This window comes from Acomys minous, assembly GCF_964271855.1.
Source record: "Acomys minous genome assembly, chromosome: 16".
In the NCBI taxonomy this organism is placed as follows: Eukaryota; Metazoa; Chordata; class Mammalia; order Rodentia; family Muridae; genus Acomys; species Acomys minous.
The window spans coordinates 41,462,366-41,734,005 of NC_140498.1; the positions used below are offsets into that span (position 1 = coordinate 41,462,366).

The 271,640-nt window shown below is 51.6% G+C and overlaps 21 protein-coding genes and 2 long non-coding RNA genes across 53 annotated transcripts in view; 12 read left to right on the top strand and 11 right to left on the bottom strand.

The window, feature by feature from the left end:
- Nucleotides 1–8,634: 8,634 nt before the first annotated feature.
- LOC311587014 (pancreatic adenocarcinoma up-regulated factor-like) lies at nucleotides 8,635–10,581 on the bottom strand. Its single transcript, XM_084763407.1, has 4 exons — nucleotides 10,394–10,581; nucleotides 10,229–10,309; nucleotides 9,947–10,049; nucleotides 8,635–9,022 (listed from the first exon to the last, which is right to left on the bottom strand). Exons 2-4 carry the CDS (start codon nucleotides 10,281–10,283, stop codon nucleotides 8,704–8,706), a joined length of 477 nt encoding a protein of 158 aa, XP_084619533.1. The 5' UTR covers nucleotides 10,284–10,309; nucleotides 10,394–10,581; the 3' UTR covers nucleotides 8,635–8,703.
- Nucleotides 10,582–19,914: 9,333 nt separating this feature from the next.
- On the bottom strand, nucleotides 19,915–26,271 carry LOC311587007 (testisin). 3 transcript variants are annotated; one of them, XM_084763396.1, is made up of 6 exons: nucleotides 25,781–26,271; nucleotides 25,655–25,681; nucleotides 25,223–25,388; nucleotides 24,374–24,657; nucleotides 20,543–20,697; nucleotides 19,915–20,272 (listed from the first exon to the last, which is right to left on the bottom strand). In XM_084763396.1, the coding sequence occupies exons 1-6, from the start codon at nucleotides 25,989–25,991 to the stop codon at nucleotides 20,006–20,008; spliced, it is 1,110 nt and encodes a 369-aa protein (XP_084619522.1). In that variant the 5' UTR covers nucleotides 25,992–26,271; the 3' UTR covers nucleotides 19,915–20,005. The 3 variants fall into 3 exon arrangements, with proteins under 3 accessions (XP_084619522.1, XP_084619524.1, XP_084619523.1); XM_084763398.1 differs by having other exon boundaries at nucleotides 25,919–26,270; XM_084763397.1 differs by having other exon boundaries at nucleotides 19,915–20,245; nucleotides 25,781–26,265.
- A 9,771-nt stretch (nucleotides 26,272–36,042) lies between these two features.
- Nucleotides 36,043–42,920, bottom strand: LOC311587009 (serine protease 27-like; the record flags this gene model as incomplete). The annotated part of the gene is made up of 5 exons (XM_084763400.1): nucleotides 36,043–36,685; nucleotides 38,401–38,564; nucleotides 40,028–40,308; nucleotides 42,199–42,361; nucleotides 42,791–42,920. The coding sequence occupies 5 exons, from the start codon at nucleotides 42,918–42,920 to the stop codon at nucleotides 36,434–36,436; spliced, it is 990 nt and encodes a 329-aa protein (XP_084619526.1). The 3' UTR covers nucleotides 36,043–36,433.
- Nucleotides 42,921–46,071: 3,151 nt separating this feature from the next.
- LOC311587008 (serine protease 41-like) lies at nucleotides 46,072–51,750 on the top strand. The gene is made up of 7 exons (XM_084763399.1): nucleotides 46,072–46,239; nucleotides 46,335–46,361; nucleotides 46,450–46,485; nucleotides 46,681–46,849; nucleotides 48,045–48,328; nucleotides 50,802–50,959; nucleotides 51,334–51,750. Exons 1-7 carry the CDS (start codon nucleotides 46,167–46,169, stop codon nucleotides 51,571–51,573), a joined length of 987 nt encoding a protein of 328 aa, XP_084619525.1. The 5' UTR covers nucleotides 46,072–46,166; the 3' UTR covers nucleotides 51,574–51,750.
- A 4,722-nt stretch (nucleotides 51,751–56,472) lies between these two features.
- On the top strand, nucleotides 56,473–59,469 carry PRSS33 (serine protease 33). Of its 2 annotated transcripts, XM_084762247.1 has the most exons (7): nucleotides 56,473–56,513; nucleotides 56,787–56,889; nucleotides 57,230–57,253; nucleotides 57,357–57,519; nucleotides 57,657–57,928; nucleotides 58,171–58,340; nucleotides 58,511–59,469. In XM_084762247.1, the coding sequence occupies exons 2-7, from the start codon at nucleotides 56,844–56,846 to the stop codon at nucleotides 58,667–58,669; spliced, it is 834 nt and encodes a 277-aa protein (XP_084618373.1). In that variant the 5' UTR covers nucleotides 56,473–56,513; nucleotides 56,787–56,843; the 3' UTR covers nucleotides 58,670–59,469. The 2 variants fall into 2 exon arrangements, with proteins under 2 accessions (XP_084618373.1, XP_084618374.1); XM_084762248.1 differs by lacking the exons at nucleotides 56,473–56,513; nucleotides 57,230–57,253 and having other exon boundaries at nucleotides 57,287–57,519.
- A 2,507-nt stretch (nucleotides 59,470–61,976) lies between these two features.
- On the top strand, nucleotides 61,977–68,268 carry ELOB (elongin B). The gene is made up of 4 exons (XM_084763408.1): nucleotides 61,977–62,074; nucleotides 62,179–62,313; nucleotides 63,916–64,021; nucleotides 68,092–68,268. The coding sequence occupies exons 1-4, from the start codon at nucleotides 62,072–62,074 to the stop codon at nucleotides 68,202–68,204; spliced, it is 357 nt and encodes a 118-aa protein (XP_084619534.1). The 5' UTR covers nucleotides 61,977–62,071; the 3' UTR covers nucleotides 68,205–68,268.
- Nucleotides 68,269–68,550: 282 nt separating this feature from the next.
- On the bottom strand, nucleotides 68,551–90,121 carry SRRM2 (serine/arginine repetitive matrix 2). Of its 9 annotated transcripts, none has more exons than XM_084763389.1 (15): nucleotides 89,973–90,121; nucleotides 86,388–86,659; nucleotides 85,447–85,554; nucleotides 85,098–85,262; nucleotides 82,981–83,058; nucleotides 82,580–82,639; nucleotides 82,314–82,346; nucleotides 82,023–82,073; nucleotides 81,400–81,492; nucleotides 80,545–80,737; nucleotides 71,631–78,208; nucleotides 70,624–70,911; nucleotides 69,425–69,538; nucleotides 69,184–69,291; nucleotides 68,551–69,059 (listed from the first exon to the last, which is right to left on the bottom strand). In XM_084763389.1, the coding sequence occupies exons 2-15, from the start codon at nucleotides 86,627–86,629 to the stop codon at nucleotides 69,050–69,052; spliced, it is 8,121 nt and encodes a 2,706-aa protein (XP_084619515.1). In that variant the 5' UTR covers nucleotides 86,630–86,659; nucleotides 89,973–90,121; the 3' UTR covers nucleotides 68,551–69,049. The 9 variants fall into 9 exon arrangements, with proteins under 9 accessions (XP_084619515.1, XP_084619514.1, XP_084619513.1 ...); XM_084763388.1 differs by having other exon boundaries at nucleotides 69,184–69,288; nucleotides 82,580–82,642; XM_084763387.1 differs by having other exon boundaries at nucleotides 82,580–82,642.
- A 12,491-nt stretch (nucleotides 90,122–102,612) lies between these two features.
- Nucleotides 102,613–104,004, bottom strand: LOC311586695. The gene is made up of 3 exons (XR_014775624.1): nucleotides 103,945–104,004; nucleotides 103,170–103,768; nucleotides 102,613–102,986 (listed from the first exon to the last, which is right to left on the bottom strand). It is a non-coding gene; the product is annotated as an uncharacterized lncRNA (long non-coding RNA).
- A 2,509-nt stretch (nucleotides 104,005–106,513) lies between these two features.
- FLYWCH2 (FLYWCH family member 2) lies at nucleotides 106,514–116,190 on the top strand. 5 transcript variants are annotated; one of them, XM_084764008.1, is made up of 4 exons: nucleotides 106,521–106,594; nucleotides 106,955–107,133; nucleotides 112,825–113,252; nucleotides 115,992–116,190. In XM_084764008.1, exons 3-4 carry the CDS (start codon nucleotides 112,931–112,933, stop codon nucleotides 116,090–116,092), a joined length of 423 nt encoding a protein of 140 aa, XP_084620134.1. In that variant the 5' UTR covers nucleotides 106,521–106,594; nucleotides 106,955–107,133; nucleotides 112,825–112,930; the 3' UTR covers nucleotides 116,093–116,190. The 5 variants fall into 5 exon arrangements, with proteins under 5 accessions (XP_084620136.1, XP_084620134.1, XP_084620135.1 ...); XM_084764010.1 differs by lacking the exon at nucleotides 106,955–107,133 and having other exon boundaries at nucleotides 106,514–106,594; XM_084764009.1 differs by lacking the exon at nucleotides 106,521–106,594 and having other exon boundaries at nucleotides 106,700–107,133.
- A 2,650-nt stretch (nucleotides 116,191–118,840) lies between these two features.
- On the top strand, nucleotides 118,841–138,811 carry FLYWCH1 (FLYWCH-type zinc finger 1). The gene is made up of 8 exons (XM_084763990.1): nucleotides 118,841–119,059; nucleotides 127,962–128,316; nucleotides 128,685–129,110; nucleotides 130,123–130,581; nucleotides 130,727–130,990; nucleotides 133,383–133,646; nucleotides 134,504–134,776; nucleotides 137,692–138,811. The coding sequence occupies exons 2-8, from the start codon at nucleotides 128,067–128,069 to the stop codon at nucleotides 137,712–137,714; spliced, it is 1,959 nt and encodes a 652-aa protein (XP_084620116.1). The 5' UTR covers nucleotides 118,841–119,059; nucleotides 127,962–128,066; the 3' UTR covers nucleotides 137,715–138,811.
- A 1,209-nt stretch (nucleotides 138,812–140,020) lies between these two features.
- Nucleotides 140,021–142,050, bottom strand: LOC311587341. The gene is made up of 3 exons (XR_014775826.1): nucleotides 141,764–142,050; nucleotides 141,580–141,690; nucleotides 140,021–141,491 (listed from the first exon to the last, which is right to left on the bottom strand). It is a non-coding gene; the product is annotated as an uncharacterized lncRNA (long non-coding RNA).
- A 3,663-nt stretch (nucleotides 142,051–145,713) lies between these two features.
- KREMEN2 (kringle containing transmembrane protein 2) lies at nucleotides 145,714–150,306 on the top strand. 2 transcript variants are annotated; one of them, XM_084762249.1, is made up of 9 exons: nucleotides 145,714–146,105; nucleotides 146,351–146,525; nucleotides 147,243–147,334; nucleotides 147,406–147,530; nucleotides 147,709–147,862; nucleotides 148,184–148,516; nucleotides 148,611–148,736; nucleotides 148,819–148,897; nucleotides 149,131–150,306. In XM_084762249.1, the coding sequence occupies exons 1-9, from the start codon at nucleotides 146,012–146,014 to the stop codon at nucleotides 149,339–149,341; spliced, it is 1,389 nt and encodes a 462-aa protein (XP_084618375.1). In that variant the 5' UTR covers nucleotides 145,714–146,011; the 3' UTR covers nucleotides 149,342–150,306. The 2 variants fall into 2 exon arrangements, with proteins under 2 accessions (XP_084618375.1, XP_084618376.1); XM_084762250.1 differs by lacking the exon at nucleotides 148,819–148,897.
- A 210-nt stretch (nucleotides 150,307–150,516) lies between these two features.
- On the top strand, nucleotides 150,517–154,138 carry PAQR4 (progestin and adipoQ receptor family member 4). The gene is made up of 3 exons (XM_084764401.1): nucleotides 150,517–151,066; nucleotides 152,532–152,753; nucleotides 152,861–154,138. The coding sequence occupies exons 1-3, from the start codon at nucleotides 150,901–150,903 to the stop codon at nucleotides 153,292–153,294; spliced, it is 822 nt and encodes a 273-aa protein (XP_084620527.1). The 5' UTR covers nucleotides 150,517–150,900; the 3' UTR covers nucleotides 153,295–154,138.
- On the bottom strand, nucleotides 154,124–165,008 carry PKMYT1 (protein kinase, membrane associated tyrosine/threonine 1). Of its 2 annotated transcripts, XM_084764399.1 has the most exons (8): nucleotides 164,771–165,008; nucleotides 158,006–158,493; nucleotides 156,558–157,051; nucleotides 155,817–155,923; nucleotides 155,525–155,697; nucleotides 155,179–155,336; nucleotides 154,447–154,524; nucleotides 154,124–154,358 (listed from the first exon to the last, which is right to left on the bottom strand). In XM_084764399.1, the coding sequence occupies exons 2-8, from the start codon at nucleotides 158,354–158,356 to the stop codon at nucleotides 154,247–154,249; spliced, it is 1,473 nt and encodes a 490-aa protein (XP_084620525.1). In that variant the 5' UTR covers nucleotides 158,357–158,493; nucleotides 164,771–165,008; the 3' UTR covers nucleotides 154,124–154,246. The 2 variants fall into 2 exon arrangements, with proteins under 2 accessions (XP_084620525.1, XP_084620526.1); XM_084764400.1 differs by lacking the exons at nucleotides 155,179–155,336; nucleotides 164,771–165,008 and having other exon boundaries at nucleotides 158,006–158,490.
- A 6,400-nt stretch (nucleotides 165,009–171,408) lies between these two features.
- Nucleotides 171,409–188,466, top strand: GREP1 (glycine rich extracellular protein 1; the record flags this gene model as incomplete). Its single annotated transcript, XM_084763651.1, has 43 exons — nucleotides 171,409–171,475; nucleotides 172,035–172,067; nucleotides 172,879–172,908; nucleotides 173,418–173,450; nucleotides 173,752–173,781; nucleotides 173,882–173,914; nucleotides 174,330–174,362; nucleotides 174,448–174,501; nucleotides 175,289–175,318; nucleotides 175,410–175,442; nucleotides 175,532–175,591; nucleotides 177,103–177,135; nucleotides 177,240–177,275; nucleotides 178,197–178,226; nucleotides 178,341–178,373; nucleotides 178,472–178,531; nucleotides 178,615–178,647; nucleotides 179,557–179,586; nucleotides 179,675–179,716; nucleotides 180,073–180,102; nucleotides 180,194–180,226; nucleotides 180,314–180,373; nucleotides 180,611–180,640; nucleotides 180,748–180,780; nucleotides 181,021–181,047; nucleotides 181,594–181,629; nucleotides 182,096–182,125; nucleotides 182,204–182,236; nucleotides 182,314–182,349; nucleotides 182,832–182,885; nucleotides 183,197–183,229; nucleotides 183,325–183,360; nucleotides 183,893–184,024; nucleotides 184,186–184,233; nucleotides 184,530–184,571; nucleotides 184,688–184,720; nucleotides 186,405–186,464; nucleotides 186,546–186,575; nucleotides 186,666–186,725; nucleotides 186,878–186,979; nucleotides 187,862–187,906; nucleotides 188,003–188,056; nucleotides 188,203–188,466. The coding sequence occupies 43 exons, from the start codon at nucleotides 171,409–171,411 to the stop codon at nucleotides 188,226–188,228; spliced, it is 1,836 nt and encodes a 611-aa protein (XP_084619777.1). The 3' UTR covers nucleotides 188,229–188,466.
- Nucleotides 188,467–202,522: 14,056 nt separating this feature from the next.
- CLDN9 (claudin 9) lies at nucleotides 202,523–204,041 on the top strand. The gene has a single exon (XM_084764004.1). It carries the CDS (start codon nucleotides 202,950–202,952, stop codon nucleotides 203,601–203,603), a length of 654 nt encoding a protein of 217 aa, XP_084620130.1. The 5' UTR covers nucleotides 202,523–202,949; the 3' UTR covers nucleotides 203,604–204,041.
- Nucleotides 204,042–204,240: 199 nt separating this feature from the next.
- On the bottom strand, nucleotides 204,241–207,292 carry CLDN6 (claudin 6). The gene is made up of 3 exons (XM_084761727.1): nucleotides 207,112–207,292; nucleotides 206,703–206,775; nucleotides 204,241–205,626 (listed from the first exon to the last, which is right to left on the bottom strand). The coding sequence occupies exon 3, from the start codon at nucleotides 205,608–205,610 to the stop codon at nucleotides 204,945–204,947; it is 666 nt and encodes a 221-aa protein (XP_084617853.1). The 5' UTR covers nucleotides 205,611–205,626; nucleotides 206,703–206,775; nucleotides 207,112–207,292; the 3' UTR covers nucleotides 204,241–204,944.
- Nucleotides 207,293–210,191: 2,899 nt separating this feature from the next.
- TNFRSF12A (TNF receptor superfamily member 12A) lies at nucleotides 210,192–212,200 on the top strand. Its single transcript, XM_084764012.1, has 4 exons — nucleotides 210,192–210,350; nucleotides 211,058–211,162; nucleotides 211,365–211,496; nucleotides 211,589–212,200. Exons 1-4 carry the CDS (start codon nucleotides 210,257–210,259, stop codon nucleotides 211,642–211,644), a joined length of 387 nt encoding a protein of 128 aa, XP_084620138.1. The 5' UTR covers nucleotides 210,192–210,256; the 3' UTR covers nucleotides 211,645–212,200.
- Nucleotides 212,201–212,478: 278 nt separating this feature from the next.
- Nucleotides 212,479–213,775, bottom strand: HCFC1R1 (host cell factor C1 regulator 1). Of its 3 annotated transcripts, none has more exons than XM_084764014.1 (3): nucleotides 213,374–213,541; nucleotides 213,017–213,145; nucleotides 212,483–212,805 (listed from the first exon to the last, which is right to left on the bottom strand). In XM_084764014.1, the coding sequence occupies exons 2-3, from the start codon at nucleotides 213,106–213,108 to the stop codon at nucleotides 212,670–212,672; spliced, it is 228 nt and encodes a 75-aa protein (XP_084620140.1). In that variant the 5' UTR covers nucleotides 213,109–213,145; nucleotides 213,374–213,541; the 3' UTR covers nucleotides 212,483–212,669. The 3 variants fall into 3 exon arrangements, with proteins under 3 accessions (XP_084620141.1, XP_084620140.1, XP_084620139.1); XM_084764013.1 differs by lacking the exon at nucleotides 213,374–213,541 and adding an exon at nucleotides 213,626–213,775 and having other exon boundaries at nucleotides 212,484–212,805; XM_084764015.1 differs by lacking the exons at nucleotides 213,017–213,145; nucleotides 213,374–213,541 and adding an exon at nucleotides 213,626–213,759 and having other exon boundaries at nucleotides 212,479–212,805.
- Nucleotides 213,776–214,018: 243 nt separating this feature from the next.
- THOC6 (THO complex subunit 6) lies at nucleotides 214,019–219,885 on the top strand. Its single transcript, XM_084764000.1, has 13 exons — nucleotides 214,019–214,158; nucleotides 217,406–217,521; nucleotides 217,629–217,693; nucleotides 217,786–217,889; nucleotides 217,983–218,020; nucleotides 218,157–218,205; nucleotides 218,301–218,372; nucleotides 218,457–218,559; nucleotides 218,933–218,982; nucleotides 219,056–219,118; nucleotides 219,201–219,311; nucleotides 219,397–219,531; nucleotides 219,611–219,885. The coding sequence occupies exons 1-13, from the start codon at nucleotides 214,120–214,122 to the stop codon at nucleotides 219,689–219,691; spliced, it is 1,026 nt and encodes a 341-aa protein (XP_084620126.1). The 5' UTR covers nucleotides 214,019–214,119; the 3' UTR covers nucleotides 219,692–219,885.
- A 25-nt stretch (nucleotides 219,886–219,910) lies between these two features.
- Nucleotides 219,911–228,765, bottom strand: BICDL2 (BICD family like cargo adaptor 2). Of its 5 annotated transcripts, none has more exons than XM_084763997.1 (11): nucleotides 228,364–228,712; nucleotides 227,751–227,858; nucleotides 227,126–227,420; nucleotides 223,022–223,237; nucleotides 222,751–222,867; nucleotides 222,516–222,662; nucleotides 221,614–221,802; nucleotides 221,347–221,496; nucleotides 220,855–220,985; nucleotides 220,499–220,619; nucleotides 219,911–220,399 (listed from the first exon to the last, which is right to left on the bottom strand). In XM_084763997.1, exons 3-11 carry the CDS (start codon nucleotides 227,405–227,407, stop codon nucleotides 220,238–220,240), a joined length of 1,515 nt encoding a protein of 504 aa, XP_084620123.1. In that variant the 5' UTR covers nucleotides 227,408–227,420; nucleotides 227,751–227,858; nucleotides 228,364–228,712; the 3' UTR covers nucleotides 219,911–220,237. The 5 variants fall into 5 exon arrangements, with proteins under 5 accessions (XP_084620123.1, XP_084620124.1, XP_084620121.1 ...); XM_084763998.1 differs by having other exon boundaries at nucleotides 228,659–228,691; XM_084763995.1 differs by lacking the exon at nucleotides 227,751–227,858 and having other exon boundaries at nucleotides 228,659–228,765.
- A 14,202-nt stretch (nucleotides 228,766–242,967) lies between these two features.
- On the top strand, nucleotides 242,968–257,357 carry MMP25 (matrix metallopeptidase 25). Of its 6 annotated transcripts, XM_084762906.1 has the most exons (11): nucleotides 242,968–243,242; nucleotides 243,394–243,643; nucleotides 244,069–244,201; nucleotides 246,544–246,679; nucleotides 246,783–247,072; nucleotides 253,389–253,565; nucleotides 253,671–253,755; nucleotides 254,919–255,001; nucleotides 255,467–255,619; nucleotides 255,713–255,970; nucleotides 256,207–257,357. In XM_084762906.1, the coding sequence occupies exons 2-11, from the start codon at nucleotides 243,539–243,541 to the stop codon at nucleotides 256,476–256,478; spliced, it is 1,692 nt and encodes a 563-aa protein (XP_084619032.1). In that variant the 5' UTR covers nucleotides 242,968–243,242; nucleotides 243,394–243,538; the 3' UTR covers nucleotides 256,479–257,357. The 6 variants fall into 6 exon arrangements, with proteins under 6 accessions (XP_084619032.1, XP_084619031.1, XP_084619033.1 ...); XM_084762905.1 differs by having other exon boundaries at nucleotides 242,968–243,643; XM_084762907.1 differs by having other exon boundaries at nucleotides 242,968–243,628.
- Nucleotides 257,358–262,583: 5,226 nt separating this feature from the next.
- Nucleotides 262,584–271,640, bottom strand: part of ZSCAN10 (zinc finger and SCAN domain containing 10) — a 12,068-nt gene continuing 3,011 nt past the window's right edge. For all 3 annotated transcript variants that reach the window (XM_084763987.1, XM_084763985.1, XM_084763986.1), the window contains exons 2-6: nucleotides 267,419–267,874; nucleotides 266,009–266,273; nucleotides 265,766–265,830; nucleotides 265,544–265,601; nucleotides 262,584–264,309 (exon numbers count right to left, since the gene is read on the bottom strand). In XM_084763987.1, the coding sequence (XP_084620113.1) occupies nucleotides 262,757–264,309; nucleotides 265,544–265,601; nucleotides 265,766–265,830; nucleotides 266,009–266,273; nucleotides 267,419–267,814 (2,337 nt within the window). In that variant the 5' untranslated portion in view covers nucleotides 267,815–267,874 and the 3' untranslated portion in view covers nucleotides 262,584–262,756. The remainder of the gene's footprint in view (nucleotides 264,310–265,543; nucleotides 265,602–265,765; nucleotides 265,831–266,008; nucleotides 266,274–267,418; nucleotides 267,875–271,640) is intronic.

Genomic DNA, 271,640 nt, shown 5'->3' on the forward strand with positions numbered 1-271,640 from the left:
AACTAGGAAGTGTTTAAGGCATGTCCTCTTTTACTGTAAATGGAGTTTCTAAGGAAATTCCTAGGAAATTTCAGGTTATTTAGTTGATAAACTCTCCAAGTCCAGACCTCATCTTCTTTTGTGCTATTGGGGACAATTTACACATAAAGTTTATTTGAGAGGCTTGCTACTTTGAAGTCTGAATTGAGTTATAGGCCAAATGTTATTTGGATTATATGACAAGGAAGCTCAGGTCTTTTGGTGGGCGGAAGGGTTATTGTTGTTTTTCTTTATATATATTATTTATTTATTTTATTTATTTATTATGTATACAGTGCTCTGCCTGTATATACATCTGCAGGCCAGAAGAGGGCATCAGATCACATTATAGATGGTTGTGAGCCACCACGTGGTTGCTGGGAATTGAACGCATGACCTCTGGAAGAGCAGTCAGTGCTCTTAACCGCTGAGCCATCTCTCCAGCCCCTTGTTGTTGTTTTTCAAGACAGGGCTTCTCTGTGTAATGGCCCTGGCCGTCCTGGAACTGTCTTTGTAGACCAGGCTGGCCTCAAACTCACAGTGATCTGCCTGCCTTGCCTCTGGAGTGCTGGGATTAAAGGTGTGCACCACCACACCCAGGAGAAGCTCAGGTCTTGTTTGGCAATCTGTCTATGCTCCTTAACCTGGTTTGGTCTTTGTCTTTCATTCTGTTTAATAGTCATCTCTAAATTTGAGGTATAAAAGCCAAGTGAATTTCTCTTGGGCTATTATGCCACACAATTGATACAATTACCCGTTGCCTAAGGTTTGAACACCAGTAAGGTGCTGGCTTTGTTAGAAATAAAGACTGAAATTCCTAAATGGTTATGACACCAAACTCCTGTAATCCTAGCAGTGGGAAGTGGTGGGAGGAAGTGCTGTTGTTTAAGGTCATCTTCTACAATCAAGTTAAAGGCCAGTCCGTGCTATGTGGGGTCCTGTTTCAAAGCAGCCTAAACAGGCCAGGCATGGTGAACAACAACTTCTATTCCAGCACTCTAAGAGGCAGAGACAGATGGATGCCTGTAAGTCTAAGGCCAGCCAGAAGTACATAATTGAGATCCTGTCCCAAAATAACAACAACAAAAGAAGAAGAAGAAGAATGTTTGTTTGTTTGTTTGTTTACTGTTTTTGCTTTTTTGAAAAGATGTTGATGTGACTGTAACAGGACACCAGACCTTAGAACAACTGACTCTGGGCCCTAAGGTCACCAGAACTGCTCAAGTGAGCTGAGAGATGCCTGTAAGTGTGAAAAACCAGGTACAAGATGCCTAGGGTATACATAAGTTTATTTAAGGCTTAGTGCCTTCTCTTTTGCTCAGGGCAACCAGCTTGTCTCTAAAACGGGGTGCATTTCCCTGGGAGACAGGTAGCTGCTTAGCCGATCCATCAGGTGCCACAGAGCCTAGAGAAGGACATTAGTAACTATACAATCTTGTTTTGATTTCAATTAAATAATGATTGTATGGTCTGTGGTAATGGTATATTATACTTCCTTTTTGAAAGAGGTCAAAATAATACAGACCTGGATGAAAAGGAGACTATTGACTTAAGTCAGTCTATACATACATGAATTCAAACTACAGGACTAACCTCGATTGTATAATGCTTGTGCATCCTGCACACCTCAGATATTTATAGTTTTGGAATTGCATAATGCTTGTGAGAAATTATATGATTTCAGAATTAAAGTACCAGACACTGATGCTGGATCAGACCCGACAGGACTCATCCTCCAGCATGCTGAGATGCTGACATCCTGCCTTCCTCGTATTCCATACACAACTGCTTCGGTTGCTGTTGTCTTCAGAACATCTCCCAAGACATCTTTGGAGAAAGCTCCTGATTCCAATTGGTCCAGCATATCAGATCGTCCCACACAGGACTTTTATTAAGCTTGAATTTTCAAAAATTAGAGACTGGACCACAAATGCTATCTCTAGCTTGTTTAACCATTTTCCTAGTTTTATTTGGTCCCCTGTATAGATATTATTTGTCCCAAATCAGCCTGAGGAAGCTTTAAAAAGAGAATGCTATCCCATTTCCCTTAGGGGGGAGGGGGTTGAGTAAGGTTTTGGGCTATGGAGGTTTATCTTCATTGAGAATTGACTGTGTTATTATTTATTGGCTTTGTTCAGAGAAAGAATGAGGCTGAATTCAGGGAATTGTCTCTGAAAATTTAAAAATATATAGGAATGATAGAACAAAAGGTAGATTATTGAATTTATTCTTCAACTTGAGGCCTTAATTGTTAATCACAAGGCTAGTTTTAATTCATTGGTGTAGAATATTAGATATTGAGGTAAAATAGGTTTATTTTTAATTCATTGTACTGCTCAATTTTATCACAAGACTATACATCTTAGGTTTAATAGACAGATAAAGTAAAATATTTAGATTAAGTCTTCAAAAACCTCAGAGACCTACGGAATATGGCATTTAAAGAAATTTTATTTGCTTGAGGATTCTTTGAAAAGGAGACAGGTTGACTCCTGACAACAACCCAGCCTTCCTCAAAGAAGGTAATGAGCATCAAGGAACCTACATATGGAGATGGCTTCAGATGTGGCAAACCTGCCCCTGAGCAAAAAAAAAAAAAAAAAAAAAAAAAATGTCCTTATTGTCTGCCACTGACATGATTCTGCCTGAAATGGGCAAACTTAGAGGCAGGTGGAGGTGACGGCCTAACTCTGCCAAGACAGAGTAAGCAAGCCCTCAATAGTCCCTGCTTCACTAACATGTCTGTCAGATAAAGTGGGCCAGAAGGTTGAAGATGATGCTCCAACGTGTTAAAGAGTTCCGAGTGACTGTTCAGGTAGCAAAGTGTCTCTGTCATTTTTTTTTTTTTCCATTTTGGAAGCTGCTAACCTGCACTTCCTATTTACTCAGCTAATTGATTTTATTCCTTCTCAAGTCTCTGATGGGGTTGAAGACAGCAAAACATTATAACATAAATATAACGATTGTTTTGTGGTTCTTGTGTATATATGTTGTATATTGGAGTAATGGTGTAAATGTATAGGTAAAAGAATTTTTTTTATTAAACTAAAAGGAGGAATTGTGGAGGAATGCTAAGTGAATGTATCAACCATCAATAAAGAGCTGTTTAGCCAATCAGCTGGGCAGAAGGACAGGAAGTGGAAGGCAGGACTTCCTGGAGGGAGGAGAAAAGTTTGAAGGTTAGAGAGGGAGGAGAATTTTTTTTGGGGGGTGGGGGGAATGGTTGGAGGAGGACAGTGGGAACTGGACGCGGACCGGCCCAGGGGTCATAGTGGCAAGTGTTTGGAATATATGTATGTTATACGGTTTAGAGTAGTTTGTTTAGTTTACGAGTAGATTAGAATCAGTTCAGACTCTGCCCGGCGAAGCGCTGGCAGCTTTAAAGTACGTTTCAGTCTCCCTGTGTCAGTTATTTGCTTTGTAGGCTGAACGGATACAAAATACTGTAACAGATGCCCCTGCCTGTCTTCACAGGATGTGAAATGTGTAGTTCACTTCCTGTCTCTGGACCTTTGCTCTGCTCAAGAGAAGTGGATGAGTCCATCCTGACAGGCAGATCTCCACTATTGTCCGCACCAGGGTCTGCTTCATCGCTATTGCTCTCCTAAGGGGCCCTATGGGTCTTATTGCCAAATGAGTGAGGGGGGAAAAAAAACCAGTATTCTAGGAACGCACTTGATGCTTGTAGAGGAAAGCCAGGTGGAAGTGATGGCACATGACATCAATCCCTGCACTTGGAGGGCAGAGGCAGTGGGATCTCTGTGAGTTCAAGGCCAGCCTGATCTACAGAGAGAGTTCCAGGAAGCCAAGGCGACATAGAGAAACTGAAAGGCCTGGTTGAATAAGTCTAGCAACAGGCTTCAGTTTCTGTCCCGAGCAGGCCTAGCCCTCCACTCTTCAGCAGTGGCTTCAGCAGTCACTGGCAATGCTGCAAAGAGCAGGCGGCCAACCAGAGACGGCCATGACCTGGCCAGAGAAAGATAATTTTAAAAACGGTTTTTACTGTTAGCATAATTTGTTAAGGAAGATATAGTGCTGGTCTGGAAATCTTCTGTGTCATGATGAACTCATGACCTGGCCAGAGTAGCCCCTGTGTTAACTCAGTTTGCACAGGCTTTCTAGTTTAAATGATTACTTAACCGCCTTTTGGAATTTAAATGCTTGTAAAAAAAAAAAAAAAAAAAGAGCCTGCACAGGGGATAAAAGCTCTTTATTGTTTACATACTATTTGAGTCTGGGGTCTTTTCTTCAGCATGTTCTGGACCCTAACAAAACCCTGTCTCAAAAAAATGAAAATGAAAAAAAAATGAATTAATTAATAAAAAAAAAATTTAAAGCAAGGCTTTTAAAAAGAAAATTGGGGATATAGTTCAATAGAGTGCTTTCCTAGATCCAGCCTTGAAAACTCTGTGTAGATCACAGTTTTCCTCTTCATCACAGACTGGCAGAGACAGCTCAACTTGTAGACATCAAACGTAAAGGCATGTACATAGTGGGAAAAGAGGGGAAAAAACTCTCTAAAGCTGGTTTCTTTTTTTAAATATTTATTTATTTACTATGTATACAGTGCTCTGCCTGCATGCACACTTGCAGGCCAGAGACGGGCATCAGATCACATTATAGAAGGTTGTGACCCACCATGTGGTTTTTGGGAATTGAACTCAGGACCTCTGGAGGAGCAGTCAGTGCTCTTAACCGCTGAGCCATCTCTCCAGCCCCAAAAGCTGATTTCTGACGTCCACATTCTTACACACACACACACACACACACACACACACACACACACACACACACACACACACACACACACACACACTTTAAAAAATTGTTTTTCCAAGACAAGGTTTCACTGTGTAGCCCTAGTTGTCCTGTACTCGCTTTGTAGAGCAGGCTGGCCTCGAACTCACAGAGATTCACCTGCCTCTGCCTCCGGAGTGCTGAGATTACAGGCGTGCGCCACCACTGCCCGGCTTCACACTAAATTTAAAAGGCGTGATCGGCCAGATCTATAATACCAGCACTTAAAAGGTGGCGAGAGCACGACCACCTGCTGGCTCAAGGCGAGCTTTAGGGACACAAAATTGCCTTTAAAAAAAAAAATCCATCTTCTGGAAGCGGCGGGAGGGACGAGCCCTAAAAACGGCAGAGGAGGGAAGGAGCCACAGATCGCAGGTCAGGTTGACAGGTCTGAGAAGGGAATCTCTGGTGAAGTGTGCTCTGGGACCCGGGACAGGGCGCGGCTTTGGGAAGGGCGCTCTGCCGGGGACGAAGCGCGCTCCCGCGGAAGGGGGAGGGAAGGAGGTGCGCCTCGCCCCAGCATCCAGTTCGGCCGACACTGTAGCGCCCCCTACTGAGCACCTGGAGGCAGCGCGCGGGAGTTCCTGCTGCTGAATGGTGGGGACACCTAGCCTGAGTGCCCAGCCCCGCCCGCGAACCCACCTTTGGGACCTCCGGGAGCCCGCCCTTCAGCCTTGCGCGGGGGCCCGGGCCAGCAGCTGACGACGGCCAACGACGTGTACCGGCTTCTTAGAAGGTGAAGACGTAACTAGGCAGCTGCTCTGAATCCCTTCGTTGAATAAAGTTTCTGCACTTCTGCCTGCGTGGTCCATGTCACCAAGAACCTCCTTTCAGCTGCCCTCACACTGGGCCCAGGAGGCTCACTAAGCAGGGGATTGGACAGGAAGGACACTTTCAAGGCAGAAGGGACCCAAGGCTGGATGGACTCAAAATATCGCTTGGCCTGCAAGGTGTGCTTAGTGTAGAAACAGCCAAAGGTTGCCCTTGGTGGCAGGGACAGTTTTACAAAGATGGGCACAGCCTTTTCTGCCCCTTCTCCAACCACCTCCTACTATCTTCTTGGCCTAGTCTCCATCCTCCCTCGCAAAAGCCGAGGCTGCCTAGAAAGTCTATTTATTATTTTATTTTAATTGATTAATGTGTTTATTCTCTCATGCGGGACTGGAGCTTGAAGCCAGAGCTTCATGAGTGGCTAGGATTACAGGGGGCGAGGGGGGGAGGGTTGGGAACGGACCTGGAGAGATGACTCAGCAGTAAAGAGTACTTGAGGTCCCGAGTTCAATTCCCAGCGACTACATGGCAGCTTACGATCATCTGTAATGGGATCTGAATCCCTCTTCTGGTATGCATGAAAGCAGAGCACTCATACATAAAGTAAATGAATAAATAGACCATTCCCCTCGCCCCCCAAAGACTGGGTAAACTCAATTTACAAAAGAAGGAGGAGGAGGAAACCTTTAAGTCAGTATGCTCCCGTTTCTGACCCGGATGTCTCTCCAAAAGGAAAAGTGAGGCGCCTGCTTAGCACAGAAAATGAATTTCTTTTTTAGCCAGGAGATAAATAATAGAAGTCCAGTAAGATGGACCACCAAGGTCCTAAGGAGAGCCACTCTGCACAGCTACTGACATCTGCTTTCCAAAAGGTTTAATTCTTTCTGGCCTGACTCTCACTGTGTAGATGAGGCTGGTGTCAGACTCACAGAGACCTGCCGGCCCTTTCCTGGAGTGCTGGGATTAAAGGAGTTCACATCACATGCAGCAATAATTTAATTTTTTAATATAAAAGTTGTGTTTAAAGGTGGAGATATAGTTCAGTGGCAACTGCAGCGCGGTTGAGGTCCTGGGTTCAATGCCCAATACTACAAAAATAAATGAAATAACTAAATAAAAAGAGAAAAGTGCTAGTTCGCATCTCATGCAAAGATGAGGATTGTTTAATAACTTTTTCTTTTTTTGTGGCTTTTGAACTGAGGCTGCTCTTATACTCAGTATGCAGCAAAGGATGGCCTTGAATTCCCTGATCTTTCTGCCTCCACCTCTAAGAGGGATCACAGGCACAAAGCCTGGTTTTATGTGGTGCTAGGGACGGGACCAAGAGTTTGGGTTCAGGACTCAGACCTCCCAGCTGGCCCTCAATGCTGCTATTACTGCTGTGTAACCTTGTACCTCAATTTCCTCATGGGGGAGTGGAGTATCTATCTATGTCATCCAAGTTGGTCTTGAACTCACAGAGATCTGCCTCCAAAGTGCTGAGACTAACGGTGTGCGCCACCACGCCCACCCAAGTCTTCGCTTTGCAAGTGAGACTGTGAACGTGCAAACCACAGGCTGCGGCCAGAGGCCTGTGCTTTGCTCTATTGGATCCCGGGCCTGGAGCACCCTCCACCCTGGATCTACTTGGCTGCTTCTCTCTCCCTCTTCTCTAAAAGCCAAGTTCTGCTCCCATTGCCTCCAGGAAGAATCTCAGACGTCCTCTCCATCTGCCTCACCTCTTGGCAGGTGCCTTCTTGCATCCACCTGGACACATGCGCAGTGATGGGGGGGGGGGAGGCCGCAGCTTTGACCTCTATGAGCAACTGGCCCCTCAGCTGGATTCCTGGCCCCTTTGTGTGTGTGTGTGTGTATGTGTGTGTGTGTGTGTGTGTGTGTGTGTGTGTGTGTGTTTGTCTGTCTGTGTCTGTCTGCCTGTCTGTCTGCTTGTGTGGTATATATGTTTGTATGTGTGCCTGTGTCTGTGTGGTATATATGCTTGTGTGTGTGTGTGTGTGTGTGTGTGCGCACGCGCAAATGTGAGAGAATGCACATGCTTACATGTATGTATATTCATGTGGAGGCCAGGGATTTGCCTTGAATGTCTTCCTCTATTACTCATTTTGTAAGGCAATATCGCGTTCCTAAGCTAGAGCTTGCAGATTTGGCTAGACTAGCTGGCCAGTAAGCACTGAGAGTGGGTCAGCCTGTCTCCACCCCACGCCACGCCACCCTCACTTCTCCCAGTGCTGTGGTTAGAGATGTGCACTTTTGTGTAGGTACTGGGGACCCAAACTTAGCTTCTCGTTCTTGCACAGAGAGTACTTTATCCACTGAGCTAGCCTTCCAAATTCCTCCAACCCCTTTTTTGATCCCTTAGAGCTGGTGAGAATAAGCTGTTGGCAATTGTTTACTGGCCTCCTTGAGGCTCCTTGCACAGCCAGTGAAGCCTGACCCAGTGCAGAGCCAGCAGGTGACAGCTGCCCAGTGCAGAGCCAGCAGGTGACAGCTGCCCAGTGCAGAGGCAGCAAGTGACAGCTGCCCAGTGCAGAGCCAGCAGGTGACAGCTGCCCAGTGCAGAGCCAGCAGGTGACAGCTGCCCAGTACAGAGGCAGCAGTGACAGCTGCCCAGTGCAGAGCCAGCAGGTGACAGCTGCCCAGTACAGAGCCAGCAGGTGACAGCTGCCCAGTGCAGAGGCAGCAGGTGACAGCTGCCCAGTGCAGAGCCAGCAGGTGACAGCTGCCCAGTGCAGAGCTAGCAGGTGACAGCTGCCCAGTGCAGAGCCAGCAGGTGACAGCTGCCCAGTGCAGAGCCAGCAGGTGACAGCTGCCCAGTGCAGAGCCAGCAGGTGACAGCTGCCCAGTGCAGAGCCAGCAGGTGACAGCTGGGTGTGCACCTGGTACCAAGCACCCTCTGTGCAATGGTGGTCTCTGAGCTGACACCTCGGGGTTTATAGCTTAGGGTGTTTGCAGGCCCCAAATCCTTGGCAGATCTACTTTTACCCGTCCTTCATTTCGGCTCACAGAGCCCTCTCAGACACAAGGACTGCACACAGTTCATGCAGATGTTGTATTTATTAATGGGTTCAGTTTAGAAGTACCCAACACAGGCCACTTAAGCTTGAGCGGCCATGCGCCTTACTCTGTACATGTGCCGTTTACAGTCCCAAACACAGGAAGTATGGCCTTTAAGCCACCTGGCCCAAAATAGGCACAAAAACCCTTAAACACATGGTCTTCTTTTTTAGGGTATTCAAGGAACTCATGCGAACCTACATACGACCCAAACATTAACTGGCGTTGCCTATTAGTTGTAAGGACCACTTGAAAAATATATCCATCGTAGGTGCCGGAGACCGCAAGGATGTGTTCGTCAGGTTTCAGGATGGATATCACAGGGTTCTTTCCAGGAACGCCATATATTTTACCCCATATGTAATCATATTGCAACTGAATGCTAGGAAAGAGGAAAGGCAATGAATACTCCTCCAGACGCTGCCTGGTCCGCCTTCCTGAATCCTCGGTGCCCCTCCCCACTCTCCTTTGGCTTCTTGCGATGCGCTGGTCTCAGACCATGGCAAAGCCGCTCTCACATACTGTGACCATACTGTCATGACTCAGCCTGTTGGAGACTAGGTAAGACATCACAAAGCAGGCCAGAACTTGGAAGCATGCTCAATTGGACCTTCAAAAGGAGAAGCTACTGACACAGGGAAACTGACCCTGGCCTAGCTGGGACTTTAGCCTAGATCACTTATAAGACAGCAAATAACAGAAGACCAGGCACCATCCATAGCCCTAGGGGGCTTCACCAGCCCCACCCATGGAGTTCATTTGCAGCAGCATCCTTGGTGGTGTTCCAGAGCTTTCTCGAGCCTATTCACACACCGTCTTCAACCTTTCTGGCTTTCCCCTCTCCATTTCTTATGTATCTGGTGTCCTCTAAAGTACAACCTAGAGATTCACTCCAGGCCTCAGGCAGGATTGTCTTCTACTTCCAACATGGCTCACCACTACTATCCACTCCAACCCTTGCCTCCAAGACTCTAATCTGACAGCTTAGATTTTCTATCAAGTGTGGGGACTGCGGGCCTTTTGTGATCAACTTGAGTAGGGGGAAGCATCGCCAACGTTCCGTGGTCAACCCAAGAGGTAGCAGTAGGATTTTACAAATGGAGTCAGTAAGAATATGCCTGTGGGCACAGAAGAAGTGCTGGGGATAACAACAAGCCAAAGGTTTGGCAGGTGGCTCTGTGACTCTGAAAATCAAATGGCCTTAACAAGCCATTGGAAGCCAGGTCCCACCAGGTTCTGTGGGGTCCTGAAAGCACATGAAGAATTGGGGTACAGTGGGAGGCGCCAGGGCCCTGATCCTACTCACCTCCTAATCGCTCTACCCTGAAAAGTCATCTCCACACCCGTTAAGACTTCTCCTTCAGGGATGTAAGTGCAGAAATGGTTGTTGGGTTTTGTACCATGGTAATCTGTGTGGACGAAAACCCAGGAGGGAGAAAATGCTTTCAGCCATGTGGACCTGTCTTCCCACCCTTGAAGCCAGGAAGGACAGTCAGGTGGCAAAGGCTGCCAAGAGTCCCCATGTCTCCTGGGTTGAAAGAGATGAGGTGGCCACCAGGGAAAGAGGCAGACTCCAGGCTTGACTTACCTGATTCCGAAAAGGTGGGGGTCCCCAGGATGGCGAAGATCAGCAGTGACAGCATGGCTTCTAGCGGAAGCAGCGGAAGCTCTGAGGGAAGGAGCAAAGAGTGTCTAACTCCTAGTTCCTGGCCTAGGAGGACTTCACCGTGCCCACCCGTGGGAGCCCACGCACCTTACCCGGCTGGGAGAATTCACCCTGGGTGTCGCAGGACTGGACCTCCTTCTCGTGCCTTTATATGCTCCTGGAGTCTCTTGGGCCCTTGTCCAGAAGGAAGCAGGCACGGGCCACCAGAGGGACAGGAAGGAACTGTTGGGGGGCTCTTCCTCGGGGAGTTCTCAAAGCCGTCTGGGAGGCTCCCGGACACACTGTGTTTGCCGACTTGGCACTGCAGCCTACATCAACAGGGCTGGTGACAGTGGCAGGGCGTTTATTTCCATTGTCACCTCTAGGTTGTCTTTCATGAGCACCTGATCAGAACTTGACCTTAGAAGTGTGTGTGTGTGTGTGTGTGTGTGTGTGTGTGTGTGTGTGTGTGTGTGTGTGTGTTGTCAGGGTTGCTGAGAGCTCTTCCCCGGCTCTCAGCCTGGCAGATTTCAACCAGCTATGGGTGACAGAAGTACTGATGTCAGAAACTCTGCAGAGCAGGCCCAAGGCCTCAGTAAGCCTAGGCAGCCCCCTGGGCTGGCACACTCCCCAGAGCCCGTACAAGCTCCTTGCCAACATCAGAGCCAGAGGCAACAGACTTTCCCCTTCTACCCTGCTTAAGGAGCAAACAAGAGGCATTAGACAACAGTTGTTTGGCCTGTCATTCAGGTATCTGCGGTGGCCTCTCTCCTGTGCTGGATTTAGAACAGGTGGTAAGGGCCTCAGAGGTCTTGGCATAGAGCGACATAGCAGGTGCCATGATAAAAGGCACAGAGTAAAACCTCTCCCTAACCCACCTGGCAGCACCTGGGATCAGGCTAAGGTAGGCACTCGCGCGCGCGAGTGTGTGTGTGTGTGCATGCACGTGTGTGCGTGCGTGTGCGTGTGCGCGCGTGCGTGCGTGCATGTGTGTGTGTGTGGGTAGGTGTGGGTGTGGGTGTGCGTGGGGGCTGTTACTGAAAACTGAGGACCACCAACACATGCGGCAAGTGCTCTACCAAACACTCTGTAGAGCCTTTGAGGTCCATAGTGCCAGCTGCCGGAAGTTAGACAGCTCTACTGAGCTCTCTGAGGGCCTGCTCCTCTCTGTGACTGTGGAGGGGGCACATGAATGTGTGCGCATGTGTTGGTGGACATCAGGTAGCTTCTTTTTCTATCTCTCCTCCTCCCCTTTCCTTGATAGGGTCTCCCTGTATGACCCTGGCTGGCCAGGAACTCACTACACAGACTAGATTTACCTTGAATTCACAAAGATCAGACTCAGCCTCCCAAGTGATGAGATTAAAGACCGGTTTTCCACACCTGGAATTTTCCTCTTTTTTTAAATAAATATTTAAATTTTAAAAATTATGTAAATGGGTGTTTTTGCCTGCATGTATGTCTGTGCACCACTTTTTTTTTTTTTTTGAGGTTTTTAGGTTTGGATTTGGATTTGGTTTTGGTTTTTCAAGACAGGGTTTCTCTGTGTGGCCTTCGCTGTCCTGTAATTGCTTTGTAGACCAGGCTGGCCTGGAACTCACAGCGATCGGCCTGCCTCTGCCTCCCAAGCGCTCGGATTGAAAGTGTGCACCACCACTGCCCAGCAGTTGGCCCCTTCTTAAAGGAGGGACCCGTGAAAGGAACACACAGACCCCTGTTTGTTTTCTACTGTCGTTCCCAGACTTCGCCTCTGAGACTCAAGAGCATCCCGTTGGAATGGTCTGAGGAAGATGCAAGGGAGCAGGGTAATGATGGAGGAGATGCAGGACCTGGGGCAGAGAGCAACCTTAGTAAGGGATGCCCTCAAGGTCTCCAGAAGTAGCGTAAGATCGTGATTGTTGATAGGGTGTGAAAGCCAGATTTGATACGAAGCCCGGCTTCCTACTCACTGGGAAGGGTGGGCTTTGCTTTCTGCTGTGCTTCAAGCCTTTCATCTGCTATATGTGGAAAATCACAGAATCTACCCCTCAGTGTCGCTGTGAGGAGCCACGGAGACTGTCTACCTAAGTCCCAGATGCCTATGCTGTGCAAGTCAGGGTCATTCTCTGGAAGGGAAGGACAAAGGCCTAGAAATAGCAGATCCGTGTCTCTGGGGTGACCGAGGGCCAATACCATGGGCAGCTCTGGAGCACTGAAGAATCCTGAGGAGCACAAATCCTCCCTGGGCTGCCTGCCCTGCCTTGGTGAACGGATTGAGAACAAATCAATGCGCCATGATGCCCTCCTGTGTTTACCAACGGTTGCAAAGAACAGCCTTGTTTGTGCATGGACTGGCTCTTGCCTGGGACTAGACCACTGGCCTCATGGAGATGGCGTTGAGGCAGGGTTTGTAGACCCAGGAAGGACCTTTGTTATCTGAGCCAGGAGCTGTTGATACCTACACAGGGGGTGGGAACACTGCAGGCCCAAAGGCCAAACTGGCCTGTCAATGTGTTTCTGAGATAAGGATGCTTCTCATGTGTTACAATCATCAGAAAAGTTAAAAAGCAGAAAAATGTTTCGCGACTCATGAAAATTTTAAGGATTAGAGTGATGTTTCAGTGGTTAAGACTGTGGACTTAGCCGGGCGGTGGTGGCGCACGCCTTCAATCCCAGCAGAGGCAGGCGGATCGCTGTGAGTTTGAGGCCAGCCTAGTCTACAAAGCGAGTCAAGGACAGCCGAGGCTACACAGAGAAAGCCTATCTCAAAAAGCCAAAAAAAGGAAAAAGAAAAAGAGTGTGGACTTTCAGAGGACCCTAATTTAGATCCCAGCACCCACATAGGTGGCTCACGCCACTTACAACCCTAGCTCCAGCAGATGAAATGCCTTCCTCTGGCCTCCACAGGCCCTTATACTCACACGCACATACCTCCCGCATGGACACACAAACACATAATTAAAAATAAATCTTTCCTTTTCTGAAGACCGGCTCTTACTATGAAGCCATGGCTAGTCTAGAACTCACTAAGTAGACCAGGCTGGCCTCCTATTCCTAGAGATCTGGCTGCCTCTGAGTCCCCTGGGCTGGGATTTTTTTTTTTAAGCTGACTAGCATACCTACCAAAAGAAAAAAAGAAAAGGAATTTCTGTAATCTTTATGCCTTCCTTGTCCCCAAGGTCAAGAGTCAGTGTACTTGTCTGCTGTCTGCAGCTGCTTAGAGCTCACCAAGCACACAGCCGTGTTGTCTGGTCCTTCACACAGTCTGCTGACTCTGCACACACCCACTCTTTGCCCTAGAGCAATTACAGCCTTGTCCCTGGTTGTCTGGACAAAGTAGAGTGTAAGGGGCTCTCTTCAATAGCAACCTTTAATGGGGGGGGGGCTAGGAAGAGCCTCTCTTACCCCCATACCTGCCGTTGGTTCTGAGTACTGCACAGCCTCGCTAGGAAGGCTCATAGAGGTTCAAGCTCTGTCACTGATGGATGCTACAGAAGTGAGCACCTACCATCCTCATCCTCCCAGCCCTCCTTACCCTCAGCTCTACAGACACAGTGGAGGCTTGGTTGGGGACAGAGCAGCAGATTCCCTCCTGACGCCCTAGGAGGATGCTTGGGAGGTGGAGGCGGAAGGACCTAAGCTCTTGGCAGACACACTCTTGGAGCCAAAGGCCTGGAAGGGAACACAAAGGGGGCTTGTGTTCTGTCCAAACCCAGCCCAAGGGCACTTATGTGAATTTGCTGTCACTTCAAGTGCCAAAAGGAGGGTCTGGCTGACCAAGAGTCAGGGAAGTACCCCTTGAGTGGACGGTAGGGTGGAAGGAACAGACAGTGGCTAGCCTGACCAGAGGGAATTGTGGGATTTGCCCAGTTACGTAAGTAAGAAACATTTCCATAGCGTTGGCATGTAGCAATGGCTGCCACACATTCACACACCTAATCATGAAAATACACCCTCACCGTCTACACCCACACTGAGCAAGTACAGTCCTCACATACACAGGTGAGGGGTCCAGTCTCCAAAGGGTCTTTCTATGTAACCCCTCAGAGCTGGCCCTGAGCCTACAGTAAGAAGTGCTCGACACAGGCCTTTTGTCCCTCAGGATCAGGACTTCCCCCAAAGGGAGATTTACTGGGTATTTATCAACCACCCTGGGCACAACCCGGGCTGCACTGTGCCAGAGGCTGGAACAATGGAGCCTTCTCCTTCAACAGAGGCAGGCCTTGGGCTACTGAGCCCATGTGTGGCAGGAGGTAGTCCTAACACGTGGCTCTGCTGTCCCCCGTCTCCTGATGTAGAGCTAGCAAAGACCCCTCTGAACACTTGGGGTGACTGGGTCTCCCCATCTGCAGCCCACTCAGGGCCACAGCCACAGCCCCGTGCCAGTCAACTACAGGAAGCTTCTGTCCTCACTTGGAGGCTAGATCCTGGGTCCCTGGCTCTGGTCTTGGGACATTCTGGCCAGGGTGTGATTTCTGGGGCCGAGGAGGAAGTTGGCTCCTCCACATATCCCCAGCTGATCCCTGGGACCACAGGAACCAGAGGAGACTGATGGGAGGGGAAGACAAAGGATCAGAAGCCAAATGGCCTATCTGTACAAGAACGGGACAGAGGCTCTCCTTGTACGTAGACTTGGGTGGGTGCTGCCAGGAAAAGACATTAAGAAGCAGCCAGCACTGGGAAGACAAGTTATTTCTTTTTTTTTTTTTTTGACAAGTTATTTCTATACAACTGAAACACCCAGCAACCTTTGCCAAAATCCTCCAGAGTGCTTCTCTCTGTGCCGAGCCTTCTTGCTACACTCTGACCCAGAAAACTCAACACCAACAGAAAGCCAACAAGGTACCAGTCACATGCGTTGCCTCATCCTTACCATAATTGCAATTCCATCTGCAGGTCAGTGAGATGGCTCAGTGGGTACCAGCGCTTGCCACCAAGCTTGCCAACCTGAGTTTTATCCCTGGGGCCCATAGGATGAAAGGAAATCATTGATTCCTGCAGGTTTTCCTCTGGCCACTTCAAGATATGAAATAGATGAGTCCATTTGAACCAGAGCTGGGTTATAAGAGATGGGATGAGCCTGCCTCTGCCCTTGAGTGTGAGAGAATGTGCCCCTTTCTCTGGGTACTTGGTGTTGGATGCTCAGTTGAAGACAGGAGGAGTTAGGAGGATGCTGCCTCAGCAGCTTGGCAGGAGGTGATGGTCGGCTGTGAACGTGATTTTGCATTCTGACATTTTTGTTCTAATCAGTTTTCACCCCGACCCAGTCATACAACCCACTGGGTCTCCAATCCTCAGGACAAGTTCCTAGTCTCACCTCCTTTCTCCCGGCACCCGGAGGGGCCCAGGACCACGCACAGGCAACTGGGAGACAAAGGGACACATTCAAACGTCTAGCTCAAAGCTCATTAAACTGTGGGGTTGCATAACGGAATGTAAGTGTGCGGGGTGGTAACAGTAAAAGATTTCTGAAAGTGTTATGACTAAAAAAAAAAACTTATAAAGTTCATAACGAATCTGAGGTGTTTCTCGTGGGACTTGGCCATGTCGCATCCTGAGACTTCGCTGCAGCCTTGGTTCTAAAAACACAATGTACAGTGTGCCCTGTCTATGCTGCCGAGCCACAGAAGAGGCCAGCAAAAGCTGCCTGGAGTGCTTGGGCTCTGATTCAAGACACTTGTATGCCATTAACTGCAATGGATTTTACTATGCTTTCCAAGCGTTCTGCTCTAATAGAAACATAATAGCTTAATTACAGGAAACAAAGACTTAATTTTTTTCCCATGTCGCTCTTCAGCGTGTTAAGGACCCAGTTGTTGCCCCTTTGGACTATGGACAAGTGAGCATCTCACTAGCACACAGATTTGCATCCCTTAAAAAATGGCGAAAGGTCCAGGTGGTGGTGGCACACTCCTTTAATCCCAGCACTTGGGAAGCAGAGGCAGGTGGATCTCTGTGAGTTCAAGGCCAGCCTAGTGTACAAAGAGAGTCCAGGACAGCCAGGGCCACAGGGGAAGAAAAAATGGTGAAAGGGCTGGGGCAGATGGCTCAGTGGTTAAGAGGACTCTTCCAGAGGTCCTGAGTTCAATTCTCAGCCAACCACATGGTGGCTCATAGCCATCTGTAATGTGATCTGATACCTTCTTCTGGCATGCACGCATACATGCAAACAGAGCCCTCATATACAATAAAACACATAATACATAAATAAATAAATTTTAAATGGTGAGAGGGGTTTAGAGAAACAGCTCCGTGGTTAAGAGTTCTTGCTGCCCTTCCAGAGGATCAGAGTTCTGTCTCCTGCACCCACATCAGTGGCTCACAATCGCCTGTGACTCCAGCTGCAGAGGATTTGATACCCCCTTCCTGAGTCTCCCCAGGAACCCTCACAGACACACACACATATATACTCATGACTAAATATTTTTTAATTATTTTATTTTACTCATATTACATCTCAATGGTTATCTCATCCCTGTATCCTCCCATTCCTCCCTCCCTCCCATTTCCCCCCTACTCCCCTCCCCTATGACTGTGACTGAGGGGGACTTCCTCCCCCTGTGTATGCTCATAGGGTATCAAGTCTCTTCTTGGTAGCCTGCTATCCTTCCTCTGAGTGCCACCAGGTCTCCCCATCCAGGGGACATGGTCAAATATGGGGCACCAGAGTTCGTGTGAAAGTCAGACCCCACTCTCCACTCAACTTTGGAGAATGTCTTGTCCATTGGCTAGATCTGGGTAGGGGTTCAAAGTTTACTGCACGTATTGTCCTTGGCTGGTGCCATAGTTGAGCAGGACCCCTGGGCCCAGATCTACCCCAGCCTAAGTGTCCCTCAGTAGAAGAATGGATAAAGAAACTGTGGTACATTTACACTATGGAATACTACTCAGCTATTAAAAACAAGGAATTTCAAAATTTTTTGTAGACAAATGGATTGAACTACAAATGATCATAATGAGTGAGTTAACCCAGAAGCAGAAAGACTCAAATGGTATATACTCACTTAAGTCTGGACACTAGCCCAAGGGGCATGACCCATGAAAGTCTTCACTTACCAGGAAAGTGAGACAGAAGGGAGGACATTCTATTGGGACTCTAGGTGCGAGAAGCATGAGAGAATGGGGAAATAGAAGGATCCAGAGGGTCCTAGAAACCTACAAGACTAAATATTTTTAAATGGTAAAACTTGTATATACCAAAGATTTGTTTTAAAATAAGATTCTTTGAGATTTATTATCAATAAATTTATATACCTATTTTATAAACTTATATGCTGGGGTCCCATAAAAAGTTCTCCAGTGGGGGACTGGAGAGAAAGCCCAGTAATTAAGAGCACTGTTATTCTGACAAAGTTCAGTTCCCAGCACCCACATCAGAGGGTAGTACCTTAAAACTGCCTGTGACTTCAGGTCTTCTTCTGGCCTGTGCATGCAGTTGTCCTCCTATGTACCCAGCCCCACACAGAGACATATGCATATGCATAATTAAAAATTAAGGAATAAGCCAGGCAAGGTGGTGCATGCTTTTAATCCCAGCACTCTGGAGGCAGAGGGAGGTGAACCGCTGTGAGTTCGAGGCCAGCCTCCTCTACAAAGTAAGTCCAGGACAGCCAAGTCTATGCAGAGAAATCCCTTCTTGGAAAAAAAAAAAAAGAAAAGAAAAGAAAAGAAGAAAAATTAAAGAATAAATAGATCTCTTCTAAAACTTAAACAAAACCGTCCAATGAAAACGAATCAAAAGTGCAGAAAGTTATGAAGTCCTGCTCTAGTTAGCGTATGTAATTAGCCCACTCCCAGCTCCTCCCCAACGCTCACGTCTGCTGAGGCTCCCTGAGACACCTGCCCGCGTCCGGACCACCATTCTCTCCGTCATGGGGCTCACACTCTCAATCCCATCCCTAGCCTCCAGCTCTCCTTCCCATCGACTTCTCTAATTAGGAAAACCGCTTCTCGCGCCGGGACAGCGGTGGCGCACGCCTTTAATCCCAGCATTTAGGAGGCAGAGGCAGGCCGATCACTGTGAGTTCGAGGCCAGCCTGGTCTACAAAATCAAGTCCAGGATAGTCAAGGCTACACAGAGAAAGCCTGTCTCGAAAAACCAAAAAACGGGAAGGAAAGAAAGAAAGAAAGAAAAAGAAAAACTCCTTCCCAGTATTTCAGCAGCATGCGTCCTTGGTCCCTGCTGTGAACTGCCTTTTGTCTTTGCTACTTTCCACTTAAACAGCCCCTGTGCCCACAGTCGTCACCAGATAAGATTTCAGGTTCAGTGGTGCCTTTGGGATTCTGGAGAGCCGGCAAGCTCCTCAGAGATAATGCTCCCTTGAAAGCTCTTAGCCCAGAGACTAAGTGGAAGATAGCCAACAGAACAAAGATGCATGAGGAGTTAGAAACAAACACCACAGGAGCCCGGCTGTCCTGCACCAGGTCAACGCTGGCAAGGCCTCCCTCTGACTGCCTCTGAGCCAAAAAGCCAGGCCCATGGCTGCCCCCTGGTGGGCAGTGATGGACATGCAGACGCCTACTCCGGTTGCACAGCAGGGACTTTGACTTTTCCTGTGACCTGGGGGGGTGGGGGGGGCTGTAAATGGTTGATGGAGCAGAGTGAGGTCTGCCTAGCCAGAGCACCTCCTAGAATGTCCTGCAGACTTCAATTCATGTCCACCTTGCTCCCTTCCTTTCATCTCCTGGGGTTCCACGACACTGCAATACAGGAAAGGTAGAATTCTTCAGCTTTACCCCTATGAGGCTTGACCACATCCTTTACCCCAGGGTCTCAGTCCCGGTGCTGGGAGGTAAGGAGCCTGAGGGTACGTCCTGTAGTTGGCGCAGTGCCAGGCATGCCATGCACGGGTCCCATACCAATGAGTGATGAGGTTTGTGGGTGCTGTGATTCTTGGACCAGGAGGGGGAGGGAACCCGAGAACCTCAGAACATGTCTCAAAAAGAAAACAAAGACTCCTTGGGAGGCAGAGGTAAGTGGATCACTGTGAGTTCGAGGCCAGCCTGGTGTACAAAGTGAGTCCAGAACAGCCAAGGCTACACAGAGAAACCCTGTCTCACAAAAACAAAGCAAAACAAAACAAAACAAAACAAACAAGAAAACAGACTCAGGCTGGGCAGTGGTGGTGCACGTCTTTTAATCCCAGCACTCCGGAGGCAGAGGCAGGCGGATCGCTGCAAGTTCAGGAGCAGCCTGGTCTACAAAATGAGTCTAGGACAGCCAAGGCTACACAGAGAAACCCTGTGCCGGGGGTGGGGGGTTGGAAGAAGAAAGAAAACAAAGACTCAGGAAGAAGGAGAGCTCCCACTGGGTGGGTGTACTGAGGGAACCCATCCTGCGCTGTTGGGAGAATGGACCACAGCCATGCTTAGACTCACTGTCCTGGGTGCTAATCTTGGCAGACCATGATCCTCCAGCCTCGGTCTCCCATGTCCTGGAGTAACGGGTGCGTGCCACCACACTCCACACTCAGAAACAACTCGTGGTTTCTGTAATTGCACACTAAATGGAGAGGACCCTACTGTTTGCAACCAAAACCTGGGTGATGCCAAGTGGGCCGAGCAAGGTTGCGGTCGGGGTTAGACACAGAGCTTGGGCTGAGAGAAAAAAGTGGTGTCTGAACAGGAAGCCATCCAAGTTCAAGGAAAAATATGAAAACATCCTCATGTTTTATTAGCAAACGAGACACAAAAGAAGTGCACCCTGACCCCCACAGGTGACCTCCTCGTTCCCAGGCGGCCTCAGGCAGGCCTCAGCAGAGAGAGAGCCCACGGCAGAATAAGAACCAGCGGCAGCGGGGCCGGGCCAGGCCTCAGCATCCCGTTGTGGATCATGGTCGACTGGATCCAGTTGTAGTGGTGGCTAATGTTGGTATAGACTCCAGGCCGATTGGGCCGACCACAGCCTATGCCCCAGCTCACAACTCCAACCTGGTACCACACCGAATCCTTGTCGCAGACCAAGGGTCCTCCTGAGTCGCCCTGAGGAACAGCACAAGTAAGCCTGGCCTGGAGGGTGACAAGCGGGACTAAGAGAGAGGGGCCAGGGGATAAAAGGGGGTTGCAGTGGAGCTGGAACACTGGCTGAGCATCCTCCTCCTTGCCCTGACAGCAGTGGGGCCTCAGCTTCTTCATCCAGCACAGTGGGGCCACAGTCTATTTCCTGGGCTTGGCCTGAGATGGACCAAGGTTACCATGGGAAACCTCAGTTGGGTGGAAGTTGGGGCTAGGAATGGTACTGGGGCCCAGAGGAGCATGGCGAGGTGAGGCGACACTTACAAAGCAGGCGTCCTTGCCACCTGAAGGATTCCCAGCGCAAACCATGTCTCCCCAGATGTTCACTCGGAAGTCTGACTGTTGGTACATGTGGTTGCACATGCTGTTGTTGATGATGGCTACTTGTACTTCCTGAAGATTGTAGGGTGCTGGCAGACCTGTGCAGGGGGGGATGGAAGACAGAGAGACAGACCCCTGGATCCTCTGCTCCCAGAAGGAATGGCATAGAATGGAGGGACAGGGTGGTCCTGGGCACCTACTGTGCTTGGGACATCACTATCAATGGCTCCCAGCTGCAGCCCCACACTAATGTCACGGGCGGCCACTCGAGGGAGGGGCCGGAGCGGATGCAGCAGGCCAAGTCCTGCAGAGGCATCCAGGGACCAGGGCTAGCAGGGCTATGATGCTCTTTCATCCTTGGCTTTACTTAGGCCCTGAAACCGCTCTAGACTACAGCAGTATCAGGATATGTTAATTTAAAAAAACAGTTCTGGAGAAGAGCCCATTACTGAAATGCACTAGGGAAGTGTCAGGTGAGAACTCACATCTGTGACCCCTGAGTTCCAGGCACTGTCAAGTCTGCAGACAGTGACAAGAGCTACAGAGGGCGTTTCCTGTTTGCTCTAGGATGCCAGGGCTACCATTATGCTGTTTGTCAGAAGGGGAGACTGAGGCATGGTCCAGTCAGGTGTCTTGTGGTCCCCAGCCAGCACACAGCAAAGGAAAAAATTCCTCCCATTCCAGAGTGAACAGAGAGGTATATTCACACCTGAGGTACGGGCAACTTGCCTCGTGTGCACTTGAGTGAAGGGCCGGGGCTCAAGAAGAACAAGCCAGTGCCACCAAGCCCAGCTGTTCTGCATAGGGAAAGAGGCCTGCAAAGTGGGCCTGGACTGGGTTCCTGGGCTCACAAGCACCCCTGTAGGAGAAGGAAATGGTCTCCTACCTAACAGGCAGAGTGAGCACTGAGTTCTCTATTCCTGCAGCCGATCCCAGCTGTATTGGCCTTGGGGAAATCCCTTTTGCTGGCTGAGCCATGGAACCTGGCCTTACCTCCTTTCACTAGTTCTGGGCTCCTGGACATTTTCCACAACGCTCTCAATTTCCTCGACTATAAAGTGTGTGTGGAAAATACACAGTGGCACAGGCAAAATGGCCCAGTGGGTAACGGTCCTTGCCATCAAGTCTGGTTTTGATCCCCAAAACCCGCATGGTAAAAGGAGAGGACAGTTCTCACATGTGGGCCATTGCATGAACTTACACCCCCATCACATACAAAACAACTAGGGCTGGAGGGAAGGCTCAGCAGTAAAGAGCACTTACAGCTCTTTCAGGGAACCTGGGTTCAGTTCCCAACACCCACAGGCAGCTCCAGTTCCAGGGGAGCCAATGGCTTCTTCTGGGCTCAGCAGGTATTTCATGCATGTGGCATACATACATACATACAACATACATACATACATACATACATACATACATACATACATACACTCAAGCACACAAATACACATTTTATATATATATATATAGTGTGTGTGTGTGTGTGTGTCTGTGTCTGTGTGTGTGTGTGTGTGTGTGTCTGTATTAGGTTTTTCAAGAGAGGATTTCTCTGCTTCTCCCTGGCTGTCCTGGAACTCACTCTGTTGACCTGGCTGGCCTCAAACTCACAGAGCTCCACCTGCCTCTGCCTCCTGAGTGCTGAGATTGAAGGGGTGTACCACCATGCCTGCTCCCCCCTTTTCAAATAAATGTTTCAAAAACCAAAATTAATATAGGTAACCCCTCTAAATGAGACAGGAGAGATGGCTCGGTAGTTTAGAGCAGTTTCTCAATCGAGAGGACAGAAGTTGGGGGTCCCAGCGTTGCTGAGAGGTTCACAAACACCTATAGCTTCTGCTCCTAGAGATCCCAAACCCTCTTCCATCCTCTGTGGGCACCCGCACACACAGACACACTCGCACACATACAAATTAAATAAAAGAGTTTAAATGCACTTTTAAAAATTATATCCTTGGGCTTGAGAACTGGTTCCAAAGGACCCAGGCTCAATTTCTAGCACCCACGTCATGGCAGCTCACATCTGTCTATAAGCCCACGTAGCAGCTCACATCTGTCTGTAAGCCCAGCTCCAGGCCACACACATGCAGAGACAATACACATGCAGGCTGATCATCCATATACATTTTAAAAAAAAACAATAAAATCATTTCTCCCCCCGAAACAGAGTTTCTCTGTGTAGCCTTGGCTGTCCTGGAGTCGCTTTGTAGACCAGGCTGGCCTCGAACTCACAACAATCCACCTGCCTCTGCTTCCAGAATGCTGGGATTAAAGGCGTGCACCACCACACCCAGCTATAAAAGAAATTTTTTTTTTTTTAAATACACTGCTGCCTTGATTCACCAGGGTCTCCAAGCCTGCAACAGCGCCAAGCACATGGCATGCAGGGAAGGAGACGAATCTGTAGGGGGCGCTGCAGAGATGGCCGGGAGCTTTGAGCTGGGTCACTTCAGGCTTAGGTGCTGTAAGCCCCAGGGCAAGTAGGGGGAAACTGTTATCAGTGCTTCTGTGGAGCTGCGGCCGGGCCCTAAGATCACGGACCACCAAGGAAATCTTGGTGCATGAAGAAAACGGCTTGGGAATTGTGAGAGTGCCCAGTCAGAATTGGGGTGGATGGAGCAGATATGGAGGAGCACACTTAACTGACACTCCCTGGTGACTGTTGGCTGCAGAAGTGGGAAGGTTATAAATGCAATGTTGTAAAAACTCTCCGATAGGCCCCGTGAGATTCCCCACCTCTACAGGCCACCTATGGCACCTCTGACTTCCAACCCGCACCCTGTCTGGAAGAAAAAGACTGTCTCCTGTCCTCCTTTCGAGCAGAAGTAAGAAAAATAGACGAAGGCGGGTATGGTGGCATACACCTTTAAGCCCAGCACTCGGGAGGCAGAGACAAGCCTGCCTCTGTGAGTTCGAGGCCAGCCTGGTCTACCAAGTAAGTCCAGGCCAGCCAAGGCTCTGATACACAGAGAAGCCCTGTCTCAAAAAAATCAAATTAAGCTAGACGTGGTGGGGCACGCCTTTAATCCCACAATCGGGAGGCAGAGGCAGGTGGATCACTGTGAGTTCAAGGCCAGCCTGGTCTACAAAGGGAGCCCAGGACAGCCAAGGCTACACAGAGAAACCCTGTCTCAAAAAACCAAAACAAACAAACAAACAAAAAATCAAATTAGAAAGAAAGAAAGGAGCCAGGCGGCGGTGGTGGTGGTGGTGGTGGTGGTGTGCACCTTTAATCCCAGTACTTGGGAGGCAGAGGCAGGCAGATCTATGTGAGTTCCAGGCCAGCCTGGTCTACAGAGCAAGTTCCAGGACAGTTAGAGCTATTACACAGAGAAACCCTGTCTCAAACCTGAGAGAGAGAGAGAGAGAGAGAGAGAGAGAGACAGACAGACAGACAGACAGAGAGAGACAGAGAGAGACAGAGAGAGAGAGACAGAGAGAGACAGAGAGAGAGAGACAGAGAGAGACAGACAGAGAGAGAGACAGACAGACAGACAGAGAGAGAGAGACAGAGAGAGACAGAGAGAGAGAGACAGAGAGAGACAGAGAGAGAGAGAGAGACAGAGAGAGAGAGACAGAGAGAGAGAGAGAGACAGAGAGAGACAGAGAGAGAGAGAGACAGAGAGAGAGAGACAGAGAGAGACAGAGAGACAGAGAGAGACAGAGAGAGAGAGAGAGGGGGGGGGGAAGTGTTGAGTAAGTGAGAGGGGGGCTTCGGAGTTCAGGGCGGAAGTGCTAGTGTGCCCCTCCCCCCAGCCCGGCGGTGCCCAGGCTCACTCTCATCCTCTCCAATGTCCCCCCAGCCGGTCACCCAGCAGTCAGATCGGTTCTCAAACTTGAACGTGGAGTTGAGGAGGCAGACCGGTTGGATGTAGTTGTTGTAGCTGACGGGAGTGGACAGCTTCAGCAAGGCTATGTCGTGGGGATAGGACTCGGTGTACTTGGGGCTCAGGAAGATGTCTTCTATTTGGTAACGGTTGGAGTAGGCCTGCAGGTTCCACAGAGACGGCCTGGAAGTCAGTTCACCAAACTGGACGGTCCAATCAAAGGGGTCGTTGTTCCTGCCAGAGAAGGAGAGGTCACCGGAGCTCAGCTAGGCCTCTCTCTGAGGGGACACTGTAGGGTTGTTACCACTTCCTCATCTTTAGCAGTTACCTAGTCCTTCCTTCTTACAGGCAAAAAAAAAAAAAAAAAAAAAAAAAAAACCACCAAAAAAATCAGAACTCAGACAGGCTGGAAGCCATCTTTGGTCCTGGACACTGTTGAGCGGAGGAGCAAAAAAGTGGTCATCCCAGCGATTTTGTCCTAAAGACAGAAGGTGAGCCTTGGGAAAACCCTCATGCAGCCCCCCCAAAGAGGCTTGAGCAAATGTGGAAACCAGTGTGGGACTATTTGGGAAGGGAAGGAGAAAGAGCAGTCAATACTCTCAAAGGGAATGAGAATGTCCTGAAAGAACATTCTAGAAGAACTGGAAGAGAGCTCCCTCCAGCGACATTAATGTAAAAACCCGCCACAGTTTCTCCTGAGGCTACACTAAAATGCTTACCCAGGTGCGAAATTCAGGACCAAAGTTACTGACCTTCCCACCCCACCCCCGCAACTGCCCCGGCCTGACTTCAGACTCACTTTTGGAAGCAGTGGGCAGCTGTGAGCACCCAGCGGCGGTTGAGCAAGGTCGCGCCACATAAGTGGATACCCCATACTCGCAGGCTCCCTTGCCACGGCCAGCGGCCAAGCTCGGCATCATCACCACCCACTACACGGGAAGGGATGGTCCTGTGACCACAGGGCCCTGTGAGGAGGGTCAGTCTGAGCAGAGAGTTCCCATCCCCATGCCCATCCCTTTCCCCACACTGACACTTCGTTGTAGCCTTAGGGCACGGGGAGGGACAGACTTCCCACGTGAACTGTGTGCACCCCCCCAAACCCCCACCCACCCACCCTTAGGGTGGCGGGGCTGGTGGCTTGAGTTCTTGATCCTGGGGCAAAGGAGAGGAGCAGTTGAAGTGCACCCCGCAGCAGGGCCACCCCGCAGGAAGGACGTTCTGAGTACCTTACCTGACAATAGGTCCACTTCCTGCAATTCTGGGGGAAAGTGAGAGACTTGAGTAACACACCCCCTTGAGTTCCCTATCTACGCGCCGCCGCCCCCAGTCCCACAACAGTACCCCCAGAGCAGCTCACCGGGTCTCTCGGGTTCCACCTCCAAATGGGTTGACAGTGAGGCTGCCACCACCACCGCCACCACACCCAGCAGTGGTACCAACGTCTTGCCCCGCGCGCCCATGGCCACCTCCCTAGCCTCCTGGCACCCCCTCTTACTTCCTGCTGCATCAGGCCCGCGCCCACTGGAGAAAAGGCAGATCCCTAGGCCCAAGGGATGTTTGGGGGCCATGGTGCCCTAACACTGTCTTCCAGGACATCCATTAAAGCTGTTGACATGGCGCAGCTCCCAGTGAACCAGAGCAGTCCTTGTGTCTGCCATCTGAGCTCAGGGGTGCCGGTTAGCTCCCCTGTCGCCCTCTGTCCTCCGCTCACGACTTCTTCCAGGACCAAACTTAGTCAATGTTCCCCAGGAAGGTCTATGAGCCCTTCTGAGGCCTACCCCTTTGGGGATCAAGCAAGAACGTGTTCCTTCCCAAGACTTTCTTGGCGATAGAGAAGTGCCGGGCTTTCTCCCTTTGCGGGCAATCGGCTGAGCCCCGCCGGCTTAGGCTGCCCCCTGGCGGCAAGCTCATCTTTAATAGCCTTCCTCCTTGCTGAATCTTTTTTTAAGTGTATTTAAGTGTTTTTGTTTCTTGGGTTTCTGTAATTTTTTTTCTTTTCTTCTTCTTCTTTTTCTTCTCTATTTTCTTTGTTTTTGTCGTTGTTTTTAGTTTGTTTGTTTGTTTGTTTTTCTTTTTGATACAGTGATTCATTTTGTATCCACTCTGGACTCAAGTTTATGAAACCCCAGTATTGGGTTTACGGACATGTGCCTCTTACACTTTCTGTACACACACACACACACACACACACACACACACACACACACACACACACACACACACACAAAGATAAAAACTACCAAAAGATTTTAAAAACACCCAGAGAGATATTATTTAGTCTTGTTTTTCAAGACAGGGTTTCTCTGTATAGCTCTAGGTGTCCAGAAACTCACTCTGTAGACCAGGCTAGCCTCCAACTCTTCCTGCCTCTGTGTCTTGAGTGCTGAGACTAAAGGCCTGTGCCACCATGTCCAGTTTATTTTCTCTTTTAAAAAAATGTTTGTAAGTAAGTGAGTGTGTGTGTGTGTGTGTGTGTGTGTGTGTGTGTGTGTGTGTGTGCGCGCACGCGCACCATTCACGTGTCAGTATTAGAGAGGCAAGAACAGGGATTAAAGGCATTATAGTACCATGCCTGGCTAGCATGGTATTTCAGTACATATCAGATTAGGATAAATGGCAATTCCATACCATTAAACATTCACCTCCAGCTCCCCCACCTCTACCTTCAGCTCCCCCACCTCTACCTTCAGCTCCCCCCACCTCTACCTTCAGCTCCCCCACCTCTACCTCCAGCTCCCCCCACCTCTACCTCCAGCTCCCCCCACCTCTACCTCCAGCTCCCCCACCTCTACCTTCAGCTCCCCCCACCTCTACCTTCAGCTCCCCCATCTCTACCTCCAGCTCCCCCACCTCTACCTCCAGCTCCCCCACCTCTACCTCCAGCTCCCCCACCTCTACCTTCAGCTCCCCCCACCTCTACCTTCAGCTCCCCCCACCTCTACCTTCAGCTCCCCCACCTCTACCTTCAGCTCCCCCCACCTCTACCTTCAGCTCCCCCACCTCTACCTCCAGCTCCCCCCACCTCTACCTCCAGCTCCCCCCACCTCTACCTCCAGCTCCCCCATCTCTACCTCCAGCTCCCCCCACCTCTACCTCCAGCTCCCCCACCTCTACCTCCAGCTCCCCCACCTCTACCTCCAGCTCCCCCACCTCTACCTCCAGCTCCCCCACCTCTACCTCCAGCTCCCCCACCTCTACCTCCAGCTCCCCCACCTCTACCTCCAGCTCCCCCATCTCTACCTCCAGCTCCCCCACCTCTACCTCCAGCTCCCCCATCTCTACCTCCAGCTCCCCCCACCTCTACCTCCAGCTCCCCCACCTCTACCTCCAGCTCCCCCACCTCTACCTCCAGCTCCCCCACCTCTACCTTCAGCTCCCCCACCTCTACCTCCAGCTCCCCCATCTCTACCTCCAGCTCCCCCCACCTCTACCTCCAGCTCCCCCACCTCTACCTCCAGCTCCCCCACCTCTACCTCCAGCTCCCCCACCTCTACCTTCAGCTCCCCCACCTCTACCTCCAGCTCCCCCACCTCTACCTCCAGCTCCCCCCACCTCTACCTCCAGCTCCCCCACCTCTACCTCCAGCTCCCCCCACCTCTACCTCCAGCTCCCCCCACCTCTACCTCCAGCTCCCCCACCTCTACCTCCAGCTCCCCCCACCTCTACCTCCAGCTCCCCCACCTCTACCTCCAGCTCCCCCCACCTCTACCTCCAGCTCCCCCACCTCTACCTCCAGCTCTCCCACCTCTACCTCCAGCTCCCCCCACCTCTACCTCCAGCTCCCCCACCTCTACCTCCAGCTCCCCCATCTCTACCTCCAGCTCCCCCATCTCTACCTCCAGCTCCCCCCACCTCTACCTCCAGCTCCCCCACCTCTACCTCCAGCTCTCCCACCTCTACCTTCAGCTCCCCCCACCTCTACCTTCAGCTCCCCCATCTCTACCTCCAGCTCCCCCACCTCTACCTCCAGCTCCCCCATCTCTACCTCCAGCTCCCCCCACCTCTACCTCCAGCTCCCCCCACCTCTACCTCCAGCTCCCCCCACCTCTACCTCCAGCTCCCCCATCTCTACCTCCAGCTCCCCCCACCTCTACCTCCAGCTCCCCCCACCTCTACCTCCAGCTCCCCCATCTCTACCTCCAGCTCCCCCCACCTCTACCTCCAGCTCCCCCATCTCTACCTCCAGCTCCCCCATCTCTACCTCCAGCTCCCCCCACCTCTACCTCCAGCTCCCCCATCTCTACCTCCAGCTCCCCCATCTCTACCTCCAGCTCCCCCCACCTCTACCTCCAGCTCCCCCACCTCTACCTCCAGCTCCCCCATCTCTACCTCCAGCTCCCCCCACCTCTACCTTCAGCTCCCCCCACCTCTACCTTCAGCTCCCCCATCTCTACCTCCAGCTCCCCCCACCTCTACCTTCAGCTCCCCCCACCTCTACCTCCAGCTCCCCCATCTCTACCTCCAGCTCCCCCCACCTCTACCTCCAGCTCCCCCACCTCTACCTCCAGCTCCCCCATCTCTACCTCCAGCTCCCCCATCTCTACCTCCAGCTCCCCCCACCTCTACCTTCAGCTCCCCCCACCTCTACCTCCAGCTCCCCCATCTCTACCTCCAGCTCCCCCCACCTCTACCTCCAGCTCCCCCACCTCTACCTCCAGCTCCCCCATCTCTACCTCCAGCTCCCCCCACCTCTACCTTCAGCTCCCCCCACCTCTACCTTCAGCTCCCCCCACCTCTACCTCCAGCTCTCCCACCTCTACCTCCAGCTCCCCCACCTCTACCTCCAGCTCCCCCCACCTCTACCTCCAGCTCCCCCATCTCTACCTCCAGCTCCCCCCACCTCTACCTCCAGCTCCCCCACCTCTACCTCCAGCTCCCCCACCTCTACCTCCAGCTCCCCCACCTCTACCTCCAGCTCCCCCATCTCTACCTCCAGCTCCCCCCACCTCTACCTTCAGCTCCCCCCACCTCTACCTTCAGCTCCCCCCACCTCTACCTCCAGCTCTCCCACCTCTACCTCCAGCTCCCCCACCTCTACCTCCAGCTCCCCCCACCTCTACCTCCAGCTCCCCCATCTCTACCTCCAGCTCCCCCCACCTCTACCTTCAGCTCCCCCCACCTCTACCTTCAGCTCCCCCCACCTCTACCTCCAGCTCTCCCACCTCTACCTCCAGCTCCCCCCACCTCTACCTCCAGCTCCCCCACCTCTACCTCCAGCTCCCCCATCTCTACCTCCAGCTCCCCCATCTCTACCTCCAGCTCTCCCACCTCTACCTCCAGCTCCCCCCACCTCTACCTCCAGCTCCCCCCACCTCTACCTCCAGCTCTCCCACCTCTACCTTCAGCTCTCCCACCTCTACCTTCAGCTCCCCCCACCTCTACCTCCAGCTCCCCCCACCTCTACCTCCAGCTCTCCCACCTCTACCTTCAGCTCCCCCCACCTCTACCTTCAGCTCCCCCCACCTCTACCTTCAGCTCCCCCCACCTCTACCTCCAGCTCTCCCACCTCTACCTCCAGCTCCCCCCACCTCTACCTCCAGCTCCCCCACCTCTACCTTCAGCTCCCCCATCTCTACCTCCAGCTCCCCCCACCTCTACCTCCAGCTCCCCCACCTCTACCTCCAGCTCCCCCATCTCTACCTCCAGCTCCCCCCACCTCTACCTTCAGCTCCCCCACCTCTACCTCCAGCTCCCCCCACCTCTACCTTCAGCTCCCCCCACCTCTACCTTCAGCTCCCCCCACCTCTACCTCCAGCTCCCCCCACCTCTACCTCCAGCTCCCCCACCTCTACCTTCAGCTCCCCCCACCTCTACCTCCAGCTCCCCCACCTCTACCTCCAGCTCCCCCCACCTCTACCTCCAGCTCCCCCACCTCTACCTCCAGCTCCCCCCACCTCTACCCTCAGCTCCCCCCACCTCTACCTTCAGCTCCCCCCACCTCTACCTTCAGCTCCCCCCACCTCTACCTCCAGCTCCCCCACCTCTACCTCCAGCTCCCCCACCTCTACCTTCAGCTCCCCCACCTCTACCTCCAGCTCCCCCACCTCTACCTTCAGCTCCCCCACCTCTACCTTCAGCTCCCCCCACCTCTACCTTCAGCTCCCCCCACCTCTACCTCCAGCTCCCCCATCTCTACCTCCAGCTCCCCCACCTCTACCTTCAGCTCCCCCACCTCTACCTCCAGCTCCCCCACCTCTACCTCCAGCTCCCCCACCTCTACCTTCAGCTCCCCCACCTCTACCTTCAGCTCCCCCCACCTCTACCTCCAGCTCCCCCACCTCTACCTTCAGCTCCCCCCACCTCTACCTCCAGCTCCCCCACCTCTACCTCCAGCTCCCCCACCTCTACCTCCAGCTCCCCCACCTCTACCTTCAGCTCCCCCACCTCTACCTTCAGCTCCCCCCACCTCTACCTTCAGCTTCCCCCACCTCTACCTTCAGCTCCCCCCACCTCTACCTCCAGCTCCCCCATCTCTACCTTCAGCTCCCCCCACCTCTACCTCCAGCTCCCCCACCTCTACCTTCAGCTCCCCCCACCTCTACCTTCAGCTCCCCCCACCTCTACCTCCAGCTCCCCCATCTCTACCTTCAGCTCCCCCATCTCTACCTCCAGCTCCCCCCACCTCTACCTCCAGCTCCCCCACCTCTACCTTCAGCTCCCCCACCTCTACCTCCAGCTCCCCCCACCTCTACCTCCAGCTCCCCCACCTCTACCTCCAGCTCCCCCACCTCTACCTTCAGCTCCCCCACCTCTACCTTCAGCTCCCCCACCTCTACCTCCAGCTCCCCCACCTCTACCTCCAGCTCCCCCACCTCTACCTTCAGCTCCCCCCACCTCTACCTCCAGCTCCCCCACCTCTACCTTCAGCTCCCCCACCTCTACCTTCAGCTCCCCCCACCTCTACCTTCAGCTCCCCCCACCTCTACCTCCAGCTCCCCCATCTCTACCTCCAGCTCCCCCACCTCTACCTTCAGCTCCCCCACCTCTACCTTCAGCTCCCCCCACCTCTACCTTCAGCTCCCCCACCTCTACCTCCAGCTCCCCCACCTCTACCTTCAGCTCCCCCCACCTCTACCTCCAGCTCCCCCACCTCTACCTTCAGCTCCCCCACCTCTACCTTCAGCTCCCCCCACCTCTACCTTCAGCTCCCCCCACCTCTACCTCCAGCTCCCCCATCTCTACCTCCAGCTCCCCCACCTCTACCTTCAGCTCCCCCACCTCTACCTTCAGCTCCCCCCACCTCTACCTCCAGCTCCCCCACCTCTACCTCCAGCTCCCCCCACCTCTACCCTCAGCTCCCCCCACCTCTACCTTCAGCTCCCCCCACCTCTACCTCCAGCTCCCCCACCTCTACCTCCAGCTCCCCCATCTCTACCTCCAGCTCCCCCCACCTCTACCTTCAGCTCCCCCCACCTCTACCTTCAGCTCCCCCATCTCTACCTCCAGCTCCCCCACCTCTACCTCCAGCTCCCCCATCTCTACCTCCAGCTCCCCCCACCTCTACCTCCAGCTCCCCCCACCTCTACCTCCAGCTCCCCCCACCTCTACCTCCAGCTCCCCCATCTCTACCTCCAGCTCCCCCCACCTCTACCTCCAGCTCCCCCCACCTCTACCTCCAGCTCCCCCATCTCTACCTCCAGCTCCCCCCACCTCTACCTCCAGCTCCCCCATCTCTACCTCCAGCTCCCCCATCTCTACCTCCAGCTCCCCCCACCTCTACCTCCAGCTCCCCCATCTCTACCTCCAGCTCCCCCATCTCTACCTCCAGCTCCCCCCACCTCTACCTCCAGCTCCCCCATCTCTACCTCCAGCTCCCCCATCTCTACCTCCAGCTCCCCCCACCTCTACCTCCAGCTCCCCCATCTCTACCTCCAGCTCCCCCCACCTCTACCTCCAGCTCCCCCATCTCTACCTCCAGCTCCCCCATCTCTACCTCCAGCTCCCCCCACCTCTACCTCCAGCTCCCCCATCTCTACCTCCAGCTCCCCCATCTCTACCTCCAGCTCCCCCCACCTCTACCTCCAGCTCCCCCATCTCTACCTCCAGCTCCCCCATCTCTACCTCCAGCTCCCCCCACCTCTACCTCCAGCTCCCCCCACCTCTACCTCCAGCTCCCCCACCTCTACCTCCAGCTCCCCCATCTCTACCTCCAGCTCCCCCCACCTCTACCTTCAGCTCCCCCCACCTCTACCTTCAGCTCCCCCATCTCTACCTCCAGCTCCCCCCACCTCTACCTTCAGCTCCCCCCACCTCTACCTCCAGCTCCCCCATCTCTACCTCCAGCTCCCCCCACCTCTACCTCCAGCTCCCCCACCTCTACCTCCAGCTCCCCCATCTCTACCTCCAGCTCCCCCCACCTCTACCTCCAGCTCCCCCACCTCTACCTCCAGCTCCCCCCACCTCTACCTTCAGCTCCCCCCACCTCTACCTCCAGCTCCCCCACCTCTACCTCCAGCTCCCCCCACCTCTACCTCCAGCTCCCCCACCTCTACCTCCAGCTCCCCCACCTCTACCTTCAGCTCCCCCCACCTCTACCTCCAGCTCCCCCACCTCTACCTTCAGCTCCCCCCACCTCTACCTCCAGCTCCCCCACCTCTACCTCCAGCTCCCCCACCTCTACCTTCAGCTCCCCCACCTCTACCTTCAGCTCCCCCCACCTCTACCTTCAGCTCCCCCCACCTCTACCTCCAGCTCCCTCACCTCTACCTTCAGCTCCCCCCACCTCTACCTTCAGCTCCCCCCACCTCTACCTTCAGCTCCCCCCACCTCTACCTCCAGCTCCCCCCACCTCTACCTCCAGCTCCCCCATCTCTACCTCCAGCTCCCCCCACCTCTACCTCCAGCTCCCCCATCTCTACCTCCAGCTCCCCCCACCTCTACCTCCAGCTCCCCCCACCTCTACCTTCAGCTCCCCCCACCTCTACCTCCAGCTCCCCCACCTCTACCTCCAGCTCCCACACCTCTACCTTCAGCTCCCCCACCTCTACCTCCAGCTCCCCCACCTCTACCTCCAGCTCCCCCCACCTCTACCTCCAGCTCCCCCCACCTCTACCTCCAGCTCCCCCCCCCTTACCTCCAGCTCCCCCCACCTCTACCTCCAGCTCCCCCACCTCTACCTCCAGCTCCCCCCACCTCTACCTCCAGCTCCCCACCTCTACCTTCAGCTCCCCCCACCTCTACCTCCAGCTCCCCACCTCTACCTCCAGCTCCCCCACCTCTACCTCCAGCTCCCCCCACCTCTACCTCCAGCTCCCCACCTCTACCTTCAGCTCCCCCACCTCTGACCCCCATCCTGAGCTATGGCATATGTATATCCTCAACACATCATGATGATAAATAAGCAATAATAACTAAATTAATAATTAATAACTTTGTTGTCTGGGGGTCAATATAAGTATAAAAGGGATATAGACACTACTAAGCGGTCCATCCCATGGTTCCAGGGACCCGTGACCACTGGAGGAGGTCCGTATTGGTTTCTGGTTACAATCAAAATACCCAACATAACCTTTGTGTCAACTCACAGTTTGAGAGGTGTCAGGACATCATGACAGGCAAAGCACAACACTTCACATAATGGAGGGCAGGAAGCAGGAAAAAAGGCAGGGGACAATGTCGAGGCTAGATACAGCCCACAAGGGGCAATGACCCAGTAGCCTCCTGCTAGACCTTACCTATTGTCTCAGTGACTTCTCTGTTACTGTCGTTAGACACCCTGGCCCAGGCACTTTACAGGAAAAAGGGCTTATTTGGGGCTTTCGGTTTCCGAGGATTAGAGTCCATGGCCATTGTGGCAGGAGGATGGCAGCAGGCAGACAGACATGGTGCCTCAGTAGCAGCTAGGAAATCACATCAGAGCACAAAGGCAGAGAGAGCCAACCGGGAATTGTGGAGTCCTTTTGAAACCTCAAAGCCAGGGACACACCTCTCCGAGAAAGCCACACCTCCTAATCCTTCCCAGACTTTTCTACCAAATGGGGACCAGGTGTTCCAATACACGAGCCTATGGGGGCCACTGTTCGGATGGCCACACCTCTTCCTACCTTCTCCTGATAATGCCGTCCTGTTACAGATCCAGCAGGGATTGGTTCCTTCCTTAGACCAGAACCCAGAAAGTATTTGCTGTCTATAATCTAGATGCTTCTCAAGGCTGTCCAGATAAATGTTAACATGAACCGTCACTGCGAGGATGTGGTGGCACACCCTTTTAATTACCAGAGGTGGAACTCTGTGAGTTCAACACCACCTTGGTCTACATAGGGAGTTCCAGGACATCCAGAGCTACATAATAGAGAAAACTTGTCTCAAAAGATAAAAAGACTAATGATCACGGGCTGTGCCTGCGTGACGTCCCTCTGGTGTGTCTTGGAGCCCCACTTCCTTCAGGACATAGTGGAGTTGGGCAAGTGCTGCAATTCCCCAGCACTACCTCCTCCCGGGCAAGCCACTTCTGCTGTCACGGGTGTCCACTTCTTGGGAGTTCCCAGCCTCAAGCCTGGTGGCAAGGTAGGAGCGATCAGGCAGGGGCCCCACCACGAGGTGCTTCAGGGAGCATTCCCAAATGGTGTCCTTGAGAGGTGCTGGTGTGGCAACACCAGCCAAGGATCTCTCTAACTTTACATGCTACGGTTAGCCCCTCTGCCAAAAACGGCCCAGTGGGAATGGGAGCTGGCCAAGACACTCGAGGGCAGAATGGGTCCCAAGGGATCTGGTTAAAGGGACAAGGTCCATGGGATGGTAAAAGACTAAGGTTTGGGCTGGAGAGATGGCTCAGAGGTTAAGAGCACTGGCTGCTCTTCCAGAGGTCCTGAGTTCAATTCCTAGCAACCACATGGTGGCTCACAACCATCTATGATGAGATCTGGTGCCCTCTTCTGGTGGGCAGGCACACATGCAGGCAGAGCACTGTAACATAATAAATAAATATTTTAATTAAAAAAAAAAAAGACTAAGGTTTTCCCAAGAGCCCTTTTGTTCTTGGGAACCCTAGCATTTGCATCCCAGCCCTCTGTGTACTCCCTGCTGCCATCACCAAGCCCAGCTCACTACAGAGGCACAGTGGCCAGCTACCCACTTGGGACACTGGGACACAATCCTGGGTGCAGCCCAAGGGGTTGCTCAGGCCACAGGTCCCTACTTGACCTCTCACCTGCCTCAGCTCAGGCAGGCACAGACCCAACCTATCACCAGCCCTGCCCAGAGCCCAGGGACTGGGCCTCACACCTGCCAGTAAGGCTGAGGCTCACTTCAGTCGTGTCGATGATTTACCGTGAGCCTGGAAGTGACCCCACGCCTTACTTGTGATGTTGCCCCAGTCCTACCAATGGCCCCAGAATGTTCAGGAAATCCTCCGATATCGCTAGAAACAGGGAAACTGAGCCGAGGACATTTTCCTGCTTCTGATCGATGGAGCTGAGAGCGCTGTATACACAGGAGTGTCAAAAACCTGGTGCCATTATATGGGTGACATCTGCATACATGAGAGGCATATAGGGGGCGTCCTCTGGGTGCCTGTGGAGGCTGAAGCTCATAGTAGCCATAGGAGGAACCACACAGTGGGAAAATGTGTCCCGCTGGATCCAGCCTTTATTGCTTCAGATACAGACACACTAGAGGGAGACCAACCCAGTCACAGAAGCCACCAAAGGACACTCTAGAAGCTGGGCTCCACACTGGAATGAGAGGCATGGAAGACTCTTGTCCCTCTGCCCCCTGGAAACCAGCAGGCCCCCAGGGAGTGACCGGCGGCAGCTTCAGGGCCCGTGGGGACTAGAAAGAGACCAGGGCTTAGCTAACAGTCCCAAGGGTCTTAATGATGTGGGAGTCAGGAAGCTTCCATGGGGTGAGGGGAGGGTCCTAGGGGGACAGAGTACGGATGGGGTACTTGTCTGCTGGTAGCTATGCAAGGAAGGCACAGGAAAGGGGGTCCCTGAGAGAAGCCACCCTAGCCTTGGGAGCAGATTGAGCGTAACAGGTCCGAATACAGGTAGGGAGATGGTGAGGGTGCAGGTTAGGGCCCCAGGAAGAGGAAAGCCAGAAACGGTAGCAGGCCAGGAAGCAGGGTCCCCGAAAGGCTGGGAGAGAAACTTTTTCCTTCTGTGGCTAAATTCCTCATGGTGTTCTCAATCCATGAGGTGTAGAAGCTGACGTTGGTGTAAACACCTGGCCTCTTGGGCAGAGCACAGTCGGATCCCCAGCTCACCACCCCTGCCTGGATCCAGATGCCATTAACTTCACAGACCAGGGGACCTCCAGAATCACCCTGAGGAGAAAGAAAGGATCCAGAGGTGTTGGGTTTGCCTGAGCCCGCTGCCTTCATTCCACAAATAGGAAGCTGAAGTTCTCCAGCCCAGGCCCACAGAACTCTCCTCATCGTAGCAGACAGGATCGATGAACTGGAAGCTTCTAGAAGGTTGCAGGGGGGTGGGCGATCTGAGAACTGAAGGAGAAGGGGATTCCTAGCAGATGGGACACACAACCAACCGTCTAAATGAAATCCGAACTTCCGCCACAGCCATGTGTTCAGCGCCAAGGGCAGACGGCCGTTTCAGAGCTGCTGATAGCGCTTCTTGCTCTAGCTTGTTTGGTTTTATCTAAAACATCTCTTTGAAGTAAGAATCAAGAGGTATTTGGTAGGAAGGGTGTGTAGAAGATCAAACGAGGAAAGATAAAATCAACGAAGCTTGAAGGTGGCCTGATCCTCCTGAAAACGCAGTCAAAGGCTCTGTTTGGGGGCTGGGGGTGTAATCTGGCCCCAGAAGAAAACTCTCAGGGTAGAGGCAAGGTCACAGCGGTTTCTTTCTCCCTCCCCTTCCCTGCCAACTCTGCTGAGGGTGGAGCCCAAGGCCTTTCCAGCCTTAAGTACAAACTCCACCCCTGACTCGCACCCCCAGCACTGTGATCATACTTATTTTATTTTATTTGTCAGAGGTGAGGCATGTGGGGGGAGGGGTGTACCCGCCTCTGTGTGCACAAAGATGCCGGAAGTCAACATTGGATGTCTTCCTTTATCACTCTCCGTCTTTTTTTTTTTTTTTAATACAGAATCTCTGACTAAACTTGGGAACCTGTATTTTGATTAGACTGTCTGGTCCACAAGCCCCTGGAACCTGCCTGTCTTTGATACTCCCAGCCCCACCCCACCCCACCCCACCCCCTACCTTAGTGATGGGGTTATAGACTTGTGCCATTGTACAAGTCTTTGTTTTGTTTTGTTTTGTTTTGAGACAGGGTTTCTCTGTGTAGCCCTGGCTGTCCTGCACTCACTTTGTAGACTAGGCTGGCCTCGAACTCACAGTGATCCACCTGCCTCTGCTTCCTGAGTGCTGGGATTAAAGGCGTGCACCACCACGCCCAGTCTCTCTCTCTCTCTCTTTTTTTAATTATCTTTAACAACTCTCATGCTCATGAGATTTATTGGGAGGCTCAGGATGTAGAGGGAGGGATCCAGATCTGGCTGCCCCTGCTCCCAAGAGAGGACATTCCTTTTTTTTTTTTTTTTTTTTTTTTTTTTTTGAGACAGGGTTTCTCTGTGTGGCCCTGGCTGTCCTGGACTTGCTTTGTAGACCAGAGACCTGCCTGCCTCTGCCTCCTGGGAGCTGGGATTAAAAGGATGCTCCACCACCTGACCGAACCTAGATTTTTATCTTTTTTTAAAATACATGAGTGCTTAGGACTCAAATTCCTCCTGCTCATGATTCAGGGAATGAACCATCTTCCCAGCCTCTCATTATGTTTATATTTATATGGTATTTGGAAGGGAGACAATGTCTGGGATTCTTTTTATTTTTTTAAGTGTGTATGTGTGCGTGTGCGTGTGCGTGTGCGTGTGCGTGTGTGTGTGTGTGTGTGTGTGTGTGTGTGTGCTGTTTTTAAGACACCCAGCCCTCCTGGAAGGTTCTCGATGTGATCAGGAGTGGAACACCCTGCACCCTGGGGTTGCTGTGAGGTGGTGCTGTCTGGGTATGGCTCACTCACGTTACATGCATCCTTCTTGCCTTCCTCGAAGCCAGCACACAGCATGTCTTCAAAGATGACGGGCCCCACGCTGGAAATGGAGTTCTCCTCATAGTAGGCATTGCAGGTCTGGGCATCAATAAGTGGTACCTGCAACTCCTTCAGGGTGAAGGGTGGTGGGAGTTCTGGCATTGGGAGAGAGCAGAGTTAGGGGAAGGGGACCATCCGTGTCCTCCCAGATCCACGTGGTTGACTTAACCCTGTGGCCAGCGTCATGTCTCCTACTTCTTTAAGCAGGGCTTTGTTTCCCCACATCAAACCCTGAAAGCCTTTCAAAGGTGGTATCCAGGTGTGAGGACATAGATTTGGGGGATGTATGATATTCCTCCCCCAGCTGGGCACACACAGATGTCTGATGGCTCTGTGGGTCTCAGCCTCTCTCAGTCAAGACAGTAGAATGGGACGGACACGGGGTGGGTGGGCACAGGACAAAAGCCAGGAGCCTACACCTGGCCTGCTGGACCCTGGCCAGTGGTCAAGTCGCATCCGTCGCATGACCCTACTATTTCCAGCATTCCAAACAGCAAGTCAAAGGTGATTTAAGGGCCGAGTGGGTTAAATAATGTGGCCCCAGATCCATGTCTACCCAAAACCTCAGGATGTAACCTTATCAATGAACAGGAAACCTGCGGATGTGATTGGCTAAGATGGGTAGATCAGAATGAAGGGCTCTTAACAGACACAGTAGGAGACCTGGGGAGACACATGGCAGCGGAGGTCTGTGTGAACCCCAAGGCCAAGGCTGGAATGATGCACCTTAAGAAGCAAGGATCCCCCAGCCCTCCCTGGAGCCCCGAAAGGTTTGAAGCCCTTCTGGTCTCCTGAACGGAGAGTGAGCACCTATCTGATTTAACCATCAGCCTCAGGACACTAAGGCGAGATAAGATCACAAGTACAAAGACAGTGGTGAGGGCCATGCTGATGACGGTGGAAAACGGAAATGCCTCAGAAAGCGTCGTCATGCCGTGTACCTCTGTCCTGAACCCCACCAGGTCAGCACTCCGGAGAGCTCACCGACCAGAGGAAGAACCCGGGCCCCATTAGATAGTGAAGGCTGCCCAGTCAAAAGCGATCCCTTGGCAAACTGGGCATGGGGGTGCACACCTTTAATCCCAACACTCTGGAGGCAGAGGCAGGCAGATTGATGTGATTTCAAGGCCAGCCTGGTCTCTACAAAGTGAGTCCAGGGCAGCCAAGGCTACACAGAGAGACCCTGTCTCAGAAAACCAAAACCAAAATAAAACAAACAAAGTGAGTCTGGGACAACCAAGGCTACACAGAGAAACCCTGTCTGGGGGAGGAGGGCAGGGAATCCCTTGGCAAACACTGTCCACAAGGGCCTTGGTAGTGAAGATGGCCAGAAGTTTGTAATACAGGCTGGGTTGGCAATTCCTTAGCCCATTGCTGCATGTAACACTATCTTTCTGGTTATTGGATACTAGGAGGACAAGCGAGTGTGGCAATGTTTTAACGCACCCTCTGTGGTGGACATTCTTTGCATAGACTTTATATAAGTCCTGTCTGAGCGTTGGGGCTGGCCCTAGGGAAGACCAGCCCTTCCACTCTCCCACTGCCCTAACATCCTTACTTTGATTTGTGCCAATATGCCCCCAGCCAGTGACCCAGCACAAGGTGTCAGGCTCCAGGGATTCTCCAGGTTTCGGGAGGCAGACCGGAAGGATGTAGTTGTTGAAGGAGACGGACGAAGCCAACTGTACAAGGGCAATGTCTCCACTAGTATGCTCGTCTGCTGAATAGCTCGGGTGCTTGATACACTGGGCCACAGCTCTCAGCTCCTTTGGCTCGTTGATCCCAGGGTAGGAAGAGATGGTACCCAACAGTACTGTGTAGGCAGACAGGGGCTGGTCCCTGGAAAGGATGGGAAGGTCAGAGGGTGAAAATGAAAGACAACCTCTATAAAGAGGTCTAAGATTGCTCCTGGGCTTTTCTGGGAGCTAAGCACGCAGAGGCACCCCTTTAAATGGCCACCATTAATGATTATTGTAACCTATAAGGCTACCGTCATTTCCTCCGTTTTCCAGGACAACTAGGAAAGTCAAGTCACTCATGCAAAGGCTACCTGGCTGGTGAGCACGGTAGTCAAGACCCTGGATCTGGGGAGATGGGTCAGTGTGTGAGAACACTCGCAGTACAAGCAATGAAGACCAACCAACCCGGTATACACAACAGAGGACACTCAAAAAGCAAAGGGAAAAGTAAAGACTGATGCCTAAAGTTGTCCTCAGACCCTCACACACTCACTGTGGCATGTCTGTGCCCACACTCATACACAGTCATGAACACATACTTTATATACGCACACATACTTACACAAAGACCTTGGGTGTTCAAGGGCTGTTTTGGGAACTCTGTGTGTGTGTGTGTGTGTCTGTGTATGTCTGTGTGTGTGTGTGTGTGTGTCTATATCTGTGTGTGTGTGTGTCTGTGTCTATGTGTGTGCCTATGTCTGTGTCTGTGTGTCTGTGTGTGTATCTGTGTGTGTGTCAGTGTCTGTGTGTGTATGTTTGTGTGTCTGTGTCTGTGTGTGTGCATGTGTGTCTGTGTGTGTATGTGTGTGGCTGTGGCTGTGTTTGTGTCTGTGTGTGTGTCTGTGTCTATGTGTCTATGTGTGTGTGTGTCTATGTGTGTGTGTGTCTGTGTCTGTGTCTGCGTCTATGTGTCTATGTGTGTGTGTATGTGGCTGTGGCTGTGTTTGTGGCTATGGCTGTGTGTGTGTCTGTGGCTGTGCGTGTGTGTCTGTGTCTGTGTATGTGTGTGTGTCTGTGTCTATGTGTCTATGTGTGTGTCTGTGTCTATGTGTGTGTGGCTGTGGCTGTGTTTGTGGCTGTGACTGTGTGTGTGGCTGTGGCTGTGCGTGTGTGTCTGTGTCTGTGTATGTGTCTGTGTCTATGTATCTATGTGTGTGGCTGTGGCTGTGTGTGGCTGTGTCTGTGTGTGTGTGTGTGTGTGTCTGTGTGTGTATGTCTGTGTGTCTGTATCTGTGTGTATGTGTGTGGCTGTGGCTGTGTTTTTATCTGTGTGTGTGGCTGTGTCTATGTGTCTATGTGTGTGGCTGTGGCTGTGGCTGTGTGTGTGGCTATGTATGGCTGTGTGTGTGTGTGTGTGTGTGTGTGTGTGTGTGTGTGTGTGTCTGTGTATAGCTGTGTCTGTGTGTATGGCTGTGTCTGTGTGTGTGTGTGTGTGTGTGTGTGTCTGTGTATGGCTGTGTCTGTGTGTGTGTGTGTGCGTGTGTGTGTGTGTGGCTGTGTCTGCCATGCTCCTGTGCCTGTACAGAAAATATAGTATAATGTCAGATGTCCTGCTCTATTTCGCTTGTCCTTGAGACAGGGTTTCTCACAGAAGCTAGAGCTATGCTAGAGGTCAGCAGCCTCCAGCCATCTTCCTATTTCCACACACACCCCCAGTACTGGCCACACCTAGCTTTTTACACGAACTTAGGCAGAGGGTTTGAACCCAGGTCCCCACGCTTGTATAACAAGCCCTCTGACCTTCTGAACCATCCCCACCACCCAAGACTTGATTCTTGGGAATAAGAAGACTGGGTGATTGACCCACCAGAGACAGGTAAACAACCTGCATGGGTTAACTGGGAGATATAAAAAGACATAGCCTTGTGGCATCTCCTGCCATAGCAGGCAGAGGCTGTGGTTCAAATGGAGAAATAAGGGCTTCTGGAAAGAATGTAGGGGTGACAGTACAGCTGTCCCCAGGCCACATGACCCTTGGGGAGACACTCACTGGCTGAAGCAGTGGGCAGCGGTCAGCACCCAGTCCTCGGCAATCAGGGAGCCCCCACACACGTGCTCCTGATGTTCCCTCACGCTGACCTGCCAAGGCCACTGGCCCAGCTGAGCATCCTGCCCTGACACGATGCGGCCCGATGGCCTGGGACGTCCACATACTGCAAGGAATCGGGAGAACTGGTTGACACGTGGCTACTCCGCCCTCCCCTAAACCCTCAAACCGGGCTCATTTGTCACAAGCCCCTGAGAATCTGACCAGTGTGGGCCAGAGGATGTTCCCCCAGTGCCTGACTCCTAACAGCACCTGCCTGAAATAAGGCCAGAAGGTACCGGGATCAGACAGTTCTCTGGCTCTGCCTCCTGTAATCTCAGCCCTTGAAGACTGAGGCAGGAGGATCAGGAGTTCAAAATCAGCTTTGACTGTGCAATAAAGTGGAGGCCAGTCTGGGGCTACAGTGAGACCCAGGCTCAAAGCTAAAAGAAACAGAATAAAACTAAAGCAAAACAAAACCAAAACCAGCAACAGCAACAAAACCTACATTCTGTGTCTCTTCTGAAGCACCTGTTCCCTATCCCCAACCCCTTACCTAAATCCAGGTTAATTCCACTCCTGTCTGTCCTAGGAGATGGACTGTAGAAGTCGGCTGTGCTGTTCTCGCTCCCCAAAAGGGCTCCAGGAAAGAGGATAAATAGGATGGCGGGCAAGGCCAGCTCCATGATGCACCTGCTGGGGTCCAGACACTCCAGGAAGGAGGAAGGTGACTGCAGGCAGCTCTGGCGTGGCTGCTGCTGGACTTGCCCTGGGGTGGGGCTCAGCCTCCACACCTGCCCTGCAGCCTTGGGAGAGGCCCAGCACCGCCACAGTTCCTGGACACAGAGGCCCTGGCTTCCCTATATGTTGCATGCTCTGGAGTCCTTTGGTCCTCCTCTTTCAAATCCAAGAGCCACAGTACCTACAACCCACATCTTTTATCGATGCAGGGCCATTGATTGTATAGTGTGCCTGGCACTGTACCAACGACATGTGGCACCCTCACTGTCCACCAGAGGGCAGTGTGGGCCTGGCTCTTTGGCTCCATGGGGGCTTCTAAGAGCTTGTGCAGTCAGAAGAGCTTGACAGCGTTGGCCTGGTGCAGGAGGTATGCAGGCATCCTTTCAGACGCCTGTGGTATTTGTCTTCTCCAGAAGCTCCTATTCTGTTCTCTACCCTCCACTCCGTCTCTAGGCAACTGCTTCCAAGAAGGCGTTGTCTGAAGGGCTCACCGGCCAACCGAACACCCCAAGGACCCCACTGAAATAGAAATCGTGTGCAGCGATTAGTACGTCACCAGCTGTAGTGTGACTCTAGTCAGTGTAAAATAGCCCTTGTGCTTCAGAACACTAGCCTTGGATCCTGTCTTGTCAGATTTTAAAATCGCAACATACATTTTTTTTTTATCCCGTGTGCAATGTGTTCACCAATATATTTATAATTTAAAAGAAAAACTAAAATAAAGGTAGAGTGCCTGCTTAGCATGCGTGAAGCTCGGTACTGGGGCACCCCTAGAGCAGGTGTAGACAGTACAGGACATCCCTACAGTTCCAGTGCAGGAGGGAGAGAAAAGTGAATCAAAAGTTCAGAGTCAGTGGGGGGGGGGGGGAGTTGGGGGTGGAGAGTTGGGGGCGGTGCACGCCTTTAATCCCAGCACTCGGGAGACAGAGCCTGGAGGATCTCTGAGTTCCAGGCCAGCCTGGTCTACAGAGCGAGTCCAGGACAGCCAGGGCTGTTACACAGAGAAACCTTGTCTTGAAAAACAAACAAACAAACGTTTAGAGTCATCCTAGGCCACAACAGTGAGTTTGAGGCTGTGGCGGTTTGAAGACGGGTCCCCATAGGCTCTTATATCTGAATGCTTGGTCTCCAGTTGGTGCAACTATTTGAGGAGAATAAAGGGTTGTGGCCATGTTAGAGGGGGTATGTCACTGGGGGGGGGTGTTGGGTTTGGTTGTTTTCTTTTTAAGATTTTATTTATTTATTTACATATTTGTTTATTTATTATGTATCCAGTGTTCTACCTGCATATAATGTCTGCAGGCCAGAAGGGGGCACCAGATCTCATTATGGATGGTTGTGAGCCACCATCTGGTTTCTGGGAATTGAACTCAGAACCTCTGGAAGAGCAGCCAGTGAGTGCTCTTAACCTCTGACCCATCTCTCCAGCCCCGGGTATTGAGGTTTCAGTAGTCTACTCTAGGCCAGTGTTCTCTTGGCCTGCTGTCTGTGGATCAGGATGTAAAGCTGTCACCTACTGCCCACCACTATGCCTGCCCACTGTCACCAGGATGACCATATACTGATCCTCTGAAACTGGAAGGCAGCCCCCCCCCAAACGCTTTTGTGCTGGCTAGCCAGAATGACAGCACACACCTGTAATCTTAGTGTTGGGGAGGCAGCGACAGATCACTCACTGGAGCTTGCTGGCCAGCTGCTGTCAGCAAAAGCCAAGGCTCCACAGAGAGGTTCTGTCTCAACACAAACAAACCAGGGTAGAGAGATGGAGAGCCGGCTCAGTAGTTAAGCGGCTTGGCGTGGTGCCAATTGCAGACAACCAAGCTCGGGTTCCTCATCTGTAACTTTAGTTCCAGGGGATCCAGAAGGTTCTGGCTTCTGTGGGTGCTGCCTGTATGTGGTAAACATAGGCATGCAGGCAAAACACTCAAGCATATAAAATAAAAATAAATAAATCTTTTTTTTTTCTTTTCCTGAGACAGGGTTTCTCTGTGTGGCCTTGGCTGTCCTGGAACTCGCTCTGTAGACCAGGCTGGCCTCGAACTCACAGCGATCCACCTGCTTCTGCCTCCCGAGTGCTGGGATTAAAGGCGTGCGCCACCACCACCCGGCTAATAAATCTGGAATGAAAGAAGGAAATAAACAAGGTAAGACAGCTCCTGATAAATGACACCTGAAGTTGATTTCTAGCCTCTACATGCACCTGTGCACACACACACACACACACACACACACACACACACACACACACACCTGGTAGGGAGCCCTTCCCTTGGGTTATACAAGCAGTTAGAAATTGCCGCAAGGAGGAAGTACATAGCTGGCAGAGCTGCCTGTGAGTTGAGTCATGCACATCGAGTGTGTCCCGCTGGTGACGCAGCTGCATCTGAGTGACCTGTGTTCTGAGTGACCCCAGTGAACTCACTATGTCACTGAGCTACACTGAGGCTGAATCTTTTCTCTGGCCTGTCATTGGCATCCTGTCCGGATGCAGAGAGAGAGCTGTTATTTTCTTTCCCAGGAAAAGTCACACAATACTCCCCAAGAAAGGGAAAGGAAGGGGAAGGGAGGGCAGGGGGAGGGGGCAGGAGGGGAGGGGAGGGAAGAATTGGGAGTAGGAAAAAGCAGTTGTGTTGGGGAATTCATCCAATACCAGAGGCAATGCCTACACTCTTCATCTTGGTCCTTAGCCCACACACCGCTGTTTCCAGGTACCTGGTTACCCGCTGAGTGTGGTACTGGTAAATATCACTGGCTCTGTGGAAGACTTTACCAGGACATCGAGGAACCGTCAGATCCCTGCTTTCCAAACGTGTCCATATGTTCCTTATTTCAGCAAATGTTACTCAGTTCATCCAGCAAAAGGCCGGCCATCAGGACTGACAACATGTAACACATTGCTAGGTTCCAAGCCAGTGTACCCTCAGGCCTGTCCATGAGCTTTCCTAGGGGTGCTGGCTCAGGGCTGGTGCCTTGGTCCTAGAGAAAGCTGTCAGTACACAAGAGGAGGGTGCATCTAGCACCTGGGCTCTGACAATAAAAGGATGATTGTTGATACACCACATAAAAGAGCGTGCGCTATGAGACCCCGTCAGAAGTCAAGGCTCCCACTCTGCCGCTTCTCCCCTAGGGGGCGCCACCGAGCCTGTAGCGCCAGCTGGCGAAGCTGGAAGGCAGGCTGTAGAGAGGCCGCCATGGCCATGGGTGTACACATCCCGATGCTGCTCCTGGCGTGGCTGCTGGTGTTGGTGGTGCTGGGGGAGCCTGGTGAGCTAAAGAGATTCATTCACCGGCCTGGGGGTGATGGGGGAGTGCGGGGACCTCAGAGGTCCGCTAACGCTCACTTTCTCACCTCCACCCAGGGTCGCATGAAGAAAGCCGGACGTCAGGTGAGGAACCGTGGTCCCCGTGAGCACTAACACATACAGAGGCCGGGCATAAAGAGGTTGCCTCAACTTTTCTGCTCCTCCTCCACAGGTCTTAAGAACACCACGAGCATCAGACTCCTCTCAAGTGACTGACGGGCTCTGTGGAGGGCGGGGTGGACCACGTGGGAAGGGTTCTTGCCTTCAACAAGGCCTCAGGATACCGGAGGAAGCGGGTGGATGGTTACATGGTTCTCCCCAGCCCCTCCCACACACTTGTACCCTAAGGATGCTTCGGGCCTGCCTCCGCTGCTCAGCCAGGTGTCTTCTTTGTCTGTCCCAGTGCCATGTGGCCACCGGAATGAAATTCGGTCACTCATAGTAGGCGGGACAGAATCCGTGCGAGGGCGCTGGCCGTGGCAGGCCAGCCTGCGCCTGAGGAAGTCCCACCACTGCGGAGGAAGCCTTCTCAGCCACCGATGGGTGCTCACGGCTGCACACTGCTTTGGAAAGTGAGTCTGGGATGGCAGAAGTCTGGTAGAGCCACGTGATCTTAAACTGAACCTCCTGACACCCTGCTGAGCGGCAGCTGGCCCCACTCCAATAAGCTTCCCCGTTGCCGCCCATCCCACCCCACCCCGGGTAGGGAACACTGTTCTGATTCTCCCAGGGTGTTTTATTGGAACAAGCCCCATGAGGTTTGGGGTATATTCATTTGTGCCCGGCTTCCCCCCAACCAACCGGATGGAATCAGGAAGGCAGGGGAAGAAGAGGTGGCAGATGTGAGGACCACACCAAGGTTGGTTGGTTTTGAGGTGGTAGAGCCCAAGTTGGCCTTGGACTTTATACCTAGCTGAGGATGACCTTGAACTTCTGAACCTCTTGCCTCTACCTCCTGGCAGGCTGGGATTACAGGCATGCACCGCCATGACTGGTCTATACAATGCTGGAGACCAAACCCAGGGATTCACTCACGCTAAGCAAGCACTCCGTCAACTGAGTTACACACACACACACACACACACACACACACACACACACACACACCGCCCAATGACAAGATGTTTATTCTGTTCTTTCAGGGCCCACAGTAGCCTCTCCGGCGTCTGAGTCCTCTTTGGGTTGCACAGGCATTTCCTTAGTGTCCTTAGGAAGTGGGCCAGGGGTCTTCCTGTTTCTCTCCTCAGAGTGCCAGGAGCAGGGAATCTGGTTATGGCCTGTCTAGGCTTCATTCCTACTGGGGAGTCCTTCGACCCAAGAGAAAGATTCAGTTGCTGGGCAGTGGTGGCGCACGCCTTTAATCCCAGCACTTGGGAGGCAGAGGCAGGTGGATCTCTGTGAATTCGAGGCCAGACTGGTCTACACAGCGAGTCCAAGACAGCCAAGGCTACACAGAGAAACCCTGACTCAAAAAACTTAAAATAATAATAATAATAATAATAATAATAATAATAACAACAACAACAACAATAATAATAATAACAACAACAACAACAATAATAATAATAACAACAACAACAACAACAACAACAACAATAATAATAATAATAATAATAATAATAATAATAATAAAAGAAAGATTCAGTAATGACTGAGGCTCAGCAAATGAGAAGTGTTGGCCCCATGGTGTCACCTCACGGGGATCCGGCCGCCTCACACAGCCTGCATCCTCCCGAGGGTCCTGACAATTCTCTTCATCCTTGCCAGGTTCCTTGATCCAGCAAAGTGGACAGTCCAGCTTGGGCAGCTTACTTCCAAGCCATCTCTCTGGGACAGGAAGGCCTACTCTGGCCGGTACAGGGTAAAAGACATCATCATAAACTCCGAAAACACAAAGAAGTTCCACGACCTCGCCCTGCTGAGGCTGGCCTCCTCGGTCACCTACAACAAGTACATCCAGCCCGTCTGTGTGCGGTCCTCTACCTCCACAGTCCAGCAGCAGCAGCCCAGCTGCTGGGTGACGGGCTGGGGCGTCCTTCAGGAGGACTTAAGTGAGATTAGGGCCAGAGGGGTGGGCGTGAGGGTGGGCTATCTTCGTTGCCTGGTTTAGCCACAGCTAGCTCCCCAAAGCCCTTCTCTGGCCTCCTGCCTGCCTCATTGCTTCTCTCCTTGTTCCCACCTGCAAGGAACTCCCCAATCTTCTGGACAAGGTGTGCATCCAGTGGCCAGGCACACAAGAGAGGGACACTTAGCCGGGCTTGCATTCCCCAGCTAACCGGGACGGGTGCTCAAGGTCTTTCTGACCAGTGTAGTCACAAAGCTGTGAAACTGTCACCATTGTCGCTCAAGTCCTTAACTAGGTGACACTTTAGCTCCCCAGATCAGGCATGTTCAGAGGGCTGAGGCCATGGGCTGTCAGCACTGTCGAATTACAACATTTTCACCGTTACAAAAAGAAAGCCTGTCAACCTGGTCTACCAAGCTAGCTTCAGGCCAGCCAAGGCTACACGAAGAAGCCCCTGTCTGGAAAAACAAGCCAAACCCTCAGTAGACATGGTGGCATAATCCCAGCACTTGGGAAGCGAAGGCCGCAAAGGCAGGGGTTCAAGACTGTTCTAGAACTTCATATCCTGGACTCCATCGCAAGTTTGAGATCAGCCTGGACTACATGTGGGCTTGCCAAAAAAAAAAAAAAAAAAATGAGCTCACCCCACTCCCCACTCTGTCGTTTCTTTCAGCCTCCTCATTCCTCTTGACTCTGTCCCCATTGCTGCCCAGACCTGCTTTGCTTTCTGTCTCCTCCCTAGCTCTGGTTATTCTACACAAATACAACCAGAGAAAATGGCCTTTTCTCTGTTGGGATTCTTTCGCAAGTGGTGTCTTCCATGTTGCCCCCCTGTGGCAGTTTCGGGTACTGCTTCTCTCTCTTTTTAAATTCTAAATTACACACCATTGAGGAACCACCTAAAGAATATACTTTTAATCCCAGCACTCGGGAGGCAGAGACAAGCAGATCTCTGTGAGTTCGAGGCCAGCCTGGTCTACTGAGAGAGGCTAGGACAGTCAAGGCTCCACAGAGAAACCCTATCTCGGAAAAAAAAAAACATTCATGGAGATTCTGCCCATAAATGGAATACAGTTTGTGGTCCTATGGCTTTTTAAAAATACTATCCCATCTTTAAGGTTCATCCTTTTTTCTTTCAAGCTAGACTGCCTTTATTTCTTTCTTTTAAAAAAATTATATTCATTTACTCTGTGTGCAGAGGCCTGCCTCTGCCTCCTGAGTGCTAGGATTAAAGTATGCCTAACCAGCCAGGTGTGTGTGTGTGTGTGTGTGTGTGTGTGTGTGTGTGTGTGTGTGTGTGTGTGTTGTATTGTGTATTGTGTGTACTGTTTGTGTGTTTGTATATGTAGGTTGTGGGTGGTATGAGTGTATATTTAGTGTTTGTGTGTGTGTGTATGTATATGTTATATGTGCTACATATGAGTGTGTTGTAAAGGAATGTTAATTCAGAAAGAGATCACATCCAAAGATCTTCTAGGTCTGTGTGATCTGGCTGGAATACAGACACGCCTTTAATCCAGGAGACAGAGGTAAACAGATTTGAGTTCAAGGCCAGCCTGGTATAGAGCAAGTATCAGGTAAAGAAAAGCTTAGGTCCAGGCATGGTGTTTCGTGCCTTTAATCCCAAACGGAGGTAAAGTTAGTTTGTAGAAGGAAGCACCCATGTTTGAAAGTGATGTCTAATTGAGTGGCAGAAAAGGTGACGAATCAGAGAAGATTTGACAGAACAGGATACACCCAACTCTCATGAGAAGAGAGAGGAAAGGGAAGCTACTTAAGAGGCAATTTTACATAGAGAGGAGGCGGTTTTACCAGGACCGTAACAGAGAGATGGGTATGTGTATGTACCTGTGTTTGTGTGTGTGTGTGTGCCTGAGTATGGATATGTGTGTGCCCGAGAGAGAGAGTGCACCATATGCATGCATGACCTCCGCCCACAGAGGTCAGAAGAGGCAGCAGATCCCCTGGTAATAGTCACAGGCAACTGTGGGTCTCCGTGTGGATCCTGGGAACTAAACCTTGGTCCTCTGCAAAAACACTAAGAGCTCTTAAAACAGCTTTCCAGCCCAGCCCAAGAACAGTTTAAAGACAATGTTTTGCTTTGTAGCCTAGGCTGGCCTCAAACTCACAATCCTGTCACCTCGGTGCTGAGGTCCTGGGCATGCACCACCAAGTCTTGTGAATTTGGGAATTCCCGTCTTGGGTCCTGTGTTGCCAAACTGTCTCAGCATCCCTAGCCTGTCTCCACCTGTGCTGCTGGCACACTCAGGGGCCAGCCCTTCCAGGGCAGAGATAGAGGAAAGGGGGGGGGGGGGGCTCAGGGGAGCTTCAGCATTTATCTACCCATTGTCCTACTGTCCTTCTGTCCTTCTGTCCTTCTGTCATACTGGATTGTCCATGGTGTGGGGTGACAGTAGAGGTGACCATAATGCTGTGCCCTGTCTCTGTCCTACCCCCAGAACCTCTGCCACCACCCTACCACCTCCGAGAAGTGCAGGTCACCGTCCTGAACAACAGCAGGTGCTATGAACTGTTCAGGAGGGTTTTTTTCCACCTCTTCATCAGCAGTGATGTGGTCTGCGCCGGCGCTGAGGATGGAAGCGCGGACACCTGCAGGGTGAGTATGCCCGCCCCTCTGAGGAAGCCTGCTCTCCCTCACCGCAGGCCTGAGAGCTCCCTTCACGACTGCCACCAGCCTGTCCTCAGGGTTCACCCATGGGAAGTCACATGCAGCCGTTAGTTACCCAGCCCGTAAACACACCTCTCATCTTCCATTTGTGATATTTTCCCGTCATCCCTGAGGGTCCCGCCTCCCCCAGAGGTAGGAACCATGGCCCTACTTTTCTGATGATGAAGCGAGGCCAAGGCTGTGCGGTTGCCTTGGAGGAGAAGTAGGATTCTGCTTCTCCCCAACAGTGTTCCCTGCCCTCCCCACCCCCCTTCTCCTGCCCCACCTACCGCACCCTCAGGCTCACCCATGCTGCCCCTCAGGGTGACTCAGGAGGTCCTCTGGTCTGCAACATGGATGGACTCTGGTATCAGATTGGGGTCGTGAGCTGGGGAGTAGGCTGTGGGCGGCCCAGCCTGCCTGGCGTCTACACCAATGTGACTCGGCACTACAACTGGATCGAGAGCACCATGACCCTCGGTGGCGCCGTCAGGCGTGAGCTGGCCCCGCCCCTGCTGTTTCTCACTCTGCACTGGGCTCACTGGCTTTTGAGGCCCACCTGAACCTATGAAGCTGCAGCTTTGGGCCCAGAGCATCACTGCACCTCCCCGGGCTCAGGACATTCAGTATAGGGTAGCAGCTGTTGTCCATCTCCTTTGCCAATAAACTCTTACGCATATCTGAGTCGGCACTTTTCAGGACATTATGGGGACCTTGTGCCTTCCTGGACACTTCCCAGTGTTCACCATGAGTGGTCCAGGCCAGGACCCATGATAGCTTGTCTAGGCTTTGGCTGCAGACAGCGGATCTGTCAGTGACTGTAGAGTGGAGAGTGGAGCCCCAGCCCACCCCCTGACCCCCACAGCACCCTGAAAAGCTCCCCCGGCCACCCACCCCAGAGCTCTGCTCATGTGAAGCTGAGATTCCTGACTATAAGCAGTGTAGAATCTCAGAAGAAACCAGTGTCCACTTAGAGCTGTTGTGGCTGTGATAAAACACCAGGGCTGGAGAGACGGCTCAACAATGAAGAGCACTGGCAGCTCTTCCAGAGGTCCTGAGTTCAGTTCCCAGCAACCACATGGTGGCTCACAGCCATCTATAATGAGATTTGACGCCCTCTTCTGGCCTGCAGGTGTACATACAGGCAGAACATTCATATACATAAATAAATAATTTTTTAAAAAAAACACCAGGGCCAAGCCAAGCAGGGGTCAAAACCACCCTTCTCCCACCACCACCACCACCAAAAAAAACCCACTACAACCAAAACCAACTTGGGGAGGAAAGGATTTATTTCAGCTTACAACTCTCAGGTCACACTCCATCACCGAGGGAAGTCAGGGTAGGAGGCAGAAAGTGAAGCAGAGACCATGGAGGAAGCTTGTTTCTTGTGGCTTGCTCAGCCTGCTTTCTTATAAAATCCAGATCATAAATAATAAAAATAAAAAAATTTTAAAAACCTGATCACCCACCCAGGGATGGCACTGCCAACAGTGAGCTGTACCCTCCACATCAATCATTAATCCACACAATACCCCCAGACATATGTACAAGCAAGTTGTTGTTGTTGTTGTTGTTGTTGTTGTTGTTGTTGTAAGACAAGGTGCCCTGTCTGTCCTGGAACTCACTTCGTAGACCACATTGGCCCCCATCTCAGAGATCTGCCTGCCTCTACCTCCTAAGTGCTGGGATTAAAGTATGCCTAATCAACCAAGCTTGGTGGCACACACCATTAATCCCAGCACTCAGGAGGCAGAGGCAGGTGGATCTATATAAGTTCAAGGCCACCCTGGTCTACAGAGTGGGTTCCAGGACAGCCAAGACTACACAGAGGAACCCCACCTAAAAAAAAAAAAAAAAGGTTAAAGTACAGGGCTGGAGAGATGGCTCAGAGGTTAAGGGCACTGACTGCTCCTCCAGAGGTCCTGAGTTCAATTCCCAGCAACTACATGGTGGCTCACAACCATCTATAATGTAGCCTGATGCCCTCTTCTGGCTTTCAGGTGTATGTGTAGGCAGAGCACTGTATGCATAGTAATAAATATATCTTTTTAAAAAAAAGAATAAAGTATACCTAGTCAAATCTTAATTTTCCTTCTTACTACACATGTTCAGGTTTGTGTCACCTTGACAAAAGCCACCAGCCTGCTGAGCAGAAAGCAGAATGGGAGTTTGTTTGTTTGTTTTCTTTGTTTGTTTTTGGAGGTGGGTGTGGCTGGTTGGTTTGGGGTTTTTTGTTGTTTTTGGTTTTTCGAGACAGGGTTTCTCTGGGTAGCCCTGGCTGTCCTCAACTCACTTTGTAGACCAGGCTGGCCTCGAACTCACAGCGATCTGCCTGCCTCTGCCTCCCGAGTGCTGGGATTAAAGGTGTGCGCCCCCAAGCCTGACAGCCTTCCTTTCAAAAACTAAAAATAAATAAAGGGTGAAAGAGATGACTCAGCAGTTAAGAACACCGAAGGCATTTCCAGAGTACTTGGATTCAATTCCCAGCCCCCACATGCCGGCTCACAGCTGTCTGTAACTACAGGCCTTCAGCATTTCTTCTGTTTTATCAGTCTTGTTTTAAATATCTTTATATAAAAGGATTATTGGCCAAAAGTGATGGCTCAAGACCTTTAACCTTGGCACTCCAGAGGCAGAAGCAGGTAGATCTTATGAGTTCAACGCCAGCCTGATCTCCATAGTGAGTTGGGCCAGGCAGGATTACCCAATGAGACCTGGTCGAAAGGCAAAAACAAAAAACACCGTTGTGTCTAAATAGACATCCTTTGCACAGACTTTGTCAGTTGGCACCATTCTTCTGTTGTTTTGTTCTTGTTTCCAGTGACAGGATTTCTCTGTGTGACCATGGCTGGAACTCACTCTGTAGACTAGCCTGGCCGCAAACTCAAGAGATCCCCCTGCCTCTGCCTCCCTAGTGCGGGGACTAAAAGGCGTGTGCCGCCACCACCCAGCTAATCGGTGGCATTCTTGACCTCTGGCAGACCAGAGATGTGAACCAGGCTTCAGGGACAGGACCACCATGTCCTTACCTTGTCCCTTTAATTTTCTCTGTTTCTCTGCCCTGCCGCAGACCCTCTCTCCTGTTAGTGCAACACGAACGATACTATAGACTGATGATGCCTCCAGACTGCTCTAAGACTGCCGAGCCTGGGGCCGGGGAGTGACGGGCAGAACTCCTAACCACAGCCCACACCTGAGTGTTCGCCGTCACACCAGCACCACGTGCTCCTGGTCTCACCGTGGCCCACGTGCCTCACCGTGGGATCAGGCCTTAGCTGCATGTGGCTTGTTGAGGACATGCGGTGCTGTTTCTCAGCGCAGTGGTAACCGGAAGACTGAGTTGGACAGGGAGACGGGCTCAGCACACCGTCTGCGCCTCCACTTGGGTAGGGTTTGAGGGTATGCGCTTCCTTCTCTGAGGTTCAGACGTCCAACATTCAAACAGCTGGAGGCTTTTCCCTCAACTGAACCAAATTCTCAGAGAGAGAGAACTCATCTCCTTGCTCGGTGTATCTCACGTCTCGGTGTCCTCCAGTTTTGCCCCGTCACTCCAGGCTGCAGCTTTCAGGCCCTGTGCCAGATGGCACGCCCACCTAACTTGCAAAGTTTGGTCCATGACCCCATAGGTGACCGTATGCTCTCAGGTCGCTCCCAACCCTACTAGTCCTTATTAACCTTTTTAAGAGCCCCGGACACCGCTTCACCGTCTAGGGGCAGCCAGACCTGGAGCCACAGAAGATCCCAGAGGCTGGAGGAGGATGGGCACACTCGTCTTCCGCTCCTCCTGCACTTTTATAGGATTTGCCACATGCCTGGCCCTGCTCCAGGCTCTGCACGGTTCACCCAGCTAATCTTCATAACAGCCAAGTGGCCGGCTTTATAGATGAGAAAAGTGGGGTGTGCAGGAAGTTGAGTAACTCCACTGAGGGCTCAGCATTGGAGGGAGGATACGCCAAAGCCAAACTCCAGAGAGGTGAGCCAGTGGATCGGTACCACCATCACCACCCCGCCCTCCCTCCCTCCCTCCTCCCTCCCTTCTCTTCTCTTCTCTTCTCTTTTCTTCTCTCTCTCTCTCTCTCTCTCTCTCTCTCTCTCTCTCTCTCTCGTGCTGGGGGTCAAATCTAGGGCCTCAAATAAGAGAGCGCTCTACCGCTGAGTTATCCACCCCCAGCAAATACGAGGGTTTTGTTTTTTGGAGACAAGGTCTCATGTATCCCAGGCTGACGTCAGACCTGCTATGTGGCCAAGGATTATCTTGATCTTGTGATCCTCCTGACTCCGTCGCTGAAAGTGCTGGACTATGGGTGTGTGCCACCACACTCAGTTCATGTCACCCCGGGTTAAAATGCTAAAATGCGTGGTCTTGTGCATGTATGGAGGGAAGCGCTCTGTCATCTTAGTCACATTTTATTTGTTTGCTTTCTCGAGACAGGGTTTTCTGTGTAGCCTTGGCTGCCCTGGGCTCACTTTGTAGACCAGGCTGGCCTTGAAATCACAGCAATCCACCTGCCTCTGCCTACCGAGTGCTGGCTTTCCTGGCTCTCCTGGCTCTCAAATGTGGGTTTTAAATTTGGTCTTTGAGCAGAAGCCAAGGCTGAAGGCTGGCTTCCCCCACACACTCAAGCACTGAGCTACAACAGTGTCCTTTTCTCTATATCTCCGCCTTGCCTTCAGCCTGTGGTCTTGCTCACCCTTTTCCTCTTACTCCCAGTTCTTTAGTGCCAGCTCTGTATTAAGCCCGGTTCTACTCAATGGAAACTGTCTTAGAATGAATGTACTCCCTCCTTTATTGGCTTTTCATGACTATAACAAAATACCAGAAACAGGTTAACTTTATAAATAAGAGAGGTTTCTTATCTCATAGTTTTACAGATCCAAAGGCAAGGCATAGGCATCAGGTCAGTACTGTGTTCTTTGCTCTATCCTGGCTACCCCCAAACCAAAGAGCACACTGTTCCCCAGTGTAGTGCAGAGTGCTGCTGTGGCCAAAGGGTTGTAGCAGCTTGAAACTGGCTGTTCTCTACTCCAAGCTCATACAGGCTGGGATTTAGAAGGGACTGGCCAGGTTGGGCTCTGTGTGCAGTCGGCTGCAGGCCTGAGGTCTAGGGTGTGGGTCCGGGGTCTGAGCCTCCTTGTGGGGCCAGTTAGCCTGGTTGAGCTGGAATTACTGATCAGAACAATAAAGCTCGGAAGCTCCAGCGAGCAGATTTCACAAGGCAGCAGGATCGGGTTTAGAGATGAGCTGCCAGGCATCTTCTGGAGCTTCCTGGCCTAACCGCAGCTCCCCCGAGGCCCGCCCCATGCCCCTTCTCAGCACCTGGTATCCTTTTCCTGCACCTCTTAAGTTCTGCTCAAAGCATCTTTGTTTGAGGCTGTTCAGGTGAGGCCACGGCTCCGCCTTGGCCTTGTTAATTACTGGGGCCTCCACCCCCCTCTGTCTTTTAAGCCCCCAGGCTCTCCCCTGGCCCCAGTCATCAGAGAGAAGACCCAGGCTTCAAGGGTGAGAGCTGGGCCCAAGGGCTGCTAAGAATCACTGTTGGGGACCAGAGGGTGAGGCTCCAGGGTTTCCTACTGAGGCCTAAGGTGCCCAGATCTCAGAAGTTAGGCATGTTTGGTCAGGTTGGTTACATGGAGTCTAAGGCAGAGGTAGAGGGGTAGAGTCTGGGCTGCAGGAATAGCTCCAGGACCACGCAGAAAGTAATGGCAGACAAAACAGCCATGGAGGTACAGGGCTGGTTGGGACGGGCTCCTCTCTGCCCCTTGCCGCCTCCAGACCAGAGACCAAGACCTGAGAAGTGCTACCTGCACCCAGGCCAGACCTGAAGGGAGAATGAAAGATGCTGCTCGCCTCCAGCTCCTGCTCCTCTTAGTGCTGGGTGAGTGAGCGTCAGGGCCAGGGTGCTTCCATGGAGCTGCCTACCTCGCCTCTCCCAGAGCACCACGGGGCATCTGATCTTTACTCCAAGGCACGGAGTCTCTCTGGCACCGACCTTGAAAGACTCTCCAAATCTGAGTATGCTGTAGGTAGGTAGTGCCTAAATTCCACTCCCTCCTCCCAGCGCTCTGGGGGAGGGTGATGGAGGCTGCCAATGGCATGCAAGCTTGGCATGAGGTCAGTGTAACAAATATGTCCTACCTCCTACCTAATCTCTGACCCAGGCTCTGTTACCTGGCACCAAATCCCTAATCTAGCGCCTTGCCTGTTTCCTCCTGCAGGAGCCGGGATGCAGGAGTGTGCAGGTAAGGAAGCCTGAAAACCCGCTTCCTCCTCAGGTTGGCCCTGTCCCCCCTTCCTAGACCCCAAGTCGCAGCCAACCCTCACTGCCAACTTTTCCCATCATAGCCTGTGGGCAGCCCCGCATGTCCAGTCGGATCGTTGGGGGCCGGGATGCTCGGGATGGAGAGTGGCCATGGCAAGCAAGCATCCAGCACCGTAGAGCCCACATCTGTGGAGGGTCGCTCATTGCACCCCAGTGGGTGTTGACAGCAGCTCACTGCTTCCCTAGGTCAGTGCTCACTCCAGCTCCAGGAAAAACAAGGCCTGAGGGAAAGCGCAGGTGCTGCCTGGGGGGTGTGGGCGGTGCCGGCTTCTGGAGGCCCCACGGTCCAGGTATTGCCAGCGGCCCGTATGTTTACTCTACAGACGGGTAGTGCCATCAGAGTACAGTGTGCTCCTGGGAGCATTGAGTCTGGGCATGACATCATCCCACGAGCTCTTGGTTCCCGTGCGGCGGGTGCTGCTGCCGCCTGACTACTCTGAGGATGAGGCCCGCGGTGATCTGGCACTGCTGCAGCTGCGTCACCCAGTGTCCCTGAGTGCCCGCATCCAGCCTGTCTGCCTGCCTGCACCAGGCTCCCATCCACCACCAGGGTCTCCATGCTGGGTCACTGGCTGGGGTAGCCTCAGCCCAGGCGGTAAAACATATAGTCAGACTGTGGGTACATCGGGGCACCCCTTTTTCCTCCATCTGACTGCGAGTCCTGGCCTATCACAGTCCCAGTATGGGACCCAGCACCATGGAAGCCCAAACCTCCCATCTACTCAGATTCAAGGAGTCCTGGTTTACAAGTCAGACCCTCCCACTCGCCTTTTCCCACTGAGCCCCACTTCAAACTGTCCACTCACCTGATTCTCAGATCTCTTCCTCTTCCCTCAGTACCACTCCCAGAGGGGCGACCCTTGCAAGGAGTGAGGGTGCCACTGATGGACTCTCGAGCCTGTGACCGCCTCTACCACCTGGGTGCCAATGTGCCCCAGGATGAGCGCATAGTACTACCAGGGAACGTCTGTGCTGGCTACCGCAGGGGCCACAAGGATGCCTGCCAGGTGTGTCTCGCTAACCCACAGCCTCTGGAATTGGTTCCCTAGCTGCCTAACCGCCCTAGAACCCAGGACCCGGGAGGTTGCAGACCTCTAACCTAAAGCCGCTACCCCGGGGAACTGGAACTAGGAAAGTGGCCTCGAAAGAAGGCCTAAGCTCACCTTTTTTCCTGCAGGGAGACTCTGGAGGGCCCCTGACCTGTATGGAGTCCGGCCGCTGGGTCCTGGTGGGGGTAGTGAGCTGGGGCAAGGGCTGTGCCCTGCCCAACCGTCCAGGTGTCTATACCAACGTGGCCAAGTATAGTCCTTGGATCCAGGCCCGCCTGAACCTCTGATGTTGGTGGGGTTTGAGAAGACGAATCCAGAGCTTCCTGGCCCATCTTGAACTCTTCTGCTTTCTTACATGAAGCTGAAAAGCTAAGAGTCCACCACACACACACACACCACACCCCCCACACCCCTGACACCCCCGCCTCCTCTCCTCCTTTGAGGCTCATATTCTGTCACTGAGGGATTTTTCTGTGAGTCCCACGCATTTACACTTCTGCCCCCTCCTTTTGGCTAGAATTTACTTCCTTCACCTTTAAAGATGGGCAGGCCTGCTGGTGGCTCATCTGGCCGGCGTGCCCTTTGTTTGCTGGAGGAAGTCAGACAGATTGAAAGCCTAAGAAGGACTAAACAGCCGCGACATCTCCTTTGCTGGTTTTGAATGTCTAGGGGCCAGGCATCGTGAGGACCGCAAGGCACCCACAGCCAGCCGTGAACACCAGGTCTGCCGTGACGTCACCCCCATCTTCTAATCTCTTGCCTTCATGCTGGTTAAGCACCCAACAGAGGACCCAACTGCGCCACCCAAGCTTTTGATCCACAGAGTTTCAATAAATTTATGTTGTTTTAAGCTGCTACCTCGGTGGCGATTTGTTACATGGTCATAAAATCTAGTATATATAGATTTTGCCCAATTGTGATGGAGGCATGCCAGAGGGAAAATAGGCTCGCCTTCTGTGTGTGACATCCCAGGTTCAGGAAGCCTAAGACTACTAACCTCAGTCGATGGAGGTCAGCTCCTACAGTGTCAGGCTGCCAGAGAATTTCTTTTTTTGTTTGTTTGTTTGGGGGTTTTTTTGTTTTCGTTTTTGTTTTTTCAAACAGGGTTTCTCTGTGTTGCCTTGACTGTCCTGGACTCGCTTTGTAGACCAGGCTGGCCTCAAACTCACAGCAATCCACCTGCCTCTGCCTCCCAAGTGCTGGGATTAAAGGTGTGCACCATCATGCCCGGCTGAGAGTCAGAGAATTTCAAAGCCATCTCTTAGGAGTTAACAACGAGGAGACGGGAAATGTGGTGGAAGATGAGCAAAGGCCTGGGTGCGTCTGCTCCCTCCCCACCTTCCTCCTTTCCCCTGGCTTATCTGATGTGCTGTGGATCCACGGAGCTGCACTAGATGACCCCTGGCCCCATGAAAGAGGCTGTGTGGAAGAAGAGCTCAAGGTGGCTTTTCCTGCCCGGGGAGGCTGAGCACAGTCATCTATATAGAGAGCTGGCGTACCTTTGGTGGGGTGGTAAGGGATGAGGGTGCTTGGGATGCTGCATAATTATTGCAGGGCCACCTACAAATAGCCATGTGCACATCAGTGACCGGACCCTGGAGCTCCTGCTGAGAAAACACTGACTGCGCTCAGGATGTACCATGAGTACGTCAGTCCCCACCTCTCTCCACTGCCTCCATCATCCTTGCCCAGGTCAGGCCAGCAATCCTCCAGGAAGCCTACGCGCGTAGTGCATGAGGAAACGCTGAAAGAGAGTGAACAGCCCCAGGGCCTTGGGATGGCCTTGATACAAACCGTAGATCCCAGTCCGGAGAGCCTGGGATTTCTTAGTTATGACCAGGCAGCCAAGGAGAGACTCTAGAAGCAGAGAGCAGGGGTCAGTCAGCTCCTGGCTCCACTACACCCTGTGATACGCAGCTGAGTAAGGGGAGGGAGGAGGCTCTCTGCACCGCTTCATCAAAGACTTGGTTTTCCTATTTGCCAAGTGAGAAAAAATGGTGCCCAAAGTCACAGCTGAGACCCAGTCACAACTGGCAGGGTGGTAGACCAGTGCTTTTCAGGTGTCTTCCGACTTTCTCAGCCTTGCCTGGCCTCTCAGGCCATCCCTGGACTGTCGGTGCATGCTGCTAGCAAGGCACAGATCTCAGGTCTGTGCAGTCTGTGGCACCTTGTCTGACTGACAGCAAGACCAGATGCAGGGTGTGACGCTCCTGCTGAAGCTATCAGAAGCTCTGAGCTGCAGCCTACCCACACCTACCGGCCTCACCACAGGCCTCATCTGCTACTTGACAGGATGGGAGCGTTAGGGGCCAGTGAAGGAAGGGATTTCAGAGGGTTCCTGGCAAGCCAGAGGCTACTAGCTCAAATAACAAATTTTTTTTAAGCTTTTTGGTTTTTCTGTTTTGTTTTGGTGACACCATGCCCAGCTTATTTTTTTGATTTTTCGAGACAGGGTTTCTCTGTGCATGCAGCCTTGGCTGTCCCGGATTCAATTCGTAGACCAGGCTCGAACTCACAGAAACCCACCTGCCTCTGCCTCCTGAGTGCTGGGACTAAAGGCGTTCCCCACTACCGACAGGCTCAAATAACAATGACTAGCCATACCTTAGGAGATGGAAAATGAGGGCTAACACTTGGAGAGGCTCTACAGTACTACTTCAGAAGGCTGAGTTCGGTTGCTAGAGTGCTTTCCTGGCATACATAAAGGCTTAGATTAGATTTTCAGTATCCCATAAAACTGGGCATTACAATGCTACACTTCTATAATCCCAGAACTTCGGAGGTGGATCAGGCTGACCTCGAACTCACAGCATCCGCCTGCCTCTGCCTGCCGAGTGCTGGGCACCACGCCCGGCTACTATTAACACTTTTTAATTGATATACTGGGACTAGGTAGGCAAGCCTACCTAGCTGGTGTTGACAAGACCCAGGCATTGACCCTAATAACTACAGCCCCAGTCTCTAAAAACAATAGCTTCTCTAGCTCCTAAGAGGCCACATAAGCATGCCTGAATTGGACTTAACAAACCAACAGACCCAACCCTGAAGCGAGATGAGGGCAACACCCAGTGGCGATAAAATCCAAAATTATACAACTCCTCAAAATGGCTTTTAAGTTACCCGCTCGCAACCCTATGTGAGCTTGCCCTTTAAATAAGGGTGGGCTGGAGAGATGTCTCAGTGATTATGAGGACTGGCTGCTCTCGCAGGAGCTCTAGCTAGGTTCCATTTAACATCCACATGGGGGCTCACAACCGCCTGTAGTCGCAGTTCCAGAGTACCTGACGCCCTCTTCTGGCCACCCCAAGCACTGCATGCAACTGGTGCATAGTCGTACATCCAGATAAAACACTCATTATAAAAAAAAAAATGGCAGATATGCTTGAATCGCTCTTTCTGATTCTCTCTCTCTCTCTCTCTCTACGTTCCAATTCAAACGTCGCTTGTGCCACAGACCCGTGAGGGCCTCAGCTTTTGCCCATCTACAGCAAAGACACCGAGATGGCGGCCAAGCACATCTAGCCGCTTCCGGATCGCTTAAGATGGCGGCGACGGTGTGGGCGGGGCTGAGAAGACAAGGGGGGCGGGGCCGGGCGGGGCCGCGCGGAGCACGCCGGGCCGCGCTTTGACTGCCGGGAAGGGGCGGAGCGCGGCCGCGCCGGCGCGTCGAGCCAGAAGCAGCCGCCGGGATGGTGAGCGGGCGCGGGGGGGAGGGGCGCGGGGCCGGGGGCGGCGGGGGCTCCGGGGCCGGCCCGGGGGCCGCGGGCTAGCATTGACGCGGGCTCGCCATCCTCAGGACGTGTTTCTCATGATCCGGCGCCACAAGACCACCATCTTCACGGACGCCAAGGAGTCGAGCACCGTGTTCGAGCTGAAGCGCATCGTCGAGGGCATCCTCAAGCGGCCGCCGGACGAGCAGCGGCTGTACAAGGTGCGACGAGCGGGCGTGGCGGTTGCTCGCGTGGGGGGCCAAGCAGGACTCTTTTAAGTAAGGGGTCTCAGATCGTGCGGAGGGGCGAGCGGCGTCGGGTCCCGAGCCGGCCGCCCCGCCCCGCCCTGCCAGGCGGCCTTGCTCAACGGTTGGGGAAACCGAGGCCTCGGTAATTTTATGCAGCCGAAGGTCGTGCCAGAGCCAGAGTTTGTTTCTGGCTAAGCCACCACCATGTGCCTAGCCTTCGGCCTGCCGGGAGCCCACCGGAATCCCACTGCCAGAGGGTGGGGTGGAACCCGATGAATGCGAGTGCTGTCTACAAGATAGGTCAAGATTCATCCAACCACAGTGTTTATCCTTGCAAGTCTGCTGATGTTCTAAAACCACCTAGCATTCACGCACACTTTTTACTTGAGAAGCCAGTTCCAGTTTTCAATAAGCCAGGCTGTGGAGTTGGATTCTCGTGCCTCAAATTCGACTCAGGTTTCCCAGAAGCATAAGGTCAGCCACCTAAGCACATTGCGCTAATTCCAGCCGTAAACAGGAGCTTCTTTTGCGCTAGTTAGAGGCTGGCTCCAAAGAGCTTTTCTCTGATACCCACTGAGCTTTTCCTGTACTGCATTCTATGCCTCTATGGGTTATTAAAACTCCTGACTTTCCTGTGAGTTGGGAATTCCAGTAATTTCCATTTTAAGGTTAAGGTTGGTTTAAAAAGAAAACACAGTCAGGCGTGGTGGCAGCAGTCGGGAGGTAGAGGCAGGTGGATCGCTGTGAGTTCGAGGCCAGCCAGGTCTACAAAGCAAGTCCAGGACAGCCAAGGCTACACAGAGAAACCAAAAGAAAAGAAAACACAAAACTTAAAAGAAGTGAGGGCTGCAGCTCTATTAAGTGGTAGCATAGTCTGTCTGCATGGAGCCCTAGGTTAGATCATCCGGCTGGGAAAACTCGGCAGAAATCACAGTTGGGAGGTAGAGGCAGGAGGATCAGAAATTCAAGAACAAAATAATGTGTAGAAAAATTCAGCTACCTCTTTGAGTTAGATTTACCTAGAGAACTTAGAAAAGGCAAAAAAGAGCCCTTTTGAGCTGTTTGTGTGTGACATCTTCTCTACACACACACACACACACACACACACACACACACACACACACACAAACACACACAGTCCAGATGTTTGTGGAGGCATCAGATCCATCCTATGGAAAGGGACCTGGGAGCCAATCTATATGAGCACTAGAAAATACACTTGGGATTCTCAGCCAGAGCTTTTAACTGCTGGGAGTCATCGCTCCAGCCTGTTTTGTTTTGTTTTGTTATTTGGTTTTTCAAGACAAGGTTTCTCTGTGTAGCCTTGGCTGTCTTGGACTCACTTGGTAGACCTCCAACTTACAGAGATCCACCTGCCTCTGCCTCCTGAGTGCTGGGATTAAAGGAGTGCACCACCACCACCACCTGGCATCAGATTTGGAAATTCTTGGCTATAGTTCTGGAATGTGTGTTTGTACTTCGGGACATCTCTCCCCAGTAGAGTTACTGAGCAGCAGGGCTCTCTTTGGGACCTGCCCTTTAGGACCTTTCCCCAAACCCTGCTTCTCTCTTCAGGACGACCAGCTCCTTGATGACGGGAAAACTCTGGGCGAGTGTGGCTTTACTAGCCAGACAGCACGGCCACAGGCCCCTGCCACAGTGGGCCTGGCCTTCCGAGCAGGTAAGATGGCTAACCTGGATGGCAGCTGCCGTCTAGTAACACCCAAAGAGTTCCTCCAAGCTTTCCCAGTCCACAAAGAGCATGAGGTATTTGTTTCCTTATTAAAAAGCAAAGCATAGGGCCTGGAGACATAGTCCAGTAATTTAAGGCACTCACTGGCTGCTCTCCCAGAGGACTTGGTTTCCATTCCTAGCACCCCCATGACAGCTCAGAACTTTAATTCCAGGTTCAGGGCCCTTGAAGCCCTGGTTTCCATGCACATGAAAAATAATTGTTAAAAATTGAGACACAGATGGTAGATATTAAAGATGACTTGCAGGTTCCTGATATCAGCCACGTTTATAGGATTTATTGAGTACTTCACCCTGTCCCACCTCATCTTTTTTGTTTGTTTGGGTTTATTTCTTTTGAGATAGGCTTTCTCTGTATAGCCCTGTAACTCACTCTGTAGACCACGCTGGCCTTGAACTCAGATTTCCAGCTGCCTCTGCCTAGGATCAAAGGCATGCTTGGGCTGTTTGGTTTTCCTTGTTCTTGTTGTTTTTAGAGACAGAGTTTCTCTGTGTAGCCTTGGCTGGATTCACTTTGTAGACCAGGCTGGCCGTGAACTCAGTGATCCGCCTGCCTCTGCCTCCAAGTGCTGGGATTAGAGGCATGTGACACCATGCCCACCTGGCTTTTGTTTTTGTTTGTTTGGGTTTTGTTTCTGTTTTTCGAGGCAGGGTTTCTCTGTGTAGTCTTGGTTGTCCTGGACTCCTTTATAGACGAGGCTGGCCTTAAATTCACAGCGATCCATCTGCCTCTGCCTTGAGGGCTGGGATTAAAGGCGTGCATCACCATGCCTGTTTCTGGCTGTTTGTTTTTTGGACAGGTTTCATCTATGTAGTCCTGGCTGTCCTGGAATTTATTTGTTCTGCCTCTCAAGTGTTGGGATTAAAAAAATTTAACCACTGCACCCAGCTCCACCTAATCTTTTCACAGTTGTCCTGGCAGGGCATTGCCTTCACGTTGAAGACGGGAAAGCCAAGACATGGGCTGCTATGGATGAGAGGCAGGCTATAAGGAACTTACTTGCTAGAGCAAGATACCATGCCAGAGGTGTACAGAGGGAGTTCCAGGACAGCCAAAGATACACAGAAACCCTGTCTCAAAACAAATCCAAAAAAGAGATGCCTTTGGGAACTTCCCGGCCCCCCCTGCCCCTGCCCCCCCACCCCCACCCCACCCCCGGGACAGGGTTTCTGTGTATCCTTGGCTGTCCTGGACTCGCTTTGTAGACCAGGCTGGCCTTGAACTCACAGTGATCCACCTGCCTCTGCCTCCCGAGTGCTGGGATTAAAGGCGTGTGCCACCATGCCCGGCTTGCCTTTGGGAACTTAAACAGGAGCCATAGGCTTTTTTTTCCCCAGCTATGGACTCAGGGACTGTATATATGATGGGCAAGAAAATGTGGAGGAATGTTCAGCAATTAAGAATACTGGCTTGAGCTAGAGAGATGGCTTAGCGGTTAAGAGCACTTTCTGCTCTTCCAAAGGTCCTGAGTTCAATTCCCAGCAACCACATGGTGGCTCACAGCCACCTATCATGAAATCTGGTTCCTTCTTCCTGTATGCAGATGTACGTGCAGGCAGAACACTATGTGTAATAAATAAATCTTTTAAAAAACACACACACAAACCACTGGCTCTTGCAGAAGACCTGGGTTCAGTTCCTGTTACCCAAATAGCAGCTTAAAAACCATTCATTAAAAACAAACAAAAAAACCGTTTATAACTCTAGTTCCAGAAAATCCAATGCCTTTGACCTTCATAGGCACAAGCCACATAACACAGATGGTACACATAGACACATAAAACATTTTAAGATGACAATGATAGAAAAGTGCCCCGGTTGTTGGGTTTTTTTTGGGGGCGGGGGGGTTAATGCATATAGTGCTCTGCCTGCATGTATACCTCCAGACCAGAAGAGGGCATCAGGTCACATAGATGGTTGTGAGCCTCTGTGTGGTTGCTGGGAATTGAACTCAGGACCTTAGGAAGACTATCCAGTGCCCTTAACCTCTGCAGAGGCATCTCTCCTGCCCAGAAAAGCATCTTTTCTGTCTTGAAAGAAAACATAAGCAAAGCCAGTTTTGGTGACACATGCCTTTAATCCCAGCACTCAGGAGGTAGAGGCAGGTGGATTAGCTTTGAGTCTAAGGCCAGCCTGGTCTACAAAGTTAAGTCCAGGACAGCCAAGGCTAACACAGTGACCCTGTCCCGAAAAACATAAGGGTAGTTTTTATAAAGTAAATCTCAATTCAGCAAGGTATATCTTTAAGTGTAGCCAGTTGTCTCTCTTGCCCCTATCCGGCCCAGAATTCCCATCTCCACAGGGCATTCCAAGGAGGGCCTGCTGCAAATGCCGATACGAGAATCTGCCCCAAGGTAACATTGAGGGCTGGTGAAGATAAGAGGGGCAGACAGATTACCCTCTGCTTGAGCTGGAAGCTGAAAACAAAATTTATCTCAAGGAAAGGTTGTGTTGTCTTCAAAAGTCAGCCCTTTTCTCCTGAGCAGAATCTAGAACACTGGAAGCTAACATTACTTTTAGTTGTACCAAAGCTAAAGGCAGAGACTTGTGTTTTCATGATTCCTGGAATGGCATTGGATATGGAGGTGACATATCCCTCTGGCAGACGAAATGTGTTGTGACAGGATTTGCAGGTGCACTTTTGGAAGCATCTGACAGCACTAGGTTTCTGGACCTAATTAGAAGCCTTCCCTTCCCTCCCTCTCCCACTCAACATCCAGCCTAGTAACTGGAATGAGGGAAATAATAAGCAAGAAATCTATTACTGTAGATTTGTACCTTTTGGTTTTTCGAGACAGGGTTTCTTTGTGTAGTCCTGGAACTCACTCTGTATACCAGGCTGTCCTCAAACTCAGAGATCTGCCTGCCTCTGTCTCCAAAGTACAAGATTAAAGATGTACACCACTACTTGGTCAGTTCAGCTTCAGCACCACTGGCATTTGTGACCAGAATGGCTAATTGTGCATGCTGCTCTTACAAAGCACCTGAGTCCAAGCACTTACATGGCAGCTTGCCAGCATCCTGGACTTCCTGGAAGCCGTCTCAACTCTTCCCCTCCTCGTTCCCTACTTATATGAATAAATAGTATTGAGAGCCATGTCAGGAATTTCTGGGTGGGTGCAAACACCTGAGAAAGATTGGTGGTGGTAATAGCGCGGGTTGTTTGCTTTGTACTGAGTCAATGGTGGGTGCTAAAAACAAAATGGATTTTGAGTTGGTAAAGCATCACTTGCCTGACAGACCTGAAGCGCTGAAGGTGTGATTCCTGGCATGCATTTTAAAAATCTAGATATATGCCTGTAATCCCAGCACGTGGGTAGGTAGGGACACGTTATTCTGGGGTACATGAGCCTGCCTTGGAAAAAAAAAAGGCAGTATCTTACTTTCCCAAAGCAGGGCTAGGCTGTGAGTTGAATTTGGCTGTGAGTACCTAGCAGCAACTAGCTTTAGAACCCAAAAATGCAAAGGATGCCTTGAAGCAGAGAATGGTTTGGTACTGAACAACAATCACAGACTAACTGAAACAAAAGATGACAACCTTCCCCGAAGTGGTTTTGCTTGCATTTATGTATTCATAATGCCTACCTGATGCTTTTAGACTGTTTCAAAGAGAATTAAACTAATCTTGGTGTTTGGTGTCAAGGGAATTCAGATCTTGGTGGAGTGTGACAGAAAAGCCAGGTGGCCACACTGGTTGATGCTGAACCCTAGAGTATCTAATGGAATGGGTGGTAAAGTTAGGCCTCTGGGGGCTGAAGATAAAATGTCATTGCCAAGTCAGTCAACAGAGTTTCTCTGTGTATCCTTGGCTGTCCTAGCTTTGTAGACCAGCTGGCCTCGAACTCACAGAAATCAGCCTGCCTCTGCCTCCCCAGTGTTGGGATTAAAGGCGTGTACCAGCATGCCTGGCCCATGGCCTTAAGGGTGCTTACAGAAAAAACACCCTTCCAAGTAAAGGAAACATTGGGAATCTTCTACTGTTCTGTTCCCTTCCACAGATGATGCCTTTGAAGCCCTGCGCATTGAGCCCTTCTCCAGCCCTCCAGAGCTTCCAGATGTGATGAAGCCACAGGATTCTGGAGGCAGTGCCAACGAACAAGCTGTGCAGTGAGGGCCCCAGGCCCACCCCCTAGAGGCCCATTCCCCCCAATAAAAAAAAAAAAGATTTGGCTGTCTATCTGGCTCATTTTTCTCTTGCTCACTTTTCAGAAAGCTTACTTTTCAGAAAGTTTGGCCATCCTGTTCTCTGGCCAAACTGAACACTAGGACTGAAAACCCAGCCTAGGCCGGTCTGTTGGCCAAGAGACTCCAGAGTTTCTCTGTACAGCTTTGGCTGCCCTACAACTCAACTCTGTAGAAGCTCTGCTTCCATCCACCCATGTGCTGAGATAAAAGGTGTGTGCCACCATCGCCTGGCTTTTCCAACTGGCCGTATGAGTAAAAAGTCTACAGACCAATTATTGCATTTCTCATTTTTTATTTGACAGAAAAGTTGCTTTTACTGTACAGATTTAAAAAACCAAAATGCCTTAAGAAACAATTGGGGGGAGGGTGTCACTTTGTCAAGGGGGTGCAGCAGGGCTAACCAACTTCAACTCCTTCCTCTTCCAAGAACATATGACTTACCAAGTCCCAAACCAGTCACCCCCAAAACCTCGGGGACTAGCTCCCTGGATTATTACAATTCCAGGGCTTAGATGTCCTGAACTGTGCCCTCCCTCCCCTAAACTCACATTCCCTCCCACTCCAACCCCCCAAACACATGAACCAGGGAAAAACTCACAGAGATCAACATTTCACAGGAACCAAAAAAAAAAAAAAAGGGAGGGGAATTAGCCCTCCCTTCAAGATGCTGCCAAGGTTCAAGGGAAGGCAGACAAAGACTCCTCCCATGATTCTTCTGACAAAATGAGGAATACTCATGTCTCCAGAGTATGAGGTGTGGTGGAATCCAGATTATGGGGACCTGAAACAGAGAAGACTGATTAGTGCTGGTGTCACCCAGGTTTCGCTTTTTGTGCCACTCTACAAATATCCCTAATCCAACTACTACTAGCTCTCAGAAGGGTCAGACTTCCACACAGACACACCTGGAGGAGCGGTGGCGATTAGGCCGGGGACTAGGTGTCTCCTTCCTACGCTTGTGGCCAGGAGAATGGCTGTCCCCACGCTGGCCTCTCCAGGAAGCTCGCTCACTGCTACAAGAGAATAGAGATTAGGCACCAGAGTAGTTATATATATATATATATATATATATCCCTTAGTTTTGCTTACAAATTAATGGTAGCTAATTGAGCTAGGTTACTAGCACCTGCTTTGTATGGGCCCTACCTCTGTTGATCCCTTGGTGAGGGCTGGGGCGAGGGCTGCCGACGCTCAACAGGTGAGTAGCTGAGGGATCGGGAATCCCGAAGGGAGTCTATTGGCTTTCGAGGGCTGCGTGACCTAGGGAGCAGCAGAGTAGGCCTCTATAGCACCACATCCTCCCAAACCCACCAGCCAAGCATTCAGGACCACCCACCCAGGTCCTGACCACCAAACCTCACACCACACAGGGCCAGCCTCAGACCCACCTTTGTCCGCACTCACCCATCCGCCCGCACACCATCCACCGAGTGCCCCAGTGGACAGGGTGCAGCGGGGGATGCAAAGATAAAAGAGTCCCTGCCCTTGGAGGAATTTTGTTTGGTAGTAAAGGAGGTCAACAATGAAGGCGCACACGCCCCCTACATAGGAAACAGCCCAGCAGGGATGGATTTGCATGGGCCTGGGGATCCAGAGCAAGGATGGGGACCTGGGCAGGACAGGGAAATGGCAGGGCAGTCTTCACGGAGGTGCTGGTTTGAGTGCAGTCTTGCAGAACGAGTTCACCAGGCAGACAAGGAAATCCCAGGCAGAAGGAACAGCATTCCAAAGGCATGGGGCTCTCCTTAGACTGCAAGGCGCTGGGTATGGCCGGAGCACAGGGCATGTGTGGGGGCGGGCAGGAGGAGCACAGGGCGGGCAAGGGCAGCTGGTGAAGAGCCTCACACGCCATTCCCGCAGAGGTGGCACTTTATCCTGCAGGCCACAGGGCGTCCCGGAAGGAATTGTGGAGTGAAGGGAAGTAACCAGATGTGCGTTTTAGAAAGATCCCTCTGGCTACGTGTGGAAGAGAATGGCGTGGAGGCAGGGAGACAGGGAGGAGGCTGTGGACAGAGTCGGGAGAAGATGACGGTGGCCAGACCAGAGCCCTGCAGCAGCAATGGGGAGACTTAGAGCTAGGATCTCTGGGACCAGGCTGCTTGTCAGGGGAGGGGAAAGGGAGGAAGAACCCTAAAACTTCCCAGTTCAGGCCTGGGCCCTCAGCTGGATAGTGCAGCCCTTCACCAGAACACAACACTGTGGGAGGATGGGAGGAGTACCGGACTCCTCCCGTACAACCAGACACAGACGTCCACACGAGGCACCCTAGCAGGAACCTCACCCAGGGTCCCTTTTCTGGAAAACTCCCCCAAGCCCCCTTCCACAATAGGCAAGAAAGCACTCACCTCCTCTCGCCAGGGGGTGGCTTCTTGGGGCTTGCAGGTTTGGGCAAGGCCTGAGGGCCAGGCTTAGCAGGGGAGGGGGAGGAGGAAGAGGAGGAAGAAGAAGAGGAAGAAGAGGAAGAAGAGGAGGAGGAGGAGGAGGAAGAAGAGGAAGAGGAGGAGGAGGAAGAGGAAGAGGAGGAGGAGCTGGAACTGGAGCTGCTAGAGCGTCTCTTCCGTTTGGCTGGGGTTGGCTCCTGAGGGCGTCCCTCTCGAACAGCCTCCTTTGGGGCTGGGGTGGGGCTGGGAACCCTGTGAGAGAAAAAGGTGTCACAAGGAGACAAGATGCCCCAGCCCCAACCCTACCTTCCTTGGCCTGGAGGAACGGCAGTGGGGGAGGGGTGCCTGAGAAAGGCCCTGGGAGCACAAGAAGGCAGGCCAGTGAGCACTTCTCTTGAGCAGTGGAACGGAACTGACCAAAGTTCTGCTAACACAAGCAACAGGCTGGGGCCCGAAGCACAAGGGATCAAGGTTAAATCTCAAGAATGTCCCTGATGAAGGAATAAGGCCCCTGGACTCAGATGTGGAAGCTGAGGCTGAGTAGTCTCCCTCCTTGGAGAGCCGCAGCTTGGGGAGGCCCCTGTGCGTGCAGGTTGGCTGGGGAGGGGCCGTCCTGCCTGGAGGCAGGGAGAGGGATGGGATGACCTCTGAAGATCCTTCCAGCCCAGGGAGTTCCTCTTGAGGTCTAACTGCCATTCCCTCCTGCTGTAAAATTAAGTCCATTTCCTCTAGTTCTGTCCTCTGTAGAGATGGAAAACTTATCATTATCCTCTGGAGAATTAACCTTTGGAGACTTTTATCTGTCCCATTCCTCCCCACAAAGCCCCCACCCAGCATTATTTCTACTCCCAGCTTGAAGGCCAAGGTACCCCAGACTTTCTCAAATCCAAGTATTTTTGACAAGATTTCTCCCTCCCCGATACTCCCACCCATTGTAAATCCCTTCTCCCTAGATTCCTTAATGCTCTTACCTTTTCAGTGCCACCTCAGGTTGAGCAGGAAGGCTGGAACCCTCAGAGTCACTAGAACTGGAGCCAGAGGAAGAGGATGATGACGACGACGATGACGATGATGATGATGAGCTAGATGATGATGAAGAGGAGGAAGAGCTCCGACGTTCCTTAGCTGGTTGCAGAACAGCCAGTGCAGAAGGCTGCTGGGCCCCAGTAGAGGCAGGTGGTTCCCCACTTTCAGCATGGGACACCCCAGGGGCAGGGCCAGAAAACATGCCATTGTGGTCACTAGCAGAGGATGTGGACTTTGCTACGGTACCAGATGAAAGGGACTGAGACCCTGCTACAGGAGTGGTCTGGGCAACTGAACGAGATGGGTCTGACAAAGCAGATGGCACAGGGGACCGAGGCCGATCCTGTGCTGGAGGGAGAAGAGATTGTGAAGAAGCCTGGACCATTCTTGAAGCAGGGGAAGGAGCCCGCTCAGAGGTCATTCTAGATTGGCTTGGGGCAGATGGTGGTGTTCTGGACCTGGCTCGGTCAAGCAATAAAGGTGAGGTTCTGCCACTGACACGATCATAAGCAGAAAGGGGCACCCTGGGACTAGTAAGATTTGCACCAGACAACGCTGGAGCCATCCTGGCACTAGAGAGATTTGCGGGAGCCAAGGCTGCAGGGGTTCTAGAACCAGCAATATTCACAGGAGCTGTGCCATGTGCAGATCGAGGACCCACCAGGTTTGCTGGGGTAGGCGCCTGGGGCGTTCTGGAACTAGAGGGATAATTTGCAGCAGTTGGGGGTGTCCCAGAGCCAGTGAGGCTCAAAGCTGCCAACGCAGCTGGTGTTCTAGCTCCTGCTAGGTTCACAGCTGTGGCTGTAGGGGTTCGAGGATCAGCAAGGTTCACAGCTGAAGGAGCCACTGCTGTTCTAGGGCTGGCTAAGTTCATGGCTGCAGCTGCAGCTGGTGTTCGTGAGTCAGCAAGGTTTACTGATGTTGGAATAGCAGATGTCCTCGCACTAGCAAGGTTCATGGCTGCTGCAGATGCTGCTGGAATCCTGCTGGCAAGGTTGGCAGCTGGGGCTGTTCTGAGACTCATGAGAGGTACAGGAGCTGGAACCTGTGACATTCTTGCAGCAAGGCCAGCAGCAGACATGGAGGGAGGTGGCCGAGCAGTGCCAAGACTGATGGCTGTCAGGGCAAGTGCAATTCTAGACTGAGCATGGTTTTCTGGAACAGATGTTCTCGGATGATCAGGTATCCGGGGACCTGGACCATCCATCATTGAGCCACCAGTTTGCTGTAGTACAGACATGGGTGTTCTAGCACTTCCAAGAGGTTCAAGCATTCCAGGCGATCTACATCGGTCAAGAGGCGTTGGTGACATGCTAGGACGACTGAAACAGCTCATTCTTGAACTACTGAGTGCTACAGGAGGTGTCCGAGATCCAGAATGATTCCTTGTTGCTGGAGGAGTAGCAGAACGTGACCGATCAGAGCTGCTTCCAGATGCAGACCGCCTACGGATGGCTGGAGGAGATCTTGTTAAGGACCGTTTGCCCCGAGCTGCTCTAGGAGTACGAGACCTAGAACGGCGACGGATAGCAAGTGGTGAGCGACTTCGAGAGCGCTTGCGTGGCAACAGTGGTGTCCGAGACCTAGAGCGTCTCCGAATAGCTGGCGGAGTTCGGGACCTGGAACGGCGGCGTGCCACTGGAGAGGTTCGAGAACGGGACCGCCTCCGAGTGACTGGGGATGTGCGAGATCTCGATCTTCTCCGAGTGACTGGGGATGTCCTGGATCTTGATCTTCTTCGAGTAATAGGTGAAGTTCTGCTTCTAGATCTCCTCCTGGTTACTGGTGGAGTCCTAGATCTGGACCTTCTCCGAGTCACTGGAGGAGTCCTAGAACGAGAGCGACGACGTGTGGTTGGTGTTCTGGACCTTGAGCGACGACGAGTTACTGGTGGTGTTCTGGACCTGGATCGCCTTCGACTCACTGGGGATGCTCTTGATCGAGACCTACGCCTATTCACTGACCTTGACCGTCTCCTACTCACAGGTGAGGTCCGAGACCTGGACCGACGTCGGCTGATCAGGGGTGTTCTGGACCTGGATCGCCGATGAGTAGCTGGTGAGGCTCGAGATCTAGAGCGCTTCCATGGAGCTGGCGATGTTCGAGATCTAGAGCGCTTCCGACTGGTCAAGGGTGTCCGAGAGCGGCCTCTTCTGCGTCGAGAAGAGGTTCGAGAACTCTCCTGCCTGGTAGGTGATCTTGAATGGTAACCAGAGCCACCCCGCCGTCTACGAGTAACCCGGGACCTAGACCGGCTCCTCTGTCTTCTCCGTGATGTTGACTGAGATGAACCAGACCTATCTCGGCGACGGGTTGTTCTGGTTTTTTCTCTACGTGAGCGGGATCGGGATCTTTGGAGTCCACGAGGTTTTGGTGAAGGAGACCGGCCTCTCCTTGAAGTTGTCTTGGTACGGGGAGATGAAGCTGAGCGCCGCCGCCGTGAAGACCTTGATTTTTCAGTTGGCTCTGGTGAAGACACTGAAGGACTTCTTCGGCGTCTTGGTGGAGTTCTGGAGCGGGTTTCCGGTGATGAGGAGGCAGACCGGCTTCTACGAGAGACTCTAGCCTTTCTGGTTAATTCAGGAGATGACCGAGAACTCCGTCGTCTAGGCGGTGTGCGAGACTTTGTCTTTGGCTCTATTGAGGACCTGGAGCCTCTTCGAGCAGTTCTGGATTTGGGTGGGTGTTCTGGAGAGGACTCAGAACTACTGCTTCCTTCAGGTGAAGGGCCTCTGTCTTTGCTTGAAGAACCTGACCTACTACGTCTAGGCAGGGCCCGAGGGGCAGGTATTTTGTGTTCAGGGGAAGAATCAGTACCACTCTGAGCCCTCTGTAGCACTCTTGGCTTATCCTTCATTTCAGGAGATGAACCAGACCTACTGAGCTGGGGAGAGTGTCGCGATTTGCTGTCAACTTCTGGAGATGATCCAGAGTGACTCCTCTGTCTAAGAGGAGTTCGAGTCTTGGGTTTAGACTCTGGAGATGAGTCTGATTCACTTCTTTCCTGTGGGGATGCACTGGGTTTCCCGTCAAGCTCTTGGGAAGACCCAGATCGACTTCTTTGTCCAGGAGAGGTCCTAGTCACAGTTTTCTCTTCTATCGATGATTCTGACCCACTTCTCTCTCTCTGAGGGGTGACACTCTTGTGTTCTGGGGATGATGGAGAATGACTTCGTGCCCTGGGAGTATGAGGCAATGCTTTTGATTCAGGGGAAGAGTCACATTCACTTCGTCCCCTGGATGGGGTTTGAGGTGTATCTTTGACCCCAGGAGAGGATCCAGATAGGCTATGTCTAGAAGGAGTCCCAGACCCATCTCTAAGTCCTGGAGAAGAACCAGATCGGCTTCTCCTAGATGGAGATCTGGGTAAACCATCTTTCAGCTCAGGAGAAGATGCAGAACTACTTCTTTCTCTTGAAGGTGTTCTTTGTACAGTCTCAAGCACAGGAGAAGATACACTCTGAGATGAAAACATTCCTACCTTTTCCACTACTTCTGGGGATAACTCTGAACTGCTACGCCTGGAGGACCTTGTTGACTGTTCTTTCACGTCCACAGATGGATCTGTCTCTGTTTGATTAAGGAATGGTCCATTTAATTCTTCTTTAACTTCAGGTGAAAATACAGTACTTACTTCTGAAACAGGGCCTGAGTTTCTAAACTCCAAAACTGACTCAAAGCTATTCTCCCTAGGGGGAGAATGAGATAGTTCTTTAAGTTCTGGAGAAATTTGTGGCCCACTCCAACTGGGAGCCACCACAGGGACATCCACTGCTTTTGAAGGAGGTTGTGACTGGCTTTGGTCAAGAGCAGACAATACAGCAGCAGGCCTATCTTCTATTTCAGGAAATGTCTCAAAGTTACCTGAAGGCATTTCTTTATGTTCTGGAGATAACCTAGGTAAAACTTGGCTTAAAGGTTGCTCCGATTTTTCTACTTCCATTAATTCATCTTGGCTTGAATTAAGTAACGAACTATTTTGGCCTCTTGTGTCTGGAGGTGACCCAGCTCCACTTCTTTCTTTTAACAGTACTCTAGGTATGTCTCTCAGTACTGTAGAGGACTCAGGCCTATCCTGTATAGGACTGTATTTGTCTCTTGGTATAGAAGGTGAGGTGGCAACATCCTCTTGAATTAAACCTAGTTTCTCTTTTAACTCAGAAGACTCTAACCTGCTCTGTACTAGAGATTTAGCGTCTACAAAAGAATATAGGTTAGAGTCAGTTTTAGTCTTACTCTGCTCAGGAGACATTCTTGATTTCAGCTTTGGATCTGTTGATAACTCACTTTTATCTTGCTTTACTGGTGATCTGGGTGCCAGCTCAGTGACTGGAGATGAAGGTCTGGAAAGGCCACCCTTAGGAGATGTTTGAGATTTGCTCTGCAGCAATGGAGATTCCAAGTGAATCTGCCTCACTTCTGGACTTGAAGTATCTGGCCAAGTTTGAGATTGTCCTTTCTGTTGCACAAATGTGGCAGCAAAATAGCTCTCTCCTGGTAACGTACTAGGTGTTATACCTGGACAGAGGAGAAAGGATCCAGAACTTTCTGTTGGTGAATCCCTAGGCTTCTGGGGACATGGTGACTTTGATCCAGGAAGATTTTGCTCTGGTGGAGTCTGGAGCATGCCTTTTGGGTATGGCGATGTAGACCCTGAGTGACTCTGTCTCACAGGTGTCCCCAGTTCCGCTTTAGTATCTGGTGAGGAGGATCTAGAACGGCTATGTCTTGACAACAATCTAGAGTCCACCTTGGAGCAGGGAGATGCTGATCTGCTTTGCCTCTGAGGTGTTCTAGATGCCACTCTACCAGGACTTGGAGAAGAGGAGCCAGAATGGCTTCTTTGCCTTGGTGATATTACAGTCTTCACTTTGGGTTGTGGAGATGACGATCTAGATGGGCTCTGTCTTGGAGGTGTGCTAGATTTTACTCGAGGAGAAGACCCAGAGCAGCTTTGTCTTGATGGGGTCCTCGATTTCACCTCACCATCAGGTGATGATTCAGAACGGCTCTGTCTCTGTGGTGTTGCTGACTGTTCATCAGCCTGCATGTTTGTTACAGACCCTGGTCTTGGTGGTGTTCCAGATTTTACTTTAGGCTGAGGAGATAAACTTGTATAACTCTGTCTTGGTGGTGTTTTCGACTTCTGTTTAGGTGGTGAAGAACCAGAACGACTTCGCCTTGGTGGAGTCTGTGATTTTTGTTTAGGACACGGAGAGGAACCTGAAAGGCTTCGTCTCAGAGATTTTGCTTTAGATCTTGGTGAAGAAAGAGACCTGCTCCGTCTTGAGGAAACATGAGATTTTTTCATTTCTGGGCTTGAGTTAGATCTGCTCCTCCTCTGAGATGTTCTGGATTTGTTCTTCCTCTCTGATGAGGAGCCAGATCGCCCTCTTCTTTGTGGTGTTCTAGAGTGAGATCTTCCACGTCTAACAAGACTTCTACTGCGGGATCGTCTTCGTGCTGGTGTTCTAGATCGAGATCTCCCCCTCCTGGCTGGTGTTCTAGACCGAGACCGGCCACTTCTTCTAGCTGGTGTTCTAGAGCGTGACCTCCCTCTCCTAGCTGGTGTTCTAGACCTTGATCTGCCACTTCTCCTGGCTGGTGTTCTAGACCTTGATCTGCCACTTCTCCTGGCTGGAGATCTACTTCGAGACCGCCTCCGCACTGGTGATCGTGTCCTAGACCTTCGCCTAGCAGGAGTTCTTGATCGAGACCTGCCTCTCCGAGCTGGTGTTTTAGACCGAGACCTACGCCTAGCAGGTGTTCTAGATCGTGATCTGCGCCTAGCAGGTGTTCTAGACCGAGACCTACCCCTTCTAGCTGGTGTCCTAGAACGGGATCTGCCCCTAGTGGCTGGAGATCTAGAGTGTGACCTGCCTCTCCTTGCTGACCTAGACCTGCCTCTTCTCTGATTATTTCTACTCCTGGACCAGCCTGGCCTCTGAGGAGACCTAGACCGGCCACGCCTCTGGGGACTTCTGGATTTTCCCCACCTCTGTGCAGATCGTGACCTTCGCCACTGAGGAGACCGAGATCTAGAATGACCTCTTTTTGTAGGGGTTCTAGATCGAGATCGTCCCCTCTTAGTGGCAGGACTACGAGACCTCCCTGCTCTATGAGATGGGGTATGAGAATGAGATTTATCCCGCTTTGCTCTGCCATGTGAGCGATTCTTAGATGTAGGTGAAGAAGAAATTTCTCGACGGGCCCCAGCAGCTGGTGTGGGTTTAAGACTTTCAGGAGAGGAGCTGGCATGCCGAGAAACTTTGGTAGGCTGAGGGGATGGTGGGCAGCTCTCTGAGGAAGACGATTGGGGAGGTTTCTCAGGAGACTTAGGTGGTGAACAGCCCCTGGAAGGGGAGGCCTCAGATGAGGGGTTAACTGGCTCCTGACTGGACGGGATTGCTGGAAGGGGTCGCGGGGAGTCGACATGTTGCTCAACAAGGAGCGGAGCGGGGGCAGGTAGTTCTGGCCCTGTGCTGCTCCTTTCCGGAGAGGGACTAGGTCGAACTGCAGATTTCTAAGAGTGAAAAAGAAAGTAGGAATAGTGATAAACACCAAAACTTCATTATCACCCATAAGAACCCAACAGTTTCTAATAAAATGTTCCTCTATATATCGCTTATACCAACTGACCCTTTCCTTATGCTTAGTCACACTCAGTAATACAACATCATGTAATGCTTAATGGGGAGCCAGCAAGGTAGCTTAGTGGGCTATAAACCATTGGACTCATGTGGTGGAAAGAAAAAAACCCTATTCCTCAAATGTTGCTCTCTGACCTGCACATGTGCACACATACAAAATAAATGCTTTTTTTGTTGTTTTTTCAGAAAAGGTTTCCCTCTGTAGCCATGGCTATGCTGGACTCACTTTGTAGACCAGGCTGGCCTGGAACTCAGAAATCTGCCTGTTTCTGACTCCCCCAGTCCTGGGATTAAAGGCATGTGCCAATAAATGCATTTCTTAAATTGAGAAAATAAACCAGTAGGGGAAATTTCTGACAATATGGACAGTATCTGACCTCAAGTAATAATTCAGAAAAAAACACAAAATAAAGATTACCATTACCAACAAAATACCATCAGAATCCTGGGAATAAATTTTTTTCTTTTTAAGGGAATCTAGTAGTATGTGTGGGATACATAAGAACACTAATATCCCCCCAAAAAGGTATAAATAAATGGAAAACAGTTTGTGCGACAATAACTTTACCCTTGAATATGGACTAAGCTAAGTTAAAATATCATGAAATTGCTTAAGATTTTCAGAGTGTGATTTGTGTTAAAAAACCAACCAACAGCCGGGTGTGGTGGCACATGCCTTTAATCCCAGCACTCGGGAGGCAGAGGCAGGCGGATGACTGAGTTTGAGGCCAGCCTGGTCTACAAAGAGAGTCCAGGACAGTCAAGGCTACACAGAGAAACCCTGTCTCGGAAAAAAAAACAAAAAAACAAAAACAAAAAAATATTTAAAAGCCAACCAACAGTGACCTAGCATGGCAGCACATGCCTTTAATCCTAGCACTAGGGAGGCAGAGGCAGGCAGAACTCATTGAGTTCAAAGCCAGGCTGCACTGTGTAGTGAGATGCAGAACAGCCAGGGTCTATGTTAAAAATAATTAATTAGTTAGTTAGTTAGTTATTGGCCAACAACTAGAGATGGCACTTGCCACATAAGCCTGGTCACCAGAATTCAATCCCCAGAACCCATACATAGGTAGAAATAGAGAACTGACTCACAAGTTGTCCTCTGATATCCAAACACACATAACACCCCTGCCTTCCCTCCATCACATACAAAAATTAATTCACCATGGTCTTGCAGAAATAGGGCAAAAGAGGAGGCTAAGTCATAAACATCTTAAATATAACTTAAAAAAAAAAAAAGCGGAGGCTAGAGAGATGGCTCAGTGGTTGAGAGCACTGACTGCTCTTCCAGAGGTCCTGAGTTCATTTCCCAGCAACCACATGGTGGCTCACAACCATCTATAATGTGATATAATGTGCACTGTATATATAATAAATAATTTTTTAAAAAAGCATACACAGCAGGCAAATTTTCTAAGATGAACTTAAGCTTAAGTTAGCTCGAAATGAGAGGCAAAATATGGGCGTTATTAAGTTAAACCAATTACTGGAATCAATAGAAACAATCAGCCATTGAGCAAGAAGATATGAAACTGGAATTACTAAAAAGACCATTCCCTTAATGTTTTCAGATTGGCGACACCAAATCAAAGGGCTGAAAATTTAGTAGTCATGAAAAAAGCACACAATAAAAAAGAAAACAGAGATACTTGAAATAGTAAACATAATTTTAAAAAAAGAACCTTTTGCTCCACCTTATGGAAATAAACCAAGTTACTAACATAAAAGCTACTAATATTCACTGAGGTTTCATTGTGAAGACTCACAATTTAGTGGGTCACAACTCTTAAATATTCGCAGGTGTATAAAATGACTTGGTAACTGAAAAAGGAATGTAGAGAAATAGAAACACAAATATTTCTCAACAGTTGCTTATAGAATGCCATCGTGCAGCACTTGCCAACTTTTCTGAGTTGTAACTCATTGAATTCTTCCTTTCTCATTCTGTATCTTCTCTGAATACTGTCCAAAAATCTTCATACTTGTTCTTACACTATTGGTCATTCTGTTTCTCAGATTCCACCCTCCAACCCCCCAACACACACACTTATTTAATGCTTCCTACAGGTGCTGGCCACCCTCCATTAATGAACCTGACTATAACTCAAAAAGTAAATGTTCTATTAATAAGTTATCTTACCATATTTGTCCCTTAAGGCAGATCCCTATGTAAAACCCAATGAACACCTACCAACTCAGAACATACCTCCTTCTTGTCTTTGTCTTCATAAGGACTGCTAGACTGCTTTGTAGAGGGGTCTGGGCTACTAGGCTGTTGTATGTTGGTGGCACCTGGTTCACTAGAAGGTGCATCTCCCTCCCCTTGATGGCCTGAAGCAAGGGGAGGACTTTGCCCAGTCAAGGCTGTTGTATGAATTTTAGCAGCAGCACTTCGAGACCTGTGAGTTAATGGGGGGCAGGGGAGAGTAGGGAAATCAGCTCAAGGGAGAACAGAAAACCCCCTCCACCCCCAGCTGGCAATCTACTTTCCTGTATGTAAAACCCTTTTCAAAAACAAAACAGAACAAAACGTATTGGTCACACGACTGAAATTACTTTCAAAAATGCAAATACAAGTCCCCTTTTTTTTGTTCCATCTCTTCCCAACATAATCCCAAATCATATATGCCCTTCTATCCCTTTATTCAACCACCCTCCAACCTACCCAAACCTTCCACCCCAGGCCCTTCCCTACCCACTTTATTCACAACTCACCTCTGAGCCCACCTCCTTCAGGAAGCCTTCCCCGATTAAGGAAGCCAGGGTAAGGACTCCTTCCTCCCCAAGACACCACCAAACCACCCCCGCCCTATTCTGGCAGTCCATATACATCATAACAAACGAAAAATAAAATAAAAACAACAACAACAAAAAAAAAAAGACAAGGGGAAATGTATATGTCTGTCCATCCTGTTGCTTTAGCCTGTCAGCTCCTAGAGGGCAGGGACCGTGTCTTCGGAATGGTCTGTGCAGCGCCTAGCACACCGTGGGCGCTCAATAAATATTAAATTGATTAACCCATCACTCCCTCTCCCTCCATTCCTCCTGGACTACCCCTTACCGACTACGAGATGTATCAGAGGAAGAAGCAGAATCAGCAGAAGATGATCGATGAGCTCGGCGGCTCTTAGGAGCTGGTGTTGTACTTCGAGACCTAAAGGAAATCCACAAGGCTCAGGAGACTGCCCTAACTATTATGAATTCTCCAAACTCATTTAAAAAACAAACAAAATTGGCTAGGCATGGTGGAGCCTGCCTTCAATCCCAGGATTTGGAAGGCAGAGGCAAGCCAATCTCCATGAGTTGAGGCCAGCCTTATCCAGAGTGAGTTCTAGGATAGTCAGGGATAAAAAGACCCTGTTCTCAAAAAGATCTTAAAAGTTAAGAAACAAAAAACAATTACACTTAGTTTGAGTGTATAAATATGCAGAAGGAAGTTAGAAGACAAATTATAGGAGTTGATTCTCTCCTGCTATATCAGTCCCAGAGATAAAACTCTGGTGTTTAGGTTTAGTGGAAGGGCCTTCACCTGCTGAGCCTCAGCAGGCACTCAGTTCTAGTTTCTGGGTTTCCCCTTTACACAATCCTCCTCAATCCTTAACTACCAGTCAGTCAAATGGCACAACTAATTTCAATCCCCTCCCCACAAAGGGGACTTTTTCTATTTCCTCCAGATACACTTACCGCTTCCTCTTCTTATCCTTTGATTTACGTTTGCTCTTTGGAGTAGGAGACCTAGAAAAGAAGGAAATGTTGTCTAAAAAGAATTTTGAAAATAGTAATAAAATATGAAACTAAGGTGAAATGGAAATAACTGGCCAAGTATTGGTAACAGGCAGGTAAAGGATTGAGCCCTACTAAAAAACAAAAGGTGACACCTACAGACCAAATATAGTGAACAGCCTTCAAACATAATTCACAACTCCCACATGCCATTATATGCTATCCCCCAACAACCAGTAAGTTCTTTCTTACCTGTGCTTCCGTTTCTTGGACTCAGATTCTGACCTATTAGTAAAAATAAATAAGTAAATAAATAAAGAGAAAATTATTAAGCCACCCCTACTTTTCAGCAAGACTCCCAAGAATGTCCACCTTAGCCAGAGGTGGTGGTTCATGCCTTTAATCTCAGCAAAGGTAGACAGATTTCTGCAAGTTAGAGGGGCCAGCCTGGTCTGTGTAGATACTCTCTCTTTTTAATAAACAAAAAATAACAACAAAAACAACTTTCTACCTCATACCTGTGCTTCTTTTTCTTTGAGCTCTTCTTTCTCTCCCGGCGAGGAGAACTGCTCTCTGACCTGCTAAAATGGATTAAGAAGGACGTCATTTTACTTGGCTCTCTCTGGCCCCCTTACCTATACAATTATCAAAAATGCTCCAACACCATCAATGAACATACTTTACTTACTTCTATATTCAATCAACAAACATAAAACTCAAATTCAAAATGCTGCTGGGTTAGCTTTTTCCAGCTAGGGCTAGAGTCAATCATTTCCCACTAAGCACACACATTTCTTCTCAGCTGAGACCCTTCAACTGTCTTTGCAATCTGAGTCTCTGCTATCTGAAAGCAAATTCATTTAGAAGTTCAACAGGCAAGCCCCTCTGAAGAGTAGAGTTTCCTTGCCAAAGAACTTACCGTCCTCTATCTTTCTTCTTTTTCTTCTTCTTTTGCTTTGGAGTTGGTGAACGAGAACTGCTGGTCTCTCGAACAAGGCTGGGAAAAGGCAGAGATACTAAGTGCCAAGACAAACTCCCTTACATTTCACCCTATGGGCTGGATGGAGATGTTCTGAGTTCAATTCCCAGCACCGACATAGTGACTCACATCTATCTATGAGACCTGATCCCCTCTTCTGGCATGCCGGCTCTATATGCAGATATAGCACTAATATACATATAAACAAAAGAATTCCACCCTAATGAATATATTTGCAACAGTTCACTGAAAACTGCTTCACCATAGGACAACTACTACATATCATTTTGTGTGAAAACTTTAAGTTTGCCAGACAGTGGTGGTAAACACCTTTGATCCCAACACATGGGAGGCAGACAGACAGATCTCTGAGTTCGTGGCCAGGGTGGTCTACAAAACGAGTTCCAGGACAGCTAGGACTACACAGAGAAACCCTGTCTCAGGCAGATGTAAATTTAAAAGAGGTTGTATTTCTAATAAGTCCTAGACTGCATGTGTGTTTGTGTGCACGCGCGTGCGTGCGTTTTAGGCAGGTCTCATTATATAGCCTTGACTATCCTGGAACTACCTATTACAGAGCAAGGTGGACTCAACTCGGAGATCCTCCTGCCTCTGCCTCCCAAGTGTTGAGATCAAAGGCCATGTGTCACCTGGTTTTATCAAATAATTTTTTGGCCGGGCAGTAGTGATGCACATCTTTTTTTTTTTTTTTTTTTTTTTTTTGGTTTTTCAAGACAGGGTCTCTCTGTGTAGCCTTGGCTATACTGGACTCGCTTTGTAGACCAGGCTGGCCTCGAACTCACAGGGATCCGCCTGCCTCTGCCTCCCAAGTGCTGGGATTAAAGGCATGCACCACCATGCCCGGCTCAGTGGTGCACACCTTTAATCCCAGCACTTGGGAGGCAGAGGAAGGAGGATCTCCGTGAGTTTGAGGCCAGCCTAGTCTACAGAACGAGTTCCAGGACAGCCAGAGCTGTTACACCGAGAAACTCTGTCTCAAAAAAATGAGTAAGTAAATAATGACAATAATAATTGTTTGTTTTAAAACAGGATCCCCACCCCATCCCACCGGATTTCTCTGTGTAGCCTTGGCTTTCCTGGACTCGCTTTGTAGACCAGGCTGCCCTCAAACTCACATCCATCCTCCTGCCTCTGCCTCCCTAGAGCTGGGACTAAAGGTGTGCACCACCACATCCTGCCCAGACAGATTCTTAATATGTAGCTCAGGCTGTCCTCGAACTTTATATAAACTGGCTAGAGGTGGCACGTGCTTCTAATCCCAGCACTGGGGAGGTAAAGGCAGGTGGATCTCTGTGAGTTTAAGGCCAGCCTGGTGGACAGAATTGAGTTCCAGGTTAGCCAGAGCTACACAAAGAAACCTTGTCTTGGGGAAAAAAAAGACAAAATAAAAATAGGGGCTAACAATAGGAATCAACAGTTAAGAGCACCATCTACTCTCCAGAGAACCTGGGGGTCCATTCCCAGCACTAAGACATCTCTCAATCATCTGTAACTCTAACAGAGGGTCCAATGCCCTCTTCTGGTTTCCAGGGGCACCAGACACATGGCACAAAAATATACATATAAGCAAGACACTCATACACGTAAAAATAAATTAAAATTTGACCCAAATACAATAAAAATCTAAAAAGTTTGAAAGCAAGTTAGGTATAATGGTGAGTGCTGTTAATCCCAGTACTTGGGAGGCAGAAGCAGGTGGATCTCTTTTGAGTTCGAGGCCAGCCTGTTGTACATAGTGAGTTCCAGGACAGCCTAGTGAAACCATATCTCAATAAAATAAATTTAAAGGTTTGGAAATAGCCAGGTATAGTGGCACATAATTTTAAGCCCAGAACTCAGGAGGCAGAGGCAGGCGGATCTCTGTGAGTTTGAGGCCAGCCTGATCTACAAAGTGAGTCCAGGACAGCCAGGGCTATTACAGAGAAACCTTATCTAGAAAACCAAAACAAGTAAGAGTTTGGAAACAATCTACTAGTAATAACAATATAACAGTATTTTTAACCAGGAAGCTTATGGAGGCTTCTCTTCTTGAGTACCTGTATGGCTTGGGAGGCTCAGGAGCTGTTTGTTTAGCTTCTCGAGCACGTCTCTGAGGATCAAAAGAACTTCCATCCACATAGGAATCACTGATGCCAAAGGCAGCACGGAGTCGCTCATTCTTCTTTTCGTTTAGTTCTGCTAGCTGATGGGTCTCAGTAACCCTGAAGGGGGAAAAAGGCCACAATCGGATGGATACAGAGAGCAAAGCCCTAATTCAGAACACAAGTTATAAGGAAGGAGTCAAAAAGCTAAGAAGGATGAAGGCAAAACCAAGTCCCAGGTAAAGAGAAAAGATAACAGTAGCTGTAATGGCGTAGACCCCAAAGAACTGATCCTAACACTCACGCTGGTCTCTGTCCTGGGGTTTCCTCCTTGCCCCCAGCGTTCACATCCTTCTCCAGCAACATGAGTCGAAAGGTCGCCACTTTTTCCTGAATTTGCTGTTCTTCGTACCTGAAGGATAAAGCCCTTCAAGGTTAGAGCTTGGCAACGGCTTTCCCAAGTCCCAATTTTTAATTGCTTCCTTTTCCAAGAGGGTCCTCTTTTCCTTCTCCATGCACACAATACTTTTCACTCACTATCACTCAAGTAATTCCCTAAGTTGCTCTGATCTTTTCCCATGACCCTCCTTTTCCTTTTCTACACTATACTCTAGAACAGTGGATTTTAAACATGCTACAATTTGGGGGCCAAGAGAGGACAGTATGCTTGCTGGCAGAGTGCCCAGTGCTCCTTACTAACTTCAACAAGAATAAATCTTTTATTTCCTGGGACTTCAAAGAAAACAATGTATAAAGGACACCATTGCTCAAGTGTGAAAACCACTGCTCTAAACGGTTTACTACCTGAATGTGCTCCTTTTCCAAAATTTCACCTGTCTGCCAACTCATGATATCCTCTAGTCAAATACTCTTTCAATTCCGATCTTCTCTCTTTCCACAGCCGAAATCCTTAAGTCCACCTACCTTTCTCTTCCTACCAATAACAACAGCTGTCAGGTACCTGGCTCTTCTGCCTCATACTACTTTCTTATACAGCACATTCTTGTTCCTTGATGGGCCCATTATCCTTCATAAATTCAGCTAAATAATTCAGATCCCCTTAGGCTGCTATTAATTCTCCAGACAGTTTCCTTGACTTCTCAATTTTTCAAGCTCATTTTCTCTCCCTTAAAACTCCTTTTTAGGACTCTTTCAACCAGCTCCAATTTCTTTCCACACATCCCACACCTAACACCCAACTAAGCACTCACTCAGTGCTTAGCTTCTCCCCACCCATTCCCTCACCCCTGCTCTTCCATCATTTCCTCCAGCTCGAGGCATCGCAGCTCCACGCGCCGCTTGCGCTCGTGGTCCAGGATGTCAGGATTAGGCCGCTTCACCAGGGCAGCCTCCAGGCGCCGCAGTTCCTCCTCTCCCTTGTAGTCAGGCCGCTCACCACGGCGACCCCGCACCAGGGACAGGTTGCGCTGGACGTAGCCGTTGGTGCCGCTGCCCCGAGGCGTCGGCAGCCCGATCCCGTTGTACATGGCCCTGTGCCCAGGGGGGCACCACCGCTCCTGAGGGGTAGCGGGGAGACACCAGTCAGGCTCCTGACCCCAACCTAACTACTTACCACATCTCCCACATCCCTGGCTCTCTTAGCCCTTAGTTCAACACTTAAGTCTCACACTGAAACAAAATGCCTCATTCCACTACTCTGCAAACCCCTCCAATTCATCCTCCCCACTGAATCACCACCTACTTTTAACTCTTTTCTCACAATATACTTTCACCAAATCCTAGCCAGTTTTCTTTGTACTTATATTTCCCTTTCTTTACTCGAGGCAAGCAAGAATCCAGTTTCTCTCCAATCTCTCCACACTATTCCTTTACACTTCTTTGGCCACAACACACACAAATGGTATCCTTCACCAATCACTCAGAATGTAACTACTGGTAACCAAGTCCTCCAAATACAACAAACACCACAGATGAGAAACACCTTAAAGCCTACAACCCATTTTCAAAGACTCCTCCAAGAAATATTGAGGCTAACTTTAACAAACATGAAATGGATTAAACAGTCCTAGGTATCTATACAGATAAACTGGCCAATTACCATAAACCTAGTGTCTATGCAGCCTCACAACCAAACTACAGGCAAGCAAGAACCATGGACAAGTAAGCTTATACTTCATATGGGGAAGGGGAGCCATCTCTTTGATTCCAGATATTCATAGTTCCTATCAACTACACTGATTTTATTATTTTAGCTAACTTCCTAGTAAGGCTTATCACATGGCTTGCAGCTCCTCCGAGTCTGGCTATCTCTTGTTAAATATTGCCTATTTCCAACTCAGATAATCTAAACACATCACTTTCCCTCTTCCAACTGTTCCCATACTTTCTCTACAAGTATCTAGAAACCTTCAAACTCCATACCTACTTTAATGTAAAATTGTTACTGTCCTATCTTTGTACTGGCACTCCATTTTTTTTCTTCTAGTCCTGCTTTACCCTCCAATTTAACCCTATGTTTTCCTGTCATATTATACCTTTTCCTGTTATTTCAACCTCAGCATTACTAAGAACTCCCAAGCTCTAGTTTTTTTGGACTATTGCTCATTCTCTATTCCCTTCTCATGATATACGCTTTACTTTTTCCCCCAAAAAAATCTTTTTCTCCCAGATAAATTCTCAGAACATATGAAAGAAAGCTAACACACACACACACACACACACACACACACACACACACACACACAAAAGCAGGTTAGTAAAAGCAGATGGAAGAGATGGAGCTGGATAAAAGGTTACATTCATGAAATTCCAGTAGTATCATCATACCAATGCCTGAATGTGGGGGAAAAAAAGAAAAATACAGGCAAATATTGAATGTAAAGCAAACACCCAGATGTACTTTTGCCATGTTTTTCAAGCCTAGCCTAAATCCTACTCAATCACAACAGCTAACACAAGAGAATATAAAAAGATTGAGTTTAACAGGGTCAAGACTAACAAATAAGGCTAAATCTAAGAAATATAAGTGTAAATTCAGGAAGAAAGGGGAAAACCTTTGCCAAAAAAAAGTTTCTGTACCACCTTCCAACAATCACTCTTAATAGTCTTTTTTTAAATCCTTCATTCCTTATTCTAAATCTAGGGCCTCCATTTCTCTCTCACCTGTGTCCTTTCCAAAGGCTGTAGCAATCCCTCAACCTAACCACGCACTCCTACTTCCACCGTTTCACACTGAAACCCTCCCACACCCTACCTGGAGAACGGGAGCTAAGCAACAGGTATTAAAATCACCGATTTTGGTGAACTTTATGGGCGTTGCAACCCAGCATGCCAAGCAGGGCTCAGAGCACTGAAAGGGAAACCACAACTACCAAAACTAGGACGCTCTTAAAACAGGAGCTCCAAGTATGTGAGCTTCCCAAAGAACACAAACAGCAAATTGGCAAGGGGGAAAATTACCAGAATGCCAAACTAGAAAAAAGTAGAAATTTCGAACCAAGATATTCAAGAAAATAAACGGCAACCGGGAGCACAGCAACGATCCAAGATGGAGGTTAATAGGCAGAGAACTCAGCGCTGAGACACTAACTGCGTAGGCACCATGGAACACACAAACTACAGGATTAATCCAGGAAGAGACCTAACCTAAGCCCACTCCAAAAGGGTAAAAACCAATAATTTCCTTCTGAATCTTTAGTTCAGAAGCATCTTTAAAGAAATGTAAAATTTAAAAAAAAAAAAAGAAATGTAAAATAAAAACAGGTTAAGAAATTTTTTCATGCCAAGTAATAGCTGACACAAGCCAGGCAGTTAAATCCAGAATTTCCTTCCCACCGAAAAGCTCCAAAGGCATACCTAGCTTTTAACATTTTGACATGTTTAAAAAGCAGGCTAGAAGCCGGACATGGTGGCGCAGGACGCCTTTAACCCCGCAGAGGCGGGCAGGATCTCTTGGATTCGAGGCTAGCCTGATATACATAGTGATTTCCAGGGCAGCCAAAGCCATGTAGACAGACATCCTATCTCATAAAGCCAAAAAGCAGAAAAAATAAAATAAATAAAAAAGCAGAGTAGAAAGGAGCACATGGCCTTCCTTATACATGCAGACTGCATGAACACCTTCGGGTTCTTGGGTTTTGTGTTTTTAACGTGTAAGATTTGGGGATTCCACCCCCCCCCGACCCCCACCACGTCCTGTAATACTCATAACCCGAGGACTGATACGAGTTCGGACTGTTTAAATTCGGGCCTTCTAAAGTTCAAGACCTCCGGCACTCACTGAGCCTTCGAGCCTATTTTCGGCCTTGAGGAGGATGGGGGAGGGAGCCACCCGGCGCCCCGCAGTCTGTGAGGCTCTGGCCGTTTCTCCGGCCCCGAGCAAGGTCCGAGGGACCCACGCCGGTGTCAATCCGGTAGAAACAAACAGCAGGTCCGCCGCACAGACCGGGGAGAAGCGCCCGGCTGCCGGCTCCGCGCCCGGCCCCCGCCACTTAAAAAGGCAAAAAAAAAAAAAAGGGGGGGGGCGACCGCAAAAAAATGAGGAGGGGCTCAGACCCAGGTCTAGCAAAGGCGAGAAACCAGGAGCCTCGCGCACTGCTAGCCCGTCGGGGGCGCGCGGACAACGAGAGCAGGCGGCGGCGCGCGCCGTTGTCATGTGGGGGAGGGGCGGAGGAGTCGAAGGCCGCGCGCCGACGGAAACCGCGGGGAGGGGTGGGGGGGAGGGGAAGGAAGGCAAGAGACGGCGTCCGCGCTAGCCGCGACGACGAGCACGCGTGCGCGGGGCGGCCGGGGCCGTTCTCCCCGCGCTTCGGCCTCCGGCCGAGCCCGCCGCCCCTCCCCCACCCGGGCAGCGCGCTCCCTTTCTCTCACCCGCCGCGGCCGCCGCCGCCGCCGCCTCCGGCCGCCGCCTCCGGCCGCCGCCTCCGAAAAGAAGAGGTCCTGCCGCAGCTGCTGCTTGAGTTTTCGAATCCCCTTGGGGCCTGGAGCCGCCGCCTCCGCCGGTCCGCCCGCCTCAGCTGCCGCCGCCGCCTCCTCGCTCGCTCGCTCGCTTCCTCAGGGGCCGCAGCGGGCTTCGACTGCGCCACTCTCACCCCGCCTGGGCAGCGTTGCACGTCAGCACGCCCAAGTGCGTCAGCACGCAATCACGTGAGCCGCTGGGCCCTCTGGGAGCCGTAGTGCGTTGTGCGCAGGCGTTGAAGCCGCACGGGGAAGTACAGTTCTTTTTAGGCTCAAGGGACGTTCGACTGCGAAGTCGAAAAACCCCGAGTCCCGTCGGGCACTGCGGGGAAAGGCGTGGCGCCACTCGGAAGCTGCAACGTCTGCTGGAAATCTTCTTCTGGAGCGGGGGGAGGGGTATGGGGGGGGCCGCAACCCACGACGCTGGAGGGAGCACGCCTTTCTCGCAGAGAATTCTGGGAGTTGTAGTTCAGTTTCAGAAACACGAACAGCACATCCACCGGACAGGGTCGCCATTTTGTCTGCCTGTGTAGGGCGGCAATGGCTCAGCAGCTTTACTTCTTCCCTGTGACCGCGGGTTTCCTGAGGCCCCATAGCACCGCTCTCAGGAGGAGGTGCTTCAGAGTTGAGCCGCCTGATACCCCTGGAAGCACTGGAACCCGGCTTCTGAAGCAAAAGCCAAACCAGTCTCCGTTGGTGTCCAGTTTTCACCTCCAATAGACCTAGCTGAAATGGGGCCATCAGGCCACTAAGAAAATACTTTCTCTTACCTTTGGGGAAAGACACTAGATAAGTGATTTCTTTTTGCCTATGGAATCTTTACACGAAGGAATGTGTCAGGAATAACCATTGTACTTTTCTATACCATTTCCTGTGCCGTGTAGTGTGGTGCTTTGAATTGGTCCCTTGGTAGCACGGGCTCTACCACTGAGCTACACTCCCAGCCCATTTCCTTCTCTCTCTCTCTCTCTTTTTTTTTTTCAGTTTATTGTGTTAAAAATTATATGTATGCATGTTTGTCTGTTGAGAGTGCGCATGAGTACAGTTCCTGTAGGGGTCAGAGGCATTGGATCCCAGAGATGTAGTCACAGGCCTTGTGGTTGTGCTGGAACCGAATTTAGTTCCTCCCCATGAACAATGCTAAGGTCTTACTGAGCTGTCTCTCTAGCGTATTCCCATTAGTAGTCCCCGCCGCCAGACAGGGTCTCTCTGTGTAGCCTTGGCTGTCCTGGACTCACCTGTAGACCAGGCTGGCCTCAAACTCACAGTGATCCGCCTGCCTCTGCCTCCCGACCATTAGTTTTTAAAAGCCCTTTTTCCCAGGTGGTCTCCCAGGAAGCAGAGCTGAAGGAAGCTGGCCTTGTAGCCTTCAAGCTAAATCAAGTGGCCTCACCATACATAGTACCAAGCTGTCTGCAGTCTTGCGCATAAGAGTTAATCTGATATAGTATTTCTTTTTAATTTACCAATAAAAGGATTTGCTCAGGTACTAGAATCCCAAGATTGTGAGAGCCACCATTTTGTGTAGGAATCTGAGCTCACATTCCTGTTCTATAGAGTGGTGCCAATCCTGTTCCATGGAAGTCTCCAACACTTCTAGACTTCCATAAGCTGGGCACACCTTTGGAGTTAAGGTATTTGAGGATGAAAGGAAAAGGTGGTGGTTTCTTTAAAGATCATATCCAATCTAGTGAGAACTTTCCTGTAAGCTAAATTCCCACCTACATTACTCTTCTTTTGTGCCCAATTTTGTATCTGCATTAGTGCATATAAAGGTTTATGACAACCCCATGAGTAAATGTTCTGTCTCCATGACAACAGTGAATTCCTTTACCTGTCAACAGTGCAACTTTCAAAATCAAAGACTGAAAGCTGAGCATGCTGGCACATGTGTGAAAAGTAATGCCCTGACTCAAGCATTTGAGATAGGGAGCCCCTGGGAGTTCGAGGCCAGTCTGGGCTCTACAACATGACATTAACAACAGAAGGTAGGGATACTAAGATTGGATTGGCTGGAAAAGGAACTTAACCTAACCTGTATGGTGGGAGACCAAAACTAACTTCTGCAAATTGTTCTCTGACTTCTGACTGTGTGGCGTGACTCCAACCCCAGGCCCCCAAACCCAGACACAAAATAAATGAATACAAGATGAAGGTAACATAGAAACAATGCTATGATCTACAGACCTTATTGAGACTTTATTTGTTCTGATGACATTTTTTTAATACCAAAAAACAGTTTTGAACCACTTGGCTGTTTAACTATTTCTTCTGAGTTGAAATATCCTCTCCTGGTGGGAGATGCTTATGACTCAAGGCATAACAGAAGCACAAAGTCCTAAGGCCTCTCAGAGGGACATAGGGAGAAAACAGTTGCTGGGCAAGAGGAACATCTCTGATGGAGTTGCCTTGGCTGCCCTAGACTCACTTTGCAAACCAGGCTGGCCTCGAACTCACAGAGATCCACTTGCCTCTGCCTCCCTGAGTGCTGCGATTACAGGCATGTGCCACCACACCTGGCTCTCTAGCATTTATGTCTCTGGAACCTATATGGTGGAAGAAAAGAACTGACTCTACAAGTTTTTCTCTGACCTCCACACATACCCTGTGGCAAATATATATGTATGAATAGAATAAAATTATTACTTTGAATGGTGTTTGTTTGGTTTGTTTGTTTGTTTGTTTGTTTTGGTTTGGTTTTCCGAGACAGGGTCTCATTATAGCTTTTGTTGGCCTGGAACTCCCTGTATAGAATAGACCAGGCTGGCTTTGAACTCATACAGATTTGCCTGTCATTGCCTTTCTAGTGCAGGGATTAAAGACATCAGCCATCACACTCAGCCTCTAAGGAAACAACGGAAAGCATGAGAAGGCGAGAAGGCGTTTAAATATCTGTGTGCAGCTTGCTATGGTGCTACACACCTCTGCTCCCATGGAGCAGATTTCAAATACAGTATTTTGAGAGTATGTCATCAGCCTTAAGAAAGGAAAAAACAGCTGGTGTGGTGGTACATGCCTTTAATCCCAGCACTAGGTAGGCAGAGGCAGGCCTGTGAATTCAAGGCCAGCCTGGTCTACAAAGTGAGTCTAGAATAGCCAGACAGAAATCCTGTCTCGAAAAACCAAAAAAATAAATATAAATACAAATTTTTGTTTTGTTTTTGATGCTAGTTCTCCCTGTATAGACCAGGCTGACCTGGAACTCATAAATCCACCTGCCTCTGCCTCCTGAGTGCTGGGACTAAATGCATAAACCACCATTCCCACTCTACATACAAGTTTTTATCAGGTTATATTTCTCTTTTATCAACTTAGTTTTTGGGGGAAGGATGTTTTTGTTTGTTTGGTTTTGGTTTTGGTTTGGTTCGGTTTTTTGAGACTGAGTTTCTCTGTGTAGCCTTGGCTGTCCTAGACTCACTTTGCAAACAAGGTTGGCCTTGATCTCACAGTGATCCGCTTGCCTCTGCCTCCCGAGTGCTGGGAATAAAGGTGTGCCTCACCACGCCTGGCTATTTTTTTTATAGTAGCCATTCCAGCAGGTGTAAATAACATAACTCAGCCCCCCACCCCTGCCACACCCCATCCTATATGAGCAACAGTTAGCTACCTACCCACTAGCTACTAAGATAGTTGACACAGAGAGATATATTCTAAGCCAATCATTGCCAATCTGATGACTCTAGGCAGCTTCTGCTCCATCAGTCTGTCGTCATGGCCGTGTGCCCATTGTCCATCAGTCTGTCCTCATGGCCATGTGCCCATTGTCCATCAGTCTGTCCTCATGACCATGTGCCCATTGTCCATCAGTCTGTCCTCATGGCCGTGTGCCCATTGTCCATCACTCTGTCTTCGTGGCCATGTGCCCATTGTCCAGTTAAATGCTATGGTGACTCCCTTTCTGTCTCATCTTCTCCTACTCCCTCTCTTCCCATCTTCATGGTCTCTTGACCTCCCCAGCCCAGAAACCTAAACCCCGCCTACCTCTCATCTGCCAAGTCCCAGGCTTCAGCATTTTTCTTAACCAATCAACTTTAAGTTAGGTAGAGCAAGGTTTACACAGCAAAGACAGGTGTACCAGAGAATGTGCTCCCTTGAGCAGCACCCAGCTCTTAGGTTCCAGTGATTAGCATTAGAATACATAGAACCAAACCTACCACCTTATCCCCTCCTCAGATTAAGCATCAAGCTCAGGACCATGTGTACACTGGGCACTAGAGAGCTCTTCTCCTGAGCCACCTCCTGGCCTGTGATCAACTATCAGGTTTTGTTTTGTTTTGATTTTGGTTGGTTGGTTGGTTTTTGGTTTTTTTGAGACGGGATTTCTCTGTGTGGACCTGACTGTCCTGGAACTCGAACTGTAGACCAGGCTGGCCTCAGAACTCCCAGAGATCCACCTGCATCTGCCTCCCAGAGTGCTGGGATTAAAGGCACACGCTGCCGCCACCCGGCTTTGTTTTGATTTTAAGATGCATTTATTTTATGAGTGTTTTGCCTACATGTCTGTCTGTTTACCACATATGTGCCTGGTGCCCTTGGTGGCCATAAGAAGGCATTGAATCCTAACATCTGAGAACCAAATGCGGGTGATGGGGGGAACCTGGGTCCCTCTGGGAAAGCAAGTATTCTCAACTGCTGAACCGTCTCTTCAGTCCCTACCATAATAGTTTTGGTTAGCAGTCCCCGACAGCTAATGAAATTGGACATGCTATGGGTGGTAGTTGAAGATTTTCTTTTTTGTTTGTTTGGGTTTAGTTTTGTTTCAGAGAGAGGGTTTATTTGTGGACTTGCTCTGTAGACCAGGCTGGCCTTGAACTCACAGAGAGCTGCTTGCCTCTGCCTCCACTGCACCCATTGAAGATTTTACACCTGTCAAAGGTTTTCTTATCCTCTTTGAAGAAAACCTAGTCAAGTCCTTTGTCCTTCCTTGTGGGGAAGAGTATGCCGGAGATTGAGGCCAGGGCTTTGTGCATGCAAGGTGCTCGGTGACTGAGCTACATCCCAGGACCTCTTAGTCATTTTTCTTTTTTCTTTCTACAAAGAAAGAGGAGGGATTGGTGGGATGGTCTGCTTTGTTTCCAAGCCTGACCACCTGAGCTTGATCCTTAGGACCCATATGGTGGATGGAGAGCGACAACTCAAAAAGACTGCCCTCTGGCATCCACACAGGCACTGTAGCACATGCACTCCCACACCCACACCATACAATAGTAACAATAAATAAAACTTATTTTAAATATGATGCATAAGCTTCTCCTCAAACATTTTCCTTCCTGTCAGTCCCACTTGGATGGGTCATAACATCACAGAGGTCAAAAGATTGGCAGCTGCCGCTCAGCCTGCTTCTCTGTGGCTCTCACCTGCCACCACCCACACCCATACTGGCCCCAAGCGATGGCTGGCTTCATCTCCAGCCTTCCTACAGCCTCCAAAATAGTTTTTCAATTTTCATTTGAAAAATTTGTGTCGGGAGCTAGAGAGATGGCTCAGTGGTTAAGAGCACCTCTTCCAGAGGTACTGAGTTCAATTCCCAGCAACCACATGGTGGCTCACAACCATCTATAATGTGATCTGATGCCCTCTTCTGCAGATAAATCACTCATATGCAATAAATAAGATAAATAAATCTTTAAAAAAAAAAAAGAAAGAAAAATTTGTGTCATGCAATACAGCAATTTGAACAGTCTTGCTCAAAATGTCATGTCCACCCAGACATGCAGTCTGGTCTGAGATAATAGGCTTTGCAGATATAATTAAGAAAAAAAATATATATATACGTATATAAACATATATAATTAAGGGTCTTGAGAAGACATCATGAATTTAGGTCAGACCTTAAATCCAGTGACTAATGTCTTTACAAAAAGTAGGAGAACCTGGGGAGACAGTAAAGTGCTTGCTGGGCATACATGAGGACCCAAGTTCAATCCTCAAAACCCATGTCAAAAGCCAGACATGCTGGGGCCCACTTGCAATGTCAGCAGCTGAGAAAGTCGAGACAGTGGATCCCGGGGGCTTAATAACCAGCCAGTCTAGCCTGATCAGCAAGCTTCAGATCCCAGTGAGAGACCTGTCTCAAAAGGCAAGGCGAGCAGGCAGCATGGCTCAGTGGGGTAGGCATGTGCTAACAAACCTGGCAGCCCAAGTTCATTCTCAGGGACCCACATAGGAAGGGAAGAGCTGACTCCTACAAACTGTCCTCTGACCTCCACATGCTTATACACAAAGAAATAAGTGTAAAACATTAAAAAAAAAAAAGAGCAAAAACACAAAGTGGATGGCACCTAAGGAATGGTACCCAAGGTTGACCTCCAGCATGCCTCTCCATGTGCTCGCACATGTATGTGCACAAATGTACAAACGCCTCAATAATGCCTAAGAACAAAAACATTTGAGAGAGGAAGACATGGCAGCACACACCTGTCTACTGCCCGCCTGGTGGGCCCTGCGCTCCCCTCTTTTTCTTTGTTTATAGGCCCAAGTCACACTATAGCGTTTTGGGAGGACAATGGTCTGAGACAGGGAGCGTCGCATGAACTTTCTGGAGGAAACAAAAACAAGGTTTACTTGCCCCAAATAGGCACCAATCACAGGCCAAGGAAACAATTCTACCAAAGTCCAGTAACTCTGTGAACCAGTTGACTGAGCTTAGCTACAGAGTATGGATGTGGGGTTACTTATGGGAGCATGGGTGACCCCAAAACAGCTTCACTACAAAAATACCTCACCCCAAAATACATGAAGCTCTCATCTCAAATAACCTACCTTCTGAGACAAAGAGACCCACATGCAGCTTGGGACAGAATTGTAAACAGGTGACAGATGCCAGGCAGTGGTTCCAGGGCAGCTAGGACTACATGGAGAAACCCTGCCTCAGGAAACAAAACAAGAGCCGGGCATGGTGGCGCACGCCTTTAATCCCAGCGCTCGGGAGGCAGAGGCAGGCGGATCGCTGTGAGTTCGAAGCCAGCCTGGTCTACAAAGGGAGTCCAGGACAGCCAAGGCTACACAGAGAAACACTGTCTCAAAAAACCAAAAAAAAAAAAAAAAACCAAAAAAAAAAAAAAAAAGAATGAAAGAAAAAGAAAGAAACAAAACAAACAAACAAACAAATAGGTGGTGGTGGTGCACACCTTTAATCCCAGCACTTGGGAGGAAGAGTCTGGTCTACAGAGTTCCAGGTCAGCCAGGACCACAAAGAGAAACCCTGTCTCAAAAATCCAAAGCAAGCAAGCAAGCAAGCAAGCAAAACCAGCTGACAGGAAAGTACAGAGGGAAAGACTCAGACTTTAGCTTGAGGGTCTCTGGGGAAGTGTTACAGTTGCTCTGATCAAGATGGCAATACTGCCAGGCATAGCAATGTATGCCTTTAACCCTAGCACTTGACGGGCAGAGGTCTCTATGAATTCAAGGCCAGCCTGGTCTGCATGGTGAGTCCCAAGCCAGTGAACGCTGTACAGTGAGACCCCATCTCAAAACACCAAACTGCGGCTGGAAGAAGGGTTTAGCTGTTAAGAACATGTACTGCTGGACCAGAGTTGGATCCCGGGTAACAACTTCCTGTAACAATAGCTCCTGGGGGATCCAACTCCTCTGACCTCGGTGGGCATCTGCACTCGTGTGCACATAGAAGCTGATAAAAGTAAACGTTTTTAAGATTTACTTATCTGCCGGGCGGTGGTGGCGCGCGCCTTTAATCCCAGCACTCAGGAGGCAGAGGCAGGTGGATCTCTGTAAATTCAAGGCCAGCCTGGTCTACAGAGCAAGTCCAGGACAGCCAAGGCTAACACCAAGGCTAACACAGAGAAACCCTGTCTTGGGGGAAAAAAAGTATTTACTATGTACAGTTTCCACCTGTATGTACACCTGCAGGCCAGAAGAGGGCGTCAGACCCCATTATACATGGTTGTGAGCCACCATGTGGTTGTTGGGAAATGAACTCAGGACCTCTGGAAGAACATACAGTGTTCTTAACCACTCAGCCATCTCTCCAGCCCGTAAATCTCTAAAAGATGACAATGAAGCCAGGCACAGTGTTGCATGGCCAGCACTCGGGAGGCAGACAGAGGCAGGAGGATCACTGTGAGCTCAAGGCCAGCCTGGTCTACAAAGTGAGCTCCAGGACAGCCAGAGCTGTTACACAGCGAAACCCTATTTCGAACCCCCCCCCCCAAAAAAAAAATCCCCAATGTGGCTACCTTGGAGGAGGGGGCTCTCAGCAGTGCAAATGAAGGAGACAGTGGAGACTCCATCCACTCTGACACTTTCTTGAGCCTTGGGGATGACCGCTGTTATCCCTTTCTGCCCACAGGGAAGTAACAAGCCCACTCCAGGTACCTAGTGTGCGAGCCTGCTCTTTCTCAGTAGACTCAACTGGTGACAACATTGCAGCAGAATGTGCAAATGCGAGATTTCCTGCTCCAGGTAGCTGGATGACACAATGACATTTGTAACCCGTACCAGAGACACTTTCCCATACCCAGCCTCCCAGGGCCTACCTCCAGGAAGTATCCTCTTGCCTTCCCAGCATACCCAAGCTTCCTCTCCCCGCAAATCTTCCTGACCTAATGGATTCTCACTGAGAACAGTGCGGCGTGCCGCTGCGGCTCCTCCAGCGCCTAGCGGAAGCCCAGCCCCCCCCCCCCCCACGCAGCCGCCTCCCGGGCGCCCAAAGGAGGACGCAGGGACCCAGGGCGCCCGCCTGAGCAGCGTGGCCCGAGGCTCCCAAACTGTGAACAAAGACACAGCTACTCCAGCTGCCTATGCGCCGCCATGCGAGCGGGAACACCAAGCTGCGGGTTCCGGAGCCCCTCGCAGTCGCTTGTTTTGTTTTTTTTTTGAGACTGTGTCCAGGTGCTTGACAAGAGGGCAGCCTGGCCTCCCAAGTGTTAGGATTAAAGGCGTGAGCCACCATGCTAGAATAACACTGTGACGGGCCATATTGGAAAAAAAAAAAAAAGAAATAGAAATAAAAATGGAGTAGAGGAGAAGGATAAAATGCTGTAGCCTTGATTTTTTTCCCCACACAAACATATTGCTAATGTTACTTCCTTTTTTATTTTTGCTTTTTGAATTTTGTTTTTAGACAGGGTCCCATGAAGCAAAGGGTAAGTTTTATGTTTAATAAGATATAAGATACCAGAGAATACGAAGACTCCAGGCAACAGAAATGGTATTTGATAATATTAGATGAGGAGTTTATTAAATGAGCGGGGGGGGGGGGGACACGTAAGGGGAGGTACCCCAGAGAGAGACAGAGACTGAGAAAAAAAAGAAGGGAGAGAGGAAGTAAGAGAGAGCCACGAGGTGGGCCAGTGTCAGGGCCACGCCCCCATGGCAGGTAGGCAATGACATCACAGGTAGGCAGACTAGGGCAGATTCCTAACAGTAAGTGTTAAATTAAAAACAACAAAAAACCCACTGTGCTGTTATTTATTTATTTTAGCACAGAATTTCATGTCGCCTAAACTGGCCTCCAACTTGCTTTCTCGCGGAAGCTGGCGGTGACATCTTCCCTCAACCGGCTAAATCCTGGGATTACAGGACAAAAGGCAAACTGAGGTGCCTATTAACATAACAAAGGGGACGCTTGCTGTCAGGCTCTCCTAGCTCAGCACAAACCAGGTTCAGAGTCCCGGCTCCGCTCAGCACTTCCCACTCCTATCCCGTACCCTAACTTCTAGAGCCCCTAAGCTTCCTTCCTTCCCTTCCCCACCTCCTCATCCCTGTGTAGCTCAGCCGTTTGGGCCACGAGCTTCCTAGGTGCCCTTGGTCCCCCTCCTCCAAGCCTCTGGGTCCTCCTCCTTCCCCTAGTTTCCTCTCCTGTCCACCCCACCCCACCCCGGCAAGGGCAGGTTCAGTCTGGACCCTTCCAGATGCCTCTGGCTCTTCTTTCCCTCACATCTACAGTAAAAACCTCCCCAGCCATACCTAGGAGTGCTCAGGTCCTTGTTTTCTTTTTTAAAAACACTTTATTATTTATGCGACATTCTGCCCAGATGTGAGCAAGCCAGCAGATGGTTATGAGCCACCATGTAGTTGCTGGGAATTGAACTCAGCACCTGTGGAAAACCAGCCAGTGCTCTTAACCTCACCACACTTAGCCTTTTGTTATTTTATTTTTAAAAATATATTTATTTATTTATACAGTATTCTGCCTGCATGTACTGCATTCCAGAAGAGGGCACCAGATCTCATTGTGGATGGTTGTGAGCCACCATGTGGTTGCTGGGAATTGAACTCATGCCTCTGGAAGAGCAGTCTGTGCTCTTAACTGCTGAGCCATCTCTCCAGCCCCTATTTTTTTTTATTTTTTGAGACAAGATTTCTCTGTGTAGCCCTGGCTGTCCTGGAAGTCACTCTATAGACCAGGCTGGGCTGGCACTCAGAGATCCACCTGCCTCTGCCTTGTCCTTTGCTTCATGAGACCCTGTCTAAAAACAAAATCCAAAACCTAAAAATAAAAAGTAATATTAACCATATATTTGGGTGGAAAAATCAAGGCGATGGTATTTTACATCCCCCCCCCAAACACCCACCGGAGGCAGGTGGGTCTCTTGAGCCTGAGGCCAGCCTAGACTGTGTAGAGTTGTAGGCTAGTTTAGGCAACAGAGTGAGACAGGGTGCCTCCCCAAAAAGGGTCTACAAGATGGCTTAGTAAATAATTGATAAACCCAACAACCTGAGTTTGATCCTCTGGACCCATGTAGTGGGAAAAAAGTGACTCCAGCTCTCAAAAAGCTGTCTTCTGGGGCTGGAGAGATGGCTCAGAGGTTAAGCACATGGACTGCACTTCTGGAGGTCCTGAGTTCAATTCCCAGCAACCACATGGTGGCTCACACCCGTCTGTAATGGGGTCTGATGCCCTCTTCTGGCCTGCAGGTGTACATGCAGGCAGAACACTATATACAAAACAATCAATTAATCAATCAATCAATAAATAAATAAATCTTTAAAAAAAAAAGCTGTCTTCTGTTCTGTACACACAGGCCTTGGTATTCAGGAACACACACACACTATATTTTTTTTTCTTTTTTTGGTTTTTTGAGATAGGGTTTCTCTGTGTAGCCTTGGCTGTCCTGGACTCGCTTTGTAGACCAGGCTGGCCTCGAACTCACAGCGATCCACCTGCCTCTGCCTCCCAAGTGCTGGGATTAAAGGCGTGCGCCACCACGCCTGGCTTCACACTATATTTTAAAAAGAAAACATGCTATGGTTGGCAACCCTAATTTATTTGTATGTGTGTGTGTTTTTTTAATGCTAACTTACAAAGAGAATAAGTAAATAATTGCAAAAAAAAATAATAAAGTCAGTGAGTTAAACTCTTAATTTTCATCTGAATTGAATGGCACAAGACTGTACTCCCAGTTACTCAGGAAGTTGAGGCAAAAGAAAACAAGTTCCTAGCCAAACAGGAGATATTTAGTGATATGCTGTGTCAAAATAAAAACTTTTTTTTTTTTTAAGCTAGAGAGCTGGGCATGGTGGCACATGCCTTTAATCCCAGCACTCAGGAGGCAGAGGCAGGTAGAACGCTGTGAGTTCGAGGCCAGCCTGGTCTACAAAGCTAGTCTAGGACAGCCAAGGCTAACACAGAGAAACCCTGTCTCAAAACCTCCCCCCTTCCAAAAAAAAAAAAAAAAAAAAGATAAAAGAATGATTGCATGATAGAGTTCTTGCCTACCACACATAGATCCTGTGTTTAATTCCTACACACACACACACACACACACACACACACACACACACACACACGTGTTTGTGGTGGTTTGAATGAGAAAGGCCCCCCCCATAGGCTCATATATTTAAATGCTGAGTTATGGAGGAGGAACTCTTTGAAAGGATTAGAAGGATTGGGAGTTATGGGCTTGATAGAGGAAGTGTGTTACTGGGGGTGGGCTTTTTTCAAAAGCTCATATAAGGCATAGTCTGTGTCTGTCTGTCTGTCTGTCTGTCTGTCTCCTGTGCCAGGCAGGCTTCTTTGTCATTGGAGGCCCAGGGAGGGACGGTACCATGCTACTCATTCCAAGCAGGCTCAGTTGACCCATGCTTTGACCTGAACTCCATAGCAGCTCCCCACCTCCGCTGAGCACAGCTTCAAGGCTGTTGGAATTTTCTATGGCCTTTGTTCCTGGGCAAGGTTAGGCTCCTCTTTTCCTGGGCACCAACAGCATGTGCTGCTCTGCCCAGAGAGCTCAACGCTCCTCTGACTGTCAGTGTTGAGGAAGCATCAGGCTTAGCTCCCCACAGGGAGATTTTCCTTATTCTGTCTCCAGTCAGAACTGAAGGCCCCAAATCCTTTCCTGCAGGCCAGGCCGTGGTGGTGCACGCCTTTAATCCCAGCACTCGGGAGGCAGAGGCAGGTGGATCACTGTGAGTTCGAGGCCAGCCTGATCTACAAAAGTGAGTCCAGGACAGCCAAGGCTACACAGAGAAACCCTGTCTCGAAAAAGCAAACAAAACAAAACAAATCTTTTACTGCGTGTTTATCAATAAAGACTCAGGGATGGAAAACAATAGCAACTTAGGAGGTGGAGGCAGGAAAATCACAAGTTCAAGACCAGTATAGGTAGCTTAGGGAGACCCTATTAAAACAACAAAGAAAAAACTAAAAGACAACAAAACCATTGAGGGTGTAGCTCAGTAATAGAATGCTTGCCTGACATGCATACCTCACCCTCTTGCCCTTGGAGACCCAGCTTACCCAGATGAATGTGTTGTTCTAGGCATCTGGGAGCCCAAGGCAGGTGTAGCCACAGAGGACAACAGCCGAGAGCAATATGGTCCTGCATAGTGTGCCTTGCCATGGACACAGGAGTGAATGTGGTTGAACCCTGGTCTCCGAGATGGCAGAATCCCTGTAGTACTCTCCATCTGTGGTCTTCCGGCTTACAAGTTATCTGTCTTCTCTAGCGTCCTTGTCATCCAGTCCTATAGAGGGGGGCTTTCTGTAGCCTGTGGTTTTCACCCACGCCCTTATTCCTAGAAATAATGAGTCTGAGACTTAAGTATATTTACAAACGCCTAGGCCAATGTAGCTAGGCATCTTCCCTGACTTGCTCATAACTAATATCCCATTTATTCTATCCTAAGTTCTGTCACATGGCTGGTTACCTCTATTCAGGTTTCATGCGTCTGTCCTCCTCAGTGTCCAGGAGTGAGTTCCTCATGGTTCACTGTATCCCAGCATTCACTCCTCCCTCCTATTTCCTGCCTCAGCTGTAGGCCAATCTGCTGTTTGCTGACAGGTAAGGAATCCACGCAGTTCACAAGAGATTATACCACACAGTCCAAAGCAGATCTTTGGGCCTCCTAGAATCCTCACCCTGCAAGGGACAGGATAAGGTCCCTCCCTCATCCGCTTAACAGCCGGCCTTCACGGCAATGACCTACTGTGTCTCCGGTGTGCACCTTGACACTGATGTCCAGGCCCAACTCTCTTCTTCTTCTTCTTCTTCTTCTTCTTCTTCTTCTTCTTCTTCTTCTTCTTTGGTTTTTCAAGATAAGGTTTCTCTGTATAGCCTTCGCTGCCCTGGACTCACTTGTAGACCAGGCTGGCCTCGAACTCACAAAGATCCACCTGCCTCTGCCTCCCAAGTGCCGGGATTAAAGGCGTGCGCCATCATGCCCAGCCAACTCTTACTTCTTTTAGGGAGCCTTCCAGGTTTTGCAGCTTTGAACTTTGAGCTCTGAGCTCCAAGGCCATGACTTTTCTGAAAACAAACAAACAAACAAACAAACACAAAACAAAAAACAAAAAGTGGCTCCAGGGGTTATCTTGAGCACCAGGCAGTGCTTTGGCGCTCCTTGTGTCCAGGACCATTTACAGAATCAACCCAAGGGCCTCTGAAATCCTCTGTGGTGAAGGTGATATCTTCAGGTTCCTTACCTTTGCCCTGGCCGGTCGTGGCACTAAGCCTGTGCGCCCTGGGCCTTTGTCTTCTGTTTGTGTCTAATGCCATGCTAGGCCTGAAGGAGGCTCCTTGGGGAGTTAGTATGTTACCCAGAAGCCACGAGCACTTGGTTGAACATTTACTTCAGAATCAGGGAAAAACAAAAGCTACACTTCAGAGGCAAGCCTGTGTCACGTGTCTTCAGAGAAAGCCCTTTGCTTTACTAAACCATTTCTGGGAAAGGGTAATAGGCAGGGCAAGAAGCCATTGGGATTTTCTTCTCAGCTGCTAATAACAGTAGTCAGTGTGCTGAGCAGAGCTTGCCTCTGGTCAAAGTGAGAGCAGGATGCCCAAAAGGGGCCAGCCAGAAGGAGTCATCCCCAGGGTGGGTCCCACTGGTGCTGCCTTACCAAGAGAGAGCAGGCAGGGAGATTAGACCTCCTAGGTGGACTCCCATGGGATAGCTCGTTGTCAGGAGGACGAGGGGGTTGGGACAGGCAGTTGGGAGAAGGTTCTCCATCAATGGGAGGCCCAGAGACAGAGGGTAAAAGCCACATTTGCTGTAACCAGACCTTTCGGCTACCCTCTCAAGAGCCCCCAGGATTCCAAACCTAAACTGTCTTCAGCGGGCAGAATCACACCCCTGCCAGGGCATGAGGCAAATCATAGTCAGCTGCTGTGGGCAGTCTGAAGCAGCCCGGTATCCCACACCTGACATTTAAAAACAAAGAAACGAAAATACATATCCACAAAACATAATTGGTTTTTTTGGGGGCTGGGGGTTGTTTTGGGTTTTGTTTTTGTTTTTGTTTTTGTTTTTGTTTTTTCAAGACAGGGTTTCTTTGTGTAGCCTTGGCTGCCCTGGACTCACTTTATAGACCAGGCTGGCCTCAAACTTACAAACCTGCCTCTGCCTGCTGAGTGCTGGGATTAAGTCAGCCTACTCAGTCTTTCCTTAAAGACCCCTATTAAGGCCAAAGCATGTACATTTTTAGGGGATCTAGCTTGAACCAAGGACAGACAGATATCAGATCACTGTATGTGTGTGGCAGGGACAAGAAAAACCTTGAAGAGTCCAATTTGACTCAAGGTCTCAGTCTGTGCTCAGAGTCCAGCTGGACTCAAGGACAACCAGCTGTGTTTAAAATTTCCACTACCCCTCCCCAACTAAAAAAGTTCCTAAACGCCCCCTGTGACTCCTTCAACCAATCTTTCCCATAGGTCAGCTTGCCCCTCCACCCATTATCCAACCACCAAACGCCAAGACTTGTAACTCCCTGCTTGCAGCTTTTCTGCCCAAATGCCAACCAACCACATACTGTAAAACTCATTTCTTTGTCTAAAACCTATAAAAGGCCCATGCCTCTTGCTTCTCGGGGTCTGCAGCTTGAAAGAGCTGGACAGACCCCATTGTGATGGCTCAATAAATTTCTGCTCCTATGCATTTGCATCGGCAATGGACTCCGTCTCTTAGTGGGGACTCGGGGAATAGACTAGAGATCTCTCTAGAGGTCTCAGTCTTACATTGGAGGCCCCAGCGAGATCACCAAGTCCCCTCCAAGACCCGGACTCCAGTAGAGGAATTAGGTAAGGTGGCCAAGGTTTTTTTGGGACAGGGTTTCTTGTGTAACAGCCCTGGCTGCCGTAGACCAGCTTTGGAGAATAGACCAGGCTGACCTTGAACTCAAAGAGATCCACCTGCCTTTGCCTCTGGAGTGCTGGGATTAAAGGTGTGAGCCACCATGTCGGCTGTGTTAATTAAGTAAAAAACAAAAAAACAACCGTTTATTAGGTCTATGTTTTGAAAATAGCTTCCACAGTATTTATTTCATATTTGTTTGTTTGTTTGTGTGTTTTGAGACAAAGTTTCTCTGTGTAGCCTTGGCTGTCCTGGACTCCCTTTGTAGACCAGGCTGGCCTCGAACTCACAGAGATCCACCTGCCTCTGCCTCTCTAGGGCTGGGATTACAGGCGTGCACCACCACGCCTGGCTGTGTTTATTTTTCTGTGTTGGGTGTTTTGCTTGGATGCATGTCTGTGCACCATCTGCCTGGTGCTCATGGATGCCCGAAGAGGGCATCAGATCCCCCAACACTGGAGTTACAGGTCATGTGAGCTGCAATATGGGTGCTGGAAGGGCAGCCACTGGTCTTAACCACTGAACCATCTCTCCAGCCCCTAATTATTTTTGTATGTGGTCATGGGCTTGTATGTGCATATCAGAAGACAACCTTATGGAGCCATTTCTCTCCCTCCTCCTTTATGGGTCCCTAGGCATTAAACTTGGGTAGGCCAGGCTTGGCAGCAAGTGCATTATAGAGTGAGCCTTCTGGTTGATCCCCCCCCCCCCAATCTAAAGAAGCCACCTATTGTGCCTGTGTTTTGTTCTTTTGAGACAAAGGCTGACATCAGTGATTTATATATGAAGATATTTATAACAATGAATTTAGAAAAACCAAGACTCTGATTGATTGCAAATGATGTAACTCATGAAGGCTCTTAAATTACTAGTGAATGCCCAGGAAATGACGTTGACTCAGGAGAAAGGACGGGACCAAGGAGGTAAAGGAACCAGAAAGGAGGATGGGACTCCAGCATCTGCGGAGTCAGGGTCATATGGGAGCCAAGGTGGTGAGCCTTCTGCAGGTGAGTGAGGGATAGACTACCCCAGGATGCCAGGATTCGCGAGCAGGCAAAGTACAAAAAGAAAGCAGCGCCCTAAGGCATCGGGTTTCCACCCCCACAGGGCAAGGCTGCTGGGACAAAGTGCTAAGGAATAAATAGCCAAGGCGGAGACTACAATGGGCGAGGGCTGAACTAATGATAAAGGCTGGACCAATGGGCGAGGGTTGGATCAATTGGTGAGGGCTGGGCTAACGACAAAGGATGCTGCAGAGTTAGGGATGTTTGCGTAATCCAGTTAGCTTTAATGAAGAGAAAAGCATTTCCTGTCCCTTAATGGCACAGATAAAAACCTTTAAATAAATGTCCGGACTTCTTCCTAAGGGAGTCAGAGTCAAATACTGCGTGAAATGAGTGGAAAGACGTCAGTAAACCATACCCGGGCTCCCAAATCCAGGTTGCTTCATCCTAAATGCTCCATCCCTACTGGCTCCGCCCCCTTCGCGGATAATGGACCCGCCCCTCCTGCTGATTGATGGCGCGTTCAACTAGCCTCTGCGAAGGTAATATACGGATAGGCGGAATTCGTCAAAGGAATGGGTCTCCTCGCGGCCCTATTGCGCATGCTCGCCCCGTGACCCTAGCCTGAGGTGACGGCGGGAGCCGAGGCGGGGGCCCCAAAGCACTGAGGCTGAGGGACCCGCCACGGCTCCGTCGTCCGCGAGGCAGGGAGGGCCTGCTGCCGTCGGTGAGGACGGGCCCCCTGCGGGCGGGAGGGTCCCGGCTAGTGAAGCGACCCCTGGCCTGGCAGTCTCCCGGTGCTGGGGAAGGGTCCCCGGCTGTGCCCCCCTCAGATTCAGACTGCCTTCTTGTCTGCCATCCGCCAGGCGCGTTCTTTCTCCATGCTTCCCTTTCACAAACCCACCCTACCCCTGAACACCCTGGACACCCCTAACTTGGGGACCGCCCCCCCCCACGCCTACTGGGGACACCTACCCTAGTCAGTGTCCACTCTGTTCGGTACACACCCATCTTTAACTTCTGCAGTCTTGTTACATATGTCCTGGGAGTCCTTGTCCCTGGGGCAGAGTTTGAGGGCTGGGAGCTGGGGCGATGCTCCAGAGACTAGGGTGGCGGACATGGTTAGAGGGGAGCAGGGAGCCAGGGCGTTTTTAACCTCAAGACCAGACCCTTTGGGCAAGGATGGTGGAAGAGACCATTCTGAGTCGTGCTGACTAGAAAATGGAGGTGCGGGTACTGGGGAAGCTTTGCTATGTTGTGCATATGTCATGCACACCCCAGTGTCATCTAGTTCATGACAGTGACTGTGGGAACGGCTGTCGGGTGACCTGAGTTCAAAGACCTTGTCCTTCACCTGATGCTAGCAATTCCCAGTACACAGCTCAAAACAGCCCAGAGAGGGTAAGAGATCCGTCCTAACAGTTAGGACGTTGCTGTGTCACACTCATCTTTATGAAGGTAATTCTATTGCTCTACCCCGAGATAACAAGTGAAGTCCCAAGCCTCCAGAGCCTGGCCACGCTGACAACAGTCACCGCCAAGTCAGTGACTTAAAATAACACAACTTTATTCTCGTATCTTTTAGGGGCCATAAGAAGTCTGATGTGGGTGTTATTCCTGTTAGCGGGGCAGTATTCCTTCCTGAGGCATTAGGAAAGAAACAGCTTGCCTCTTGCTGCTTCTAAAACAATGTGCTTTGTTTGGCTGGCGTGTCCTTTCTCAGTCTTCAAAGCCCCGTGCCAACCAACGAACCCTGCGTCGTTCCTACTCTTTGCTTCCCGCCTTCACTTCTTTCTTTCTTTCTTCTTTTTTCTCGAGACAGGGTTTCTCTGTGTAGCCCTGGCTGTCCTGGACTCACTTTGTAGACCAGGCTGGCCTCGAACTCACAGTGATGCGCCTGCCTCTGCCTCACCAAGTGCTGGGATTACAGGTGTGAGCCACCAAGCTGGGCTTTCCCCCCCTTTTTTTTTAAAAAACAAAAACAAAAACATTGTTTTTAATTTATGTACCTGTGTACCACATGTGTGCAGTGCCTGTGAAGGCCAGAAGGGGGCATCAGATCCTCTGAGCTGTGCAGGTGTTGTGAGCCACCCGATTTGGGTGCTGGGAACCGCACTCCTGTCCTCTAGAAGAGCAGGAAGCTCGTGACCGCTGAGCCATCTACCCTGCCCTCTTTCTTTTGTTTGACTTTTGTCAGTTGGTTTTGTTTTGTTTTGGGAACGGGAGTGTGGGCACGCTCTGTGGCGGTCAGAGCAGATCGTGGGATGGAAGTCAGGTCTTGAGGTTTGGTGGACAGCACCGTCATCTGCTGAGCCACCTTGATAACCCTTGCTTTGGAGACAGGCTTTCGATGAGTAGATTTTACTTGAGCTCCCAATCCTCCTGCTGAGTCAGCCTTCCAACGGCTGGGATTATAGGTGTGTGCAGGTGTGTGCCACCTCGCCAGCTTCTAGATACTAGGCCCTGGACATCTCAGGAGTCTCCCTTTTGCCTCTCACAGGCCTGATAATGTGTGAACAACTCCCGCTCACCCTGTGCTCCTGGGTCTTGAGCCATTATTATTATTATTATTTTTTCTCTTCTAAGTATCCTTGGTCATGACCAAGATCGTGAGAGCTGCCTCATATTGTAGGGCTGGGGACTGAATGTGGGCAAGCTCCCGACTGGGCTACACCAACCCTTGCGTCACTTTTTTGGGGGAGGGGTAACTTGGAACACTTCACGGATACGCGTGTCATCCTGGAGCAGGAGCCACGCTAATCTTCTCTGTATCGTTCCAGTTTTAGTATATGTGCTGCCGAAGCGAGCATGGGAGGGGTAATGTGTGTGTGTGTGTGTGTGCGCGCGCGCGCGCATGTGTGTGGGTGTACAGTGCCTCTGCGCACATACGTGTTTGTGGTATGCGCACATACGTGTTTGTGTGTGGTATGCACATGAGGGTGGACGCCTCTGTGTACATGAGGGGCCAGAGGAGGGTATTGGATGTGCAACCTTCCACACCCTCCCCTCCATCTTACTCCCTTGAGACAAAGTGTCTCACTTGAACCGGAAGCTCACCATTTGGGCTAGGCAGATCAGTCAACTAGCAAGCTCGAGCGATCTGAATGGCTCTACTGGCCATTGCTGGGTTTCAGACAAGTTTGGCCAGGCCTGGCTTTTACATGTGCAGCTCCGGCCCACGGAATCATCTCCTCACATGCCCCCTTTTGTTTCTAGGAAGTCAGATTGCATGACAGTCTTCCTGCCTCGCTCTCCTGTGTGCTGGGATTACAGGTGTGAGCCACCACACTTGGCTCTATTTATTTATTTATTTATTTATTTATTTATTTATTTCCTTATTTGTTGACAGGGTCTCATGTAGCCCAGGCTGGTCTTGAACTCCTGATCCTTCTGCCTCTGCCTCATATGTGAGAAATCTAGTCTGAGACCATTTTTATCTGAGCAGTAGACTCATTTTGAAAAAATAAATTATCAAAACAATTTTACCTCGTTGAGTAAACGTACCTTATCTTTTAAAATGTTAAATATGTGGCTACTGCAATTTTTTTCAAAAAAGTGAGTTCATGGACAGTACAATGTGAGAAAATGGGTCTGGACTGACGCCTCGGCAGTTAAGAGACTTGCTGCTCTTCCGGAAGCCCAAAGTTGCATTCTCAGCACCCGTGTTGGGGACCCCACAACTACATGTAACTTCGGCTCCAAGGGATCTGACACCCTCATCTAAACTCAGGGGGCGTCTGTACGGGTGGCATTCACTCACACAGACACACAGACATATAGATAAAAATAATAGAAATAAATCTTTAAAAAAATTAAAAAACAATCGGGGATGATAGTGAAAGGGGAAGCCGTTCATTCCCAACCCCTCCCCCAAGTTCATCCTGGGTGGCAGGCACCTCAATTCCATGTGGCACAACATAGATAGTGATGACTTTCGTCACCTGGCACAGGTGACATATGCCAGTCAGCTCTGCTGCAGTACTGTCCTTACCATTCCATTCCGTTTCCTGGGGACTTAAGGTCCACCTTAGCAGACTTTTTTTTAAGATTTATTATTTATTTATTATGTATACAGTATTCTGGCCTGCAAGCCAGAAGAGGGCACCAGCTCTCATCATAGGTGGTCGTGAGCCACCATGTGGGTGCTGGGAATTGAACTCAGGACCTTTGGAAGAGCAAGCAGTGCTCTTAACCTCTGAGCCATCTCTCCAGCCCAGGAACATACACTTTAGAATTCAGTTGGCTTGAGTTCTTTTAGCCCAGCCTGGCCTTGAGCTCTGTAGGTGGCCAAGGATGTGACCTTGAACCCCTAATTCTCCTGCCTCTACTTCCCAAGTGATGAAATTATGGGCTCGTGTGCTCCTGAAAAAGGCTTCTGTGGTGCTGGGACTCTACCCCATGGGTTTGTGCATGCTATACAGACACTCTCCTAACTGTATCCCCAGAGATATTTCCAGCCCTGGAATCCATGAGGAAGACTTGGGCCCTCTCTATTATATATTCCGTTGTTTATGTCACTGTGGGCTATGGGCATTTCTATTATTCTTAGGTTTATAACCCTGACCTTAAGGTAGGATCCCACTCTGGAGCAGTTTTCTCTTTCATTCATTCATTCATTCACTCATTTATTTTTGAGACAGGGTTTCTCTGTGTAGCCTTGTCTTCCTAGACTCACTTTGTAGACCAGGCTGGCCTTGAACTCACAGAGATCTGCCTGCCTCTGCCTCCTGAGTGCTGGGATTAAAAGCGTGGGCCACCATGCCCAGCAGTTAGAGCAGTTTTCTTCATAGCTGGCTTTTCTTATTGGAATTGGCCTTTGGCTGGTGAGCCCGGGTTCCAGTCATGAGTCTCACCAGCTCTGTGGTACTGGGCCACTCCACTAAGTGCCCAGGGTCACCTCCCTGGGGGCGGATGGGATGATGGTAATACTTGGGAGGGAGGTCATTGGGTTCCAGTGAAGAAGGTCAAGATTGGCCTTAGATCTCACTCCTGACTCATCCAGTGAGCAGGGTGCCTGACCTCTTCCTCATTCCATTTCATGCAAGAGGCTTCTGGGTCCCTGTGTTGTGTGTGCGCTTGTGTGGTGTAGTGTGTGTATACATGCGACCTGCAGTGTGCGTATGTGTTTCAGGTGTGATCTCCTGTGCATGTGCACGTCTCAGTTTCCTACTGGGGAATCTTCCTCTCTCTCCACGTGGTGGTTCCTGAGGCAGGGACTCTCCCTGGACCTGGAGCTCACTGTTTTGGCTAGATGGTCATGCACACTATCCCCTGGGCTCGACCTGACTCTGTTCCCCATCCTCCGAGTGCTAGGGTGTCACAGAGGCTAGCACACTGGGCTTTCTACGTGAATGCTGGGTATCCAAACTCCTTATGTTTACACAGCAAGACTTTGCTCACTGAGCCATATCCCCAGCTCTCAGGGTCACTTCTTTCTTTGTCACCTTGTGCTGTGTCTGTAAGTATGAAACAAGATCTCCTCTCCCTGCACTCCCATGTTGAGGATTGACCACTCAAATGCTAGGCAAGTGCTGTACCCCTGAGCTGCAGTCTTTTTTTTTTTTACAGGTCTTATATAGTCCGGGCTGGCCTCAAACTCAGATATCTGCCTGCCTCTGTTTCCTAAACCCTGGGCTTGAAGGCATGTACCACCGTGCCTCGTCCTAAATTTTAACATGCTTGGTTTTATTCTAGTGGTTTGTATTAATCTTATTTGCTCACTGCTTAACTTACTTTGAAGTTCTGGGGATCTGACTCAGGGCCTTGTCGCAGTCTAAACCCATGTGTATTTTCTTTTCTGACACTTGCCTTGCAAAGGGGACGCTTTCTTTTGAGTAATGGACTAATGGGGAAATTACCTTTTGAATGAATACGTCTTTTTTTTTTTTAATTTTAATTTTATTTTATTTTATTTTTTTGGTTTTTCGAGACAGGGTTTCTCTATGTAGCCTTGGCTGTCCTGGACTCACTTTGTAGACCAGGCTGGCCTCGAACTCACAGTGATCTGCCTGCCTCTGCCTCCCGAGTGCTGGGATTAAAGGCGTGCGCCACCACGCCCGGCACGTCTTTTTTTTTTTAAAGGATATTAAATATATTGCCACTGGGGTGGGGGTGGGGGGATGAGTTTGTGGATACCCAAGATAGTAAATTAAAGAGTGAACCCCAAGCTGCGTCGCAGATTCCTTTGGTGGCACCCCATTCTCCTCCACTGACTGCTTTGCCTCCTGCCTTAGGACAGAGCCCTGAACTCCCAGGTTCCTGGCCAGGGAGAAGGAGGAAAAGGAGAGACCTATCTGCCAGGGCTGAGGGTGGCCCGAGGGCCAGGCTATTGGTCCTGGAATGCCCCAGCCCAAGCCCAGTGAGCAGGAGGGTGAGAGCATGAAGGCCGACCAGGAGCCAGCTCCCCAGCCTGGCACAGATGTGGTCCCAGCAGCCCCCAAGAAGCCCAGAAAATTCTCCAAACTGGTCCTGCTGACAGCCTCCAAAGACAGCGCCAAAGTGGCTGGGGCCAAGCGCAAAGGAGTGCATTGCATCATGTCCCTGGGAGTGCCAGGCCCTGCCACCTTGGCCAAGGCCCTCCTCAAGACTCATCCTGAGGCTCAACGGGCCATTGAAGCAGCCCCCCAGGAGCCTGAGCAGAAGCGCAGCAAGCCAGACCCGGGTGAGGCTCCTGTAGGTGGCGCTGCCCCCTCAAAGATACCTGGTCCCTTTCAGAAAGCTACAGGCTACCTTCTCCAGCTCTAAGAGCAGCTAGCTCCCTTTACCTTCCTGGTCCCTGACGCTCTCCTTGCTCTGAGCACAGGTGGGAGATGGGGGCACAGGGGCCATAGGTGCTGGCTGGGCACTCCTTGAAGAGCCTGGGACCCTGACTTAGCCCTTCCTAGTTTTTCCAAGTCCCCTCTGCATGGTGTGCTTGTCTCGTTTCATCCCAGGGGTGTGGGAGGTTGAGGTGGGCCTGCTGCCATGCACTGCGTCCCAGAGGCTACTGACTACTCTCAAGGTCTTGACTTCATAGGGGTGTTTCCAAAGGCCTGGGCTTCTTGGTGCACCATCCACACGGTCCACAAGCATTTCATAGCCAGTGCCTGCATTTCCTCACTCAGCCAGTTGACCCATGTTTGTAAACTTGCAGCTGTGTGCTTCCTGGACACTGGGACAATAGGAGCTGTAAGGACACCCTTCTCTGTCGCTTCTGCCCCAGCCTCACACATACTGAAGTCTCCACAAAGGACAGGACAGGCTTAAGGGAAAGTTCAGCCCCCTCTCCTCTCGTTTTACAGTGACGGGATGGTGGGAGACAGTGGGCTAGCCTCACTCCCTTGCTCAACACTCTACCACCTTGGCTGGGCTCCTTCCTCCAATGTGAGTGGATGGGCGGTGGCCGGTGGCTGGTGACAACAAACTGTCCCTTGCTCTACGCCCAGCTTAGGCTGGCCCTATGTCAAGTTCCTGGGACCCGTGGTGACCTCAGGCCTCCTCGGGGAGCAGTGAGGTGGCAGTTAGCAGGGGGGACAGGCTGGAGAGAAAAGCAAAGAAGGCTGGCAGGTGTCCTCTGAGCACTCAAGAAAATAGAGGAAAACAGCGACTGGCCAAGCTTGGGGTACTCAGTGTCAGGACACTGTGGGTGGGGCTGAGGTGGGGAAAGAGAGCAGGGCTGATGGCCACAGGATGTGCTGAACAAAGGGCAGGGACCTGAGACTTGATTGAAGCTCTGATCCACATGCCACAGAGATCCCAAGGTCGCTAGAGCTGGGAGGGGAGTCCTAGGCCAACAGCACCCGGAGGCCCAGGGAGGGTGACAAGACACTTTCCTGAATGAAACTAGAGGCTCCCTAACCTGGGTGTCGTGTGTGTGTGTGTGTGTGTGTGTGTGTGTGTGTGTGTGTGTGTGTGTTTGCTGTCTGTGTGAGTATCTCTGTCATTGTTTCTCTTGTCCCCTTGTGTGACTTTTACCGATGAGGGTTAAGTGTGTAGCAATCCGAAGCAGTTCCCCCTCCCCGTTAGACTTAACGCAGGAGACACTGCAACACAAGTGCACCTTTAGGGATGCCCGATGGCAGCGGCAGGAAGACGATAAATGAGCTGAGCTCTTCCCAACAGAAGGAGCAGCTGTCAGGCCCTGAGATGGTGGGGGTGAGAAAAAGCTATAGTGTCGGCCCCCCATTTTCTGCCTTTGCACAGGTGGCCCCTTGGGACCTGCCATTGTACTCAATCAGAAAGAGGAAAGAGAAGCTCCTTTCTGTGTTACTGTCAGTTAGAGCCGGGTGTGTGTGTGGGGGGGGGGGGGTCCTGCCTCACTGGTAGAAATGTAATGGGATGGCCTAAGGTCATAAAGTTTCACAGCCTCACTGCCCACCCACACCACCCCAGCGCCTAAAATATCTCATGAAAACCAAGATGGAGTGTCCATGGCTACAAGCTGAGAGTTCTGTGGGGACCATGAGGATCCCCAGGCTCCCGTCCACAGCTGGAGCAGTTCTGAGGAGTTATGCTAGCATTCTCTGTGAGTGCTTCCACTAGTCAGTCTAGCTCTGGGCAGCTCCCTATCCACCCACCTGGTTCTAGAAGGGTAGAGGATGTGGGGTCTCCACGACCCAGGGGAGGCTGATCTTGGGGCCACTCCCCTGAGGCAACCACCACAGGAGGAATTAGGTGGCCTGTGGCTGGGAACCTATTTGTCCCACAAAAGTTGGGCACAGAGACATCACGTGGTCCCTTCCAACCACGGGAGGCCTAGTATCGTTTCTTGCGTAGCTTCAGGCCCCGAAGCACCGTGGCTTCTGTGAGAATTAGAACAAAACTCACTTATCCAGATGAAATCCACAGGACCAACGGCACCCCTCAGGGCTATGTTGGGCGGGTGCTCTTGGTCAGTGGACAGCCCCCTGTCCCTGTTCCCACACGCAGACCTCCTTGTCTTGGTCCCACACTTGGCCAGGTGGTGGCGATTCAGCCACTTTCCTACTCAGCTGCTTCCTAGAAAGGACTTAGGAAATGTTTGTGACCCTGAACTTGTGGCTTTTTTGGAACAGCATCCCCAGTGTGGCAATCCTCTTAAGTCAGTTAATGAAGCCGTTCCGGCCCTTTACTGACTCCTAAGAAGCTAGGGTGAAAATGGCTCTCAGCTTACAGTAGGGCAGAGGGAGCTCAGGGGCAGCCTTTCCCAGCCTTCCTCTGTTTTTTTTTTGGGGGGGGGGTTGGTTTTTTGGTTTTTTGAGACAGGGTTTCTCTGTGGATCCCTGGCTGTCCTGGACTCACTTTGTAGACCAGGCTGGCCTCGAACTCACAGTGATCCATCCGCCTGCCTCTGCCTCCTGAGTGCTAGGATCAAAGGCGTGCGCCACCACGCCTGGCCTCCTCCTCTGTTCTTAACCACCTGACCTATCTGCCTTTCTTCCAGATGCAGATGGCTCAGAAGACGAAGACTCATCAGGGGTGTCTTCTTCAAGTTCTGAAGAGGACACCACTGGGCTCCCCAAGGCACCTAGCACTTCCCCATAATCTTGGCAGCTGCTGCAGCGAGAGCTGCTGGCTCTATAGGTTACTTTTGTAAGCAAGAAATAAAAGAAGAGAGAGAAAATAAAAGAAGCTGTATGCTATTTCCTACCATGGGTAGGTTTTCTTTTTCTTTTCTTTTTTTACTTTTTACTTTTTAAAAATTTTCTGAGACAAGGTTTCTCTGTGTAGCCCTGCCTGTCCTGGACTCCCAGACTGGTCTCAAACTCACAGAGATCCATCTGCCTCTGCCTCCTGAGTGCTGGGATTACAGATGTGCACTTCCGAGTATGAAAAACTATCTTTTTCAATTTAGGATGTAGAAGCCTTACGTTCCAAATACGTTTTCAAAACTGACTGCCTCTGAAACACTTCTCTCCTGCCATTTTGCTGTATTGCTTTTACAGGGCTTTTAAAAATATTTTAGCACCCGGGAGGCAGATCGCTGTAAGTTCGAGGCCAGCCTGGTCTACAAAGCGAGTCTAGGACAGCCAAGGCTACACAGAGAAACCCTGTCTAAAAACAAAATCAACCAACCAACACAATTTTATTAGTTTTGCCTGCACGTATGTCTGTGCAGTATGTGCATGCAGAGCCTTTGGAGGTGAAAAGGTGTTGTGTCCCCTGATACCACAGTCACAGACCCTTGTGAGCTGCCGTGTGGGTGCTGGGAATTGAATCTGGGTCCTCTGGAAGAGCAGTTAGTTTCTCTTTTGCTGTGTGCTTTTAGTTATCTAGTTTAGTCAGGTCATAAGAGGACCCGGACAGGGTGTGGTAATCATCCCTTTAATCCCAGCGTTTAGGAGACAGGACCTGAGTTTAGGGAGGCGGCTCAGTTGGTAAATGATGCTGTGGTGTGGCCCTATAACCCCAGGACTGGGGAGACAGGGACAGAAGGATCCCTGAAACGTGTTGGCCATCCCATCGAGCGAGTCAGCAAGCTCCAGGTTCAGTGAGAGGCCCGGCTTCAAAAGCTAAGAGGGAGCGCAATTGAGGAAGGCACACAATGTTGACTTCCGGCTCCCCCCTCCCCCATGCGCGGCGGGGGCGGGGGGAGGGCAGGAGGAGGCGGGGGGGGGGGGAGGGGCGGAGGGCTGTCTGAGAACAGAGCTGGGAAGAACAGCTAGAGGGAAGCAAGGGAGAAGAGGGGTCAGTCGGAAGGGAGCGGGGCTCCCCTAACCTTTGTGTGCAAACTTCTGTTTTCCTCCAACCTATGTATACTCACCTGGGTTGGCGTGGTCAGCTCTGTTCAGTACTCCTATTTCTCCACAGCAGAGACTCTGCCTCACGGTTGCTCCTGGAGACCAGATAGATGGGGGCAGGCACAGTCCTCGCTGCTCTGCTAACTCCAAGGTACCTGGTTTGTGAGCACCTCTGAGTGCAGTCCTGGATTACCAATCTCAGTCAGTCCTGCACTGCAGACTGCCTGAAGCAAAGGCTCCTTAAGGACCAGGCATAAAATGCTCCTTGCACTGTATGGTGTATTAGCTTTATTGCCCCCCACTTCCTGCCCCATCCCCAGACCACATAAACGAACAATACCAGGGAAGGGATCTCTGTCTACTTGGGCTCCTGAGGTTCCCAGTGTGGATACCATAAGGAGAGGAGCCTGCAGGGTCATCGGATGTACACAGCATGAGGAGAGCTGAGGGCAGAGATCTGAGACTACCAAATAGCAAAAGGCTTATAGGTCCTGCCCATGTGTGAATCACATCTGTGAATCATGTGTGTGGATCACATGTGTGGATCAGAGTAGGTCTGAGGGAGGGCGGTGCTACATGAAGCTGTGTCACACCAACTCTGAAGTGAAGGGACAGTAAGGCAAATGTGGGAGCCTGCTAGCCCTAGGCCCCTTCAGCTTGTTAAAAGCAAGAAAGATGGCCGCCTTTTATCCCAGCACTCGGAAGGCAGAGGCAGGCAGATCGCTGTGAGTTCGAGGCCAGCCTGGTCTACAAAGCGAGTCCAGGACAGCCAAGATAACACGAAAACCCTGTCTCGAAAAACCAAAGAAGAGGAGCCGGGTGTGGTGGCGCACGCCTTTAATCCCAGCACTCGGGAGGCAGAGGTAGGCGGATTGCTGTGAGTTCGAGGACAGCCTGGTCTACAAAGTGAGTCCAGGACGGCCAAGGCTACACAGAGAGACCCTGTCTCAAAAAAAAAGAAAAAGAAGAAAAACCAAAGAAGAAAAAAAGAAAGAAAGAAAGAAAGAAAGAAAAAGAAAAAAAGAAAAAAAACCCAGAAAAACCAAAAACAAAAGCAAAAAACCCAAAATATGTCAGAAGTATGTTTAAAAACCAAAACCAAAACCAAAAAACGCTTGGCGGTGGTGGAGGTAGAGGCAGGCCGATCTCTGAGTCCGAGGTCAGTGTGGTCTACAGAGAGCATTCCAGGACGGCCAGGGCTACACAGAGAATCCCTGTCTCAGGGTGGGGGTGGGTGGTAATAAACAAACAAAAGAAATTTCAGGAAGGTCACCAGCCTAAAGATACATTTAAGCCAACATTACAGCTTTCTAATAATCCAGTAGAATCCTATACAAGGTCCCGTTGTCTGAGGATGCCCCGCCTGCATCCCTGCAACAAATTCACCTGCCGCCCCGCCCTGCCCTCTGATGCAGTAGCTGGACCTCGGGCTGTCCCGCCTCCTTCGCCTTAGTAGACCCGCCCCTGTATGCTGATTGGCTAGGGTCTCGGTTGGCACTGCGCAGAGAAGACCCGGAGAATAAATACGGGAACGGCTCTGCACCTCTGCCGCGCATGCTCCCTAGTAGTTAGGCTTTCCAAGCCGGCTCCTCGCGGCGGCGCGCCCGCGGGCACGGGCTCGCTCGCCTAGGGGCAGTTGGCGGCGGGAGCCGGCGCCGGGGTCGTGGTTCCTAGAGCAGCCCCGGGTGCTAGGCCGACGCCTCCGTTGGCGGAGACCCACACGAAGGACCGCGTGGCTCGGCCGCCGCAGAGGCAGGGCCCGTTGCCGTCGGTGAGGACGGGCCCCTACGGGCGGGAGGGTCCGGCCAGCGGAGCGATGCCGGGTCCGGCTGTCCCGGGGTCCGGCCCGGTGCTGGGGAGGGGCCCCAGCCCGCCTCCTTGTCGGTCATCCGCGGTGCACCTCCTTTCTCCCAGATCTCTCCACCAACCCACCCGACCCCTCTACCGCTCTCAACACCCCTAAATCCGGCACCACACATTTGCCCATCCTTCTCGGACCGTGTCCACCCTGCCTAGTGCGTGTCCACCTGGCTCTGTCGTCCGTCGCGGCCCATCCTTGGCGGCCGCAGGTCCCAGTGACCTTGCACTTTTTGCCGGTTGCTACCCCTCCTAGTTCAGACTGTAGATTGCCCGTTATGGCTTTCAAACTTTTTGACTTCATTCTAGACTGAGAAATATGTTTTATGAGTACATTCTGTGCCAGAAGATAGATTCGTGAATCACAAGTTTAAAGGGAGCCGCTTACCCGGCTCACATGACGCAGATCTATTCGGGTTCCGTTCTGATTCATTTCGTTCCATTCCGTTCCGTTCCATTCCATTCCAAATGACTGGCTTCCTAACCCATTGATTTAAGACCTAGTTTATGTACCAGCTCACAACCTTACACAATCAGATAAGCATTCCGAAGAAAGATCTTTTTGTTGTGGTGGTGGTTTTGTTTTGTTTGTTTGTTTGTTTGAATTCTTCCCCCCTGCTTTTCAGGGTCTATACCATTGCTCGGGCTTGATATAGCTTTTGTGGTATGATTCAGGTATGCTTAACTCAATGTTCTTCCAAATGCCGCTAGTCTGACTTGTGGGGAAAAAAACAGTGTATGAAGTTGTGGCTGAGGGAGCCCCTTAAGGGAGGGCTGGTGATCTGGTGGCCTATGCAGATGGAGGTGGCTTTTGCTGGAGTGGCGGGTGGTGAGGGAACTTAATTAGAGGAAGAGTAACTTGTCAGAATGTCAGGGAGAATTGCGGTGGCCAGAGCTGAAGACAATCAGCATTCCCGGATTTTTGTTAGGCTGAAGAGGAGGCAGTGAGGAAGGAAGGCCTTGATGATGGAAAAGCAGATAGAAGATGGGTGTGATCACACACACACACACACACACACACACACACACACACACACACACAGTGAGATATGAACGTACATCAGGCTAGGTAAAGGAGTACATCACCCAAACCTATGTTTTCTGTGGATTTTCATTCTCTCTCTCTCTCTCTCTCTCTCTCTCTCTCTCTCTCTCTCTCTCTCTCTCTCGTGTGTGTGTGTGTGTGTGTGTGTGTGTGTGTGTGTGTGTAGGCATGGAGAGGCCTGTTCTATCACTCTCCTGCCTTATTCCTTTTTTTTGTTTTGTTTTGTTTTGTTTTTCTGTGTAGCCCTGACCGTCCTGGACTCCCTTTGTAGACCAGGCTGGCCTCACACTCAGAAATCTGCCTGTCTCTGCCTCCTGGGTGCTGGCATTAAAGGCGTGAGCCACCACTTCCCCGGCTTGCCTTAGTCCTTTGAGACACGGTCTCACTGGTCCTGGAAGGCACATCTCTGCCTCCTACAGCACTGGCGTTGCAGTGCTGATACAGTCAGACCTAGCATTGACCATGAATTCTGGTCTTCGTGTTTATGCAGCAAGTGCTGTGATCTGCTGAGCCAACTCCACCCCACCCCACCCCACCCCACCCCCAGCTTTTCATGTCTATGACAAAATACTTAAGTGTTGGTGTGTGCCCCTCAAGGGGGCACAGAATGAGAACACGATCATTTTGTTTGGTTTTGGAGATTCTTATCCAAGGTCAGGCAGATGCATTTCTTAGTGATGGGTGGGCTGTGTGGTGACAGCCAGGAGCATGTAATGGAGCAAGCTGTTCACCTCATAGTCAGTAGGCAAGAGTGGGAAGGTCTGGGGTTCCCATAGGTTTCTTGAGGGCATACCCCAATGACCTAAGGACCTTTGCTAAACCTTTTATTGCCTCCCAGTGGTGCTGCTGTGGGGACATTCATGATCCAAATTATAGCAAGGGCTATGGGGAGTAGGCTCCCATTGGCTGGTAGCTCTACAATGTCAATATTTAAGAAAGAAAATAAGACAGAGTCTCTCTATGTAAGCCTGGCTTTCCTAGACCTCAATATGTTGACCAGGCTGGCCTTGAACTCACAGAGCTCCTCCTGCCCCTGCCTTCTGAGTGCTGGAATTAAAGGCCTGTGCCACCACGTCCAGCTGTAGTGTCTGCATTGCTAAATTGTTTTGGAACAGTGCTCTCAGTTTCTTATCCCCTTCACCAGAAGACACCCAGCAGTATTGGTTCAACAGTAAGTTGGAAAAGGAGAGGATAGTGGCTTTTATTTAGTATGTAGAGGCTGGAGGTGCCGATAAACACCCTGCCCTGATCAGGCCTAGAATGCCACCAATGCTGGGGCTGTGAAACTCCACTTTAGAGTGATAATTTGCAGTCTTTCTGGGGATTGTTAACCATCTTCATTCTGAGTATGTGTGATGCTTGCACATCCGAGTATGTATGTAGTCCCAGGAAACTGAACAGTGCTGTGTAGTGTGTGTGTGTGTGTGTGTGTGTGTGTGTGTGTGTGTGTGAAGTCACAGGGTTATTAACCAAGTAAAGTGATCCTTTTATTCATGACTTAAAAAGAGGCTGTTAGGAGAGGAGTCATTGAAATCATGTAGAGCATTTCTTGCCTTTTAAAATTTATTATTTGTTTATTTAAATTTTGTTTTTTTGAGACAGGCTTTCTCTGTGTAGCCTTGGCTGTCCTGGACTCGCTTTGTAGACCAGGCTGGCCTTGAACTCACAGTGATCCCCCTGCCTCTGTCTCCCGAGTGCTGGGATTACAGGCGTGCACCACCATGCTCGTCTCTAAAATAATTTTTAATTAAAGCCAGGCATGGTGGTGCACACCTTTAATCCCAGTACTCGGGAGGCAGAGGCAGGTGGATCTCTGTGAGTTTGAGGCCAGCCTGGTCTACAAAGCAAGAGCAGGACAGCCAAGGCTACACAGAGAAACCCTGCCTTGAAAAACAAAAACAAAACAAAATTATTATCATTATTTTTGTTTTGTTTTGTTTTTGAGGCAAGCTCCGGGGCTCAAGTAACCTCAGACTCTGAGCAGAGGTTATAGGTGTGAACTATCATGCCTAGCTCAGGAGAATTTTGTTGTTTGAGTTGTTTGTTTGCACTCAAGGACATGTTGTTGTTGTTGTTGTTGTTGTTGTTGTTGTTGTTGGCTTGGTTGTGGCAGGGTCTCACTATGCTGTCCTGACAGGCCTGGACTCACTGCATAAACCAGGCTATCCTCTAACTAACTGAGATCCTCCTGCCTCTGCTTCCAGATTGCTGGGATGAAAGGGTTATGCTGCTATGCGGCCCCAGGACTTTGTTTTTGTTTTTGACAACACAGCCATCTCTCCTCTCTGTTCCTTTGCTGAGGGCCCTGCTGACCCTAGTAAAGAACTCCTGGTCTTGTGAAATGATTTGTGTTTATGGATGAATTTCACTTATAGTACCTCAGTGCTGCTTGGGGGGAGGGGGTCAGAGGAAGAGGCCAGGAATAGCTCTCCATCTTATTTTTTGAGACAGAATCTCACACTGAACCTGAAGCTCACAGTTTCAGTGCGGCTGGGTAGCAGCAAGTTCCTGAGCTCTGCCTGGCTCTGCACCCATCTCTGGAGCTACAGGTAGGCATGGGATTGTATTTTACACCCAGCTCTGGAGCTACGGGTAGGCATGGGATTGTATTTTACATAGGTGCTGGGGAGTTGAACTTGGTCCTCACTCTTCTGCAGCAAGTGCCCTTCCCTGCTGAGCCATCGCCCCTCACCCTCACAGTCACCAGCAGGTCAGGGTAGCCAGGAAAGAGGCAGGGTTTGGCCCAGGGCCCCACCCAGCAAGGGGCCTGGCAATATGGTTTATGTCCCACCGAGAGGTAACTGTTGGTCTGCTGTTAGCTGCCAAAATCTGGCTTTCATGATTTTAGTCAGTCCTTAGGGATTGGACCCAGTTATGTCTGAAAGGCATTGGATAATTAACACTACAGCAGGGCCGCATGTCAGAGCAAGCAAGGGGGTTGCCGTAGCCACCCGGCTCTGTGACCTCTGTAAGGGAGGAGAGGATGGAAGAGTAAACCTCAAACCTGAGCCTCTTGACTGACCTGCTCACATCTGTCTAACCTGAAAACACTGTTCTCTCCATAGGCTCGTATCGAGTGAGAAACAGATTACAAAATGAAAGCGTTAAAGCCCAGGTCAGTGGGCAAAGTAAAAAATACAAGGTGGCCATGGTGACACGCACCTGCAGTCTTAGTACTTGGAGGTAGAGAAAGGAGGATCAGGCATTCAAGACCAGCCACAGCTACACACTGAATTTGATGCCAGCCTGGGCAGGGGTAGGTTGATCTCCTTGAGTTCCAGGCCAGCCTGTTCTACATAGTGAAACCTGTTCTCAAAATAAACAAGTAGGTGCTGGAGAGATGGCTCAGAGGGTAAGAGCACCGGCTCCTCTTCCAAAGGTCCTGAGTTCAATTCCCACCAACCACATGGTGGCTCACAACCGTCTATAATGAGATCTGCTGCCCTCTTCTGGCCTGCAGGCATATATTCGGGCAGAATACTGTATACATACATCTTTAAAAAAAAAAAAAACGCAAGTAGAAAACAAATTCCTCAAACAAACAAATCCTGATGGGGCTGGATAGATGTCCTAGCAGGGACCGCCTTGCTGTCCAGCCGAGGACCTGGTTAAATAGCCAGAACCCACCTGGCTGTAGAGAACGGACTGCAGCATATCTTTGACCCATGTGCTGTGCCATCACATGTAAGCGAATGCAGGCATACATGCACATAGACAATAAATGAAATGCAATTTAGGCTTGTTTTGTTTTTTTCTTTTGATTTTTCAAGAGAAGCCTGTCCTGGACTCGCTTCATAGACCAGGCTGGCTTTGAACTTACAGAGAATCACCTGCCGCTGCCTCCCAAGTTTGTTTTGTTTTTTAAAAGCAGAAATAGAATTGGGGACAGGGCTCAGATGGTGTTCTTGTTGCAAAGCGTGAGGCCTGGGGTTTGGATCCCAGTGTCCACATAAGACCAGGTACGGTGTGGACCCAGCATCTGTGATCCCAGCACTGTCGGGAGATGAGCGGCAGGAGAAGTCCAGGACTCTCCTAAAGTAGCTAGCCTGGCATTTCCTTCACTACAGCGAGTCAGAGACCCTGCCTCAAATGAGGTGACACCAAAGGTTGTCATTTGACCTCTGCGTGCACACTATGGTGCACCTGCCCATATTTTGCTTTTTGTTTTTTTTCGAGACAGGGTGTCTCTGTGTAGCCTTGGCTGTCCTAGACTCACTTTGTAGACCAGGCTGGCCTCAAACTCACAGAGATCCGCCTGCCTCCGCCTCCTGAGTGCTGGGATTAAAGGCGTGCGCCCTTTAAACTCCCCTAATGTTTTTTTGCTTTCACATGTGTGTGATTGGCACCCCAGGGTTTTAGGATTTGCTAGGCTTGGTCACTCTGGTGTGACTCACCTCACCTGGCTGCCTGCACACCTGAATGGAGGGACTTGGGCTCCTCACACAGGCTGGTACCCCAGGTCCTGTCATGGATGAGAGTGGGCACAGTCCCTCACCTCTAGATCTAGACAGTTGCAGAGACCAGCCTTCCACGGACCTTCTATTTTAGGGGAGCTTCTGGATATCTTTTGGGGTGATTAGCCCTGGGTGCCTGATGAACTGAAGCGTTTGTTGGAAGGTTCGTCTTGCCTGCTCCCAGACTCAGGCTGCAGCCCCTGGGGAAGGCGGGGTTTTCCTGTCATGTCAGCCTTGACTAAGGAGAAGGCCACCAGTCTGGAGGAGGCCAGGGGACCCAGAGGATCTGCCTCTCAGTAAGGCATGCTGGCACAGAGTCTGAAAGGCCTCTGTGTGGGTGGAGGTTGGAGCACGGCCCTGAGTGGGTGGCCTGGCCTGAGTGTAGAGGGCAAAGACACAAGCTGAATGCAAATGAGGCTAGGATCCTCAGGCTCCAAGGTTGAAGTCAGTTCAGTCCTGGACCTGAGCACCAGGGGAACTGAAGGGTGTTGTGTCTGGTGGGCAAGACATCCACCTTTCCTGTCCTGGCGGTACCCAAGGGGGCTTTTTTTATTTTTATTTTTAAGATTGATTTATTTATTATTTATACAGTGCTCTGCCTGCATGTACACCTTCAGGCCACAAGAGAGCATCAGATCCCATTATAGATGGTGGTAAGCCATCTATAATGCTGGGAAGTGAACTCAGGACCTGTGGAGGAGCAGCCAGTGCCCTTAACCTCTGAGCCATCTGTCCAGCCGCCAAGGGGTCTTAACATTAGATCCCAGGTGTTGCTAGGTCCCCAGCAACTCACGGGAGGAGCAGGCATTGGCATCTCTGGGCCTGGACTGGGCTTTCCGCCTAGGACCTTCCCCTCCTGATGTGGCCACTGCTGCACTGGGTGTCCCCTACAGGTGACACCAGCTGGAAAAGGCTATTAACAACTCTGTGCTAGGCCACCTTGTCCTGTTGGACACCAGAGATGACCCCACCTAGGGCCCCTAGACCAGGGAGCCATGAGACAGAAATATGGGACCAGGAGGAACTGGACCCAGAGAACTGGTGTTGGGTGATAGTTCCCCAGTAAAGAGGCTAAAACTGGGTCTGGAGAGATGCTGAGTGATGAGGTGCACACGCTGCTCATGCAGAGGACCCGAGGTCTGCCAGACTCTCCTGAGCCCTGCAGGTATGGAGTACAGACACGCACAGATAGACTTAAAAACAGTAAGAGCCAGGCATGGTGGTGCACGCCTTTAATTCCAGCACTAGGGAGGCAGAGGCAGATGGATCGCTGTGAGTTCGAGGCCAGCCTGGTCTACAAAGTGAGCTCCAGAATAGTCAGAGAAGTCCTGCCAATCAATCAATAAAAGTGGCTGGAGAAGGCTCAGTGGTTAAGAATATTGTAATGCTCTTAAGAGAACAGGGGTTTGACTCCCAGCACCCATGTCAGGCGGGTCACAAGCACCTGCAGCTAGAGTTCCAGGGGATCTGATGGCACAATACACATAATTAAACCTAAATCTGCTGGCCATAGTGGCGCACCTCTTTAATCCTAACACTAGGGAGGCAGAGGCAGGTCAGTCTCTGAGTTCAAGGCCAGCCTGGTCTGCATAGTTTCATGACAGCCAGAAATACATAGTGAGAACTGTCTCAAAAACAAAACAAAACAAAACAAAAAAACCCCCACTAAATACGGGTTGGAGAGATGGCTCAGTGGCTACGAGCACTTGTTGCTGTTGCAGAGGCCTGTGTTCAGCCAGGACACGTGGTGGTTCACAGCCCTCTGTAACTCCAGGTCCAGGGGAGCCAAAGGCACCTGACAGCACTGCAGACATGTATGGAGACAAAACACACACAGTAAAATGAGCAAATCTAAGAAAATATTTTAAAAACTAAAATTTAATACATATTATTTTAATAAAATAAATATTTATTTTTAAAAAATCATGGGGGCTGGAGAGATGGCTCAGTGGTTAAGAGCACCATCTGCTTTTCCAGAGGTCCTGAGTTCAATTCCCAGCAACCACATGGTGGCTCATAACCATCTGTACCCTGTAATGCTCTCCTCTGGCATGTATACAGATACAACGCTCATATACATAATATATAAATATAATACACATTATATATATATATATATATATATATATATATATATACACATAAAAAATCTTTTTAAAAATATCACAATGTAGCCTTAATATCCTAAAACTCAGAGAGTTGCATCCCTCTGCCTCCTGAGTACTGGAATTACATTCATTCATGTACCATTAAACGTAGAAAATAACTATATATATATATTTTTTTTGGTTTGTTTGTTTGTTTGTTTGTTGTTTGTTTGTTTTTCCAGACAGGGTTTTTGTGTAGCCTTGACTGTCCTGGACTCACTTTGTAGACCAGGCTGGCCTCCAGCTCACAGCAATCCGCCTGCCTCTGCCTCATGAGTGTGGGATTGAAGGTGTGCACCACCAGCGCCCAGCTTAAAACAATTTTAAAAGAAGCTAAAAATGTCTAGAGTGCTTCAGTCTTGCTTAATGGCTCTTCCTGAGAGGTGGGAGACACTTTGCTAACTGCATATTACTCACTTTCTGACAGGATGGTCAGCCCACCCTGGGGGTGGCAGGCACCCTATATCTGACCATCTTTGTCCAGACTGGAGGCCTGGACCCCTGCTCCTGCCCCACCAAGGCAGCACCAAGAACAGTTGCAGTGTCACTGCAAAGGGCCTCAGAGGACTGGGCTTAGCTGACGCCTCCAGAGTAGGTCAGAGGATGGGCTGTGTGAGCCCAGAGTCCATTTCCCAAGCGAGGCTCCAGCTTCTACCATGCGGAGTACCAGTACTCACTGGCCTGGCTGTAGGCACCCAGCGCTGAGGTAATGTGTACAAGGCCAGAGTCAGCCCAGGTAGGCGCCCAGCATCTGAGCAGGCACAGTGGGATTTTGGCTTTTTCATTCTCAGGCATGTCAGGTTCCGGTGCCTCTGTCCTTACCTAACCTATTAGATGGTCACCATGTGACATTGGTGCTGGACACTGATGAGGCTTCTGAGGTAGAAACTCGCTAACTAGCACATTAGACACCAGCAGCCCTGGAGGCACTTACTGTGCAGCAAGTTTCCTGATGTACAGGGGAGCCTTGAGTGGGCCTGCCGAGGAAGATACTACTGGTAGTGCATCTGCCCAGGGTTCCTGCTTATATCAGGTCCCTTCTCTCTGCAGCATCTTGACCCCAGAGTACCATGGGAAGTCCCATCTTCCCCCAAGCTCCATCCCAGGTCCATTTGCTAGAGCCCCAGGCCTAAGGGCATCCTCCACTAACTGCTTTGGCTCTTCTCATAGGGCAGAGCCTCTGAGCTCCCAGGTTCTGGCCTGGGACAAAGAAGAAGAGAGGCCTCTCTGTCAGAAGGCTGAAGGTGGCCTGAGGGCCAGGCTGTGAGTCCCAGGATGCCCCTGCCTGAGCCCAGTGAGCAGGAGGGTGAGAGTGTGAAAGCTGGCCAAGAACCATCTCTTGGAGCCAGGAAGCCTCAGGAATCCTCCAATCTGGTCCCGGCCAGGGATAAAGGGAGACCCAAGCCGAAAGGCGTCATGTCCCTGGAGATGTCAGGCCCTGCCACCCTATCCAGCAACACCCAGAGCTTGCCAGCCAAGAAGCAGGGACGGATAATTCACCGGAAACGTAGTCGAGTAGATGCAGGTGAGACCCCTAGCCTGGCTGGTCCTGGCTCTGACAAGTCTGTTGTCCTGCACACTCCCATTTCCATCAGGAGGACCTTGGATACCTCATTCTTCCTTTCAGTTAAGCCTCTTAAGTCTCTAAACACCAGGCACAGGCCCTTTCCCGCAAGCTCACAGAACTGCAGCCATATACAGAATTCTCTAAACTCCTTAAATCCCTTCCCTTACCACAAAAGCATCTTGTAGAACCTGGGCTTGCCTGGCAACAGGGGGCCTGCGAAAACACCCTGCTCACAGGACCCTGCCCTAGTCCAAGCCCCACTCCCTAAGGCCCCTGACCTTGAGCCTTACCCTAGGGAAGCTAACCCAGCCTTTTCATGCCCCCAGTTGCCCCCCAGCCCCTGGAGTTCCTGAAGACGCCATTTGGGGGTCGCCTTCTGGTACACAAGTCATTCCTGTACAAGCAGGAGAAGGCTGTGGGGGACAAGGTCTACTGGAAATGCCGTCAGCACTCAGAGCTAGGCTGCCGGGGACGGGCCATCACCCGTGGCCTTCGAGTCACAGTGATGCGCGACCACTGTCACCCACCTGATGAGGAAGGCCTGGAGGTCCGGCGCCAGAAGGAGAAGCTGCCCAGCTCAGACCTGCCTGAGGGCTCTGAAGGCCAAGAAGATGGGGTAAGCCTGTGGCTGTACCCCGTGGAGCCAGAGCCCACCCCTCAGCAAACCGCTGAACCCCCAGAGGAGGAGCAGGGGTACCGATCCCTGGCACTGCAGAGCCTGCCTCCCAAGAAACGCCCCACTCCAGGAGTGGGTAAGTACACATCCTCCTTCACTTGGGCAGGAAAGAACCCTCAGATCTTTCATGCCCAAATAAAAATGGGGGGCTTGGTGTAGGTTCTCAGAATGTACTCAGAGTCAGAAGTACAAATGCATCCCAGCCATCACTGAGGCCATAGGTCACACAGCACTGGGCTCTGGGATCCCAGGGCCTGTGAAATGTTTCCAATGCAGCAGGCCTGGTCTGGGGCCCTGAAATCTGCAAACCCACGGGCAGGCTTTCCTGATTCTGGCATCGTTTGGCCAGGGTTCCCAGGAGTAAGGTTTGGCTTTGAGTCCCAGGTTCAAATTCCAGCCCCATGGATGAAGGCCTGTAGCCTCAGAAGAGTCACATGAATTCTGGGGTCTTAGGAGCTTGTGCCTGATGCAGGTTGCGGCCACTCCACTGTTGTGGAGCTTTGGGGGGGGCCATGTTCTGCATTTTTAGCTGGGTGAGAGGTGCATTCTTAGAGTCGGGAGGCGAGGCTTTGCGGGGGGCCAAATGTCTCCCAACCCACAAGACTCTGAGCATCTGAGGCTGCGTGGTGGCAGGGGACCTTCTTGTCAGTGTGGTTCTGTTAAGACTATTTGAGTATGCGCCTTTATTACCCAAAGAAGGGCTAAGAACGCTGCTCGGTGAGAGAGCAGTTGCCTCACATGTTGGAGGCTTAGGCTTAAATCTATACCTTGTAAAAACAAAAACTAGACGAGAGCTTTTAAACAAACCCTAGAAAAATACAGCCAAGGGTAGCCCAGAACATAACCCAATGAATCAGAGCCCAGCTCGGCCCCTCCTGCTGTGCCATGGACTGTGAGCTGATGGGCACTGACTTGCAGAAGGGACCCTTGTTCCTCTTGGGTGGTGCAGTGTGAAAGGACCGGGCTTCACACGTGCCCAGCTCAGGGAAGGGAGCAGGTGGACGCTGGGAGAAAGGTACATGGCGCTTCCTCCTGGGCCCCCTGGCCTCGGGCCCTTGCTGGTGACTTTTCCTGGGTTCTTGTTCCAGTACGATACCGGCCCCTTGAGTTTCTGAAGACATGTTATGGCGGCACCTTCCTGGTACACCAGTCCTTCCTCTACAAGCGGGAGAAGACTGTGGGAAGCAAGGTGTACTGGACCTGTCGGGACCACGCTGTCCATGGCTGCCGCAGCCGGGCCATCACTCAGGGCCAGCGAGTGACGGTGATGCGCAGCCACTGCCACTCCCCCGACATGGAAGGCCTGCAGGCCCGGCGACAGCAGGAGAAGACCATAAAGAAGATACAGGCACGGCGGATTGGTGCTGGGGACTTGGAGGACTGCGATGACATCGAGGACACGCTGCTCCAAGGGGTGGACAGCCTGTTCTACCGCAGGGGCCAGGGCACACTGACGCTCAGTAGGGCCAGGTCCAGAAAGCGAGCAAAGGAGCATCAAGAATCCTTGCAGGAGCCCCCCGAGGAGGAGGACCAGGATGTGGACCCCAGTGAGTCTTAATGTTTGGGGACTTCCTGGGCAGAGGTGGTGGCCTCAGTTTGGGAGGGGTGTGGCCAGCCTTCTCAACCTACCTTTGCCTTCTTACTCTACACCCTCTGCTCCCAGCCCCTAACTGCCTTTCCTGTGCCCTGCAGGAGGCCCAGAGTTCCTGAGGACCCCTCTAGGAGGAAGCTTCCTGGTGTATGAGTCCTTCCTCTATAGGAGGGAGAAAGCGGCTGGTGAGAAGGTGTACTGGACTTGCCGGGATCAGGCTCGCATGGGCTGCCGCAGCCGAGCCATCACTCAGGGCAGGCAGGTGACCGTGATGAGAGGCCACTGTCATCCACCTGACCTGTTAGGATTGGAGACTCTGAGGCAGCGGGAGAAGCGCCCCGGCCCCACCCAGTGGGATGGCCCAGGTACCTGGGGGACACCCTACCCCCTTTTCTATTGGCTATACGTGTCCTGCCTATTCTGGATGTCACAGTGTCTCTTCTTTACTCCTCCCGCCCCTTCTGCCTGGGCTCAGTCCATTTGGGCTTTGTTCTACCAGGTTCCTCCTCACCTGCCTACTTAGTCTTCAGGCCCCAAACCTGATAAACCCAATCTCCTCTCCTCTGCTATGGTAGGAGTTACCAGTAGGGGCTACAGAGCGAGTCAGGTCAGGTCCTCGTTCCTACAGTGTGGACAGAGCTGCAGGTCAGAGTCTGGGAGCTGAAAGGGCCAAACCTCTCTGCAGCTTTGTCTATTGAATACTTGCATTCTGGGTCCTGGCTCTGCTGGTTCAGCTGCCTGGCAGAGCCTGGTGTCTGCCTAAGGAAAGTGACTGCAGCCAGCCTTCTCACCAGGCCAGCGCTCAGTTCCTCAGTCCACACTTACCAGTCTCCCAGGCCGGTAGTTTTTGGAGTCCTAGTTACTTTGGTCCTGAACTTATTCCAAATATAGGAGGCGTTTTATCATCCTTATTTCCTTTTTGTTCCATTTCTCTGACATCTCTATGAACAGGGGGATGGTACCAGGACAATGTAATGCCCAGCCTTGCCTTTCCTCCTAGTCCCATGCAGCCTACTCTATGCATTTGCTTACCGGGCTCTTTTTTTCCTCCTCCTCTTCCTCCTCCTCCTCCTTTTTTTTTTTTTTGTTTGTTTGTTTGGTTGGTTGGTTGGTTGGTTTGGTTTGGTTTGGTTTTTTTGAGACACGATTTTTCTGTGTAGTAGCTTTCGATGTCCTAGACTTACTTTGTAGACCAGGCTGGCCTTGAACTCACAGTGATCCACCTGCCTCTGCCTTCAAGTGCTGGGATTAAAGGCGTGTGCCACCACACCTAGCACTGAAAATAAATTTTTTTAATGTTCAGATGTATAGCTGTTTTGCTTGCGTGCATATTTATATGCCATCTGGGTGCCTGGTGTCCACAGAGTCGGTGCCGGGTACCTGTGGAGGCCAGAAGAGGGCAGCAGACTGTCGTGAGTGTGGGTGCTGGGAATCGAACCTGGGTCCACCAGAAGAGCAGCCTTTGCTCTTAACTGCTTAACTTCCATCTCTCCAGCCCTCCTGTGGGCTGGAGGTGGCCCATTCCCCACAGCCACGAGCCTTCCTCTCCTCAGTCTGATGTCTCCTTCTCTCTCCTCCTCCCCCACCTTTCCAGGAGCTCCAGAGTCAGATGCCTTTGCCCAAAACCCTCAGCCTCTCAGGCTCCCCAGCTGCTTCTGTCATCTGACGACTCCCTAGGTGGTCGCTGTCTTCCATGGTCTACTAGTTTGGCCCATTAAGCCTTGTTTAATGCGTTCAACTGCTTTCCTAATCCAAAGCCCCGAAGTCCATGTTCTGCCAACAAGCAGCATGGCCAGGCCTGTCACAGCAGCAGCCCACTCCTGGTACCGACTTCTGTCTTAGCCAGTGTTCTGTTGCTGTGAGGAGACGCCATGACCAAGACAACCCTTACAAAAGAACACATGTAATCGGGGCTTGCTCACATTACTGTCATGGCTGGGAACAAGGGTGCGCACAGGCAGACACGGTGCTGGAGAAGAAGTTGAGAGTTCGGCATCTAGATCTGCAGGCAGCAGGGAGAGAGAGACACGCACACTGAGCCTAGCTTGGGCTTCTGGAACCTCAAAGTCCACCCCAGTGACATTCTTCCTCCAACAAGGCCACACCCACTCCAACATGTTGGTGCCTCCCAATCTTTTCGAATAGTGCTGCTCCCTGGTGATCAAGCATTCGAATCTATGAGCCTATGGGGCCATTTCTGTTCAAACCACCACAGCAGCCCTTGTGCCTGGTCAAAGTGAGGGCAAGAGAGGGGACACAAGAGGGTGCCCTGCCCTGAGCGAGGCCAAGCTGTTCTTCAGGTTCCTCCTACCTTCACCGCTCAAGCCGAAGCTCAGCCTACACTACACACACACACACACACACACACACACACACACACACACACACACACACGGCCCTGGGGCTCATGAATCAAACTCCCCTCTTTAGCTCTGAGCTGCTTTGACTCCCGCTCTGGAGGGCACCCAGAATAAAAGAGCAAACACACCCACCTCTTCCTGAAATATTGTGATGGAAGCCTGGCCTGGCCAGTGTCCCGCCGCAGCACAGGCAGACCCTGGCCCCTGGAGGCACGGGGGATTTGAAGACACAGGGCTATCTCACTGTGAGCAGGGAGAAGGCATGAAGTGGGTGCTAGGGTCTCTCCAGGGTATATGCTGACCTTGGCCATGAAAGTCGGAACGTTCCCCAATCCCTCCCAAGGCCAAGGTCAGCTTCCATACCCCTTCCCTCATTGCTTCTTTTGTCTCTTTGCAGAAGGGCCTGAGTTCCTGAAGACCCCTCTGGGGGGCAGCTTCCTGGTGTACGAGTCCTTCCTGTACAGGCGGGAGAAAGCGACCGGTGATAAGGTGTACTGGACTTGCCGGGACCAGGCGCGTATGGGCTGTCGTAGCCGTGCCATCACACAGGGTCAACGGGTGATGGTCATGCGCAGGCACTGCCACCCACCCGACATGGGTGGCCTGGAAGCCCTGCGGCAACGGGAGAACTTTCCTAACCTGACGCACTGGGAAGGCCCAGGTATGTGGAGGCAGAGGGGCCTCTCCCAGTTGCCATGTAGCTCCTCAGTCCCTTGCCAGGATCTGTGCTTCAGGTACCAATTTTAGCACCCGATTGATTACTATTGCTGAGAGCACTAGCTCTAGAACAAGGGGGTGAGGGGTGGGGTGGCATGGCTGGCAGTCACCAGAAGTGCACATACACATGACTGGGCAGTGTGCTGAGCCCTAGCGGCCCTCCTTCTCATCTGGACCGCTCATCTTTTCATCTTTTTCCTGTCTCCTCCCTGGGCCTGTTCTGCTCCAGCCTCTGTTTTAACGTGCTCTTTCTGGCCATAGCCCCAGCGTCACATGGCCTTTGACTTCAGCTTCTTTTGTTGTTGTTGTTGTTTGTTTTGTTTTTTTGTTTTTCGAGACAGGGTTTCTCTGTATAGCCCTGGCTGTCCTGGACTCGCTTTGTAGCCCAGGCTGGCCTCGAACTCACAGCGATCTGCCTGTCTCTGCCTCCCGAGTGCTGGGATTAAAGTTGTGCGCCACTACGCCCAGTGACTTCAGCTTCTTAAGTTTGAGCATGGCTTTGTGGCCAGCTGGTGGCAGGGACATGACAGGCTCCCAACACACAGACCAGATGACCCATAAGACACCCACTTGTGTCTGGTGAGACCTCCAGTCGAGCACTGGGGAAGGCTCGGGCAGCACTGGAACCCCTGCAAAGCAAAGATAATGTCAGGACCATGCCTGACCATTAGTTCCCAGAGCCCTGAGCAGGCAGCAAAGGGATAGGGACAGGGACCAAAGCGGATGCTCCTGGGACTGCAGTGGTCAGAGGGAGACCCAGGCCCCCTCTGTGGTCCCTCACAGCACGACTCTGCCTTACAGAGCCCATGCAGCCTCTGGAGTTCCTGCGGACATCTCTTGGAGGCCGGTTCCTGGTTTATGAGTCCTTCCTATACAGGAAGGAGAAGGCTGCTGGTGAGAAGGTTTACTGGATGTGTCGGGACCAGGCTCGGCTAGGCTGCCGCAGTCGGGCCATCACCCAGGGCCGGCGAGTCATGGTGATGCGGAGCCACTGCCATCCACCTGACCTGGCTGGGCTGGAGGCCCTGCGGCAGCGGGAGCGGCTCCCTGGTGCAGCCAAGAGGAAGAAGAAAGGTATACACTGAGTGCCCAGAGGCTTTGTGCCTGACTTCTGCATTTCTAGAACCTTTGCCTCTCATTGCTACTGGTCCCTTCCCGTTGCCATGAAACTATATCTGCTTCTCTCTGGAACTTGCACCAGCTCCCATCCCAAACCTACCTTCCAAGACAGCTCAGTACTTATGGGTTGTTGTCTCTTGAAAAACCTGAATGAAAAATATAGATTAGTCCAGAAGGATGTGAGTAATGTTACCCATTTGAATACCTGTACCACACACATAAGGTTTGCAGATAATTAGTTTTACTTCATTGAAAATTAGTTGACAGCTGAGTGTGGTGGTACAAGCCTTTAATCCCAGCACTTCTGGAGGCAAGCGGATCTCTGTGAGTTCGAGGCCAGCCTGGTCTACAAAGGAAGTCCAGAACAGCCAGGGCTACACAGAGAAACCCTATTGGGGGGATTAGTTCCCATCTGGAGGTGCTGGCTCTCGCCATAATATATCTTAGGATAATCTTTTTTCTTTTTTCTTTTTCTTTTTTTTATGACAGGGTTTCTTTGTGTAGTCTTGGCTTTCCTGGAACTGGCTTGGTAGACCTGTCTCCTAAGAGGTGGGATTAAAGGTGTATGTCACCACTGCCCAGATATATACACACACACACACACACACACATATATATGCATATATTTTAAAGATTGTTTTTTTCTAGACAGGGTTTCTCTGTGTCTCCTTGGCTGTCCTGGACTTACTTTGTAGACCAGGCTGGCCTCGAACTCACAGCCTGCCTCTGTCTCCCAAGTCCTGGGATTATAGGCATGTGCCACCACACCTGGCTAAAGATTTACTTTTATTCTATGAGTGTTTGCCTGCCTATATGTGTGTGTATCACATGTGTACCTGGCACCTGTGGAGCCCAGAAGAGGGAGTTGGATCCCCTGGAACAGAAGGTGGTTAGCTCCCATGTGGGTGGTGAGAACTGAACCCAGCTGTTGCTCTGGAAGAGCAGCAGGTGATCTTAACTCTCCAGTGTCCGTAGGACATACTTGATTTCTGATTCTCCTGTCTCCACAAGTGCTAGAATTATAGATGTGTGTGCTTTTACTGCTGTGGCTCGGGTTTGAGTCCCGGTCAGGAAAGCATTGGGCTGGAGAGATGGCTCAAGGGTTAAGAGCACTTGATGCTCTTGCAGAGAACCCTAATTCAGTTCCCAACACCCACATGATGGCTCACAACCATCTGCAACTCCGGCTCAGGAGCCTTGACAGCCTCTTCTGGGAAGTAAACATGTGGTAAGTAGGCAGACTACCCATACATATAAGGTAAAACAAACATTTTTTTTTAAAGATTTATTTATTATTATGCATACAGTGCTCTGCCTACATGTACATCTGCAGGCCAGAGGAGGTCACAGATCACATTAGAGATGGTTATGAGCCACCATTTGGTTGCTGGGAATTGAACTCAGGACCTCTGGAAGAGCAGTCAGTGCTCTTAACTGCTGAGCCATCTCTCCAGCCCAACAAACATTTTTTTAAAGTAAAGGAAGAGAGGGAAGAAAGAGGCTGGAGAGATGGCAAAGTAGTTAGAGTGCTTGCTGCTCTAATGGAGGACTCAGCTGTGGGTCCCAGCTCCCTTGTCAGGCCTTCACAAGAGTCTGTAACTCCCGTTGCTGACGATCCGTCACCCTCTTTAGGCCTCTGAGGGTACATGCGACATGCAGACACACACATAAATGAAAAATAAAACAGTAAGTCAGGTGTCAGGTCCCAGGGAGGGAGAGGCGGGTAGATTTCTGAGTTTGAGGCCAGCCTGGCCTACATAGAAAGACCTTGTCTCAAAAATAAATAAATAAAATGATGAATAAAATAATCATTGGCTATTACAGATAACATTTATTGGTATGCCAACAACTTTGATGGGTTATTTAATGGATTACTAAGGGGAGGAACTGGAGATAGGGCTCAGTGGTAGAACACCTGCCTGCAACATGTGAGGCCTTGCATTTAGCGCCCAGAACCACAGAAGTGCTCAGAGAGAGATAAGAGCTACAAAAAACTGATTTAAGAGGAGATTAGAGCAGGAGTCATGTGGGAGTGGCTCCTCCGGCCCTTAAGCCTTAAGATGACTGAGGTCCTCGTGACACCTTTCCTTGCCTCACGGTGAGTCAGAGTTACCCAGCCCAGGCACTCTCAGCACTTTGACCTTAAAAGCTGTTTTGGAGTGATTTGTGGCTGTACATTAGATAATTAAGACAGTTACCTCCAAGTCTGCTGGCTCTCAAGACAGCCTCCAGGCAGTGAACTTGAGGCGCTGGTTTTATCTTTGCTGAGGAAAAAGCTAGAGCATGCCTGCAGTCCCGGCACCTGGGAGGCTGAGACAGGAAGAACACCACAGTGTTCAAGGCCGGCCTGGTCTACAGGGTCAGTTCCATGCCTGCCTCAGCTATAGAGGGAGATATGTATGGTTAGCAAACTAACAAATGGTCTAGAGAGGTGGTTCAGAGGTTAACAGCACTGGCTGCTCTTCCAAAGATCCTGAGTTCAGTTCCCAGCAACCATCTATAATTAGATCTGGTGCCCTCTTATGGCGGGAAGGCATATATATATAGGCAGAACATATATATATATATATATATATATATATATATATATATATATATGTAAATCTTAAAAAACAACAAGAAACAAAACCAAAAAATAAATCAAATTCAGACCACAATTAAACCTTTAGTAGTTTGCTTGTTCTTGTTTGTTTTTGGATACAGGGTCTCTGTATAGCTCTGGCTGTCCTGGAACTCATGAGGTAGACCAGCCTGGTTATGAACTCACAGATCCTCCTGCCTCTGCCTCATAAGTGCTGGGATTAAAGGTGTACGCCACCATGCCTGGGTTAAGTAAACCTTTGTAATGATACCCATTTCTCTGTCATCAGGAACATCAAAGAGCAAAAACTGAACAGTCAGTCCTAATGAGCCGAGTCTTCTCTGAAGAACAGAGGACACCCCAAATGCTTCCTGTCCACGCAGGCATTTCCCACCCACTCAGACTCGCTTGACAACAGCTCCTTTCACTCTTCCAAAGCATCGACGACTTCACATTTCCTCAGAGGTCTCCCAGGAGGAGTGCTTGGACCTTGGGTGGTATCTTGTGTTGGAAAAAAAAAATAGTGCCAAGACCTGATGGGTGGCCTGCAGACCTGACCAATGCTGCTGTCACCTCTATGACCTTAGACGGCTGTGGAGAAGTGTGTCTGGACTGATATACCTCGATCCCGCCCTGCTGTCCAGGCCTCAGCACCATCTGCTGTGAGAGCATGCAGCCTTCCAAGGAGCTTTGCAGTGGGGAATGGCCCTTTGCGAGCTCCGAGAAGTTCAGCAAAATGAGGTGGTCCTGAGCCAGGATATGTACGGGAACCCTCTGCCACTCTCTGAAGACAGTGCACGTTACAGCAGCGGGTGGTTGGGTTATTTTGGAGGTGGGTGGAGGGGGGAGGTGCTGGGGACTTCCTGGCCTTTGGTCACTTGCTGCTTGCTAGGACACAGCCAGCCCCAACCAAGGCAGAGCAGGCCAGGCTCAGGGCTTCACTGTACCCTCTGTTGGACTTGCATCTTACATCCTTTCCCAACTTAAATTAAACCTCTGTCCACAGTTCTTGTGGCAGCTGAAGTTTCTAGAGCCAGCCCAGGTGTCAGTCGGGAGGCAGTAACACCAGGTATGTCCTGGTGGCAGCTGCATCACTGAGAATTGCCCACATGGTGTCACATGATGCACAAGTTGACTTAGCCTCAAAGCACGCCTCCCATAGAAGAGTCTAGCAGAACTAAGTGAGCCATGCTAGAAGTGGCACTGTAACATCCCCGGGAACTGCAGAGCTTCCTGTGTGCTCCACCCTGGACAGAGCCATCTCCATCCTGTCATAGAGCTGCATGCTCCTCTACCTTAGCAAGCTGTGGAGCAGCCACCCCTGTGGGATAGTGATGCCTTGGTGCCTGCCACTGGCTTCTGCTCATCTGCTTCCCTCAATAAACCCTATGTGGCCTCACGGTACAGAACTTCTGTGTGTTAATGCCCCCTTTTCAACAATAGTCTGCACTGCCACAGAGCCACACACCGTCTCTGCCAAGTGCTGGGGACATAATGGGTTTGGTTGGCAACTCCTGGGAGATGGTGTTTGCTTGGCTCAGACTAAGACTTGGAGGGACCTGCTGAGGATCTGTTCCCAGCCACAGGGGAGGCTTGAAGAGTGGGTCATGTGCTGCCCCTCAGCCCGAGTCCTTCATGAGTTCATTTGAATGAGTTGCAGTAAGCCTAAAATGGAAGTGGCACCCCATGCAAAGGCCAAGTTTGCCTCTTCAGACCCTGGATACCTCCTGGGCAGGTAACCCCTGTGCCCCCCCCCCCCTTTTCATCTTAGCTCATTACCTGGGCCTGACTGCCAGCCACCCTAGGCCTCCCCCCTGAGATTTGCCTCCAGGCAAAACCATGGTCTGAGGATGGGGGAGATGGCTCAGTCAGGGCTGGCCACATGACCATGAGAACCTCAGTCAGCTTCCCAGTGCCCTGTGAGGAGCTGGGCCTAGTGGCACACACTGTAATCTCTGTGCTGCATAAGTAGAGACAAGAGGATTTCAAGCAAAACCTCAGCAGTGGGGTGTGAGTTTGGTTTTTCGAGGCAGCGTTTCTCTGTGTAGCTGTCCTGGAACTCATCCTGTAAAGCAGTCTGGCCTTAAACTCAGACCTCCACCTGCCTCTGCTTCCCAAATGCTGGCGTTAAATGCGTGTGCTACCACCACCACCCAGGAACAGTGAGATTAAATCCCAGCTCACCTCGGGCCCCAGCAGCTTCCACACCCACTTCTGCCTCCAGGCACCTCCTCAACAACCTGCCAATGCAGCCCCCCAGCACCTGCCAGAGCCCTCTCCGTGCTTTAAGGACAAGACTTAGGGTGCCACGGCCTTTAGGCCTTTTCCCACTTGCCTCATCCTGCAGCCTCTTTCTCTGGAAGGCCAAAAGAAGCTGCCCAGTTCTCTGGGGAGACTGATCTTCTGTTCTCACTCTGGAGGATTCTAATAGGCCCTGTGTGACCTGACTGGCCACAGCAGGGGCTCCTTCCAAAAAGGAGGGCATTAGAAGCTAGGCAGCCTCTCCTGGCAGCTAGGTGCTTGTACCCTGCCCACTGTTGGTTCGCTCCCCACTGCCCTCATACCAGCTGTGCTGTCCAGCGCACATTATCGCTTCGGAATAAATTGCCAGGACCAGCTGCCAAAAGCTGTTTATTTCAGAATTTTGGTAAAGTTGAACAGTGCTTTGCCTGAGGTCACACACGGCTGCAGTCCCCAGCGCAGCCTCTGACACTAGAGGCTCATCCTCTCCTGTGCAGCTCTGGGCAGAATCTAGATTCTTCGACAATTCACTGACCAAATCGGGCCATCCAGGTTTGGTTTTGTTTTGAGAATCAAAAGTTTCAAATTGCTTGTGCCTGTTGTAGTCCCCAATACTCAGGGAGTCAAAGTAGGAGGACCTCAAATCAAATTTGAGGCCAGCAGGGGGGCTGCATAACCAGTTCCAGGCCAGCCTGAGCTACATAGCAGAGCCTGCTGAGAGGTGAGATAGGACCCTGCCCCCATCTCTTACTTAACCCAGAGACAACTTAATTAATGAGAAACTATAATGAGCCTGCATCTGTCCCTCCACTGTCAGCACAGAGAGGGACTGCTGTATGCATGGTCACATCCACACTCCAGAGGGTTAGCTCACGAGCGTGTGGAACTCCAGGGGCCTGGATCTCAGGGGCACTTTCAAATTCTACCTGCCATAAGCTAACTAACCCTTACTAACTCATGCCTCCCTGCCCACGCAGGGTAGCCCAGGAAAAAAAAATGAAAAAGTGCTTCTGGATCTGGGCAAGTGAGCATGGAGGAGTGGGCTTACAGCAGTGTCCTTAGGCAGAAAGCCCACTGGCTTAGTGCTCAGAAGCCAGGGACCCCAGATGAGCTGCAGTAGGCCCTGACTCCTCTGGTGCCTGGGCTGAGCCAGGAAAGCTCAGGGGCTACAAGAGGTGAGCTTGCTGTGGCCCCGGGAAGGAGGCAGCCTGGACCTTGGATGGAGAGCACTGCTTGAGCTCTCGGGAATGGAGGTCAAGTGCCTGCTGGGCCATTCCTTGGTCACTCTTGAGGGCTCAGGGCCTTTGCTTGCAGCTCATGGCTCTCTTTTGGGTCTTGCTGTCACCCCATGGGAAGAAGCTACTGTTAAGGATGGAGTGGGCAGAACCTTGCCTTCTTCAGGGTAGATTTGGGGGAATAAAACTTTGATGCCATAAGCCAGAGAGGAGAGACACACTGCTGGGCGTCTCCCCTCCCTCATCCCTGAAGGCTGTGAGACAAGGACCCACCCACCAACCCACATACCCTCCTCTCGTGGATTCTGTCCTTCATCCACTCAAATGGTTTGTACATACATGCAGGGTGCTTGGCAGATACTACAGCTTCCTCTAAAGCACGGGGTGGGAGCGGGGCAGACCTCCTTTTTATACTCAAAGCCGAGCATCAGTCCTGGTGCCAGTAGGGTCTTCAGAGGGACAGTGGAGAAGGCAGCTGTGGGCCCTGGGGCTCTGAAGAGAGGCTTCCCAGCTGGCCCTGATCCGGGCTGTGGAGGAAGATACGCTGCAAGCTCTTTCCAGTTGGAGGGCACCTCCAGCCCCCGTTGCAAAGCCTCCATCTGGACTTCCAGGCCTGGGCACAGAGAGAGCCATGAGGGAGGGGAGCAGGTTCTGAGGCAAAGGCTGTGGGCTGAGGGATGAAGTCAGGAGAAGAGAGGTACCTCCTTGAGACAATGGGAAGCCAGAGCCAGGAGAGCGAGGAGAGCTAGGACTCCAGCAGCAATTGGGACCCCCAAGGGCATCTGTAGCTCCCAGCTGGTACCATAATTTCCCTGAGGAAAGAGGAGACAAGAGTCAGGGGTCCCGGGAAGCCTGAAGGGAGGCTGGGCGGGGTCCAGTTCTCACCGTTCTGCTCCAAACCAGCGGATTCTGAAACCAAGTCATGGTTGGTTCCTCACTGTTGGGCCTCCAGGCTCTCAGTACTCCTCCCAGAGGTCCCCCCACACACCCATGTCCCCTCAAGACAATCTCTGTAGCACCACCAGCCTAGCCTAATTGTAAGTGACCAAACAGTCTTTCTGTTTAGCCATCTCATTCTTCGAAAGTGAAACCTTTCCTTCCCAGGCCTCCTGTGAGGGAGGGGCAATGAAGAACCAGCAGAACCCATAGCCCCAGGTCAGTAGCCGCCCTTCCTGAGGCCAACTCAAGAAGAATTTCATGGGCGGAGCAGACAAGCTGACTCCACCTCTCAGAATCGCCAACCAATGACGGCAAATTCGAATACATCATGAGCGGTCTCTAGAAACAGAGTCTCCAGCGCCCCCTGCAGGCTGGTGGCAGATATAACTAGCAAAGGTTGCCACCCTCTGTGCCTCCCAGAGGGACAACCCTGTGGCAAGACGGCTGGACACCTATTTCTCCAGCTGTGGTACCTCAGTAGTGAATTTGGTAGCATCTCGATAGGGAAACTGAGGCAGGGGAAGCTTAAGAAACGTGTTGATCTCACAATAGATGGACACAGTCAAGTGGGCGTTCAACAGCTGAGTGTCTCTCAGCCCTGCACAGGCTGTGTGACCAGATCACCCAGGACAAGCCAGCAGCATATATTATCACGAGGTGAATGTGCTCTGGAGTTTTGGGCCTCAGAAATGATTACACATCCTCCCAATACAGTGAGGCACATGCTATGCCCTGCCCTCTCCCGGCTGGCCGGGTAGTCATGCAGCCAGAGGAGCTGGGTTCAGGAAATTGTGACGGAGGGTCATGGTAGGCTTCTGAAATCCACAGCCACAAACAGCACCCTCACTAGGTCTTACTTATGACTGGGGCCAAGTAAAGGAAGACGCACGGAAGGTCAGAGAGGGAGGGGCAGTTACCCGGAAGTGAAAGAGACAAGAACAGACTCTGGGGTGGGGGCGAGGTGGTGAGGGAAAGCATGAACGCAGGCATGCACGCGGAATACCGTGTGCCAACACGGATAGCTCAGAGTGGGGCTTGTACAGGTAGTATCATTGTAGAGGGCCGGAGATGGCAGACTGGGGATTTGGGGGTTCCTTTTATTCTGAGCCCACACTGGGGTCTACCTTTACTTGGATTCCCAAGAAGAAACAAAACAGGATTCAAATGCACCCTGGGAAACTTCCTGGGATAACACCACTCACTCAGTGTCTCCACCTGTTCACACTGCTCCCCCCATGGGGTAAATTTGATATCATATACTTCAAAGGAAAGATGAGCAAAGGCCACCTACCCTTATGTCCACGTTTTCTGTTCTTTCCTCTCTACTGTCCCCACATGTCAGGTCTGTGCATGCAAACCTATATATGGAAGTAACAGGCCAAGGCACTTCTACGTCCACCAGGGTCACGGTCTTAGGCACTAATTCCTATTCTAAGTCTTTGAATACCTCAGTCCCCCCATCTGTGAAAAGGCACTACTGAGGAGACTGCCTAAGGATAGCAGCTCTCACTGGAGGGCCCCAAAGTAATGGGACTTCTGGACAAGGAAAAAAAGAACTAGTCGCTGGGCATGGTGCCCATGCTTTTCGTCCCAGCATGCAGGGGCAGAGGCAGGTGGATCTCTATGTCTTCCAGCAGTCCAGCCAGGGCTACAAGTGAGACTCTGTTTAAAAAACACAACAGGAGCCGGGCATGGTGGCGCACGCTTTTAATCCCAGCACTTGGGAGGCAGAGGCAGGCGGATCACTGTGAGTTCGAGGCCAGCCTGGTCTACAAAGTGAGTCCAGGACAGCCAAGGCTACACAGAGAAACCCTGTCTCGAAAAACCAAAAGAGAGAGAGAGAGAGAGAGAGAGAGAAAGAGAGAGAGAGAGGAGAGAGAGAGAGATCTAGTACCCCTCTATAGCCACATGGTCCTGTAGAGTCAGAGAACCCCAAAGATGTAGGGTAGGAACAAAGGTGCCCAGCACCTAGCTAATACTCGGCTGGAAATCAGGCTCCTAGTGAGCCCATCGTTGCCAAGGGCCTCTGAGCCCCAGTCCATGGATCTGCAGAATGGGGAGGTGCAAATGTTCCCCTAGGGCCTTGGGAATGCTGACAGGCTGCTGCCTGTACATCGCAGAGTGTGGAATGCTGGGGAAGTGTGTGTTGAGGGGTGCAGGGCATGAGGCCTTTCTTACTTCTCAAAGGTTGCACAAGCCACAAGCTTGTGGGCAGGGACACTCTTCCTCTTTCCCCCCAGTTCCACCTCAGTGTCCCCGGCCTGGTAACTGAGCACCACTCCCCTCCCTTGTGCGTTTGCGAGAGACAGGACTGGGCTGATCCCTCCCAAACTGTGGAGCTTGTTCTAAGGCCCACCGTTCCGCGGCCAACCCTGCCATGATTCCGGCCTGCATGAACGCTCGCTCATTCCTCTATCCGACTTCACTTCCTCCTCCACAGGACTGACCCTCTCATTTTCTGTGAGGGGTGGGGACCACAGAGGCCCCAGCTTCTTTTTGTCCTCGGGTGGAAAGGGAAGGAAAACCCAAGACAGACAGGTCTTCTTGGGGCGTCCTTGTTAGGCGGCTGGAGTGCTGGAGGGGGGTTGTGCAAGGGAGGGGGGACTTCCAGCTGATCGCGCTGCCAGAGGAGGCGCCCCTCACTACCAGCCTACAACCTCAGCAAGTTCATCTCCTTGGAATACCCTACCCCTACCACACTCACTCTACCCATTCTTGGCGCTTGTCGTGGCCCCAAGAATCTTCCGGTGAGGTGAGGTGCCACCTACAGAAGTGCAGGAGTCCCTAAGCGTGGATGTCTGCCGCACACACTCTGGCCTCTCAGAACCCTCTCAATGAATCTTCCTTCTCCATCTGCTCCAGGACTTGCATGCGGTGCGTTAGGTGGAGGAAGCCCAGGACTGTCAGAGCTGGGCCAGGTCAGCCTGGGCCCAGGGTATACAGGGGCTCGTGAGGGATGAGCAGGCTGGTCTGATTGACAAGGGGTCTGAACAGGGTATGGCTACGCAGAGTCCCCGTTCCCCCCATCATCTCCCTCCCTGGGCCCCCGCCCCCGCCCTCCCACGCACCTGTGCTGGCCTCCCCCCAAGCCCTGGGGCAGCACTGAGAGATCAGAGGACTCGGAGGAGTCGGGCTCAGGGGGAGGGGGCGGGGAATTTCCCCCCACGCCTGCCTGGGCCTGCTCCCCTCCCCTTCCCCTGCCAGGTGGGGGGCACCGCTTGGGGAATTCCACCACAGGCAAGGCTCCGGAGAGCCTGGGCTGGGGTCCTAGGGAGTGGAAGAAATGGTAGCGGGAGAGGGGGCGGGCCGGAGCCAGGGGCGCAGCTGCCTTCCTCCCCAGACACCAGCTGCCCCTGCCTGTCGCGAACTGAGCGTCCACGATTCCTGCCTGACTCCCGCGATCAGGGGCAGGGAGTGGTGCTTTCTTATTCAAGCCAGCCGCGATGGCATCCGGGGAGAGAGGAACGTGAGGTCTCCGAAAAGATGAGCGTGTGAGCGTCCTACAATGAATGAGTAGATTGAATGGGAGTGCGCTCGCGCACTTGAATCTGGGTGCCCGTGTCGGTTTGACTTGGTGCCGCCGCGGGAGGGAGTCCTGTAACTCCCCTTTGGGGTCCTCTAGAGCTCTGCTAACCTGGCCAGTCCTCCTCTATACCCTCCCAATAGAACCCACATCGACCCTGAAGGAAGAGAAGAAAGGGTGGGAAAGGCATGTGTTGGGGCGGTGGGGGTCGGGGGGACAGGCGTGGGAGGCGTCTGGACCTGCTGCCTGCGCTCCAATCGCGGGCGGGGCTTCCAGTCTTCCCTAGGGGTGTGGGACAAGAGGGGAGGGACCTGTAGGGACACAAGGGGGCCAGGAGGCAGTGCTTCAGAGACCTAAGTGAGGGAGACCCAGGCTGCAAGGCATAGTTCGATGAGGTGGGTGTTGGGGCCCAGGTACGACCCAGAGCTAGAAAGCCGAGCCTGAGATCATCCTCCGGCCAGAAACCTTCTCTAGAGACCCCTGAAGAGCCACAGCCCGGTAAAGATCTCGGGCCGGTTCCAGACCCGCAGCGTCAAGCAAAGTAAGAACAGGACAGACGACCAGAGAGCAACGCCCCCTGCACCCCCAGGACACCTGGGAGACCCTAGAGCGACCCCGTAGGCTTCCCAGGCCCGGTGTTCTGGCCAAGGCAACAACTCTGGTTAGGAAAGATGGGGACACCGGCTCTGCAGGGACTCCTCCTCCTCTTCCCGCTACTGCTGCCTCCGCAGCGCTGGGCCTCAGCAGGGAGCCTGCACAGTCCAGGTGAGTTAGGCACAGTGACCAGGCCAAAGTCACTACTATGCTCGCTCCTGCGCGTTTGCGCCCAGGGATGGGACCCCAAAGTTGGGGAGGCGGAGGAGCAGATGGGTGGGTCAGCTGAGCAGCTCGAAGGCCCCTTGGGGGATGGGGAGTGGGGAGTACTGCCTGGGACTAGGCAGGAGTCGGGTGAGGGGTGAGGAGGCCCCGTGAGCTTCCAGACTTCCTCAGATCCCGCGGTTGCCGGGCAGGCCTGTCCGAATGCTTCCAGGTGAATGGCGCCGATTACCGCGGCCACCAGAACTACACTGGCCCGCGCGGGGCCGGACGCCCTTGTCTTTTCTGGGACCAGACGCAGCAGCACAGCTACAGCAGCGCCAGCGATCCTCAGGGCCGCTGGGGGCTGGGTGCGCACAACTTCTGCAGGTAAGGAGCGGCGGTGTGTGGCAGGGGTGCGTTCCAGCAAGGCTGGCCCAGTGGTGGCAGGAGGCGGGGCAGACAGGAGGTCAGCTCTGGCCTGGTACAGTAGTACCCTCAGGAAGATTTAGGGGCGGGGCCCATCTCATACTAGGTCCTCAAGGTTCGCAAACAAAAACAAAAACACCCCTCTCAAAAAAACAAAAACAAAAACACAACGACTTTAAAGATGTGTAGGACTTAGGTGACAGTTTTCTGCAAGGCCTCCATTCAGGGACAAACAGTCTACACCCTCAAGGGGCCCTTGGATACCGGATCTGGTTGGACGCGGCCCTTGGAATAATTGGACTGGCTCTGCACTACTTACTTGAGCTGCATCTACAATTCGTAGTAATAGGTGTTCAAAGCCACAGCCACTTTTCTGCTGAGCCACAAAGCTTAGGGCTTACCGTTTGCACACCTTTAAAGTATTATGGAAGAGAGGGGTGGTGAAGACCCACTGAAGCCAGGGGAAGTTCTGTCAATGAGGGCAACTCTAACCCTTAGAAAGGGCTCTACAGGCTCTTCCCTTGGGAAATCAACGTTCAGGAGGCGGTAGGGGAAACTAGAAAGTGTAACTGACAGAGGGAAGCTGGCCTCTAAAACACGCAGAAGCGGGGTGGTGGTCATACTGCATAGGTCCCGGGCAGGACAGTGGGTTCCACACCATCTCCCTCCCAACCACAGAAACCCCGATGGTGATGTGCAGCCCTGGTGCTACGTGGCAGAGACCGAAGAGGGCATCTACTGGCGCTATTGTGATATCCCCACCTGTCACAGTGAGTGCACTCAAGAGCCTAGCCAGAGGGTCTCTTTCAAAGGTGAGACTCTGACTCTGCTCCCTCCACAGTGCCTGGGTACCTGGGCTGCTTCGTGGACTCTGGGGCACCCCCTGCTCTCAGTGGTCCTAGTGGCACTTCCACAAAGCTTACAGTCCAGGTGTGCCTTCGATTCTGCCGCATGAAGGGCTACCAGGTACTGTCCTTGGGCCCAGACCAGTGACCCCTGACCTTGACCTCAGGACCCCACCCAGCTCCCAACACCCGATACCAAAATTTGATACTAGCTTCTGAGCCTCACCAATCACCCGACCCCACTACTCCGCCCATATCCGCCATCTTTGCCTTTGGGGTCACCCAGTCTGTGCTCCCAGCTGGCTGGTGTGGAGGCTGGTTATGCCTGCTTCTGTGGCTCTGAAAGTGACCTGGCCCGGGGACGTCCGGCCCCTGCCACCGACTGTGACCAGATCTGTTTCGGCCACCCAGGCCAGCTGTGTGGAGGCGATGGTCGACTGGGCATCTATGAAGGTGAGATGTAGACCAGATTGAAGAAGAGTGGAGCCTAATGTGCCAGTCCCCTACTAGGAGTGGAATCGGGGAAGCCTTCTGTTGGATTGCGGCAAGATAGGGAGACTAAGATTGAAGGCAGGATTTGTAATGGGCATGAGACTGAACCTGACGGCGGGCAAAGCAGCACTTGATAGGAATTGGTACGAAGGCAGGGCCTATTTAAAGAAACTGGGCGGAGTAAGGCCTAGTTGGAAAGGGGAGTCTTTCTGCAGAGATCTCTGCGCTAGAAAGACAGAGCCAGACTAGCCTCAGTTTCTTGACCGCCTGCCCTGCCCGCAGTGTCTGTGGGCTCCTGCCAGGGAAACTGGACGGCGCCTCAGGGTGTCATCTACTCCCCGGATTTTCCGGATGAGTATGGGCCAGACCGGAACTGCAGCTGGGTAGTGGGCCAATTGGGCCCTGTGCTAGAGCTCACCTTCCGCCTCTTCGAGTTGGCCGATTCTCGAGACCGGCTGGAGCTCCGCGACGCCTCGTCCGGCAACCTGCTCCGTGCCTTCGACGGCGCCCATCCGCCGCCGCCAGGGCCGCTGCACCTGCGTACTACTGCGCTGCTGCTCACCTTCCGCAGCGACGCACGAGGCCATGCTCAAGGCTTCGCGCTTACCTATCGCGGTGAGCCACGGGCCGGCCCTCCTGCCCGCCCCACCCCCACCCCCGCCTACACAACCACACTCCTGTCCACCTCACCTCACACCTCTCTCCGCAGGGCTACAGGACACAGTGGAGGACAGAGCGTCTTCCGAGGATTCGGCCGAGACTCCCGCAGGGGATCCCGATGGGACTAACGTGAGCTGCAGCCCCAAGCCTGGAGCTGCACAGGCTTCGATAGGGGGTGAGGCTGGCTTTGCAAGGTGGGGGCTAAACAAGGATTGGTCCCTCGGAGGCCTCCACTCATCGCACCCTTGTGCCCGCAGCCCGAGTTTTCTCCACCGTGACCGCCATCTCCGTGCTGCTGCTGTTGCTCCTGTCTCTACTGCGTTTGCTGCGTCGACGGTGCGGGCGCTGGGGCAGGGCCTGAGGGCAGACCTCGCACTTGGGCGCCTGATGCCTCGTGCCTCGGGTGTGGGGGCTCTGGTGGGGAGCTGGGACCAGGGAACAAAGCTAGGAAGGTCCTGGGTTCTTGAGTGGGCGAGGCCTTGGGAGAATTGCGCACAGGTTCGCAGGCAGAGCAGGATGTTAGAGGCAGGACTGGGTGTGGGTCCAGCTGACGTCTGCTCCCTCTCTAGGAGCTGTCTGCTGGCTCCAGGAAAAGGGTCTCTGGCCTTGGGACCTTCCCGGGGCCCCGGGAGAAGCTGGGCTGTGTGGTACCGCCGGCCCCGAGGGGTGGCCCTGTCCTGTCCCCCAGGGGACTCTCAGGTTGAGGGTCCTGCCGCAGGCTACCGGCCTCTGAGTGCTTCCAGCCAGAGTTCCTTGCGCTCGCTCGTCTCTGCTCTCTGACCCCAGACCTACGGGGGTCCGTCCACAACTTCTGCCAGCAAGATGGACGCCGGAGATATTATGCAGCACCCTACCTCGATCTTGTGCCCTTTTAAAGGCAGCTCAGTCTCTGGCCATCTCGGGGAGACCAGAAAACCAGACAGGAAGCATCCGGTGCTGTTTGGGAACTTGGCCTGACCCTTGGGGTCCAAGTGGCCAAAGCCAAAGTGCAAAAGGAATCCACGGCCCTAATCCATGGACCTTGATGTAAGGGATGGTGTCTGGTTTCAGGGTTCTTTGCGCCTCTTTTAGGGGATGGTCCTGGACTGCTGCCCTTGATGAAAAGTTAGGGGCCAACAAAAGTGACCTAAAGACTCACTATAGACTTAAAATAAAGGACCTATTTTGGTAGAGGCTTCAGCAAGTTCTTTGCCCGAGGGAGGGGCTATGCTAATAAGGGTGTAGGGCAGGAGAGATGCAGGTGAGATGCTGGGCATTTCTCAGCGTTGTGAGAGAGGATGTGGAAGCTGGTTAGGGGTGGTTTGTTTGTTTGTTTTTTTAAATAAGGAAGAAGCGCCTTCCTGGTCCTGGCCAGAGAAGAAGGGAGCTGACAGTTCTTTCCTGGCCTCCTACCTTCGCTTGTTCCTTGCTTGTACAGGGCAGGGCCAAGGGTGTGCCTTGTGGGTGATAATAGGGAACAAATTGGGTGGAACCCAAGCTCGAAGAAACCTGGCCGGAAGGGCTGGGCCTCGCCAAGGACTCCAGGTGTGTCACACATCTTAGACGCTGAGGTACCCGGCCAATGGGTACCTCCAAAGTGAGGCGCTGCGCTGGACTCATCTAAAGGGGGGGGGGGGGGAGGCATAGCCAGCAGCACCTTGGACAGGGTCTGACTGTGGGCTTAGGGCTGGGTAGGCAGGTCGTGTACTGGAGGTGGGTGCCCAAAGGTGTGGTAACCTGGAGGTCACTAAGAAAGCTGGGGTGTGAAATGCTGATAGACGCAAGGTGCCAGGGCACTCCAGTGGAGGAGCCCGACCCAGAACATCACGTCCCAAGCCAACAGCCATCCCATGCAAAGAAGGCTGGAACCGCATATGTTAAAAAGAGAAGGCCTGGGCGGTCTAGGGGGAGGAGCATCTTCGCCTGCTGCGCCCATTGGTCCTTGCCACATGAACGTCAGGAATTCAGCGCGCGAAACACAGGCAGGGTGGCTGGGCTGAGGAGCCGGGGTGGAGCCTGGCGTCCCCTCCGGCGTCCGGCCGCACCCGTCCTCCCGGCTGCGGCGAGAAGCCTGGCTGCCTTTGCGGCCAACGGGAGCTCTCCCTGCGCTGTTCTGCCACGGTGGAGCTGGACGCACTGAGCTCCCGCAGCCGGGTCGCTAGCTTCCTCTCCTCCTGCGGGGGCGTTGAGCTCACGCGTGCGCAGCTCGTGAGCAAAGCGGGCCGGGACCCCAGGCTGACCCAGTGCAAGGCGACCGGACAGCCCGGAGGTGAATAAGGATGAGCTTCCCAGCGCTGCAGCTCCACTGAGGAGGAAGCCCAGGGGTAGAGGGTCGCCAGTCGGCCGCAGTGCGTGAGGCCATGGCGTTCCTGACCGGGCCGCGCCTTCTGGACTGGGCTAGCTCGCCGCCACACCTGCAGTTCAATAAGTTCGTATTGACCGGCTACCGGCCGGCCAGCAGTGGCTCGGGCTGCCTGCGCAGCCTCTTCTACCTGCACAACGAGCTGGGCAATATCTACACACACGGTAGGTGAGCTGCCTCCCGCTTCATGCTTCCCGCACTCACGGCAGGCTTGCCTGAGAGCAAAGCAGCCCCCCAAGCCCAGATCCTGGGCTGTCACTGCCCTGCTTGGGCCAGGCGCCGCGGTGACAAAGCTGTCATTGTCCCAAGCTTCCTTGCCAGCTTCTGCTTCCCCAGTCGTGCCCCAAAGCAGGAGAGGGGGAGCAGAGTAGGAGCCAGTTTAATCCCGCTGAGCCCAGGGGTAAGAATCCCGGTGTCCCCTTGGTAATCCTGCGCCCTGAGCACCCTCCCCCTCCAGCGCTCGTCCTGGAGATGGGCGTTCACTGCCTAGGAGGAGTCAGAAAGAAGACCGCCCCTGCCCAGCCCAAGCCCCTCCTCACGATGGCCTAGTGTCCCCTCTACTGTATCACGGGGCTCCGCCTGGTGGCCCGTCCTCGTACCCCCTCCCTCCCCTTCTTGCGGCCCCTAGAGCTCTGCTGACACAGCCCTGGTCTGTCCTTGAGCCGCCCCAGCTGGGAGAGGGGACTCGAGCCAGCTAGATTTAGACTTGGCTTTTCTCTAAAGGAGCGGGAGAGCGCTATTGTTTAGCGAGACCCCCACCAAGAGTGGGGCTGAAGCCTGCATTTGTCCTCTATTAAGGCCATGCCAACTGCCTGTGGGGAAGGGTGGGAATGGCCAAGAGAGGCCGGCGCTGGAAGGAACAGCTCCTGAAAGCAACCCCCAATGGAGAAGGGCAGGCTTCTTTTGGCCCCTTCCCCTCGGTCTGGCCTTTCCTGGCCTTCTTTCTTTAAGGAAAACAAAAAGACCCAAGGCCTCCATCTGCCTGGACATTTGACAGTGTTAAGTAACCCTGAGGCTGGTGTGTCCTTCCTGTCCTAACCAGAACTCAGGCTGAGGTCATGCTTCCCCAGGCGTCTGCAGGCACTCTGGGACAGGCAGGCAGACCTGGTCTGGCCTCCTGTGTGGCGGGGAGGAGTTGTCTGCTCTGTTCATCATCCTTGACCCTTTGCCTACTTGCTGGGCTCAGCTGGGACAGGTTACTCCAAGCCTGTTTCTACACCTGCAAAGTAGGTCTCATTGTCTCTACTTCCGAGACCTGCAGGGAGCCCTGACAATAACGCTTCTGAAAGCCCACAAGACCTGCTTCTGTGTGGGCTGGCAGCAGCACTAAACTCTGCCTTGCTCTCTTTCCTGCGTTTTCACTAGTCAGGCCACTTTATTTTTTTACATGTATATATTAACTTAGCGTATGGGTGAGCATCTGCCAAGGAATGTGGAGGGGACAAGACAACTTGTGAGAACTAATCTCTCCTACCACGTGCAGTCCAGGATCAAGCTGAGGTTGTCAGGGTAGCCTGTACTAAGCTATCTTCCTGGGTCTGATTGATACCTTTTTTTTTTTTTTTTTTTTTTTGGATGTGACTGTTCCTTTACGCTGACTGTCTGATGGGTAACTATTCTTCTCTCTAGGGCTAGCCCTGCTGGGCTTCCTGGTGCTGGTGCCGATGACCATGCCCTGGAGTCAGTTGGGCAAGGATGGCTGGCTAGGAGGTACACATTGTGTGGCCTGCTTGGTTCCCCCTGCAGCCTCTGTGCTGTATCACCTCTTCATGTGCCACCAAGGAGGCAGTCCTGTGTACACCCGGCTTCTTGCCCTGGATATGTGTGGAGTCTGCCTTGTCAACACCCTTGGTGAGCCAGGGCCCCAAGAAGGTGGAGGCAAGGGCCACTGGTGGGAGCCCTGGGGTGGGAAGATCAGCTAGCTTGGACTTAAACCTTTCTCTGCTTTCTCTCTGCAGGGGCCCTGCCCATCATTCACTGCACTCTGGCTTGCAGACCCTGGCTTCGTCCAGCTGCCTTGATGGGTTATACTGCACTGTCAGGTGTATCCGGCTGGAGAGCCCTCACTGCCCCCTCCACCAGTGCCCGGCTTCGAGCCTTTGGATGGCAAGCTGGGGCCCGCCTGCTGGTGTTTGGGGCCCGTGGAGTGGGGCTGGGCTCAGGGGCTCCAGGATCCCTGCCCTGCTACCTGCGCATGGATGCACTGGCACTGCTTGGTGGGCTGGTGAATGTGGCACGTCTGCCAGAGCGCTGGGGGCCTGGCCGCTTTGACTACTGGGGCAACTCTCACCAGATCATGCACCTGCTCAGCGTGGGTTCCATTCTCCAGCTGCATGCTGGTGTTGTGCCTGACCTGCTCTGGGCTGCGCACCACGCCTGTCCCCCAGACTGAGCTGCCGCCTAGCTGCCAAGCCAGCCTACCCACAGCTTCCTGGGATAAATAACACCACCTTTCCTCCTTCTGCTGGTCTGCAAGGGGCTGGCTCCCTGGAGGAAGCACATATGGGACTTCCTAGCTGGGAGAGCACTCTTCATTCTTCCCTGTGGATTAACCTCTTCTTGACCCAGGCCTTCAAATTCAAGCTGCCCCTCTCCCTGCCATCTTCCCTCCAGGGTACTATTTCACTGTCAGCTAGAAGGACACCATTCTTTCTTTGAGCCTCAAATTTTCCCTGTTTGACCTGTGAGTTCATGTCTGACAGTTGAGCCCAGAACCACTACCCCATCTTGCTGCTCCCATAAGACACCTCCTGGATTCTTGAACTAGCCTCGCTGCCCCTGCTTCCTGACCTCCATCTACCTGCCCTGCATGCCAGACCTCTCAGCAGCCACAACTTTACCATTCCTGTCATTCCTGCAGTCAGGATGCAGGGTAGTGGGACCAGGATCTTCTCTCAGGACCAAGCAGTATTGGTCCTGCCTGTATTATCTGGCCAAGAGACAGGAGGGGAGCTGCTGCTTTTCCTAGGCAACAGGCACAGATGTGGAATGGAGGCTTTGGACTCAGGCTCCACTGGACCAAGGACTCATCGCTTCAGTGCCATGGTCTGACTGGTTGACCTGCCCACCAGAGAGGTGTCTACTCAGGAAATCTCTATATAGTGGGTGGCTCCAGCCTTCTGGCCCAAGGGCACCCTATAGCAGGGTACCGCCTCACAGCCAGATTTTCCTGGAGGCCTAAGACCCTGGACAACATCAATAAAGGGACAGAAAGCGCTGTGTTGCCATATGAGCAACCTTGGATGCTCCCAAGACTCATTACTTTTTATTAGATACAGAAGTTTCTGGGGGAGAGGTGGGCAAGAAGGTCAGAGGGTTAAAAGCACCAAGGCTGGGCCTGTGGCTCAGGCTGGGTCTAGCGAGTCCTCAAACAGGCTGAGGAGGTTCTTTGGCTCAAAGGTGGGGCAGGGACCTCTAGGAGGCTCTGAGTCCATGTCAGTTAGGTCCAGGATATTCCTTGGGAGAGAGGGGGAAAAAGGAATAAGACTTTGGATCCCAAGGTTAACTGTGCTCAACAGGGCCCTGGGCTTGCTCAACTCCTCACCTTCGTATGCACCTGCCCCGAGGGGTGGAGGTTCTCCTAGTGATCCGGGACAGGATGGTCTCTGGGGAGAGTGAGGGACTACAAGAAAGGACAGGACAAGCAGAGAGTTGAGAGCTGGGGAACGTACAAGGCCATAACAGAAACCATAAAGACTGACCGCTGCCAAGTGCTCCCATCCGACCATGTTCAGGGGTCACCTCTGTCCCTTGTTAGGGTCATCTGAGCTGGATGTCAAGTTTTGGTAAATGGAGCTTTTCTGGCCTTTTGCTATGTTACAAAGAGTCTTCAGAGTGATGGAAACGGTACTATAAAGGGAGGGAGTCCTGAGTGTATGGCTCTTTCTTGCAGCAGTTTCTTAATTATACACTTGTGCCCTTGGCTGGCAGACACCTGGGACTAAACGGATGCTCTCAGAACAGAGGCTTACCAGGTTCTGAGAGCCTCCACCCAGGGGAGGGCAGCACTATCCCTGAATGGGGGGGGGGGGGTTCTACAGAGGTAGGGGCTGCAATCCCGCACTAATGACTAGTATAAAGTTGTACTGAATGTCACAGCTGCCTACACAGACCAAAAGGCACATCTATACTGCCAGTCTTTGTGTGACAGAGGCCCATCCACCCTCCTCTCCGTGGTCCCTGGGACTCCTTCCATGTGGCATTGACTGTAGTGATGTATACACATATGCACGCACGCACACACACACACACCCCTATGTCCTAGACTGTCACCCACCCTATGCTGTCATCATCCCAGCTGCTGGAGAGGCTGCTGTCCAGGAGGGGGCTGCAAGGTGGAGAGCCAGGTGGTGTGGCTGGTGGGCCTGGAGGCTGCAGCCAACTGGCAGGATGAGCCAAGCCATGCCAGAGCCAGCACAGCAGAGTGATCAGGGCCTAAGGGAAAAGTGAGCCTCAGAACCCAAGCCTTGTGACAAAAATCACAGCACTTAGGAGGCTGAGGTAGGAAAATGATGAGTCAAGGACAACCTGGTCTATACAGTAAGCACAAGGGAGCCTCAGGTGACGAGGTAGGTCCCTGGGGAAAAGGACAGATCGGGTAGCCCAGGACCATAAAGCCTTACCTGCCACAGGGCCCAACCTCGACTCAGGGCTTCAGCAGCCATATACCACAAAACATTCCAGGGACGCGGCTGCCTCAGCATGGGCAGGGCCAGCAGAGCCGCAGCTGTGGCTCGCAGCTGGGGGTCAGGCTCCAACATCATGGTGAGGACAGAACGCAGCTCAGAAGACAGACCTGGCCACGAAGCGGGGCCATGTTACTGACTGGGCCCCCAATCCAGTGGTGGCCCTACTACTAGCCACCTTGCCACAGAAGCTGATGGTAGCTGGCTCTGTTTCTGAGCCTCCACTCACCAGCAGTGAACTCAGGGGGCAAGTATCCCTGGCGCAGCTGCTGCCAGCCCTCCCCGCCATGGGGCAGTTCCATGTTGCAGGCCACTTCCAAGATGGTAAGTCCCAGACTAGGAAGGACAGGGTATAAAGACAAAAAGGCCGAATAAGTTTTGCCACATAGGTCCCAGTACCACGCAGAATCTTGGTGGGAAAGAGCTGCTCTCTTCCACCATAAACCATAAAGTTAGTAGGAGAAGGGTAAGGAGCTGTAAGGGGACCCCTGGAGAGCCAGTGAGCACCAGTCAGGAAGGACCTTGTTGTGAACTATGGACCCCACTCTTAAGCAGCTAACACTTTGCAGTGGAGGTCCATCAGAACCCATTGACATGCAAATTGGTTTCCATGGTTATTAGGGTTGGCAGGGCAGCAGGAGCCAGTGTGGACTCAGAACCCTGGGCCTGGGTACAGTCCCAGATATTAACTGTGCACTCCACCTCATTACTCTGCCTGTGCTGAGGCACAGCCATAGAGCTGCGAGGAGATGCTAGCCTGTAATGTAAAGGGGCCTCTGGTGGGGTTATTGCTTTCTCTTGAGACCTTTTCGCTAGTGGGCAGGGTCAGCACCCCCCAGGCTTGAATGCTCTCCTATCCTAGTGCACCAGGAAAGAGCTCCTCTGTTGGGCAGTCCCTCCCTTTCTGCTGACCAGCCCCCGGTAAGGGACTTTTGCAGTCCTTCATGACGTCTCCACGTCCCAGGCTCACCTGAACACATCTGCCGCTGTCCCGTAGGAGCCCTGCAGCAGTTCTGGGGCCATGTAGCGAGGGTCTCCCTCCTGAGCCTCACCAGCGCCAGTTGAACCCAGCTCCACCAGTAGTCCAAAGTCACCCAGCTTGCAGCGGCCCCGGGGCCCCAAGAAGATGTTGGCAGGCTTGACATCAAGGTGAACTAGGCCTTGACTATGTAGATGGTCCAGAGCCAGAAGAGTGTCCCGCAAGTAGCCCCAGACCTGGGCCTCTGGCAGGCTGGCCCCCCAGGCTTCACAGTGTTGCTGCAGGCTGGGCCCACAGAGCTCTGTCTGCAGGTATAGGATGCCGCCCTCCTCCCAGGCCCTCTCCAGTCTCACACAGTGTGGGTGCTGCCCCACCTTCTCGTGGCCGCCTACCTCAGCTAGCTTACGAGTCCGGTCTTTGGGGCCTCGGAAGGGAGACATGGAGCGCTTAACAGCATAGAGCCGGCCATCTTCCTTGGAGCGCACCTGGAAGGGAGATGTTGCCCAGAGGCAGCATGGGGGACAATCAGATTTCACAATGTAGGGGAATACATGTCAGTGTTGGGCCTCTGCTGCAGTGATGACCAACTAGACACCTGTCTACCGCAGGATGGTACACCAGAGACCCAGCAACAGAGGGGATGGGACAGACCTCTGCCCTCTGCCCAGGGCCCAGGCCTAAGAGAAAGATTTAGTCCCAAAACAACAGGGACAGTGTGTTCTGTTGTGTCCAAGCTTTCCTCTGGAGAGGAGAGCTGATCCAAGGGCCTGTGCTGCTTGTATTTTGAATAACATTGCCTTTAAGTAATGTTTGTGTAAAGGAAAGCTACTATTTTAGAAAATATATGAACAATTGGAAAATTAATACCATATTAAAGAAAACGAAATTGTAATGGGTGCAGGAAAGGTACAGCTTTTGAGCCTGCTAGCTTAGGGTGCAGGGTGGACAGCGGGGTCAGCTCCAGGCCAGACAGAACCAGCCATGGGCACCAGCACAGCCACCTCCAGGCAGAGAGGTGGCAGGAGAAAACTACTGCAGGCTATGTCAGGCCCTGGACAAGGGGCCAGCATGAGGCAGATCACGTCAGTGCATGACCCAGGGATGGGGAGGTGGCTGTAAGCCCGAAAGAGGCAGGGTGTAGGGGCTGGGGAGACGGCTCAGATGTTAAGAGCACTGTCTGCTCTAACAGAGGTCCTGAGTTCAACTCCCAGCAACCACATGGTGGCTCACAGCCATCTATAATGAGGTCTGATGCCCTTTTCTGGCCTGCAGGTATATATGCAGACAGAACACTCATAACATAAAATAAATAAACCTAAAAAAAAAAAAAAGGCTGTCAGAGAATAAAGGCAGCAGAATGCCCAGGACACTTACACCGAGGGAGGGGAACCCAAGGCAAAGAGGCTCCCCAGAGAAGCTAGGAAACCACCTTCATTTACCTTGAAGACCTCTCCATAGGAGCCATGACCCAGGCGGCTGAGCCTCTGGAAGTTCTGCTGAAAGAAGGACTCTGGCCGGCTCGGGTCATACCCGGGACTCTGCAGGGTCTCTGAGGTATCACCCAGGAATGACACCCTCCGCGGCCGGGGCTGGTGCCAGCCTGGGGTCCGAGGAGGGAACAGCCGGCTGATAGGGATGCTGCCCTTGGCAGGAGGCCGCGGTGGAAGGCTCCGGCTGAGGCCCCCAGGCCTTTTGAGGGAAAAACCAGGCTCTGCATGTCGGAAGTAAGCTGGAACTGGGATGGGGGTACCACTTAGGGGTGGTGGGGTGCCCTCAGTGGGCATGGACATGGCCAGTGCTAGAGGGTGAGAGCACAGAGCAATGTGTCCACTCAGACAGCGCTGGATCCTGTGGCCCACAAGAGAGCCACTTCTTTGCCACACACACGTTCTACTTTCCACATGAAGGTTGTGTGGGCCACAAGCACCTGTGGAGGAGGGAGAGAAGCGGCATCACACGCCTGCGCACAGCGCCCCTGAAGCCTACAAGTGGCACACATATGAAGTCAGGTCTCACAGGAGAGTGTAAGCCAGGCAGCTGGAGTTGCCCCTCGGCCTTCCTCTCTCATCACCAGAGCCACAGAAAAACAACTTCCAAGTTCCCAAACGTCCTTTCTTCCATTTCAGCGTTACTGCAGCAGAACTGCTTCTCGTTTAGACTATCCGTATAAAATGTGAAGAGACCTGGGACTTCTCTCCAGAAAGAGACAGAATAGAGGAAAACTATTCATCACCATCTTAAGCCTCTGGGTGTGGCACTAAAGACAGAGAAAAGGAAACGTTTACAGAAGAAACTCCAGCAAATCTTGGTAGTACATGGAGGAACAGTAACCTCCAGCACTGTGGGCACACGGCCAGAGGTGAGGCTCGCTGCTCAGCTTCCAGTCAGAGGTAAAGTGCCTGCCTCAGAAGAGCAGGCTCCCACCAACTCCACAGGGCTGCGTCTCTGCTGACTGGTAGACTAGCCAGGCCCTTTCTTCTCTCTCCCCACTGCTGCATTGGCAGACAAGATGGAGGCTCTACATTAGGCCTGGCAGGCTGAGAAGGCCATGGTCCACGCTCCAGCTCATTCAAAGGAAGGGAACTAACTCCACATGGAAGAGGCAGCCAGGGAAAGCCTCTGTCTTGTCCCGCCTCCTGAGGCAGCAGGGCCAGCCAGGGGAGAGGGCACCACTGTCCACAGCACAGCTTAGATACACTGCCCTGGGACAGAGGCAGGCTGTAAACAGAGTCGTAAGGCTGTCCCCAGGAAGAGGTGACGTTGAAACACTGTGAAGTTCATATCTGACAATGCTGTCAGAAAAGCCAGTGGGGAGTGAATGGAGAAGGGCACAGTGACCGTCACCTACAGTTCCAGCACCTGGGCACAAGAGACGAGAAGATACGTAGTTCAAAGCTGTTCTTGGCTTCATATAGAATTCAAGGCCAGCAGGAGTTTTATGAGACTCTTGCTAAAAGAAAAAAAAAAAAAAAAAAGGGAGGGGGACCTGAAAGATGACTGAGCAGGTAAAAACGCTTGCCTTGCAAGCCTGACAACCTCAGTTCAAGCCCCAGAACCTACATAAAGGCGAGCGAAGAGAACAACTCTACCATATATAATATTATTATTATTATAATATAATATAATATAATATAATATAATAATATTATCCACCCTGATAATATTTTTTAGCAAATGAGAGCTTTAGGTCTTAGTTGTGGGGTTGGGCATGGTGGTGTATCCCTGTAATTTTAATAGTGAGACTGAGGCAAGAAGCTCACAAATTAGAGCTCAGCTTGGGCCACATATCCAGACCCTGTCTCAAAAGGAGGAAGCAGGGGCTAGAGAGATGGCTCAGTGCTAATAGGACTGACTGCGCTTCCAGGAGACTGAGCTTCATTCCCAGCACCCACATGGCTGCCAGGGAAACCTGACACCCTTTTTTGGCCTCCATGGGCACTGCCCACATGTAGAACATAGGCATATTCAGGAAAAATACTCATACACATTAATAAATCTCAAAAAATATTAAGAGGTCTGGAGGGATGTCTCAGCAGCTAAGAACACTGGCTGCTCTTTCAGAGGACCAGGGTTCAACTCCCAGCACCCACATGGCAGCTCACAATGTCTGTAACTCCAGTTCCAGGGGATCTGCACTCTGACGCATACATACATGCATACAAAATACCAAATACACATAAAAGTAATAAATAGCGGGGTGTGTTGGCGTATACCTTTAATCCCAGCACTCGGGAGGCAGAGGTAGGCAAATCGCTGTGAGTTCGAGGCCAGCTTGGTCTCCAAAGTGAGTCCAGTACAGCCAAGGCTAACACAGAGAAACCCTGTCTTGAAAAAACAAACAACAAAAAAAGTAATAAATAAATTATTAAGAACTTTTTTTTTTCTTGAGACAGGGTTTCTCTGTGTAGCCTTGGCTGTCCTGGACTAACTCTGTAGACTAGGCTGGCCTCGAACTCACAGGGATCCCCCTGCTTCTGTCTCCCGAGTGCTGGGATTAAAGGCGTGCACCACCAACTCCCGGCCCTAAAAAATATTTTAAAGCCAGACCCAGTACAAATTGTACCTGTAATCCCAGCAGTCGGGAGGCAGAGGCAGGCTGATCTCTGTAAGTTTGAGGCCAGCCTGGTCTACAAAATGAGTCCAGGACAAGCAAGGATACACAGAGAAAGCCTGTCTCAAGAAAACAAAGAAACAAAACACACACACACACACACACACACACACACACACACACACACACTTAAAGAACTAGGAGAAATGCTGGGCCTGATAGTGTATGCCTTTAATCGCAGCACTCAGGAGGCAGAGGATTTCTATGAGACTAATCTACAGTACAACAAGAGTAGGATGGCATGTATAGTGAGATTCTGACATCCCCCACCCCCCAAAAAAGGAAAGGAAGAAATGTAGCTCAATGGTTCAACGGTAGAGCACTTCCCTGGCATGTGCTAGGCCCTGTGACAGATCCCTACTACCAAAAGAAAAACGAGCGGCCATATGTTAGAAGCACAAATGTCCCTGCACTCACAGAGACCACTAGGGAAGTCCAGAATGTTAAACACATGGTTTTCAAAGGAAAAGATGTATAACCTCTTCCACCCAAAAGGCTGGGAATGCAGGTGGCTAACAGCCTAGGTGACCCCTGTGCTATATATAGAGCCAGGCTATACCGGGGTCCCCCAGGCTCCCCCAAGCAGGACCCGTGGTGGCTATAAAAGAGCCCAGATGACCACTGCACTATCTGTATAACCAGGACCAGACCCTCCACGAGGCCTTGAGATAACACACGCAGCCTATCTATAGAACCGAGGCACCCTTTGATCTAATTATGCTTCCTTGTGCACAAGAGATTGTGTTATGCCAGGAAATCTTCTTCCATATTGTCCTGTACTTAAATATGCCTTCAATAAACTGCCCAGTGTCAGGTTCTAGAAGTTTGAACCAACACTAGCTACTGAGTTATGCTGAATTGGATTTCCTTCTTGCCTCACACAGATGAACCCTTGCCAGGCCCTGGTGTTTGCAGAGGTGTGGTGTATACACACACACACACACACACACACACACACACACACAAACAACTCAAGGCCTAAAGAAAGGGAAACCATGTTCATAGCAATGGTCTTGAAGCTGTGAACTGGGTCATATCATATAGTTTACAGTACAGCGTTTGCCTAAAACACTGAACCTTGAGAGGCCTGCAGCTCAGTCTCTAGCACAGAAAACAAATCCCTGCTAACCTCTCCAAATAGGTCTGCAGACTTAGCACAATCCTTGTCAGAATTCCTGCTGTTTTGTTATTGAAAACAATAAGCATGCTGGGAGGTATGCTCAGGAGGTAGAGGCAGGTGGATCTCTGTAAGTTTGGGAACAGATCTATATGGCAAGTTCCAGGACAGCCAAGGATACATGGAGTAAGCATGTCTCAAAAACAAACAAACAAAAAAAACAGGGGGGAGAGGGCGGTTTTTTTGGATTTTTGAGACAGGGTTTCTCTGTGTAGTCTTAGCTGTCCTGGACTTGCTTTGTAGATCAGGCTGTCCTCAAACTCATAGCAATCCACCTGCCTCTGCCTCCCGAGTGCTGGGATTAACGGCGTGAGCCACCACACCCGACAAAAAAAAATTTTTTTTTTCTTCATCTTGTTTTGTGTCCTCATCCCCTACCACCACCACCACCACCCCCAGAAAAAACTCATTACATAACTCAGGTTGGCTCTGAACAGCCTCCTGTGTCAGCTTCCAGAGAGCTGGAATTACTTGTTTTCAAAAAGGGTGCTAAATGACTGAAAAAGAAAGAAGAGTCTTTTCAACAGAGACAACTGGGTAGCTACATGAGAAAGTAATTTAGGAAGAAATTTGGTTTATCTATTTTTCTCACTCATTGTATTTATAGTTTTGTTTTGAGAAAAGTCTATGTAACCTGCACTGATCTTGATCTTGAAATAATCTTCCTGTCCTAGTCTTCCAAGTGCTAGGATTATAGGCAATGAGGACCACAGCTGACATCCATTGACAGAAATATTAGTGTGTGATCTCGGAATGGATGCCCCAGGCTCACTAATGGTCTGCATATACATATATGCTTTCTTAGGACGCTTTTTTTTTTAATTTAAGATTTTTCGATGCAGGTTTCTCTGTGTATTCTTGCCGGACCTGGACTCACTTTGTAAACCAGGCTGGCCTCGAACTCACAGAAATCCATCTGCCTCTGCCTCCCAAGTGCTGGGATTAAAGACGAGCACCACTATGCCCGGCTTTAGGATGCCTTTTAAAAAGCTATTATTCATTTATGTTACTAAGGATCAAACCACGGGCCTAATGCATGCTGGGCAAGCATTCTACTAGAGCACATCCTCAGCCCTACAGATCTGTGCCTCCTAAATATGACACCGTGTTAGCTCCCTAAACCTGAGGTGTAGTTCTGTTTGATTTTTAAGACAGGGTCTCTAGTTTAGGCTGTCTTCAAACTCACTGTGGGGCCAAGGATAGCTGTGAGGTTTTGGTCCTCTTGCTTCCATCTCCAGAGTGCTAGGATCACAGGCACGTACCACTACACCCAGCTTATGAGGTTCTGGGTATCAAACTGAGGGCATCATTCATGTTAGGCAAATGCCATACCAACTGGCTTATTAATATAACCCAGGCCCTAAATCTGGGGTATTTTGAATTATGAAGGGCCCCTGGCACCAGGAGTTTGTGGACCTGCAGTTTTGCGCTGACATACAGAGCTGAAGGACTCAAGACCAGTGTCTAACGTAAGTGCTAACTGCTATCTTTTTTTTTTTTTTTCAAGACAGAGTTTCTCTGTGTAGCCTTGGCTATCCTGGACTCCCTTTGTAGACCAGGTTGGCCTCAAACTCACAGCAATTCGCCTGCCTCTGCCTCCCAAGTGCTCTTCGTCAGTGTTTTAGGTAGTAGTTGAAATGACTCAAGTGCCATGGGTTTGCTACAATGTTATAATTGAAACAAAAATAAGAAAGCAATAGAGTCCATTTTAGGGGAAGCCACAATGTATCAAAAGATGCCACTCCTAGCCTCCGGAGGTGGCTAGATCAAATTACTTGGAAAATGGTCAGCCTACTGAGGTTAGGGACTTAAATTAAGAGGTTTGGCTGCAAGGCTCTCTTGTTACTTCAAGAATCTCATCCCAGAGGTGGCCTTTAGCCTAGTGATAAAGTACCTGCCTGTACAGTCAGGGCCCTGTATTTGACGCCCATCCTAAAAAAGAAACGGAGGGGGGAAAAAAAAAGCCCATCCCAGGTCTTCTTGGAGAAAGGAAAGCGTCAGGATCCATGGTCACACACCCTTTGAAGGAAGGGGGACACGGCTCGCAGGTTAAGAGTACTTGCTGCCTTTCCAGAGGCCTAGATTTGATTCCCAGCACAAAGTTACTGTAACTCCAATCCCAAGGGGATCTGACACTATTTTCTGGCCTACGTGGGCACCAGGCACAGGCACACCTGCAGATGAAAATACCTGTACATGTTTAAAGAAAAAAAATATTTTTTTTTCTTTAAAGGACGAAGAAATACAGTCTCCGTGCCTAGCACCTGGGGAATCCCCTTCTGTTTTTAACCAGGAAGATGGTCCACCCTCAGGGTCATTTTCGTTTTAACATCACTGGTCATTTACATCCTAATACCTCTGGCCTGGCCAAACAACCTTCCTTTAGGGGGTAAGAGGGGTTGGTAGTGGAGTCCTGAGCGGCCCTGAGCCACCGACCAGGCAGGGTGACATCCGCGGTTTCCAGGGGCCTCACCCTCTCACTGAGCTTGGACACATCTGTTGACCACCATCTAGCGCTAGACTGTGAGTTCCTCCCAGGCAGGGCCGCCGCTGAATTCGCTCCGTGGGCGAGGGGGAGACCCTGACAAACAATTGCGTAAGGCCGGCTGTCACCCGGGAAGGGCTCGTCCCAGAGAGCGGAGGGGGGAAAAGAGAGGCAATGCTGGGAAAGGGACTCCCGGTGGGGAGGGACAGGCGGCCCGCGGGAATAGGCGGGGTGTGGGCGACAGCGCTGACCCGGAGTCACCCGAGGGCCGGCGCCGGCCCGTGACAGGCAGGGAGGGGTGGGGCTGCTTGCAAGGGGCGACCGGGCACAGAGGGAGGAGGCCGGAGACCGTCACGGGGCGCAGCGCGGCGGGAGCGCGGGGCAGGGCGCCGGGCGGAAGGAAGAGCGGCGCGGCCCGGAGCCCGGCTCACCTGGGGAGGCTGGGCGGGGCGCGGCGCAGCGCAGCAGCGAGGTCCGAGGTTCCGGGTCGGCGGAGGCCGCTGAGGACCTCACAGAGGCCAGGCAGGCCGGGGTCCCGCAGAGGCGCCTCTGGACCCCGGGGCGAAGCACTCTCTCAGAAGGGGAACGGCCCGTGAACGCGCGCGGAGTCGGCTCGCGCCAAAAATTCCAAACCGGCCTCGAGGCCCCGCCCAGGCTCGCCCGTGGCCCCGCCCCCCGCCTGCCGCAGCCGGTCAGGCGCCGGCGGCATTGGCTCCGCCTCCCGTCCTGCGTGCGCACCGGGGACCGCCCCCGTCCCAGAGGCCTGGCGGAGCGCTGTCATTGCGCAGGCGCACCTCTTCTCGGCCTATTGCTGCCTGGGTAGTTAAATTCGTAGTCCTGAACGCCTTCTCTGGGACGCCTTAATTCTCCTGTCCGTAAAAGGGGCAGGCAGGGCTTTTCCGCTGGGGCCAGTACAATCAACCCAGTGCCCCCTACACATCATCTACACATTGAGGCACCGATCTCCGTCACACCAGGATAGCGATGAGGAGCGCCACTTCTCCGAAGGCGGAGTCCCCTTGTGAATAGGCTTCAGCTGCTTCTGAGGCTGATTTCCTCATCCTTCAGTTCTGAACCTTGTGTTCAACCCCTATCAGCCTCGTCCTGGTCTCACGACCTCTACCTCGGGTACATGCTGGGCTGGGCTTCAGATTGTCACCTCTTTGTCAAAGTGGAGCCGAGGAATCTAGAAAAACCAAAAAAAAAAAAAAAAAAAAAAAAGAAAGAAAAAAAGAAAAGAAAAGAAAAAAAACAAACAGCCCCTCAAAAAATAAAATAAACAAACAAACCCAACAAAACCCAAAACCACTGCAGTGATACATGCCTGTACTCCAAGCACAGAGGCTTCTGAGGCAGAAAGGTCACGTGAGCCCAGGAATTGGAGGCCAGTTGGGCACTATAACAAGACATCATCTTAAAAACAAACAGATGGGCTGGAGAGATGGCTCGGCGGTTAAGAGCACCGACTGTTCTTCCAGAGGTCCTGAGTTCAATTCCCAGCAACCACATGGTGGCTCACAACCATCTGTAATGTGATCTGATGTGCATGGCATATATAATAAACAAAAAATATTAAAAAACAAAAAACAAACAGACAAGTAAGTAAAAGTTAGGCAAAGTGGTATATGTCTGTAAAGCCAGCACTGGGGAACTGGGGAGAGTGAGGCAGGGGTATCTCTTGAGTTTGAGGCCACCCTGGGCTATACAGGAAGTTCCAGGCCAGCCAGGGTTACACAGTGAGACCCTTTTTTTTTTTTTTTTTTTGATTTTTCGAGACAGGGTTTCTCTGTGTAGCCTTGGCCATCCTGGACTCACTTTGTAGACCAGGCTGGCCTCGAACTCACAGCGATCCACCTGCCTCTGCCTCCTGAGTGCTGGGATTAAAGGCGTGCGCCACCATGCCCAGCAGAGACCCTGTCTTAAAGGTGAGGGGGTTGCGTGTGTGGTTTTAGCAATTTGAATGCAGACTCATAAAGGAAATGGGGAAAGAAGTGAAAAGGCTGGGCTGTCAGCTCAGTGGTAGAAAGAACTCTTGTCTAGCATGTGTGAAGCCCTAGCTTGGGTCCCAGCATTACAGGGATAAATAAAAACATTTCGGGTCAGCAGCATACGTCAATGAACACTTCACTCTGCAGGGAAAGGTTGTACTACACATGCAGTAGATGTACAATAGTAGAGGTCACAGGTGAGTGTGCAGAGGTCGTGCAGAAATAAAGGCTGGGGCTAGAGAGATGGCTCGGCGGCTAGGAGCACCGTCTGCTCTTCCAGAGGTCCTGAGTTTAATTCCCAGCAACCACATGGTGGCTCACAGCCATCTGTAATGTGATCTAATGATCTCTTCTGGCCAACAGGTGTATATGCAGGCAGAACACTATGTACATAAAAATATATAAATAAATCTGAGAGAGAGATTTGAAGAAGAAGAAGAAGAAGAAGAAGAAGAAGAAGAAGAAGAAGAAGAAGAAGAAGAAGAAATAAAGGCTGGAGTGCTGCTCTGCCCGCCTCCACATGCATAACATGAATCATAGTTCCTTCCAACCTGAAGAAAGGAGCACAAGCTGAAGAAAGGATGTGAACTGCTTTGGTCGTAGGAGGTCTGACCAGAGAGGTCAAGCCCTCTTCTGTTCAGGTTCGTGGTCTCATTGATTTAAAAAAAAAAAAAAGAATGGAAACAGCAGGCCAGCGAACAAAAGTTTAATTTAGAAAGTATACACTGAGGGGGCTGGAGAGATGGCTCAGAGGTTAAGGGCACTGACTGCTCTTCCAGAGGTCCTGAGTTCAATTCCCAGCAACCACATGGTGGCTCATAACCATCTATAATGTGACCCAATGCCCTCTTCTGGCTTGCAGGTGTACATGAAGCCAGAGCACTGTATGTATAATAATAAATAAACCTTTTAAAGCCGGGCGTGGTGGCGCACGCCTTTAATCCCAGCACTCGGGAGGCAGAGGCAGGTGGATCACTGTAAGTTCGAGGCCAGCCTGGTCTACAAAGTGAGTCCAAGATGGCCAAGGCTACACAGAGAAACCCTCTCTCAAAAAAAAAAAAAATAGAAAGTATACACTGAGTAGCAGCAGAGGACCCCCTAGGGATTGTTGATGTAACACTTTTTATCACAGAAATGGTAGAGCTGCTAGTGGCTCTCAACCTGTGGGTCATGACCCCGTTGGAGCAATCTAATGATCCTCTCACAGAGGCTGCTGCAGGAAACAGACATTTACATTATGATTCACAACAGTAGCAAAATTACAGTTATGAAATGGCAATGAAAACAATTTTATGGGAGCCGGGCATGGTGGCACACGCCTTTAATACCATCACTCAGGAGGCAGAGGTAGGCGGATTGCTGGGAGTTCGAGGCCAGCCTAATCTCCAAAGGGAGTCCTGGACAGCCAAGGCTACACAGAGAAACCCTGTCTCAAAAAACCAAAACAAGAAGAAAAAAAAAAAAAAAGAAAAAGAAAAAGAAAACAATTTTATGGTTGGGGTCACCGCACCAGAGGAGTTGTACAAAAGGGTTACAGCATTAGGAGGGTTGAGAACCCCTACTTTAGTGCAAGCGTCTTCTCTCCCTTTGATGAAAAATGGGTCCACAGGCTGCATCTGTCAAAACCAAGAGCAGCTGCTGGTTGAGTCAGGAGTCACCCCTATCCACACTGCAATGACACAGACAGAGGCATGTTCCCCAAAGGGATCAAACGCAGCACTCTCAGTGGAGTATGCACCATTAATCCCAGCACTCAAAGGTAGAGGCAGGCAGCCGAGAAAACATACGGAGACTTTGTCTCAACCACAACAAAAACAAACAGATGAGACAAAATACTAGGACTCTCAACACTGGAATACCCCAAACCTCCCCCCAGGCGCTGGATTCCACAGGCCCCACACCCACACCCAGGGGCAAGCTCCAAACACGCCAGCAGGACATTTCACCACAACAGTACCACAGAACTGTACACACCTCCCAGACTGTAGTGGGTTCTCTCACCCAGATGGGATCACAAAAGGGATGAGATGACAAGAAAGGGAAGAAATGATGACCTCAAATGCAACCACTGGGGGCCCGAAGGAAACTGTGACTCGCACTGCTGAGAGCTGGCTGCGTTCTATGTCAGTGGCGTAGTGTTTGTTAAACCATGCATTTCTGTCTGGTGTAAGCTTCTCTATGCCTATTGTATTTCATAGTTGTGAACATTCTAATAATTGACAGGCGGGTGGGAGAATGGCTTAACGGAGGAGGTCAGCTTGGCCCATTTGTGAGTGCCTGGGTAATGTCTGGAAAGATGTCTCAAAGGCAGCCAAGAGAACTCGGAAGCTCAGATCTGGCCTAAAGAGCTGCCGACACTGGGTGGGGTCGGGGGAGGTATTGTAGCTGAGGGGCAGCTGCACAGCTGCTGGTACAGGAGGTGTCTGGCCACAGGCGCCTGGCTGTGTCTCCAGCTGTCCCTTCAAATTCCCTCCCTTCACAGGTGCTGCTGGGGGTGGGGGTAGGGGTCAAGCAACCGTCAGGGAATCCTTGGACACTGATTGCCATTTTAGGGAACACGTGTCCTGGGCGTCAGTCCTGCGCTGTCTCCTTGCCCTTGCACTGTTCCAGCAGCTATCTCTTTGCCCCTGGTCCCTGGCAAACCTCCTCTTCTGTCTAAGTACCAGGCCATGGTCCCTTCAGCTCAGGGTGTTCAGCAGCCCAGACTAATGCCCTAACAGGGGGCTCTTTGAGCTCCCAACTCTGTTCTTAGACTACCTGGATGGAGTTGGGTGTGGTGGTGATCCTGCAGAGCTTGAGCCCACATCAGGCTGGTCCAAGGACTCAGGTTGGGCTGGTATTTTCCACAGGCCTGTGCCAGCTCCCAGGCAGCCTGGCACTGGCCAAGCAGGCAATCAGAATGTACCTCCCGTGCAGCCCTTTGGAATCTCTCCTCCTACCTCCCTGGCCCCTGCAATGAGTCTAGTGTGTCTGTATGTCTGGCTCTGCTGGGGGGGGGGGGCAGGGGGGTGTGCTCAGCTGTCCCAGCTCTGAAGCATACTGACGTAACTGGGTCTGTGCCTGCTCAGGGGCACAGGGATAGCTAAGAGCAAGGGAAAGGGCTCAGAACCCCTTAGATTGCTTGGGACCAGACTCTAACCCAACTTAGGAGTTGTACCATTTGGGCCAAGGGCCTTTCCTTCTCTGCCTCTGTTTCCCCATCTACAAAACAAGAAGTCTCAATAGCCCTGACCCAATGGGCTTTTACTGTCATCACTTTGAAGGAAAACTACCCAGCCTCAGAAAGGCCAGATGACTGCCAAGGGTCCAAGGTCAACTCATCGCCCTGCCCTATAACCCACTCAGCTGGCCTCTGTGAAATCAGGGAACCAGTGCCCAAGGCCTTGGGGCAAAGCAGGCAGCATGGCAGAAAAGTTCTCTATCCTATTATCCTGGGCTCTTAGGGAATGGCTGGGGCCAGACCACCCCTGTGTCCTTCCCAGTGACTGGTAGACTTGGAGTCCTGTCTGATTCCTGCATCCACTTGACTCCAAGCAGGGTGGAGGTAGGCATGTTGGGTGCTGCTATACTAAGGTGCTGGGCTGAGGGGCCCTGCAGTCAGCTTTGCGCAAAAGGCAGATCTTTTGGGGAAGGCAGAGAGATATTACAGGACTGGTCAGGTGGTAGGGCTGGCCTGAGTGAAGAGTGCTGGGCACTAGTCGGCTGGCTGCCAAACTGGGCTTCCAAGTGTGGTGGGCTCAGAGGCCTCATGTCAAGAAGGCCGCATTGTCTCCTCCTTGCTGCACTCCAGACCTCCACCCTGTCTGGAAACCAGCCCTGGCAAAGCAGCCTCATCTAGCAGCTCCAGGAGGGCCTGGCTAGGTTTGTGAAGAGCCAACAGACAGACAGGATGTGGGGCTTTCTGGACTTGAGTCCAGGGGCTAGGGGCTGAGTCACTGCCTGTTCTCAGCCAGCTCAGTGGGGTCCACACAATCACTTTGCTAGGCGTGGAAGCACTTAATGGCCAGACCCCACCCCTGCTTATCCCAGGCTTTGCCTTTCCTAAGCATCCCCTGCCGGGCCCCTGCCCCAAGCCCAGCTCCAGGTTCAGATGCCCAGGCCCCAGGAATGAAAGGAGCTCCTAGTCCTCAAACCTCCTGCACAGCTGCCCCGTCCATACTGAGCAGCAGATCCTGACTTTACCCTTAATATCAGCAGCAACAGAGGAGACAGCAGAGCAATGGGTGCCCTGGGTGCCACTGTCCCCCACAGAATGAGGAAGGGCGCAGGATGAGGATTGGAGCCTGGAGTACCCCTCTAACAAGCTGGTCCTCAGCTGGGGGAGAAAGATCTGTTTCTAGTGATCCTAGAGGAATCAGACAAAACAATAGCTTGTAGCCAGGTGTGGTGGCCCACCCCTTTAATCCCAGCACTCAGGAGGCAGAGGCAGGCGGATCGCTGTGAGTTCGAGGCCAGCCTGGTCTACAAAGTGAGTCCAAGACAGCCAAGGCTACACAGAGAAACCCTGTCTCCAGAAACCAAAAACAAACAAACAAACAAACAAACAACAACAACAATAGCTTGTATCTGTCGGATACAATCTGAGAGTTGACAGCTTCTGATACACTGTTGCATCTGCCACTTGCCTTTCTAGTAACAGCATTTTCCTAGGGCTCTGTGCCAGTCATGCACAAATCTCTGGCTCTGCTCCCACCTTTTCCACAGCTGTGTTTGGGCTGGACCTAGAGTGCCAGCCTGCTCCTCCCCAGCTGCTGGGGGCACGGGGGTGGGGGATGGGGGGGGTGACGGGGACATCTGAACCCTTCCAGCTTAGTGCCAGGGCCAGAATTACTGACAGGGTGGAGGAGCCCCAGGGTGGCCTATTCCAGCTGTCAACACCAATGATGGATGAGGGGGTACATTATAGGGAGACCCAGAGGACCAGGCGCCTGTTCTGCTCCAGGGGGAGTCCCTGGATCGGCCTCCTGGGGTCTACAAGCAGAGCCTTCACCTTTCACAGCTGGGGGCCTGAGTGAAGGAACCTCCCAGTGACACTGTTTAAAGGTCCAAAGGGTGCTGAGCCCTCCCACTCCCAGGGCACCATGGGCGTCCGGGCTGTTCCCGTTGTCCTCTTTCTTCTCTGCCTGACTTCTGAGAGCCTGCAAGGCGGTAAGGGTGGGCTTCTGGGGAGGGGCTGGGAAGCTGGGACCCAGGCTGAAGTTTGACCAGATAATGGGCTAGGTGTCTGAATTGGGGGGCTGGGGATGGAGTGGGGACGGTGATGTTTGCAGTATAATCAGACGTTCGGGGTCATTCTTGGACTCGTGGAGATATGGCTACACATCGTGTTTGAGGCTACTCTGGGGTACATAAGCCCCAATCAAAACAAACAAACAAAGGTGGCCGGGTGTGGTGGCGCACACCTTTAGTCCCAGCACTGGGGAGGTAGAGGTAGGTGGGTCTCTGTGAGTTCGAGGCCAGCCTGGTCTACAAAGTGAGTCTAGGACAGCCAAGGCTACACAGAGAAACCCTGTCTTGAAAAACCAAAGGGGGGGGGGCGCGAGAGTTCCAGAGTGATCAGGGTGGGGTGGGCATTGGGGCTAGGGGAGCCTAGGCAGGCAGAGAATTCCAGCGAGGGGGATTTTAGGGCCATTGGAGGTAGATGTCTGGGTCTTGCCTCCTTTCGGTTTCTGATCCTAGCCCTTACTGGCACCTTTCACTTCCCTAGGACTGCCCAGACTCCCTCCCAACCTGGGGAAAGGTAAGTGGCCCTCTAGACCCTTTTGACCTCAGGGACCTTTGTAGCTGTCTATGAACTCCCCTAGATGTCCCCCAGCTCTGGGACTCCAGATATGAAGGCCAAGAAAGCATGGCGTCTCCTCCCAGCAGGCAACACTAGCAAGGTCTAGTGAGGGTAGGAAGCATAGCCCCTGAGAAAACGGGACCCTTGGAAGAGGGGCCTGGAGCTGGCCTAGAATGGAGAACAGGCTGTGACAGAAGGGAAGAAGGAGGTTTCTGGCCCCCCCAAAAGGCAGAGTGCTAAGGTGGGACAAGATTGGGGGGCTAGTGAGTTGGAGGCCTGAGAGGCTTCAAGGCTTTGGTAGGGGGACTGAGTGTCATGAGGGGGCCTGGGGGGGGGGGCTCTCAGGTAGGAGGAGACTGGATGAAAAGAGGAGGTGACATGTCCAAAGATGAGGGTCTCTGGACTGGAGGGGAGGGCTGTAGACACAAGTGGAGAGGGGTGCAAGGGAAGCTCTGGCCCTCAGCTACCTAGGGGTATAGCTTGGACACCTTCATCCATGCCAGGAACCCAACTACAGTCTCCTCATCCCAGACTGCACCCCCCCCCCCCGTTCTGTCCTTACACTTCCTGTGACCAGAGGGGAAACTGAGGCTCAGAAACAGAGATGTGGTGCCCACCTTTAGCCCTCCTGAATTTCCCCCAACTCAACAGGCTTTGGCAGTCCAAGTGGCTACATCCGAGGTTAAATTGTCAGAGGCATAGGCAGAGTGGCCCAGAGGCTCCCGACCTTCTGCCAAGCCCCAAACTAAACTTCCCATTTCTCCTCCAGGCTACAGCCCCTCCAGCGGACTGGGAGCAGGTGAGGTGAAGTGAGAGCTGAGGGTCAAGTCCAGGACACTCTAGCCTCTCTCCCCAACAAAGGAGGACAAGACAGCAGCAGGGAGAAAGGAGACAGGCAAACAGTTATCTCAGAATTGTGGGAAGCTGGGTGTGGTGGTCCATGCAAGTAAAACTCAAACCCAGAGCTGGAGGCAGGGAGGAAGGTAGGGATAGACACTGGGAACTGGGTAGATGGGAGAAAGGAGGGACGTTTTATGCTACGCCCCTTCTTCTTCTTCTTCTTCTTCTTCTTCTTCTTCTTCTTCTTCTTCTTCTTCTTCTTCTTCTCCTCCTCCTCCTCCTCCTCCTCCTCCTCCTCCTCCTCTTCCTCCTCCTCCTCCTCCTTCTTCTTCACATCTTTTGATTTGAGCATAATCCCAGAAGGTGGGAAGACCCACTGATGAGACTGACTATGTGAGTAATGGGTAGTTCTGGGGAGACCCTCAGCCCGGTGTCCCTAGGAACCCACCTGCTTTCTTTCTCTCCCAGCCTTCGGAGGAGAAGCTAAACCTCAAAAACCAGGTGAGCTCTACCAGCCTTCCTCTCTGTGTTTCTGTCTCTCCTTTGCGCACCCTCCCCTCTACCTATCTAAGCAGACTAAAGGAACACCCAGAAAGGTAAGCATCACGGGACTGGGAGGATGTCAGCATCCAGGCAGTCTTCTCTTGCCTCTGAGGCAAACTGGTGAATGGTTGGAGTTGAGCAGGCATTTAGGATTGTTTGTTTCTAGCTTGATCTCAGGGAAGAAGTTCAAGGCTCTGGATATCCCCCACTTCAGCTGGGGCCCCACACTTCCTCCACTCAGCTCTTTCTCTCCTCACAGGCTCTCCAGCTCAAAATGGCTATGGAACAGGTAGAGAGGTGGGGCTGCCTTTGGGGAGACTGGAACCAAGGGCCTGTCCCTAGGAAGGAGGAATCCAGTGACCTTCAGTTGACTGTCACCTCTTTTTCAGGCATTGGAGGGGGTATGGAACCCGCAAAGCCAGGTGAGCCCTCCTCAGATGCTGCCTGTTCCCCCACCCCACCCGACCCCTGTACCTCCCTGACACAAAGCCAGAGGTCTAAAAGCAGGGGCTTTCCCAAGTATAGCATCCTGGGGAAGTGGAGGAAAACGGGGATGTTCCTGTTTGAGAGTACAGTGCCACTGGGTTAGTTCCTCTGGACCTCAAGGACACAGAACTGGTGGTATAGGAAAGGCAGGCAAGAGAGATCGTGGCAGCCTCTGGTGTCAGGTGTCGGGGAGGAGAGAACAGGACCCCTGCCCCAGGCATCTCACCACTACTTCAGCTGGGCTCCGGACACCGCCTTAGGCCCCTCAGTTCAGAGTGGGTACGGAACAGAGAACCCACGAGGGAGGCTTGGTCCCTGGGGTCCCATCATTTGCTGCATCTCTCTTCTCAGGCTTTGGAGGGGCTGTGAAATCCCAGAAACCAGGTGAGCACCCGCTCCATGCCTGTTCTGCTGTTAGCCTCGTGTCTTTATCTCTTCTTTACTCTTCTTTCTGGCTCTTTCACCCCAGGATACGGCCCTGGGCTGGGAGCTGGAGCCTTTCCAGGAGTGGGAGCTCAGCCAGGTAAGGACCCTGGGACCTAAAGCAGAGAGGTTGGTTCTGAGTCAAGGGCAGGGCTCAGCTTTCCATCTAACCCAGGCCTGGGAGGGGAGAAGACTCCAAGCTAGGTGCTTGGAGCTCCTGCCCTGCCTGTGTCTTAGCTCTGACTCTGCCCAGGGCTCCCTGTATCCCCCACACATCCCCGCCCATGGCCTACCACCTGCTCCCTAGTATTATGGCAGAAATGTCTTGGGCACCAATACATTCCCTGAGGCAGGAAGCTTGCAAGGTGAGAGTAACTGGGGCAGGGACTGAGGGGGTATGGGTGGTGAAGAGGGCTCAGGGCTCAGTTTAATCTGAGGATCGGGGACATCAACCTTGTTTTGTCTCTCTCTGGCTTAGGAGTGGGCATGAAGCCTCAGAAACCAGGTAAGGGAAAGGCTTGCTCCTTGCTTTATTCTGTGCTGGGTGTTTTTGTTTGTTTGTTTTGTTTTGTTTTGTTTTTCCTTTTTTCTCCCTGTGGTACTGTATCCCCGGCTCAGCTCTGTCATCTCTCCCTGTTCAGCTCTCCTTGTCCCCAGCTCTGTCACCTCTCAAGAACAGGTCCCTTCACTTGCTTGCCAGGCCTACTGCTTCAGAAGTGGTCTCCATCCTAGGGAGGGTCTTCTAGGCTGTTCCTTGGACATGTCCCCTAAGGGAACTGCTGGGGTCCTGGGGCACACACATCAGGGGTACGGATGCCATGAGAGTGGTCCAGATCACCTCAGTCTAACCTCACACTGGCCTAGCCTCTGCCTCTCTCTCCCAACAGCTCCTGGCCCTCACAATGGCCATGGACCAGGTAAAGGAGGGATGGGAGGAGTTGGGGTATGTGTTAAGGTTGGGGTTCTAAGGAGCTCTTAGTTCTCACCTGGTCCCTATTTCTTCCTCAGGCACCGGGGGGAGCATGAAACCTCCAAAGCCAGGTGAGGTCTGCCTGTCCCAATGTCCCTGCGCACCGCACTCACCTCTGCATAGCCTGCCCCCCCCCTTACTCTTTTCTGCTGTCTCCCAGGGTTTGGCAATGGGAACGGAATGGGAGCTGGGGCCTTCCCAGGAGTTGGAGCCCAGCCAGGTGAGGGTACCTGGGAGAAACTGAGGACCTGGGGATGAGGGTGAGGGAGAACCATGGGGAGGTCATAGACTGGGGGAGCAAAAGCTGCTTTCTGAGGCCTGGTGGGGCACACGCCTTTACTTGTACTGCTCAGAAGGCAGAGGCAGGAAGCGCCCTGCGTTCTGGGCCAGCCAAGGCTGCATTAAAGAAAGGAAGAAGGAAGAGGAGTAGAAAGAAGAAGAGGAGAAAAATGAGAAAGAGGAGGAAGAGAAAGGGGAGGAAGCAGAGGAGGATGAGAAGGAAGCTGTTTCTGGAATCAAGCACTGAAGCACAGACCTATCACTGCAGCTAGGGAGGCCGAGACAGAGTGATTGAAAGGTTAAGGACTGCCTGGGCTGACAAGAGAATTCGAGGCCAGTGTGGAAAATTTAGGGAACCCCTGTCTCACAAATAAAAAGTAGAGGCTAGCGATGCATCTCAGCTGTGCAGCACTTGTGTAGCCCATGTGAACGTCTGGGCTTGATTCTCAGAACCATAGACACTGGCTTTAATGGTATGAACCTGTAATCCCAGCATTTGAGAAGCCGAGGCAGGAAGACTAGAAGTTCAAGGTCATCCTCGGTTACGTAGACAACTCCAGGCCAATTTGGCCTATATGAGACCCTGTCTCAAAAAATAAATCAAGCGGACAATGATGGTGCTCGCCTTTATTCCCAGCATTGAGGAAGCAGAGGCAGATAGATGGCTGTGAGTTTGGGGCAAGCCTACTATATGTATATATAGAGCGTTCCGGGCCAGGTATTTACTGATACTTTCTCAATTAATACATACATAAAAGTAAATTGGTGCTGCATGCCTTTAATCTCAGCACTTGTGAGTCAGCAGGAAGTCTGAGGCCAGCCTGGTCTACAGAGTGAGTTCCAGGACAGCCAGGGCTACATAGAAAAACACCGTGTGTCCCAAAAACAGTGGGAGGAGGCTGGGAAGGGGATAAGAGAAGGTAGTGTGTGTGTGTGTGTGTGTGTGTGAGAGAGAGAGAGAGAGAGAGAGAGAGAGAGAGAGAGAGAGAGAGAGAGAATAACCCACATCAATTAAGTACATGACTAAAATTATCAAAGAATTTAAAAGTACATTTAAAATAAATAAAATTGTGGGATATAATTTAGTGGTAAGGGCAGGTCTTCAGTGTGCACAAGGCCTCAAATTTAATTTCTACTAAGAAAGAAAGAAAGAAAGAAAGAAAGAAAGAAAGAAAGAAAAAGAAAAGAAACAAGGAATCCGGGCGTGGTGGCACACGCCTTTAATCCCAGCACTCGGGAGGCAGAGGCAGGCGGATTGCTGTGAGTTCGAGGCCAGCCTGGTCTACAAAGTAAGTCCAGGATGGCCAAGGCTACACAGAGAAACCCTGTCTCGAAAAACAAAACAAAAACAAAAACAAACAAACAAAAAAAGAAACAAGGAAGTTGGTTCCTGGGACAACAGGAGTGGTGGGGGATCTGCGCATGGCTCAGTCTCCCGGGGTCTTTCCCCAGGCTTGGGAGCTGGCATGAAGCCCCAGAAGGCAGGTGAGTGTGCCACTGTCCTCTTGCTCTGTCCCTACCCACCTGTGACCCTCTTTTTCTCCCAAGCCCTCCTCAAACCCTCAGCTCACAGCCACTTTTCCCTTTAGGATTTGGCAATGGAGCAGACCTGGGGACCCAGCCAGGTAAGTGCGCTGGTGGAGGCAAGTCCACAGCCCCCACCCCTACCCCCGGGGGCCTGAGGCCACAGTTTTTAGGAGCTCACTCATTTAACCAATCTCCCAAGTGCATCCCTGAGCCAGACCTGGGGTTGGACACCATGTAGCTCAAGTTTAACTTATGCACAGGCTGGTGAGTTCACTTCATGGACCAAGAGCCAAAACTCCTGCTGGGCATGGTGGCTCACACCTGTAATCTCAGAGCTCAGGAGGCCAGGGCAAAAGAGTCAGGAGTTGTAGGACAGTTTGGATAGTCAAGGTGAATTCCAGGCTAGTCTGAGCTACAAAGCAGGGCATGGTGGCACATGTCCATAATCTTTGCACTTGGGAGGTAGAGACCCTTTATCAAGGTCATCCTAGGTTAATAGTAAGTTAGGGGCAAGCCTCAGCTATAAGAAACATTGCCTCGCCGGGCAGTGGTGGCACACGACTTTAATCCCAGCACTTGGGAGGCAGAGGCAGGCGGATCGTTGTGAGTTCGGGGCCAGCCTGGTCTACAAAGCAAATCCAGGACAGCCAAGGCCACACAGAGAGACCCTGTCTCGAAAAATCAAAAAACAAAAAACAAATAAACAAACAAACAAAAAAGAAACATTGTCTCAAAAACAAAACAGCTGAGCATAGTGATCAGCATCTTTAATCCCAGCACTCAGGAGGTAGGGACAGGTTTATGTCTGTTGATTTCTAGGACAGCCTACTTTCCATAGAGAGCTGCAGCTACATGTAGTGAGGCCCTGTCTCAAAACAAACATCCAACTGGGAAGGACTGTAAAGACCGAGGAACGGGTTCCACAGCAAGGCAGACAGAGCCAGGAGCTGAGCAGCTGCCTTACTCCTGTTCAAGTGCACCCACAGCTCCAGTGCCGGCCCCCCTTGTCCCCTATCTAGGTCCCGCAGTTCAGAACGGCTTTGGAGCAGGTAAAGAGGGGACAGGACAGGAACAGGGGCGGATGCAAAGTATCCTGGGCGGAGCTTCTGGAAGGAAGCCAGCCCAGAGATGAGGGCACCTCACCTACAACGCATCTCTTCCAGGCTTTGGAGGAGCTGGAAAACCCCAGAAACCAGGTGAGACGCTTGCTGTGCCCCCCCCCCGCGCTTTTTTTTTTTTTTTTGTCTGCATTTCTCTCAGACTCCAATCGCATTTCCTTTCGCTGTCTTCCCAGGACGTGGGAATGGAAACGGGCTGGGAGCTGGGGCCTTCCCAGCGACTGGAGCCCAGCCAGGTGAAGTCCTGTGATTTTTTTTTTCAAGCATCCTCGGGTGGGAAGGCTAATGTGGTGGCCTGAAAGTCCTTCTTTTCCCCCAGGCCTTGGAGGAGGACTGAGGCCCCGGAAGCCAGGTGAGACCCACCTGCTTACTCTCCAGCGTTACCCCTCACGCAGCAGACACGCGTTCAACAAACCACGCCCATTCTGGGCTAGCCCAAGGCATGATGGGAAGGCAGCCAAGACAACAGCATGGTACTAAGGCTGTCAGAAGAGCCACTCTGAGCATTCTAGCGGAGAGGAAGTAGAAGTTGGAGAGGAGGCTATGGCCCACTAAACACTGGTTGGAGGTGTGAGGAGCATTGAAGGGAGGCCCATAGAAAGAGGTCGCAGGGGCCAACAAGGCAGGTGATTGTGTTGATGAAGGAGGAGAGTTTTCTGGCTGGTTGCGATACCCAAAGAAGGACCCAGGCAACTGGATATGGTAGGCAGAGCTTTAGAGAGGCAAGATCCAAGACGGTCAAAGCCCATCACGGACCCATCACCTTCTAAAACATGAGCAGAAGAAATGAATCCAGGAAAGAGACCGAGAAGCAACAGAGGACAGAAGAGGGGACAGAAAGGGAGGGATTGCCAGAGCCAGACCTGCGGGGTGGGGGTGGGGGATGGGGTGGGGGCAGAGGAGGCGGGACAAGTCCAGGCAGGGCTGCCATATGCACTGGGCGTCTGAATACTCAGAGGCCACTAGGAACATAGCAAGAAGATTCTAGAACTCGATGCTTCAGGAAGGGGCAAGGAAAGTAGGAAAGGTCTAAGGAGAGCACACAGGATGACAGTCCCTAAGGCCCACGCACGGCAGTCTGTGGGTGGATGGAGATGGAGCTCCAGACCTTGGGGCCTGACATTTGGAGTCTCTTTCTTTTCCCCTGCTAGGCCCTGTACCTCAGGATGGCTATGGACCAGGCAGGAGCAGGGCTGGGTTCCTTGGGAGGCCCCTAAATGAGAATCCAGGTCCCTCACCTTGATATCTGTCTCTCCTCTAGACTACAAAGGTGTGAAACCCTGGAAAGCGGGTGAGCCATGTCCTGACCTGTTTCTCTGCCCACCTCTCCCCAAGCCCTGAGGCCCCCTCCCTTCGGTTACACCCTTCTGTGCCCCCAGGACTCGGGAACGGGAATGGATTTGGCCTGGGAGCCCAGCCAGGTGATGTTGATGATGGTGATGATGGTGGTGGTGGTGATGGTGATGGTGGTGATGGTGATGGTGGTGGGGTGGAGTTTACATGCCCAAAGCCCATCTTCCCCTCTCAGGCTTTGGAGGACAGGGCCAGTCAATGAGGGAGAGTTGGGGGACGTCCTCAGGAACCACACTCGCTTTGTGGACCAAGCTGGCCTCAAACTCACAGAGATCCACCTGGCTCTGCCTCCCGAGTGCTGGGATTATAGGCATGCGCCACTACGCTCAGCCCAGAACCCCAGTGTTTTTTTTTTTTTCCTGGCCATGAAGTGGGGACTTACTGTGGGCCTTGAGCCCTTCCTTCATCCCTCCCTCCCCCACAGGTTCTCCAGCCCAGAATGGCCATGGACCAGGTAAAGGAGGGATGGGAGGAGTTGGGGTATATGTTAAGGTTGGGGTTCTAAGGAGTTCTTAGTTCTCACCTGGTCCCTATTTCTTCCTCAGGCACCGGGGGGAGCATGAAACCTCCAAAGCCAGGTGAGGTCTGCCTGTCCCAATGTCCCTGCGCACCGCACTCACCTCTGCATAGCCTGCTCCCCCTTACTCTTTTCTGCTGTCTCCCAGGGTTTGGCAATGGGAACGGAATGGGAGCTGGGGCCTTCCCAGGAGTTGGATCCCAGCCCGGTAAGATGGGGACCCTGGGGACACACATCTAGGGTGCCCTTCTGTGATCTCCTCCAGGTCTCAGAGGGGGCAGATTTGGTAAAAATAAATAAATAAATAAATAAAATAAAATAAAACAAAAAAATTTGAGGGGCTACTAAGAGCAAGCCTCCAGGATTCTAGGGTTCTAGTTTTTGACCAAGAGAGGAAACCTTCACCTCTACCTCTACTGAACCCCATACTTTCCCCTCCACATAGGTCTGGCTGCCCAGAATGGATTTGGAGCAGGTAGGGGTGAGGACCAGGAAAAGCTAGACTTTCGTGTGGGGTATGTGTATGAGGACTGGGGTGCGTGTGAGCAAGTAGGGTTCACCGTCTGTGCATGTCTCCTGCAGGTTTTGGAGGGGGTGGGAAACCCCAGAAGGCAGGTGAGTCTTGTCTACTTTGGGTCTGTGCCTGCCTTGGTTTGGGTTTCTATTACTGTGATAAAACACCATGACGAAAACAATGTGGGGAGGAAAGGGTTTATTTAGGCTTAAATGTCCTGGTCACAGTCCATCATAAAGGAAAGGCAGGGCAAGGAAGAGGCAGGCACTGATGCAGAGGCCGTGGGGGCATGCTGCTTATTGGCTTGCTTCTCCTGGACTGCTTGGCCTGTTTTCTTACAGAACCCAGGACCAGAAGCACCGCCCACAGTGAGCTAGACCCTCCCACATCACATCAATCATTAATCAAGAAAATGCCCCGTAGGCCAATCTGATGGAGGCATTTTCTCAACTCAGAGCCCCTCTTCCCAGAAACTCTAGGCCATGTCAAGTTGACAAAGACCAACCAGCTTAGTGCCCCACCATATAGTCCTGAATCAATAAATACCCCCACCACCTCCCCTGACCCTGGCTCTCTTCATGGTAATGAGCTGGGAATTGGGGCCTTTCCTGGAACAGGATCCCAGCCAAGTGAAAACCTTAAGGCAAAGATTGGCCTCCCAGAGGGCTGGGGCTGGGATCACAGAGGTAGAGAGAGCCTCACTGAGTGGTGGACAGATGGGTGGTCTAACCTGAGGCTCGGATTCTGCGTCTTTCTTCACAGACCTGGGAGGGTCTGAAGCCTCCTAGTGGGGACCTGGAAGTCCAAGGGAGGGGACGGCCTCCTCCTTCCCCTGTCTACTTCAGAGATTGCCTCCTCTTGGGGCGCTACCCCACCCCATCCCCGCATCTCACCTCACCCCCTTTTCTCCCCAGGATACGGCAATGGAAATGGACTGGATGCCCGGCCAGGTGTGGTCTTCTGGGCATGAGTCTTGCAGTGGTGTTGAGACGATGGGCCCGATGGGGGAAAGGGCTGGGGACAGACATCAGAAGGACAGAGGGTTGAGGGGGGTCCCCTGCCTGACACCACTCCAGCCAGCCCCTCTCTGTCTCTTGCCAGAGGTGGGAGTAGGCAGAAAGCTTTGGAAGCCAGAAAAAGATAGCCTGTCTTTCTCTCTCTGTCCTCACCACCCCTAGTCCTTATGCTCAGTGTGTGTGTGTGTGTGTGTGTGTGTGTGTGTGTGTGTACGTGTTCCTGTGTTTGACTCCAAGGAGAAGCTGGCCTTAGTTCCTAAGTGGAGGGAAGTATGTAAATCAGTAGGAATAGTGGGGGGATCTTGGAGCTGCGGAGGGAGATGAGGGACACTAAGGGACCCCTTACCCTGCCTTCTTCTTCTATGCCTCACTGATAGCATTTTCCCCTGTCCTCCCACAGGCCCTGTTGCTCAAAATGGCTATAGACAAGGTAGGAGCAGGGCCCGGCCCATGAGGCTGAGAGGCAGGGGACCCAGCAGCTGTCACCTGACCCCTCTATCTCTTTCAGGTTATGGAGCAGGCGTGAAGGCCCAGAAGCCAGGTGAGTCCTGTCTTTCTGCCAGTCCCCAAGCCCTGAACTCTCCTCCCCTCTTTAACATCCTCCATCTGCATCCCCAGGGTTTCTGACCGGCCATGGGCTTGGGATCCAGCTGGGTAAGGGAGTTTGTATCTGGCTGTCCTGTCACTGTCCCCTATCGGGTCTGCAGGGCAGGTCCAAGGGAGTCTCTAGTTTGGGGCCTGCGTCTAAAGGGGAGGTCAAAGTCCTCTCTTCCCTAACTGTAGTTCCTCCCTCTGCTCACTTCTCCCTCCTCCTCCCAGTTCAGAAAGGCGATAAATAGGCAGGTCCTGGGCATTAGGGTGGGGGGCTGGGAAAGTGAGAAAAGGGAGCAAGTGGGTACTCAATCGAACTCTGTCTGAGGGTCCCCCTGGCTTCTGCAAAACCAGGAGAGGAGTCCTCTCTCTCTCTCTCTCTCTCTCTCTCTCTCTCTCTCTCTTTCTTTCTCTCTCTCTCTCTCTGTCCTCTGCAGTCCCCATCAACCATGGACTAGGAAGGGGAGGGGAGGTGCTGTAGGCCCGATCCATGAGATGAGAGGAAAGGTCTTCAGAGGAGGGGTAACCCCACTTTGTCTCCATAGGGTACAGAAATGGGCTGGGACCTAGAGCCTTCCAAGGCCAGGGACCACGACCAGGTAAGGGGCCCAGAAAGGGAAACAAGGCACCTTAGGCACAGATGGTCCTGGGAAGGGGGGCAGGAGCGAGGTGGGATACCCATACCTTGCTCATCTCAACTCAGGCCTGGGAGGGGCTGGAGAACTTCTGAAACCAGGTCAAGTCCTTTCCCATCCATCTTCCTGCCTGCTTTGGTATTCCCAGCCCTACTGTCTGCCCTGCCATCATAGCCCTCCCAGGGCGCATGCCAGGGAACGGGCTGGGGATCCTGCCTGGGGATTCACTCCTGGGGATGGGTGCATCTGTGATCAGTTCTCTCTGTCTCTACCAGGCCTAGGAGTGGGTATGAAATCTCCAAAGACAGGCAAGTGAGAGGCCCTTCACCTCTGCCTTCTGTCCCCCCTGCCTCTCCTGCAGGGCCGCCCATTATGCCCCTCACTTACCACCTCTCTTTTCCAGGATATAACAATGGAAACGGAATGGCAGCCCAGCCAGGTAAGTACTCCAGCCAGGTTGCGAGAGGGCTCAGATGGCATGCTGGGAGGTGGAGGGGCCTGGGTGCACTGACACCGAGAACCTATTGCCTGTTTGAGCTACCTTGTTGCTCTGGATCTGAGCAATATGGCCCACAGGAGCTGGGCTGTCTCTCACCTGGTAGATGTCTCCTGGGAAGGCTGTGAATGTCCTGGAAGCCACTGTAAATCATGGCTTGTCCTGTCTCAGGTGTCCCAAGTGGCGCAGTTTCTTCTTCTTCTTCTTCTTCTCCTCCTCCTCCTGCTCCTGCTCCTGCTCCTCCTCCTCCTCCTCCTCCTCCTCCTCCTCCTTATACAGTGTTCTGCCTGCACGTACACCTGCAGGCCAGAAGAGGGCACCAGATCTCATTACAGGTGGTTGTGAGTCACCATGCGGTTGCTGGGAATTGAACTCAGGACCTCAGGATGAGCAGGCAGTGCTCTGAACCTCTGAGCCATCCCTCCAGCCCGTGAAGCAGCTTCTTATCCTTTGTCCCCCTCCCTCCCTAATCTAGGTCCCTGCAGTGGTGGGATTGCTCCACCGCAGCTCCTCCCCAGGCCGCCCACTCCAGTCCCCTCAGATGGAGGAGGTGGCTGGGGCCAGAAATCTCAGCTCCTACCCCCGGTGCAGAATGGTAAACTCCCAGGTCAGTGTGGAGCTTGGTGGTAGGAAGACTCGGGGAGGCCTGTGGCTGTGGGTGTGGCTGTGGGTGGGGGTGGGGCTGGGCTGCACGCTCTGATGGCTTGTCTTCTGAGCGGAAGCTCAGAGAGGCCCACGCTGGGCGGACTTCTGTGTGCCCCGTTCTAGCACTAACGCCGCCGGCCATCCAGTGGGGGCGGAAGCCTCAGAAAGCAGGTGAGTGTCTGTCTGCCTTCAAGTCCTGTGTCTCAGAGGGACAAACCTTCAACCTCTCTCTCCCTGTCTCTGGGTATCAGGGCCTCTGTTCTCAAGCTGCCTCAGATACCCTAAAGCCAGGAAGGCCCTCCCACAGTCTACCCTCAAAGGCTCTTGTTGCTTTCTGAGTTCTTCCCTTGGTTCTATTCCGTGGACTTAGCGCCAGCTCCTACTTCCTCCTCGAGGGTCCCTGCCTGGCCCCTAAGGAGATCCGCAATGTCTCTATCCGGCATCACCGACCTCCACCCCTTTCACAGGTTACCAGCCCTCCAACGGCTATGGAGCTGAAGCAGAACTGGGTGAGAAGGCTGTTTCCTCTCCCCTTTCCCTTCCTCCGGCTCGTCTCTTTGTTCCACCTCCAGAAGAGGGGAGGGAGAGACTGGGGACATGTCTGACCCAGTCTTCTCTCCCTCAGGCTTGCGTGGTAGCCTCAAGCTGCAGAAAGTTGGTGAGCCCTTCTACTTAGTCTGAGCCCATCTGGCCTCAAAGAATCTATGTTATGGTCAGACCCTTTCTATTTATTCCTGCCTTTCCTGTCTTTGTCTCCTTTCTCTTTCTTCCTTCCTTCCTTTCTTTCTTCCTCCTCCTCCCCTCTCCTTTAAAAAAAATATTATTTTTATGTCTACGGTGCTCTACCTGCATGTACACCTGCAGGCCAGAGGAGGGCACCAGATCTCATTATAGATGGTTGGGAACCACCATGTGGTTGCTGGGAATTGAACTCAGGACCTTTGGAAGAGCAGTCAGTGCTCTTTAACCTCTGAGCCATCTCTCCAGCATCCCCCCCCCTTTGAAAAGACAGAATCTCACCATCCAGACTTGTTTGACCTGGAACTCACTAAGTAGACAAGGCTGGAATGAAATTTGTAGAGGTCTGCCTACCTCTGTCCCTCTCTGTCCAGAGCACTGTGGGATTACAGGCATGTGCCACAACTGTTCTGTTCCCTATTTGCCCAACACCCACTCTTCTACGGTGGTGGCCAAGTGGTGACCCTGTCTGAGGTGAAGGTTCAGTGACAGTCAGAAGGAAGTTGCTTTAGAAGGTGCCCAGCTGAGTGGTGGTAGCACACGCCTTTAATCCCAGCACTCGGGAGGCAGAGGCAGGCGGATCTCTGTGAGTTCGAGGCCAACCTGGTTTACAAAGCAAGTTTTGGACAGCCAGAGAAACCCTGTCTCAGAAAAGAAAGAAAACAAAAACCAACAACAACAACAAAGCAATAACAACAAAAAAGGAGTTTCCCAGAAGGAAAGGGAAGGCTTCCTGGAAGTGGCGGCGGGGAGCCGAGCTGGGTGAGTTGGATGAGAAGAATGATCTGGGTGGGCGTGGCCACCAACTACCTCAGCCTTCTTTTTACTTCCTACTTTTGTATCAATATCGTTATTATCATTTTTTTCTTTTTTCTTTTTTCAGTTTTTAAAGACAGGGATTTCTCTGTGTAGCCTTGGCTGTCCTAGATTCACTTTGTAGACCAGGCTGGCCTTGAACTCACAGCGATCCGCCTGCCTCTGCCTCTCCAGTGCTGGAATTAAAGGCGTGCGCCACCACGCCTGGCCTATTATTTTGATGATAATGTTTTGTTTTGGGTCTTTTGAGATAGACAGCCCTGGCTGTCCTGGAACTCACTCCTGTAGATCAGGCTGTCCTAGAACTCACAGAGGTCCACCTGCCTCTGTCTCCTGAGTGCTAAAATTAAAGGCGTGCAATAACACACCGGGCCTTTTTTACTTCCTGTTTTCAAAAATGTACCATTATGAGGGGCATGGGGAATGTGCCATGACATACATATGGAGCCAGAGGACAACTTTATGGAATCATCTCTCTCCAGCTTTATGTGGCTTCTAGAAATCAAACTCAGGCTTTCACATTCAGGCTGTTTTACTTTGCTGGCTGAGCATCTCTGCAGACTTGTCCTTTCCACTCTGAGACTCCGTCTTGCATAGCCCAAGCCGACATTGAGAGTTTCAATCACTTGCTTCAGCCTCCCAAGTAGCTGAAATTACATGCCTGCACCACCAGGGGGTGCTCTGCTTCCGCAATCTGAATCGGTCTTTCTGCTTTGCCCTGCTGAGCACTGGCTAGCTGGCTTGCCCTGCCCTGCCTGGCCCTCCCTGCTTCAGTCTCTCTCCTGCAGGTTTCCACTATGGGAATGGAGCTTTGGAAACTAGAATTTTGCCAGAGACCCTGCAGTCAGGTGCCTGGGGAGGGGGTGAGGCTGGGGACAGGGATGGGGCTTAGCACCACCCCCACTAAAACCTTCTCTTTGATCCTCCAGGGTTCCCCATAGCCAACGGCTTTAGGAATGGTAAGTTGGACCCAGGGTACCAGATACAATGAGGAAGAGGATGGGCCATAGCCAGGAGGTGGGTGGGGCTAACTAACCAATCCTTTGCAGGACTCAGGGAAGAGACTCTTCGCTACCCTAAAGCAACAGTGCCAACCCTTGAGAGAAATGGTAAAAATAACTAACTAACTAAATAACAACAACAACCACCCAGCGGGAGTGGTGGGGGTGGGGGTGTCAAGAGAGTTCCAAAGTCCAGAGGGACTGGGGCCTCCTGAATCCCCAGTTCTGGGGGATAGTGTACACTAGTTTTCTTCCTGCAGGTCATGCTCGAGCCCTGCAGGGCTCCCCCTGGCCAGCCTTCCAGGCCTGGGGGGCTGGGATGAAGCCAGGTTATGGAGATGCAGGCCATGGGAACCCAGCAGGTAAATGGAGTGTGTGAACGAGGGGTGGGTGGGCCCTGAATCCAGACCTAACCCACAGTGTGTGTGGTGTGTGTGTGTGTGTGTGTGTGTGTGTGTGTGTGTGGTGTGTGTGGTGTGTGTGGTGTGTGTGTGTGTGTGGTGTGTGTGTGTGTGTGTGTGGTGTGTGTGTGTGGTGTGTGTGTGTGTGTGTGTGGTGTGTGTGTGTGTGTGTGTGTGTGGTGTGTGTGTGTGTGTGTGTGTGTGTGGTGTGTGTGTGTGTGTGTGGTGTGTGTGTGTGTGTGTGTGTGGTGTGTGTGTGTGTGTGGTGTGTGTGGTGTGTGTGTGTGTGGTGTGTGTGTGTGTGTGTGTGTGTGTGTGTGTGTGTGTGGTGTGTGTGTGTGTGTGTGTGTGTGTGTGTGTGGTGTGTGTGTGTGTGTGTGTGTGTGGTGTGTGTGGTGTGTGTGTGTGTGGTGTGTGTGTGTGTGTGTGTGGTGTGTGTGGTGTGTGGGGTGTGTGTGTGTGTGTGTGTGGTGTGTGTGGTGTGTGTGTGTGTGTGTGGTGTGTGGGGTGTGTGTGTGTGTGTGTATGTGTGTGTGTGTGTGTGTGTGTGTGTGTGTGTGTGGTGTGTGTGTGTGTGGTGTGTGTGGTGTGTGTGTGTGTGTATGTGTGTGTGTGTGTGTGTGTGTGTGTGTGGTGTGTGTGTGTGTGTGGTGTGGTGTGTGTGTGTGTAGCATTCCCATGGCTGAGGGTATGGCATCAGGGGCCAGGAGGGACTGAAAAGGAAGACTAAAGCTAAGGGGAGGCCCTGAGCCCAGCCGGAATACTATAATGAGATTTGGAGGAAAAGGCTGGAGCCAGGGTGATGTTAGTTAGCCATCCTAACCCCTCCCTTCTCCCTTGCAGGGCCCTATGGGCAGCCTGGGCCAGACCTGGGTCTGGAGCATTTTGGTGAGTGAGCATCTCTGTGATCCTGGGGTGAAAGAGCTGGGTAGGCAGGAGTCCCCTGGTGTCCCACGGGCCCCTGCCTTATGGTCTGTGCTGTAGGAGGTCCTGAAGCAAAGGCATATACCAACAGCCAGCTGGGAAACGGTTACAGAGGTAAGATGACCTGGGGGCCACCACTGTCATCCCTGCAAGGGTCCTCAGACCTTGGCAGGGATCGTAGGCTCCAAGGCCCATAGACTGTTGAGCGGTGACGTCAGACACGTCACCAATGCCCTAGACCCTGTTCTGCCTCTCCACAGGACACTGTCCATCTGGGAAATGCTGAGCCCGTCTCCTGCCCACCGGAGGGTCTCTGCATTAGAGCCTGGTTGGAGGAGCACAGCAAGAGGATCTCAAGGCTTGCCAAAGGCACTGCCCTGCCAGGGGTCTCCTCTGGGCTGAAGTATTAATAAAAGCCATGTGATTTCCCCGTTTGTCTCTGTGTGCCATGGAGGAGTGCTAGCAAAACACCCATGCACATAAAATAATAATTAAAGTAAAAATGTTTTCTAGCTTAAGACGACGACGATGATGATGATAATTTTGGATATGTATGACTTTTGTATCATAGTGGGTACCTGCATATCACTGCTCAAGAGACAGGGCTTCTCTGTGTAGCCTTGGCTGTCCTGGACTCTCTTTGTAGACCAGGCTGGCCTCGAACTCACAGAGATCCACCTGCCTCTGCCTCCCGAGTGCTGGGATTAAAGGTGTGTGCCACCACCGCTCAGCTTAGAGGACAACTTTTGAGTCAATTCTCTCCTATTGTGGGTTCTAGGCCTTTAAGCTGGGTTGCGTGTCAAGCCAGGCGTGGCGGTGCACACCTTTAATGCCAGCACTTGGGAGGCAGAGGCAGTTGGATCTCTGAGAGTTTGAAGCCAACCTGGTCTACAGAATAAGTTCTAGGAGAGCCAGGGCTTTTACACAGAGAAACCCTGTCTCGAAAAAACAAAACAAAACAAAGTGGGTTGCATGTCAGGCTCCGTGGCAAGCACTTGGACCTGTCAACCTGTTTCACCGGCCCCCTCTCTGTGTTTTGGAAACAGGATCTCATGTAAGCGAGTTACATAAGTTAGAGGCTAGCTCTAATATAGCCGAGGCTAGCTCTAATATAGCTGAGGCTTGATTTGAACTCCTGATCCTCCCGCTTCCATTTCCCAAGTGCTGGGATTACAGGCATGAGCCACGGCACCAGGATCAAAAATATTTTTTTTCCTTGAGATTTATAGTTATGGTCTGGTATCACTGAATTAATAATTTAGATATAAAATTTACTTTCACATGCTTTGGCTAATGTTCAACTAAATTATAAATTAGGTATTTAAGATAGCCTACAAACTTGATGGACTAAATTATCTATTTCAAACAATTATGAACACCAGGGACCTGGATGTAGCTCAGTCACAGAGAACAAGTCTGTGGAGTTAGGCTCCAGAACCAAAAACCAAGTAAACAAGAGAATTCCCTGGATTAAAACTACCCTCTTCTTGATTCTATTGGTCAATAACTGGTGAAGGGCACAGACCCCACAAACAATACTTTCACAAGCACTTAAGACTCCTCCACCCCTTAGCCGGGTATGGTGGCGCACGCCTTTAATCCCAGCACTCGGGAGGCAGAGGCAGGCAAATCTCTGTGAGTTCGAGGCCAGCCTGGACTACAAAGTGAGTCCAGGACAGTCAAGGCTACACAGAGAAACCCTGTCTCGAAAAACAAAAACAAAACAAAACAAAAGACTCCCCAACCCCCAAACTATGTTTCTAGACCACGCTGGTCTTGAACTCACAGTGATCCACACCCAGCCCACTTAAGGCTCCTTACAGTACCAGATTATAGAATACTTCCATTAACAAAAAAAGATTTATACCAGGCGGTGGTGGCACATGACTTTAATCCCAGCACCCAGGAGGCAGAGGCAGGCATATCACTATGAGTTCGAGGCTAGTTCGAGGCTAGCCTGGTCTACAAAGTGAGTCCAAGACAGCCAAGGATACACAGAGAAACCCTGTCTCAAAAAAACAAAAACCAACCAACCAAATAAAGATTTCTTTTTGTTCTGTCTGCATGTGTGCCTGCCCGCCAGAAGAGGGCACCAGATCTCGTTATAGATGGTTGTGAGCCACCATGTAGGTGCTGGGAACTGAACTCAGGACCTCTGGAAGAACAGTTGGTGCTCTTAACCACTGAGCCACCTCTCCAGCCCCCAGATGCTTCCATTTTTAAAGCCAGCCACTTTTCCTCGTCCTGTGTTAGCTCATGACACATGATGTCTTCGTCTCTTCCTCTTGAAGCTGCACACGCGGATACACGGTCCTTGAAGGAAGGGTTCCAGCTGAAGGTTATGAAATGAAGCCCTGGCCTCAAATAATTATCTCCTTACTGGAGAATATGGTTTGAGGCAAAGCCACCTCTTCACAGTGGCAGCTCTCGGTAAGGTCACTGGATGGTAGCCCGGTGTCCCCATGATGGAGGTGGAGTCCAGGGCTTCCAGCATGGTGTCCCCATGATGGAGGTGGAGTCCAGGGCTTCCGGCATGGTAGAGGGCACAGCCACACTTCCAGGCCTATCAGTATTACTAGCCCTAGAGGGGTTCTGATGACGATGAGGGCGATGATGATTTCATTAGTCTTTTGAGACAGGGTTTGTTACTACTACTATTAATAATAATAATGATGATGATGATATTGTTGTTATTATTATTGTTGTTACTATTGGTTTTTTGAGACAGGGTTTCTCTGTGTAGCCCTGGTTGTCCTGAAATTTCGCTCTGTAGACCAGGCCGGCCTCAAACTCAGACATCCATCTGCCTCTGCCTCCCAAGCGCTAGGATTAAAAGCATGTGCCACCATCACCCTGTGCTACTAATTATTCTAATAAAAACTCCTATATTCCAGCCTGGCATGGTGTCACATACCTGTGATCCCAGCACTCTGGAAGGCAGAGGCAGATAGATCTCTGAGTTAGAGGCCAGCCTGGTCTATGAAGCAAGTCCAGGACAGCCAAGGCTACACAGAGAAACCTTGTCTCAAAAATAAATTAATTAATTAAGTCCTATATTACAATTTTAAAAAATTATTTATTATGTATACAGCGCTCTGTCTGCATGTACACCTGCAGTCCAGAAGAGGGCATCAGATCACATTATAGATGGTTGTGAGCTACCATGTAGTTGCTGGGAATTGAACTCAGGACCTCTGGAAGAGCAGCCAGTGCTCCTAACCTCTGAGCCATCTCTCCAGCCCCCTATATTCCAAATTTTTCTTAATTTTTTAAAGATATGTAATATCGAATTTGAGTACCATCATTTTAATTAGTGACTTAATTTTTTATGTACATTGGTGCTTTGTCTGAATTTATGTCTGTGTGAGGTTGTTGGATCCCCTGGAACAGGAGCTTCAGACAGTTGTGAACAGTCATGTGGGTGCTGAGAATTGAACCTGGGTCATCTGCAAGAGCAGCCAGTGCTCTTAACCACTGAGCCATCTATCTATCCTGTGCCCTCCAGTTCCACCCTTGAAGAGATTGGCCTTTTTTCTTTTTTTTTTTTCTTTCTTTCTTTCTTTCATTGTTTCATTTCATTTTTGAGGCCAAGCCTCAGGAAGTCTGACGTAGCCTCCAACCTCCTGTGTAGCTGAGGCTGGTCTTGGTCTCCTGATCCTCCTGCCTCTATCTCGCAAGTGCTAGGATTACAGGCTTGAGTCTCCTTGTTTGTTTGTTTGTTTCTCGAGATAGGGTTTCTCTGTGTAGCCTTGCCTGTCCTGGACTTGCTTTGTAGACCAGGCTGGCCCCGAACTCACAGCGATCCGCCTGCCTCTGCCTCCCAAGTGCTGGGATTAAAGGCGTGCGCCACCACCGCTCGGCTTGAGTCTCCATTTCTTTCTTTGTTTCTTTACCAGAATCCCACCCCTTTGCTACTCACAGGTATTGGAAACTTCAACATATGCGTTGCATGCTGCCCCCAGTCTCCCCCACTCCCTTCCCAGGATCTCTTCTGACTCACAGTAGCCTCGACCCTACGTGGCTGAGCTTCATCTGGTCCTCCTGCCTCCATCACCGCTGAGTCCCGGAATTACAAACATCACATCCGGTTTATGCGGGGCCGAGGACTGGACTCGGGGCCTCGGGCAGCTAGGGAAGCACTTCAACTGAGCTGCGTACTCAATCCAAAGCGTTGCGCTTGAATGCTTTCCTTTACAGTTTATTTATTTTGTGTGCCGTCGTATATGATGATTGTGTAGGTGTGTTCATGCCTTGGATTTGGGGGGTCAGGGGACCACAAATAGGAGTTGGTTCTCTCCTTCCACTACGTGGGTCTCCGGATTGAAAGTCAGCCGTCAGGCTTGGCGGCAAGCAGCTTCAGCCGAGTCACTTCAGCGGCCCAATAGTTGTTTCAATTATGATAGTCCTGGGCTGGAGAGATGGCTCAGTGGTTAAGAGCACCACCTGCTCTTCCAGAGGTCCTGCGTTCAATTCCCAGCAACCACATAGTGGCTCACAACCACCTATAATGTGATCTGATGCCCTCTTCTGCAGATACAGCACTCATATGCAATAAATAAAATAAGTAAATCTTTTTAAAAAATTATGATAGTCCTTCTTCTGTAAGTGGAATGGGTGGGTCGTGGTGGTCTGCAAGACCAGACTCAAGAGGTGGGAAGTAGGAGGACCACGAGTGGGGCACCATCCTGGACTTCGTATTGACAGCTTGTCTCAAAAAAGAAAACGGAGTCAAAATATGCATCCTTCCAGAGTCACCATTGATAAATAGCAACAATTGCTAAGCTGTGGCACCTCCTGGTAGCACAAGGCCTGGAGATTGCAGCCGCTCAGAGCACCGTTGGACCAGGAGGGGGCGCCCAGGGCGCGTACGCACCACCAAGGATAGCGGGAGACGACTAGGACATGGGGGGACACGGTGATTGGTTGGGGTGCCGAGGAGGCAAGCGCACCAACTTGTGTTTGGCTGGAACGCGTTGCAGGCGACTCCAATTGGCCGGGCGGACTTAGCGGGCTCGTGGCCCTCGCTCCCAGGCTGCAGCGGGCAGCGTGCACAGGGCCCCTAGGGTGGCAGCGGCGGCCAAGCTGGCGGCACGGTGGCCTCGCTCCCGCTCGCACCCGCGGCGCGACCGCGGCCGCTTGCACTCGCGGCTCAGCCGGGGTCGCGCATCGCTGGCGTCCACCCCGCCGCCCGCATCGTCCCTGCCGCACCCGCCGCTGCCCGGGCTACCGCCCGGCTTGAACTCCGGACCGCCGCCGCCCTCGGCGCTCGCCCTAGCGGAGCTGCCGCCGCTGCCCGCACTCCCGCTGCGCCCTGAGCTGCTGGCGCCCTGGGGCCCCGGGGTCTACCAGGCCCTGCCGGAGCTGCCGCCGGAGGTCTGCGCGCCCCCGCCGCCCGCCGCCGCGCTCGCCCTGCAGGAACTGCCGCGTCTGCCTGCGCCCGCGCCGCCACCTGCGCACCTACCGCTGCCCCCGCTGCCCGAGGCCGCGATCGCCGCCACCCCGGGGCCAGTGGGCGCTCGCGGCCGGCCCCCGCTGCTCGCCGAACCTCCCCCGCAGCCGCTGCCGCCGCTGCCCGCGCGGCCCTCGCCCTTCACCCTGCTGGCGCCGCCGCTGCCCCGCGAGCCCTGGCCGCTCCCCGCCTTTCCCCCGCCGCTGCCGCTGCCGCCCCCGCCGCCCCCGCCGCCCTACTTCTTCCTGTCGCCGCCCTGCTGACCGCCTGGCTCCGCAGGGCTACGGGTGAGTCCGAACCTGGACACCCGCAGGTTCCGAAGGTAGGGCCAGAGCTCGGTTAGGGACGAGAGTAGATTGCCAGGACTGCACCGGGAGAAGGAAGTAAAGCTGACATTCAGTTTAAAATGAGGGACAGTCAGCTAGGGCTGGCAACACACGCCTTTAATCCCAACATTAGGGATACCCCAACGTTAGGAGTACTTAAGCAGGGGATCGCGATTTAAATGCCTTATGTTACTTAGTGAGACCCTGTCTCAAAACCATAAAACAATAATAGTAGTACAAGAAAAAAGACTAAGGACTTTTGCCGCCTCTCTTGTCCTGCAGCATCTCCCTAGGTTAGAGAACACTGATAAAACTTCCTGTTGCTTATAACTGCAGAGCTTCCCAGAGCACCTGCACTCACAAAAGAAACCCGGGGCAAGAGGATGAAAACAAAGTTGGATTCTTTTTTGTTTTTGCGACAGACCTCATTTTGTTGTTGCGGGTGGTGGTGGGTTTTTGTTTGTTTCTTTGGGTTTTTGTTGTTGTTGTTGTTTTCTTTTGTTTTTGTGAGTTGTTTTTGTTTTTGAAGCTAAGGTTTTTCTGTGTAACAGCTCTAGTTGTCCTGGATTTGCTCTGTAGACCAGGCTCAGCTCAAACCCACAAAGACCCTCCTGCCTCTGATTCCTGGAGGAGACAAGAGCTTTTTTGCTAAGTACTGGCCAACCTGGAACTCAGCAATCCCACTATCCCGTCAGCCTTCTGAGTGCTGTGTTTAATAGTCAGGAGCCGGTGGGCATGTGTCGCTCCCCTTTAATGCCAGCACTTGGGAGGCAGAGGCAGGAGGATTGATGTGAGTTCAAGGGCAGCCTGGTCTGCAAAGCAAGCCTAAAACTGCCAAGATAACACAGAGGAACCCTGTCTTGAAAAACTGTTTTTTAAAAAAAGAAAGAAAGTTTAGTCGGGAGCCATCTAGCTGGGCTTTGAAAAAACATTTCAAATGCTTCAGCCAGTGTCCCGAGTGGCACATTGTCCCTTATCCAGGGTGTGGGTGTACGGCTAAGGGCCTCTCTAAACGCCCAAGTCTTATGAGTCCAATTTGCCAGTGAAATAGATCCCGGGGTCCCCCCTGCCCCCAAAGTGGTGTTGATGGACAATTGATACTGGGGCCAGGGCTATGAAGTCATGCCAGCGGGAGAGAAGAGAGCTCCAGTCAGTCCTGAGGAGAAACTCCTCTCTCCTGCCTTACAGCCTCCTCACCCCCACAGCCGGTTTCTGTGCAGCCAGTACAACTTAATATAAAGTTCTCTTTGTTCCACAGGTAGCCTGGGCTCAGGTAACCAAGTGGATGGCAGACCTCTTCAGCACTCAGGAGTATCAGGAAGCCAGCCTTGACCTTGAGGGACCTCTGAGAGCCCAGGGCCCATCAGCAAGATCAATTAGTTTATTAAGGTTCTTGTGACTGCAGTAAGAGATGGTGCAAGATGAATGGCCTGGGATAACAGGCATGTGTTCTCTTAACAGTGCTGGCGGCCAGAGGGCTGGAAAACGACCTGCAGTTTCCACAGCAGGCAGAGACCTGGTGTGCCTTTTTGCTGCCTTGCTTGGGTGGGACCTTGCTTCTTCCTTTGGTGCTAGGAAAGGATTTCCTTTGTCCCAGTGGGTGAGGACATGGCTCATCGCCTTTCTTGAATCCAATTGAGTTCAGATTGAGATCCTTCGTTGAATCCTGTCTGCAAAAGATACTTTTATCAGCTAGATGCCGCGCCGCACGCACGCCGCCGTTAGTCCCAGCACTCGGGAGGCAGAGGCGAACGGATCTCTAAGTTTAAGGCCAGCCTGGTCTACAAAGTGAGTTCCAGGCTACCCAGAGTATATAGTGAGACCTTTCAAACAAACAAACAAACAAACAAACAAACAAAAAAACCAACCAGAGCCGGGCGTGGTGGCTCACCCCTTCAGCATTCAGGAGGCAGAGACAGGTGGATCTCTGTGAGTTTGAGGCCAGCCTGGTCTACAAAGAGAGTCCAGGACAGCCAAGGCTACACAGAGAAACCCTGTCTCGAAAAAAAACAAAAAAAAGAAAGAAAAAAAGAAAAACCAAAAACCAAAACAAACAAACAGAAGATGCTTATCACATGAGGTCTCACTCCTGAGTTCCGTCAGCATCCCATTCACACAGGCTCAGCCTTTTCTGTAGCCCAGGCTACCTTTGAACTTAAGTCTGAATGCTTCTGCTACCCAAGTGCTGGGTTACAGGATTGTGCTACAAGCCCGGCCTAGGCATGTCTTTCCCCGACCCTGTCCCACCTTTCCTACCCGTCTCTCCAAAGCTTCACTGTTTTCTAGGCCATGTCCTTCACTGAGCCAGGGCCTTGAGTGGTCTGAGAGATAGTGGGCAGTGGCTGTCACACTAACAAGGGTACAGGAAGATGCCCCGGCCTGCTGGGTTTGACTAAAACTCAGGAGGAAGTTCACCTATTAAATACAAGACACAAAGAAGGAGAGCAAGTCTGATTGATCAAATTCTCAAACTTTATTAGTCAGGCAGCAGCTTTTATAAGTCAGAAGGCAGGGGAGCATGTTGCTATAGCAACTCAGCTGCAGGCTTTTCTCAAAACACAGGGAATTCCAGGCAGGGTCATGACGTCCTGCCACACAGGGTATCTGGCTCCATCTTTGTCTAGTCTAACTGCTAAACCTTAACAGGATTGCTTCATCTCTATCTGTCTTTAGTCTAACTGCTGACTCACAACAGAGTCAGCTAGTTCCTGGTGATAAGGCAAGCTCTGGGGAAAACAGAGACTTAAAGGTGCAGGCTCTGACAAGATGGCTGAACACTGGCCATATGGCCTATTGTCCCCAACGGGAAGACAGTGATGTGCCTGTCTTCCCGGGTGACTGTCTTTCTGCTTCATTGTCCTTCCTGCAGCTTCATCTCCACCCTGGTCCCCACCCTATCGGCTTACCGCGCCTTCCGCTCTCCTCACGTGTTATAGAGCTCTCCTGTCCCTGCTGAGAAGCAGACCATATCAGGAGGGTCAGTGAATGTATCTTTTAAAGACAACTTTGACAGAAGCCCAGCTCTCCAAGGCCTGAGAGCCATAACTACTGCAGGGGGTTGAACGCTGATCAAACCTGATAATAAAGTTAATTGTTACCCAGTCCGTGGTTGTGACCTCTCCAGGTGTACAAGTGAGACTACCTTTATGCTCTTGACAGAATGCCTTTGTCTGAGACCTCACAGGGGGGCGGGAGGGGGGCTTGGGGCATCACCTGGGAAAGTGCTCACCGGGGCCCTGTGTGAGGTCCCCTTTCCCTCTACAATCCAGAGGTGCACTGTAAATTAAACAAGTGTGACTTTACCCAGAGAGGCTCTGCTGCTGCTTGCGAAAGCTTCCCACACTAGGGATAAAGGCACTGGGAATAAGCTGGGCGGGCAGTGGTGGCCCATGCATTTAATCCCAGCACTCGGGAGGCAGAGGCAGGTGGATCGCTGTGAGTTCAGGACAGCCAAGGCTACCCAGAGAAACCTTGTCTCCAAAAACCAAAAAAAAAAAAAGCACTGGGAATGAACCCAAGATGGGAATTGGTGCGTACACACACACATACACACACACACACACACACACACACACACACACACGTGTCTTAGGGACATTCCCAGGGAGTGTAAGGGAGACTCCAAAGGGGAAGCTGCCTTACTGTCCGCCCTGCTGCTGATGGGTGGGTACTGAGAGGCTCGTCTGCCTGACCTACTGAGAGAGCAACAGATTTGGAAAGCAGGGTCTAAGGTCTTTGCTTCCTCCCCTACTGCCCCACCCCACCCCCACCCCGCCTGTGTGTATACACAGCCTAGGGTCTTTGCTCCATGCCCCTCCCATTGCCTGTACGTAAACACAGTGTAGCCTTTTCAGCGCTCTGGCCTTGTTTCCTACCTAGCCCGGTAGTAGGTGGCTAGTCAGCTGCTGAGAATTACAGGGGCTTCAGTCTTTACCTCCCAGTCATTGAAGGTTCAGGAGCTAAGGAACTGGCTCCTCTACCGGTAAAGCCAGGTGGGCTCTCAGGCTCTTCTAGAGGCTGCCCGGGATGTAGCCTGGGGGCTCTAACCTTCCCCCTGTCATTAAGCCAATTTCCTCTCTGAGGAAGCCCACTTAGGCCCCATTCATGTAAGGTGAAGCCTAGTTTGTACCGCCCTCCAGAGCCTACTGGCCCTGGATATACTCAGCTGGGAGGAAGAATGTTGTCTAAGTACTCTTGATCGGGCTGGGGGTAGGGCACACCTGTTTCCTTCGGCAATTAGAGCTTTGGAGGAAAATTTTCATATCCTTCCCAGCCTACCGAGATGGGGGGTGGGGGTGGGGGGGTCTGAAGGACTTGTTAAAGTCCCACTGAGGTGATAACTGCTCAGAGAGGGCCCCGCCTCTCCATATCAATGGCACTGCATTCCAATCAGTAAGTCCAAACTCGGTTAATTAACCCTTTATTTCCCAGGGCCCAGCTGAGCTGAGATAGACTGGGAAGGAGATAATCCTAGGACCACCCAGGTAGCCCCAAGGAAAGAAAAGGGACCCATCAGGTAGAGTAAGCTGACTTTCGTTACCAGGCCTAGAGAGTCCTCCAAGGGACAGTGCCCACGCCTTCAGGCTTCTGGAATGTGGCATTCCTCCCCACATTTGCTCTCCCTGAGAACTGAATGGAGTTTTGTTAGAAAGGAGCAGCACTCAGGAGGCGGACACAGGTGGATGGATTTTGAGACCAGCCCGGTCTATATATAGAGAGCGCATGCTGGAACAGTTAGAGAGGTACACAGAGAATCCTTGTCTCAAACAAGGAAAGAAAGGGAGGGAGGGAGGGAGGGACAGTGGGAGACTTGCTATTGAGACACTTGACAGCCAGTCCAACCAAAACTGGCCACTGGTGATGATGGACACACAAACTTCCCTGTGGTTGGCGAGTCTCTGGCAGCGTGGGTGCCTCCCTATGGGCTTTCAGATAGAGGACAGCACCCCACACCTTGGGGCTACAGAAGAATCAGAGGCGGGGGTGGGGGGGGCCTGATTCCTGAGAACTCTTGCTCTGACTGGGTTGTGTCCTCCATACTCCGCTCTGCCAAGCGGTCTAGAGTTATCTGTAGAACTGGTGAGTTCCTTGGCAAAGCCTTTCGTAGGCTAACCGACTCTCCTAATCTTGGATGCAGAAGACCCAAGGCCAGAGGACTTTCTCCGTGCTTGGGGAAGACTCTCCAGGCTTGGGGCGGCTGAGGGTGGAGTTGGCGGCCCCTAGACCCAGGCTGGCCTCGGCTTCAGACACCTAACCAAACCTGCGCGACCAGATTCCGGGAGGCCCCTGGGAGCCTTCAGAAGAAGCCTCCAGGCAGATTGGACTCTATTGGCCCCTGCTTCACAGCCACTCCTCACGACATCCCGTGAAATCCATGCCCCAGGAGGCAGCTGAGCCAGACAAGTCTGACCGTCACCAGAGGGCTAGAAACTTGCCACTGGTCTGAAGAGCCTCTTGGTCCTGACTAAGCCACTGCGAAAACGAGATCCCCACCGTCCATCAAATGGCTCAGTGTGTAAAAATACACCTTGCTATCAAGCCTGACGTTCTGAGTTTAATTTCTGGGCCCCATGTCTTCTTGAAAGGAGAGCTTCACCAACTACTGCAAGATGTTCTCTGAACTAACTCCTCACACACGCAGTGACACCTGGGTGCCACACACACACACCACACACACATAAGTAAAATGTAGTAAGGCCGTATTAGCTTAGAGGCTGGAAAGATGGCTCAGCAGTTCTGAGTGCACCCAGCTCTTCCAGAGAACCAGAGGGCAGTTCCCAGCACTGACTTCCTCGATTGGCTCACAACCACCTGTAACCCCAGCTCCAGGAGGATCGGACTCCTCTGCCCTCCACAGGTATCAGCACATACACATGCTCCTCCCCCCAGAATTAAGAAAAAAAATTAATGAAATGACATATTAACTTCAAAAAAAAAAAAAAAAAAGAAAGAAAGAAAGGAAGGAAGCCAGGAGTGGAGATGCATGCCTTTAATCCCAGCTCTCAGGGAGACAGAGGCTGGCAGATCGCTGTGAGTTCGAGGCCAGCCTGGTCTGCAAAGTGAGTCCAGAGGCCAGGACAGCCAGGGCTACACAGAGAATTGGTGTCTAGAAAAACAAAAAACAAAAAACAAACAAACAAAAAGGAGACTTTCTACTTTTTTGTTTTTGTTTTTGGAGACATGGTTTCTCTGTAGCCCTGGTTGTCCTAGAACTCCCTTTGCAGACCAGGCTAAACTCAAATTAAGAGAGCTCCGTCCCTCTGCCTTTGTGCTGCAATTAAAGGGGCACACCACCATGTGGGGCCAGAAAGGAGAGACTTCTAATACTCTGGGGTCTAGGAAGGCCCCCTCAGCAGGGAGAGGTAGGTGGGTGGTCCCAGCCTACCTTTCAGACCAGGTGACCAGCACTGGACTATTCATTTGGTGGGGAAGTTTAATGATTTTAAAAAATAGGATGTTGCCGTGCATGGTGGCGCACGCCTGTAATCCCAGCACTCGGGAGGCAGAGGCAGGTGGATCACTGTGAGTTCGAGGCCAGCCTGGTCTACAAAGTGAGTCCAGGACAGCCAAGGCTAACACAGAGAGACCTTGTCTCGGGGAAAAAAAAAAAATAGGATGCCAGGCAACAGATATTAGAAGAGGAAGTTTATTAAGTGAGCATGGGGAGAGAAGGAAAGGGGAGAGGGTGCCCCAGGGAGAGACAGAGACAGAGGAAGAGAGGAGGAGGCAGGGGGGGAGAGAGAGAGAGAGAGGAAGAGCGACAGCCCTGGGTGAGTTTTTCCTTTTATATAGCCCTAGGTAGGGCCACACCCTGTGGCAAGTAGGCAGACAAAAGCAGAATCCTAACAGAGAGGCTCTCAGACTTTTGGGGTTACAGATCTCTTTGTAATCGGATGATGATAAACTTCTTTTCCAGAAATTACTGAGACCTACACCTAGAAGCGATGAATGCACCATTCCCTGGGTTCCAGCACCCAACGGCATAAATACAAAGCCTCAAGACGGCTCAGCTGTTACAAGGTGCTTGCTGCCAAGCAACACTGCTTGAATTCTAGCTCCATGTCCCAGATGATGAAAAGAGAACTGACTCCAGCAGGCTACACACACAAACACACACATACACACACAAACAAACAAAAAACAAACCAGTGGTTTGTGTATACATAATAAAAGTTTTTTTAAACGTTGTAAAGGTGTAAAACATAAGAGTAATTAGTAAAACCTTAAGTGTGTGTGTGTGTGTGTGTGTGTGTGTGTGTGTGTGTGTCTCCCAGCCCTGTCCCATCAGAGTTTTCTCTAAAATGAGAGATTGCTCTACTGTATATCTTCAAGAAGCCTCTCTCATGAAAGAAGAAGATGAAGCTGAAGACACAGAAGAAGAAGAAGAGGAGTGCCCACGCCCTTTTCTTTTTGTCTTTTTTTGGTGTTGGGAAGGGTGCTTTGGCACTGGTGTTCGCCAAGGTTTCCGTCCCTGACTCACACGTCTAGCACCTCCTTTTTTATTACTGTTTAGTATTTATTGTCCAAATTACAGGTATCAAGACGGCCTTTTCATAATGTATATCATGTGCTTTACTAACACCCACTTCCATTCCCTCTCTCTCTCTCTCTCTCTCTCTCTCTGAGACAGGGTCTTTGTATGTATCCCTGGCTGCCCTGTAACTAACTCACTACCAGGCTGACCTCAGACTTACAGAGATAAGCCTGCCTCTGCCACCTGAGTGCTGGAGTTAAAGACATGTGCGACCATGCCCAGTTCCTTCCTTCCTTCCTTTCTTTCTTTTTTAAGATTTATTTAATTTCAAGTTGGTCTTTGGTGGTGCATGCCTTCAATCCCATCACTCAGGAGGCAGAGACAGGCAGATCTCTGAGTTCAAGCCAGCTGGTCTACAGAGTGAGTTCCAAGACAGTCGGGTTATACAGAGAAACCTGTCTTTGGAAAAAAATGAAAAAAAAAAAAAAAGACTTATTTAATTTCATGTGTAACTGTATGTGTGTGTGGGTGCCCACAGAAGCTAGAAGTCCTCTGGGCCTCGCTCCCTTGCCCACCTCTGTGTCATCACAGGCTGGCTAGCTATTCCTGTGACTATCAGAAAGAGCACCTTTGCTTAGCGTCCCGCTGGTCCCTTCTTGTCACAGGCTTCTTTCTGCCCTTCCCCTTCTCCACAACAGGCTCTTTATCATCACCAGGCCACTAGAGACCTTCAGCGACTCAGCTCAGCCCCCTGGTTTCGGCTGCAGGGGTGGGGTGGGAACACCTGAGCTGAGGTAGAAGTGTGTGTGTGTGTGTGTGTGTGTGTGTGTGTGTGTGTATCTGTATTGAGGGGGGGTGTAATTTTCTAGGCCGTTGCCTTGGTAATGCCACCTGAGCTGGGCGCCAGGCACCTGTTGTCTGGGAAACTGTGGGCGGGGCCTCTCCCCAAGGAACTGCCAGGGTTATTGAGCTGAGACTGGAGACAGATCAGATTCCAGAGAGTCCCTAAAGGATGGGGGGTGGGGATGGGGGGGGGGGAGGGCATACGATGATGCATAGTGGGAGCCAGCGTATTGGCCCCGCCATAACAGTGAATTAGAGAGGTGGCAAAGGGGGTGCAGGGTCGGGCTGAGAGCTCACCTGCTCGTTTCTCTGCTCCAAGCCAATTAACTGACTGCTCTCTTTCCTTTTCTGTTTGTCCTGTCTTCCCGGAATTCCTTTGTTCCTGAGTTTCCACTTGGTCTTGGCACCGGACCCTAACTCCGAAGGCCCATTCCACCCCCTTTCACCATTGCTCTAGTTCTGCCACCCAATGGCAGCGTCCAGGTCCCTAGCAGGGCTCCTCCCCTGCCTAGGCCTTAAAAACCCGCCTGCAGCCAGCGCCCTCAGATGCCCCAGGTGGCACCTCTGTTTTGCGACAAGCTGAGAGAGGACGTCAAAAGTCAACCAAGAAATTACGTGAGCAGCCAGCAGAGAGGAGCACGGCTGTTCCTAGGTCAAGGCAGATCTGGAGGGGCTGTGATGGGCCCAGGGCTTCCAAGGAGACTCAAGCAATCCAGCTGAAAGAGCAGGACCCCAGGACTTCTCTGTACTCAGTGAGTATCTGATGTGTGAGAGCCCACAGAGGTGAGGTCTACCTGGGCCTGAGATCAACAGATCCCCTCCCGAGTACTGAGACCCACCCGAAACTCCAACGCGGGGTGTTCTCAACCCTGTTGAGTGACTCCAGACTGAGAGCTGAGAAGACCCTAGGAGCAGATGGCTTCCACCGGCCTTGAACTCCTTGGCATGACGCTGGCTGTGCTAGGCTGGCTAGGGACCTTGGTATCTTGTGCCCTGCCGCTGTGGAAAGTGACCGCCTTCATCGGCAACAGCATCGTTGTGGCCCAGGTGGTGTGGGAGGGGCTGTGGATGTCCTGCGTGGTCCAGAGCACTGGGCAGATGCAGTGCAAAGTATACGATTCGTTGTTGGCCCTACCCCAGGACCTGCAGGCTGCCAGAGCCCTCTGTGTTGTCGCCCTCCTGCTGGCTTTGCTGGGCCTGCTGGTGGCTATCACGGGTGCCCAGTGCACCACATGTGTGGAGGACGAAGGTGCCAAGGCTCGCATTGTACTCACCGCAGGGGTCCTGCTCCTCCTCTCGGGCATCCTGGTTCTCATCCCCGTCTGCTGGACAGCCCACGCCATCATCCAAGATTTCTATAACCCACTGGTGGCCGAAGCCCTCAAGAGAGAGCTGGGAGCCTCCCTCTACCTGGGCTGGGCAGCCGCCGCGCTGCTTATGCTGGGTGGAGGGCTTCTCTGCTGCACGTGTCCCCCGGCCCATTTCGAGAGGCCCCGTGGACCCAGGCTGGGTTACTCCATCCCTTCCCGTTCAGGTGCTTCGGGATTGGATAAGAGGGACTATGTGTGATGCTGAAGCTTCCTCCGGAAACTCCCACCTTGCGGCCTTATGTCCGGCACTGAGCTGCACCCTCGTATCTCATCACTTTCATCACCCTCGTGTACCCGGGGAAGTTCACTTCATTTGGCCCGGACTTGGCTCTAGGGCTGTCTCAGCTAGCCTGCCTTGAGCCAGCCCTCTGCCGTGGTTGCAACCTTAGAAAGCTCCACATACTGGGTACCCAGGCCCATACCTGCCTCCCAGGTCATTGCTGTGGGTTGCTCTCCTGACTTTCCTCTCTCGTGGAGCTCTGCCTTACCCCCCAGGAACCCGGACCTCAGCCTCCTTGCCTTCAAAATAAGACATGGACTGTGACCTAACAGCCTTCAGCTGGTCAAATCTAGCCGGACTGCTACCTGAACTGCTCGGTGCCCCCCACCCCACCCCCACCCCCAGAGCTAGGAATAAAAAGCGCATTGTAACTGAACTTCCTCTGATCTGTGAGGGGCGCATGGGTGGGCTGCTCCAGTTCAAGGAGCAGATTGCTTAGACCATGGGGTCTGAGTCAGCAAGGCTTGGGCATCAAGTGTATGTAACTGCCACTTAACTCTAGCTAGGCTCGAACTGAACAGCAAGCGACGCTGGAAGCACATTATTTTTTTTGAAAAAAAAAATCATCTTTTATTTAGTACAACATTGTGGGCAGGGAAGTGTGCAAGGTTAGAGGTGTGGGGGCGGAGTCTACAGCACAGCTGGGACCTTATTTGGGGAAGAGTACATAGTAACTTTGGTGATGGGATTCAGGGGCCAAAGGTTGGAGGACTGGGCAGCAAATTCTTTGGTAACTTATCACCTGTCCTTCAAGGACTGAGAAAGTCTGATTAGGAGGGGGGTTGTGCTTGTCCTTTGAGCACAGCAGGAACTCTTGGGAGAGGCCATCTTGAGGACCAAAAAGGCCCCACTGAAGATCCTCAGGAGTGAATAAAGGCGCAGAGATACAAATGTCACACACTCCAGCTACACTGTGGGAGAGGGGAGAACGCCAGCAGTGGAGCTAGGTGGGGTCCAGAGGCGGGTGGAGGCAGGAAAACTAGAGCTCCAGGGCCATGGTGAGAGCCTGTGTCAAAAGCAGATGGGACCAACCCTAGCGGCAGGGTACCACACCGCTCACAGGTAGAGCGCTTGCCTACCAAACACATGGGGCCCCCAGGCTCAATACCAAGTACTGCAACACACACACACACACACACACACACACACACACACACACACAGCAAAACAACCCCCAAAACTACCAGGCACCATTTCTTGATGGCTCAGCTTAGCCTCCTAGGGTTCCCTGGCTAATAGAGCCACACTCCCCAGTGGGCGTCAGACGTAATTCTTAGTGGGGTACTCAGAGGGTCCCCGAGAAACTGAATGTGGGGCGGATGTAGAATAGCGGGCCATGTAGTGGCTGGGTCCCCGGGTCCCTCGAGGAGAGCAGGCACAGCACAGCAGCCCCCCACCCAGCAGTAGAAGTCCTGAGGCTGCCCAGCCCAGGTAGAGGGAGGCCCCCAGCTCCCGCTTTTGAGCATCGGCCACCAAGGGGTTGTAGAAGTCCTGGATGATGGAGTGGGCCGTCCAGCAGACAGGAATGAGGGTCAGGATCCCGGAGATGACAAAGATAATCCCAGAGGTGAGCACCAGATGGGACTTGGAATTCTTATCTTCCACACAGGTAGTGCACTTGGCTCCAGCAAGGTACACCAGCAGGCCAAGCAAGACAAGGAGGAGGGTGATGACACAGAGGGCTCGTGCGGCTTGGAGGTCCTGGGGTAGGGCCAGCAGTGAGTCATACACCTTACACTGCATCTGCCCGGTGCTCTGGACCACGCAGGACATCCACAGCCCCTCCCACACCATCTGGGCCACAACGATGCTGTTGCCGATGAAGGCGGTCACCTTCCACATGGGCAGGGCGCAGGACACCAGGGCGTTGACCCAGCCAAGCAGGGTCATGACGATCCCCAGGATTTGCAGACCAGCAGAGGCCATGATGAACTTGAGGAGGCTGTGTAGGGTGGTGAGAAAGAAGCAGAGGAGTGTGAAAGAGTGGCAGGCCTGGACGCCCTCTCTAGTTAGCTGGTGATACCAGCATCAGGTACCCCCTGAGTGTTGCTACAAGGTCCTGCAGTGTGAGTTAGATATACTCCATGGGCCAATCAAGAGCAAGATTAGCATTCGCTAAATCCTGTTGTACTGCATGCAGGTGACAGGGTTTTCCCACCAGAGGCATGTAACAGCACACCTAGTTCATGCAGTGCTGGTGACTGAACTCGGGGCTTTGTGAATGCCAGGCAAGCACTCTGGACGGAACCACATCCTCAAGGTGCTGTCTTATCAAAACAAAAAGAGTGACGTGTGTGTGTGTGTGTGTGTGTGTGTGTGTGTGTGTGTGGTGTAATTTCAGAATAGTCGGGTCTAGCCACAAATTCCAGCATTCAGATGAGATCCCACCACCCCAAGCTTCAAATGGACACCCCCACTCCCCCAGCTCTGTTTCAGGTGGATCCAATGCCTTGAAATCCCAGGCATATCCCCACCCCCTTCCCTAGGCAGGACACTCATCTCCCAAACCCTGGGAGTTGCTTGCTGGAAGCCCTTCCTGGCCAAGTCAGGTTCAGCCCACCCTGGAGGGCAAGAGAGATGAGGAAAAACAAACCCTTTCACCCAAAAGCAGAGTTTTCTAGGCTACCAGCCTCCACCTCTAAGGGTCAAGCAAGGTGCATGCCCTCAAGGCACGGGGAATGCCTTGGGAGGGGGGTTTAGACCAAAGGTGGTACTGCTGTTCCTCCCTCGACGCAGCTTCTTAAGAAGTTATAAAGACTCAAGACCCCAGTGCCTTATGTGACAGGCTGCACCTGTGTCCTCAAGTCGCACTTCCCATAGTTGGCACAAAGGGAATCAACCCTACTAGGCGCCATGCTGTGGCTCCCCACTTACCCTCGGTTCTAAATGTGCACCTTGCCCCTAAGAATGGCATAGGCCACTTTCGACTCCTCTCTCACTTGCAGTCTTACGCTGGGGACGTGGGTCAATTCCTGGAGGGACATTCGCTCTTTCTCATCCCTGTCCCTTTCCACTTACCGTGTGTTCACTTAGCTTTGTCTGACGGCGTCCCGTCCCGCTCAGTGACCCCGGACAGGTTGGCTATCCAAGCCTAGGAATGAGCAACAAGGAGGGGCTTAATGGCGGCGCCCGCAGCTAGGTCCGCGCCTGCAGGTGAGGGGGAAGGGAGTTCCGCCCCAAAGAGCTAAGAAGGTGGAGGAGGGGCGTCCCGGGTTTCGGTGCCTTTGTCCTAGGGGAGGGGGAGGGGCGCTTACCGCAGGGACCCGATCAACTCGCGGGGCTCGAAGTAACCCTCTCCTGCCTAGGGACATGCTGACCCAGGTGGCCGCAACAAGGACCCAGAGCTTCAGCTCTGTACTCAACGCCCGCACGCACCCTGCCACATTCCCTGCCTGCGTATCTCCACACCCGCAAATCACATACTTACCCCCAGGAACACCTGCAAAAGAGAATGCAAAGATTCCCAGGTCGGAAAGTAGGGAGGGGAGCGGAGGCAAGGGGTCTTAAAGTCGCCATGACGTCACTGGACCACCTCCCTCTGGGAGGGGCAGAGACACCACCACCCCCTCCCCGACGGTAGCCAGAGTGTTTCTCAGCTTGGTCCCTTAGTTGCTGGTGACTCCCGCGGCAGCGGCTGCTATCCGCTGAGTTCCAGACCCTGACCTGTGCCTCGAGAATTCACTCAACCTTCCCCAGGCCCAGTTTATTACTTTACGAATGGAAACAACTCTGCACGTTACCTAAAGACACATTACCTTTGTGGTGTTGTTGTTGATGTTGTTATTTTGAGGGGGGACCTGTCACACTGCATACCTGTGGTCAGAGGGCTGCTTGTGAGAGTCTTCAGCTTCTGTTGGCCCCGGGGATCAAACTCTCTGATTGCCAGGTCGGGCAGCAAGAATCCTTACCTGCTGAGCCATCCAGCCCAGCCCTTTCATTTTTGTTTTTGGTATGCCCCTGAGGCCATTAAGAGAGCAGCATGGGACCTTTTTTGTTTTGTTTTGTTTGTTTTTCGAGACAAGGTTTCTCTGTGTAGCCTTGGATGTCCTAGACTCGCTTTGTAGACCAGGTTGGTCTCACACTCACTGCTATCCGCTTGCCTCTGCCTCCCGAGTGCTGGGACTAAAGGTGTGTGCCACCACCACGCTCAGCCTGTGACCTTTACTCTCAGCAATGGGCAGAGACGGGCGGAGCACTGTGAGTTCGAGGCCAGCCTGGTCTACAAAGTAAGTCCAGGACAGCCAGGGTGACACAGGGAAACCCTGTCTCGAAAAAAAAAAGTGTTATATATAAAAATTAAAGAAAAAAGGCAGATGTTAGGATACAAGATACCAGGCAGATATTATGTTATACGGAGTTTATTAGATGAACATGGGAGGGGGAGAAGGGGGGAATGGGGTACCTGAGAGAGAGAGAGAGAGAGAGCATAGAAAGAGGGTAAGAGTAGAAAGAGGTAAAAAGGGGGAGAGAGGGAGAGAGGGAGAGAGGGAGAGAAAGAGAGAAAGAGAGAAAGAGAGAAAGAGAGAGAGAGAGAGAGAGAGAGAGAAGAGAGAGAGAGAGAGAGAGAGAGAGAGAGAGAGAGAGAGAGAGAGAGCGCGCGTGTGCAGGCGACACGTGGAGGGTGTCTTTTATATGGCCCGGGGCAGGGCCACGCCCCCCGTGGCAGATAAGCAGTGACATCACAGGTAGGCAGGCTGAAGCAGAATCCTAACAAAAAGCAAGCAAGCAAGCAGCATGTGGGTCTGGAAAGATGGCTCATGGCTTTTGTTTGTTTGCTTGTTTGTTTTAAGATTTATTTATTTATCTATTTTATAATTTACTTAACTTTATTCTAAGAACATTGGTCTGAAGGTGTCAGAACTCCTGGAACTGGAATTACAAACACTGTAAGCTGCCCTGTGGGGGCTGGGAACTGAACCCGGGTCCTTTGGAAAAGCAGACAGTGCTCTCAACCGCTGAGCCATCTTACTAGGTGACCAAGCTTTTATTTATTTATTTTTACTCATCTGTAATTCTATCTCCAGGAGACCTGTCGCCCTCTTCTGGACTCCAGGGACACCCACACACATGTGGCAGACACACACACACACAAATAAAATAAATCTTTAAGAAAATAAAATAGGGGGTGGGGCTGGAGAGATGGCTCAGAGGTTAAGAGCACTGTACTCTTCCAGAGGTCCTGAGTTCAATTCCCAGCAACCACATGGCGGTGCACAGCCATCTATAATGTGATATGAAGCCCTCTTCTGGCCTGCAGGTGTATATGTAAGCAGAGCATTGTATACATAATAATAAATAAATAAGTCTTTTTTTCTTTCTTTCTTTCTTTTTTTGGTTTTTTGAGACAGGGTTTCTCTGTGTAGCCTTGGCTGTCCTGGACTCACTTTGTAGACCAGGCCTGCCTCTGCCTCCAAGTGCTGGGATTAAAGGCATGCACCACCACGCCTGGCCATAAATAAATAAATCTTAAGAAAAGAGAGAGAAGTTAAGAGCACTGTCTGCTCTTCCAGAGGGCCTTAGTTCAGTTCCCAGCAACTACAGTGATCTGATGCCCTCTTCTGGCCTGCAAATGTACATGCAGGTAGAGCACTGTATACATAACAATAAATAAATTTTAAAAAGAAAGAAAGAAAAGGAAGTAGCAGGTGTATGCTTGCAGTACTGTTTACTGATACTGGAGAATGGCGAGATTGAAACCAGCCTGAGCTATACAGCAAGATTGTCTCACAACCCCTCCACCTTAAAAGAAAGAAAGAAAGAAAAAAAACCCAAAAAACCTCAAAGCAAAGAAAATCTGGTTGTGGTGGCTCCAGTCTAGAATCCTAGCACTTGGGAGGCTGAGATAGAAGTGTTTTGAGGGCACTGGAGAGATGGCTCAGAGGTTAAAGCACCGCCTGCCTGCTCTTCCAAAGGTCCTGAGTTCAATTACCACCAACCACATGGCGGCTCACGGCCATCTATGTGATTTGATGGCCCCTTCTGTCCTGCAGGTGTACATTGAGGCCTGTATAAATAATAATAAATATTTATAAAATAAATTAAAAATAAATAAAAATTTATTACTGTATAAATAATAATAAATAAACAAATCTTCAAAAAAAAAAGTGTTTCGAGTTCGAGGCTAGTCTGGGATAAAATATGAGAGCCTATCTCAGAAACCCAAAACCAAACAAAGCAAGCAAACATAAAGGCGGTGAGGCTCAGTGCTTGCCTAGTACGTCCGACCCTCTGTTCTCCACACCAGATTGCAAAATAATAGATAACCAAACAAAGAAAATTTATTTGGACTTAAAAAAGGAGAAAAACCCAAGTGTGCAGTTAGGTCTTTTCCCCGCTCCACACCATAGGGACTGAAACTCGCAGAGGGCGGAGCAGAACCTACTGGCAGCGTTTGAGACTTTTGGAGGGACGGTGTTGAATGAATGGCTTAATTTAGCCGACTGCTTGCTCTCGTGGGGCGGGCAGAGGCAAGGGCTCCGCCCCGGAAGGCGGGGGCGGGGGCGGGGCCCCAGGCCCGAGTCTTGGCCCGCGGGTGGTGAGAGCAGACCGCTGTTGCCTCGGGACCGGCAGTCATGTCTCCGCCTTGGCCGCGGCCTCTGCCGCAGATCCTCGTGTTGGGATTCGGGTTGGTGCTGATGCGTGCCGCGGCTGGGGAACAAGCACCAGGTACACGTGGCTCAGGGGACGGTGAACCTTGAACTTGGGGGTGGCCAGAAACGGAGTTTGGGGGTCTGGAGAACTGAGTGAAACCGGGGAAACCGGTAGACGTGAGGATCTGTGATCCGTGGTCTGCAGGAGGTGTGTTCCAAGTGGGGGAGGTCTCACCCCAAGCTTTATCCAGGTCCAAGCCTCAGTTTCGCTACCTGTCCAACTGAGGTGTGGGGTCTTCTGTGTCACAAGTGAGAGCCAGAGTAGAGAGAGAAAATAAACTCCAGGGCTGGAGGTTTGTTTTGGGAAGGGAGCACACGCTCACCCTGGTCTGTAACGGGGTCTGCCCAGTGCGGGTATCTAAGAATCGCGAAGGGGCACTGGGGACTTTGCCCTCTATACCATGTGGGGGTGCCCCTTCCATCCGGTGACTTCAATGCCCAGTTATGCGGGGGGGAGGGACTGGGGTCGGGCCCGGTGCCCAGGAGTGAGTCACACTCTGTCGCGGGGGGTGGGAGGAACCTGTCCCCCCCCTCCCAAGTCCCGCGCTACCCGGCCCCCTCCCGCACTGCCGTGTCTGGGTCAGGCGGTGCGGTCACCTGTGAGGAATGCGGGGGTGAGGGGGGCGATGGTGACTCACGTTATTTGAGCCGACTGACCCTGACCTCAGCCCCCAGAATAGCCGCGCCCAGCCGCCAGCTTCTGACCTGCAGCCCCCTCCCCAGGCACCGCCCCATGCTCTAGCGGCAGCTCCTGGAGCGCGGATCTCGACAAGTGCATGGACTGCGCTTCGTGTCCAGCGCGACCGCACAGCGACTTCTGCCTGGGCTGTGAGTGGGGGCGGAGCCGGTGGCTAGTGGATTCTAGACCTGGGGCGGGGAGGAGGGTCGTGGACTTATAAGGATATAGGGAATCAGGGAAGGATTGACTGAGGAAGGGGCGTCTATCAGGGTGGGGGATACAGCTTGAGATCCCCCTTGAGGGCGGATTGGCGTCCCAAGGGCGAGATCTGATTTGAGCCTTGGCCACTAGGTGCTGCAGCACCTCCTGCCCCCTTCAGACTGCTCTGGCCCATTCTGGGAGGCGCTCTTAGTCTGGCCCTGGTTTTGGCGCTTTCTGCTTTCCTGGTCTGGAGACGGTGCCGCAGGAGAGAAAAGTTTACCAGTAAGTGAACTCCCGACCCTCACTCCTCCCACCTCCCTCATCACACCCCTAATTGTCCCCTAATCATGACAACCCCACTTCTTATCTTCCAGCCCCTATAGAGGAGACAGGTGGAGAGGGCTGCCCAGGTGTGGCGCTGATCCAGTGAGGAGCACCCGCGCTGGTGCCCACTCATCGTCCATGTCCATTCATTCCTTCTGGTGCCAGCCTGGCCTTCTAGACACCGCGCGAGCCAGACTCTTCCAACCACAAGGGGGTGGGGTGAGGTGGTGATTCACCTCCAAGGACTGGGCTTAGGGTTCAGCAGAGTCTTCCAGGGTGTCTGATTGCCCTGTCTCTGGTTCCGGGACAGAGAGCCTCAAACTAGGTTACAAGAGAGGGATGCCCAAGGATCTGCAGCATTTGCACAAGAGAGTCTCTTTCTCCCCCAAGTCCTGGAAGCCCGGCTGTCTTGAGGGGCAGACACAATGCTAGGTCCCACCCACTCAGAGGGACTGAGATTCAACAACGCTGGTTCAGCCCTGGGAGTGGGTCAGACTTAGGGACCTGTTTTTAACACTAAGGGGGCTGGCCCTCTGGGAGGGCTGGCCCTAATCACACACACACACACACACCCATCCCCCAAGGCTGGGGGTGATATTTATTTTGGGGATAAAGTTTGGAGGGGAGGGAGACTTATTAATAAAAGAATCTTTAACTTTAAATGGTTTGGAGTATGGCCTGATCTTGACTCTCCAGAACTGGAGGAAGGGAGGGAGGGAGTCAGTCAGTCAGTCGGCCACTGCGGGGGCGGGGGTGAGGCTCTGACTCACACATTCTCAATGCCTGGAGCCCAGTCTGCCAGGACCTGGCTTGTCCTCACCGTTTTCCGGGGAAGATTTTTGAGGAGAAAACCCCAGCATCCAGCACTCCACCCTTCCCAAAGGCTGCAGAGAAACCTTCAACTGCTCACAAATCTTTATTCACCAATGGGGCGATACCTCCCTTCCCCCCACCCCCCCACCCCCGTTACTGCCCCTCCCAATGAGGGTTCCACTGAGCTCAGTGTCATGGCAGGGGAAGGTCCTGGTGCCCAGGCACCTGGTTTGGAGAAGGACTTCATCCTTCTCTTGGGGTTGCTGGTTTTTGTTGTCTGGAACAAGGCGGGGAGGAGGGACCACTGGCCATCAGCACTCAGAGCTCCATGATGTCCCCGGATGGGGATGCTGGATAGTAGGGACTTGGGGTATCCCCCAGCCTCAGCAGCCTGAGGGCCTCAGGGATCAGGCTACCAGGATAGCGCCAGAGAAGCAGCTCTGGGCAAGGGCTCCTGAAAGAAGAAGAAAGGCAGTGAAAGTGTAGAGCAGAAGGCTGCTGTGGCCGAGCCACCTCCTACCAGGTCCAGGCCCCCTGGAGCCAAAGATGGAAACCAGCACAGAAGTTGGCTAGAAGCTAAAAATAGCTTGATGAGGAGATGACGGGGAGGGGCTCTGAGGACCAAATGTGTTCCTCTAGAAAGCCCTGTAAGGGGCGGTGCCTACCTGAGTGGTGGCAGGGCGTGGGGAAAAGTCACGGGGGGACTGCAGTAGGGGTGGTCATTATGTAGGCTGAGTCGGGAGAAGTGGGTGGCCATGTTCTCCTCAGACAGGAACTGCTTGTGCAAGGGTTCCCTGCAGGGAAAGACCAGAGGGGGGAATAGAGGCAGGGGTGTTCAAAGTGGAGGCAAACCGATGAGGGCCGAAGGTAATATCTTGGGAGTCCCATCTGCCCCCAAACTTAGTAGCTCCTCCAGGGGTCTCCATACTCATGGGCACAAGCTCCTCAGAGAGGGGAGCTGGGAAACACAACCAGGTTGTTTGTAGCCCACCCTTGTTGCCTCTTCCCAAAGATCTGCTCACCTGAGCCTGCAGGGTAAGCCCGTATTCCAGAATCAGTCCTGTCTTGTGTGGCCTAAGCTAGCTTCTTCTCCCAGGCCATCCACCAGGCTACCTCGCTGATTCTGACCTTGGCTTCTCAGCTTCAACCCAAGCTCACGCACCACGGTTTCCTACAGCGCCTTTCCTCACTTCCCAGGTTCACCCTGCTGAACGGCCCTCAGTCCGCCAGCCAAAGCTCCTGCCCTCCCTTAGTCCGGCCCATCGCTTACGCACCTGGCGTCCAGGCCGCGAGTCACCCCAGTGGTGGCCCGTGGGTCCCGACTTGGGGGGCCTCGCTCCAGGGGCTGTTGCAGGATCATTATGGTTCGGGGTCCTGCAGATAGAGGGGTGGGATCCAGGCGGCAGAGGCGGAGCCTTCGAGGGCGTGGCACAGCGCGAGGGGCGGGGCCTCAGGCGTGCGCACTGGAGACGTTCTACGCAGGCGCGGAAGACGAGCGGCGCGAGGTTAGAAGGCGGGACAGGTCGGCGGGGGTGGGGGAGGGGGTCCGGTGTAGCTGGACAGCTCGGGGGCCCTGCTTAGTATAAGGGTGCTTCGCGGAGCCCTCCTAGGTTTCTGTGGTTCGAGACTGCACGAACCTGCCGCCTTAGTTGTTGAGCGGCAGATAGTGCCGGGTCCTTGGGCGCAACGGGAAGAGCCACTCTCAGGCACGTCGGGAGTCGAGAGGTTGTGTCACGCGTAGAGCCCTCTGGGACTTGTAGTTCTGAAGATGGAGCACGCCGCACCGCTAGCGGTTCCTCTGGGTCAGGTGAGTGTGCACACAGTGCCTTCTGGGCTTTGTAGTCTTGCTCTGACCGGCTGGCTAAGGAGTGTTCCAGTATACCCGGTGTTCCTAGGTGGTTTGTGGGATTCAGACTCTGACCCCCCCCACACACACACAAAGTGACCCCGAACTTTGGGATCTAATCGTGACAGAAGGATTAGCAGTACATTTTACTCTGTAGGATAATAAAGCCACTTAAACATTTTTTGGCACCCGTTGGATGTGGTACCACACTTAAATTCTAGCATTGAGGAGAAAGAGGCAGGCATGTGTCTGTGAGTTAGAAACTAGCCTGCTAAATAAAGAATTCCAGGTCAGCCAGGGACACATAGTCAGACCCTGACTCAAAATGTTAATGGTAATTGTACACAAGCTCTGCCCCCCCCCCCCAGCCCAAGTCTTGGGTGTAGTAAGAACGTGCTTTATCACTTAGTTCCACCCCAGCCCCAGAACTGCTTATTGTTTGTGAGACAGTCTAATATATCTTGCGTTCTCTTTGAACTTTGTTATACAATGGAGAATGACCTGGCACTTCCGTTCCTCCTCGACTTTACCACCCTTTTGAGTGTTACAGGCTATTGGGTGTGCCCCAATGCCCAATATGTACAGTGTTGGTGCTCAAACACAGGGCTTTGGGTAAGAATAAGTTTTAGGGGTTGGAGAGAGAGCAGAGGACCTGAGTTTCGTTCCCAGCACTCAAGTTCCATTGCCTGTTAACTCCAGCTCCTGAGGATCTTAAACTTCTGGTCTCTGTGGACACCTGTCCTCAGCCACTTGCACAGACTCCCCTCACACACATACACACATAATTAAAAGCAATAAAAATAAATTAACGAAAAAAGAGCAAGGGGGCTGGAGAGATGGCTCAGCAGTTAAGGTCACTGGCTGCTCTTCCAGAGGTCATGAGTTCAATCCCCAGCAACCACATGGCGGCTCACAACCATCTGTAATGGGATCTGATGCCCTCTTCTGGTGTGTGTGAAGACAGAAAACTCATATACATTAAATAAATAATTAAAAAAAAAAAGAGCATGGTCTACAAATCAGCCCTAAGACCCATTTTAATATATATATATATATATATATATATATATATATATATATATATATATATATATATATATTAACATATATATATATTTGATTTATTTATTATTTTATTTTTATGTATGTGAGTGCTCTCTGCATGTATACCTGAATACCAGAAGAGGGCATCAGATCCCATTATAGATGGTTGTGAGCCACCATGTGGTGGTTAGGAATTTTGAATTCAGAGCCTCTGGAGGAGCAGACAGTGAGTGCTCTTAACCACTGAGCTATCTTTCCAGCCTAATATATATTTTATATAGAAACAAGGACTCACAATGTACATCAGGCTGGCCCATAAGTCACAGAGATCCTCCTGCCTTTGTCTCTCAGATGTTGGGATGAATTAAAGGCGTGCCACCACACTCGGCCCATTTATTTTCTTGTAAGATGTATTCATTGCTTTGTGTATATAAGTGTTTTGCCTACATGTTATATGTGTGCTGTGTGTGTTTATGGTACCGTCAGAGCCAGAAGAGCCGTCAAGGGGCTGGAGAGATGGCTCACTGGTTACTCTTTGCTGCTTTTTATTTTTTTGTTTTTGTTTTTCAAGACAAGGTTTCTGGCTGTCCTGGAACTCACTCTGTAGACCAGGGTGGCCTTGAACTCACAGAAATCCACCTGCCTCTGCCTCCCAGAGTGCTGGGATTACAGTCATGCTCCATTGTGTCTGGCGATTTGCTACCCTTAAGAGGAACCAAGTTCACTTCCCAATATCCATATGGGGTGGGCTCACAGCTGGCTGCAGTCCAGTTCCAGGAGACCCACACCCTCTTCCAGTATTCATGGGCACAAACGTACAGATCTTTAGGGGGGGAAATGGCCTGATGCCTTAATGCCTTTAATCCTAGGACTTGCAAGGCAGAAGCAGGCAGATCTCTAGGAGGCCAACCTGTTCTACAGAGAGTTCTAAGCCAGAGAGGGCTTTGTTGTTGTTGTTGTTGTTGTTGTTGTTTTTCCAGACAGGGTTCCTCTGTGTAGCCTTGGCTGTCCTGGAACTCGCTTTGTAGACCAGGCTGGCCTCAAACACAGAGATCCGCCTGCCTCTGCCTCCCGAGTGCTAGGATTAAAGGCGTGCGCCACCACACCCGGCCAGAGAGGGCTTCTTATGAGACCATTTCCAGGAGAGGGGCTGGGCATCGGGTCCCCTGGAATTGGAGTTACAGGTGGCTTTGGGATCTGCCACACGGGCGCTGAGGGTCCTCTGCAGGAGAGTGCAGCTTCACCTGCTGTCCATCTGTCCAGACCTCCTCCTCCTGTCTGTCTCTCCCCCACCCCCCAGCTAAGACATCTGACCAGAACTTTCCCCCCAATATGATTTAAAGATTGATTTATTATTGAGAGCCACTTATTTTTTTCAGGGCCAAAGATAGTTCAAACTGGCCTGGGGTTTGTTATGTGGTGGAGGGTGTCCTCCTGCACCTTCCCAGGTGCGGGAATCCCAGGCTACAGGTGTGTGCCCGCTTTCTGTGACGGTGTGCAATGCTGGGGATTGACCCTAAGGCTTGGTGCATGCTAATCAAACACTCGACCAATCCAGCTACATCCTCGGGTGTGTGTGTGTATGTGTGTGTGTGTGTGTGTGTGAGAGAGAGGGGGGGGCGACAGACAGACAGACTATCTCATGTAGCCCAGGCTACCCTCGAATTCACTCTATAGCTGAGGATAACCTTGAATTACCACTGGTCCTCCTGCCCCCAACTATCAAATGATGAGATCACATTGTACACTACACTACCGCACCCAGCTACAGCACTCTTTTTTGTTTGTTTGTTTTGTTTTTTGAGATAAGGTCTCTCTGTGTAGCCTTGGCTGTCCTGGAGTCACTTTATAGACCAGGCTGGCCTCGAACTCACAGCAATCCACCTGCCTCTGCCTCCCAAGTGCTGGGATTCCAGGCATGCGCCACCATGCCCGGCTAGCTACAGCACTCTTAATATTTATTAGTTCATATATCCATGGTAGAAGTGCCTGTGAGTGCATCTGTCTGTTAACCTGATAGGAGAGGCTTGGTTCCCCAGTGCTGCTTCCTGGAGCCACTCCTGTATGGGGCGACCTGTGGCTGTAGCTGAGAAGTCTGAGCAGGAGAGGCAGGCAGAAGCCTGTAGGAAGAGGCCTCAGACTCTTTGTCCGCCCCCTCCCACAGGCTGAGGTCTTTCAGGCCCTGCAGCGGCTGCACATGACCATCTTCTCCCAGAGCGTGTCTCCCTGTGGGAAGTTTCTGGCAGCTGGCAACAATTACGGGCAGATCGCCATCTTCAGGTACCCTCTGCACTGATATTCTTCCCACACATGAGCGCTAGCACTTGTGCCGACTGCGGTCAGTGCCCCTGCTTCTGACTCTCAGTGCCTCCCCACCTCTCTTCCAGTCTGTCCGCTGCCTTGAGTTCAGAGGCCAAAGAAGAGAGCAAAAAACCCGTGGTGACCTTCCATGGTGGGTGTAACTGTTAAGTCTGGTTCAGGAGACCTCATCGGGATAGAGAAGGGACCACGGGGGCTTCATTAGAGTTCTCTCTGCCTTTTTAGCCCATGACGGGCCCGTGTACAGCATGGTCTCCACAGATCGCCATCTCCTCAGTGCCGGGGATGGGGAAGTGAAGGGCTGGCTCTGGGCAGAAATCCTCAAGAAGGTAAGGAGTGTGGGGCCCGGGGAGGAGCTGGGCACCCCCACCCGGAGAGGTGTGGGGATCGCTCAGGGTTTCCGCCCGTGTTTCTTTATGAAGGGCTCTAAGGAACTGTGGCGTCGTCAGCCTCCATACAGGTGAGCAGGACCACGCTGTGGGAGGTCATGTGAGGTCACAGCCTCCATACAAGCGAGCCAGGACCACGCTGTGGGAGGGCATGCGAGGTCACAGCCACCACCTCTGTGACTCTGACCCTTCGCATCCTCCGCCTAGGACCAGCCTGGAAATACCTGAAATCAATGCCTTGCTGCTTGTCCCCAAGGTCTGAGTTCTTCGTGATTATTCTAGGCTAAACATTGATCCTTCCCCTACCCTGACTGGCACTGACGCTGAACTCTGTCCTGCCGCCCTCCATAGGAGAACTCACTAGTCCTGGCTGGGGGAGACTGTCAGCTGCACACGATGGACCTGGAGACTGGCACCTTCACAGTGAGTAGGGGTCTGGAGACAGGGCAAGTCTGGGCCAAGGGTAGTGCTTGCTGGATCTCCTCCTGAGCATTGTCTTTCCTGCAGCGGGCCCTCCGGGGCCACACAGACTACATCCATTGCCTGGCACTGAGGGACCGCAGCCCTGAGGTGCTGTCTGGTGGAGAGGATGGAGCAGTGCGGCTTTGGGGTAAAGCAAAGTCCCAGCACTTGGGGACTCTGTGAGTTCAAGGCTAGCCTAGTCTACAGAGGGAGTTTCTGGACAGCCAGGGTTACACAAAGAAACCCTGTCTTGGAAAAAAACAAAGAAAACCAGGGGCTCAGAAGTTAAGAACACTGTCTGTTCTTCCAAAGGTCCTGAGTTCAATTCCCAGCAACCACATGGTGCCTCACAACCATCTGTAATGTGATCTCATGACTGTTTCTGGCATGGAGGTGTACATGCAGGCAGAACACTGCATACACAATAAATGAATCATTAAAAAGAAAAAACAGGAACAAAACTAAACAAAACCTGAGAAGGTGGGGCTCAGGAGATCCCTGAGAGTCTTATCTCCCCACAGATCTCCGTGTAGCCAAAGAGGTCCAGACCATTGAAGTGTATAAGCATGAGGTGAGGAGAGCCCTACGTTCTTGTGCCCTTACCTGTCCATCCTCAGATTCCTCACACCTTCTCTCCTTCCCAGGAGTGCTCCAGGCCGCACAACGGGCGCTGGATTGGCTGTTTGGCTACTGACTCAGATTGGATGGTGAGCTGGGCAGGGTGTGGGATGCAGTGCTCACTGGAGTCCACAGCTCACAGTGACCGGGGCCTGCCTCCTTTCTGCCCAGGTCTGTGGAGGGGGCCCAGCCCTCACCCTGTGGCACCTCAGGTCTTCCACACCTACCACTGTCTTTCCCATTCGGGCACCACAGAAGCATGTCACCTTCTACCAGGACCTGGTGAGGCCCTCTGTCTTGGTTCTGTCCCCTTGTCCAGTGCCCCTGTCTAGACCTGACCCCTGTACCCACTCCTTGTCCTCCACAGATCCTGTCTGCTGGCCAGGGCTGCTGTGTCAACCACTGGCAACTGAGCGGGGAGCTTAAGGCCCAGGTGCCTGGCTCCTCCTCAGGGCTGCTCAGCCTAAGTCTCAACCAGCAGCCAGCAGCCCCAGAGTGCAAGGTGCGTCTTGGAAGTGATTTGGGATCTCCTGGGGCCATGGGATGGGTGGGTCAGCCATGCATGTCTTCTTGGCCTCCAGGTCCTGACCGCATCGGGCAACAGCTGCCGAGTGGATGTCTTCACTAACCTAGGCTACCGAGCCTTCTCCATGTCTTTCTGACGTCATGATCCTCCACTTCAGGAGCCAGAGTGATGTTTGCGTTTTGGGACGGAGGGTCTTATACTTTAAGCCCAGGCTCGCCTGGAACTCACTCTGCCTCAGCTTGGTCTCAAACTCCAAAGATTTGAGATTTATACCTGTAAACTATTACACTCAGCTTTTTTTTTCCTGTTGAAATAAAGTTTTAGGCTTTTCATGTTTGCACTTTCTACCCCAAAATCGCGAGTGAGTAAGTATAGTGTTTTATATATTGCTCTGACTTATCCTTACACATAAATACCCATCCCCACTGCTCTCCCAAAATAGGGCAGGGCCTGGTGCTTAGAAAACATAGACCTATACAGATTTGAAAAAATAAACAGTTCTGCCCCGCCACCCACCGGGGGCTCCTGCCCCAAAGCTGGCCCCTGCTCCCAAATTGCCTCTGCCCACCTCTTGGGCACAGAAGACAATGGCTTCCCTTGGAAGTCATTCAGGCCCTGTGGTTCCATCCACTGTTAGGAAAGCAGCTCCAGAGTGAGAAAAGATAGCCTTGCTGTCCAGCCCTCAGGTCCTTCGGAAAAGGTTGCTTAGAAAGCCTCCATTTTGCCCGGATCCCAGGCGCAGTGAAAAGCGGGTCTTCGCCCGTCGTGGGGCCGCTGCAGCCTCACTGAGCTCCTTCTGGCGCTGGGACCGCACCTGCTGTCCAATCACCACCTGCATATCGTCCTGCGGGAGGCGGAGCGGGGGTGTGGATATCAGGGTGGGGTCAGGTCAGGATGCCTGTCCACCAGTCCTGCACAGGAAGGCCTTACCCTACCCCCTCACCTGCCAAGCCTCGAGCTCCTGCGTCAGCGCCACCTTCTGGCGGATGGCGCGCAGCAGCTCCCGGGACAGAGAATCCCGCTCTTGGGAGACACGGCTGAGCTCCAGCGACAGCTTCAAGGCTCTACAAATGAAAGGGGTGGAGAATTTGGTGGGGGAGGGGGCAAGGGAGGCACTGGGGCCTCTTGGACTCTGATAAAAGCGGGCGGGGCGGGGGGGGGGCTATTAACACCGAGATTAAGGAAGGCTGAAGTTCCTGATTTCAACATGAAGGTTTTGTCAAGGTGATGGAGATCGGGGTCCCAGAAGGACCAGAGTCCAAACCCCTCTGCGGCAGTGTGTGACAATGCCAGGCTCACTTGTTCACTGCTTCGTCCCGGTCAGAGAGCGCACAGCTCAGGGCTTCCTCAGGATTGTCCTGCTCCCTCAGCTCCTTCTGTCGCTGCAGCTCATCCCTCAAGGACTGTATCTCTGTACGGTGCAGCGCCATCTAGAGGCCGGGGAAGAAAGTAGGACTAACTAGCACAAGAGCCCTGCAGGACAACCTGCACTCCCCAAACCCGCGCCTGCTCCATAAACCCTGCAGGCGACGCAGCCAGTATTCGGACTCAGAAGTCAGTTAGAATGGTGGGGGTGGATTAGAGCTAGTAATGGAGAGGTGGGGTAAGCCATCAACAGGAAGGATACAGGGAGAAGTTTCAGGAGGGCAATAGAGCCCCAGAAGGCTTTCTGGAGGTACAGGCCACCCCAGGAAGCAAGACTACACGCTCATGGAGGAGGCGCTTGACAGTGGAGATGGAAAAGGATTGGGCATCTGCCGGCTTTGTGTGCAGCACCGTGCCCTCTCCCACCTCATCCTGCAGCCTGGCCACTTCTGCCTCCTTCTCCTCCAGTATCTCCCCTGGGCTCAGAGATGCTCGCTTCTTGGGCGGCTCCAAGTTCTCTTCCTGGATTGAAGTCTGGGGACTGGATTCGTCTTCAGTCTCCGGGGACATGATGGTCTGTAGGTCAAAGGAACTGGTCAGTGCTGCGTGGACCCTTTGGGAAAATGCCGGAGGGGCGGAGCTTACATCCCTCATTAGTTATTCCAATTTGGGGCTGGTAGGCCACAAGCTCACCTGGGCGCCGTTGAAGTGCTGATCTTGGGCCTGGTCGCTGTCAAGGCTGTGGGCAAGCTCGGTCTGCAGGGAGGCACCGGACACTTCGGCGTCCTGGAGTCGCGACTCCTCCTCCAGTTCCGAGACCCGCCGCTGCAGCCTCCGCAGCGTGCTCAGTGCCTCTCCAGCTTCGAAGCGAGCGCGTTCCAGCTGCAGGTCATACAGATCATTCCAGCAGTCAGCAGGAAGCCTGCGTTACTGCGGTGGGCCCACAGGGGGCGCCCGAGGGCAAGGCAAGGGTCCGTACCCTAGTGGACTAGACCTGCTGCTCCACCTCCCTTCTGCAGGCACCAATTTCCTCTCCTATAAAGCAGGGCGTGCCTGGCATCGTCCTCCGCCCCAAGCCTGACCCCATCAGGTCATCTCACCGAGTGGGTGCCCTCCCCTACACAAGCTTCCTTCTAATTCACTAATTGCTTTGATCTAGCATTTATTGATCTCTCTGAGTCTCATACCCTCACCACAGTCCTTTGAGGTGTATAATACCACCCCATTTCACAAATGGGGAAACTGAGTCAGGGTGGGGCTAAGAAGCCACACCATCTGAACTCAGACTTTCTTCTCTTTTTCACCGTGTCCACAGCCCCAGACCATCCGGGTCAGGTATTTCTGGCCTCAGTTCTGGCCTCAGCCCTTTCTCTTCCCAGCCTTCCAGCTCTGATGCATTTTAAGAGTACACTTCTCTTGCTCAATACTCCTTCTTGGCTTCCACTTGGCCACACGGCCTCTTCCCCTTGGTGGTTTAACTGGCCACATCTCCCAGAAAGTCCGGAGGTCCTTGCCAAGGGGCCCAGCTGGCTCCCCCCATCCCTCCCCCCACCCCACCCCCACTTCCCCCCCTCCCCGCCAGCCCCTCTGCTCACCTCCAGCTTGTGCTCTTTTCTCTCTCTCCGAAGCAGCAGCAGCTCCTCATGTGTGGCCTGTAGCCTGCCTTGGCCTTTGTCCACTTCTTCACGAAGGCCTCGGATCTGGGCCTCTAGGTCGTGCCGGCGATCCTGAAGCATCTGGTTCTGGGGACATGTGTCATGGATGAGGCAGAGGCTGGGGTGTGGGGCTGCCTCGGCCAGCCTCAGGGAGGCCCGGCTGCTCCTCACTCACCTCTGCCTGCAGACTCTCCAGCCGGGCTCTCAGCTCCGCCCCTGCGAGGGCCTGAGTTTGACACTGTCCCCGAAGGGTATCAAGCTCTCGCTGCAGTTCCTGCTCCGTCCTGGAGGCCTGGGAAAGGGGAAGCTGCTAGTGGTGCCATCTGACGGTCTGGGGTTTTAACACCAACCCAGACTGTCCACTGACCTGCCCCCCACCCCAGGACCTGGGCGTCAGCCCCCCCCCTCGCCCCCCCCCACGTCTCCAGGAACCGGGGCCTTCCCACCTGGGCCAGCTGCTGGCTGAGCCTGAGGTTTTGCTCGCTGAGTTCACTCAGGGCCTTTGCTCGCTCTCGCCCGCTGTCCTGATGCTCCGACCGCTGTTCCCCGAGCTGTGCTCGCAGAGATTCCACGTCTCCCTCCAGCTCCACAGCTCTGGCCTCCCACTCGGCACCCCGGGCTGCCAGTCCGCGGCGGAGCTCATGGTTCTCCTGCTGCAGCCTCTGTGGGGAGGAGAAAGACAGGGAGGAGAAGCCGCCTGAGATTGGAGCAGTCTTAGAGACTGGGTGGAGGGGCACCCAGACGCATCTGTGAAAGAGTCAGCAAAGAGGGCAAGTCAGGAAGAAGCAGGAAGAGTGAGTGAAACAAAATCCAGAGAGAGCTAGAAAGAAGGTTCCAGGCCAAACAGGTGAGCTGACACCGGATAGGCTTGAGAGTCATAGCCCTGGTGCCCACTCACCTCCTGCGGCCGCCTGGGCTTCTGGACCCGAAGTCGTAAGCGCCGTTTTTGGCGCCTGAGTCGGGTAGAATTTAAGCCCCGGCCCATGGCCTTACACGCCGTCGCAGTCTCCTGGAACTTCTGTGCGCCAGCTTGGCCCAGCCCCTCTCCCCATCTCCCTCTAATTAAACCTGGGCTGTCCCGCCCAGAGCCCCACCCCTCCATCTGCCCTCCTCCAAACCTGTTGGACCAGGGAGAGGGGGGGTGGGGTGGGCACACACACTTGAGGCACTAAGGTACCCCGCATGGGAAGACAGACATGTCTGGAGTCCCACTGTCTCTGAGTCCCCAAAGCAGGAAGGGATGGGCCAGGTGACTTTGACCACAGTTGCTACCATCATTAGCAGGTGTTCCTGCCAGGTGCTTTGCTGGCTCTCTACCTGCGTTACTTCATTTTGTCCACTAGAGGGAGAACATCAACATCCTCAAATGAGGAACCCGGCAGAAACTAGAGGCACAAGGATGGCAATCTAGGTAGGCAAACTCTAACTCCATGTTGCTAGGGCAACGAAACCCAGGACAGGTTGGGGCCCAGTTGTCCTGGCTGGTGCTGAAGTATGCTGCTGCTGTGTGGTTTTGACAAGCCCTTTTAATATCTGCAGGTTCCTCTAACACCTCCAAGTTCTTTGTCCTTCAACACCCACAAAGAGACACCGTCCCTATTCAATATTTCCTGCCTCTGCCTCCCGAGTGCTGGGCTTAAAGGCCTGCGCTACCACACCCGGTTTAGGGTCTGGCTTTTAAGTAGGGAGACCTTCACTGCCAGAGGGTCACAAGCAAATGGGTGCGTGGCTGAATCAGGCAATTCCAGAGAGAGAGGGAGGGCTGTGGAGGAACTCAGGAATTGAGGAGGAGAAGCCAAGCTGGGGGCTCATGGAAGGAGGGCTTATGTTTGCGTTGGCCCCTGAAAAGCAAGGGAAGCCAACCAGAAAAAGGGCAGCAAGCAGAAGAGCAGGTGCAAAGCAGGAGCAAAGGCACACAGCTGTGCACACATCTGTAATCTCATTTGGGAGACTAAGATTGGAGGGCGATGAGTTTTAAGCCAGTCCTGGGCTGCATAGCAAACCTGACTCACAAGTGGGGCAGGCAGGCAAATGTACAGACCCTAAGGGAAGCAGGCCTAAGTCACTGGAGGAACTGAAAAAGACCCTGTCAGAAGACGGATGGTGAGCGGGGCAGTGGTGGCGCACGCCTTTAGTCCCAGCACTCGGGAGGCAGAGGCAGGCGGATCGTTGTGAGTTTGAGGCCAGCCTGGTCTACAAAGTGAGTCTAGGACAGCCAGGGTTTTTACATAGAGAAACCTTGTCTAAAAAAGAAGAAGAAGAAGAAGAAGAAGAAGAAGAAGAAGAAGAAGAAGGGGATAGTGTCACTGATACTAGAGGCCAGGAGTCCCCTGGAGTTTTAGGACATAGTGAGTGCTTTCAGTTTCATTCTAATTGTGATGGGAGCTGCTGGTACAGAAATAAAATGATCTGATTTCTGTTTGTTTGTTTTTCGAGACAGGGTTTTTCTGCGTAGCCTTGGCTGTCCTGGACTAACTTTATAGACCAGGCTAGCCTCGAACCCACAGCGATCCTCCTGCTTCTGCCTCCTGAGTGCTGGGATTAAAGGTGTGAGCCACCATGTCCCACTTGATTGCACTTTTGATGTTCCTTGGCTACCAGAGTCCAGGAACGCTGGGGTCAGTGTGGGGATGCTGCAGAGCCTGAGGCAGAGGCCCGGGCCTGCCATCAGTGCTGAAGTGCCAGAGACCCAAGGCTTACAGGTGGACGCAGAACACCATTTGTGTGCAAATGCTGATGGGTGGCCTGGTGGGGGAGGGGGCAGGGTAGTTGGCTATCAGCTGAGATCAGGGATCCAGGTCTACATGAGGGTGTGTACAAATAGAGATGGGGACCCAGGGTGAGAGTGAGGCTAACAGCAGACTGGGCAGAGGGAAGCCCTGATCCTACATCCCAGGATTGGACAAGAGCAAAAACAGAAGAAGATACATGGAGACCATTTAGCTGGGGACAGGCTGGGCGTGGCTCCCAAGGACTGGGCTTCCTGTTTATGGGATAGCCCTTAGATTTAGAGAGGGCCACCAGTGTGCCCAGGGCCACACAGCCAGACAGCAATCTGAACGCAGATCTTGTTTGTCCTTAAATTTTTTCATTTGTTGTTGAGTCAGAGTCTCACTACGTAGCCGTAGCTGGTCTAGAACTCATATAGATCAGCTTGGCTTCATATATCTGCTTGTCCCTGTCTCCTGGGGTGCTGTGATTAAAGGTGTGTGCTACCACTCCCAGTCTGAGATTATTCATTTATATATATTCTTAAAGATTTATTTATTTATTTATTATGTATACAGTGCTCTGTATGCATGTACAACTGTCCGCCAGAAGAGGGCATCAGATTCCAGTATAGATGGTTGGTGAGCTACCATGTGGTTATTGGGAATTGAACTCAGGACCTCTGGAAGAACATTCAGTGCTCTTAACCTCTGAGCCATCTTTCCAGCCCCAGATTATTCATTTATTATTTATTGCTGTGCTAGGGACTGAACCCAAGGCCTTCGATGTGTTACAAAAATGCCTTACTACTGAGCTACACCTCCAGGCTAGAGTTCTTGCTGGATTTCTTTCTTGCTTTTTTAGGGTCATAGATAGGTCAAGATAGACTCAAAGTCAATGTGTAGCCAAGGATAGCCTTGAATGCTTCTGAACTTCCTGCTTCTGCTTCCCGAGGGCTGGGTAACTGGCCCCACCACGCCAGCTTTATGTGGGGCCGGACACCAAACTCGAGGCTTTGTTTTTGTTTTGTTTTTTGTTTTTTGTTTTTCAAGACAGGGTTTTTCTATGTAGCCCTGGATGTCTTGGAACTCGCTCTGTAGTCCAGGCTGGCCTCGAACTCAGAAATCCACCTGCCTCTGCCTCCCAAGCACTGGCATTAAAGGAGAGCACCACCACCGCCAGCCTAGGGATTTGTAATTACTTGACACGAATTCTACTAACTGTACCTCAGTCCACTCTTCTTGTTTTATATTTTGTTTTTAAAATTAGTGTATACGTGTGTTTTCTTTCTTTTTCTTTTCTTTCTGTTTTTGACCTCATGGCTGACTATTTTTTCTAGGGACCAAGTCTTAATTTTTTGTTTTTGTTTTTCTTTCTTTTTTGTTTTTGTTTTGTTTTGTTTTGTTTTTTTGAGACAGTATTTCTCTATGTAACAGCTCTAGCTGTCCTGGAACTCCTCTGTAGACCATTTTTGGCCTCGAATTTACAGGGATCCGCCTGCCTCTTCCTCCCGAGTGCTGGGACTAAAGGCGTGTGCCACCACCGCCCGGCTTTGTTTTTGTTTTTAGAAAAAGGATTTCTCAGTGTAGCCCTGGATGACCTGGACTCGCCTCTGCTGGGATTACAGGCGTGCACTACCACTTCTGGCAGGACGAAGTCTTATGAATATAGCCTTTCTTAGCCTCCAGAGTGCTGGGACTACAGGCCTGCACTGTCCCTGGTTTGCCTGCCCAGATCTGTTTGATGGGCGTTACTCTGCCCACGTGTCCTCTCTCCTCTCCTTGGTTAGTTCTCATGCTTGGTTCATCCCAACCCGGCCCACCCTCCGTGTGCCAGCTCACTTCTTCGCGGTCCAAGTGCTGAGTGTTCAGCGTCTCCAGCTGCCTCCGAAGCTCCTCGTTGCGTTCCAGAAGCATCTTGCCAAGTTCGGCGGCCAGCAATAGGTCCTTCTCCTTCTGTTGTAGCTGCAGGGCCAGGTCCTCTGGTTCCTCTGGCCCTGGGCCCCCTCCCAGGAAGGAGTCTCGGCGCTCCAGCACAAAGGGGAAAAATCCTTCATCGCCACTAGGAGAAGTGCCCCCTGAGAGCAGCCCAGAAGGGAAGCTTGGCCCACCAGGGGAGTCCATGGGACCTGTGCATCTGGGAAGACAGGTTGTGGCTGAACATGCCGCCTATAGCACCCCGCAGCTCGCCCCCTAGCGGCAAACACCTAAGCCTCCTAATCTTGCAGCCTGGGCCTCCCTGGGCCAACAGGGGTTAATGATCCATGTTGGCCACTCTGCTCCGTTAATGACCTCAGGGTAGACTGGGGCTGGAAGCAGAATGAAACCAGCCGCTTTGCCTCCCACCTCCTATCTTCTGCCTTGGCCACACATTCTTTGCCTTTAGGAAACGTTGTCCCTGCACTCCGGTCCCACAAGCCACCCACTGACAGACCCTGCTCCCCTTCCCGGGCCCTCACCACCTCACCACTCAGCCTAGAATGCAGGTTCACGGAGACTCAGCCTTAGGGATGAAACCAGCTCCTTATCCTGAGCGAGCAGGGCTCTCACCAGCGGGAATAGCTGTGTCTTGACCCTTTAACCACAGGGACACAACACCTTCCCCTTTGAGAAACTCAGGTCTCTAGCCCTTTGCCGTCCCATATACCGACTCTACTTCCTCAGGACCCAGGCGTTTTTTAGACTTGTTTAGCCAGGTCAGCCTTCATGGCCACCGTGTCCCTCTCTCCTGGATTCCAAGAGTAGTCTCTGAGGTCTTCATTTCAGCTACGCCCTGGTACACCTGCCGCTACCCCTGCTTAGTAGCCCTCGTCCCCAGACCCCCAATTTCCCTGGGCCCTGGCGCTGACCCAGTGCAGGGCGAGGTAACAGGTTGTTCCAGCCAGCGCGCCACTGCTGTCACTTCGGGTTTCTGTTTACTTCCCGGGCCCGCCCCTGGGGATGGAAGCCCTGTGCTTTCCGAGGGCCGCTCAGGGAGAGGGGTTCAGGGGCTCAGGAGGAAAGGCCCGACACTCTGGATTCTCCATACCAACCCCCGGAGGGTCCCGCCCCTTACTCACCACCCCGGAGCCCACACACACCTGTTTCTGTGCTCTCCGCAGGTGCTAAGTACAGCTGGGCCGGAAAATCCCAGGTGTTAAAGATGTCCCAGTCCAGCTGTCCCAGGGCCAGATCCAGTGAGTCCCCCGACCCCTACTTTGGATATCCACCGCCTGGTCACTACTCTGTTTGCTGTTGGTGTCCTGGCTTCCCGGAGTTTCTTCTAGGGTCCCTGGAGGACGATCCTGATTTCCTGCATCCTACCTTGCCCACCGATCTTCCTCAACCATGCCCAAAGCCTGGATGTCCCGCCCTCGGCACCCCCTATGCTCTCACCTGTCGCCACCCGGCTCCCTACGAGGCTCCCCCGATCCCCGAAGTCCTCTTCCGGAGGTGGCGCCAGGTGCAGGCTTGCACAGGTGAGGGGGCGGTGCCGAGGGAGGGGCTGGGGCGTCCCCTGGTGGTGGAATGGCTAGGCACTGTCAAAGGAAAAGCCACCTCCACCTTAAAGGTCCATCTTGCTCCTAGTGGGAACATTAATTGAACACCTACTATGCACGGATCACAGGCTGAGCATAGAGGTCAGCTTCTTACTCTTCATGCTTGACCTTGGGATAGGAAATTATTAGTAAAGATGACACGGTAAGCCTTCCACTAAGAAAGCTTTTTTATAGGAACACGTTGTTTACCTTTGTGACATCCTAAGGAAGCAGCAGCTACTGACACTCCATTTTACAGAGGGGCAAGTTGAGGTTCAGGCTTTATTTGGGGGCACAAGTTGGCTACTGTCTTAGTTACTTTTCTATTGCTGTGACAAAGCATCATGACCGAGGCAATTTATAAAAGAAAGCATTTAATTTGGGAGGCTCATGAGTTAAAGTCTATGACCATCATGGCAAGGAACATAACAACAGGGAGAGATAGAGATAGATAGATAGATAGATAGATAGAGAGAGAGAGAGAGAGAGAGAGAGATCCCCAAAACTTACCCCTAATGGCACAGGTCTTCCAATAAAATTACACCCCCTACTGCCTTCCCAAACATCTCCACCAGCTGGGGACAAAGCATTCAAATGTATGAGCCTATGGGGGCCGTTCTCTTTCAAACCACCACAGTTACGAACAGTGAAAAGTGGGATCGTAGTTTCTTTGGGGGAGTGCATGTATCATAGGGTGGACTCAAACTCACAAAAGAGCAGAGATCCGCTGTCTTCAGATGCTCCTGGTTCTGCCCCTGGGTCCTAGGATGGCAGGCATGCACCTCCCCACACTCAGTTTATGCTGGGCTGGGGTTTGAACCCAGTGCCAGGTATGCCCTAGATAAGTACTCTACCAAGTGACTATATCCCCAGCTCTCGCATCTTATTCTTTAGTAACTCCATGCTGCATACAAGATACTGATGTGGGCTGGAGAGATGGCTCAGAGGTTAAGAGCACTGGCTGCTCTTCCATAGGTCCTGAGTTCAATTCCCAACAACCACATGATGACTCACAACCATCTACAATGAGATATGGTGCCCTCTTCTGGCATGTAGGTGTACATGCAGACACAACATTGTATACATAATAAATAAATCTTGAGAGAGAGAGAGAGAGAGAGAGAGAGAGAGAGAGAGAGAGAGAGAGAGAGAGAGACTGATGCCAGGGCACTAAGATGGCTTGCCTTGAAGCACACCCGAGTCTGTGTGGCTCCAAATGTGTGCTCTCAGCTCTCTCATTCTGCACAGTTCTGTCTCATGGTCCAGCAAGGCCAGCAGCTAGAGTATAGAGGGAAAGAATCCAAGGCAGGTGATGTAGGACCAGCTCACAGTAGGACCCTAGCCTTGGCCCTGCGGCTTGTCATAGTTGTCTTCAGACACCAGGGCCTCCTAAGACACAGGAATTCCAGAGCTCATAAAGAGGACAACCAGATCTCTGGGAAAGTGGTCTGATGGCAAATGTTTAACAACAGGGTTTCTGAGGAGAATAAAGACCATAACGTGCTACATGTACCTGTTTCTGTAGTTTGAACACTCCCTCTAGGGTGCCCTGAAGCTACTGCTAGGATAACAGCTGAGCATAGGAAGGAAGGAATATATGTGATCAGAGAGAGAGAGAGAGAGAGAGAGAGAGAGAGAGAGAGAGAGAGGCTGTGGAAGGGGAGGGGAGAGACATGTTGGAACTGAGGCCAGAGCCTCTACAATCTACCCAAGAGCTCTACCACGGAGACATGTCCTCATCACCAGCCTTTCCAGATGGCCATTGCTATCTGCCCTGTGTGTCTCTGGCTAGGGCTTAGGACTCCTGAGTCTTTGGATGTTGGAGGCTTTGGATCTTGAAAAATAAGAGCCGGGCGTGGTGGCGCACGCCTTTAATCCCAGCACTCGGGAGGCAGAGGCAGGTGGATCGCTGTGAGTTCGAGGCCAGCCTGGTCTACAAAGTGAGTCCAGGATGGCCAAGGCTACACAGAGAAACCCTGTCTCGAAAAACCAAAAAAAAAAAAAAAAAAAAAAAAAAAAGAAAGAAAAAGAAAAATAAGAGGTAGGCCAGGCGGTGGTGGTACATGCCTTTAATTCCAACACTTGGGAGGCAGAGGCAAGCAGATCTCTGACTTTAAGTCCAGCCTGGTCTACAGAGCAAGTTCCAGGAAAGCCAGGGCAACAAAGAGAAACCCTGTTTCGGAAAACCAAAAAATCCAAAACCAAAACCAAGGCTGGGTGGTGGTGGCGTGGGAGACAGAGGCAAACTGATCTCTATGAGTTTAAGGCCAGCCTGATCTTCAGAACGAGTTCCAGGACAGTCAAGGCTGTATAGAGAAACCCTATCTCAAACAAACAAAACAAAACAAACAAATGAGTTGAAAGCTGGGACTCATAACTTATAGGAATAGGGCCACAAGGACTACTTGAACAGGTAGTTCAAGAGCTGGGACCTAGGGGTGACACAAGGCTTCCTACCAGCACTGCAAACTGCCTGGCCTTCTTGCAAGGATGTCACTTGCCTCCCAAGCCAACTCAGAACCCATAAGAGTAAACTTCCAAAAGCTGAAGACCTTACTGAAGACTCTCCTAGGTACCACCTGACCCTTTTGGAGATCAAGCAAAGCATCCCCTCTGATGGTCGGTCACTCGGACCGCACCCAGCATGCCTCGCTCAGCCCACCGTGGCAGGGGCCCTCCAATTAGGCAGACTCTGAGGTCATCTGGACAGGCTGAGACTAGGGCCCTCTCGATGGGAGGCTCACAGCAATCCCAGGGTGTGGGAGGGGGGTAAACCTATAAACTGGAAACAAACCAATAAAACAACAGAGCAAAGGATCTTCTTCGTGGGTGCTGACATCACATGGCTCCAGTTCTGCTTCCAGTTTGGCTGTTGGCCAGAGGTGTGCGTCTGTGCCATTCAGCTGACTAACCCCTTCGGACCTCAGTTTCCTGATCTGTAAAAGGGGGCACCAGCAACTCCTGGCTTGCAGTAGTGTAAAGATTCAACGACAATAAAGAACTGACTACACTTGGTGACTCACCTGTGTGTTCCATTGTTTTCCACCCTCCACCCTTGGAACAAACCTATGAGGTCATCCAGTCACAGTGAGGAACCAAGATGTGAGAGGTAAAGTCAACTTTTCCATACATACGGACCATCACCCCAGATTGCCTAGCTCTGGGTCCCAAACACTCTTTGTTTGTTTTGATATTTTTTGGCTTCCTGTGTCATCCAGACTGGCCTGGAATCCTCAATTCTTGTGCCTTAGTCTCCAGAGCACCAGAGGCTTTAGACATTTTAATCTAGTCTCCAGGCTCTGTTCCTAGTTGTGGGTCACCCTACAATTGGAGATTTGCAGTTCTGTCCCCTTTTCCTTTTTTTTTTGTTTTTTTTGTTTTTTTTGTTTTGTTTTTGTTTTTGTTTTTGTTTTTCAAGACAGGGTTTCTCTGTGTAACAGCCCTGGCTGTCCTGGACTCACTTTGTAAACCAGATTGACCTCGAACTCCAAGATCTGCCTGCCTCTGCCTCCCAAGTGCTGGGATTAAAGGCGTATGTCACCATGCCCAGCTTTTTTTTTTTTGCATTATAATTTTTTTAGTAATTCATTCATATTACATCTCAATTGTTATCCCATCCCGAGTATCCTCCCATTCCTCCCTCCCTTCCACTTTCACCCTATTCCCTTTCCCTATGACTGTGACTGAAGGGGACCTCCTCCCCCACTATATGGTCCTAGGGTATCAAGTTTCTTCTTGGTAGTCTGCTATCCTTCCTCTGAGCGCCACCAGGCCTCCCCATCAAGGGGACATGGTCAAATATGGGGCACCAGAGTTTGTGTGAAAGTCAGTTCCCGTTCTCCACTTAACTGTGGAAGATGTCCTGTCCCTTGGCTAGATCTTGGTAGGGGTTTGATGCTAGATCTGGGTAGGGGTTTGATGCTCACTGCACCTATTGTCCTTGGTTGGTGACATAGATCAAGCAGAACCCCTGGCCCCAGATCTGCCCATCATAGTGTTCTTCTTGTTGGTTTCTAGAACTCTCTGGATCCTTCTATTTCCCCATCTCCTATATTTCTCTCACCTAGAGTCCCAATAGGATGTCCTCACTACTACCCCACTTTCCTGGTAAGTGAAGACTTTCATGGGACATGCCCCTTGGGCTAGTGTCCAGTTATAAGTGAGTATATTCCATGTGAGTCTCTGTGCTTCTGGGTTAACTCACTCATTATGATCATTTGTAGTTCAATCCATTTGTCCACAAATTTCAGAAATTCCTTGTTTTTAATAGCTGAGTAGTATTCCATAGTGTAAATGTACCACAGTTTCTTTATCCATTCTTCTACTGAGGGACACTTGGGCTGTTTCCATGTTCTGGTTATGAATAAGCATGCCCGGCTGTTTGTTTGTTTGTTTGTTTGTTTTTGAGACAGGTTTTCCCTGTTACACAGAGCCCTGGCTGTCCTGGACTCACTTTGTAGGCCAGGCTGGCCTTGAACTCACACCTGCCTCTGCCTCCCCAAGTGCTGGGATTAAAGGTGTACTCCATCAAGGCCAGCATTTCCCTTTTCCTACTCTTGTGGAGGAAGATGGGCAGTAGGGACAGTGTCCCCTGGGAGGCCCTGGAGAAGCTGGCCGTGAGGGGGTCATTCAACAGCCCTCTCCTGTTCTTCAGTGGGGCTCACAAGCAAGCCAGCTTCCGGGAGGCCCATGGGCAACGCCAACACCCACTCTCCCCTCCTCCTAGTGAACATGACCAGGAGCCCAGCAGATCTCCAGAGTCTTCCCTTCTCTTCCACTCAGGCAACTGGGAGTGGAGGGCTTGTTTCCAAACCACAGGGCCTCCCGGCCGCAATGACACGTATGAACAATGGGTGTATTGTGAGGAGGTTTTAACCTTTGTATGAACTGTTTCACACTGAATGCACTGTTAATTTATTTAAAAAAAAAATAAACTACTTAGGCCGGTGGTGGTGCATGCCTTTAATCCCAGCAATTGGCAGGCAGAGGCAGGTGGATCACTGTGAGTTTGAGGCCAGCCTGGTCTACAAAGTGAGTCCAGGACAGCCAAGGCTACACAGAGAAACCCTGTCTCAAAAAAACAAAAACAAAAACAAAACCAAAACAAATAAATAAATCAGGGTCTCACAAATAGTAGGCAAGAGCTCTTGACTACTGAGACAATATTGCCAGCACCCCTTTAAAAAAGTCTTTTGAGCCAGGTGTGGTGGCACACACCTTTAATCCCAGCAGTTGGGAAACAGAGGCAAATGGATCTCTGTGAGTCTAGGGCCAGCTTGGTCTATAAATCAAGTTCCAAGACAGTCTCTCTCTCTCTCTCTCTCTCTCTCTCTCTCTCTCTCCCCCCCCCACTCTCTCTCTCTCTCTCTCAGGTTTATTTATTATATGTATATGAGTGTTCTATGTATATGTACTCCTAAATGCCAGAAGAGGGCATCAGCTTCCAGTATAGATGGCTGTGAGCCACCATGTGGTTGCTGGGAATTGAACTCGGGACCTCTGGAAGAGCAGACAGTACTTTTAACCTCTGAGCCATCTCTCCAGCCCCAAGTTCCAACAGTTGGAACTTGAGTCCTGTGGTTTCCTGACTTGCGCCACAGAGCATCTTTTTTTTTTTTTTTTTTTTTTTTTTTTGGTGGGAGGGAGGGTTCAAGACATTCTCAGTGCAGCCCTGGCTGTCCTGGACTCGCTTTGTAGACCAGTCAGTCTGGCCTCAAACTCACAGGGCTCTGCCTGCCTCTGCCTCTGAAGTGCTGGGATTAAAGGCGTGCGCCACCATCGCCCAGCTTGAAACTTTGCTTTTTGCCTGCTTGCCCTTACTCTCACTGGCAGGTTCATCTACCCCGTTGCTGATGCGTTCCTCCACCAATATTAGAATCAACTTCTGGATTCAATGTAAACTAAAGATCAGCACCTCTGCAGGAATCCTCCAGGCCTTCAGCTCCCGATTGGGACTGCTGAGACAGCGAGCCTTCTGGACTGAACAACCAGGCCTCTCCAGTGTGAGCAGCCATTGTTGGACTACGCAGACCACATCCAGCTTACTTCTGCTTTGGATACCCAACACAGCCGCTGATCCAATTCATCTTCAGTTCTATTTTTTCCCCCGCCGAGACAGAGTTTCTCTGTGTAGCCTTGGCTGTCCTGGACTCTCTTTGTAGACCAGGCTGGCCTTGAACTCATAGCAATCCACCTGCCTCCGCCTCCAGAGTGCTGGGATCAAAGGCTTGCACCACCACCGTTCGGCTTCAGTTCTTTTTGACTTTGGATAATTTCATCTACGTTTCAAGTTGATAGTTCAAAGTGGGTAGGATCCACTGCTACAATTAACCTCTTATGCCTCGGTGGGCACAGGACCACCTATCCATCAAGAGAATAAAGATGCCAGCTCTGGAGCCCTTGGGATATCGCGTGCCTAGTGTCTGTCACCTGCTGTTAAAAGGGTGCTGTGCAGCAGCACTGCCAGCTCTGTGGGAAAGATGCCTGGAATCCCGGGGGGCCAGGCTTCAGAGCCTGTAATCCTGAGCCCTGCACCTAGGAGGTCCAGGTCCCCAATCCTGCCTGTTGCATTCAAAGCTGGGCCGCCTCTCTGAGGACAGTTGGAACTTGAGTCCTGTGGTTTCCTGACTTGCGCCACAGAGCTTCCTGAAGCAGGAGGAAGAGCACCCTGGCTGCGTTCCTAAACCTGCAAGCGAGAAGTCGCCCCAGGCATCTCCAGGAAAGCCTTAGCTCTTTCTGATCTCTCTGTTCCAGGTAATGACCACCAGAGCCTGAGAAAGCCAACATTGGGGATTTAGAGCGCCGCCCTTCGCCTGAGCCAGAGTCTTGCTGATAGCCAACCCCACTTCAGTAACAGTGGATCTCCATCTTCCTTTGGTGACCAGGACCCAGGAGAGTTCAGGCTGTCTCATTATATAGCTCTCTGAAGACAGGTGGCCTTACCTAAGCGCTCCCTGCTTCTTCATATATCACCAAGGCCTTTTGCTTTTTGACATGTTACACGTCTTTAACTATCTTACTTAAATATCCCCAAGCCAGGGAAAATATTTTGAAACAGGTACTCACTCTGTAGCCCAGGTTGGCCTTCACTCTTGATCCTTCTGCCTTAACCTCCCGAGCGCTAAGATCACAGGCTCACACTATCAAATTTATAGCGTTCCTTTGACTTTTTGGCTAACGCCAGAACAGAGGAAAGCCAAGGGAGACCAGCTGTGGTGGCTTTTGTTGTGGTCCCAGTGTTCTGAAGGCTAAGGCAAGGGGGTTGCTGGGAGTCTGAGACCAGCCTGGGCTATGTAGAGTGAGTTCCAAGCCAACCTGGGCTACATTACGAAACCTCGTCTCATCATTTAAAAAAAGCAAGAACTGGGGCTGTGGCTCTCAGTTCTTAGTGTTCTCGCCTAACATAGTCCAGGCTTTAACTTCAATCCCTAATACCATGGAAACGAGTTCCTGGAGGCACAGCCGCAATCCCAGCACTCGGAGAGGCGGAGGTAGGAGGCTCAGTAGTTCAAGGTCCTGCCTGGGCTAAATGAGATGCTAACTCAAAAGAAAACAAGAGAAGAAAGTCTCTGGAGGCACATTCAGATCCCTCTCATTTCCCCCTCAGGGGAAACATTCGTTTTCATTTCTGTTTCATGAGGACCTTTTCCAGTTCTGTTAGCCCATCAAAAAAATGTTCTTTGGGGGCTGGAGAGATGGCTCAGCGGTTAAGAGCACTGACTGCTCTTCCAAAGGTCATGAGTTCAATTCCCAGCAACCACATGGTGGCTCGCAGCCACCTATAATGTGATCTGGTGCGCATTGTATACATAATAAAAAAAAATGTTCTTTGTCCTTTGCAGATCCACTTTCCCACTTATAATGCTCTGAGAAAGCCGTGTGTGTGGTAGCGTATCCCGCAGCTCCTGGGAAGTTGACGTGGGAGCGTCAGAGCTCAAGAACAGCCTCAGCCCCAGGTGATGTGAGCTGCTGAACCTGAGAGCTGGGAACTGAAATCTCGGCCTCCGCCAGAGCGGCAAGTGCTCGTGACCACTGAGCCACACCCCTTTATCTTTTCTTTCATTTGTGGTTTTGTTTTTGGTAGGTACTTTGCTTGTTTGTTTTTTTGGTTTTTTTTTTTTTTTTTTTTTTTTTGTGGAGGGGCAGGGAGCGGTGGCACGTCTCACTGTTCGGGCTGGCCTCCAACTCACAGCGATCCACCTGCCTCTGCCTCCTGAGTGCTGAGATTAAAGGCATGCGCCACCACGCCTGGCCCATTCATGTTTCTTAAAATGTTTCTTTTTATCTTTTTTGCCCCTTTCTTTCTCTTTCTTTTTCTCATTTAGTAGAGCTGGGGACAGAACCCAGGCCTGGGCCACACTGGAAAGTGGTCTATCGCTGAACTACTACATTCCTGTCCCTAAAATGTCCCCAAGCTAGATCTAGAGAGACCCCTTTGGGTTTGTTTTGTGTCTTTCAGCAGCTGGGCAGAATTACACAGTGTTTAAGATTCTGTTTACTTACCCATTCTTCTACCACTGAACAGTTGGCTTTCTTTCTTTCTTTCTTTTTTGTTTTTCATTTTTTGGTTTTTTGAGACAGGGTTTCTCTGAGGAGCCTTGGCTGTCCTGGATTCGCTTTATAGACCAGACTGGCCTCGAACTCACAGTGATCCGCCTGCCTCTGCCTCCTGAGTGCTGGGATTAAAGGCATGCGCCACCACTGTTCAGCTCAGTTGGCTTTCTTTACACTTCCTTTTCTTTCTTTTTTGAAATAGGGTCTCACTAGCCTGGAAATCACTATGCAGGTGAGGGATCTGCCTCCTCTGCCTCCTGAGTGCTAGGTTCTTCATAATTTCACTAGTGTAAACATATCTAGGTCTAGAAATTATGGCTCAGTGGCGTGCTTAGGTAGAACATACTAGATGCTGGGTCCCACCTCCAGCACTGCATAAAATCAGACAGGGTGATAACTACATAGTGAATTTGAGTCCAGCCTGGTCTTCAAGAAACCTTTTGTCAAAAACAAAGACAATTGCACTTGAGAGGCAGGAACAGGCAGCAGGGGGAATCTCAGTAAATTCAGGGCCAGCCTGGGCTACAGAGGGAGTTCCAGGACAGCCAGGGTGGTTGCACAGAGAAACCCTGGTTAGAAAACAAACAAACAAACAAACAAACAAAACCAAAGACAATATTTAATGAACAGCTCTTTGGACACATGGGAGGGAGTTCCACTCAGTCTCATACATAAGGGTGGAGTTAATGGGCAGACAGTTCCAGGCTCTGCTACATAATAATTACAACCTACATGCTTAACAACCTTTCTTTTTTTCCCCCCTTTGAGGGCATGAACCAAGGCTCTTCACATGCCAGGTAAGTAGCCTTAGAGTTGCACCTCTAGATCAATAATAGTTCTTAAATCTCTCACAGTGTGGTATTAGCAGAACCCCGGTGGTTCAAAATGAGATTGCTAACAGACTGTGGGGTGTGCGTGTGTGCGTGTGTGTGTGTGTGTGTGTGTGTGTGTGTGTGTGTGTGTGTGTTGAATTCAGTGGAAGGTTTCTCCACACCCACACCTGGTGTCTGGACTGGCTGGCTAGATCAGTACAGGATGGAGAGATTAGACGCCACCTCGAAAGTGGCCCAGAATTTGCAGCATCCTTCATCCTCAGTCCTAGACTCTTCAGCACTACAGAAGGTCAAGTACAAAAGTAGCTCCCCAGCACAGGTTCTGCTCTCCCCATTATAAGGGTCTGTACTCTATCATAGGTCTGCACCGCCACCCCCACCCCCCGTTCTGTTTTCTCCTCATAATAAGGATCCCAACTCCTTAGCTGCTGAGCACAGGTTCCACTCTTGCCCCATAATAAGGATCCATCAGCTTTTATTGTTTGTCCCTTGTTCTTGAGGGACGTTCTCACAAAGTGAAGCCCAGGCTGGCCTTGAACTCACAGTGATCCACCTGCCTCTGCCTCCCGAGTGCTGGGATTAAAGGTGTGCGCCACCACGCCCCACTATGTTCATTGTATCTAGTGCTGGGGATGGAATCTAAAGCCTCCTCAATACCAAGCAAGCACTCTGTCAACCAGGCTACAACAGTTTTCACTTTTCCTTCTTTCTCTTTCTTCCCCGCCCCCTCTTTTTTTTTTTTTCCTTTGTTTATTTTAAGACTGAGTCTCAATCGTGTGGTCCTAAGTGGCCTGGAACTTGCTATGTAGATCAGGCTGACCTCAAGTTCACAGAGATCCGCCTCCTGAGGGCTAGGATTAAAGGTTTGTATTTTGAAACAGGGTCTCACTGTGTAGCCCTGGATAGCTTGGAACTCACTATGTAGACAAGGCTGCTCTTGAACTCACAGTGATCCGTGTCCCGAGGGCTGGGATCAAAAGCACTTGCTACTACGCCTGCTTTTGTTTTTGTTTTGGGACAGGACTTGATGTATCCCATATGCTGGCCTCAGACTTTTACGTTGTTGATGATGACCTTGACCTCCTACATTTCTTATTTTTACGTGTATGCTGCTGGGCGTTGCCCCTGGATGTACATCTGTGCACCAAGTGGGTGCCTTGCACAAGGAAGTGCCAGAGTGTTGGATTCTCCTTGAGCTGGAGTTTCAGACAGTTGTGAGCCACCAAGTGGTACTGGGAATTGAACCCTGGTCCTCCCAGAAGAGCAGCCAGTGCCTTTTACTGATTACAGGAGATATCTCTCTCTTTTTGCCTAAAACTTGCAAGCGTTGGGACTATAGATGTGCTAGACAATAGCTGCTTGCCTCTAACTTCTTTTTAAAAATGGTTAGTTGCAAGCCGGATGCAGTGGCACGCACCTTTAATCCCAGCACTCGGGGAGGCAGAGACAGGCGGATCTCTGTGAGTTCGAGGCCAGCCTGGGGTACAAAGTGAGTACAGGACAGCCAAAGCTATATAGAGAAACCTTGTCTCTAAAACTCAAAAACCCAAACACATACCCCCGCCCCCGGAAAAAGAAAAAAAAAAAGATTTAGTTTCAGGCTGGTGGCTCAGATCACAACCAAAAATAAAGTGTTTATTTGCTAATGGCTTTAAAACTTTGTGCCTTCCTCCCATCTGAGCAGGCTGAGACATTAATGTATTCCTCCACTCTGGAGACAAACTTAAACCTGGAAAGCCCCAGCCAGTTTCAAAGGATTCCTACCACAGCCTCTCTACCTAGGCACAAAAAAAAAAAAAAAAAAAAAAAAAAAAAAAAAAAAAAAAAATTCCATTCCTTGCCTGGCATGGTGGTACACGCCTTTAATCCCAGCACTCATGAGGCAGAAGCAGGTGGATCGCTGTGAGTTCGAGGCCAGCCTGGTCTACAAAGTGAGTCCAGGACAGCCAAGGCTACACAGAGAAACCTTGTCTCAAAAAAAACAAAACCAACCAACCAACCAACCAAGAAAGCCATTCCTTGATGAGTGTAGTGGTTCACATTGGCAATCTTTACACTACAGAGGCTGAGGCAGGAAAATCGCCATTAAGCTCAAGGTCTATCCCAGAGTAGGTTACAGAGTGAAATTTAGTCGGTTTTGTTTTCCAAGACAGGGTTTTTTTCCTGGGTAGCCCTGGCTGTCCTGGAACTTACTTTGTGGACCTGTTTGGCTTCAAAACTCACTTGGCATGGGCCGGCTGTAGTTACCCGCCAGCCAGCCTCTCCACACCACGAGTCTTGGGTGAATAGAAGACACCCGGAGGTCTCTGCCTGCCATCTGTCCTACCTGCAGCGGGAGCCGCTACAGTGTGCCAGTCTGTGGTGGACAGACGGAAGGGAAAGAGAGCTGGAAAGGTTCGTGCATCATGAAGAAAGGTGGAACCGGAGACTCGAGGGTGGAGAGGAGCAGCCTGTTGTGAGTGGCCAGCCCTGCCACCTGAGGCCATCCATGGTGAGGTCCCAGCCAGCGCTGACGCTGAGGGCCATGTCTGGCTCCGTGGCCAGGCAGCAGCACCGTCGATGTCCGTGGCTCCCATTACTACGTAAGACCATGGGGACGCCCCTGCTCTGGGCTGCCACCTGGGACCATGTTGACGTGCAAGGGCTGTGCAGAGCTGGCTCTCTGCCCCTCACTGGCTGTGGCATTCTAAAGAGCTGATCCCACTTCTGGCCAGCTACAGCACTCAGGAGAGCCGACCCTGCACCTTGCCTGGGCCGCACAGTTTAGACCTGGCTCTGGTGGTGTGGGTGCACGGAAGCCGGCCTGAGGGCTCGAGAGCGCCCCCTGGTGGTGTGAGTGCAGGAGAGCTGGCAGGTTGATTAGCTCAGCAACCGCGCAGGCCCAGATCCAGGGGTTTGGGTTGGGCCACCCCAACATTCACCCCATCTTCGAACTGCTGGAGTGTATGAAAGGGCCGGTCCTGCAGATCCAAAGCTGTAGGACCTCCATGACACAGGGCAACAACAGGATATCCTAGAAAAGTTCACACGAGGATCCAGTATTCATAGTGTAGGAAGTCAGAGGCCTCAAACCAGACCAAAGACTCATTGCAAAGAACGTTTGCAAGTATAGATGTGTGGGCAAAAGGATGCACTGTGGGGCACACTGACCCACTACAGCTTCCACGTTGAGATGCTTTTATGTTTTCTTTATTATTTATTTGTTTATTTTTATTTTTGAAGACAGGGTTTCTCTGTGTAGCCTTGGCTGTCCTGGACTCACTTTGTAGACCAGGCTGGCCTCAAACTCACAGTGATCCATCTGCCTCTGCCTCCCGAGTACTGGGATTAAAGGAGTGTGCCACCACTGCCGGCCTGTTTTGCTTATTTTTATTCTATTTTTGTTTTTGTTTTCTTCTGGGGGAAGGATGTAAAGGGTACAGGGAAGATATGAAGGGCCAGGGAGATGAGCGGGCTTGGGGCATACAACGTGAAACTCACAAAGAACCAATAAAAAATTAAACCGGGCGTGGTGGCGCACGCCTTTAATCTCAGCACTCAGGAGGCAGAGGCAGGCGGACCGCTGTAAGTTCAAGGCCAGCCTGGTCTACAAAGCAAGTCCAGGACAGCCAAGGCTACACAGAGAAACCCTGTTTTGAAACAAAAATAGTTAGAGGCTATGCTTTGTATTCCTATGCTGACCCTCTCGTCCCCACTGCCTGAGAATGTGTTTACTCCAAGGCCTGCACTGTAACACTGGGCTTAGACTAAGAGAGATGGTTAGGGCAAGCTGGTGTCCCCACAAGGGGAATACACACCGGGGCTGCCATGCAACCAGATATGACCGGGAAGAGGTAGCCCAGAGGCCTCAGGGGAAACCCATGTGCTGGCCCCCTTGACCTTCCAGGGCTGTGAGACTGTAAAAGTCACCCAGCCTGTGATATTTGTCCACGGCTCTGCAAGGATACAGGATACCACTGTTTTTGTTTTTATATTTGCAGCTTGTTCATCCAGCCCACTGTTTATTTTTGTCCAAAACGCAGATGGACCGGCGCCGTGGCGCACGCCTGTAATCCCGGCACTCGAGGAGGCAGAAGCAGGTTGATCTTTGTGAGTTTGAGGCCAGCCTGGTTTACAAGGGAGTTCAGGACAGCCGAGGCTACACAGAGAAACCCTTTTTCTCTAGAGAAAACAACAACAACAACAACAAACAAAATAAATAAATGAAAATAAAATAAAATGCAGATTGCTCTCCTCCCGCTGCTCTGGATAACAAGCAATCAGCACCACTTTCCTTTCCTTGTGACCAGCAGCCCGCAGCCTGATTTCCTTTTTTCTCTCAGCCATTCTCCACTCGTCTGGTCATCCATTTCTGTGTTCCTTTGGTTGGAGGGAAGGCTCTGCTGGTCCGGGGCTGTACCCCTCAAGAATTACCTCTCTTCCCCTTCCCTCCCCGCGCTGCTCCCAACAAGCCTGCATTTATATAACTCTGCCTTGATTAACTCATTCCGTTTCAATCAATCACTCTGCGTGTAGGTTTTGTGTTTAAATGCCTAATTGGGGGCGGGGGTTGGCATGAGGTGGGAAGAGGACCTGAGTTTGGGGCCTGGAGGTGCCAGCGCCCTATGCTTGAAGCCGAGCCTTGCACATCTAGGTGGGCTGGGACAATGGCCTGGGACAACTACACGGCACACAGCTGGCCCGGGCTGAGATCCCGCAGTGAAAGGAAGCTTCGGAGCCCAGACTGCTTGCTGCCTGGGGTCCCCCTGCAGGGCGGCAGGATGTGTGGGGGAAGGGAGCTCCGGCCACCCCTCCCCCAGCCCACGGTCCTGAGGAAGCAGAAGCGAGGCTGCTCCAGGAGTCCCTACAGAGTGCGGATCTGGGAACAGAAACTTTCAGACGGAGGCGGTGGAGGAGAGGACACGTCAGTCGGCTTGCCCCGCCGCTAGCCCTTGAGCTCCTAGGAGTGTCCCTGGGTCCCTTTGGGGGAACAAGGGCCACCCCTGGCCCTACTCTTCATGCTGAACATTGGAAGATTCGAGTACTTCCCCTGCCGCGCCCTTAGAGCTTATCCGGGTGAGCCCCGCCCCATCCAGGCTTCCACTAGCAGGTGGGGAGGTTGGCGGCGTGCCCAGGCCGGACAGCACCTGGAGGAGACAGGCGTGGACACGGTAGTGGACTTCTTTAGCACATCTCTGTCTCCTCCTCCGCCTTCTCCACGTCCCAGTACCCACCACTCCCCACCCGACCTCGACCCTCGGCAATCGCCGCTCAGCCCGTGACCTGCCTCCCAGGACCCCGGATTACCTTCAGGGTGGCCAGAGTCAGAGTCCCTTCAAGTGCTGCCGCGGCTTGTCCAAGCTGAACGCTTCATGAAGCTGCGGGCGCTCGGTCTCCGGTTTCTGGCGCTTCTGTTGGTTCTGCTGCGGCCGGGGCGCGCTCGGAATCCCAGAGCGCAGGACGTGAGCCTGGGTGTGGTGAGCTGGGGTCCGCCGGCTCCTGGGATCACAGAGAACTTGTGAAAGTAAAGGAGAGGGCAGAGTTCTGGGTCTGAAGGAGAGAGGGGTTGCCTTCAAATGTCTTGAAGAGTAACCGAGGGTGGGTTCTTGGGGTTCTGGAGTACTGGCTCTGTCTGGAGGTTTGGTGCCTGGGACTCGGAATTCTGGAAAGGAGATAAAACGGGGAGCTGGGGGCTCTACTGTTGGATCTGTAAAGACTGACAAACCCAGAGCTGGGGGTCTGGGGGACGGCGTCGGCCGTGGCTCTGTTGTATAAGGGCGATAGATAGGGTCTACCTTTCAGGGCTCGGAGCTCTCTGGCTTTGTATTTCCTGGAGGGCGGATTAGTGAGAAGAGAAAGCCCTATCCTTTCAGCGCTACATCAGCCCTCTCCTATGGCCTAGGACTGGCTGACTCGCTATGGCTACCTGCCGCCGCCAGATCCTACCCAAGCCCAGCTGCAGAGCCTTGCGAAGCTGCGGGATGCGATCAAAGTCATGCAGAGATTTGCCGGGCTGCCCGAGACTGGCCAGATGGGTAGGTAGCCCATCCACTACGCCGCGGGGGCAATCTTGCTTCTGTGATTGGCTGGGAGTCTTTAAACCGTAGGAAGTGCCTGTATCTCAAGAAGTATGAAGATGCTCTGGTGCCGCAGGGATAGGACAGGTCTGGTCCCCATTCTCTGGAGCCGACATTCTGAGGAAGAAAGAAACAGACCAAGAACATCAATATGCAAATGATTTCAGATGGTACCATTCTGATGCTAAGAGGTAGTCTGATTGGGGTGGGCCACCGTTTTTGTTTTGTTTTGTTTTTGGAGACAGTAGCACAGGCTGACCTCGAACTCAAGATCCTCCTGCCTCTGCCTGAGTGCTGGAGTTCCAGCACGGTCTGTACCACTGCATCCAGCTGAGTAGGCCAGTCTGAAAGATATCATCACATGTGCTTATAAACTGAGGTCATAAATAGGAGGACACAGCCACAAGGAAAAAAAAAAAAGGTCCCCGTAACTGTAAAAGAACTGTGGCAGGTAACAAGTTTATCAGCCTGGAGTGAAAGGCAGGCTGAGGGGCTTAGGCAAGATCTCGGGTCAGGTGACCTGGAAAGAGGCTGGTTCTAAAGAAACCAGAGGAGGAGGCCTCAAAGGAGGACAGCAACTTCCTCTGAGTGGCAGGGCTTGCTGTTTGTTTTGTTGAGGGAGCGGGGACTCTTCTCCGTGTTGCTTAGGCTGGTCCTCCTGCTTCAGCTCCACTGAGCAGATGGGAATTTTTTTGGTGCTCAGCTCCAAAGCTTAAGCTTCTTTTGTTGACTGGTAGGGATTGGAGGGTGGGTGGGGGGAACCTGGAGGAGACGTTTGCAGGTGGTGCTGGGGAGGAGGGAGGGACATGGCAGAAGTTGAGTTCAGGGAGTTTATTTTGGAGGTAGAGCTGAGGGCTCCCCCTGTGAAGTCAATTAAACAGAAAGGCAGGGGGAACTTCTAGATCCTTCAGTAGCTACAAGGGAAAAACCTTCCCCCTGCACTTTCCTTCCCAAACAGCCCAGAACGTAGAACCCAGTTACCCCTGGCTGTTGCTACCTGGGAGGTGTGGTTGGACCTCACTTGAAGGTGAAATGACTTCTGAAAATGGGGTGTTGCTGGAAAGGAGGTTTACAGATAGACCTAATCTGAGAAGGGATGGATAGCTACTGGGGACTAAAGACCTCGACGGGTTTTCAGACTTTGATCAGCAGCATCCCATGAAGACTGAAGCCCTGAAGGCTGGTGGTGGCACAGCCCTTTAATCCCAGCACTCAGGAGGCAGAGGCAGGCTAATCTTCAGAGTGAGTCCAGGACAGCCAGGGCTACACAGAGACACCCTGTCTCGAAAAACCTGGGTGGGGAGGAGCGGGAGGTGAGGACACTTTTAAGCTGCAAGGGCAGCCTTTTGGCATCCTGGTCTTGAAGGAGAGGGGAGATGCCTCCAATGGCAAAGTGCTTGCGTTGCTTGAGGGCTGGGGTTTAATCTCTAGAGTGCAGTGGGAAAGGGGGGCCTGGTGGAGTGCGCCTGTAACCCCAGCTCTGGGGTGACAGCAGTGCAGATCCCTGGGGCTCACTGGCCAGGCTCACCTAGATGGGGAGCTCTGGACCACGTGAGAGATCCTGTCTCAAAACCCAAGGATGGTAATACTGGAGGAATGACACCTGGGGTTGATGTCTGCTCTCCACACTCACAGGTACATATATGTACCCCTGTACACATACATGTACCATCCATTTCACCTTTGGAGTGCCCTTCTCCAGCGTCCACCCTCTGGGGTGACGGAAGTGGGACAAGAGACCCAGCTTAAGCCTCTAAGTGCCTCTTACAGTGACCAGTGCACTCATGAGTGTGTTTATCTGCCTTACCAATTTCTTTCCTTCTCAAAGTTTTTTTTTCCCCCTCCTTAATTTCATGTACTTGGATGTTTGGCCTGTTTTATGTCTAGGCATCACAGAGAACAGAAGAGGGTATCAGATCCCCTGAAACTGGAGTTTACAGACCACTGTGAGCCATGATATGCATGCGGAACTCGGGTCTTTTTTTCTCTCTCCCCCTCCCCCTTGGTTTTTCGAGACAAGGCTTCTCTGTGTGTAGCCCTGGCTGTCCTGGACTCACGTTGTAGACCAGGCTGTCCCGGAATTCACAGGGATCCACCTGCCTCTGCCTCCCGAGTGCTGGGATTAAAGGCATGCGCCACCACGCCCAGCAAACTCCGGTCTTTTATAGAAGAGCAACCAGTGGTCTTAACTGTTGAACCGACTTCTCGCCACCATTAGAATTTGGGTCCGCTTCTTAGTTGGTGCCACCGTGACAGACTGTCTTACTGCTCACCGTGCCTTGCCAATCTGTCTCCCACAGACCCAGCAACGATAGCCGCCATGCACAAGCCCCGCTGCTCCCTGCCTGATATCCTGGGGCCTGCCGGGCTGGTCCGGCGCCGACGTCGCTATGCTCTGAGTGGCAGCGTATGGAAGAAGCGAACCCTGACGTGGAGGTAGGCCTTGGTCTGCCCCTCTCCTTGGCCTGCTGACTAGGTCCTAAACTTGCTTGGCCGGCCATTTCCTCTACGGTCACTGCATTCTCTGCTCTCTCCTCAGTATCCAGTCCTTCTCTCAGAGCTCCCAGCTGAGCCAGCCGATCGTGCGGACCCTCATGAGCTATGCCCTGAATGTCTGGGCTGTTGAGTCAGATCTTAGATTCCAGGAGGTGAATTCTGAGCACCAGGACCCCGACATCCTCATCCACTTTGCCCGGTCCTACCACCAGGACAGTTACCCCTTTGATGGGCCTGGTGGCACCCTGGCTCATGCCTTCTTCCCCGGGGAGCACCCCATCTCTGGAGACACTCACTTTGATGATGAGGAGACTTGGACTTTTAGGTCAAAAGGTAAAACTTTCCATCTTCAGAGGGGGGGGGTCCCCTCTTCAGATCTGCCTTTGCTGAAGAGCCAGGTTTAAATTAATGGATTGACAAAAGCTGTGTCAGTCAGGGATCCCCAGAGGAGTCGGACAGAATGCAGTACAGTGGCGTACTGCTTGCCTAGCATGGATGGCTTCAATCCCATATCTGTATGTATGCCCCCGCGCGCGTGCACACACACACACACACACACACGCATGCACGCACGCACACAAGCATGCCCAGCATGGTAACACACAACTTTAATCCCAACACTCAGGAGACAGAGTCAGATGGCTCTCTGAGTTTGAGGTTAGCCTGGTCTACTAGTGAGCCCAGCCAGGGCTATATAGTGACAGCCTGTATCCCAAACAAACAAACAAAACCTGGGGGGAAAAGGTTTATTAATTTTATGTGTATGGATGTTTTGTCTGCAAGTATGTCCGTGTGCCATGTGTATTGTCTGGTTCCCTAGGAAGCCATAGAGAGTGTGGAACTGGCATCACATATGGGTGTGATCTACCATGTGGGTGCTGGGAGTTGAACCTGGGTCCTGTGAATGATCAGCCAGTACTCCTAACCACTAAACCAGCTCTCCAGTTCCCAGCCTCCTCCACCCACAAAATCTTTTAAAAAGAGATTTGTTTTATTGTAGCCCAGGCTGGCCTCGAGATCGCTAGTCTAAGCTGTCTTAAAGGCGATTTACTTTAAGGAAGTGGCTCGTGAGATTATGGGAGGTAGCATGGCCAAAATGTGTAAAGGCAGAAGGAAAGCATCTGCCAGATTCCGCTAGCCTTGTGACGGAAGTCCCTCCCTGCTAGAACCCTCAGGGTCTGCTCTTCAGGCCTTTTGGGAGGTGGTCGCCTGCACTGGGCCTGTTTGCTTTACTGAGAGTAGATGGTAGGCAAGTCCCTAGAATACCTACCTTCACAGCAACATCTGGGGCACAACCAAATCAACTCAAGATTACCACTATGGAGGCCTTTCAGGTGCCAGCCTCAGAGCTGATGTGGAAACCACCACCGCATCTCTGTCCATCAGTTCAGGCAGAAGAGCAGCTGGCACTTACTGTGCACACGGTTACACAATCACCAGATGTCACAGCAGAGGAAGTTCTCAGCTTGAGCTTCCCCGAAAAGGTGACTTTTTCTGTGTAAATATTTATAAGTGCCTGATGTGGTGGCACCTGAGGGTGACAACATATGCCTGCAAGCTCAGTGTTTAAAAAGCCGAGGCAGGATTGTGAGGTTGACACTAGCTGAAGGCATATAGCAAGCCATCAACTCAAGACAAACATACTATTTATTTATTTTGTTTTTGTTTGTTTGTTTGTTTTTTTGAGACAGGGTTTCCCTGTGCAGCCCTGGCTGTCCTGGACTCACTTTGTAGACCAGGCTGGCCCCCAACTCACAGAGATCCACCTGCCTCTGCCTCCCAAGTGATGGGATCACAGGCATGCTCCACCACACCTGGCTCTGATAGAAATTCTCCCTCCCTCCCTCTCTCTCTCTCTCTCTCTCTCTCTCTCTCTCTCTCTCTCTTAAAGATTTATTGATTATTATGTATACAGTGCTCTGCCTGCATGTATATCTGCAGTCCAGAAGAAGGCATCAGATCGCATTAGAGATGGTTGTGAGCCACCCTGCGGTTGCTGGGAATTGAACTCAGGACCTCTGGAGGGGCTGTCAGTGCCCTTAACCTCTGAGCCATCTCTCCAGCCTCTGATGATAGAAATTCTTTTTTTGTTTTGTTTTGTTTTGTTTTTCGAGACAGGGTTTCTCTGTGTAGTCTTGGCTGTCCTAGACTCGCTTTGTAGTCCAGGCTGGCCTCCAACTCACAGCGATCCGCCTGCCTCTGCCTCCCGAGTGCTGGGATTAAAGGCATGCGCCACCACGCCCGGCTCCGATGATAGAAATTCTTAAGCAAGTGATTTCTCAGTGGAAAGGGAAGCAGGATGGGGAACAGAGCTGAACAAGGATCTGGGGTCAGCCCTTTGCTGTTCTGTTTGTCATGCTAGGGCAGGAGGTGTGGGGAGGGGCTGTAGCTGGGTCGGGTGCCCAGGCTCTGAGGCACAGGCAGCCAGTCACACACTGTGACAACAAGGCAGTAAGTAGCCTGCAGCACTGTGAGGCTAGAGGCGAGGACCAGGGCCTTGTGCAAGCGTGGCAAAGGCTCCACCGCTGAGCCTCAGCTCCAGTGCAAGCAGGGTCAATTTCAAAGCTAAATCAACTTGGTCCCTCCAGCTACAGTAAGGGCAGATGACATTGCACTATTTCCTCAGCTGGGAAGTGAGGCAAGAAGAGTGAGTCCCTGCTGGCTGAGCGGTCTGTGCTCTTCCTGCTTGTGAGCACCTGATATGGGGCCTTCGACTCCATCCATTGGCAGCTGCTCTCAGCCCTGAGCCTGGGGAGAGGGCTGGGTGAGGTTGCCCGGAACAAAGCATAGAATTTGAAAGACAAGAACAGAGCAGTGGAGAGCCTCAAAACTAAGAGGTGGTTGGGGAGGAGGAATTAAGAGAGAGAGATGGGGAACTGGCCGTGGTGGTCCACGCCTGCAGTCTCAGCGTTTGAGGGAAAGGCAGAGTGGGTCGATACAAGTGACCAGCCAGTGAACAGTCACAGTAGAGAGTTCTAGGCCAGCAAGCAAGAGACACTGCCTTTCCTAGCACTTGGAAGGCAGAGGCAGGTGGGTTGCTGTGAGTTTGAGGCCAGTCTGGGTCTACAAAGTGAGTCCAGGACAATCAGAGCTACACGGAGAAACCCTGGCATGGAAACAAACAAACAAAAACAAAGAGAGAGAGAGAGAGAGAGCATCTTGGGGGGGAACCCTAAAACAATGAAGGTGGGGAGAAGACAGGCTGAAGGTGATGAGTAAGAATCAGAGGAAGGGGCTGGAGAGATGGCTCAGCCGGTAAAGGCTCACAAGCAAAACTATAAGAACCAGAGGAAGCAGTTAGATACAGCCACAGGCAAACAAATCCAATATGTCACAGGGCCAGGATTTGGTTACGTGGGCACAAGTGACCTTTTCGTGCCTGTATGCTCCCAGGGTGTGAGAAGATTCCCAAACTAGAGTTAGGCGTGAGAAGGCTAGAGGAAGTGAAAGCTGATCACGGAGAGCCAAGAAGCGAGGTCAGGAACTAGTGTGGCTGGGAAACTAGGAACCAGGTCCAAATTGCGTCTCGGGATGAGTGTTTTAATATCTGTTCTACCAGTAAGTTAATAGAAAGAAGGATGGATGCCTATGTGTGGAGAGAAAGAGTGTGGGAGCTGGGTGTGGTGGCGCACACAGGAAGCAGAGGCAGGCGGATCGCTGTGAGTTCAAGGCCAGCCTGGTCTACAAAGTGAGTCCAGGACAGCCAAGGCTACACAGAGAAACCCTGTCTCAAAAAAAAACAAAAAACAAAAAAAAACATAAAACAGAAAGAGTGTGGGGTACATACCTGTAATCCCAGCACTTGGCAGACAGAGCTGGGAATATCTCTGTGAGCTAAGGATCACCTTAAATTCCTGATCACTCTCCACGCTATTATCTCCCCCACAGGCATGCCCCGTCACGCCTACTTTGTCCTGTGCTGGGGATCAAACCCAGGGCTCTACACACACTAGGCAAGCACTCTACCAACTGAGCTACAGCCCCTGCCCTGCCTGTCTTGATGAAATAGGAAGTGCTCTTGCCAGCATATGTCACATGGAAGGCGGAGACTGAGTCTGGGTGCCATCTTTGAGGGGCTGTGGACCTAGAGTAGAGGTTGACAGGATCAAAGGAGCCACCTGCTAGGCCAGAGACAAGAAAGACAGGTGATGACAGGGACCCTGAACAATGGCTGTCGGGGCTGTTGGGGTTAATGTAGGAGATTAGGCAACGTTCCCTGTGGGCATAGTGTGAGGAAAGGTGCAGGAAAGGTGCCCCAAGAGAGGTGACATAAGGAAGGTGAGAGAATACAGAGGATGCCCCAGTTGAGACACCGGACTTCCTCTGTTTTCTCAGTAAAGCAATCCAGAGCCATAAGCTGCCTGCAGCCATCATAGAAGTTCTGGTTTAGGTCCAAAAATGGCGTTCGTCTAAGGACATGAGCTGCCAAGGGCTGGGGCACAGCCAGGGCACTCGGCTTCCAGCCCAGCTCTGCCTCCAATTTTGATGACTCTGTTTTCCCTCTGTAAAATGACAGAAGGTCGAGGTCTGAGAGAACATGAGGCCTAGCATTTGCTGTTCTTACAGTCTGCCTAGTACGCTGAGTGTAGCGGCAGGGACCAGCAGAGGCAGGAGCACTGCATCAAGGTCAGCCTGTTCTGAAAAGTGAATTAACATTTAGCCACGGCTACATAGTAAGACTCAGGCTGTTGTTGTTTGTTTTGTTTTTTGAGACAGGGTTTCTCTGTGTTAGCCTTGGCTGTCCTGGACTCACTTTGTAGACCAGACTGGCCCCTAGTTCACAGCAATCCGCCTGCCTCTGCCTCCCAAGTGCTGGGATTGAAGGCGTGCGCCACCACACCTGACATAGGCTTATTGTTAAAAAAGAAAAAAAGGCGGGAGTAGGGGGGAAGTTTCCCCTGTCATTTCACTTGTTGACTCAGTAGCTGAGGGCCAGTTGCTCTTCGGTTCACCAGCCATTTCCAATAATCTCATGTTCACTGTCATTAATACTGGTTAGAAACTGTGAGGTGGAGAACATGCAGGAATCTGGGCCTTGTTGAGGGATTGCCTTGACTGTGGTAAGTGTCTTAGTCTCTTCCGGGCAGGCCTTACCCGATGGATCGATGAAGCCAAGCCTGAAGAGGCTCTGCCCTGACCTGGGTGGGGTCCCCAGGGAAGAAGCACGGCAGTAGGAAGAGGTTGGGAATGAGGCAGGGCGCCAGAGCAGTGCTCTGTGGTCTGAGAGTGCCTGTTGTGGGGAGCTCTGTCTTCTCAGGAAGGTAGCGGAGGGCTGCAAATCAGAGGAGCAAGGCCCTGGGGAGAGGAGAAGTGAGGTCTGAGGAAAGACTTGGAAACACGGATCTAAGAATGGGATGGGATGAAAGAGACCCTGGAGTAAAGATGGTAGGCAAGGTGGGGGCTGGGGGCTCTCTCTCCCTCTCTCTCCCCCCATTCCCTTTCTCTTAGACACAGTCTTTCTATGTAGTCTTGGCTAGACTGGCTTTTGTTTTGTTTTGTTTTGTTTTTGAGACAGGGTTTCTCTGTGTAGCCTTAGCTGTCCTGGACTCACTTTGTAGACCAGGCTGGCCTTGAACTCACAGCGATCCGCCTGCCTCTGCCTCCTGAGTGCTGGGATTAAAGTGTGCCTGCCGCCTTGCCCAGTTTAATTCTACCTAGACTTTAATTCCCAGTGTAGACTAGGCTAGCCTCAAACTCAGAGATCTGCTTACCTCTGCCTCCTGAGTGCTGAGATTAAAGGTGTGGGTGCCTACAGCCAGCAGAGTGGCTTGTTGTTTGGTAGTTGTATGTGTGTGTGTGTGTGTGTGTGTGTGTGTGTGTGTGTGTGTTTCTTTTTTGAGACAGATATCTCTGTGTAGCTCTGGCTGTCCTGGAACTTGCTCTGTAGACCAGGCTATCCTTCAACTCAGAGATTTGCCTGCCTCTGCCTCCCAAGTGCTGAGAGTAAAGGAGGGTGCCACCATTGCCTGGCTAGAATGGGGGTTTCTAACCATAGGCTGAAATTGGAGGGGATGGTCCAAGTACCAGGCTCCCCAGTTCCTGCCCCCTAAATTTTCCCATCCTGGTGAAGGGCTACAAAAGTATAAGGGGACCCTTCTAATGTCCTTTTGTGTTTCTTTCACCCCAAATCCCAGTGTCACTACTGCCAAAAAGCTACTCAAAATATTTGGTGATCCCAGCACTTGAGAGGCAGAGGCAGATGGATCACTGTGAGTTCGAGGCCAGCTTGGTCTACAAAGTGAGTCCAGGACAGCCAGGGCTACACAGAGAAACCCTGTCTCGAAAAACAAAACAAGAGCCAGGCGCGGTGGTGCACACCTTCAATCCCAGCACTTGGGAGGCAGAGGCAGGCGGATCGCTGTGAGTTCGAGGCCAGCCTGGTCTACAAAGCGAGTCCAGGACAGCCAAGGCTACACAGAGAGACCCTGTCTAAAACAAACAAACAAACAAACAAACAGACAAACAAAAAATTGGTGAATGGTTGAAGGACCACGGGAATAATGATGCCACTCAGGAAGGGGTCAGGGCATGGGAGGTGGAGTTCCCACCCCAGGGTTTCCTGGGTCTTCTAGCCAGCAAGCCCCAATCCCTGTGTTCCTCTCTCGATGTGGGGTGGCGTCAGCTTCAGCCCCCTGTCCTCTTTCCTCAGACGGTGAAGGAATCGACCTCTTTGCAGTAGCAGTTCATGAGTTTGGCCACGCCCTGGGCCTCGGCCACTCTTCTGCCCCCAACTCCATTATGCGGCCTTTCTACCAGGGCCCAGTGGGTGACCCTGACAAGTACCGCTTGTCCCAGGATGACCGTGACGGGCTGCAGCAGCTCTATGGTATGGGAAGGGGGTGCCCTGAAACCAGTCCCCAGGCGGACCTTCTTTGTGGTCTATACAGCAGGTGCAGGGAAGCCATGTCTGTCTGTCTGACTCTCCCCACAGGGAAGGCGTCCCATACTCCAGGTGACAAGCCCACGAGGAAACCCCTGCCTCCGTCTCTCCAACCTCCAGTGTTGCCCCCTGACAGGTGAGTCCCCTGTCAGCTGTGTGACCAGATCCTGGCTCGGGGTCCTTCATTAAAAGGGGCCGGAAGTAGTGGAGAGACGCTTCAGAGTTTAAGAGCACTTGCTTCCCTGTCAGAGGACCCAAGTTGAATTTCCAGCACCCTCTTCAAGCAGCTCACAACCACATGTAACTCCAGCTTTGAAAGATCTGACTCTGGGGCTTGAGAGATGGCTCAGAGGTTAAGATCACTGACTGCTGCTCTTCCAAAGGTCCTGAGTTCAATTACCAGCACCTACATGGTGGCTCACAACTATGATGAGATCTGGTGCCCTCTTCTGGTGTGTAGGTGTACATGCAAGCAGAGCACTCATACATAAAAATAAATATTAAAAAAAAAAAAAAGAGGCCGGGCGTGGTGGCGCACGCCTTTAATCCTAGCACTCGAGAGGCAGAGGTGGGTGGATTGCTGTGAGTTCGAGGCCAGCCTGGTCTACAAAGTGAGTCCAGGACAGCCAAGGCTAACACAGAGAGAGACTCTGTCTCGAAAAACCAAAAAAAAAAAAAAAAAAAAAAAAAAGAGAAAGATCTGACCCCTTGTGACCTTAGATGCCCACAGGCTTGTTGGATACACAAACATAATGAAGAAAAAAAAAAAGTCAGGGCTAGGGAGATGCTCCCTTTAGTGAAGTGTCCGCTGTGCAAGCCTGTGGACTTAGGTGACAGCCAGAGGTATCAGTCTGTAATCCCATAATGTAGGGAGGCAGAGGCAGGCAGAACCCTAAAGCTCATTGGCAGGGCCAGCCTAGCTGAATCAGCAAGCGAGCTGGTGGAAGGCAGGTGTGGTGGCGCACACCTTTAATCCCAGCACTCAGGAGGCAGAGGCGGGCGGATCTCTGTGAGTTCTAGACTTGCCTGGTCTCCTTAACAAGTTCCAGGACAGCCAGCGCTGCACAGAGAGATCCTGTCTCAAAGAACAAGCCCAAGAAACACAAGGCGGAGAGCAGTCGAGGAAGACAGGCATTGTCGCCCTTTGGCTCAACACACATGTACACATGCACACATGCACACCAGCACTCGCACCAGCATACAAAAGACAGGCATGGGGAGCAATCTTCCGTGCCCCACTGTAGTCAAGAGCAAGGAACAGGGGAGCCCTACCCCCTGCCCACTTCTATTCTTCCTCAGGCCCTCCACACCTGTGCCTGATCGCTGTGAGGGCAATTTTGATGCTATTGCCAACATCCGAGGGGAAATCTTCTTCTTCAAAGGTAAGTCCCTTTGAACGGCCCGTGGAGCTGCATAAATGGCTTCTTACACACCTAGGCTGCAAAGTTCCCTGGGAGGTGGGATCACTGGGGGCAGAGGTGTTATCCTGGGCAAGCCATGCAATGGGTGCTCATCGTAAATCTGATTATATGATATATAGAATGATCTTTCCCCTACCCAGCCCCTCACTGGGTTGGATAGAGAGACATCAGGGAAGGGACAAGATCTCTTGCCATGTCACATTCCCATCCCTTTCTTTTTTTTTCTTTTTTTTAAGATTTACTTATTTATTATTATGTATACGGTGCTCTGCTTGCATGTACTCCTGCAAGCCAGAAGAGGGCGCCATATCACATTACAGATGGTTATGAGCCACTATGTGGTTGCTGGGAATAAAACTCAGGACCTTTGGAAGAGCAGGTGGTGCTCTTAACCACTGAGCCCCCCATCCCTTTCTTCTTCTACAGGCCCATGGTTCTGGCGCCTCCAACCCTCAGGACAGCTGGTGTCACCCCGTCCTGCTCGGCTGCACCGCTTTTGGGAGGGGTTGCCAACCTACGTGAAGGTCATCCAGGCTGCCTATGCTCGACCCCGAGATGGCCGCATCATCCTCTTCAGTGGTGGGTAGGGGTCATGGGTTCTACTAGATGGGGCAGGGCTAGGTAGCTCTCCCAACCCCGCCTCCCCGGTTACCAACACGCCTCCTTCCAAAGGCCAGCAGTTCTGGGTGTTCCGAGACCGACAGCTGGAGGGCACCGCGCGGCCACTGGTAGAGTTTGGGCTGCCCCAGGGAGAAGAAGTGGATGCTGTGTTTTCGTGGCCTCTCAATGGCAAGACGTACCTGATCCGAGGCCAGCAGTATTGGCGGTATGACGAGGTGGCCGCTAGCCTAGACCCTGGCTACCCTCGCGTCCTGAGTCTCTGGGAGGGTGCGCCTCCCGCCCCGGATGATGTCACCATCAGCAATACAGGTGTGGGGCGCTCTGGAAGTCCTAATCTGCAAGCTGTGGTCCCTGGATGAGGGAAAGGAGTGGCGGGGGGAGGGGAGAGGGGGTGTGGAGGGTGGCGGGGGGGGGGGAGGGTAGGGGAGTGGTGGCGGGGGAGGGGGGAGGGGGGACGACGACACCCAGAGTTGGAATGAAAAAAAGGAGCAGAGGCTTTGAGGCAGGCCTGGACCAAGGCTCTGAGGTGTCTCCTCCCCTTACAGGTGACACCTACTTTTTCAAAGGCACTCATTTCTGGCGCTTTGCGAAGGGCAGTGTCAAATCTGAGCCGGATTCCCCCCAGCCCATGGGACCCAAGTGGCTGGATTGTCCTGCCCTCAACTCTGACCCTCAGGTCCCCAATCCCCCCAAAACGACACCCCAAACCGGGAACTGTAATTGTCACTGTGAGCTCAATCAAGCCTCAGAGCGGCGGTTGTCCACTCTCCTGTTGCCTGTCCTGCCCCTGCTGGCTGGAGCCGGCTTTTCTTGCTGAAACCTGGTCTTTTCCTAGCGGATCAGCTCCCTACACAGAAGGGAGCAGGAGTCTCCCTCAGCTGGACGTAATGTAGGGTCGTGAGACTCGCTGTCTGTTCCCACAGCGGGACTCAAGGCTCACAGAGATTCCCAGCAGAAGCCTCGCAGACACCGCGGGGATCCCGGAGCCTGCTTGCAGTTAGGGCCCGGGAGCTGCGGCCACAGTCGGGATGGCCGCCAGGAGGCGGTGTGCACTCTTCCTCACCATCGGTAAGAAGGACACGCAGCTGTCAGCCACTGGAACTAGGAATCGTCCAGAACTGCGGCTTGGGCACACAGCGCTTGCCCCTCAAACGAAGGGGACACCGCACCCCGGGTTGTGTGCTGCCTTCGACTGAGCTGACTGGTTTTCTAGGAATGCCCACTCCTCTGATTCTCCACAACTGGTCATACTGGTGACAGTGGGACGGTGACTGTACCTTGACTAAATGGTTGGACATTGAACCCCAGTACCTCCAGAAGCCGCTGAATATGTCCCGGAGCCTTCTTACCGTGTTCCACTCCTTCTGCGTCTCTTTACAGTCATTGCCAGAGGGTAGGGACATAGAACACGCAGGCGTGCTGCAAATCCTGGCGGACATCAGCGTTGACGTGCATGGGATCTCATGGCAGAGCAGCCTCATGCCAGAACACAACTTGGCGGTTCACCATGAATTCAGGATTGCCCGAGTTCAAATGGAAGGGATCCTGTGATGCCTCTTAGAACAGCTTGGCTCTCGTCTGTACAGTGCAGCTGGGAAAGCATGAACAGGACCCTCTCAGCGATGTTACCGCTGCTGCTGCTGCGTCCTCTTCTTCTTTCCTTTCCCTCTTCTAACACTTTAATTGTAATTCTGTGTCTGGGGGGGGGGCAGGGGTGTTATATGCCTGTGAGTACAGGAGTCTGAGGCTGTGGGTATGCCTGGGGGGTTGGGGGGGTGGTTATATGCTTCTGAATGCAGGAGCCTGAGGTGGCCAAAGGTGCTGGGTCCTCTTGGAGCTGCAGTGGTCCTGAGTCCTGGGTCATGGATATAGGGCTGAGATCCTCTATAAGAGCAGCTTTAGCCCGGCAGTGATGGCGCACGCCTTTAATCCCAGCACTAGGGAGGCAGAGGCAGGTGGATCGCTGTGAGTTCGAGGCCAGCCTGGTCTATCAAGCGAGTCCAGGACAGCCAAGGCTACACAGAGAAACCCTGTCTTGGGAAAAAAAAAAGTCTAATTGTTCTTCTTAGATTTTACTCTAAACAGCAGATAATGATATTAGTGCTGGTCCCCTTTTATCTCCTAGCATTCTTTAAAAAAAAAGAAAAAAAGAAAAACCGGACTGTCTATGAATTCTCAAAGTCTGAACCCGGTGCTATGCTTCCTCCAGAAAAGCTGCATACATACCCTACCCCAACAGCACCACTTGGTGGATTAAAAGCACTGGTTATTAATTCTGAGTCCCTAGTGTGTCAGTGTCACAGTAAGGAAAGAAATCGAAGCACGTCGCCTTGGCTTTATTTAACCATGAGTGAGGCCGGGTTTGAGTTCTCTACTTTAGGCTCCCTGTGTCTTCCATCCTCTGTCTGCCTGTTGTGTGAGTCCGAATCCGCCCCTGTCTGAAGACTGTCTCTGTATATCTCTCTATCTCTAGTTTATTATTTTTTTTAGATTTTATTTTAATCACAACATTTCTTCCCTTTCCAAATACTCCCATATAACCCTCCCTACTCTCCTTCAATTCTTGGCTTTTTGTTTGTTTGTTTTTGTTTTGTTTTGTTTTGTTTTGTTTTGTTTTTGGAGTCAGGGTTTCTCTGTGTGTATCCCTGGCTGTCCTGGACTCACTTTGTAGACCAGGCTGGCTTCGAACTCAGTGGTTCCACCTGCCTCTGCCTCCCAAGTGATGTGATTAAAGGCGTGTACCACCACCCCCAGCTTGGCATCTTTTTTAAAAAATCAACTGTTATTGCATACATATTTGAATGTGTGTGTGTGTTTACATATATATATATATATACATTTACATGTGTGTATTTGTATATGCATACATGGTCCTGAATATAATCTACTCAGTCTTTATAATATTACTTGGATGTATGTTTTCATCTCAGCAGCTGATTGGCTGCTGAGAACCAGTTGGCGTGCTCTTCCCTGGGGAGGACCCCCTCCTGTTCCCAGCTGCCTATAGTTTTTGTGTAGGGCTGAAGTCCCATGGGCTTTACGCCGTGTCACTTGGCATGCTCACTGGTGTCCTCTTTTCTCAGCTCACACTTGGGCAGCCATGTTGATGAGACTTTGTGGGTCTAGCTTCTGATATTATTACATCTTACAGCAAACTCTCTGACCCTTTGGATTTAAAAAAAAATTGATTAAGTCAATTTATTTATATAGTTGACTTAGAGCTGGGGATGGTGGCGCACACCTGTAATCCCAGCACTCAGGAGGCAGAGGCAGGTGGATCTCTGAGTTCGAGGCCAGCCTGGTCTACAAAGTGAGTCTGGGACAACCAAGACTACACAGAGAAACTCCGTCTCGAAAAACAAAAAAGCTGACTTTTAGGCATCTGCAATAGTGACTTCAACCTCCACTCCTGCTCAGTAATGGTAGAAGTAATTTGTTTCAAATCTCAGAAGGACCGTGTAAGTCAATGAGTTGCTTGTGGATTCTCTTTTGGGAATGATCCCACATCTTGGAACCTTCACCACAAGGTGTTCTCCTCAACACAATATTTGTATTAATTATTTGGGAATTCCAAACAATGTACCCCAATCACACTCACTTCCCGTTCCTCCCAAGTCCCCCTCCCACCCCCAAAGCCAAACCAAGTCCAATTTGTGTTGCCCATATAGTCACTGAGGCTTGGTCAAACTCCCAGTGGCCAACCTCTTAGATATTTGATTCCAGCCTGGTCTACAAAGTGAGTCCAGGACAGCCAAGGCTAACACAGAGAAACCCTGTCTCTAAATAAATAAATAAATAAATGTTAAAAAAAAAAAAGAGAGAGAGAAGAAGAAGAAAAAAGAAACGTGATTCCTTCCCCACCCCCACCGGAAGCCATCAACTGTGAAGAACTACACTTCAGCATTTCTGACAATTTTAAAGGACTCTTTTCACTTGATCTTCGGCAAAGGCTGAGAAGCGATTTAAAAGACTGTTTTCAGTGGCTTCCTTTGGGGGCCGAGGGTCGTCACCTAATCTTTCAATGCCTCTCATTCTCAATTATGAGACTGTAGTCATGGATATTACTGGAAAAGAAGCTTCCTTTCAGGGCTGGAGAGATGGCTCAGAGGTTAAGAGCACTCTTCTTCCATAGGTTCTGAGTTCAATTCCCAGCAACCACATGGCGGTTCACAGCCATTTGTAATGTGATCATGGACTTCCACATCCGTGACATCAACTTGATCCCTGGCAGTAGCACAGATCACAGACATCGGGTCGTGGACATCAGCAAAGCCTCCTGTGGCAGCAGTACGGAGTGCGTTAATACCTTGAGGACACTCAGTCCGGAAAATGACATCATCTCGGACATCCTGCTGCCTCTCAGAGTCCAGGTGATGGTGGGGCTGGGCAGTGTGTTTGGCGGCAGGACCTGCAAAGAGCTCCAGGCTTTTGCACACCCTACCTGTTCCCCAAGCACAGCCACCCGGTTTGCATTCTGTTTGCAGCTCCTAGGCAGCTCCCCTCTACCCAGCACAGGGAGAGCTGCTGGAGGTCCCAGCCTCCTGGCAGCCCCAGGACCAGCCGCATTCCGCAAGGATAAGCTCTTTTCCTGCTTCCCTACCTGTCGAGGCCTCTGCTTCAAGGTGTTTTTCCTTTCTTTTAGTTTTTTTTTTAAAAGGTTCATCTTTATGATACATGGATTTCATTCCAGTAGTTTTTTTTATTTTTTTTTTTAGATTTTATTTATTTATACAGTATTCTGCCATGCCAGAAGAGGGCACCAGATCTGATTATAGATGGTTGTGAACCACCATGTGGTTGGGTTGCTTGGAATTGAACTCAGGACCTTTGGAAGAACAGTCAGTGCTCTTAACCTCCGAGCCATCTCTCCAGCCCTTCTGGTTTTTTGAGACAGGGTTTCTCTGTTATCTAGACTGTCCTGGACTCACTTTGTAGACCAGACTGTCCTTGAACTCACAGTGATTGCCTGCCTCTGTCTCTGGAGTGCTGGGATTACAGGTGTGCACCACCACGTTTGACCTTTTTCAGTGACTTGGTAAGCATGCGCATCAGTTCTTTCACTTTCAGATTCTTTTCCTTTGCGCCTTTGGTCAGATGGACACACACAGCTTCTCCGGTGACTTCACTTTATAATTGGAAAGCACGATTCTAACTCGGTGAAACACCACCTTGGGTTCCACAGGCATCTTTCCGGTATATTTAAAAACCATAGCTATGGTGAGGCTTTCTGATCAACTTGGTGAACAGGATGGGTCAACTAAACAGAGTTCTGATGTGGGAACCACATCTTAAAAGGCCTCTGGCTCTTTTAATTCTTTTTAAATATTTATTTGTTTGTATTAATGTATGTGAGTGCTCTATCTGCATGTACACTTGCATACCAGATCTCATTATAGATGGTTGTGAGCCACCATGTAGTTGCTGGGAATTGAACTCAGGACCTCTGGGAGAGCAGCCACTGCCATCATCTCTCTAGCCCAAGCCCCTGAGTCTGAGTCTGAGGTCAACTTGGTCTACATAGTTGACTGTTCCACAACAGTCAGGACCACATAGAGAGATCCTCTCTTAAACAGACAGACAGACAGACAGACAGACAGACAGACAGACACACACACACACACACACACACACACACACAGTTTGTACTTCCTCATTATTTATGGTCAGTTCTTGGTGCAGGGCCCTGAGTAGAGTTCAGGTCCTGCTATAAAGGAAATCTCGCCGGGAGGTGGTGGCGCACACCTTTGATCCCACCACTCAGGAGGCAGAGGCAGGTGGATTGCTGTGAGTTTGAGGCCAGCCTGGTCTACAAAGTGAGTCCAGGACAGCCAAGGCTACACAGAGAAACCCTGTCTAGAAAAAAAAGAAAGAAAAGAAAAGTAGCCAATTACAAAAGCAGAACATGACAGGAGATCTAGATTCGTGCTTCTTCCTCTGTTGTTGTTGTTGTTGGAGGCGGGGTTTCTCTGTGTACCTCTGGCCATCCTTAAACTCACTCTGTCAACCAGGCTCAGGTCCAGCTGCCTCTGCCTCCTGGGATTAAAGGTGTCTGCGTGTCTTCCTTTTTCTTATCCTGTGTGGTTTTTTCCCCCCATAAGTCACCTTACTTATAGGCAAGGAGGCAGCCAAGACTTCCTGATGTGTGGCATCCAGGTATAGGGCCAAAGCCGAACCCAGCATTGGACTAGAGGATTATGGGTAGTTAGCTGGTCTCAACAGGCAGCCCATTTGCCTTGCTTGCAGGATTTGTTCAATTCCCGGCATGCTCAGTTTGGGAAAGTTACAAAGGCTCCACACCACGTTTCCCACGGTACCCACTTTTACCCTGCAGTCTATCTTAATGAGTTCCAAGAGACACAGGAAGACTGTGACTTCAGGAAGAGGACAGGGAAAAGTCCAGGATGGCATTGCTGGGCCTTCTACCCTCAGCTGCTTGTTACCCTCACCTCTTCAGCCTGCTACAGGACCTTCTGCAGTCATGAAGGAGAAAAATGGAACCATGTCACAGGGGGGGGAATGTGGTAACTGATGGCATTTTGCTGGTATTAAAAAAAAAAAAAAAAAGACAGAGGGGGGACCGGGTGGTGGTAGTGGCACATGCCTTTAATCCCAGAACTAGGGAGTCAGAGGCAGGCAGATCTCTGTGAACAGAGCAAGGCCAGGAAAACAAAACAAAACAGCCGTAAGAGGATAGCTCAGCCAGTGCTACAGTCCATGGCGTGGATCCTCAGCAGGTCAGTAGCTTAGGTGTTGGCCTTGAAGGTCTTAGGTTTGATGCCCAGCATTGCATAAACCATACACGGTGGCGCGTATCTGTAATCCCAACACGCAGAAGGTAAAGGCAGGAAGACTAGAAACTCAAGGTCACCCCAGCTACTCGATACCCTGTCCCTAAAAAGGAAAGAAAAAAATAACAGAAGGACCAGTTTTGAGCCTGCAGCTTTACTCTAAGCCTCTGAAAACACATTCCTGGGGTCAGGGAAAGAGGTCAAAGTTGGGGAGGCCAAATGTGGAGGAACCAGGAGGGAAGTATGTGTGAAGGGGACATCACAGGGAATCTTACACACGCACGGATGTGCATACGGGACAAAGTTGCTAGAACTCCCGGGCATGGGTTCGCATATGGCGCAGCAGATGCGAGTTGCGGCTGAAGCCACGTCCACACAGCACACAGGAGTAAGGCCTTGCGCCAGTGTGAACCAGCAGGTGGCGCAGCAAGTTGGCGCTGCGATTGAAGCTCTTGCCACACTCCGGGCACTCCTGGGGATCTTCCAATTCTTGCCTTGACCCGTTGTGTGTGGCCAGGTGGCGCTGCAGGTGCGCATTGCGCCGGAAACTGCGGCTGCAGGTTGGGCAGCTGTAGGGCCTTTCGCCGGTGTGGCTGCGGCGGTGGCGGGCCAAGTTGGAGCTGTTGCGGAAGCGGTGACCACAAGTGTCACAGGCGTGGGGCTTCTCCCCAGTGTGGATGCGTTGGTGGCGTGCCAGGTGGGCACTCTGGCTAAACCCCTCTCCGCATTCGCTGCATCGGCAGGGTTTCTCTCCCGTGTGGCTGCGCAGGTGGCGGGTCAGGTCTCGCATTTGGCGGAAACTTTTGCCACACTGGGCACAGTGGTAAGGCCGGAGGCCACCGTGGGTCAACAGATGACGAACAAGGCCTGCACGTCTCACAAATCGTTTGTTGCACTGAGGACAGGCATGGGGCTTCTCACCTGTGTGCACCTGCTGGTGGCTGATCAGCTGGGAACTTTGGGTGAAACAGCGGCCACAGATCTGGCAGGAGAACGGTCGTTCGCTGGTGTGGACTCGCCTGTGAGTCATGAGGTGCTCGCTTCGTCGGAAGGCCTTACCACAGTCGCTGCACACATAGGGTTTGCTCTCCTGGCGAGAAGAGTTAAGGCTGCCAGGGTCTTCTGATGACTGATGGTCCTTGTCCTTGGCATGGATGCGCAGGTGACGCTTTAAGCTAGAGCGTCGTTGGAAGGTCTGCCCGCAGTGGGTGCAGAGAACGATCGTCACTTCTGGCACTTTTATCTTCCCTTCTGAGTCTGGCTTGGGATTTTGTTCCTGGGCGTGTGCCCGCAGGTGCTTCATGAGGCTGGAGCGACGCTGGAAGCCCTGGTCACACTCGGCACACCGGAAGGTGGGCTCAGAGAAATGCGTTAGCAAGTGCTTCGTCAGGTGAGAGCTCTGGCGGAAGCGGTGGCTGCAGAGATGACAGGCGTGCGGCCGCTCATCGGTGTGCGTGCGCATGTGCAGTTTGAGGATGGAGCTGCGCCCGAAAGTCTTCCCGCACCACAGACACTGGAAGGAACGGGACCTTGGGTGAGATCGAGAGCCAGGATGAGCTTGTAGCTGGTGGGCCTTTAAGTGGGACAGCTGCTCGAAGCTCACTCCACACTCTGTACATATGAACCGCGTGTCTGCCTGGGCATCTGCAACTCCTCTGATCGCCGCAGCTTCACTGCTGTCAGCAGGGGTCCCTTCCCAGCCAGCACTGCTTGTCTCCTGCCCCAGTGTCTGCGGAAGAGGCTCTCCTGCAACTCCAGGGCTCTCCGTCTGGGACTCCGGTAAGCTGATGACAGGCCAAGCAGTCACTTTAGGCTTCTCAGCGTGCAGTTCCTCCTTGTCAGATGCTCTGCTCCCAAGTCCTGGAAAAGAAATGCAGAGAGCTGGGAATGGTGGCGCACACCTTTAATCCCAGCAATTTGGAAGGCAGAGGCGAGTAGACTTGTGAGGTTTTTTTTTTTTTTTAATTTATTTATTTATTATATATACAGTGTTCTGCCTACTTGTACACCTGCAGGCCAGAAGAGGGCATCAGATCACATTATAGATGGTTGTGAGCCACCATGTGGTTGCTGGGAATTGAACTCAGGACCTCTGGAAGAGCAGGCAGTGCTCTTAACCGCTGAGCCATCTCTCCAGCCCCTAGACTCATGAGTTTGCTGCTAGCCTGGTCTACACAGACAGTTCCAGAAGAGCCAGGGCTACATAGAGACCCTGCCTCACAACGCAATAGGCAAGAAGAAAAAAAATAAGAACAAGCAGTAGCATCATCAGAACGTGATGGGATCAGAAGCAGAAAGCAAGCCAGGATCCTGCAAAGCCAGTGATGAATAGAGGACAAACAAGGTCGTCTCTGATCGCCACTCCTGTTTCCTGCTGTTTCTCAGACAGCACCTCCACATTGCCTGCAATTATGAGTCCCACCGAGTCAGCCTCCCAAATGCTGATATTACATCATACACCAGCATGCTCTGGCTCCACCATATCCTTTGAAAGCATACAACTTAGGCCCATTAAATATACTCACAGTGTCCTAAGGCTACACAGAGAAACCCCTGTCTTGAAATACCAAAATAAATAAAAATAAATAAATTCACAGTGTCATGCAACAATCACAGCTATTTCACATCCATTAGCAGTCTCTTTCTTGACCATTTCTTTTCCTTTTTTTCCCCTCTTTTTATGTGTACAGGTACTTTGCATGCATGTATGTATGCACGCACACACAATGGGCATGAAGTGTCCACGGAGGCCAGGAGACATGGCTGGGTGTAGCAGTGCAGGCCTCTCTAGTTCAGTGAGCAGGTGGCAGTGGCAGGGGGATCTTGAGTTGAAGAGCAACTTGGGCTACATAATGAGACCATGTCTAAGAATAACAACTGCTTTATAAAAAAAAAGGGGGGGAGGCGGGGGTTGTCAAAGAGCTGTCAAAAAGGGCAAGGGGAGAGTTGCTAGATTCAGTTACTAAACAAATCAGCGAACAAAATAGAAGCCTCTGTCAGCATCCACCCATCAAAAGGTTAGAAAGCCAGGTGGTGCCTGGAACTGTGAGCAGGGAGCCTTGGGGGGGAGGGGCATGACCGTGGCGGGACTTACCAAGAGGGTTTTCAGGCCAAGCTTTCCTCTCCGAGGTATCTTCAAAGGTCAGGGACTCCTGCAAAGAGAGCCAAGACCCCTCTGAGTGAAGAACAGGCTCCACGGCCTGAGTGAGATGGAAACACTTTCTGGGATTAAATAGAAAAAAAATGCTAAAAGGCAGAGTGTAGAGAACATTCTGGGGCCTGAGAGGGACCTGTGATACGGATCAGCTCAGCTTACCAACACGGCTGCCAGCTCTTGGTCTCTGGAATGTTCCTCAAGCCATGAGGGGCCCTGGGAGGGGTCTGATAGCATTGGGAGAAGACTTTGACGTTAGAAGGCAGTATTATCCGCAACGTAGGGCTTTAAAGACATGACCACCCATCCTCCAAACCCATGGCCCATTCTGGCCTCTTCCCACCACAGACTCCTCCCCGATTTCCAGCCCCCACCCGGGGAACGCCGGGGTCACCAGTTCCTCACAGCTTTCTTGAGGGTCCTGGAGTGTCTCCTGGGGCTCTGGGCTCACTGGCCAGTTTGAACTTGGGGCGAGCGTCCACTCCTCAGGTTCAGCAGGCCTGACGGGCACTGGCTGAGACGGGGACACTTCATGCAACGGACGCAGGGCTGCAGAGTCCTCTGGTGGCATCTCCCTTTTGGGGCTGTGGCTGGGGACCTGGGAAGGGCTATTTTGGTCCTCTGGGATGATGTCAGCAGGGGCACTCTTGCCAGCACTGAAGCTAAAATCCTGTTGAAAACATCTGTCTCAGGAGGCTGACAGGCTGCCTTCCATCCATCGTCTACTGAGTCTACCAGGACAGGACAGGAAGACAGGTCGAGTCACACATTTAAGAAAGTAAGAACGAGGGGCTGGAGAAGAAAAATAGCTCAGAGGTTGTTCTTCCAAAGGTCTTGAGTTCAATTCCCAGCAACCACATGGTGGCTCATGACCATCTACAATGAGATCTGGTGTCCTCTTCACATACAGGCAAAATATTATATCTTTTCTTTAAAGGTAAGAACAAGTTGGTGGGTGTGATAAGGGACAGGAGAGCAGAAGGGACGCTTTCATATTCTACATTATAAGAACACATTTGTACTTCCTACTCAGGAATCCACACGTACATTATAGTAACAGCTTAGCACCCACAACACTGTTAATGGTCTGTTCCAAGTTAAGCCCTGTGCAGGACCTCTGGAGGACGAGACTGATGGCAGCAGAAATGGAGCAAGAAGAGAGTGTGGGGTGGAGACGGGCGTGGTGGCGCACGCCTTTAATCCCAGTACTCGGGAGGCAGAGGCAGGCGGATCGCTGTGAGTTCGAGGCCAGCCTGGTCTACAAAGCGAGTCCAGGACAGCCAAGGCTACATAGAGAAACCCTGTCTCAAAAAAACAAAAACAACAACAACAACAACAACAAAGAGTGTGAGGTGACAGAATTCAGGCAAGACAAACATTACAAACGTGACCAGAGGCAAGAGGCAAGCCGGCTTTGTGTGTTCAAAGCCAGAACGGTCTACACAGACAGAATACAGGGCAGTCAAGGCCACATGGAGAGACTGTATTTCAAAAAACGAAAAGAAATGTGACTACTGAATAGTGACACTAAGTCTGATTGACAGGCTTGACTGGAGGCCCCACCCCCTTCTTGCTGCCTGGAGATGAGACAGGAGGCACTTTTCCTGTTTTGCTTAGGCTGTTAGTCGGCTGCCCTCTAAGCAGCAGCTCTCTGTATAAAGCGCCACTGAAAAAGACTGGATTCGTAGCTCTGCCCACTGCCCTTGTGGTGATGGGCAGACGAACTCTAGGATTCTAGTCACAGACTGGGGCAAAGCGGAATTTGCTCACCCGTACCCAGACAGCTCTCGTAACCACCCGGCCCCACAATCTCACCAGTGGCCCCACGTGGCTGGTGTCTCTGGGCACGCCCTCCAGCAGCCGGACCACCTCCTCTCCGTCCCTGAGCGGCTGGCCCTTGAGGCGGCTCAGCACATGCGGGGGCAGGACGCTCAGGAACTGCTCCAGCACCAAGAGCTCCAGAATCTGCTTCTTGGTGTGCAGAGCTGGCCGTAGCCAGTGGTTGCAGAGTTCCCGGAGCCGACCCAGGGATGCCCGCGGCCCCATATCTTCCTGGTACTGGAAGCACCTGAAGAGCTGGTGGGCCACCTCGGGCCTAGGCCGGGCCTCTGCCAGCCTGGGGTCCTCCTCGCCCACAATCTCATCGTCCTCCAGTTTCACTGCTCCGAACGGCTCTTGTTCCTGGGCGCCTGGGACTGGTTCTGCCAGCATCTTTCAAAACTCCTGCGACTAGACCGGCTCTTAGATTTCTTTCTTCAGCTCCTCCCACACCTGTGGACCCAAGGAAAGGGCGTTAAGATCAGGTGCCCTGGCCGGGCGGTGGTGGCTCACGCCTTTAATCCCAACACTCGGGAGGCAGAGGCAAGCGGATCTCTGTGTGTTCGAGGCCAGCTTGGTCTACAAAGTGAGTCCAGGACAGCCAAGGCTACACAGAGAAACCCTGCCTCGAAAAACAAAAAGAAACAAACAAATAAAAAAATCAGGTGCCTGTTTTCCCAGCACGCAGGACGTGGAGGCAAGAGGATCAGGAGTTCAATGTCAGCCTTATCTACATAAGAAAAAAAAAAAGGCTCACAAAACCAAGATATACTGCAGGAAGGCTAACCCCTACCTGAGCTACAGGCATTTAAAAATATGAATGTGGGTCTCACATAGAGGTCTATATAGTCCAGGGCAGCCAGAAATAAACAGAAAGACCCTATCTAAAAAAAAAAAAAAAAAAAAAGGCAGGGGGTGGGTCTGGAGAGATGGCTCACTGACCGCTCTTCCAGAGGACTTGGGTTTAAGTCACAGCCGTCTATGATAATTCACCGTCAGATTTCTGACACCTCTTCTGGCCCCTGAGGGCACCATATGCATGCAGTGCACAGACACATATGTAGACAAAACACCTCCACACAATAAATAAATAAATCTAAAAAACAAAAAATTAAAAATCGAATGTGGTGCTGGGTGTGGTGGTCCATGGCTTTAGTCTTAGAATTCAGGAGGCAGAGGTAGGTGAGTCTCTGTAAGTTTGAGGCCAGCCTGGTCTACAGAGCAAGTCCAGAACAGCCAGGACTAAAAGAGAAACCCTGTCTCAAAAAACGAAAAATATAAAAGACAAAAATAAATAAATAAATAAATAAATAAAATTAATTGAATGTGGCTTTCTGAGGAGTCCTTTTCCTACTGTCAAGGGTGAAGACTCACAGTGGTAGGAAGGCCCAGACAGAGCCATCATGCGCCTGCAGAAAAACCAGGCAGTTCCAGCACAGAGGTGGCGGCACACATTCCAGTATTTGGGAGGCAGAGACAAGCAGATCTCTGAGTTTTAGCCAGCCTAGTCTACAGAGTGAGCTCTAGGGCAGCCAAGGCTACACAGAGAAACTCTGTATCAAAAAACCAACCAACCAAACAAGGTAGCTCTGGGGGGTTGGCATGTGATTTAGCTGGTCACATGGCGGCCTTGCCTGCACAAACTTCTGGGTTCAGTCCCAAGCAGCACTGCGTGCACTGGGCATGGTGGGGCAGGTCTACAGCCTGGAGGACCTAAGTCCACAGGCACACTCGGCTACACGTGACGTTTTAGACTAACCCAGCCTAGGACTTTGTCTGGGACAGCAGGGGGCGGGGATTGGTGAAAGTGGAAAGGAAGATAGTTGGAGAGCATTTGTCATGAGAGGACAAGGTTTGGGTCTCAGGACCCACTCAACAAGCAAGACGTGTTCCCATACACGTCTGAAACCCTGCCAGTGTGAGGGGAGGATGGATGGGGCCCGCTGGCTGCCAGTGTAGCTAAAATCAAGACCAGGTTCAGGAAGAGACCCAACTCAAAGAACTAAAGTAGATGGTGACAGTGGAGCATATAACACACACACACACACACACACAGAGAAGCAGGACCGTTCTGGATGACTATCCTGTTGTACATCCACAGAGAGGAGGCATTTCTTTCACCTACCCTTTCCTCTGATGCAGCCACTGGGGGCCTGGAGTGCTGCGGGAGAGATTAAGGACGCAAAAGCGGTTCATCTCTTGAGCCTGGAGACAGTGGTTACAGCACTTGCTGCTTTTGTAAAGGAGCCAGGTTGGTTCCCAGCATCCGTATGGCCCAGTTCCAGGCCATTGGTGCTCTCTTCTACCCTCTGGGCCCCACCGGGCAAGCATGCAGTGCACACACACGCACGAAGGCAAAACATGCCGGGCGTGGTGGCGCACGCCTTTAATCCCAGCACTTGGGAGGCAGAGGTGGGCGGATCGCTGTGAGTTCGAGGCCAGCCTGGTCTACAAAGTGAGTCCAGGACAGCCAAGGCTACACAGAGAAACCCTGTCTCGAAAAACAACAACAACAACAACAACAACAAACAACAAACAAACAAAAAAAAACAAAATAAAAATAAACAAATCTCTTAAGATTTTGTTTTTCAGGGCTGGAGAGATGCCTTAGACGTTAAGAGGACTGTCTGTTCTTCCAAAGGTCCTGAGTTCAATTCCCAGCAACCACATGGTGGCTCACAATCATCTATAATGGTGCTCTCTTCTGGCCTGCAGGCTCACATGCGGGCAGAATACTGTACAAATAGTAAATAAATAAATCTTTACATTTTTTTTTGTTTTGTTTTTCATTTCAGCCCTTTCAGGTCTGTAGCTTGGAGGAATAATTCAACAAGTTCTGTCTTCCCCATAGACCTTCCAGAAGGAATCTGGGTTCTTCACAGTCAGTAAGTAAATGAATGAATGCATGCCCCTAGGTGGACACTATTTTGCAGATTCATAACACATACACACCTTTTTTTTCCCTTTTGAAAAACAGTGTATTGGGTACACTACAACAGAGCTGTGGGCTGTGCAGTAACGAGAGCACCGCCACCTAGCTTTGGACTCACAGCCCCACCTCACCTCCGAAGTCGGATTATAGCTCTTTCTGTCAACCACCTCTCCAGCTAGCAACGGAAAGTGTTCACGACTGTCCACCAGGGGGCACTAGTTCTACAAGCACAAGCCCCCCTCCCCTGCGCCTCATTTTTCCTCTAAACCCAGAGGGCCTGCGCCTTCCTTTTTAAGGACTAGGGACTCTCTCAATTCAGTTCAGCTCAGTTAATCAGCACGACTCAGAAAGCTTTAAGCTTCCCTTTCCAGGTTGGGCATGGAACCCAGAGTCTCAGGAATGTTAGGCAAATATTCATCTACTAAGCCACAGTCAACCGGGTTAGGTGCCTTAGAACAAGCTGGCACTTTGGCTGCCACTCCCTAGCTGACCCCAAGCCTTCCCATTAACCGAGGGAGTCCCGAAAGGGGGATGGGACCAGAGCCTCAGGCATAACTTTCTATCCCATTGGCCAAGGCTCAGCGCGGCGCCACACAGGGAGCTCCGCGGCTATCAGGGGAAAGCGCCTCTGCCCTGAATTTAGGACAAAGTGGGTCCAGGGTGGAGAGTTCTCTAAATTTCCTTCGTAGGAGAGCTGTACCGTGTGGGGATGTCACAAAACAAAAGACATTCAGATTTTAAGCTGGCTTTGGGGAAAGAGAGGCATGTGGCGCTAAAATGATGACCCCCGCCCGGACTTAGCCCCCGACCCTTGGTCACAGTTCCCCCCCATTCCTTTCCCGCCCACGCACACCCGGGCTCTTTCGTGCACTTCAGACATTCACTGCCTCGGTGCTTTTTCTATTGCCATTTTTTTTTTTGTTTTGTTTTGTTTTTAGAGACAGGGTTTCTCTGTGTAGTTTCAGCAGTCCTGGGTCCACTTTGTAGACCAGGCTGGCCTCGAACTCAGTGATCCACCTGCCTCTGCCTCCAGAGTGTTGGGATTAAAGGCGTGTGTGCCACCATGCCCGGCTTGCAATTTTTTTCCGCCACTGGAGCCTCTGTTCCGAAACCCCGAAACACATCACCCCATTGGCTGCTGCACCCCAATCACTGTTCACTGTAATCTCTTCCCCTGAGCAAGAGGCATGTGTCTAGCTCAGTAAGTCTTTGCCTGATGTTTAAAGTGACTTACTTCCAAGACTGAACACGTGCAATGAATCAGCAAACATGAACTAAGCCCTGGGC

Coding starts and splice junctions, on each gene's coding strand:
- LOC311587007 (XM_084763396.1), bottom strand. CDS start 25,991: ATGGCCCCCAAACATCCCTTGGGCCTAGGGATCTGCCTTTTCTCCAGT. Junction 25,682..25,780: donor GGTGGAACCCGAGAGACCCG/GTGAGCTGCTCT, acceptor ACTTTCCCCCAG/AATTGCAGGAAGTGGACCTA. Junction 20,698..24,373: donor GGACATTGGAGAGGATGAGA/GTGAGCCTGGGC, acceptor CCCCCTGCACAG/GTCTGCCAGCACCCTACAAT.
- FLYWCH2 (XM_084764010.1), top strand. CDS start 112,931: ATGCCCCAGCCCAAGCCCAGTGAGCAGGAGGGTGAGAGCATGAAGGCC. Junction 113,253..115,991: donor GCGCAGCAAGCCAGACCCGG/GTGAGGCTCCTG, acceptor CCTTTCTTCCAG/ATGCAGATGGCTCAGAAGAC.
- ELOB (XM_084763408.1), top strand. Junction 62,314..63,915: donor ACGAGCAGCGGCTGTACAAG/GTGCGACGAGCG, acceptor TTCTCTCTTCAG/GACGACCAGCTCCTTGATGA. Junction 64,022..68,091: donor GGGCCTGGCCTTCCGAGCAG/GTAAGATGGCTA, acceptor TCCCTTCCACAG/ATGATGCCTTTGAAGCCCTG.
- LOC311587014 (XM_084763407.1), bottom strand. CDS start 10,283: ATGCTGTCACTGCTGATCTTCGCCATCCTGGGGACCCCCACCTTTTCG. Junction 10,050..10,228: donor CCCCACCTTTTCGGAATCAG/GTAAGTCAAGCC, acceptor TCGTCCACACAG/ATTACCATGGTACAAAACCC. Junction 9,023..9,946: donor CAGGGTAGAGCGATTAGGAG/GTGAGTAGGATC, acceptor CCTCTTTCCTAG/CATTCAGTTGCAATATGATT.
- PKMYT1 (XM_084764399.1), bottom strand. CDS start 158,356: ATGTCCATGCCCACTGAGGGCACCCCACCACCCCTAAGTGGTACCCCC. Junction 157,052..158,005: donor CCTATGGAGAGGTCTTCAAG/GTAAATGAAGGT, acceptor TCTCCCTTCCAG/GTGCGCTCCAAGGAAGATGG. Junction 155,698..155,816: donor GCCCCCTGAGTTCACTGCTG/GTGAGTGGAGGC, acceptor CTTCGTGGCCAG/GTCTGTCTTCTGAGCTGCGT.
- THOC6 (XM_084764000.1), top strand. CDS start 214,120: ATGGAGCACGCCGCACCGCTAGCGGTTCCTCTGGGTCAG. Junction 217,694..217,785: donor ACCCGTGGTGACCTTCCATG/GTGGGTGTAACT, acceptor CTGCCTTTTTAG/CCCATGACGGGCCCGTGTAC. Junction 218,373..218,456: donor TGGAGACTGGCACCTTCACA/GTGAGTAGGGGT, acceptor TCTTTCCTGCAG/CGGGCCCTCCGGGGCCACAC.
- LOC311587008 (XM_084763399.1), top strand. CDS start 46,167: ATGGCCATGGGTGTACACATCCCGATGCTGCTCCTGGCGTGGCTGCTG. Junction 46,240..46,334: donor GGTGGTGCTGGGGGAGCCTG/GTGAGCTAAAGA, acceptor ACCTCCACCCAG/GGTCGCATGAAGAAAGCCGG. Junction 48,329..50,801: donor CGTCCTTCAGGAGGACTTAA/GTGAGATTAGGG, acceptor TCCTACCCCCAG/AACCTCTGCCACCACCCTAC.
- TNFRSF12A (XM_084764012.1), top strand. CDS start 210,257: ATGTCTCCGCCTTGGCCGCGGCCTCTGCCGCAGATCCTCGTGTTGGGA. Junction 210,351..211,057: donor GGCTGGGGAACAAGCACCAG/GTACACGTGGCT, acceptor CCCCCTCCCCAG/GCACCGCCCCATGCTCTAGC. Junction 211,163..211,364: donor CAGCGACTTCTGCCTGGGCT/GTGAGTGGGGGC, acceptor CTTGGCCACTAG/GTGCTGCAGCACCTCCTGCC.
- HCFC1R1 (XM_084764013.1), bottom strand. CDS start 213,711: ATGATCCTGCAACAGCCCCTGGAGCGAGGCCCCCCAAGTCGGGACCCA. Junction 213,146..213,625: donor ACTCGCGGCCTGGACGCCAG/GTGCGTAAGCGA, acceptor CTTTCCCTGCAG/GGAACCCTTGCACAAGCAGT. Junction 212,806..213,016: donor CACGCCCTGCCACCACTCAG/GTAGGCACCGCC, acceptor TTCTTCTTTCAG/GAGCCCTTGCCCAGAGCTGC.
- CLDN6 (XM_084761727.1), bottom strand. CDS start 205,610: ATGGCCTCTGCTGGTCTGCAAATCCTGGGGATCGTCATGACCCTGCTT.
- PAQR4 (XM_084764401.1), top strand. CDS start 150,901: ATGGCGTTCCTGACCGGGCCGCGCCTTCTGGACTGGGCTAGCTCGCCG. Junction 151,067..152,531: donor GGGCAATATCTACACACACG/GTAGGTGAGCTG, acceptor TCTTCTCTCTAG/GGCTAGCCCTGCTGGGCTTC. Junction 152,754..152,860: donor CTGCCTTGTCAACACCCTTG/GTGAGCCAGGGC, acceptor TTCTCTCTGCAG/GGGCCCTGCCCATCATTCAC.
- FLYWCH1 (XM_084763990.1), top strand. CDS start 128,067: ATGCCCCTGCCTGAGCCCAGTGAGCAGGAGGGTGAGAGTGTGAAAGCT. Junction 128,317..128,684: donor ACGTAGTCGAGTAGATGCAG/GTGAGACCCCTA, acceptor TCATGCCCCCAG/TTGCCCCCCAGCCCCTGGAG. Junction 129,111..130,122: donor ACGCCCCACTCCAGGAGTGG/GTAAGTACACAT, acceptor TTCTTGTTCCAG/TACGATACCGGCCCCTTGAG.
- MMP25 (XM_084762905.1), top strand. CDS start 243,539: ATGAAGCTGCGGGCGCTCGGTCTCCGGTTTCTGGCGCTTCTGTTGGTT. Junction 255,002..255,466: donor GGAAATCTTCTTCTTCAAAG/GTAAGTCCCTTT, acceptor CTTCTTCTACAG/GCCCATGGTTCTGGCGCCTC. Junction 255,971..256,206: donor TGTCACCATCAGCAATACAG/GTGTGGGGCGCT, acceptor CTCCCCTTACAG/GTGACACCTACTTTTTCAAA.
- KREMEN2 (XM_084762249.1), top strand. CDS start 146,012: ATGGGGACACCGGCTCTGCAGGGACTCCTCCTCCTCTTCCCGCTACTG. Junction 147,335..147,405: donor TGATATCCCCACCTGTCACA/GTGAGTGCACTC, acceptor CTCCCTCCACAG/TGCCTGGGTACCTGGGCTGC. Junction 148,517..148,610: donor CTTCGCGCTTACCTATCGCG/GTGAGCCACGGG, acceptor CTCTCTCCGCAG/GGCTACAGGACACAGTGGAG.
- BICDL2 (XM_084763995.1), bottom strand. CDS start 227,407: ATGGACTCCCCTGGTGGGCCAAGCTTCCCTTCTGGGCTGCTCTCAGGG. Junction 221,497..221,613: donor AGCACTTCAACGGCGCCCAG/GTGAGCTTGTGG, acceptor TTTGACCTACAG/ACCATCATGTCCCCGGAGAC. Junction 220,986..221,346: donor TGGCCAGGCTGCAGGATGAG/GTGGGAGAGGGC, acceptor CCCGGCCTCTAG/ATGGCGCTGCACCGTACAGA.
- PRSS33 (XM_084762247.1), top strand. CDS start 56,844: ATGAAAGATGCTGCTCGCCTCCAGCTCCTGCTCCTCTTAGTGCTGG. Junction 56,890..57,229: donor CCTGCTCCTCTTAGTGCTGG/GTGAGTGAGCGT, acceptor TTCCTCCTGCAG/GAGCCGGGATGCAGGAGTGT. Junction 57,520..57,656: donor GCAGCTCACTGCTTCCCTAG/GTCAGTGCTCAC, acceptor TTTACTCTACAG/ACGGGTAGTGCCATCAGAGT.
- CLDN9 (XM_084764004.1), top strand. CDS start 202,950: ATGGCTTCCACCGGCCTTGAACTCCTTGGCATGACGCTGGCTGTGCTA.
- SRRM2 (XM_084763387.1), bottom strand. CDS start 86,629: ATGTACAACGGGATCGGGCTGCCGACGCCTCGGGGCAGCGGCACCAAC. Junction 85,555..86,387: donor GAAATGATGGAAGAGCAGGG/GTGAGGGAATGG, acceptor TTTATCCTTCAG/GTACGAAGAACAGCAAATTC. Junction 69,292..69,424: donor TCACCAAGGGATCAACAGAG/GTAGGGCCCATA, acceptor ATTCTCTTGTAG/CAGTGAGCGAGCTTCCTGGA.